Genomic DNA, 265,172 nt, shown 5'->3' with positions numbered 1-265,172 from the left:
CATAATGACTAATAGTGATGTCGCGAACACAACATTTTCGGTTCGCGAATGGCGGACGCGAACTTCCGCCATAGACTTCAATGGGCAGGCGAATTTTAAAACCCACAGGGACTCTTTCTGGCCACAATAGTGATGGAAAAGTTGTTTCAAGGGGACTAACACCTGGACTGTGGCATGCCGGAGGGGGATCCATGGCAAAACTCCCATTGAAAATTACACGGTTGATGCAGAGTCTGGTTTAACCCCTTAAGGACCAAACTTCTGGAATAAAAGGGAATCATGACGTGTCACACACGTCATGTGTCCTTAAGGGGTTAAGGGCATAAATCACCTAACATTCCTAAATCACAATGGATATGGATTGACACCTGACATATTGACACCTTGACATATGGATTGACACCTGTCCTCAGAGCCCCTGATACACACTGACACAAAGCAGAATAGGGACTGTTCCCCCTACATAGGGTCACTTGGCAGATATGGATTGACACCTGTCCTCAGAGACCCTGATACACACTGACACAGAGCAGAATAGGGACTGTTCCCCCTACATAGGGTCACTTGGCAGATATGGATTGACACCTATCCTAAGGATCCCTGATACACACTGACACAGAGCAGAATAGGGACTGTTCCCCCTAAATAGGGTCACTCGGCAGATATGGATTGACACCTATCCTAATGATCCCTGAAACACACTGACACAGTGCAGAATAGAGACTGTTCCCCCTACATAGGGTCACTTGGCAGATATGGATTGACACCTATCCTAATGATCCCTGATACACACTGACACAGAGCAGAATAGAGACTGTTCCCCCTACACTTGGCAGATATGGATTGACACCTATCCTAAGGATCCCTGAAACACACTGACACAGAGCACAATAGAGATTGTTCCCCCTACATAGGGTCACTTGGCAGGTATGTATTGACACCTGTGCTCAAAGCCCCTGATACACACTGACACAGAGCAGAATAGAGACTGTTCCCCGTTCTCAGAGACCATGATACACACTGACACAGAGCAGAATAGAGACTGTTCCCCCTACATAGGGTCACTTGGCAGATATGGATTGACACCTATCCTAAGGATCCCTGAAACACACTGACACAGAGCAGAATAGGGACTGTTCCCCCTACATAGGGTCACTTGGCAGATATGGATTGACACCTGTCCTCAGGGACCCTGATACACACTGGGGGGGACCTACTGTCCTCCCCCCGGCCCCCACCCCTGCGCGGTGGGTGGGGGGCATAAATCACAATGGGGGGGACCTACTGATAGGAGTGGTGTACTATTCTTATCAGTTTAATACCTGTTGCGTCTCCTATCAGTGACGTGTATATGTCAGCGATTTTAGGAACCGCACACCTGGGACCCGAGCAAGGTCACCTCGTTCAACAGGCTACAACATTTGTCCCTGGAAAACTATCCTGGACATTATGTAGAACTTATATGGATATGGCAGCGATTTCTGTAACAGGGAGATGGAAGAAGATGCTTGGTCGGTCCTCTTACTTCAAATTTGGGGCACTGCGCGGGCAATCTAATGTGCCACCAGATAGGAGTGGTGTGTTTAGTATTATTCTTATCAGTTTAATAACTTTCGCGTCTCCTATCAGTGGACGTGTATATGGCAGCGATTTTCGGAACCGCACATCTGGGACCCGAGCAAGGTCACCTCGTTCAACAGGCTACAACATTTGTCCCTGGAAAACTATCCTGGACATTATGTACAACTTATATGGATATGGCAGCGATTTCTGTAACAGGGAGATGGAAGAAGATGCTTGGTCGGTCCTCTTACTTCAAATTTGGGGCACTGCTCGGGCAATCTAATGTGCCACCAGATAGGAGTGGTGTGTTTAGTATTATTCTTATCAGTTTAATAACTTTCGCGTCTCCTATCAGTGGACGTGTATATGGCAGCGATTTTCGGAACCGCACACCTGGGACCCGAGCAAGGTCACCTCGTTCAACAGGCTACAACATTTGTCCCTGGAAAACTATCCTGGACATTATGTACAACTTATATGGATATGGCAGCGATTTCTGTAACAGGGAGATGGAAGAAGATGCTTGGTCGGTCCTCCTACTTCACATTTGGGTCACTGTGCGTGCAATCTAATGTGCCACCAGATAGGAGTGGTGTGTTTAGTATTATTCTTATCAGTTTAATACCTTTTGCGTCTCCTATCAGTGGACGTGTATATGGCAGCGATTTTAGGAACCGCACACCTGGGACCCGAGCAAGGTCACCTCGTTCAACAGGCTACAACATTTGTCCCTGGAAAACTATCCTGGACATTATGTACAACTTATATGGATATGGCAGCGATTTCTGTAACAGGGAGATGGAAGAAGATGCTTGGTCGGTCCTCTTACTTCAAATTTGGGGCACTGCGCGGGCAATCTAATGTGCCACCAGATAGGAGTGGTGTGTTTAGTATTATTCTTATCAGTTTAATACCTTTCGCGTCTCCTATCAGTGGACGTGTATATGGCAGCCATTTTAGGAACCGTACACCTGGGAGGCATGGCATAAGGATTTGAGTACAGTCTTCTCAGAAGAACAATGGAACCAAGCCTTCATAGCCCATAAAGGTAGATCCAGATGCGCATCCCACCTATAGCTAATGCGCAAGATACAATATAGGTGGTACTTGGTACCGACTAGACTAGCGACCATATATCCCAACACCTCGAGACTTTGCTGGAGATGTTTAATAGAGTAGGGCACAATGCTCCATATCTGGTGGGCCTGCTCGGCCATCAGAGGATACTGGAAGGCAGTTGAGGGGGTGATACAAGGGGCACTGGTCACGAGAACCAACCTGAGACCAGAAAATGCCCTACTCTTCATCTCGATTGACCCATTCCCAAAACCACATGCCGACCTAACATATCATATTTTGATTGCTGCCAACTTATTAATAGCCAGAGGGTGGAAACAACAACAGCCACCGGAGAGATCTAGCCTTCTCCAACAAATCTCCCTAAACCTAGCATATGAAACAAAAACCTGCCAGCGGCTACACCCCCCACACCACATAGTGGAAGCCAGGAACATATGGAAGGCGTATCTGAGGAAGGAGGAGGAGGGGGTCGTGTTAGAACAATAACATATCACATATATATATATATATATATATATATATACACACACGAAGGATGAATAGTACCACTCCTAAGACCTAACTGCTCTGACGCAGAGAGACTCCAAACACCATGGTACAACAGCCTACATTGAGGTATACCAAGCTGAGGCTAAACAATCTACAGGGCATAACGGAACAAACACTCACATTGTACATAGTTAAGTAGTTAGATAAGGGAATAGACCCGGTGACCGCACACAGCGTGCTAACTAAGAAGGAGACAAAGGGAGATGAGAGGCTTCCGACATCTATTTCCCCCGTTCTTCTTCCCCTACCGTAGCCTGTCCCCAGGTTTCCCCCTTCCCATACCCCGGACCAAACCCAGGTTTAGGAGAGAAAGACAACCCTGACATGGTACTAGACCGAAGGCACAAGGGCAGCGGAAAAACTCCCACGAGAATGAATAACCAGTTTGCTCTTGAATGTATTAGATGTGAATAAGATCGATGTACCTTAACCGCTTACCCTCCCTTTTTTCCTTTCTGTATCCCGAACAAGTTCTCTGATAAAATAAAAATTGTCAGATTCAAGTTCTTGTGCCCCACAGTTCAAATTAACATTCAAATGACAATTCATGACAGATCACACAAGTGAATAGCCCTGCCAACGTCGTCTCAGAATTTTTTTGTTATCTAAGAAGAAATACAAATGCAAGAGCAGAATAGAGACTGTTCCCCGTCCTCAGAGACCATGATACACACTGACACAGAGCAGAATAGGGACTGTTCCCCCTACATAGGGTCACTATGTGCCTTTTTTTTGGTTTGGTTTTTGAAGCCACAGTGCAGCACCAGAGGGTCTAAAAATTAGGCATGTACACATGCCTGAAAAATTTGGTATTGTTGCAGCCGCTGCTGTAGCAGCGGCCAGAAAAATTGATGTTTGTTTCACAGGCAGAAAGTGCCCTAAAACATGGCGACTTGAACCCTAGTTGGTGGCGGATAAGTCACGCAAGTCAACCGGCATTCAGAGCTAAAATACAGCAGCGTGTGGACCATTTTTAGCCCAAGGCAGCTCATCTCATCAGGCCTTTTTAAATCGAATGTATCGCCCAGTGTCAGTCCCTTCGGGATCCATCCCTCATTCATCTTAATAAAGGTGAGGTAATCTAGACTTTTTTGACCTAGGCGACTTCTCTTCTCAGTGACAATACCTCCTGCTGCACTGAAGGTCCTTTCTGACAGGACACTTGAAGCGGGGCAGGCCAGAAGTTCTATCGCAAATTGGGATAGCTCAGGCCACAGGTCAAGCCTGCATACCCAGTAGTCAAGGGGTTCATCGCTCCTCAGAGTGTCGATATCTGCAGTTAAGGCGAGGTAGTCTGCTACCTGTCGGTCGAGTCGATCTCTGAGGGTGGATCCCGAAGGGCTGTGGCGATGCGTAGGACTTAAAAAGGTCCGCATGTCCTCCATCAACAACACGTCTTTAAAGCGTCCTGTCCTTGCCGGCGTGGTCGTGGGAGGAGGAGGATTCCCGTTGTGCTGTTAGATTCCCGTTGTGCTGTGACATCACCCTTATACGCTGTGTAAAGCATACTTTTTAATTTATTTTGCAAATGCTGCATCCTTTCCGACTTGTTGTAATTCGGTAACATTTCTGCCACTTTCTGCTTATACCGGGGGTCTAGTATCGTGGACACCCAGTACAGGTCGTTCTCCTTCAGCCTTTTTATACGAGGGTCCCTCAACAGGCACGATAGCATGAAAGACCCCATTTGCACAAGGTTGGATGCCGAGCTACTCATTTCCCGTTCCTCCTCCTCACTGATGTCAATGAAGGTATGTTCTTCCCTCCAGCCACGTACAACACCACGGGTACCAGATAGGTGACAACGAGCACCCTGGGATGCCTGTTGTGGTTGGTCTTCCTCCTCCTCCTCAAAGCCACATTCCTCCTCTGACTCCTCTTCCTCACAATCCTCTTCCAGTGTTGCCGCAGGTCCAGCAAGCGATGCTGATAAGGCTGTTTCTGGTGGTGATGGTGACCACAACTCTTCCTCTTCCTCTTCACGCTCATCTACGGCCTGATCCAGCACTCTTCGCAGGGCACGCTCCAGGAAGAAAACAATTGGTATGATGTCACTGATGGTGCCTTCGGTGCGACTGACTAGGTTTGTCACCTCCTCAAAAGGACGCAGGCATTGCGCATGAGCGTCCAGTAACGTGGCAAAAAAATTCCCAGCTCCCCAGAGGCTGTCCTAGCACCCCGGTCATACAAATATTCATTAACGGCTTTTTCTTGTTGGAGCAGGCGGTCGAACATTAGGAGTGTTGAATTCCAACGTGTCGGGCTGTCGCAAATCAAGCGCCTCACTGGCATGTTGTTTCAACGCTGGTTATCGGCAAAGTGAGCCATGGCCATGTAGGAATGCCTGAAATGGCCACACACCTTCCTGGCCTGCTTCAGGACGTCCTGTAAGCCTGTGTACTTATGCACAAAGCGTTGTACGATCAGATTACACACATGTGCCATGCACGGCACATGTGTCAACTTGCCCAACTTCAATGCCGCTAACAAATTTGTTCCGTTGTCACAAACCACTTTGCCGATATCCAGTTGCTGCGGAGTCAGCCACTTTTCCACCTGTGCGTTCAGGGCGGACAGGAGTGCTGTGTGACTCTCTGCTTTCAAGCAAGTCAAACCCAAGACGGCGTGACACTGCCGTATCCAGGATGTGGAATAGTACCTGGGGAGCTGGTGGGGGTGCCGTTGATGTGGAGCAAGACGCAGCAGCAGAAGAGGACTCAGCCAAGGAGGTTATGGAAGAGGATTGAGTAGGAGGAGTAGAGGAGGTGGCAGCAGGACTGCCTGCAAGTCGTGGTGGTGTCACCAACTCCTCTGCAGAGCCATGCATTCCATGCTTGGCAGCCGTCAGCAGGTTTACCCAATGCGCAGTGACCATGCTTTGCAGACCAGGTAAAAGTGGTCAGATGGACCCTTGCCCCAACACTGTGTGCCAGACATGCCATTACTTCCTTTTGCACAATCGAGTACAGGTTGGGGATTGCCTTTTGTGAAAAGAAATTTCGTCCGGGTACCTTCCACTGCGGTGTCCCAATAGCTACAAATTTTTTGAACATCTCAGACTCCACCAGCTTGTATGGTAAAAGCTGGCAGGCTAATAGTTCGGACAAGCCAGCTGTCAGACGCTGGGCAAGGGGGTGACTTGGTGACATTGGCTTCTTACGCTCAAACATGTCCTTGACAGACACATGACTGTGGGCAGATGAGCGGGAACTGCTCAAGGCGGGAGACGGAGTGGCGGATGGTTGAGAGGGGGCAAGGAGGACAGCAGTGGTTGACGTGGCTGAAGATGCTGGACCAGGAGGTGGATGGCGGCTTAGAGTAGGCGTGCTGCTTGTACTCATGTGTTGATCCCATAGGCGTTTGTGATGTGAGATCATGTGCCTACGCAAAGCAGTTGTACCTAGGTGGGTGTTGGACCTCCCACGACTCAGTTTCCTTTAGCACAGGTTGCAAATGGCATCGCTGTTGTCAGAGGCAGACACACAAAAAAAATGCCACACTGCTGAGCTCTGCAATGACGGCATTCTGGTGGTGGACACAGCATGCGTTGATTGCCGTGCTGTCGGTCTGACCCCGGGTGCCGATGCATGCTGTCTGACTGTGCCACTAGCTCCTTGCGACGACCCCCCCCTGCTTCCAACTGGTCTCCTCCTCCTCCTCTCTGTCTCCCCATCTGAACTTTCGCCCTGTTCTTCTTCTCTTCTAGCGGGCACCCACGTGACATCCATGGACGCATCGTCATCATCAACCGCTTCGCTTGTATCTGACAACTCAGAAAAGGAAGCAGCAGCGGGTACAACATCATCATCATCACACCGTACCTCCATGTGTTTAATGCTGCCTGCCTGAGACATATCCCTGTTATCTACATCCTCTAGCAATAATGGTTGCGCATCACTCATTTCTTCAAACGGGTGTGTGAATAACTCATCTGACATACAAGTAAAGCGGCTGTGGTGCTAGTTTTAGTGGTGGCGGCAGGCGGGTGAGTGGTATCTTGAGAGGTGCCTGAAGCTAAGCTGGAGGAGGATGGTGCTTCAAGGTTCCGAGCGGAGGCTGTACAAGATTGGGTGTCCTGTGTTAGCCAGTCAACTATGTCCTCAGAACTTTTCAAGTTCAGGGTACGTGGCTTCTGAAAACTGGGCATTATTCTAGGGCAAAAGGGAATCACAGCACCACGACCACGACGGCCCCTGCGGGGTGGCCTGCCTCTGCCTGTCATTTTTTGGGGGATTAGTGGTACTATGCGTGCAAGCTACTGTGAGACCAGATATGATTGGCAATGTGCACTGGAACAGTTCTGCAGAGCACACGCTGAAGGAAGGACTGACAGAGCCGCTTGAAGACAAGTAACTGCTATTCAATCTATAACAGTGAAAAACAAATTTTGGTTTTAAAAGCACGCTATAGAGACACCAGATATGATTGGCAATGTGCACTGGAACAGTTCTGCAGAGCACACACTGTAGGCCTGAGACACCCGCTTGAAGACAAGTAACTGCTATTCAATCTATAACAGTGAAAAACAAATTTTGGTTTTAAAAGCACGCTATAGAGACACCAGATATGATTGGCAATGTGCACTGGAACAGTTCTGCAGAGCACACACTGTAGGCCTGAGACACCCGCTTGAAGACAAGTAACTGCTATTCAATCTATAACAGTGAAAAACAAATTTTGGTTTTAAAAAAGCACGCTATAGAGACACCAAATATGATTGGCAACTGTCAAAGCACGCTGGAACAGGTCTACAGAGCACACGCTGAAGTAGGCCTGACACCCAGACGCTTGCAGACAACTGATCTTCTATTACAGTGAAAAAAAAATATTTATTTTAAATCTAAAGCTTAACCAATTGTTAAAACAGATATGAGTGGTGGCACTGGGCAAATAGGCACAGTATCCAATGTGAACCTCACACAGAAGCTGGCAGGCAGGCAACTGCTCTTCTATTACAGTGGAAACTAAATTTTGGTTGTAAAAGCACGCTATAGAGACACAAGATATGAGTGGCAACTGTCAAAGCACGCTGGCACAGGTCTGCAGAGCACACGCTGAAGTAGGCCTGAAACACAGACGCTTGCAGACAACTAACTGCTCTTCTATTACAGTGAAAAAAAAATATTTATTTTAAATGTAAAGCTTAACCTATTGTTAAAACAGATATGAGTGGTGACACTGGCCAAATAGGAACAGTATCCAATGTGAACCTCACACAGAAGCTGGCAGGCAGGCAACTGCTCTTCTATTACAGTGAAAAAAAAATATTTATTTTAAATGTAAAGCTTAACCTATTGTTAAAACAGACATGAGTTGTGGCACTGGGCAAATAGGCACAGTATCCAATGTGAACCTCACACAGAAGCTGGCAGGCAGGCAACTGCTCTTCTATTACAGTGGAAACAAAATTTTGGTTGTAAAAGCACGCTATAGAGACACAAGATATGAGTGGCAACTGTCAAAGCACGCTGGCACAGGTCTGCAGAGCACACGCTGAAGTAGGCCTGAAACACAGACGCTTGCAGACAACTAACTGCTCTTCTATTACAGTGAAAAATAAATATTTATTTTAAATGTAAAGCTTAACCTATTGTTAAAACAGATATGAGTGGTGGCACTGGGCAAATAGGCACAGTATCCAATGTGAACCTCACCCTCACACAGAAGCTGGAAGGCATGCAACTGCTCTTCTATTACAGTGGAAAAAAAATATTTATTTTAAATGTAAAGCTTAACCTATTGTTAAAACAGATATGAGTGGTGGCACTGGCCAAATAGGAACAGTATCCAATGTGAACCTCACACAGAAGCTGGCAGGCAGGCAGGCAACTGCTCTTCTATTACAGTGAAAAAAAATATTTATTTTAAATGTAAAGCTTAACCTATTGTTAAAACAGATATGAGTGGTGGCACTGGCCAAATAGGCACAGTATCCAATGTGAACCTCACACAGAAGCTGGCAGGCAGGCAACTGCTCTTCTATTACAGTGGAAACAAAATTTTGGTTGTAAAAGCACGCTATAGAGACACAAGATATGAGTGGCAACTGTCAAAGCACGCTGGCACAGGTCTGCAGAGCACACGCTGAAGTAGGCCTGAAACACAGACGCTTGCAGACAACTAACTGCTCTTCTATTACAGTGAAAAAAAATATTTATTTTAAATGTAAAGCTTAACCTATTGTTAAAACAGATATGAGTGGTGGCACTGGGGAAATAGGCACAGTATCCAATGTGAACCTCACACAGAAGCTGGCAGGCAGGCAACTGCTCTTCTATTACAGTGGAAACAAAATTTTGGTTGTAAAAGCACGCTAAAGAGACACCAAATATGATTGCCAACTGTCAAAGCACGCTGGCACAGGTCTGCAGAGCACACGCTGAAGTAGGCCTGAAACACAGACGCTTGCAGACAACTAACTGCTCTTCTATTACAGTGAAAAAAAAATATTTATTTTAAATGTAAAGCTTAACCTATTGTTAAAACAGATATGAGTGGTGGCACTGGGCAAATAGGCACAGTATCCAATGTGAACCTCACACAGAAGCTGGCAGGCAGGCCACTGCTCTTCTATTACAGTGAAAAAAAAATATTTATTTTAAATGTAAAGCTTAACCTATTGTTAAAACAGATATGAGTGGTGGCACTGGGCAAATAGGCACAGTATCCAATGTGAACCTCACACACAAGCTGGCAGACAACTAACTGCTCTTCTATTACAGTGAAAAAAAAATATTTATTTTAAATGTAAAGCTTAACCTATTGTTAAAACAGATATGAGTGGTGGCACTGGGCAAATAGGCACAGTATCCAATGTGAACCTCACACAGAAGCTGGCAGGCAGGCAACTGCTCTTCTATTACAGTGGAAACAAAATTTTGGTTGTAAAAGCACGCTATAGAGACACAAGATATGAGTGGCAACTGTCAAAGCACGCTGGCACAGGTCTGCAGAGCACACGCTGAAGTAGGCCTGAAACACAGACGCTTGCAGACAACTAACTGCTCTTCTATTACAGTGAAAAAAAAATATTTATTTTAAATGTAAAGCTTAACCTATTGTTAAAACAGATATGAGTGGTGACACTGGCCAAATAGGAACAGTATCCAATGTGAACCTCACACAGAAGCTGGCAGGCAGGCAACTGCTCTTCTATTACAGTGAAAAAAAAATATTTATTTTAAATGTAAAGCTTAACCTATTGTTAAAACAGACATGAGTTGTGGCACTGGGCAAATAGGCACAGTATCCAATGTGAACCTCACACAGAAGCTGGCAGGCAGGCAACTGCTCTTCTATTACAGTGGAAACAAAATTTTGGTTGTAAAAGCACGCTATAGAGACACAAGATATGAGTGGCAACTGTCAAAGCACGCTGGCACAGGTCTGCAGAGCACACGCTGAAGTAGGCCTGAAACACAGACGCTTGCAGACAACTAACTGCTCTTCTATTACAGTGAAAAAAAATATTTATTTTAAATGTAAAGCTTAACCTATTGTTAAAACAGATATGAGTGGTGGCACTGGGCAAATAGGCACAGTATCCAATGTGAACCTCACACAGAAGCTGGCAGGCAGGCAACTGCTCTTCTATTACAGTGGAAACAAAATTTTGGTTGTAAAAGCACGCTAAAGAGACACCAAATATGATTGGCAACTGTCAAAGCACGCTGGCACAGGTCTGCAGAGCACACGCTGAAGTAGGACTGAAACACAGACGCTTGCAGACAACTAACTGCTCTTCTATTACAGTGAAAAAAAAATATTTATTTTAAATGTAAAGCTTAACCTATTGTTAAAACAGATATGAGTGGTGGCACTGGGCAAATAGGCACAGTATCCAATGTGAACCTCACACAGAAGCTGGCAGACAACTAACTGCTCTTCTATTACAGTGAAAAAAAAATATTTATTTTAAATGTAAAGCTTAACCTATTGTTAAAACAGATATGAGTGGTGGCACTGGGCAAATAGGCACAGTATCCAATGTGAACCTCACACAGAAGCTGGCAGGCAGGCAACTGCTCTTCTATTACAGTGGAAACAAAATTTTGGTTGTAAAGGCACGCTATAGAGACACAAGATATGAGTGGCAACTGTCAAAGCACGCTGGCACAGGTCTGCAGAGCACACGCTGAAGTAGGCCTGAAACACAGACGCTTGCAGACAACTAACTGCTCTTCTATTACAGTGAAAAAAAAATATTTATTTTAAATGTAAAGCTTAACCTATTGTTAAAACAGATATGAGTGGTGGCACTGGGCAAATAGGCACAGTATCCAATGTGAACCTCACACAGAAGCTGGCAGGCAGGCAACTGCTCTTCTATTACAGTGGAAACAAAATTTTGGTTGTAAAAGCACGATATAGAGACACAAGATATGAGTGGCAACTGTCAAAGCACGCTGGCACAGGTCTGCAGAGCACACGCTGATGTAGGCCTGAAACACAGACGCTTGCAGACAACTAACTGCTCTTCTATTACAGTGAAAAAAAAAAATCTTATTTTAAATGTAAAGCTTAACCTATTGTTAAAACAGATATGAGTGGTGGCACTGGGCAAATAGGCACAGTATCCAATGTGAACCTCACCCTCACACAGAAGCTGGAAGGCATGCAACTGCTCTTCTATTACAGTGGAAAAAAAATATTTATTTTAAATGTAAAGCTTAACCTATTGTTAAAACAGATATGAGTGGTGGCACTGGCCAAATAGGAACAGTATCCAATGTGAACCTCACACAGAAGCTGGCAGGCAGGCAGGCAACTGCTCTTCTATTACAGTGAAAAAAAAATATTTATTTTAAATGTAAAGCTTAACCTATTGTTAAAACAGACATGAGTTGTGGCACTGGGCAAATAGGCACAGTATCCAATGTGAACCTCACACAGAAGCTGGCAGGCAGGCAACTGCTCTTCTATTACAGTGGAAACAAAATTTTGGTTGTAAAAGCACGTTATAGAGACACAAGATATGAGTGGCAACTGTCAAAGCACGCTGGCACAGGTCTGCAGAGCACACGCTGAAGTAGGCCTGAAACACAGACGCTTGCAGACAACTAACTGCTCTTCTATTACAGTGAAAAAAAATATTTATTTTAAATGTAAAGCTTAACCTATTGTTAAAACAGATATGAGTGGTGGCACTGGGCAAATAGGCACAGTATCCAATGTGAACCTCACACAGAAGCTGGCAGGCAGGCAACTGCTCTTCTATTACAGTGGAAACAAAATTTTGGTTGTAAAAGCACGCTAAAGAGACACCAAATATGATTGGCAACTGTCAAAGCACGCTGGCACAGGTCTGCAGAGCACACGCTGAAGTAGGCCTGAAACACAGACGCTTGCAGACAACTAACTGCTCTTCTATTACAGTGAAAAAAAAATATTTATTTTAAATGTAAAGCTTAACCTATTGTTAAAACAGATATGAGTGGTGGCACTGGGCAAATAGGCACAGTATCCAATGTGAACCTCACACAGAAGCTGGCAGGCAGGCCACTGCTCTTCTATTACAGTGAAAAAAAATATTTATTTTAAATGTAAAGCTTAACCTATTGTTAAAACAGATATGAGTGGTGGCACTGGGCAAATAGGCACAGTATCCAATGTGAACCTCACACAGAAGCTGGCAGACAACTAACTGCTCTTCTATTACAGTGAAAAAAAAATATTTATTTTAAATGTAAAGCTTAACCTATTGTTAAAACAGATATGAGTGGTGGCACTGGGCAAATAGGCACAGTATCCAATGTGAACCTCACACAGAAGCTGGCAGGCAGGCAACTGCTCTTCTATTACAGTGAAAAAAACATATTTATTTTAAATGTAAAGCTTAACCTATTGTTAAAACAGATATGAGTGGTGGCACTGTGCAAATAGGCACAGTATCCAATGTGAACCTCACACAGAAGCTGGCAGGCAGGCAACTGCTCTTCTATTACAGTGGAAACAAAATTTTGGTTGTAAAAGCACGCTATAGAGACACAAGATATGAGTGACAACTGTCAAAGCACGCTGGCACAGATCTGCAGAGCACACGCTGAAGTAGGCCTGAAACACAGACGCTTGCAGACAACTAACTGCTCTTCTATTACAGTGAAAAAAAATTATTTATTTTAAATGTAAAGCTTAACCTATTGTTAAAACAGATATGAGTGGTGGCACTGGGCAAATAGGCACAGTATCCAATGTGAACCTCACACAGAAGCTGGCAGGCAGGCAACTGCTCTTCTATTACAGTGGAAACAAAATTTTGGTTGTAAAAGCATGCTAAAGAGACACCAAATATGATTGGCAACTGTCAAAGCACGCTGGCACAGGTCTGCAGAGCACACGCTGAAGTAGGCCTGAAAAACAGACGCTTGCAGACAACTAACTGCTCTTCTATTACAGTGAAAAAAAAATATTTATTTTAAATGTAAAGCTTAACCTATTGTTAAAACAGATATGAGTGGTGGCACTGGGCAAATAGGCACAGTATCCAATGTGAACCTCACACAGAAGCTGGCAGGCAGGCCACTGCTCTTCTATTACAGTGAAAAAAAATATTTATTTTAAATGTAAAGCTTAACCTATTGTTAAAACAGATATGAGTGGTGGCACTGGGCAAATAGGCACAGTATCCAATGTGAACCTCACACAGAAGCTGGCAGGCAGGCAACTGCTCTTCTATTACAGTGAAAAAAAAATATTTATTTTAAATGTAAAGCTTAACCTATTGTTAAAACAGATATGAGTGGTGGCACTGTGCAAATAGGCACAGTATCCAATGTGAACCTCACACAGAAGCTGGCAGGCAGGCACCTGCAATTACATTACACAGGAAAAAAAAAAAAAAAAGCAGCCTGATGTTATAGCCCTAAAAAGGGCTTTTTGGGGTGCTGTCCTTACAGCAGAGATCAGATGAGTCCTTCAGGATTGTAGTGGACACTGAATACCCTAGCCTAGCTATCAATTTCCCTATCTAATCAGCACCAGCTAAACTTTCCCTCCTCTCACTAAGCATGCATCTTCCGAATGAATCTAAAATGGATGCTGGGAGGGAGGTTGGAGGGTGTGGAAGGGAGGGAGTGCTGCTGATTGGCTGGAATGTGTCTGCTGACCGAGAGGCACAGGGTCAAAGTTTGTCCAATGATGACGAATAGGGGGCGGATCGAACTGCGCATGTGTCCGCCCGCCGCGGCGAACACGCTAATTTCGCCGGGAACTGTTCGCCAGCGGACAGTTCGGTACATCACTAGTCACAAACATGTGGTACATTTGCCACATAACAGGACGATGTTTATTGTTTGCCTCTTCCCCCATAGGGACCGCATTTAGATGGTTCCTTTTATTTATTACCTCTGCCTGTGATGTATCGAATTTGTGATACAGGCTCCCTTTATAAAGGCATTTTTGGCGAAATGTTGGGGGTGTTTTGGTGATTGACTCTGTCCCTGCTTCTCACTAGGTCTGGTATGCTTATTATTTTTTTTATATGTATTTGTATTTGTAGGGTTTAATTATATTGGTATCTCATTTTTTTCTATCTATGATACTGACATTTTCTTCTTTTCACACACTGCACATTTGGCGTTTATATATATCCAGAATTGTTCTGGCTGTAGCTTTATAACATGATATGACTTTATATCTTGGTTTTTCATGTAATGAGATATATTATTAGTGTGTACCCATTGAATAAAGATTTTCTTTTGTATATAAAGATTTATGGTAGTGCTCCTTACTCAATTTGTAGTTACATGTATTTGGGCTTTTGGGGATAGAGCCTCATGTAATAAGCACCCTACTTCCTACTATCATAGAGTTCAATTTGGGGCTAGCTTATATGTACCATTGGAGTGTGCCTACCTTGTTTCATTTGTTATTATGTGTGGGGAAGAAGCAGGCGTTCGTATAAGTTCAGCGGTGTTCGGGAGTTTTAGTGTCCGATTTGAGTTCCATGCGATCGACGCCCAAACATCGCTGCTTGCATTCTCGCGAACAAGATGGCCACCGACACAGTTCCCACGTGTTCGTGCATGGTGGCCTCCCAGCAGCACAATTAGAACCCACAATGATAAAAGTGTCAGGAGAGGTTAACAGGGGTTAACAAGTACAGAGGTGGTCTGCAGTTCGTGAGTTGTTTCGGTTCCCAGACAGAACAAATAAATCCCACAAACCAAGTCTTGTTATGAGCCGGTTCCATGACCCATAGTCTTGGAGCAGGAGGCTGGCCAGCAGGCTACTCCAGGAGCTCATGGCGAACGACCAGACCAAAGGGAATTCATCACAGTATTTTAGAAAAACTTTTTAGAAATGAACACCCCTTTTCAAGTGAGTTTGCCACGAGTTTCTGGAGGAGTCTGCTTTCCAGCCTCCTGCCCACAGACTATGGACCTTGTAAAATGTGATATAAAAGACTCCGTTCATGTATTTGGACTATATGGTTCAGGAACTGAACAGCCGCACGAATCGGAGACCACCCTGGAGCTTGTTAAGCCTAATTGCTACTTTGTAACAATTTCCACCTGAGTGTTCTAAGTGTTCATCTGGGTGGCCGCTATTGCTATGGCCGACCAAGAGGTGGCGGCCATCTTGTTCGCATGAATGCAGGCAACGGTGTTTGGTCTTCCATGATCGCCTGCGTTCGGTTCGACAACACTTAGAAAGACACTGTTCAGGGGAAATGTTCCCACGAACAAGGGGAATAAGCTCCGGGGTAAGACTATTGACTATGTTTGGTAGTACCGAACTAGACAGACCGCAAGCCCTGATTCTCTGGAACTGTTTTTAGCTTGGGACCATGCTTGTGGTCGGTCAGACAAATGACTTCCAGGAAATTCCTGAACCCCTGAACTGTTCTGGTTGATTTTTGGAGATGTTGGTCATTCAGATCAGGGCTATGGTTTTTTTTTATGTATTTTAGGGTACTTTTGGGGTGTTTGGGAAAAGTATGTTTTTTTCTGTGTTTGTAGATAATTGGATTAGATTAGTACAGTTCCTGATCCAATTATCTCCCAGGCACAGAGGAGGGATTATCTAATTTTGTATGGGAGTGTCCTGGACCTGAGAGCCAATGTAATTGTGTATTTGTTTCTACTGTGGTTTACTCTCACGGGGACACGCATATAAGGCCAGTTGTGACTGCCATTAAACGTATTTCAGCTTGTACTCCCAACGTATTTCAGCTTGTCCATAGGCGTGCGCAGCCTATTGTATACGGGTGTGCACCCTAAAGCACAAACACACATGCCGTGTATATATATATATTATATATATATATATATATATATATATATATAAACATTGAAAAGTAGGAGCACTCTGAGGTCTTATGTTTTTCAAATAGTGGTTTTTATTGCATTCTATGTGCTTTTGTCCCGATCGACGTTTCGACCCATGCAAGGGTCTTTTTCAAGATCAACAAGTTAGTGTATTGTCACGGTAATATACCCCAACACGCAGGAATAGTCCAGACAGTCAAGAGACAAGAAACCAGGATTCGTCTTACCGGACCTTAGAATGGCCGGACTAGACGAGTAAAAGAAAAGACAGAGTCCAGAACAAGCCGAGGTCAAGGGAACGGAGAGACAGCGTAAAGTAGAACAAGCCGAGGACTGGTACACAGAAGACAAACCAGCGGATAAACAAGCAAGGATAAAGAGAGAGCGGAGTCAGGAACAAAGCCAAGGTCAAGCACCAAAAAACCAACTGAACGATACAAGCACTAAAGGGAACTGGACAGAAACCACGATAGGGCAAGGTGCAAAGGAAACAGGTGAGTATAAATACCCTAATGTTCACTTTGATTGACCCCTGTCATATCCACGCCCCCAAAACGTGAGTGTATGGGGAACGTGGCATGACAGGGGCCAATGGGAGACTGATTCTAATTTTGTCTCCCACTGTCCCTTTAAGAGCGCGCCCGAGATGCGCGGCGCGCTCTTAGTGTCAGGCGGGACACGTGACAGCTTCTCGCGGTCACTGCCCGCCCGACTGATCTCGTCGTTGGATGAGCCGCGTGCGGCTCGTGCAGGAGCAGGACCGCGCGCGGCGAGAAGAGAGGACCCCGGCCGGCCCCTGGAGAGGGTAAGTACTGCTACATGTATACAGTGTAAATATATATAGACATAAAAGTTAATAACTTACCAATCGTGAGTGAAAAACGATCCCACACCCATCCGAACCCGGAAGTGCACTGGTGGGACATGTGACCAAACGTGATGACACCTGCTCGGCGTCAGGTTGCTGAGCAACCTTATATATATATATATATACACACATAGTGCTGTGTGTGTGTGTAGGCGCTGTGTGTGTGTAGGCACTGTGTCTGTGAGGGCGATGTGTCTGTGAGGGCGATGTGTATGTGAGGGCGATGTGTGTGTAAGGGTGCTGTGTGTGTAAGGAGCGCTGTGTGTGTAAGGGTGCTGTGTGTGTGTAAGGAGCGCTGTGTGTGTAAGGGGCGCTGTGTGTGTGTAAGGGCGCTACGTGTGTAAGGGCACTGTGTGTGTAAGGGCGCTGTGTGTGAGGGCGCTGTGTGTGTGTGTAAGGGCGCTGTATGTGTGTGTAAGGGCGCTGTATGTGTGTGTAAGGGTGCTGTGTGTGTGTGTAAGGGTGCTGTGTGTGTGTAAGGGTGATGTGTGTGTGTGAGGGTGCTGTTAGTGTGCATGTGTGAGGGTGCTGTTAGTGTGTATGTGTAAGAGTGCTGTTAGTGTGTGTGTAAGGGTGCTGTGTGTGTTCTGTATGTGTGAGGGTGCTGTGTGTGGGGGGGGTGCTGTTTGTGTGCTGTATGTGGGTGCTGTGTGTGTGTGCTGTATGTTTGGGGGATTGTGTGTATTGTGTGGGGGCCGTCTAGTAAATATCCCCTCTCCCTTCTTACCTTATGTAGGGAGGGGGGACCTTGCTGCTGCTGCCTTCCCTGGTGGTCCAGTGGAGGAGGGGCAGATTGCTTAATATCCCCCCTCCCTTCATACATTATGCCTGGAAGGGGGGATCATTTCTGCTGCTGCCTTCCCTGGTGGTCCAGTGGAAAGTGAACTCTAGCCTGCGGGAATGCTCAGATCTCGCGAGAGGAACGCAGCGGAGCTGCTGGCAAGAGCTCCCTGTGTCCTCTCCTGCCTTCCTCCCTGTCTATGGGTCGTGGTGAGGGAGGCTTAGAGCAGAGCCGGCGCTCGGATAGCGCCGGCTCTGCATGAGCAGACAGGGGAGATCCTGAGATCTCCACTGCCGGTCTCAATACATAGGCGTGCCGCGGGGATTAGGGTATGCCCAGGCACACACGGCACACCCCGTGCGCACGCCTATGGTGTTGTCTGGTTACTGGGAGGGGAAAGGGCTAATCTTTAATCACTGTTCCAGTGTGGAGGATTACACTGGGAAAGTCCTTGTAAGGACTAGAGCTCCAAAGACTGAGTTACATCCAGTGCCTGGGGGTTGCTAGAGCGAGTTTCCCATTCGTCTCCAGGAGAGAGCGGTTTCAGGGCCCCAGTCAAGCCACGGCGACTGTGGGCAGAAGTGCTGCGGTTTGTTCCCTTTTCCAGCTAGGAAGCGGTCCTTGGCGGAGGTACCCAGCCAGGGGTACAGGTAGCTCCGCTCCAACACTTTTATAAAGTTCCCCCTATATTTCCACAATATCCCATCTCAATAAGATAAGTGGTTATGGTGGCAACAATGTCTTCTTAAAAACTCACATTGCACCAACGTTCAAAATAGTTTGGGCAAATACTGAAACATCTTTATTTTCAAAACATATTATATCACATTGAACATTCGCAGATTTGTAGACTATGTAACAAGTGATTAACGAAAAATAAAGAAATATCAGTATTTCATTATTTATATTTAATCTTGAATTTGCCTACAGAAATGTTGAAGATAAATTCATCTTTGAATGTATAGAAACTATAATGAAATTATACAGGGGTCAAGTCCTGGGGAAAAAAGTGTGGGAACTCACCCAAGATTCCCGCCCCTCCCCCTTCAAAAAAATGTTTTTACACTCCTATGCATATAGTGCAGTGCAGAGTGTGTATAATGAATGTAGTGTGTTTGTAGTGAGTGCAGAGTGTGTATAGTGAATTCAGTGTGTGTAGTGAGTTTGTAGTGAGTGCAGAGTGTGTATAATGACTGTAGTGTGTTTGTTTTGAGTGCAGTGTGTGTATAATGAATGCAGTGTGTTTGTAGGGAGTGCAGAGTGTCTATAATGAATGTAGTGTGTTTGTAGTGAGTGCCAAGTGTGTATAGTGAATGTAGTGTGTTTGTAGTGAGTGCCAAGTGTGTATAGTGAATGTAGTGTGTTTGTAGTGAGTGCAGAGTGTGTATAATGAATGTGGTGTGTTTGTAGTGAGTGCAGAGTGTGTATAATGAATGTGGTGTGTTTGTAGTGAGTGCAGAGTGTGTATAATGAATGCAGTGTATTTGTATTGAGTGCAGAGTGTGTATAGTGAATTCAGTGTGTGTAGTGAGTGCAGTGTGTATAGTGAATGTAGTGTGTTTGTAGTGAGTGCAGAGTGTGTATAATGAATGTAGTGTGTTTGTAGCGAGTGCAGAGTGTGTATAGTGAATGTCAATGTAGTGTGTTTGTAATGAGTGCAGAGTGTGTATAATGAATGTAGTGTGTTTATAATTAGTGCAGATTGTGTATAATGAATACAGTGTGTGTGTGCTGGATGAAGTGTGTGTGCTGGATGATGTGTGTGTGTTGGATTGTGTGTGTGTGCTGGATGGTGTGTGTGTGCTGGATTATGTGTGTGTGTGTTGGATTATGTGTGTGTGTGTGTGTGCTGGAAGGTGTGTGGGTGTGTGTGTGCTGGATGGTATGTGTGTGTGTGTTGGATGATGTGTGTGCTGGATGATGTGTGTGTGTGTGTGTGTGCTGGATGAGGTGTGTGTGTGTGTGCTGGATGATGATGTGTGTGTGTGTGTGTGTGTGTGTGCTGGATGATGATGTGTGTGTGTGTGTGTGTGTGCTGGATGATGATGTGTGTGTGTGTGTGTGCTGGATGATGATGTGTGTGCTGGATGATGATGTGTGTGTGTGTGTGCTGGATGATGATGTGTGTGTGTGTGTGTGTGTGTGCTGGGTGATAGGCGAGAAGCATTTTTTTTTTTAAACTTTATGTGTCTACATTTTCTTTTTATTCCCCCCTCCCTGCTTCTTACCTTGTCAGGGAGGGGGGAGATCGCCTGGTGGTCCAGTGGGGGAGGCAGCCGCTGCACACAGGGGCCATCACACACTGTGTTCCCTCTCCAGCTCTAACTCTCGCGAGACTCGCCTGTGCGGAGCGTTGCCATGGTAACCCGTGGCAACGCTCTGACAGCCGCGGGTCTCGCGAGTGTTAGAGCTGGAGAGGGCACACAGTGTAGCAGGGCAGGTCCTGCAGGACTGGGAACGGGAACGGCGTTCCTGCTTTGGAAAAAGTGCAGTAACGCCGTTCCCATGCGTTCCTGCAGGACTCGAGCCCTGGACACACACACATACACTCACAGACACACACACATACACTCACAGACACACACACACACACACACTACCAGACACAGACACATATACTCACAGACACATACACACACACTCACAGACATACACACATACACTCACAGACACACACACATACACTCACAGACACACACACATACACTCACAGACACATACACACACACACACACACACACACACAAATAATTTGTATATTTTGTTTTAAATTTAAAAATGTCCACCCAGCCTCCCTACCTGGAGAGCTGTCGTGGACCTGTCCCTGGGGTCCAGTGGGGCTTCAGTGCGGCCGGCTCTTGTCTCTCTCTGTCAGACGCGGCGAGGGAGCTGTGTCCTCTCTGCTCCCTTTCGCCGCGCGGGCTGTCTGCTGATGCCGGGAGCCGGAAATTACGTCATATTTCGGCTCCCAGCATCAGCAAACGGCGCGGCGAGAGGGAGCAGAGAGGACACAGCTCCCTCGCCGCGTCTGACAGAGAGAGACAAGAGCCGGCCGGGGGGGGGGGTCCTTCAGGTGGCCATTAGGCCACCTCTTGGGCCCCCCCATGACAGGGGGAACACGGGGGGCATTTGGGGGCGGCATTTTGTGCCGCTCCCTGAGTGCCTGCAGGACCATAAACGGGAACGGCGTTCCTGCACTAAAAAAAGTGCAGGAACGCCGTTCCCACGCGTTCCTGCAGGACTCGAGCCCTGAAATTATAACAGAAAAGGTTATTAACGAGATGTTTTGTTTAATAATAAATACTGTAATTTGTAAAGAAATTGCGACTCATTTTACTGTTACTTACACTTCCTCACTAGTAATACCAAGGCCCAATTACTCTTCCCTTTCAGGTTGTGACATTTTGTTTTTTAATTTTTTTAATGCAAAGTTTATTCAGTAAACTATTTTACTGAATTCTGTACGTGTCGCTGCTGCTTGTCACATCCTGTCTGCCACAACTGCAATTGTCATACTTCCCTCATAGAGTTTTGGGGAACTTTTTCAGAGAGATTTTTTCACTCAGAATGAATATACATTGCAATACACAAATACAAAGAGTTATCTTTAGTATGGAAACATTTTTTTTTTTTTGCCTTGTGTTCTCAACACAGAGAAGGGAAACAGGGATGCATTCTGTGACATTTGCCTCTGCTCTTCCAGTTTATAAGCAAATCCACACGTCGGCCAATAAGAGGGGTGGAAGGGGTGTATGAGGAAGGACCCTCCCTATTTTGGGAGGTGTTGGGACTTAAATTTCCCTTATGTCAGTTGCAAACAACGTGTGCTAATCATAGATAAGTCGTGTAATAGCTGTAAGGATCTGCAACTAAAACAGAAACAGCTCACAGGATATTTAAATTCAAGTACTACCTAAAACCATTGTTAACCTGGCCTGTTGCAGACCCTGATCAGACTTCTGTGCATTCACCCTGGATTCATCGGTAGGAAGTTTCAGTGTATCTTCTTGTTAGAAGCGCTGCCGATACAGACCTGGCCCAGCAGAGCAGATCTAATAGATCATTCAATTTAGAATCATACTCCGCCTGTTTTGCTTGTAACTAGAAACCATGCACTTAAGTAAAATAACCGACTTCAGTTTGGATCTGACTTCCAGTGTTCATGGAGTTTACAGTGCTGGTGAGCTGGTGTCAGGGCAAGTAGTCCTGGAGCTGTGCAGGGATCTGAGGGTTACAGGGCTAGAGGTCTGTGCTAGAGGCTTGGCTACGGTGCACTGGCTCGAGAGCCGAAGCGTTGGCATGAATACAGTTTATAGTGATTTTACTGCTTATGAGCCATATCTGAGAAAGCGACAGTCCTTGATTAGAGGTAAGCGTGTCTATGCTTTACATAGCCAATACATGCACACACGATATATGTCTTACGATCTCTTATTTGTTACTGTTTTAATAGCTTATATGTTTAGAATTGTGTAACTTATTCATTTGCAGCTGAGTTTCAATTCAATGTTTTTATGCCAGTTGTGCGTGAGTGTTTTTTTGTCTTTCCTCTGTCAGGTGTTTGACAGATGCTCATACCTTCTAATTATGAGGGAGTTATTTTCTAAACAAGCTTGGCTACTGTTTAGAATGATTTTTTTTTTTTTTTTTTTTTTTTTTTTTTTTACATTTGTGTTTCGGTTCACCTCCAGTTTAACAGTTTAGTGAATACACTGTTATGAATAATATAATAGTAAGCAGAGTGATTTAATATTATAATAGAATAATTCAATAGAAAACCGGTTTATTCTCTACACCTTCTGTGCAATGTAAGTGGAGTTCACCGGTCACCAGGGAATTGTACATTTTAAAGGTTTACTCTTACTCATAGGCAGGCAACCTAAGGCACTCCTGATGCTTTGCCTACCTTATAGCTTTAAGAGCATTATGAGAGATGTAGTCCACAACATCTGGAGTGCTGAAGGTTGTGTGTGTGTGTGTGTAATATATTATATATTACTGGATTTCGATGTAGAGAATGAGGACAGCGTCAGTTACCGGACCAAAAGTCAATTGGAAGCCAGGAAGTGCTTTTTCTCTGTTTTACATTGCAGCACTAAGCGCAATAAGGTGCCATGCTGAGACCAAAAGGAAGGGTTCTGAACTGGAAATGTCCTTCCTCTACTGCAAATCTGAAAATACCTTTTTGATGTTTAGGAACATGGAAATAAGTGTCTTGTTAATATATAGACATCAAGCATTGTCTGGGGAAAACCCTGTAGAGATTCCATTTTGAACTTGTGTTCGTTTATAAGTCCATTGAGGCCTTTTTGGTGTGGAATCCATGTGTTCTTTCTGCATTTGGGACTTTTACAATGACCCCCTTGTTTTCTAAGGAATTAAATGGATTTCTGTACAGTGTCTTTTTTTTTTTTTTTTGTCCCCTGGCTATAGTGACACTTGTACACTCCAACGTGATGGGGTTCTGCAGAATTCTAGTAGGTATCATCTTTATATGATATCTAGAACACATTTGTCCTTTACCAATTCCTTCCATGTCCTTTGGAATAGAAGCAGGCGTGCCCCTACTCCACCAGGCTGGGAGAAAAGCCCGACCTGATGTTCTGGTGTTCTTGGAAGATGAAGAACCTCTAGATTTTCCTCCTCTGTTCCCTTCTACAAGAGATCTTGCATATTCTCTTCCTGGTCTGTAAGCTGTATTTTCCGAATGGAAGGGTAGTCTGAGGATATCTTGGCTCAAAAGGATCTCCTGGGCCTACAATCTTGTGTCAGAGACACCTTCCTGTACTCTGCTGCTCATTTGATGCATTTCATCCGAAAAGCATGTCCTCCTAAAAACGGAGGGAGCAGAGACTGTTCTTAGAGGCATCTGCGGACCATGAACTGAGCCAAAGAGCACTCCGGGCTGAAAGAGTGAGTGACATTTTTCTGGCTAGGGTCTTGACAGTGTCAACCAAGGCTTCCAGAATAAAATCCAACGTCAGCTGAATATCTTGTAAGCTGTCAATGATAAAGGGTCTGCTCTTGCTGTCTCTAATATTTTCCTCCAAACTTTCTAACCACATTTTTAGATCCCTGGAAATCGAGGTAAGGGCTACATAGACTTTAGAAAGGGTCACAACCATTAATATACAATATATACCAGCGACAGCCAGTTTAGTTCTTCAGCATGTCACAAAGGTGGGTCATGCAATTACATTGTAGCTCTAAGTGGCAGAACGAGTTATACAGAGTAGTACGTTTATTAAGGTGGGTTTGCGTTGCAGGTGCATATACTACATCCCCATAATCAATAATTGGCATCAACATTTTCTGTACAATCTTTTACTTTACTATGGGGCTAAGGTAGGATTTGTTTCTGTACAGGGCACCTAGTTTTAGCTAAAGTTTTGATGAAGTTTCTTTGTGAAGGTGAAAAGATAGATTGGGGTGTAACAGCATACCCAAATATTTGTAAGAAGGAACTGCAGTCAGTGTGTTGTTTGATTTTTTTTTTTTGATGCATACTTGGGAATCTTGTAATTTAGGTACTGCTCCAAAGATCATTGTTACAGTTTTGTCAGTGGAACAAATTGTTTTTTGTGATCCACTTTTCTACCTCTGAGGACTGGTCTTGGAGCACAGTCTCAAGTTGCGGTAGATCGGGTTTGCTTGCATAGTGTCATCTGTGTACATGTGTACATTTGAGGGTTTGCAGACCTTAGGCAGATCATTTATAAATAATGTGAATAGTTTTTTTTTTTGCAGTAGAATGTCATGGTCTAAGGTGTCAAAGGCCCTTTGCAAAATCAAGGAAAATGGCTCCAGTTAGCTCTCCTTGTTCCATTCCAGTTTGGATGTCATCAACTTTTAAGAGGGCGGTTGTAGTTGAGTGATTCATAGTCAAATATTTTGATTGTTGGTAATACTCGCATAGTTGCGTATGCACACATTTTTCCAAGATTTTTGACAATACAGGGAACAATAATATTGGGCGATAGTTAGAAACCAAAGTAGTGTCACCACTTTTATGGATATTTACTACTCTTGCAGTCTTCCAAGTTTGGGTATATATCCAGACACCAAGGATTTGTTAATTAGTGACAGGTTTAGCAATTGCTGGCTCACTGAGCTTCAACTGCATTTCTGGGATTTGATCAGGTCCAGACTGATTTTTAATTTTTAGATTATTAAGGTGTTTCTTAATGACACTAATAGTTACATGTCTAAAATTGAACTTCTCTATATTGGGTGTTTGCAAATTTAGTGGGGCTTGATCCATATTTGTAGTTTCCGGATGTGTGTAATTTATTAGCTTGGCAATCAGGGTGGTGGAGCATCCGAAAAAATCATCGTCAAGGGCATTTGCTACATCTAAGGGGAGTTGCAGGGTTTGGTTGTCCACTATGACAGTGAAGGGTTGGGAGTGGATTGGGGGAGTTTGTAACTTATTTTCATATTTTCTAAATGGTTCTAGGGCTTGAAATTTTATTGTTCAGTTTTTTTACTGAAATATTGGGCCTTGGCCAATTTTGTTTGTTTTGTATATATTTCACCATTGTCTATATGCACAGTGATTGTTCATAGAGCCAGTACACTTGACCTTTGACCACATTGAATCCTGAAACTGGAACATTTGAATGAAGTAATCCAATTCATATTTGCCCCTTTTACTCTCACATCACGCAGCGGGGCATGCAAATTCCAAACGTGTAGGAGTTCGGACTAAAAGAATTCAACTGCACAGTCAAGATCTGGGATTAGATTTAATCTGTGCCATGGGGGGTTCTTGATGTCATTTAGAAAGTATTCAAGATTAAAACATGTTTGAAGGACCTGGTGATTTTCACCTTGAGAGAGGATTTAGTAGCCTTTTTGTATTGCGCATGCAATACACAAAGTAGTGGTCACTGAAACTGTTAAGGAGAACACCTGCCTCCTGGATTCTATCAGGAGAAGTGGAGAGAATCCAATCCAGCAGGGTATGTTTATGCAAGTTAAGGAGGAGATTGATTGCGTTTGTCTTAAACAGCGAGCAAGAACTATTATTTTTAGGATTCAGCCAATCAATATTAAAATCTCCACAGACCAACAGTTCACTTTTTTGGTTTTGAGCTATGGTTTCACTAAGGAGATCGGCTATGTCAGAAAGGGAATGCACTGGGGAGCTAGGAGGATGATAGATTCCTGCAACAATGATTGATTTACTGCACGGGACCTCAATTGTGCCAGAAAGGAAATCCAAAGGTGGCAGGAGAACTAAAGTTTTGTAAGGGGGTGAACTTTATGGAATTGTCAACAAAAAATGTAGCTTATGCTAACGTAGTGTACCTATAATCTTAATTTTAGTAATGACAGGGGGCTTCATATTTTTTCATAACTCTCTTTACTGTAAAATCCAGCAGCAGGTCATAACAGAAACAACCAATCAGAAACAAGTATCCAACTGTATAAAAGGCCCTGCAAGCCTGAGCACTTCCTCTTTCTTTGTAGCAGACCAATAAATAAACAGTCTAGAACAAAAACAACATCCAGACCTCAAAAATAGATGACCGGAAACACAACGGAAATAGATCCAGCCATGTGAAGAAGTTGTTTACACTGAAAAGAAACAAAAAAAAGTGAAAGGCATCTGAAGTGACAAGATTTCCACAGTAAATTAATAACTATTATAATACAGTCAAATGACATAAATAATTACTTAACTTAAATCTATATAACTAGAACAATTCACCTAACTAAACTGTTATTTCTAATGTAACTATATATCTTAACCATAATTGACAACTAGTATTTGACAATAAGAATAGTGCGAGAAATAAAGACCCAGGGTGGGAAGCATAACAGGGTGGGAAAATATGTGTCTCCTGTCATTCCTAAAATTAAGATTATACGTTAGCATAATCTACAATTTTATCACTTGACAGGAGGCTTTAGTGAAAGAAGTGTGAGAAGTAAAGTAAAAATCACAGAAAGTATGCTCTGGTGTCCAATCTGCACATCTCATAATGTTCGAGAGAGACACGCCTGCAATGCAGCCGCACCACAGACAGAGTAGGCACCGAAACAAGGTTCTGCCCAGCCATGGACAACAACCAGCAAATCCACCTAGCCAAAGTCATGGTCGTAACCGGTTTGTGGGGTTTAACGTAGGAATTTAGAAGTTGTTCTGAAGGAGTAGCACATAGCGAAGAAGTAATCTCTACGTATTATAAAAGAGCATCCACGACGCATAGTTGCAGAGGCGCCCAGAAAAATGGATAGAAAACTGAATTAGAGTCCGATTTAGTACATCGCGAAATAGGAAAAGTGACGGCGTCCGTCGAGAAGGAAAAACAGTCTATGTCAAAAGCACAGACGTCTAAGACACGACAGAAAGAAATGAGACCCAACAAAAAGGTCAGTTTAGCTGATAGTTGTCGTAGGGATACATTCACATTGTCTGGCCATTCCCGCAGGAAATGTAGAACTAAATCCACACCCCAGAGACGAGATTGATTTATTGTACTGATTTTTTTTTCTACTGCCGAAATATTGTCCATGCGAAGTACGAGAGACCCTTGGCAAGACTGTGGATGGCGAATAATCCGGCTATCCATTCCAGGCAGTTTATGTGTAATCTTGTTTCCTCATCCAACCAGGGGCCCCCGTGGAGTGGTTTGAGCAGTGAGCACATAAGCCCTAGAAGCTGGCATCTGATTCTACCACGAAGTCTGGAGAGGGGCCAAATATCGCCTTGCCATTCCAGGCTTGCATGTGTAGTAATCACCATCGGAGTTCTGACTGCACCTCCTCTGACAGGGGTATCCAATGATCGTATGAGTGACCTGCTGGTAGGTAAATCGCCTTCAACCGTTGCATGGCCAGGTAGTGTGGGGGACTGGAAAGATTGCTTGAATCGATGAGGAGTGGAGGCCAACTATGCGGGCGAGGAGACGCAGCAGAATTAAATCTTTGCGTAGCATCTTGCGTAGTACCTTCTGAATTGAGGTAAACTTCGAAGTTGGTGAGCGTAGGTCACATTTCACAGAGGCTGTCTCAAAACCGAGGAATTAAACGGTTTGAGACGAAACGTGTGTCAACTTTTGTCTGTTCACCATGAATCCCAAGGACTCTAGAAAATGAGTGACAAAGTTCGTCTGAGAGTGCAGTCTGGACACTTTGTCGCAGAAGATCAGCAAATCGTCCAGGTAAATAAGGCAACAAATGCCCTTTGCTATAAAGTGTGCTATGACCGGCTTCAGTAGCTTCATGAAGCACAATGGAGCGAAGGCCGAACGGCAGACACGTGAACTGGCAAGCCCTTCACCTCCAAACGAACTGTAGAAATCGTTGACTCTCTGGTGCGATAGGCGTCTTTGAAGTCGAGTCCGGTGAATCAGTCATTGGCCAAAAGTGGGTGGATACCTTCCATGTAGAAGTGCCGGTAGACCACATAGCCATTGAGTTCATGAAGGTTGATGACTGGTCGATAATCTCCCATCTTTTTCTTGACCACGAAGATGTTGCTGAAAAATCCACCTCCGTCCGGAGTGGATTGGACAGCCCCTTTGTCGAAGAGGGAAAGTATTTATTCCTTTGTGTGTAGTGGAGGTGGGCGGGATGTCTGAGCAGGCCACGTATGAAATTCCATGGTCTGAAAAAAGAGGGACAACATGCCTGCAGTAACAGTGCTAATAGAAGCAGATCCCGGCCTCATCCTCTAGTGCCTCTCGCTCTGTTCGAGCCTCAATGAAATGAGGGTCTTGACGAGGAAGTTGGGAAGAATGAGGACTGCGGATAGGACCTGCAGCCTGTGGACCAGAAATGGGTGGTGGCTCGGCCACGTAAGTCCTGACAGTCATCTTCTTCTGAGGTGGATCTATCCGCTTGCCATTCATCCACCACTGCCAATGATGGTGATGGGTAGGAGTCCTCATCCAAGGAGTGGACGGGGGGGAGGGGTTCCCTCCCAGTCTTTCGATTCTTTTAGAGCGCTTGACCGGAGCTTTGCCTTTAACTCTGGTTGCAGGGGAAGTCATCCCTTTCCAGTGGCATTTAGGACCTGCCATTTGTCTGGAAGCATCCGGCCCTGTGAGTGCTTCTGTGTCTGGAGGTTGTGGTAGCACTTTCATTAGGGCTTTTTCCACTGTTTGCTGAATTGGGCTATATGGGTACCAGGAGAGGGGGCTCACCCCTGCAACGTCTGCTAGCCAGAGTCCAGCCCATAGGTAACTTGGGGCTCACCCCAAGTGGTGTGCCATGTAAACAGAGGACACCCATATTTGGCAACTTATTACTTTGGCACAGTGATTGTATGATACACTAATTCAGTAGAGTGTAATCAGATTGTATCTAACTAACTGGTATATCACACAGTATTAGTAAAGGTATATAAAGCACTTCACTATAAATTACAGTTCTTGTCCAGAAGCAAGTACCTGGTAAGTATGAGGAGCACTTGCAGGAGATTCCGAGGAGAAAAGTGTAGCAGGTAAGTGATCCCAGTCTCCAGATCACGATAATATCGATCTGGAACGAAAAACAAGATGGCCGTTGTGAAAAACAAGATGGCCGCGGACTGTGAGTATACTACAACAAATTATGTGCACAGTGTGGACAGGAGTGAATAAGAAGCTCTATACACCTAAAAGTGGTGCCCCCTATACCACTTTAAAATCAACAATATACATACATAAACAAGATGGAGCTTCTAAAATAGAAGTTCAAATATACAATAGTGCAATACAGTTTTGCAAATAAAATAAGGGATATACAGAAGAGTGGTATCACTCACAAGCCTGGAGTCATAACCTCATATGACTTGGATGGTGTGTGCTCTTGGACCATTACAGGATGTCCAGATCCTTTTTTCATACAGGACTGCTTATTTCCACCCTCAACCGGCTTACAGACAGGCTTCCTCAGTCCAGACTGAAGCACCAACTGAGGAAGCCTGTTATGCCAGGCAAAACGTGTTTAGGCGACTTTTAAAGACTATATAGCCTAACCTGAATTTTATTTGGTATGTTTTAATTGATTTTTTATTTGTGTTTTTTATTGGATAAATAAAGCATCCCTTTTTGGTGAATAACTCCGCTGACCTGGCATTTGTACGTCTGTAAGCCGGTTGAGGGTGGAAATAAGCAGTCCTGTATGAAAGAAGGATCTGGACACCCTGTAATGGTCCAAAAGCGCACACCATCCGAGTCATATGAGGTTATGACTCCAGGCTTGTGAGTGATACCACTCTTGTGTATATCCCTTATTTTATTTGCAAAACTGTATTACACTATTGTATATATATTTTATTTTGCAGAATACCAGTTGAACTGCTACCGTATATACTAGAGTATAAGTCGAGTTTTTTTAGCACATTTTTTGTGCTGAAAAACCCCAACTCGACTTATACTCGACTCAATGTCTGTATTAATACAGACAATGGGGCTGTGTGCATTTACTTACCTGTCCTGCAGCTCCTGTCAGTTCCCTTCTCCTCCACGCTGGTCTGGTCAGCACCTGTGTCAGCTCCCAGTGTAAGTCTCGTGAGAGCCGCGGGGTCATAGTGCGGCTCTCGCGGGACTTATACTGGGACTTGCAGAGGGAGCTGACCGGACCGGCGCGGAGGAGAAGGGAGCTGACAGGAGCTGCAGGAGAGGTAAGCGCTCTCTGCCAGCCCTCTCCACTGAACTGCCAATGCCACTGGACCACCAGGGAGTGAGAGCCCCCCTCCCTGCCATGTATCAAGCAGGGAGGGGGGACGAAAAAAAATAATAATAAAATAAAATTAATAATAAAATAAAAAATAATAATACAACAAAAAAAGTATTAAAATAATAATAAAAAAATAATAATAAAAATGCCCACCCCCCCCACCAAGGCTCTGCAACACACATACACACACACACTGTAAATAAATATTCAATTAATATAATTTTTTTTAGGATCTAATTTTATTTAGAAATTTACCAGTAGCTGCTGCATTTCCCACCCTAGTCTTATACTCGAGTCAATAAGTTTTCCCAGTTTTTTTGGGTAAAATTAGGGGCATCGGCTTATATTCGGGTCGGCTTATACTCGAGTATATACGGTATTTTAGAAGCTCCATCTTGTTTATGTATGTATATTGTGAGTATACTATGCTGCCTTCCCCATCACCCTCTGAATCCACACAGAGTGAAGGTGAAGAAACCGTGGAAGTGAGAGCGCGATTGCGGCACCCGGGCTGCAGCGCGCTCGAGATAAGAGGGAAAACTGGCAACACACAGCTCTGAGGAAAGGAGACAGGCCACAGATAGAGGAAAGGATATGGTATAAAATCAGTAGAGAGGGGATGAGGAGGAGAGAGGAAGGATAGTTAATTAATCCCATAAAGTATTAATTAAACTCAAATAAACAAAGCATAAAAGACAGAAGAGAATCACAAGGTAAAATACTCTGACCTGTGCAGACTGAAGCAGCAAAGAAAGTGTAAATGCTCAGGCTGGCAGGGCCTGTTATAGAGTTGAATACTTGTTGCTGATTGGTTGTTTGTTTTGATCTACTGGATTTTACAGTAAAGGGAGTTATGCAAAATATGAAGCCTCCTGTCAGGCTGTGGATGTTACCGTGTACAAAGTAGAGGACTGTTTTAGCTGGAAGGCTAGGAATGGAATCTGTTGGGGGACCAGGGTTAGACTTCACATCATTTGCAAGAGCAAGTAACGAGTAATAGGAGTTTGGACATAATCTTAGTGTGGTAGTATTGCAATTGTAAGGTTTTATACTTTTATGGGGTGGGGGTTGGAGGGCTTGATTTCAACACTCCCCACCAGCACTCAGCAGGTAAATTACAGAAACAAAGCCGGCCATGATGTATAAGAATTTGGTTCTTGGTTTGTGGTGAGTGGTGCTTAAGGGAGTAGTGGTAGGAACATGACGGGAATGTGAAGAGGGTACAAGGTGTGAAGAAAATGGACTTTCTCCGACCTTTTTCTTCTATTTTTATGTGTCATTACCTTTGTTTTTTGCCTAAATTGGATTATTAGTTCGGCAGTTGGAAACTACGTGGAAAAGAAAACGGCGGCCATCTTGTTCGCACGAGGAGAGTCAGCGGGACTTGGTTGTCGAGTGTCTGGAACTAAAATCGGACACTCGACCGCACGAAGTACCGCTGAGAACTACCGAACTCCAGCTTCTCCTATCTACCGAACAGCCAGAAGAGCGGCATTCAGTAGTTATGTTCGTACAGACCAGGGGAACAATCGCTACTATGAGCCAGGAGGATATATTCGGTATTTTGACCGCTTCTCACCCTTTTCCCAATTGACCGACCGCACACGCTGAATTCGTGGAACTGTTTTGGGCAGGAGCCTCGTGTGTGGTTGGTAAAACAGGACTTCCACACTTTTCAAGAACTCCTGAACCGATCTGAGTGAAATTTGGATATGTTTGCCTCCCAGATCGGGGCTATCAGGGGATATGTATTTTGTGGGGATACCTTGTGGGGAAAGGGGTGTTCTAACTTTTGGGGAAAATGTGTGCCCTTTGCCTGGAGATAATTGATTTACTCCTTAACTTATCTCAATATCTCCCAGGCAGAGGGAGGGCGTGTATTAGTAAAATACTGTACAGTGATTGGTGAATGTATTTCTTTGTTCTGGGACGTCCTCTTGCATGAGGATCCCCCATAAAAGCCAGCATGTTTCAATAAAGCTTTAGTTCTGTTACACCCTTCATGAAGTCTTGGCTCATGTTTGGGGAAGGAATATTCTATCTACTGGGAAGGATTGTCTGGGAAGCTGTATTCATCTCTACCCCCTGCTGGAGCTATAATCACTAATACTCAGCAGTGGGGAAAGGAATAGGAGACCGCAGCACCATCACCACTGCAGGTCTTAACACAAGGAACATTAACATGGTCAAATTTGGAACAGGAGGGGAGGAGATGGGGGAAAAAAAGTTACAAATAATGCATATATGGTGAGGAAGTAGTACTTGCACTACACATATGGCTAGGTACAGAACACAAACATAAATGCAGGAAGCACAACAGCGTATGGATGATCATGAAGATGTTGATTGAAGCACTGTCTACTATTTTCCTCCTTATGTCCGCCTTGGTGAACTCTCTTTGTAAACTACCATGATTCAGGGCACTTATTGGAAGTTGGCACTTGATGGATAATGGCACACAGATGGAATGTGGCCTGTGTTCTCTTTGGTCGTATTCCAAAAACCAAAAACAAGTGTTGTGCTCAAAATATACTTAATGTCCATTGACCAAAGAAAATCTGAAAAAATGTAAAACGCAATCTAGTGCAGATTATCCTTATTATAATACACAGTGATTATTATACACATATGAGGGTTGCACTTACATTTACCAGAGCCCTATCAACCCTGGCTCTGGGTGAGAAAGGCTCCAGTTGAGAGGGAAGACTTTAATTTCCAAAGATGGCACTCTTAGTATGGAATGGCTGCACTGATGACAAACCCAGGAAACCCCAATGGCATAGTATAACATCAAATTTTATTATGTGTAAAACTGCTTACACAAAGCATTGGTGGGTTATACCATATAGTAATCCCACAAACAAGCTCATTTGCGGCATAAAACGCCGACTTGCATGTATTACTTCCGGGTTTCGTCAAATGCCCGGCTCCGCCTCCTGATGACGTCGCTTGTGACACGTTTCACCCGCCTCTATTGCTTGGGGCTTCCTCAGACAATGTCCTAGTGCTTCCCTTTTAAAGATGGTAACTCTGCCCGTTCCAATATCTGATTGGCCAAAGTCCATAATGGATCGGGGGAAGTTCATAGCAGCTGCAGTCACTTTAAGCTCATAGAAAATTATGCTTATAGTCCCTTATAAGTTCGTTTTTAGTATGTGCAATATATTTAAAATACACACCGTATAATTATTATACATAGAATACCTAATAAAAACAATATGTATTGAAAAAAAAACGACTATCATGGAAAGAAAAACGGAAAGTGGGATTAACTCCTAAATATTAATTTACTAAGATCTCATTAAAAAAAAGATTTAAAAAAAGAACAGTTATCTATTAAAATTCAATATTCTAAAATATCATAAAAATCCCTATGTGTCAAAAACAAATTTAAAAGAAACATACATACCTATATATAACTGCACTCACTTGCAGTTCCTATATTAATCTAATGGTAAATATAGGTTATTATCTCCTAAACTAAAATTATAAAAAGGAAAATTATATTCTCATTAGAGAAGTATAATATTATTGTAGGTCCTTGTAGGGAACAATTAAAATGGATATATGTAGAGACCAAAGAAAAAGTTACCTGCGCTCTCTCCTAAATCCCTATGTATATTTAAACAAATGGAGGTCATTTAGTTACTCCAATAGCCAGTGGAGGGAACGCCCGCCTGCCGACGTCAAGGCAGACCCCCTTCAGGTGGGTCCTACTCTGACCTGTCACCTTGCTTCCTTGAGCTTCTGGCAAAGATATCTCTAACGAGATGGGTATTTTTTATATACACCCCTATATACTTATTAACCCTAATAGGGAACACATGGGATGGGGGGCCGCATAGTAACAAAGCGGTGTGATAGAAAAAGTGAATACAAATACAAAAAAACAACTTACAGACTCCAGGAGCTTCAATGGATCCCCTACTCCTCCAGCCCATACGGTCAGCAAGAGAGAGAGTGTGTGTACGACTGTCTGTCGGTGTGTGTGTGTGTCTGCCTTTGACTGTGTGTGTGTGATTGTCTACCTGTGACTGTGTATGCCAAAGGCTCTAGGTACACCCCTGAGTGTCCATTAAGAATTGCATTTTTCTCGTTGAAAATTAAAACTTAAAATTAGTTTTAAAATACTGTCTCCTAACATTTTTAGCTGGCTCCTAGATTTTAAACAAATTTGTCAAGCCCTGACATACAAACACATTTTATGTATTCGGTCCTCTATACCTATTTCAGTGAACAGTTTAACCCTTAAGAACGAATGAGTTTGACTCATTTGAATCCTTAATGCACTAAAAATGATCAATTTAGAATTACCGTGTATATACTCGAGTATAAGCCGACCCGAATATAAGCCGAGGCCCCTAATTTACCCCCCAAAACTGGGAAAACTTATTGACTCGAGTATAAGACTAGGGTGGGAAATGCAGCAGCTACTGGTAAATTTCTAAATAAAATTAGATCCTAAAAAAATTATATTAATTGCATTTTTATTTACAGTGTGTGTATATAATGAATGCAGTGTGTGTATATGAAAGTGCAGTGTGTATGGGTGCAGTGTGTGCGTATGAGTGCATGTATGAGTGCAGTGTGTGTGTGTGAATGCAGTGTGAGTGCAGTGTGTGTGTGAATGTAGTGTGTGTATGAGTGCAGTGTGTGTGAGTGCAGTGTGTAAATAAATGCAGTGTGTGTGAATGCAGTGTGTATATGAGTGCAGTGTGTGTGTGTGTGAGTGCAGTGTGTATATGAGTGCAGTGTGTGTGTGATGCAGAGTGTGATGCAGAGCCTTGGTGGGGGGTGGGCATTTTAATGTTTTTTTATTATTATTATTTTAATTTTTTTGTTATATTATTTTTTTTATTACTATTTTTATTATTGTATTATTATTTTAATTTTGTTGTTATATTATTAATTTATTTATTTTTATTACTATTATAAATTTTTTTGTCCCCCCTCCCTGCTTGCTAGCGTGCCAGGGAGGGGGGCTCCTTCCCTGGTGGTCCAGTGGGATTGGTAGTTCAGTGGGGGGGAGAGGGGGGCTGTGTGAGATGTTACTTACCTCTCCTGCAGCTCCTGTCAGCTCTCTCCTCCTCCGCGCCGTCCGGTCAGATCTTCTGTCAGCTCACAGTGTAAGTCTCGCGAGAGCCGCGGCTCTCGCGAGACTTACACTGGGAGCTGACCGAGGTGCTGAACGGACGGCGCAGAGGAGGAGAGAGCTGACAGGAGCTGCAGGAGAGGTAAGTAACATCTCACACAGCCCCTGTCTGTATTATGGCAATGCAAATTGCCATAATACAGACTATTGACTCGAGTATAAGCTCGAAAAAAGCTCGAAAAGCTGAAAAACTCTGCTTATACTCGAGTATATACGGTAATAATAACATGAAGTGAATGTTCACACATTAGGCCTTCACCATAGGAAAGCAATGACTCAATGCTTTCCTGTAGGGATTAAGAAGATGCTGGATGTCCTCATGCAAAGCATGAGGACGTCCAGTGTAGTTTCATTGAGTTAAACTTTGTGTAAATGCTGGACGTACCTCTAGTGGCTGTCTGAGAGACAGCCACTAAAGGCAGTCTTAACCCTGCAATATAAACATTGCAGTTTCTATGAAACTGAAGTTTTACATTGCAGAGCTAAGGGGCAGGCTCACTAATATTAGATATTATATGGTAATAAAGTGTGTTGCTTCTTTTGTCATTATTCAACACATGCCATTTTTTTGCATGACAAATTTATCAATCCTGTTGTCACTTTATCCATCAGAAAGGAATTGTTTCACTTATCTATTTTCTAAATTTGTCATATTTTCTGAAGCTGATTAAAAACAAAAATAATCAAATTTTCATAACACTAATAAATATATCCCACCAAAATGGCAGAGAGCTGAGCAGTGAGACTGCAGTGGCATGATCTATACACCACAACTGCTTAATTAAGCTAAAGTTGTTTTGGTGACTTTAAGTAGGGCAGCTCATTGAAGTGGTCTGGGTACACTATCTACTATCTACACTACCCTATCCGTTTAACCCTGCATTTGCAATTATTGCAGTTATTGAGAAACTGCAATAATGAAGTTGCAGGATTAACTCTGCCTCTAGTGGCTGTCTACTAGACAGCCACTATAGGCGCTTCCGGGTCCTTATGATATCAATGAGGGAATAATTGATTCAGTGCTTTCCTATGGGGTTGTTGTACTGCAATCGTGATGATTGCCGTGCTTATGCAAAAGGCCCCCGACATCCGGGGAGGATGTCTGACCGAGCACCAAGGGACATCGACCCTGGATTCAGTTTAGTGATTTTAGTTTAGTTTATCCCTCTCTGCAGATGTGCACTAGAGAAGGGGGCACATAACTGCAATAATTACAAATTATTATAGGGTACATTAGTGCTAGGAATAAGGAATACAATTGTGTATGCCTAGCCTATAGTGTCTCTTTAAGCATAAATTATGTGTTTTGAATATATTATAATTGCCACACTTCACATTTTTCACATTTATTTTGATTAATACTTTTAAATAGCATGTAAAGATAATGGCATGCTGAAGTATGTTAGCTTAGTGAGATTATTTAATGTTTTAATTACTATCCTGAACAGTAATCTTGCTGATTAGCGTCCATCTGTGATTTTCTGATAACTCCTACCTAACATACTATACCATCTTAGATAGGTAGTTCTGTAATTGAAAACACGTCGGTCAGGGTACACAGCTTTGCCTACTGAATGTTGATTCCTAAAAATCTCTTTAGCACACTTGGGGTCTTGGTTGTAAGAAAAGTACCACCAGGGCTGGATTGGCCCACTGGGATACCGGGAAATTTCCGGACAGACAGCCTTAATTATAAAGCTCCTGTAATTGAATTATTTTCCCCTTGGACTGTGCCAACCTGTGTCAGTCCTAGGGGATTAAGGAGGGAGGAGCTGGGGTTGGTGCGGCCGCAATTAGGCTACTGGCGGCAATTTAGGCCACATGCCCCGCCTCCTGAAAGGAAGCCCCAAATCCACACACAAACTCCGCCCGCACACATGTTGCTGACCTCACTGGAAGAGGTCACAAAATGGCAACTTCACCTACCAGTGCCAGGTAAGCTTCAACTATTACAGTGATTGTGTGCCTGCTACTGAGAGAGCTTGTGCGTGTACATGTGTACATGTGTGTACTAATTGGTGCATACCACTCATGAATTCTGTCAGATTGTTTTGGAACAGCTTGATAAAGCCCGGGGTTCTCAACTGCATATATAACCAGATCCCTCTAACGCGAGGTTTTAGAAGCATATCATCATATCTGTTCCATTGTAGGTGTGGCATTGTGCCAATTACTTGTTCGCAGGGAAAAGTAAAGGGTGGCCACAGAACATCTAGACCATGTTTATTACAAACTCCTCAGAATCACAAGATGCTAGTGAATGGGCTTGTGTGTGTGTGTGTGTGTGTGTATTTATGTATGTATGTGTGTCTGCTAGTGAATGAGCTTGTGTGTGTGTGCCTGCTAGTGAGTAAGCTTTTGTGTGTGCCTGCTAGTGAGTAAGCTTGTATGTGTGTGTGTGTGTGTGTGTGTGTGTGTGTGCGCGCGCGTTCCTGCTATTAAATAAGCTTGCACATATGTGTGCCTGCTAGTGAGTGAGCTTGTGTGTGTGTGTGTGTGTGTGCGTACCTGCTATTGAGTAAGCTTATGTGTGTGCCTGCTAGTTTGTGAGCTTGTGTGAATGCCTGCTAGCATGTGTGTGTCAGTGAGCTTTTCTTTAGTGAGCATGTTTGTGTAAGTGAGCTTTTCTGTAGGGAACATGCGTGTGTCAACAAGCTTTTCTGTATGGTGTATGTGTGTGTAAGTGAACTTGTCTGTAGTGAGAATTTGGGTGACAGTTAGCTTGTCTGCAGTGATCTTGTGTGAGTCAGTGAGCTTGTCTGTAGAAGCACGTGTGTATCAGTGAGCTTTTCTGTAGTGAGCTTGTGTGACAGTGAGCTTGTCTTGTAGTAACCTTGTACGTGTAAAAGTTTGTCTGTACTGTACATTTGTCTGTCAGTGAGCCTATGTGTGTGCATCTGTGAGCTTGTGTTTTTATGTCAATGAGCTTATGTATATCAGTGAGATAATTTGTCTATGAGGCTGTGTATCAATGAGTTTGTGTTGTCAGTGAGATTGTCTGTGTCTGCATGTGAGTATGCTTACTGTATAATTAAATGTTTTATTCTGAAAGGGCCAATATTTTATATATATATATATATATATATATATATATATATATATATATATATATATCCTATTGTGTTTATATATTATGCAATCATCTGGGGTAGCAAGACTTAGCCTTACATATTACATGTGACAATATATGGCACAATGACTTGTAGGGCTGGCATAGGTTTTTTTCTTTCAGGGCTGCTTTGTATCTCCATTCCAGCTCTGCGAACCACTTTTAGGAAAGCAATCTGCATCACTAACTTTCAGTGGTATCCATTCGATTTCTTCTTACAGTGAATTAGATGTAATTTAATCAGATTTTGGGTCATCCATAAGGCATCTTGGCAACTGTAACCGTGTTGTAAAAGAAAAGTATCACCTTCCAATGAATTTTTTCAGTTTTATCTCTTGACAACGCTGTTTGCATCAAAGTAGCTGCTAGGCACAGCTTACTTGTGTCAATATTTGAGCTGTGATATGGCATCATCTGTTAGCCAAGTCCTGCTGTGCTGACTTAATTGATTCAAATATTTGATTTGTACTTTTCTCTAGCAGTTAAAAATCCAGGGATTTAAGGCTTTTCCAAAATTCATAACATCGTATTTTGAACAGACCTCTTGCTAAAATAAAATTGCACATATTTTTTTTTTTTTTTTTTAATTCTTTATTTTTGTTGTGCGGGGGGTTACAGACATATCAACATACGCCACAACAGCGTGTCACAGTTTGTACATAGAATAAACACTGGCGTGAGGGTTCGCACATTTTTGTAAATTTGGTAAGTTCAACTAAACAATTATTTCAACAGAGTGAGAAGTAGCTAGGAAGGCTAGCATATTTAAGTATAATTATGAAAGTAGCATAAGTAAACGTTGCTTACATAAAACATCATAGGAGAACACGTTTAAGTTCGCTTTAGGTTTGGTTTTGATGTAGTGCACTCTGCATGCCCTGTGAACCAAATGTTAAGTGTGGCTGGTCGTTAGGTGTCGTTATATCAAATGCATGTAGTTTTTTGTTTGGGTTAAGCCTAATTAAATGAAGGCAAATACAGGCGTGTGGTTAAATGTTATACAAGTTATGGAAGTCAGAGCCACAACAATAAACATACAAAGATGAAACAAAAAGATGTGGCAGAGATAAAGCTATACTTGCTTTTTCTAACTTAACTGGATTTATTGAGTCTCTCATACTTGGACTGCTTTGTTAAACTAATATAATAAGGAAACCATTTCTGAATAAAAAGTTAACTTGGCAACATGTGGGCAGCCGTGGCTGCTGGTGTCAGGGAGGAATAAGCAGGATAACCTTGCAACATTAGCTATGCAGGTTGGACATTGTAATGCTATTGAGCGAGCTTAGTCTAAAAGTGGCAGTGTCGCTAGTATTACAGGCTAGGTCGTCTAATTACATAGTTTGCCAAGTTGAAGCGATCAAGTCCAATGAGACTCACTGAGTGCCGACTTAGTCGTCTAGAAAGCAATGTCCCGGTGTGGATAGCCATTAGAGGTTGCTAAATGGTATCCGCACGGACAGAACAGGCTGTGCCCCAAAGTGACTGAGCTAGTTGCGCTTGACATTTAAAATACATCATGTAAACAGTTGCTGGCATTTGAGGGTACTGCACATTTTGTTAGAGTACATCTTACATGAGGTTATGATTTGTCCTGAGCTTGTCGAACTGCTTACAACTAATAAAATTTAACATAAACTAGGTAGGTTATAACAAACGGTTAGTTGTTGGATGACAGTAAATAATAAGTAATGAGATAAGTAATAAGACAGATAAACAGTCCAGTTTGAGGTTGATACATATCAGTCTGTGGAGTAACAGCGAGCCACTAACTGAGGTGTGCACATCAGGCTGCGTGTAGTTGAAGTTTCACCCTATTCCCTGACTTGGCTTCTGTACACTTCGATTTGAAGAAGTCTCAGTGGCCCCAAACCCGTTGTTCCGTCTGCCCCAGGTTTTTATTGGGACCCGGTTCCTGCTAATCCAGTTGCGTGTTGCTCCTCCGCCGGTATCCCGGTGAGGTTCAGTGTTGGTGCGAACCCGAAGTTTCCCCCTCCGGAGGTGTGGGTCGTGCTCTCGCGGGCTCCCCTTTGCGGCTCTCCGCCCAGGATTGCGGTGAGGAGTTTTGGTCCCCACGTGGCTCCGGTAAGTGCCAGGGGGTCGGTCAGATCGTCTCTGTTGGTGCCAGGTGCGCGGCGTAGAGATTTTATGCCTAGTGAGGTGAGGCGTGGGTCGGCAAGTGTTAGGGGGTAAGCCTTGCAATGAGGTGTCGCTCTTCTCTGACTCTACTCTTTGTTTGTGCCTATCAGATAGTTTGGACCCAGGGTTAGCGGAGATTGTATCCGGGTGCCTCTTAGCTGCCTCTGGGCTGCTATCACCGGGTGCAGTGCGTGGCTCGGTTGCTCTTTTTGGAGCCGGTTTAGCAGGTGAGGTGGTGGGTTGCTGAGAGACCGTTTGGGCTGCTCGCATCTGTGGCACTTTGGCCCACAGCTGTGTCCAAAAGTGGTCGAAGGCTGCCGCTATGCGGTCTGCTTGGGGGGTCCCACTCACATGTCGCGTTTGAGGAGGCTGGGTGAGAGCAGGCCCAGGAGCGTGGTCAGTAGCCGCCATCTTGGTCACACGATGCGGGATGCTTGTGGTCACAGAAGTTTGTAGAAGCTTGTGGCCCAGCGTGGTGTGGACCGGGATGACCCCCACCGGTCCATAGGGGGGGGAACGTGGGCTCTGCATTGCTTCAGCTGGGTGTGGAAACGGCGGGAGAGCGGCAGTCTCTCCCGTGCCGCTCGTGTGAGTAGGCCGCATGTTGGTGCCGAGCGGTATTTCCACTTTTGAGGTATCTTTGTGTAGGTTTCAGTTTTCTCTGCCTATATCCAGCTTCCAAATGCCCGATTTGGGTGTCTGTGTTGGCAGATGTAGCTTATAATGTCGGTTGGCACAGGAGCTGTTGCAGCCTGCGTCCGCTCAGCTCAGCGGTCAGGCCCCGCCCCCAAATTGCACATATTTTAAACTGAAATGCTTGTTGTTTTAATTCCTATTTGATTACATGTTATGCTTTATAGAAACTACATTCTCTTAAACACAACAATTTTCTCTGGTACCATTTTTTGGGAGGGAAACCCTCTCATTTACCGCATCTGTCAAATCTTGCCAGAAGATACATCATCTTCACTGTGAGTGCACTACATGCAGTAGGAATCTTGTTGCATTGTTTGGAATTGGGGAAGCTGACTGAAGTCAAAGGCTTCTGATGGTGCTGGCAAAGTGACCGCATTTTTGCCGCCAGTCCAAGGCTGTGGTTATATAGAGTTATTTTGCTCTTTGAATGCTGAAGCATTAAGATTTCCCTTTACTGGAAGTAAGGGACCTAACCTCTGATAAACAGACCAATACTACAGTTGGCACAATGCAGTCAGGCAGGTAACCTTCTCCTGGCAATATAAATATAGTAACACAATGTAAGTGAATGGCGCTTTCACAGTACTGACACGATTTTGGGTTTTAAAGGTGTTCCCCAACACCCTAAGTAAATAGACAGTGTGCTTTGTACTTTACATCTAAGTATCTCTCTAAGTATACACACCCTCTCTCGTGCAGAAAATACTTAAATGTTATATCAAAGGAGATACTTATACACTTGTCCTAAATGTGATTTTTGTGTGTGTATGCAGGAGATGTTCCATATGTACAGTCTATAGTGACAAAGAAATAAAACCGCACATTGTACACTATGTACTGTTTTATTTATTTGTCACTATATAGACTGTACATATGGAACATCTCCTCATACACACACAAAAATCACATTTAGGGCTTGAGTGGATCTTCTCCCTTGTGGTCAGTGGTTTCTGCTGTGATGGGATCACTGTGCTCTTCCTGCACTGGTCCCTCGCATCATATCCCAGCTACTGGCTCACTGCAGGGTGCAAGTGAGCTGTGCAGAAAGAGCACAGTTAATAATGGTCTCCCTGCCACCCTCCCCGCTAGGTCGGCAACTGGGCTGCAGGTTGGACATGCCTGCTCTAAAGCTTCTTATGGCTTGCTGGATAATTTCTTCTGGTATTGCAACAATTTCTTCCTGAATGGCTGTCTTCAGTTCATCGATGGTCATGTGTCTGCACTTGACTTTTACTTTCAACTACCCCCAGAGGATGAAATCTCACGCTGTGAGATGAGAAATCATGTGCCTGGGAAACATCTGCTTCAGCACCTCCATTGATGTTCTTGTGATATGCGCTGTAGCACCATCTTTATGGAACCAGACTGGAGGATTTTCAAGCTCTACGAGTCTCTGACCCATGAAAATTGTCCACATCTGTATATAGCGGTTTGAGGGGACAGTGACCACATGAGCACCTTTTTCAAAGAAGTATATCACTGTCACCCCAAAGTTAGCCACCGCACAACAGTGGCAGATCCAGAGCCTGATCTCGGGAGGGGCACTTGTAGATTATTTAAAGAAATAATCCAGGCACAATAACCACTACAGCTCAGTGTAGTAGTTATGGTGCCAGTAGTGCCAGGACCCCATTCTAGAGTAAGTAGTCAAACCGTTTAAGAACAGTTTGACAACTTACCTGGGGTCTGCTGGGATATAGGGCATAGGAGCAGTGGTATGTGTGAGGGGTGTAGTGTGTGAGCAGTGAAGTGTGTGTGAGGGCGGCAGTGTATGTCAGGGTTGCAGTATGTGTGTTGGGGGGCAGTGTATGTGTGAGCGGTACAGTGTGTGTGCGTGAGGGCGGCAGTGTATGTGTTGTTATCCCTAATTCGCTTCCATTAAGGGTATACGTTGCTTGTGCATTCTTTACGCTGAAGTGCATAACTTTGCATTTTTCAACATTAAATTTCATCTGTCATTTGAGTGCCCAGTCCCCCAGTCTATCTAAATCCCTCTGCAGCAAAGTAATATCTTGCTCACATTGTATTATTTTACAGAGTTTTGTGTCATCTGCAAACGCTGATCTATAAAAGAAGCACATGGAGAGACAAAATGCATAAAAAAGCTAGGTACAAACCATATAAACACTCCCTCACGTGTTGAAAGTATCCAAATAGTCATAAACTATAGAATGCACACTATAATCACTGCGAGTAAAAAAAAATACAATTTATTAAGTACAAGAGCAGTACCACATAGGAATAATACAAAAACAATTAAACAAAATGACAGTAACAAGGGCAAATATAATAGTAAATAGTACAATACCAGCAGAACTCCACATAGCCCTAGGGCAATCCTCTCAAGATTGTCGATCTCCCTCAATGTTGCAATTTGCTTCTCGAGATCTCCAATCTGAGCTTCCAGAAAAGCCACTCGCACACAACCGTCACAGAGGTATGGACCCAGGACGGGTACATCCAGACATGCATACATGCAACAAGGTGTGCATTGAGTCAAACCACCAATCTTTTTTTTTTAAATTCTTTATTTTTGTCTGAATAGCCACGACAGCCATAGCAAGCTTATTCAACAATAGAGTATAACAGTAGCATGGCATTTTGAGTGACGGCACAATTTTTAAAAGGTATAAGAGAGCATTCACGAAATTTAACAACAGAAGATAATAATATATGAAGAAAAAAAAAAAAGAAAATAAAGAAAAGACGAGCAATTTCTGTCTTGGCCGTATGGTTAGTGTCGGCGTATAGGCGTGTGGCCTGGAGTAGGCCTGTAGTGGAAGGCAGGGTGTGCGCATATGTGTCCCATGCTTCAAAATTGGAGTGGGACCCTGCACTCTGAGGGAGTATTCCTATACACCTTAGTTGTGGAGCATCTGGAAATTCCATATGTAGGCCATGTGGGTGGTCTTAAGGCATTATGAATGGTGAGGACTGTGCATAGCCTAGATTGTCGTATGTGAGGGGGGTTAATAGAGGATGCTGACGTGCAACCTGATGAGATATTTGTACAGCTCCTAGTTTGTGACCTCGTTGTAAAGTAGTTAGGGTGGAGCTGGGGGGGGGGGGGGTTGGTATTAAAAGGAGCCAACTAGTCCGGGTTCTGCTTGGTTCGGCGGTGAATAGCCGCCGTGGAGCAAACCTGCTATGTATGTGCAGGGAGCTCTGGGTTAGATAGCGATAGGGGCCTTTGCCCTGTAAGCAAACAATTACTTTATGGTGGTGTATAGAAGAGGGAGAACATTAGAACAAACAAATTAAAACAAAACATGAGTAACTCAAAAGTCCCGGTTCAGGTTATCTTTACTCCAGGTGTTCCCCTGGATGCTGGGACAAATGGGATAATCTTGGCTGGATCCCAAGTAGTAGTGGTCGAAGAGGGCAGGAGTCCCATATCTGTCAAGACAGTGTCCATCTCTGCGACGTCCGTCGCTTTATATTCCTTGCCTTGGTGTTGGACGAGGAGTATGTGTGATGGTCCCCAATGATACTTCACTCCCTTAGCCTTCAATGCCGCTGTAAGTGGTCGGAGAGATTTACGCCATTGCAGGGTTGTGCGTGAGAGATCAGAATAAAACGTTAAGTCCATGTCTTCAAAGCGGTATGGATTCTTTCCTTTGATGGCGCCCATTAAAGCAGCTTTGTCCTGCCCATTTTAAAATTTGACCAGGAGGTCACTTGTCGCTGAGCTTGCAAGTTGTGATGGCTTGGGCAGGTGGAACATGCCATCCAGCTGCACCCCTTTTGCGTGTTTGGGGGACAGGAGGGCTGTGAAAAGCCGTCTTAGAAGATGGGGAAGTTCGGCCGGGGATATTGTGTCTGAAAGGCCTCTGATTTTAACATGCTTCCACCTCCTTTTGTCTTCCATAGTTGCCAGTTGGTGGGTGAGTGTAATCTGGGCTGAGGAGAGGTCTTTGACCTGATTCTTCAGCTCTGTTATTTGTGCTGTCTGTGCTTGAGTGGATTGCTCCACTGCTAAAAGGCGATCAGTGAACCCCTTAACATCCTCCCTTACTTGGGAGATCTCCGTGGAGAGCGACTGGCGTAGGTCGGTCAGGAGAGAGGTAAGAATCTCCGTGGTAACTGGAGAACCCATTGGCTGTTGCTTGGGTTTGGGAGGTCCCTTGTAGCCCAGTGTCTCAGGGCAATGAAGGGATGCGTCATCTGAGCTCTCTGTAAGAAAATCTTCATTGTTGGCCGCCATGTTGGGTGCTGCCGCGCCATGAGGCCTTCTCAGTAAGTCGCCGATATCGGCCGTGAACCGCGGGTGATCCGGACGTGGTTTTTTGGTTTTTCTCCCCATCTGAGGGGGAGTGTGAGCAGGCTGTCCGCTGTCTGGGTGGGTAACTTTTGCGTTCGATTTCGGGCCGTTTTGGGCTGAGGTCGTCACAGAGCAGTAAACGTGCGACCGTTCATGCCGAGAGCTGGCTCCGCCCCCCCCCCCCAACCACCAATTCTTGCTTACTCATTACCCCAGATACAGAACAGTAAAACAATTACCTTGTTAGTTTTAACTCCTGGTTTTCGAACTCCTACTAGAAAGAGTCTAACCAAGATCAGAGACAACATGGGTTTACTTCAGGGAGATCATGCCAAACTAATCTAATTGATTTTTTTGATTGGGTAACTAAAATAATAGATCAGGGTGGTGCAGTGGACATTGCTTACCTAGATTTCAGTAAGGCTTTTGACACTTCCACACAGAAGGCTCATCAATAAACTGCAATCTCTAAGTTTGGATTTCAGTATTGTTGAATGGGTTAGGCAGTGGCTAAATGACAGGCAACAGAGGGTTGTAGTCAACGGAGTATATTCGAAGCACGGTCTAGTTACCAGTGGGGTACCTCAGGGATCTGTACTTGGACCCATTCACTTTAATGTTTTTATTAGTGATATTGCAGAAGGTCTTGATGGTAAGGTATGTCTTTTTGCTGATGATACTAAAATTTGCAACAAGGTTGATGTTCCAGGAGGGATAAGTTAAATGGAAAATGATTTAGAAAAATGGTCAGAGCTGTGGCAACTGACATTTAATGTGGATAAGTGCAAGATAATGCACCTTGGACGTAAAAACCCAAGGGCAAAGTATAACCTCAACATCTGAGGAAAGGGATTTAGGAGTAATTATTTCAGATGACTTAAAGGTAGGAAGACAATGTAATACAGCAGCTGGAAATGCTAGCAGAATGCTTGGTTGTATAGGGATAGGTATTAGCAGTAGAAAGAGGGAAGTGTTCATGCCATTGTACAGAACATTGGTGAGACCTCACTTGGAGTATTGTACACAGTACTGGAGACCGTATCTTCAGAAGGATATTGATACTTTAGAGAGAGTTCAGAAAAGGGCTACTAAACTGGTTCATGGATTGCAGGATAAAACTTACAAGGAAAGGTTAATGGAACTTAACATGTATAGCTTAGAGGAAAGACGAGATGGGGGATATGATAGAAACATTTAAATACATAAAGGGAATCAACACAGAAAAGAAAGAGAACTACCACAACAAGAGGGTATAGTTTTAAATTAGAGGGGCAAAGGTTTAAAAATAATTTCAGGAAGTATTACTTTACTGAGAAGCTAGTGGATGCATGGACTAGCCTTCCAGCTGAAGTGGTAGAGGTTAACACAGTGAGGGAGTTTAAGCATGTGTGGGATAGGCATAAGGCTATCCTAGAGTTAAGATAAAGCCCAGGGACTAATTAAAAGTATTTTTACATATTGGGCAGACTAGATGGGTCGAATGGTTCTTATCTGCCTTTACATTCTATGTTTCTACTTAATAGAATCTGCTTTCAAGCAATGTGAGCAAGCTCAGTGAGTTAGGGGTTTGCTTATATGGGAATACAAATCCCACAGAGGAGGCAATTAACGCTGTTTATCTTCAGCTTATCATTCCCAGACCAATGGCCAAACAGAACGTACCAACCAGACTTTAGAACCGTACCTTCGCTGTATCACTACAAATCTTCAGGTAAATTGGCTATCTCTGTTTCCCACCGCAGAGTTCTCCTACAAAAACCACATGCATCACTCCATCAAGATGACACCTTTTTATGCTTACTATGCTCTCCATCCATGTGTCTTTCCTGAGCTGCCTTGTCCTAACACAGTGCCCGATGAAGCCTCGTGTCTGAACAAACTCAGACAATAAAGACATATATTGCAACAGACCCTGAAAGTAGCATAACAACGCTACAAAGGGTATGCTGACAAGAGAAACAATGTCTGGATGTCCACACAACATATGCGTTTGTCCTGCCCCTCACGAAAGTTGGGACCACCCTACATAGGGCCTTTCACTGTAACCGAGATCATATCTCCTGTTGCTGTCCATCTAGAACTCCCTTAGACCTACTGGTTACACCAGGTTTTCCATGTATCCCTCCTAAAACAATGGAAACCCAACTGTTTTTCTTCCCGTATTGTTGCTCCACCCACTCCAGTGCTTGAAAATGTGGGGTGATGGTGAAGCGCTATATATTGAATAAAATATAGGAAATGGAAATAATATTGGAGATGAGTGAATATACCTGAATAAAACTTCTTTCTTGCAACCTTAACCTTGATATAAGATTCCTTAAAAGTATAAACACAAAAAATATGTCCTAGTATAAAACTGTAATATGCACAGTAAAATATATACATAAGATCTTTCCCACTCACACTCTCTAGAGCCAAAAGATTTTAGCTCAGTTCTGGCGCCTGTAGGGTCCGTAAAGGCGACCCTCTCCCTTCTTGGGAACCTTTGTTCTTCCTTTTTCAATCTAAGATATAGAGCATATATAGTGCAGTACCTTTGGTAAAAATATCTTAAAATGTATAAAATATAAGAAGGGGTACTCACAAACCCAGAGCCTTCAGTATAGGCTCAATGGGACAGCATATGTGGTTAAGGACCACAATCCTTCTTTCTTGTAGCAGGAAGAAATTTGCCAAATAGTGTCTTGGTAAAAATATATTTATTAGACTATCACTTTAAAAGTATATAAAAATATAAAACAATTTCTATACAAATATCCACTATATAGGCAAAATCAAAAAAGTCCAATAGTTACAGTCTTTTCATATTTCAGGATATTTTTAATTTTGCGGGCTATCACCATGGCAACCGTGATGCCCTGCGCGTCAAGCCTCTCTCGTGTGTTTGCTTCCGTGTCCGTCACTTCCGGTATGACGTCTTTCCGGTTTTTCGTGCATTCCAGCTTGCGGTTCATTCACGGGTATTTCCGGATCGGCATGATTATGAAAGAAGAGAGGGAGAATACATCCCGTAAAAGTTCAAACGCATTCTCTTTTTTTCTCTATATGACCCACATGGATCTTTAGTTCATTTTTCCTAATTCGTTTTCTTTATGAAGAATGCGGATTCTAATATTTAACGTTATATAACTGTTGTCTCAAATCATGTGTATTCGATTAGTGTCTAAACACCACTGTATAATTGTGAATAAAGCAAAGGAATTCTAATTCTATGTGCTTTTTTATATAGTATAAATTATAAAGGCACAAGTTTTATAATGAATTTTAAGAGCATACAATTGAAAACCAAATGCGGAGTAGTTTTAGTGGTTTATTTCAATTGTATGCTCTTAAAATTCATTATAAAACTTGTGCCTTTATAATTTATACTATATAAAAAAGACACATAGAATTAGAATTCCTATGCTTTATTCACAATTATACAGTGGTGTTTAGACACTAATCGAATACACATGATTTGAGACAACAGTTATATAACGTTAAATATTAGAATCCGCATTCTTCATAAAGAAAACGAATTAGGAAAAATGAACTAAAGATCCATGTGGGTCATATAGAGAAAAAAAGAGAATGCGTTTGAACTTTTACGGGATGTATTCTCCCTCTCTTCTTTCATAATCATGCCGATCCGGAAATACCCGTGAATGAACCGCAAGCTGGAACGCACGAAAAACCGGAAAGACGTCATACCGGAAGTGACGAACACCGAAGCAAACACACAAGAGAGGCTTGACGCGCAGGGCATCACGGTTACCATGGTGATAGCCCGCGAAATTAAAAAGCCCATACAGCAACAATTAGGATAAGAAAAAGGGATATAAAAGCAGGAACTGGTCCAAGGATCTCCACAAAGACTTTTTTTTTTTTTTGATCCAGCTGAGGAAGCCTATTTGGCGAAACGCGTCCTGGAATATGAAAAGACTGTAACTATTGGACTTTTTTGATTTTGCCTATATAGTGGATATTTGTATAGAAATTGTTTTATATTTTTATATACTTTTAAAGTGATAGTCTAATAAATATATTTTTACCAAGACACTATTTGGCAAATTTCTTCCTGCTACAAGAAAGGATTGTGGTCCTTAACCACATATGCTGTCCCATTGAGCCTATACTGAAGGCTCTGGGTTTGTGAGTACCCCTTCTTATATTTTTTACATTTTAAGATATTTTTACCAAAGGTACTGCACTATATATGCTCTATATCTTAGATTGAAAAAGGAAGAACAAAGGTTCCCAAGAAGGGAGAGGGTCGCCTTTACGGACCCTACAGGCGCCAGAACTGAGCTAAAATCTTTTGGCTCTAGAGAGTGTGAGTGGGAAAGATCTTATGTATATATTTTACTGTGCATATTACAGTTTTATACTATGAGATATTTTTGTGTTTATACTTTTAAGGAATCTTATATCAAGGTTAAGGTTGTGTCAGGATCGGGACAGGGATCCAACACGCAGAGTACAAACAGGTGGTAGGTACGTATACCGGACCTTAGAATGGCCGGACTTAACGTAAGGAGTAAGTAGAGAATAGTCAGAGACAAGCCGACGTCAAGGGAACGAGAGGACAGGTAAGCGAGGGACAAGCCGAGTCAAAGGGTAACAGAGATAAACAGGGTAGTACAAACAATCCGGGTCAGAACCAAAGAGACAACTAGAATACAAGAGCGCTGAGTGACTAGACAGGCTAGAACCACGACAGGGCAATGAGCAGATGCCGAAAGCCTTACTTTATCCCTTGATTCTAGAGGGTAATCACGCCCCCGACGAGTCCTGATTAGTGCTCGGGACTTGACTGACAGGTCGACCCGGGTTGGCGTCATGACGTCGACTACTGAGCGTCGCGTCATATAAGGAAGTGGATCCCTCGCGGTCGGCTTGTAAATGGCTGAGGAACGGAGGAAACAACCCCTCTGGGAGGATAAACGTCTAAGTCTCTCACCTCCTCTGAGGCAGAGACTACAGGTACCCTGACAGGTTGCAAGAAAGAAGTTTTATTCAGGTATATTCACTCATCTCCAATATTATTTCCATTTCCTATATTTTATTCAATATATAGCGCTTCACCATCACCCCACATTTTCATCCGTTTGTTTAAAAGATAAGATTTTGGTGTTATAGCAGCTTAAAGTATATTATATTATATCCAATTGGTATATATGAATTTTGGTGTTTCACATTAGCGCTGGTACATCCCCCCCCTTTTCGATATTCTATTTTTTCGGTATTTGTTCTTATCTTCATACCTTTGTACCTAGCAGCTATGAGTAAGATGTCATTATTTGACAAAAGAAAAAATACATATGTAGAAATGGAAACAGAGTTTGCAAATTGGACCGACCAACCACTTTATAAGAGAAAAAGTGAACAGAATAATACTAGTGAACAATTAGAAAAACTACTACAAAGAGAATTAAAAATTAAGTGGGAGATAGCCACCTTTGAGAAATATTTAAAAGAATGAATCACCCCAAGAGGTCTAAGATATTTTAAAACCCCCACATTCGATAAAGAAGTAACACACTTTATGGATGAGTGGAATACAATGTTAGAAAATTTCACTATTACCACCATGCATTTAATTATTAAGAGAAGGAGAGAAAATCTTAAAGAATTAGACCTTGAAATTAATAAATGCCAGAACGAGATTTTAAATTCCCTAAATCAAGAGGAGTTTGATATCACAACACGAGACATCAAAGAAAATCTAGATAAAATAGAAAGAGAAGTCATAGAGATTAAAAAAAGCAAATATCTCAGAGATACTAGAGATTACAAGCCATAACCTGACCTCACAAGAAAGAAAAGCTCTAAAAGATTTAAAAACAGATTTAAACCTAGTGATTAAACCAGCGGACAAGGGAGGGGGAACAGTCCTTATGTCTAAAGAATTCTATGAGAAGGAAGCTGGCAGAATACTCGCAGATAACACTACCTATCAAAAGTTAAATTTTAATCCTGGAGACGAGATGATTTTAAAGTTTCAAGAGTTTTTAAAGAAAGGTTTAGAATTGAATATATTAAATGAAAAAGAATTTAATTTTTTAAATATCAAACACCCCAAAACTCCTGTGTTTTATTTTCTTCCCAAAGTCCACAAAGATGTTAGCAACCCCCCAGGCAGACCCATAGTGGCAGGGATAGACTCGATATCTAGCCGACTGTCCCATTATGTGGATCTACATCTCCAACCTCTAGTAAAAAATACCATTTCCTATATAAAGGACACTATTACGGTTTTAAATCTTTTAAATAAATGTATTTGGAATAATAATTATATTTTAGTTACAAGCGATGTAGCAGCACTTTATAGCAACATTCCCCATAAATATGGATATAATGCAGTAAAACATCACTTAAACAATTTTTCAGATTTAACTGAGACGAAAATGGAATTTATTTTAGAAGGGATTGAATTAATTTTAAAAAACAATTTTTTTTGGTACGGTGAGGAATTCTACTTACAGATTAATGGAACGGCCATGGGGACCAAGTTTGCCCCCAGCTATGCAAATCTGTTCATGGCCCACTGGGAAGATACGTTAATTTATGGCCCACATAGCTGGAGGGACAATTTGGTCACTTATGGCCGTTACATTGACGACATCTTCTTTTATTGGAAGGGAGAAGAAAAAGACCTTAGGGAATTTTTAAACTTTTTGAATTTAAACTCATGGGGGATTAAACTCACAAGTAATTGGAGTAAAACAGAAGTTATATTTTTAGATCTTTTAATATATATATAGAGGAAAATACCATCAAAACTAAGAATCATTTCAAAACCGTAGAAGCAAACAGCTATATAGAAAGAGAAAGTTGCCATTTTTCACCATGGCTGGAAAATGCCCCGAAGGGCCAGTTTTTAAGAATTCGGCGGAACTGCACTGATCTTAATGTTTTTAAAGTCCAATCAGATAAGATTAAACTTGACTTTTTAGAGAAGGGATACGAAGAACAGAAATTAGAAAAAGCCAGAGAAGAAGTGAAGGGAGTAGAAAGAAACAGCCTTTTAAAATACAAGGAGAAAAAAGAAAATGAAATAAAAGATATCCCCTTCATATGTAATTACAGTACCGATAACTTTAAAGTAAGAAAGATAATCTCCAAATTCTGGCCAATCTTATTACAGGACCCCATTGCAAAAACATTTCTTCCAGACAAGCCTAGGTTCATACATAGAGGGGTAAATAATCTACGCACCACCCTAACATCAAGTTTTATAAAAAAGAATAGAGAATTCTTTTTTAAATTCCGAAAAAGGATTCTTTGGCTGTGGCCAATGCCTGGCCTGTAAAAGAACTACGAATAAAAAGAGAGACATAAAATCCTTCATGAACAAAGATGGTACAGAATATTCTATTAAAGACCTTTTAACTTGCCACTCAAATAATCTGATTTAAGTCAGATATGCCCAGATATGTCACTTATATGCCCGTGTGGCTTATTTTATGTGGGCAAAACCACCAGAGCCTTACATATCAGAATAGAGGAACATGGCCGGAACATTACAAAAGGATTCGAAAATCACAGTGTCTCTTTACATTACAAATCTGTTCACAACTGTGAGTTTAAAAATACTAGATTCCTAGGTATAAAAAAAGTAGAGAAAGACTGGAGAGGAGGCAATTTTGATGCAAAAATGAGCAAACAAGAAATGGAGTGTTTTTTTTAAATTAAATACTCTCATTCCAAACGGGCTGAACGCAGATTTTGAGATGTGCCATTTTCTTAACCCCTTAAGGACACATGACATGTGTGACATGTCATGATTCCCTTTTATTCCAGAAGTTTGGTCCTTAAGGGGTTAAATAGACCCACACCTTTTTTGCCCCCTCCACTTCCGTTACTATAAATATGGACGTTTTTTATAGACTCTTTTATACAGACTGATTTTTATGTATACACATACAAACTGGTTCTTATAGACTTATTTCTAGAAATCTATTAAGTCCTATAGCACTTTATATGTTAGGTCAAACTTTTCAGATGACAGAATTCCTTTGTATTAATAACATCTCGCCTATGACTGATTCACATTCTATGTTTCACCCTTATTTATGCAGAGCATCTTAAGTGGTTTATTTTGATTTTGGGTAGTTTTAGCACTATATAATTTTAACTAAATCCTAAGCACCTTAAGTGGTTTGTTTTATGTATATGTATTTGTTCCCATTTTATTTGTATGTTTTTAGTGCCATATTATTTTAAGAAAACAAAATCTTAGCACCTGAAGTGGTTTATTTTCACCTACTATCAATTCCTCTTATGCCTATTATTTATTCATTTCTAGTATTATACAATTTTAAGAAAACCAAATGCGGAGTAGTTTTAGTGGTTTATTTCAATTGTATGCTCTTAAAATTCATTATACAACTTGTGCCTTTATAATTTATACTATATAAAAAAGACACATAGAATTAGAATTCCTATGCTTTATTCACAATTATACAGTGGTGTTTAGACACTAATCGAATACACATGATGTGAGACAACAGTTATATAACGTTAAATATTAGAATCCGCATTCTTCATAAAGAAAACGAATTAGGAAAAATGAACTAAAGATCCATGTGGGTCATATAGAGAAAAAAAGAGAATGCGTTTGAACTTTTACGGGATGTATTCTCCCTCTCTTCTTTCATAATCATGCCGATCCGGAAATACCCGTGAATGAACCGCAAGCTGGAATGCACGAAAAACCGGAAAGACGTCATACCGGAAGTGACGAACACAGAAGCAAACACACGAGAGAGGCTTGACGCGCAGGGCATCACGGTTACCATGGTGATAGCCCGCAAAATTAAAAATATCCTGAAATATGAAAAGACTGTAACTATTGGACTTTTTTGATTTTGCCTATATAGTGGATATTTGTATAGAAATTGTTTTATATTTTTATATACTTTTAAAGTGATAGTCTAATAAATATATTTTTACCAAGACACTATTTGGCAAATTTCTTCCTGCTACAAGAAAGAAGGATTGTGGTCCTTAACCACATATGCTGTCCCATTGAGCCTATACTGAAGGCTCTGGGTTTGTGAGTACCCCTTCTTATATTTTATACATTTTAAGATATTTTTACCAAAGGTACTGCACTATATATGCTCTATATCTTAGATTGAAAAAGGAAGAACAAAGGTTCCCAAGAAGGGAGAGGTCGCCTTTACGGACCCTACAGGCGCCAGAACTGAGCTAAAATCTTTTGGCTCTAGAGAGTGTGAGTGGGAAAGATCTTATGTATATATTTTAGTGTGCATATTACAGTTTTATACTATGAGATATTTTTTGTGTTTATACTTTTAAGGAATCTTATATCAAGGTTAAGGTTGCAAGAAAGAAGTTTTATTCAGGTATATTCACTCATCTCCAATATTATTTCCATTTCCTATATTTTATTCAATATATAGCGCTTCACCATCACCCCACATTTTCATCCGTTTGTTTAAAAGATAAGATTTTGGTGTTATAGCAGCTTAAAGTATATTATATTATATCCAATTGGTATATATGAATTTTGGTGTTTCACATTAGCGCTGATACATCCCCCCTTTTCCACTCCAGTGCTTGTAGATGGATCTGAAGAATTAGAAGTCCAGGAGATCCTCAACTCCAGACATCGTAGGGGAAACCTGCAGTATCTCATCCACTGGAATGGGTGTGGGAGCCAGCCAGGAATGTCCACACACCTGCCAAGATTAGAGCTTTCCACAGAAGACACCCTATTTCGTGCCCTGTGGTCGCATCTAGGGAGGGGGCTCTGTCATGGCACTGCTGTGTACTCACCCGCTCCTGGGCGCACTCTTCAGTGTGTGCGCCGGTTTCTTCCCTCTTTCTCACCGCCGAGGTCCGCGGTGAGCACGCCAGCGTTCTGCACAGGGAGCAGGAGGATAGCTGCAGATCTGGTAGGGGAGGGCAGGTCAGGGACTATGGTGTAAACCAAGATGGCGCTGAGTCCCTGACCTCATTTTATTGCTCCTGTTTGCCCCAACTACTGGTGGGAGGTGGCCGATCATGTGATCCTGGTTCCCTATTTAAACCAAGCACACCTTCCAGTCAGTGCTTGGTTATTTTCCTTTTGCCCTGTTTCTCAGCTTATGTTCCTATTTCCTGACTCTTGGTCCCCTGATTTTTCTGCCCAATGCAGCCGTTTCTTCTTGTGAGCATTGGTTAGTGGTGGCTGAATAGAAGGTTTATGCACAGTTGCAAGACTCTGGAAGACTCCGTGGGACTCCAGAGGCAGCAGCAGCTTCAAATATCGGTTTGCTGCTATGTAATGGTATTTTAGCACCTGCTCTCTTGATCCGATGCATGGATCTGGCAGAAATCTTCCTTAGTGTGCCTTTATCTGCACAAACCCGTCTGTACTCTGAATCAGCCACAAATCTCTTAATAGTGCGATGATCATGCTTAAGTTTTCGTGAAATATCTAATGTTTTCATACCTTGTCCAAGGCTGTAACGGAACCTTCCGTTAATGGACGTTCCTAGCTTGCGCCGAGGACCACAAGCACCGCACTGGACACCACAACCACCGCAGACTCCACAACCGCCGTAGCTTAACTGGAGCCTCGCCGTCTTCCGTCCACCCTGGATCAGCTTCTGTCCTCCAGGACCGTGTGGGGAAGACCTCTCCTCCCTTTAATTACGAGCGGTGCGCGTTCGCTCCTTCCCTCTACTGAGGGGGCCAATTCCATACACAATTCCAGATACAAACCCGCACAATCGGTATCCAATACCCCTAGTGGGTCCACCGTCTAAAACAGTAATCGTCTTACCTCCTCGTTCCTGGACCTGAGTTCACACTCATCGACGGGGACACCCCAGCACTTACTACGTAGAGGCCGATGATCTCCTGGACAACAGACCAGTGGCGCCGAGACGAAAGGAGGTCCACGCAAAAGTTCAGGGGTGCAGCCATAGGGAGCGTGAGCAAAGATAGACCGTCTCACGCCTCTGCTTCTCAGCTACCGTTGAACGATGAGCTTCCCGGCAAATGCACCAAATGATACCGGAGAAACTGACGGAAGCCGAGCACAGAGAGATGGACACAGGTTTCTTCAGGAAGGAAGAGATCTTTATTCGATTCACCGACCGGGACTCAGAGGGATTAATGTCACCAAAAAACAGCAAAGTCTGAGCCCCAAACATACAGTGTAGGTCCCTTATATAGGTATATAGCTCCTCCCATAATAAGCTCCACCCACACATACTCTTACCCAATCAACAGAACAAAGACTAACTTCCTGTTTGACCACATGGCTTGCCCAGCACAATGGAGGAGGGGAAATACTCTATATCCTGTATTTCTGCACATGCTCCATACACTACTGATTGTATCGTTGCCACGTGCAACCAACCGACCGATACATCAGTATATGCACGTACACATACCACGTGGCAATCTCGGCCTACTAAATTTATTTTTACCGAGATTCCACCACAATACAATTTTTTTAAGGTAAATTACATCGGTTTGAAAGTGAAACCAGTTTTCATGCAGGCTCTGTCAATCATAGCCAGACGAGGTGTGGCTAGGGCTGCATAAACATAAACAAAGTGAAATAACTCCTAAATGACAGTGAATTGAGCAGTGACATTGCAGGCGAATTATCTATACACTAAAACTGCTTTATTTAGCTAAAGTAAGTTAGGTGACTATAGTGTTCCTTTAATAAAGCAGCTTTTGTGTATAGCTCATGGTTCTCAGGTTTTACTGCTCAATTCTCTGTCATTTAGGGGTTAACCCCTTAAGACCGCAGGACGTTCTATGCCGTCCCCATTTTAGTAGGTCTAAAATCCGTAGGACGGCATAGAACGTCCTGCGATCTTATGTACTTACCCGGTCGCCGGCGATCCCACGCCGGCGATCGCGGTATGGGGGACTTACCTGGGAGCCCAGGGAGTCCCCCTCCATCCTCTTCGGCCGCCCAGAGCCATGTGATCGCGAGGTCCTTGCGAGTGCCAGCAGGGGGAGTGCCTGTAATGACAGGTACTCCGCCTGCTGTCTGAAAATAAAATAAAATCAGTTAAAACAGTGTAAAAATAAGATTATATATACTTAGATCATATATATATATATTTATTATATATATGATCTAAGTATATATATATATACACACATACACATAAATATACATACACTGTCTACGTGTATTTTAATATTAATATATACATAATTATATATATATATATATATTATCAAAATACATGTACAATGATATTGATTAAATATATATATAATTTTCATTATATATATTTATATATAATAAAAAATAAATATATAAATACGTTAAAAAATTAAATAAAAAATAATAAAAATATAAATCGATAAAAAATATATAAACATGCGTAATTTCGTTCTAACTGTATTTTAAAATTAATATATATATTGATATCAAAATACATGTAGAACAAAATAATATATATATCTATATACATAAGTACAAACTGCAGATGTCCCGCACTCAATGTACCGGTCTTGTGCTTGCCTCGGTGCTGCCTCAGCCTTCAATATATTCAAATAGAAAGAGTGCACTCAAAGGTCTTCTTAAGGATATAAACGATTTATTTTGCCAAAATTTCAAAAGACATACAAGTCGACGTTTCAGTCCTCGTGGGACTTTTTTCAAGACATAAGTATATACGTATATATCTCTATATATATATATATATACCTATTTATAAATAAAAAAAATTATATACATATATATACACACATATATATATATATATAATAATTCTACGCATATATTTATGTAATAATTTTACATAATTAGGTCATTTTATTAATTACAATTTGCAGGACCTGCCTGACCACCCAGGCCGAAAGTTCAGGGAATTACATTTTCTAGCACTATATTTAACCCTGTAACTTTCCAAGACACCATGAAACCTGTAAATGGGGGGTACTGTTTTACTCGGAAGACTTCGCTGAACACAAATATTAGTGTTTCAAAACAGTAAAATATATTACAACGACGATATCGTCAGTGACAGTGAAATTTTTTGCATTTTTCACACACAAATGGCACTTACACTGACGATATAATTGTTGTGATACGTTTTACTGTTTTGAAACACTAATATTTGTGTTCAGCGAAGTCTCCTGAGTATAACAGTACCCCTCATGTACAGGTTTTATGGTGTTTTCAAAAGTTACAGAGTCAAATATAAGGTTTGCGTTTCAGTTTTTTCACATTAAAATTCGCCAGGTTGCCTTTGAGACCGTATGGTAGCCCAGGAATGAAAATTATCCCCATGATGGCATACCATTTGCAATAGTAGACAACCCAGGGTATTGCAAATAGGGTATGTTCAGTTTTTTTAGTCACCACTTAGTCACAAACACTGGCCAAAATTTGCGTTCAAATTAGTTTTTTGCATTTTCAAATATTAACACTAACTTTGGCCAGTGTTTTCAGACCAAGTGGCTACTAAAAAAGACTGGACATACTCCAGTTGCAATACCTTAGGTTGCCTACTTTTGCAAATGGTATGCCATCATGGGGGTAATTCTTATTTCTGGGCTACCATATGGTCTCAAAGGCAACGTAACCAATCTGGCGAATTTCAATGTGAAAAAACTGAAATATGTAACATGCTATATTTGAGAAAAGGACTTAAATTTGCCCCAACCAATCCTTTTAAACCCTTTGAAGCTTTTATTGATGTTAATAAATTTGTTCGGAAGGCTACCCTAAAACGATTTTTTAGTGAAAAGATTGCAAATATACCTACCTCATCCCCTTCCCCTCCTCGAGATAATCATATTATCAACACACATTTTAAAGAAAAATCTAAATTTTATCCTGCTTTTATGAAATCAGCACCACTCACAGTATTTGAAAAAATGGTCACTAAAGATCTTGATAAAATACAAATAAATGTAATACACACAATTTGAAAAATGCAGAGAAAAAAGCACTTAAAGAATTACAAGACGACAATGATATTGTAATAAAGCCAGCAGACAAAGAAGGTGGCTTGGTTATTTTATCAAGCACTATGTATATAGAAGAAGCACACAGACAACTTAATGACACTGCTGTTTATGAAAAACTCACATCAGACCCTACTACTACTATTAAAAACACTCTATGTGATTTTTTTAAATAGAGGACAGGCTCAAAACATCGCAATCGCTATATACAATTATACCACACAACATAGGATGTCAAGCGATAAAAAACATCCTAACAAAAGAAAAAAGGATCTCTGAAATACAAATAGATTTTATATTAGAAGGTATAAATATTATTTTAAAAAATAACTATTTTTGGTTTCTCGATTCCTTTTATCTCCAAAAAAGAGGGGTACCAGGTTTGCCCCTAGCTATGCCAATTTATTCATGGCAGACTGGGAGTCCACAGCTATCTATGATGGAGACAAGCTAGGGGCAAACCTGGTCTCATATTTTAGATATATTGATGATCTTTTTTTTTATTTGGAATGGATCCGAAGATAGTCTTATTTCTTTTATCAATGGTCTTAACAAAAATGATAGAGGCATAATTTTATCTCATGAATTTAGTAAAGTACATATTAACTTTTTAGATTTAAATATATTTGTTAAAAATGGGCAGATCCATACGAAAACTTTTTCAAAAAAGTCTGTGTAAATACAGCAATTGATATACAGCTGCCATTATAATCCCTGGCTCGTTAGTGCTCCTAGAAGCCAATTCTTACGTTTACGTAGAAACTGTACTGAATTAGATGATTTTAATGAGCAAGCAAGCATTTTAAAAGACAAATTTATCGAAAAAAATTACTCAGAGACCGATTTATTAGAAAATATTAATGTGATCAAACACAAAAATAGGAATGAACTTTTAACATATAAAACAAAAAATAACAATGAATCTATATCCCTCCCTATAACTTTTAATTACAATAATAAAAGTAGTGCAATTAAAAAAATTATCAAAAAACACTGGCATATTTTAAAACAAGACGACAAACTTAACAAAATTATTCCTGATAAACCAAATATAGTTTTTAGAGGAGCTCCTAATTTTAGATCGATTTTAACTACAAATTTCACCAAAACTATTGCACACAAAAATCCTGTATCTTTCTTTCCCCAAACTAAAGGGTTCTACAAATGTAAAACATGCATCGTATGCAAAACTACAGATTCCACATTGACATCTAAGGTGACTCAATTTGCTTCAAATAGGACTAATACTGTGTATAATATCAAAGAGTTTATTACTTGTAATACCAAAAATGTAATTTATCTGCTCGAATGCCCATGTGGCTTCCAGTACGTTGGAATGACCACAAGGTGTCTAAAAATTAGGTTGAGCGAACATTGTAGAAACATTAAAAATGGATACTTAAATCACACAGTATCCAAACATTTTATCAACCATAACAAAGACCCTAAAATGTTAAAATGTATGGGTATAAAAAAATGTACTCTACCCTGGAGAGGGGGAGATATAAAAAATGTCCTAGGAAGAACTGAAATGGAATGGGTCTATAAACTACAGACCCTCTCACCTCATGGTCTAAATGCAGACTTTGACCTGCATAATTTTTTATAAAATGAATCAGTTTTAATATTTTTATATAATTAATCAGTTTTAATATTATTATTATTATTATTCCTATTCATTTTAAGATTTTTAATAACAGCTAGTCATTTATGTTGCAATTACTATTTGCTTTTTATATAACTATCTAAAATGCTTATGTGTTTATTTTATTCTCTAGTAAGGGAATATCCATTCCGACGGCTATTTTCGCCTTCAAGTATTTTGAGTATTATAGGCATCCGTATTTTCTCTATGTGGGAGCGGCTCACTGTCAATACCTAAAGCGAGCCGCCTCCTGGTCTCCGCCCCCTCCTGCGTGCGCACACCTGACCGGCACTACTACAAGCCCCATGGGGCTTAGCTTCCCAGCGATGCCGGCGGAGTGCAGCCCCACGGAGAGGGGCTTCTATTATTCTCGGACCGCGTACCGCGCCCACATACTACATTTCCCAGAAACTCTAAGTCCAGTCATGTGACATAATTCATTCATTTATATTATATGTAATAAGCCTCGTTTTAGATATTAATTTGTTTAAACCTGTTTGTAATAGTAATACTTATTTATATGTACTTTTGTTTTTAACTTATAAGTTTATAACAATGTTTTAATTCAAGTGTTTTTTGATTGGCTAATCAGTTTTTGGCGCCAATTTTAACATTTACATTCTCCTATATATATTGTACCCTGCCAGGTATATTGCTATACTACCATTTTGATAAAGCCTTTTTAGGTGAAACGCGTCAATGGTTTTACATTGTGTATTTTAATAATAAAAGTGATTTTGGTTACCTTTTTTATAGGACCAACTCCTACTTTATTATATTTTTACCTTATATACAATTTTTTATTCCTGGCATTTTTATATTTTTATTTTTTTTATCCTTTATCTTCAATTACTCGTATCCTGAGTTAAGAAATCCTAGGTGGGGATTATTCCACCGGCGCTGTATTAATAGAGCAGTATTTCCTGCTCTATACTTGTAAGTATATATTTTTTTATTTTATTTCTACATACTTTTCCTACTGAGAGCACTATCGTTGTTTCCCATACATTTCGGAGTACCAAGGTTGGATTGACGGACGATTCCTCCAGTTTATCCGGTAGCGGGGATCATACCGCTAAAACGCCCATAAGTCTAGAGCTGGTTCAAGCTCCTGCAAATGTGAGTGTATTATCCTATTTTTTACTCTTCATTTTATCCTTGGAGCCGCAATACTTCACTATTGGCAGTTTGTCGTGTTTCCTATTTTGTCTCCACATATACGGATTATCCTACTACCCGGACGGATCAACTCCTGAGGACTGTATAGATATCCCACCAAGTTATATCAGTGAGACTTTTTATTTGATTTTTTATTTTTTCCTTTTATACTGTATTTTTATCATTTCCAAGGACTCTTTATATATATTTTTCTACATTTGTATCTAGAGACTTATCATTGTAATGTGACCATTTGGTCTGGTTTATACTGTATTACAACTTTCCAGCGCAGCCCTTCCCCCCCTCTTTATATTTGACCCTGTAAATTCCCAAAACACCATAAAACCTGTACATAGGGGGTACTGTTTTACACATGAGACATCGCTGAATACAAAATACAAACTAAAAAATAAAAAAATTCTTATTTTCTCCCATTTTTTTAAATATTTTTTTCATATTAAATTATGTTCCATACCTAAATATTTGATGTTAAACGAAAGCCCTGTTTCCCCTGAATAAAATTATATATAATAAGTGTGGGTGCATTTAATATGAAAGAGGTGAATTATGGTTGGACAGACATATAGCGCAAATGCCAGGTTTTGTTTACGTTTTTTTTGGATCACAACTTGTACATTTGGCTGCGGTCTTAAGGGGTTAAATCACTTTGTTTCTGTTTATGTAGCCCTTGCCACACCTCTCCTGGCTATGATTTACACAGCCTGCATGAAAAAAAAACTGGTTTCACTTTCAATCAGATGTAATTTACCTTAAACAAGAAATAGTTGTTTAACATTTCTGCATTTTCTTGGTCTTCATTAACTAACACCCACACCCCAGTTTTTAGTGTACCTACACTTTAATTTTTTTTTAAATTTTTTTTTTTAATTTATGTACTTGAAAAATGCTTTGGTGTTGGTTTTGCTCTCTTTGGCTATCATGTTTTTATTTTGAAGTTTAGCAAATCTAATCGCTGTTTTGCACACATTATTGGCTTCCTTATATCTTTTATAGGATCTCTGATTTTTTTCGATTTAAATGTCCTTTTCTTATTTTTAATCTCTTGTTTTACTTCTTGACTAAGCCACATTGGCTTAAATGTTTTTCTTTTATACTTTTGACCTAATGGTACATACTGAGAAATGTACCTTTCTAATATTTGTTGGAAGATGTTCAATTTATCCTCAGTGTACTTTTTACTAGAGAGTTTGTCAGTCAATATATTGTAAAGCTGCCCTTAACGTATCTAAATTTACCTTTTAAAAAATTATATGTTTTAGTATCCCCCATTTTTTTTTTTTTTTTGAGTTTATTTCAAAGGACACTATATTGTGATCACTATTTCCCCTAGTCGAATGTTGGTCAAAAGATCAACGTTGTTTGTTAGAACCAGGTCTAGACAAGCGTACTTTCTAAATGGTGTTTGTACAAGTTGTGACATGAAGGTGTCATAACAAGTTCAAAAACCTAATTTATGTCTGGGTAATTAAAATCTCCAATAATTAACATGTTACCCAGATTTGCAGATTTCTCAATTTGCTCAAACAGCTGTTGTTCCTCATCAATATTAACATTAGATGTTTTATAACATATCCCAAATAATAGTTTATTTCCTTTCTTTTGCCCCAAGCAGATATTTACCCATAATGCTTTACACATCCTCCTCATCACATTCCACTTGCTTAAGATTTAGCATTAACTCATGGTTGACATACAGACATACTGTCACGTATTCATCCGCTTATAAAAATGTGGTTAATGACATTTACTGTCCACACAGCCGAGCAGCAATCAATCCACAGAAGGGTTTGTGATGAGCAGCAATTATGCAAATGGGAACCTGGTAACTGCCTTTGGGGTCAAAGGCCGGTTACGTCCGATCAGATTTAGAGGAGGGGGTATTTAGGCCCAGTTCTCATCCTGCTCAGTGCCCTGTCGTGGTTTCCCTTGTGGTTGTCCAAGAGCGCGTTATTGATTCTGGTAATTCTGGTTATTTGACTTTGGCATTGTTTTTGACTTCCCTGTTTTCTGGCATCCCTGACTCCTGGCTTTTCCTTATCGTTGTGTCTCTTTCTGTTTCCCTTGACCTCGGCTATTCCTGACTATTCTTTGGTATGTTATGAAGGAATATGAAATAGTTAACTTTTCTTGTTCATATGTATTTTATGCTTTTATAAGGTTTATAATCATTATTGCTGACTGAAACAGATAAACTCAATGTACGACATAATTCTGCTAACTTTGGCAAGACTTAAACAATAGGGTCTTCCTTCTATAGGATGTGCGACATTGCTAATTATGCTGACTGTTGCAGACTTATACAATTTAAGGTATTCCTTCTATAGGATGTGCGACATTGCTAAATCTCAGGATGTCTTGCCCATTCCGATTTCAGGATATTCTTCCCCAGACTTATTCAAAACCTTATCTTTCTATAAGGAAGCAATACATCTTACAGTCTGTACTGTATGGCATATCTCATGACTCATGTAACAAAATTGTATAAATGCTAGCTACACAGTAAAACAGATTGAGAACTTGTCAAGCACCTTTTTCGTGTCTGTCTGTTATTTGCTGAGCAAGTATCTCCCGTCAATTGATGTGGTGACCGAGGGACCGAGAACTGAGGGAAATCGAGTCCATTACAGCATTAACCCTTTCATGTTAGTCCGGCCATTTTAAGGTCCAGTATCAGTCCTCTGTGTTACACAATTCTACATGCTGAATCATTCTGTAATCCTGACATTACGACATGGCCATAGATCCTGTAGAATTGTGTAAGCACATAGCTGCTTGCGAAAGGAAACTAGAAGAGAATGATCACCGCTTGGATCAATTTGCCCAGGCTTTCAGTACGCTTCTTACTCGTACAGCGCATCTGCAACCTGCGGCTGCTCCTACTGTCTCACCTCCGCCTTGTGTACCTCCGCCTATAGTATACAAGGCACCAACTATCTCTCTATCTCCTCCTCTGCATTTTGATGGTAATTTCCAAGAATGCCGGGGATTCCTTAACCAAATAGAGTATCATTTTGAAGCCTCACCGGGATCTTTTCCCACAGACAGAGCTAAAATTGGTTACCTGCTGAATCAATTACAAGGTAAAGCTTTAGCTTGGGCCAATCCATTACGGGAGAGTAATAGGAGTGTGGCACACAATTACCAGGCGTTTATTACCGAATTTAAACTTATGTTTAAACCATTAGGCAGGGAGGAAGACGACTTTACTGCCCTGATGCATATCAGACAAGGGAACCGGTCTATCTCGGAATATGCCATAGAATTTCGTACCCTAGCTTCCGAGGTAGACTGGACTAATAGTGGGTTAATCTCTGCTTTTAAAAATGGACTATCTGAAACTATGTTAGATGAGATTGCCGCCAAAGACTTACACAAAAAGCTTAATGAATTTCTCACTTTTGTCATGCAAATTGATAATAGATTGAGAACCAGAGAAGCTACAAGACCAGACACATGAATATGCCTTTAGCACCCCACTTCTCCAAACCTATTGTCCCTGAATTTCGTGTACAGTCCGAACGCGAACCCATGCAGTTGAGGGTCACTAGACTGTCGGAAGCAGAAAGACAATATAGGAGAAAAGAAGGCCTATGTCTATACTGCGGTAGAAAAGGGCATATGAGAAACAATTGTCCCATACGTCCGGAAAACTACCGCACCTTAAGGGGACAGGTCTTAGGTGTAATGGAAACGTCCTCTGGAATGGATAAAAATAGGTTTCTCCTTGATATTTCTATTGCCTTTGAAAATAAGAACTTTTCATGCAAAGCCCTGATGGATTCAGGTGCTGCTGGAAACTTCATTGATGTTCAATTTGTAAGGTAATACTATACCTATCAAGGAGAGACTATCACCCCTAGCTGTTGAAGCTATTGATGGGAGACCACTCTCACAACCATTGATTACACACAAAACTTTACACATTAATTTGTCCATTGGTGCCTTACATAAGGAAGAGATTACATTTCAGGTTATTGCATCCCCTTCCTGTCCGATCATATTAGGCTTTCCATGGCTTAACAAGCATAACCCTCATATTGGCTGGGCTAATGGGGAAATATTAGAATGGGGTAAGGATTGCTATAAAAGGTGTATATTGAATGTTGACAAAAGAGTAGGCACTATTGGATTACCCACTTGTACACCTCAAAACCCGGAAATCCCTATACAGTACCAAGACATTAAAGAAGTATTCAGCAAAACTCAGTTGAATACTCTACCTCCTCACAGACCTTATGATTGTTCCATTAATTTACTACCCGGCGCTATGCCACCTAAGGGAGCAGTCTATGCTCTGTCACCTCAGGAGAGTAGAGCAATGGAGCAATATATTAAGGTTTCATTGAATAAAGGCCACATATGAAAATCATCCTCGCCTGCTGGGGCAGGATTCTTTTTTGTATCTCAAAAGGACGGTGAGTTGCGCCCATGTATCGATTACAGGGCATTGAACAAAATCACCATTAATAACACCTACCCCATTCCTCTTATTGCTGAATTATTTGATAGACTCCAAGGCGCTAAAGTATTCACTAAGCTTGATCTTAGAAGTGCTTACATTTTAGTGAGAATCAAGGAAAACCACGAGTGGAAGACTGCATTTAATACCAGAAGTGGACACTATGAATATCTAGTGATGCCATTCGGGTTGTGCAATGCTCCAGCGGTTTTCCAAGATTTCATAAATGATGTACTCAGGGATTACATTTACTCGTTTGTCTTGGTCTATCTGGATGATATCCTTATTTATTCTCCTGACATTCAGACTCCCCACGATCACGTTAGACAAGTTCTGCAGACCTTGTTAAAGAATCAACTTTATTGTAAATTAGAAAAATGCATCTTTGAGAAATCTGAAGTACAGTTTTTGGGATATAATATCTCTGCCCCGGAGTTTCAGATTGTTCCTAAAAAGCTGGAATCGGTTCTACAATGGCCTTTACCCACTGGGTTGAAAGCCATCCAAAGGTTCATTGGATTTGCCAATTATTACAGAAGGTTTATAAAGGGATTTCTTCAGTAATAGCCCCCATCACCAATATGACACGCAAGGGGGTTAGCAGTACGATATGGTCTAAGGAGGCTATAGAAGCCTTTGAAACTCTCAAATAGCGGTTTGCCTCCGCCGACATATTGATACATCCTGACATCAGTAAACCTTTCATACTAGAAGTTGATGCATCATAGACAGGGGTAGGGGCAGTTCTCTCCCAGAGGGAGAAAGTTGTCTCCTGCCGAGCGCAGTTATGATATTGGCAATAGGGAATTGTTGGCCATTTTTCTAGCTCTCAAGGAGTGGCGACATCTTTTAGAGGGTTCCAAGGACCCCCTTTTGATCATTACTGATCATAAAAACCTGGCTTACATAGGAGATGCTAAACGATTGTCTTCTAGACAAGCTAGGTGGTCTCTGTTCCTTTCTCGCTTTAATTTTCTTATTACTTATAGACCTGGTTCTAAAAATGTCAAGGCTGACGCCTTATCCAGACAGTTTGATACGGAGTCTATACAAGAGCAAGAAAAGGCCCATATCATTCCCCCCGGAATGTATCATTGCTTCCACTATCCTTTCATTGTCTTCTCCGCTGCCTGGTTCCATCATGGAGGCTCGGTCTCAGGCGCCCTGCGGTAAACCTCAGGACAAATTGTTCGTTCCATTGGGGGAAAGGGTTAATATCATGAAGGTGTTTCACGACGATGTGTCTGCTGGTCACCCAGGTATTAATAAATCCACTTCTGCTATCATGAGGTCATTCTGGTGGGATTCCCTCAGGAAGGATGTTAAGGAGTATGTGCAGGCTTGTTCTGTTTGTGCGGTTTCCAAAGTACCTTATTAACTCCCTTGTGGCTTGTTACAACCTCTTCCCGTTCCTGAGGTCCCATGGTCCCACTTGTCTATGGATTTCATTGTAGAACTTCCTAGTTCTAATGGTTATACCACTATTCTCATGGTTGTTGACCGTTTTTCTAAAATGGCTCACTTCATCCCTCTCAAGAAATTACCGTCATCTCAAGACCTGGTACTGATCTTTATACGTGAGATTGTCCGTCTGCATGGCATTCCTCACAATATTGTATCTGATAGAGGTTCTCAGTTTGTATCCCGGTTTTGGAGGGCTTTCAATAAGCAATTGGGTATTGAATTGTCTTTTTCATCCTCTTACCACCCCCAGACTAATGGTACAGCTGAGAGGGCTAACCAGTCTTTAGAGTTATACTTGCGTTGTTTCGTTAATAGCACTCAAGACAATTGGTCCGAATTATTACCATGGGCCGAGTTTGCTAGGAACAATGCTGACCATGACTCCTCTGGGCATAGTCCATTTTTTGTTAATAATGTCCGGCATCCTGATCGAGCATTGATCACATATTGATCTTTTACCACTTTCTTACATACTTAGTTTTCACTTGCCCTGTAGTATATGGGGCTTTAAAGGGACACTATAGTCACCAGAACAACTACAGCTTATTGTATTTGTTCTGGTGAGTAGAATAATTTCCTTCATGCTTTTTGCTGGAAACACGGTATTTTCAGAGAAAATGCAGTGTTTACATTACAGCCTAGTGATAGCTTTACTGGCCACTCCTCAGATGGCTGTTAGAGATCCTTCCTGGGTCATGGCTGCCTAAAATGCATCCAAACATTCAGTATCGCCTCTCTCTACATTGATTCAATTAATCTCTATGAGGAGATGCAGATTAGCGAGGGCTGTGTTTGAATCATGCTTGTTCTGCCCCTAATCTGCCTCCTTGTCAGTCTCAGCCAATCCTATGGAAAAGCACTGTGATTGGATCAGGCTACCACTTCTGATGATGTCAGCATACTGCTTGCTTTTCTGAGACAAACATGCAGAGTTACAGCTTCAGGCTTCAATACAGTACGATTTTGCTATATTGATGAGGAGCCCAGGGTGGCTAGGTGGTGGTTTTAACACTATTGGGTCAGGAATACATGTTTGTGTTCCTAACCCTATAGTCATCCTTTCATATTGTGGATTTGGACATAAGGGGAAGGTGCTACAACGCACGCAGGCGCATGGAGGATGGTCAGACGCTCACACACACAGGTGATCGGGGTTTGGGAAGTTTGTTTCTTCATATGTAGTGATTTAGTTATTTCCTTGTTATGTCTTGAAGAAAGTTCTATTAGATAAACTGAAATGTTGACTGTGGGATCTTTGGATTATTACAAGATTATTTCACCTTACAAGACCTTGAGCATGGGCTACTTATTTATATATATATATATATATATATATATATATATATATATATATATATATATATATTTATGAAAAGTCCTTGCACTCAGGCCATAAACATAAATACCTGCCGGGTGTTTAGCCTGGGGCTTAAATATCCAGAAAGTAATTAGAATGGCAGCACTCAGTCTTCAAATAAAACTTCCTCTGCCATTCTTATTACTTTCTTTATATATTGTTTGTTTTCTGTTGTTAAGAAGTAACAGGATACAACAAACATCAAACCTTCTTTCTCCGCAAAACACTTCCCTCACTCCACCCTGCTTTAACTGCAGTTATATAGCTGCTCACAACCCCTACAGGTGAGGCTAATGACCTCGTTAGGCAGTGAGCCAGAACTCCTTGGAAAACCTGGGCTGGACTCATGCACAGTCACTCTGACAGTGGGTGGAGAATCGGTCCACCCTGCTCTTCCGAATACTCCACCCCAGGGACCCAAATAACAGAGAAAAAAAAAACTACATTTAAACTTAACTTTCCCTGGGGCTTTCAGGATAGTGGCTGTGCAAAAGTCTGGGTGCCAGATATACACCCCTGACCACCATCCCCAACTCTCTGTCACAAATCCTCCCCCCCAGCTCAGACCTAGTGGGATGAGCGACCACAGAAAACAAATTTTCTCGTGACAAACTGTCGGCATTTCCATGTTTAGAACCCGGCCTATATTCAACTGTAAAATGAAATGGTTGTAAACTGAGGAACCACCTTGTCACCCTGGCATTATTATCTTTGTTTTGACTAATCCAGGTTAAGGGAGCATGGTCTGTGACCAACCTAAATTTTCTGCCCAGCAGATTTTATGGCAAGGCATTCTTTTTCCACTATAGAATAATTTCTCTCAGCGGGAGTCAGCTTCCTACTTAAATAAAACACTGGGTGTTCTTCACCCTGAATTTCCTGAGACAGAACCGCCCCTATTTGGACAATAAACTCTGAAATCTGGGGTTACTAGAACTGGTTGGGTGCACAAAGCCTCTTTCAAATTTACAAACGATTTTTCTGTCTCTAATGACCACTTCACCACTAGTGGGGCTTTTCCTTTTGTGAGATCCGTTAAAGGAGCTGCTAATGTTGCAAAATCAGGAATAAAACACCCGTAATACCCAATAAGTCCTAAGAAAGTCCTGACTTGCTTTTTAGTGAGGAGGCGTGGCCAATTTTGTATGGCCTTCACTTTTGCTGTTTGTGGGCTTAACTAGCCCTCTCCCAATCAAATAACCCAGATATTTTGCCTCTTCCAAACCTATAGTACACTTAGATGGGTTAGCAGTTAAACCAGGTAGGTGGATAGAGTCCAGTACTGCCTGCACTTTGGGAAGATGTGAAGCCCAGTCAGAACTGTGCATGACTATGTGTGACGAGATCAATCTCGCCACCCTGCTGCCTTTAGACTATGGCCCCATGTTGAAACACTTGATTTTCCCCTGCAAAGACACAAAAGCCAGGTCATCCGGTGCTTGCCCTGTTTGAGGGGTGATACCCCAGATAGCTATGCCATGGAGCCCATTCGTATAATGAAAGACTATGGGAAAGACTTTGGCTCCATGGCAATTAAACTGTATGTGTGTGATCTGAGCGCCATTCAGTAATAATGTGCGCTCAGATCTGAGCTATCTGGGGATATGTACCTGTTTTATGCAATGGCTGCACAGTTATATATATTTTTATGTATTTTGTCTTTTGCTGCCATGTGTTCAATGGAGTTTTGCCTCTGTGCTTGGAGATAATTGGATTACTTCCCAATTATCTCCAGGATAGAAGACTCTGTGGAACTGGTTTTGGGCAGAAAAGCCATGCTTCATTTGGTCACAAAGGATTACGATCTATCTTTTGAACCACTGGACCAATTTGTATGATTTTGACGTAGGACCCTCAGGGCCCCCGTCAAAATAAATCAAGGGCCCCCTTACAGGCCCCACCCATACTCCGCAGCAAGCGCCACCCATGTCCCGCCTCCATGCACCGCCTCCAGCCACACCCTACACAATCTTTAGACTCAAGGAACAAAAGTGCAATAATCCCTTCAAGGCCCCAGTAGAGACTACAATTGAGGGCTAATGGACCATGGAGGGGGGGAGCATTCTAGCAGAGGCTATCTCAGTGTCCTTTAGAGAGTGTGTTAGAAAGAATCCCCTCCAGGCCCTATTAGAGACTACAATGGAGTCTAATGGGGCCTGGAGGGGGGTCTCTCCAACACTCTGGTTCCTATTCACAATATAGCAACACAACAAAGCTCGCTGATACCTAGGCCAAATTGGCTCCTCTTACCTTAATTACTGTTGCTGGCTGGAAGTCTGTGGGCTTGCTGGAAGGCTATGGGCTTGCTGGCAGGCTGTGGGCTTGCTGGCAGGCTACTGCCGGCAGGCTGTGGGCTTGCTGGCTGCGGCTGGCAGGCTGTGGGCTTGCTGGATGCGGCTGGCAGGCTGTGGCTTGCTGGCTGTGGCTTGCTGGCTGGCAGGCTGTGGCTTGCTGGCTGCGGTTGGCAGGCTGTGGGCTTGCTGGCTGTAAGCCTAACTGGTGGCCTGTGGGTTGGCTGGCTGGCTACTGGCCAGCCTGTGGGCTGGCTGGCTGGCTGGCCGGCCTGTGGGCTGGCTGGCTTGCTGGCTACTGGGGCACTTGTAGATTATTTAAAGAAATAATCCATGCACAATAACCACTACTGCTCTGTGTAGTCGTTATGGTGCCAGGAGGGCCGGGCCCTCCTCCCAGAGTAAATAGTCAAACCGTTTAAGAACAGTTTGACAACTTACCTGGGGTCTGCTGGGATATGAGGCTGTAGTAGGGTATAGGAGCAGTGGTGCAATGTGTAAGGGGTGCAGTGTGTGTGAAAGGTTCAGTGTGTGTGAGGGGGTGTAGTGTGTGAATGTGTAGGGTGTGTGGGGCAATGTGTGTATGAGGGGGCTGTGTATGTGTGTGGCAATGTTAGTATGGGGGGGCTGTGTGTGTGTGTGTGAGGCAATGTGTGTAAATGTGTATGGTGTGTGTGGGGGCAGTGTGTGTGTATGGGGGGCAGTGTGTGAATGTGTATGGTGTGTGGGGGCAGTGTGTTTATGGGGCTAGCGGCAGCAAGCGCAAACACACTCACTGCATTACATACATACACACTACACAAACACTCCATTACATACATACATACATACACAAACACACACAAACTGCATTACATACATACACACTACACAAACACACACACAAACTGCATTACATATATACACACTACACAAACACACACTGCATTACATACACACACTACACAAACACACACTGCATTACATACACACACTACACAAACACACTGCATTACATACACACACTACACAAACACACACTGCATTCACTTTACCCACACTACACACACTGCATTCACTATACACACACTACACAAACACACACACTGCATTCACTATACACACACTACACAAACACACTCTGCATTCACTATACACACACTACACAAACACACTCTGCATTCACTATACACACACTACACAAACACACTCTGCATTCACTATACACACACTACACAAACACACTCTGCATTCACTATACACACACTACACAAACACACTCTGCATTCACTATACACACACTACACAAACACACACTCTGCATTCACTATACACACACTACACAAACACACACTCTGCATTCACTATACACACACTACACAAACACACACTCTGCATTCACTATACACACTTCACAAACACACACTCTGCATTCACTATACACACTACACAAACACACACTCTGCATTCACTATACACACTACACAAACACACACTCTGCATTCACTATACACACACTACACAAACACACACTCTGCATTCACTATACACACACTACACAAACACACACACTACACAAACACACACTCTGCATTCACTATACACACACTACACAAACACACACTCTGCATTCACTATACACACACTACACAAACACACACTCTGCATTCACTATACACACACTACACAAACACACACACTACACAAACACACACTCTGCATTCACTATACACACACTACACAAACACACACTCTGCATTCACTATACACACTACACAAACACACACTCTGCATTCACTATACACACTACACAAACACACACTCTGCATTCACTATACACACTACACAAACACACACTCTGCATTCACTATACACACTACACAAACACTCACTGCATTCACTATACACTCTGCATACACTATATATACACACTACACAAATACACACTGCATCCACTACACACAGCTCCCCTGTCTAAATACACTTCATCCACTACATGTGGCATGTGTATTTTGTGCATTTACCGTTAGAAAGAGTTTATTTTTTCAAAATGGTAAATGTACAGAATATTGGCAAGTTATCGGCTGTCAGCCTGAAAGTTCACAGCTTATCGGTATCTGTATCGGCTCTAAAAAATCAATATCGGTCGATCCCTATTCTGTATGGTTTAAGACTTATCTTCACCCCGGTTCTGTAACAATATCATGCTTGATAACGTTAGTCCTGCCCGGAACTACAGAAAATACATCCCGGTTTCTACCAATAAAGTCCCTTACTTCCTGTTTCTGGTGGGGGGACAGGGTATCTGGTATATTTACTTCAAGTTCACTAACAGTCTTATTAGTGACAATTGAAGTAGTTAAGACCTCTCTGTCCTTCCAGGGTTTTAGTAAATTTATATGATATGTTTGCTCGGGTTTCCTCCTATTGGGTTGTCTTACTTTATAATGAACTTCCCCAACTTGTTCAATAACCTCATATGGGCCATGCCAAGATGCTAGAAATTTATTTTCTACTGTAGGGACCAAAACAAGTACCCTGTCTCCTGGGTGAAAAACTCTGTCTGGCATTTTTATTATAACTGTTTTTCTGGGCTTCTTGGGCTTTCTGCATATGTTCTTTAACTATTGGCATGACAGCCGCCATCCTATCTTGCATTTGAGCTATGTGCTCAATTACACTACGCTACGGATTGGACGCCTGTTCCCAGGTTTCTTTTGCAATATCTAGCAGACCGTTGGGATGATGGGCATATAGAAGCTCAAAAGGAGAGAAGCCCGTAGAAGCTTGTAGCACCTCCCTTATGGAGAACATTAGATAGGGTAGTAAGCAATCCCAATTCTTACCATCCTTGTCAATTACTTTCCTTAACATACTTTTTTCAATTCGTACTTTATTGAAAGTTTTTGTTTGGGATTGGGATACAAAAGGTAAGAAGGGGAGGGGTTAGGGAGGGGGGGGGGTCTCACAACATTCGAGGCATGTCACATTTCAGTTCAGTTACTTAACATTATACAACAGGTATCAGTTCTTATTGCTAGAGATATTAGTGTACATATAGGATCAGGGGTCAAGTCCTGGGTAAAAAAGTGCAGGAACTCACCCAAAGTCCACTCCCCGCCCCCTCCTCCCCCCCCCCCCCCCCCCCCCTCACCCCCAAAAAAATAATACGCTTGTATGCAGGGGCTGAGTAAGGGCACGGGGCTGAGGAAAGGGACAGGAACTGAGGAAAGGGACAGGGGCTAAGGAAAGGGATAGGAGGATAGGAATTGAGGGGCTGAGGAGGGGGACAGGGGCTGAGGAGGGGGACAGGGGCTGACGAAGGGGGCAGGGGCTGAGGAGGGGGGCATGGGCTGAGGAGGGGGGGCAAGGACTGAAGAGGGGGGCAAGGACTGAAGAGGGGGGCAAGGACTGAAGAGGGGGGCAAGGACTGAAGAGGGGGGCAAGGACTGAAGAGGGGGTCAAGGACTGAAGAGGGGGTCAAGGACTGAAGAGGGGGTCAAGGACTGAAGAGGGGGTCAAGGACTGAGGAGGGGGTCAGGGACTGAGGAGGGAGACAGGGACTGAGGAGGGAGACAGGGACTGAGGAGGGGGGACAGGGACTGAGGAGGGGGGACAGGGACTGAGGAGGGGGGACAGGGACTGAGGAGGGGGGACAGGGCCTTAAATAGGGGGACAGGGACTGAGGAGGGGGGGCAGGGCCTTAAATAGGGGGACAGGGACTGAGGAGGGGGACAGGGACAGGCCTGAAGAAGGTGGATAGGGCCTTAAATAGGGGGACAGAGACTGAGGAGGGGGGGCAGGAACTGAGGAGGGGGGGCAGGGACTGAGGAGGGGGACAGGGCCTTAAATAGGGGGACAGGGCCTTAAATAGGGGGACAGGGACTGAGGAGGGGGGCAGGAACTGAGGAGGGGGACAGGGACTGAGGAGGGAGACAGGGACAGGCCTGAGGAAGGGGGACAGGGCCTTAAATAGGGGGACAGGGACTCAGGAAAGGGACAGGGACTCAGGAAAGGGACAGGGACTCAGGAAAGGGACAGGGACTCAGGAAAGGGACAGGGACTGAGGAGGGGGACAGGGACTGAGGAGGGAGACAGGGCCTTAAATAGGGGGACAGGGCCTTAAACAGGGGGACAGGGACTGAGGAGGGGGGACAGGGCCTTAAATAGGGGGACAGGGCCTTAAATAGGGGTCAGGGACTGAGGAGGGGGGACAGGGCCTTAAATAGGGGGACAGGGACTGAGGAGGGGACAGGGCCTTAAATAGGGGGACAGGGAATGAGGAGGGGGGCAGAAACTGAGGACGGGGGACAGGGCCTTAAATATGGGGAGAGGGACTGAGGAGGGGGGGCAGGGCCTTAAATAGGGGGACAGGGACTGAGGAGGGGGGCAGGAACTGAGGAGGGGGGACAGGGACAGGCCTGAGGAAGGGGGACAGGGACTTAAATAGGGGGACAGGGACTGAGGAGGGGGGCAGGAACTGAGGAGGGGGACAGGGACTGAGGAGGGGGACAGGGACAGGCCTGAGGAAGGGGGACAGGGCCTTAAATAGGGGGACAGGGACTCAGGAAAGGGACAGGCCTGAGGAGGGGGACAGGGACTGAGGAGGGGGACAGGGCCTTAAATAGGGGGACAGGGCCTTAAATAGGGGGACAGGGCCTTAAACAGGGGGACAGGGACTGAGGAGGGGGGACAGGGCCTTAAACAGGGGGACAGGGACTGAGGAGGGGGGACAGGGCCTTAAACAGGGGGACAGGGACTGAGGAGGGGGGACAGGGCCTTAAATAGGGGGACAGGGACTGAGGAGGGGGACAGGGCCTTAAATAGGGGGACAGGGAATGAGGAGGGGGGACAGGGCCTTAAATATGGGGAGAGGGACGGAGGAGGGGGGACAGGGCCTTAAATAGGGGGACAGGGACTGAGGAGGGGGGCAGGGACTGAGGAGGGGGGACAGGGCCTTAAATAGGGGGACAGGGACAGGGACTGAGGAGGGGGACAGGGACTGAGTAAGGGGATAGGGCTTGAGGAGGGGGACATGGACTGGGGAAAGGGACTAAGGAGGGGGGCAGGAACTAAGGAGGGGGGACAGGGCCTTAAATAGGGGGACAGGAACTTAAATAGGGGGACAGGGACTGAGGAAAGGGATAAAAAAAAAAAACTAAAGTGCCTTCCCCACTCCCTGAGGCTTACCTTGGGCCAGGAGGGGTGGGACAGGATCTGGAACCTGCAGCCTGCAGTCAGTGGAGTAAGCCGGCCTCTCCTGATGATGTCAGGAGGAGGGGGCGTGACTTCCTCTGCTCCCCAGCGGTCCTGTGAGAAGAGCAGAGAAAGTCACGCCCCCTCCTACTGACCTCATCAGGAGAGGCCGGACGACTCCACTGACTGCAGGGGGAGAGGTGAGTTTAAAAATCCGAGTCCCCAGTCAGAGGCAGGGGATTCGGATTTGTGCTCCCCCCTGCTCTGGCAGCCGCTTGTGCCAGCCCTGGGTCCTGCAGGACTAGTAATGGGAACGGGGTTCCTGCTGTGGAAAAAGTGCAGGAACGCCGTTCCCACGCGTTCCTGCAGGACTCGAGCCCTGTATAGGATTAGTTGTGATCCCATATGAGGATTACTTGCATTTGTGTACATACGATAGTCATTTACTGAGCAATTGCATTACATTTCCAGTGTTTGGCTCTTAATTAAGACATACTGTGCCTACATTAGTAGGTTATGTGTATCATACATTGATTGATTTCTTCATGCATGTGCGCCAGCCGCCTTTACCTCATTAAGACCTTTGTGTTTCAATTTACAGGGAGTGCAGAATTATTAGGCAAATTAGTATTTTGACCACATCATCCTCTTTATGCATGTTGTCTTACTCCAAGCTGTATAGGCTCGAAAGCCTACTACCAATTAAGCATATTAGGTGATGTGCATCTCTGTAATGAGAAGGGGTGTGGTCTAATGACATCAACACCCTATATCAGGTGTGCATAATTATTAGGCAACTTCCTTTCCTTTGGCAAAATGTGTCAAAAGAAGGACCTTACAGGCCTCAAAAATAGTGAGATATCTTGCAGAGGGATGCAGCACTCTTAAAATTGCATAGCTTCTGAAGCGTGATCATCGAACAATCAAGCGTTTCATTCAAAATAGTCAACAGGGTCGCAAGAAGCGTGTGGAAAAACCAAGGCGCAAAATAACTGCCCATGAACTGAGAAAAGTCAAGCGTGCAGCTGCCAAGATGCCACTTGCCACCAGTTTGGCCATATTTCAGAGCTGCAACATCACTGGAGTGCCCAAAAGCACAAGGTGTGCAATACTCAGAGACATGGCCAAGGTAAGAAAGGCTGAAAGACGACCACCACTGAACAAGACACACAAGCTGAAACGTCAAGACTAGGCCAAGAAATATCTCAAGACTGATTTTTCTAAGGTTTTATGGACTGATGAAATGAGAGTGAGTCTTGATGGGCCAGATGGATGGGCCCGTGGCTGGATTGGTAAAGGGCAGAGAGCTCCAGTCCGACTCAGACGCCAGCAAGGTGGAGGTGGAGTACTGGTTTGGGCTGGTATCATCAAAGATGAGCTTGTGGGGCCTTTTCGGGTTGAGGATGGAGTCAAGCTCAACTCCCAGTCCTACTGCCAGTTTCTGGAAGACACCTTCTTCAAGCAGTGGTACAGGAAGAAGTCTGCATCCTTCAAGAAAAACATGATTTTCATGCAGGACAATGCTCCATCACACGCGTCCAAGTACTCCACAGCGTGGCTGGCAAGAAAGGGTATGAAAGAAGAAAATCTAATGACATGGCCTCCTTGTTCACCTGATCTGAACCCCATTGAGAACCTGTGGTCCATCATCAAATGTGGGATTTACAAGGAGGGAAAACAGTACACCTCTCTGAACAGTGTCTGGGAGGCTGTGGTTGCTGCTGCACGCAATGTTGATGGTGAACAGATCAAAACACTGACAGAATCCATGGATGGCAGGCTTTTGAGTGTCCTTGCAAAGAAAGGTGGCTATATTGGTCACTGATTTGTTTTTGTTTTGTTTTTGAATGTCAAAAATTTATATTTGTGAATGTTGAGATGTTATATTGGTTTCACTGGTAAAAATAAATAATTGAAATGGGTATATATTTGTTTTTTGTTAAGTTGCCTAATAATTATGCACAGTAATAGTCACCTGCACACACAGATATCCCCCTAAAATAGCTAAAACTAAAAACAAACTAAAAACTACTTCCAAAAATATTCAGCTTTGATATTAATACGTTTTTTGGGTTCATTGAGAACATGGTTGTTGTTCAATAATAAAATTAATCCTCAAAAATACAACTTGCCTAATAATTCTGCACTCCCTGTATAGTCGGGCTTCAATCCGACAATGCATAGCAAACTCAAGCTTAACATTGGGATAAATAATGTGTGACTGTTTCACCTCACATTATGTTTATATACCAGTTTCCTTTGAAAGTAGTCATGGTTTGAGGTTGGACCATCTGCACCAATTGTGATGTGCGATAGTAATCTGTTTCTGTGTAGTGGCTGAGATCTTTTCATATTTGAGGTATTGTCTAATTTTAAGATCTAGCATTGTGGGAGTTGGGCAAGTGCTATTTTTGCAATGCGTCGCTATAAGGTTACGTGTCGCTAGTATTGACATCAACATCATGTGTTTGTCCAGGAGTGATATAGTGGTAGGGACCAGAAGAAAGAGACCCAACATAGGTGTCATTGATAATTTTGGTAATCCCAGGAGTGTCCAGAGATTTTGGGTCTCTGCCCATAGTGGTGCGATTATTCGGCATTCCCACCAGATGTGTGTCATAGTGCCCTTGTCTATCCCGCACCTCCAACATCTATCTGAGGTGAGAGGATAAATTCTGTGCAATTTGTCGGGAGTGAGATACCATCTATATACAAGCTTTTTATGGGCTTCTATATGTGAATAACATGTGGTGATGCCCTTGAGGGCCATGAGGGTGTCTAACCAGTGTTTGTCTGAGAAAGCCAGGGGGTGTTCTCTTTACCATTGTGCCCTGTAGGAGAAGGTTGATGCGGTAGCCTGGTTCCCTAGTACTGCATACCCCAATGATAAGGTTTTATTTTTGGTCGGAGTTGAGTGGCATCTTTCATAGAGCTTGGTCAAGTCCAGGTCAGAAGAGTGTGTCCCCTTTGTTGGTCACGTCACCTTTTCTATAATTATGCTTTTTAGCTGGAGATATGGAAATATAAAGGAGGGGGGTAGGTCATACAGAGTTTGTAGTTCTGGGAAGCGTATTATTGTCCCCTGATAGTGATGTACCGAACTGTTCGCCGGCGAATAGTTCCTGGCGAACATAGCGTGTTCGCCACGGCAGGCGAACACATGCGCGGTTCGATCCGCCCCCTATTCGTCATCATTGAGCAAACTTTGACCCTGTGCCTCACGGTCAGCAGACACATTCCAGCAAATTAGCAGCAGACCCTCCCTTCCAGACCCTCCCACCTCCTGTACAGCATCCATTTTAGATTCATTCTGAAGCTGCATTCTTAGATAGAGGAGGGAAAGTGTAGCTGCTGCTCATTTGATAGGGAAATTGATAGCTAGGCTAGGGTATTCAGTGTCCACTACAGTCCTGAAGGACTCATCTGATCTCTGCTGTAAGAACAGAACCCCAAAAAGGCCTTTTTAGGGCTAGAACATCAGTCTGCTTTATTTTATTTTTTATTTTTTTCTGTGTAATGTAATTGCAGTTGCCTGCCTGCCAGCTTCTGTGTCAGGCTCACAGTGGATACTGTGCCCACTTGCCCAGTGCCACCACTCATATCTGGTGTCACAATAGCTTAAGCTTGACATTTAAAAACAACATTTTTTTTTCACTGTAATAGATTGAATAGCAGTTAGTTGTCTGCAAGCAGGTGTCAGGCCTTCAGCGTGTACTCTGCCAACCTCTGCAAGTGCACTTTGCCACTCATATCTGGTGTGACAATAGCGTGCCTTTAAAAAGAAAAAAAAAGTTTTTCACTGTAAGCTAATAGCAGTCAGTGTCCTTCAAGCGAGTGTCAGGCCTTCAGCGTGTACTCTGCCAACCTCTGCCAGTCCACTTTGCCACTCATATCTGGTGTGACAAAAGCGTGCTTTTAAAAAGAAAAAAGTTTTTCCACTGTAATAGATTGAATAGCCGTTAGTTGTCTGCCAGCTTCTGTGTCAGGCTCACAGTGGATACTGTGCCCACTTGCCCAGTGCCATCACTCATATCTGGTGTCACAATAGCTTAAGCTTGCATTTAAAAACAAAAAAATGTTTTCACTGTAATAGATTGAATAGCAGTTAGTTGTCTGCAGTTAGTTGTCTGCAAGCGGAACTGTCCCTATTCTGCTCTGTGTCAGTGTGTATCAGGGATCCTTAGGATAGGTGTCAATCCATATCTGCCAAGTGACCCTATGTAGGGGGAACAGTCTCTATTCTGCTGTGTCAGTGTGTATCAGGGATCCTTAGGATAGGTGTCAATCCATATCTGCCAAGTGACCCTATGTAGGGGGAATAGTCCCTATTCTGCTCTGTGTCAGTGTGTATCAGGGTCTCTGAGGACAGGTGTCAATCCATATGTCAAGGTGTCAATATGTCATATGTCAGGTGTCAATCCATATCCATTGTGATTTATGCCCTTTATGGATTAAAACCAGACTCTGCATCAACTGTGTAATTTTCCATGGGAGTTTTGCCATGGATCCCCCTCTGGCATGCCACAGTCCAGGTGTTAGTCCCCTTGAAACACCTTTTTCATCACTTTTGTGGCCAGAAAGAGTCCCTGTGGGTTTTAAAATTTGCCTGCCCATTGAAGTCAATGGCGGTTCGCGAACGTTTGCGGAAGTTCCCGTTCGCCGTTCGCGAACCGAAAATTTCGTGTTCGCGACATCACTATCCCCTGACACCATATGTCTTTGATGCGTTTAGTTCTTTCCAAGTTCTTTCCATCTATTTAGGGATAGCCATGGGGAGTTCGAATGGAGCGCAGTTATTGGTGCCCAGTGTGAGAATGTTTTGCTCCTCTGCTGCGGGAGGTGGAGGTGATCCCAGATTTGGATAGAGTAGCGGGTTAGGGGTAGGAGTTCGTGGTCCCTGTCCCTCAAGTGTTTGGGTGTCCACATATAATCCACCACAGAATAGGGTGATGGCATGATCTATGATCTTTCTGCCTCTAGGGTCACTGCAAGAAAATCCATGGGAAAGTACAAGATAGAGTTGTACATTAACCCTTTCAGTGATGTAATATTAGTCAATAACATATACATTTTTGCAATCCATATGCTCTGTATGTTTTTTTTTTTTTCTGTCAATCTTTATTTTATTTGTGCATAATAAGAACACATAGGTTTGCACTGCCACGACAGCTGGTGCAGCCAAATTCGCAAACACATTATAACATTGGTATGGCATCGATAACATAGCAAATTTTTTTTGCTATGTGATTGCTTAAAGCGATACAACAGGATTAACAGGGCAGTGCTGAGGCAGTGTCAATGACAGTGTGATCGGCATACCCTGTACTGGTTGTTATTGCAGGCTAGGATAGAACGATTACTCAGTTGCTTATTATTTAATATAGGCTAGGACCAGGCTATGGCATATAAAAACTGAACAGAGGCGAAGTAATAGGGTTCTGTCAACGTTAATTGCATCAGGCTAGGTTTAGCGAGTAACTCGATTAATATGAGATGGAGCCTATACATCAACATTGCGCCTTGCCATATGTGGTGCTTCAGTAGTTAAGCAATTAGTTACAAGCACTTCCCCGGACCCAGATCAGCTAGCAATGCCTCCCACCTCCCGAGATAAAGACACAACAGTATTAGCTAGTTAAGTGCAGATCCCCATATTCCTGGCTAGTAGCTGGTAAAAACGACTGAGTCACTAAGCACCCCCTATATGTTGTCAGTCTCTTATATTTAGACAGTGTTTTATGCTTGCCGCTGGTATTCAAGGTTACAGTCATGTTCATGTTCCGGTAGGAGTAGTAGTGGGGACGCCGGATTATCCAGTGGGTTGTGGAGCATTGTTGTGCCCATTCGCTTGTAGCCTTGTGGATGTTGTCCGCCCCCGTTCCGCTTTGCGGCTTGGTGGAGAGACTGTTGCTTTGGGTCTCAGTGCCGGTAAGAGGGTAAAGTAGAGGTGTCGCATGTAGGTCATATGAGTCTCTGCATTATCAGTGCCCCCTGTGAGTTTACTGCAGTCCAGATGTAGGTTGGTCGTTAGTTGGCGGTGCGTTCTCACCAGGGGTGGCTGTGAGTGGTTAGCCTTTCTTTGCTTGGGTGCTTTGCTTGGTCGCTGTAGTAGTGGCTTGTTGCTTGCCATAGTAGACGGCGGACCAGCTTGTTCCCGGAGGTCGCATGGCTCCCTTCTGGCTCGGGGGGGAAGGCATGCCCTCCCTCTGGCCTCGGCGCTTCTGTTATCCGCCATTTTAGTTGAGGCGTTTGGGCCACAAGGCTGGGTGGTAATGTGCTTGGCCCCGGGTTGCGCTGTCTCGGTCTGGTTCCCACGGTGCGGACTGGGATCACCCCCACCGGTCCAGAGGGGGGGGAACGGGGCCAGATCCACCTGGTTGCCGTCCTCTGGTTGGGTCCGTTTGGCAGGATAGTGGGGCAGCGGCCATCCCCCCCACTCACCACCTGAGTAGGCCCCAATCAAGGGTCTCTCCTCCTGGGGACTGTAGCTCGGGGAACCAGCCTCACCCTGGATCCAGTGTCCCCTGTACCCTGAGGACATGCGCTGGCGGTCCTTGGTATGGTTAAAAATCGTCGTTTTATGGCTATTTAGGTAGTAATTTGTAGGAGCTGAGCTGCCATGCTGCCTTCCAGCTCGTCGGTCTGGCCCCGCCCGCGATGCTCTGTATGTTTATGTCCAGCCTGCTACTCCTTGGGTCACTGCAGGAAGTAGGGTGATGGCATAACCTTTCTACCCCTCGGGTCGCAGCAAGTAAATCCATATGCTCTGTATGTGCATGTCTAACCTGCTACCCCATGGGTCACTGCAGGAAATAGGGTGATGGCATAATCTTTCTACCCCTTGGGTCACAGCAAGTAAATCCATATGCTCTGTATGTGCATGTCCAGCCTGCTACCCCATAGGTCACTGCAAGAAATAGGATGATGGCATAATCTTTCTACCCCTGGGGTCACAGCAAGTTAGAACCCCCGGTCACTAAATGGGTTTCTCCAGGGGGTCACTTTTGCTGAGGGCCATGTACTGGAGACTTCCCAAGGGAAAGAGGCTGAACTCACAAGGGGCCAGAGGAAAAGACTATCCTCAGGTAAGCCATAAAAGCTATAGGGATAGGACAGGAACAAAAAGACTGAGGGTGGGAAGAGTAGGAGGGGTTACTTATTCCTTATGTTTTAATTAGGTTCCTGTCTAATTAGGAATAGGGGGGAGCTACCCATTGTTGTGCTGCAATGGATATGGCCAGGAAAGATATATATATTATATATCTATATACGTATAATTACAAAAATAAATAAATGCAATAATAAAATAAATTAATAAAATTATCTATACATATGTAATTTCATTGATATTAATATCATATATATATATTTGTAGTCAGGTCAATATAGCCGCATACAGAAATCTAGCATATAATAACCATAACATCAATGAGTTGGAACCAGACGGTTATTAGCAGATGCTGTAGATGCTGCCCCAATTCAGAAAGAGTGACCTGAGAAATGATTGGGGTTTAGGCCGAGCCTAGTCAACAGTAGTCGTACATAAAGCAATTTTGTTGTAGTCAGAATGTTTCCATGCAGTTCGAGCAAGGGTTGTAGAGGTTGTTTGTGGAGTGAAAGGAAATAAGCGTCAAAAACTTGTACTGGGCACCATTTATTATGAGTAGGATAGAAGGGGATTTGCATAGTATGACCTATGGTGCTGGTTTTTGATTGTTTTAAGAATAGTACGTAATGGTCGTTATGTTTTTGTAAGTCCATAGTTCTTAAGTAGTCGGGGGTTGTAATGGTCCTAGTCGTGAATTCGTTGGGACAGAGGAACCCATAAAAAGCTAAATATATAGCGTTTTTTTTTTAAGGTATTCGTTATGGGTTCAAAAGGATAAGAATGAATGGAATATGTTGTTGTCTATGGATAGTCTCTATGAGTTAACGTGTGCGTCCTATTTTTTAATGCCTTTAAGTACTGTCTTAATTTGATATGAGGTCAGGAAACCTGTAGCATTGGGTTGTCGGGTAAGCATGTGGTGATGAATGCCCATAAGGTACAGTTTTATAGTGTTGAAGGATAATTTAAGGTTGATGTGGAAAAAAGAAGTGAAACACAATATTGATTCTAACGTGAACATGTCGTGGATGTGGAATTCAGTGATAAATGTCTTGCATACGTGAAAAGCTCTGTCGTATGTGTTCCTAGTGTTTACTGAAAGTGCGAGGTGAGAAATGTGACGTGCGTGATCTAACAAAGCCTCTAATCCATTATCATGTCTCGGAAAAGTGAGGCAGGAGTCGCCAGTCTAGAAGCGGAGGGTAGTGTTGTGAAGAAATCCTGAAAACAAAACCGAGACAGGTGATCAGCACAAGTGTTTGTGCACCCCGGAATGTGAATACTTGTGATAAAGAATTGACAGGTGGTCGCTACCCATGTGAGTCGTCTTAGGAGTGTCATAATTACCAGGGATGCCGACCGGCCTTTATTGACAATATGGAATATAGCTATATTATCCGAGTAACACCTAACCGTGTGACCGGACCAATGTGGTCCCCAGGCAATGGTCGCCGTCACGATTGGGTACAGCTCAAATAAAGATGAGGTCTCTGTGAATTTGAGCAGTGATTTGACTTTGGTCGCCCATGGTCCCCAAAGACATTGATCTCCCCAGATGGCTGCAAAACCTATATTTGCTGCGGCATCTGTCCACAGTGTAGGTGAAGCGTCAGAGTGGGGTGGTATAAACATTGCTCGCCCATTCCAAGAAGTGAGAAAAAAAACCACATGAGGTTGTTTGGTCATCTAACGTGATAGGTGAAGTGTCTGAGGTGAATTGTGGAAATAGGGATAGTAGATGTGAAATGAAAGATCTACCTTGTGGAATGATCCTCATGGCAAAATTGAGCGACCCCAGCAGTGATTGAAGTTCTTTCCGGGTGCAACACCCTTGCAGTAGGTAGTGTTCGATACTTGCCAGGGTACGTTCAATTTTGTCCGGAGGAAGGCTAGCCTGCATGTGTACCGTGTCTAGTTGGATCCCCAAAAATTACATGAGGGTGTCTGGACCAAACGTTTTGTGCGGGGAGACTGGGATAGTGAGGGATTCAAACAAAGCCAACATGTGTCTCAAACTACTTGGGGGGGAGTGTGTTGTTCTCAATCGTGAGGAAATCATCCAGATAGTGAATAACCGAAGGACATTTACACACATTAAGTAATAACCAACACAAAGCTTCTGCAAATGTGTCAAAAATACGTGGGCTACTTTTGGAGCCAAAAGTGAGACGGTTGAAGAAATAATATAACCCTTGCCATTTAATGTCATGAAGATGCCAAAGGGAAGTGTGCATGGGAAGTAACTTGAAGGCATTCACTACATCCATTTTGCTTAACCATGCCCCAGTGCCTGCTTTAATGATGACACCTATGGCATGGTCGATAGTGGCGTAATGTAGTGAAAATTCTTCAGAAGGTATGAGTGAATTTAGGCTGGGGACCGTGGAGGAATGTGGTGCGGATAAATCAATGATCAGTCTAGATTTGAGTGAATTCTTCCCCGTGACAACCCCAATGGGGTTGGTTCTCCAAGATGTGAAGGGTGGTGAAAAGAATGGGCCCAACAAAAACCCTTGGTTCACCTCGGTCACAAGTTTATGTACCAACTGTGGGTCATCTAATGTGGATTGTAGGTTGTCACATTCCAGCGTGGCGGTATTTAAATGTATCAACCCGGTGTAAAATCCCTCAGTCAGTCCCGTGATAAGGTGGTTACTGAAATGGCGTGATGGGTGTAGTTGTAATAATGTGGTGAATAATGTGAGGTTCACACATGTGAGATATGGTTTAGGAAATGCTTTATTTGAGCACATTGTCTTGGAATGGGCCCTGAAACAGTGGGATAATACATGCATTAGCCTGCAAGAGCTGAAACCACAATTACCTGCATTAAAATTATTTCATACTTGGGATTTGCCTAGAAATACAATATCCCCATCCAGTTTGTCTTTTAATCCTCTAGGAGGTCTTTGGAAGTTAGAAGCCGCTTGGCTTTGTTCAATTTCTGCCGCGTTAGGGCAGAAATTGGTGCTATGCGTTGCTGATGCACACACTGCACAAGCTGGGGGCCTGAGGCCTGCAAAGTGCCTGCAGAATAGCTCAGTGTCCAATTTGCTCCAATTTATGCTTAAATTGAACTGAGCCAGAGCCGCAGTCACCTTTACACAGAAGGAACGGTGGTAATCGTAAAAAGCAGTACCACCGTATTTCTGCCCCAGATCAACAATCTTGTGCATGTATGCATCCAACTCTGCTCTTTTCTCCGGGTAAACTGAGCAGTAGACATCTCTATAAATCCCAAACCCCAGCACAAATTCAGGAATGGACAATTTTTGGTTCAGCCGGGGGTCTCTGGCCCTTAGTACTACTGAAATATCCCCGTATGCAAAGGTCCTGTTCTCTAGGACATCCTGGGAGGCAATGAGACCAGGTTAATGTCCTTGCCTTCCAGAATGTCCTTTTCAAGGTGAGATGGGACCATATGCGAGGGATTAATTGATTCTATAACCGCAATAGATTCAAAGGAATTACCAGGCATAGTATTAGTGAGAGGGTGACTGGTAACCGTAGTATTAGCAGTGGATTGATTAGCACCGCCAGCTTCCAGTGGAAGTGAAGTCATCATGGCATGGAAAGCTGGTAATTGGGTCCCACTAGGGCCTTCCCCTGCCTCGGAATTGTCGGTGGCAGTGTTTAGTAATCTAAACAACTCTGCCTTCCTAACAGTAGCTTGGAAAGGGATGCAGCGTCTTCTGAGCTCTGCTGTGAGACGTGGGATGGTCCATGATCTTAGGGACAAAGGGCTTTTCACATCTGTACCAGGAACAGGGGTACCAGGCCTAGCAGGTGTGCTGGGTAATGAAAGTTCCTCAGGGATATCAGGAGTTTGTGACATAACTGAAAAATACAAAAGTAGCTTAATCAATCACCCTGTAATGAATTGGGTACTGGTGGGCTAGCTAAATACCAAGCGGTGAAACAATTATGCTTTGTGAGAGTGACAGATGAGTCCCTGCTAGTTGCCAAGCGGCCTGAGAGGCACTATCTATGCGTGGGCCCGAGGGGAAGAATGAGGCCACCGAATGTTGTGGCGGGGTGTTGGCCTCTCGTTGTCAGTTAAAGCATAAGAATGAATGGTAATGACAGGTGAGGCCCTCTCTCTGCAACAGTGCGAGGCGGCTAGCTATGAATTGGCCCAAGGGACGTATACCTCAGATTGTGGGCCCGAAATCAAAAGAACCTACCTGACACTATGCAGAGGGTAGATTTAAACTGAAGATGATGACGGCTTTCTTGTGCTTGTAAAAGCTACCGTCCGAAGTTCAAGAACCTAAAAGAGTAAATTTACACACTTGACTAATTCAACATGTATCATTGGTCCCAAGAATGAATCATAAATTAAATTCCAACCAACCTAGAAAGTAAATACAATTTGGCACAGATGTCAGAATTCACAATTCTTAAAGGAACACTATAGTCACCTAAATGACTTTAGCTAAATAAAGCAGTTTTAGTGTATAGATCATTCCCCTGCTATTTCACTGCTCAATTCACTGTCATTTAGAAGTTAAATCACTTTGTTTCTGTTTATTCAACCCTAGCCACACCTCCCCTGGCTTTGATTGACAGAGCCTGCATGAAAAAAAAACTGGTTTCACTTTCAAACTGATGTAATTTACCTTAAATAATTGTATCTCAATCTCTAAATTGAACTTTAATTACATACAGGAGGGTCTTGCAGGGTCTAGCAAGCTATTAAGATAGCAGGGGATAAGAAAATCTTAATTAAACAGAACTTGCAATAAAGAAAGCCTAAATAGGGCTCTCTTTACAGGAAGTGTTTATGGAAGGCTGTGCAAGTCACATGCAGGGAGGTGTGACTAGGGTTCATAAACAAAGGGATTTAACTCCTAAATGGCAGAGGATTGAGCAGTGAGGCTGCAGGGGCATGTTCTGTACACCAAAACTGCTTCATTAAGCTAAAGTTGTTCAGGTGAATATAGTGTCCCTTTAAGTACGAACCCCTGATTTGGACCTGTGGAAAAAGGTCAGGAACATCAGTTCACAATATCCAGGCTTCATCATTTATATTTACTTCAGTAGAATGTTTAATAAGTGACTGTAATAACATTTGTAACCAGTAGGGGCAAAATCCCATGGAGTACTGGTTGAAATCCGTGAGTTTGTTGTAAACACTGAAAGAACTAGGTAGAGTGTTGAAACATACGAATGGATGCATCCTTAGTGTCGTTCGAAAACCGAACAATTGATCTATTGTATATAACCAAATGATAGCGTTCGTTTAACTAAGTAATGTAAACATGCGAGTAGATAAGGGAATTTAGCCGAACGGCGTAATTGTCCGAAATGCAAAGAACCGAAACGCTGGTTCAAAAGAATGGGGCTCTGCCGTGAAAAGCTAGAGAGTTTGCGGCGGTTGCTTTATGGCAGGCCTTACTTACGGTTACCCCGGCGTGAAGCTGAGTAACGAACGGGCTGTGCGGACACCAGCGATGGGTAGCAGAGCCAGGGAAGCACCGGACCAGGAGACCACGAGTAAGACAGGTAAGAAAATCCAAAATGGCGGTCTGAACCGGAAGTAAACGTTTCAGACTCGCCAGACCAGCAACGGTAAGGTGGGAGTGGATTGGCAGCCCTTTTAAAGGGAAATCAAGCCCCTCCCACAACCACATGCCTTCAAATGTATATATATATATTGGTTACAAAATACACTTAGAATTACATTATCTATCTATCTATCTATATATATATATATATATATGTATATATATATAATTACATACGTTTACACATAGAATTTAAATACGTATATATTAAAATTCTACGTATATATTTATGTAATCTTTTAACATAATTATGTGATTTTATTAATTAAAATTTGAGGGACGTGCATGACAACCAAGCTAGAAAGTCCAGAGACTTTAATTTACAGGCCCTAGATTTAACCCTGTAACTTTCTAAGACACCACAAACCGTAAAACATACTGTTTTACTCGGGAGACTTCGCTGAACACAAATATTAGTGTTTCAAAATGGAAAATTGTATTACAACGTTGATATTGTCAGTGCTTCACTTTCACTGACAATATCAACGTTGTAATACAATTTTCCATTCGTTTTTTGCATTTTTCACACACAAACTGCACTTTCACTGGTGATATTATTGCTATATGTTTTACTGTTTTGAAACACTAATATTTGTGTTCAGTGAAGTTCCCTGAGTATAACAGTGCCCCCATTGACTCTCTAACTTTCCAAAGCACCATAAAACCCATGTTTTATGGTGTTTTGGACAGTTAGAGAGTCAAATATAAGGCTTGCATTTTGGTTACATAGGCCGAAAAGAGACGTGTCCTTCAAGTTCAGCCTTCCTCACATCTGTTTTTAGCTGTTTATCCAAAAGAAGGCACAAAAACCCAGTTTGAAGCACTTCCAAATTTATAATATTAATATTAATAAATATATATTTATAATAGATATATACACATTATATATATGAATACGTATAATTACAATAATAAAATAATAAAATTAATAAATAAAATATTTAAACAAAATGTAATATAAATTATATATTCTTATGTAATTTCATTCTAACTGTATTTTGTTATTAATATATATATATATAGGTAACAAAATACACTTAGAATGGCATTCTATATATAGATATATATATATCTATATATAGAATGCAAATATATATATATATATATATATATATATATATAAATAAATACAAATCATTACATAAAAGATTACATTAGTATACATGTAGAATTTAAATACCTATAAATGCATTTACCGTATATACTCGAGTATAAGCCGACCCGAATATAAGCCGAGGCCCCTAATTTTACCCCCAAAAATTGGGAAAACGTATTGACTCGAGTATAAGACTAGGGTGGGAAATGAAGCAGCTACTGGTAAATTTCTAAATAAAATTAGATCCTAAAAAAATTATATTAACTGAATATTTATTTACAGCGTGTGTATATAATGAATGCAGTGTGTATATGAATGCAGTGTGTGTGTATGCAGTGTGTATGAGTGCAGTGTGTATATAATGAATGGAGTGCAGTGTGTGTATAATGAATGCAGTGCAGTGTGTGTATGAGTGCAGTGTGTGTATGAATGCAGTGTGTGTGTATGAGTGCAGTGTGTGTGTATGAGTGCAGTGTGTGTGTATGAGTGCAGTGTGTGTGTATGAGTGCAGTGTGTGTGTATGAGTGCAGTGTGTGTGTATGAGTGCAGTGTGTGTGTATATGAGTGCAGTGTGTGTGTGTATATGAGTGCAGTGTGTGTGTGTATGAATGCAGTGTGTGTATGAATGCAGTGTGTATATAATGAATGCAGTGCAGTGTGTGTATGAGTGCAGTGTGTATGCAGTGTGTGTATGAGTGTAGTGTGTGTGTATGAGTGTAGTGTGTGTATATGAGTGCAGTGTGTGTATAATGAATGCAGTGCAGTGTGTGTATGAGTGCAGTGTGTATGAATGCAGTGTGTATATAATGAATGCAGTGCAGTGTGTGTGAGTGCAGTGTGCGTGTGTGTGTGTGTGTGTGTGTGTGCAGAGCATTGGTGGGGGCTGGGCATTTTATTAATTATTATTTAATTATTATCTTAATATTTTTTTTTTGTTATTTTTTTTTAGGTAATTATTTTTTTATTTTATTAATTGCATGAATTTTTTTGTTATTATTATTGTAATATTTTTTTTTCTTATTATTTGTTTTATTCATATTTTTATTTTTTCGTCCCCCCTCCCTGCCTGTTAGCTGGCCAGGGAGGGGGGCTCTCACTCCCTGGTGGTCCAGTGGATGGGCTGTAGGAGGGGGCTGGCAGGAAGCTGTAACTTACCTTCACAGCAGCTCCTGTCAGCTCCCTTCTCTCTCCTCCGTCCGTGCAGCTCCCAGGTCAGCTTCCTCTGCAACTCTCGCGGCCGCGCGGAGCGTTGCCACGGTAACCCGTGGCAACGCTCTGACCCCGCGGCTCTCGCGAGAGTTGCAGAGGAAGCTGACCTGGGAGCTGCACGGACGGAGGAGAGAGAAGGGAGCTGACAGGAGCTGCGGTGAAGGTAAGTTACAGCTTCCTGCCAGCCCCCCTCTCCCCCCAGTCTGTATTATGGCAATGAAAATTGCCATAATACAGACCTTGACTCGAGTATAAGCCGAGTTGGGGTTTTTCAGCCCAAAAAATGGGCTGAAAAACTCGGCTTATACTCGAGTATATACGGTATATTAAAATTCTTCGTGTATATTTAAGTAATCTTTTAACATAATTAGGTGATTTGATTAATTAAAATTTGATTGACATGCCTGACAACACAGGGAGAAAGTGCAGAGAATTTAATTCCCAAGCACTATATTTGACCCTGTAACTCTACAAGACACCATAAAACCTGTACATGGGGGTACTGTTTTACTCGGGAGACTTCGCTGAACTCAAATATTAGTGTTTCAAACTGGTACAGTTTATTACAACGATGATATTTTAAGTAAAAGTGACGTTTTTTTGCATTTTTTTACAAACGAACGTCACTTTTATAGACTATATTATTGTTGTAATATGTTGTATTGTTATAAAACACTAATATTTGTGTTTAGTGAAGTCTCCCGAGAATAACAGTACCCCCTATGTACAGGTTTCATGGTGTTTCGGAAAGTTAGAGAGTCACATGTAAGGCTTGCATTTAATTTTTTTGACATTGAAATTTGCCAGATTGGTTATGTTGCCTTTGAGAGCGTATGGTAGCCCAGGAATGAGAATTACCCCCATGATGGCATACCATTTGCAAAAGTAGACAACCCAAGGTATTGCAAGTGGGGTATGTCCAGTCTTTCTTAGTCGCCACTTAGTCAAAAACACTGGCCAAATATTTGTTTTTTGCTTTTTTCACACAAAAACAAATATGAACGCTAACTTTGGCCAGTGTTTGTGACTAAGTGGCTGCTAAAAAAGACTAAACATACCCCACGTTCAATACCTTTGGTTGTCTACTTTTTCAAATGGTATGCCATTATGGGGGTAATTCTCATTCCTGGGCTACCACACCGTCTCAAATGTAACATTACTAATCTGGCAAATTTCAATTTGAAAATGGAACGTTCTATATTTGACCCTGTAACTTTCCAAAACACCATAAAACCTGTTAATGGGGGGTACTGTTGTATTCGTGAGACATCGCTGATTACAAATATGTGCATTTTTATTGCAGTAAAACCTAACAGTATTATGACATTCACAGTTAAAATGTCAGACAGAAATACACATTTTTTTAAAAAAAATCTTATTTTCTCAAATGTTTTTAAAATTTTATTCATAATAAATTATGTTCCATATATGAATAGTTAATGATAAATTAAAGCCCTGTTTATCCTGAACAAAATTATATATAATAAGTGTGGGTGCATATAATATGAAAGAGGGGAACTACGGGTGAACAGACATATAGCGCAAATTACAGTTTTTGTTTACGTTTTGTTTGTATCAGAACGTGCACTATTGACTGCGTCCTGAAGGGGCACGGTTAATGTGTCTTAAAGTGAATTTCAAGTTTCAGGCCTTAATAACCTAACTTAAAACAAGCTTATTGGAGAATGTTTCCTATTTGGCTAATGATGTTTTCAGTTAGTTTTAGGAACTGTGTAAAACAAACAACAAAAAATCACGCTTGCAGGTTACAATTGTGATACAAGGTGGAAATGTACATGTCAACTGGCATCTGGAAGGCTTTTCAATTGTTATTAATGAATATTTATTATATCCCCAGAGAAAGCGTTTGTGATTAAATAAAAATACTTATAGGGTAAAGATTAACAGAATAAATAAACAATGACATAGAACAATAAAATAAATGGTAATCTAAAATCACATTTATTCACATTTAGTGATTCAAAATGTCAAGGGCGCTTAAAATGCAATCTGTGCCAAATGGCCAGTTTATAGATGGTGTAATATCCGTGGGAAGGAAACTACATGTCCTGTAGCCACAGGCATTTTAGTAGCATGCAGAGTTGGAAATAGAAATAGTGGCAGGCAGTGACAGTTCAATCAAGTTCTTTTATTTATCTTGACAGACAAGTATATCATCAAGTCTTGTATAGAAGAGCTGTTAGAGATTATCTTGCTGCAAAGTGAAATGTATTTCCAAATGGCATTTTCCTGCTTTGGTTATATTAAGATAATTTGGCTTGTTGCTTCTAATGTGTTTGTAATACAGAAAGAGAAATAGTGCTTAAAAGAGCACTCCAAGTACCATAATAATCCGGGTTCCTGTAAGAGGTCTCCGTCACAGTGTCCCTGCACATCATTGTAACCAGAGCCGGACTTGGGGAAAAATTTGGCATAGGCATTTTTTAATCACAATGGCCCATTGAGAAGGGAGCAGGGCCAGAGAGGTGTGTTGTGTCATCAACAATGACAAGCATGTCCCCTTTCAAAGTAAGCATGTTGGTTTATTGCTCTTCCAGGACATCTCTTCTTCTGCTGAAGAAAGAAAAAAAGCCCTGTATTTGTTCTGTGCAGTGCAAGCAAATTTTTGTGTTTGCTTGTAACTTGTCGCTGGTGTATCCATAAGTGGGATACCAGAGGACAAAATGACAAGGGAGGTGTATTGTGCATGTGTCTGGAGCCTGTGGGATTGTGTGTCTGTTTAGAGTGAGCTGACTGTGGTTTGCATGAGGACATCCAGTGTGAAAAGCCCCATAGGAAAGCACTGAGTCAATGCTTTCTTATGGGGGAATGCCCCCAATCAGCTGATGTCGGAGAAGGAGATGCTCGACCCAGTGCCAAGGGACATTGGCTCTGGAATCAGATACGTTTTTAAAGGGATGAATTTAGGTGTGTGTATGTCTGTAATGTTGGCGTATGAATACAAGGGTGTGTTTGTAATATTGGTGATTACATGCAAATGTGTATTCACAAATACTCATGCACTGCCACAGACATATAGGGGCACATTGCCATTCACAGAAACACACAGAAACTGCAACACAGATGCCATCAAACAAGGGTACATACACAATTACATTGGCACATACTGACATACACATAGTTACCAATATTTTCAGGGACACATATAATTTTGTCATTTCTGAAAACACATAAAAAAGTTTTGCCCTGCAATATTTATAATGCAAATTCTGCATGATTCTTCATTGCCTAATTATTGAATCTTATACAACTTCTTATGAATTCTACATACTACAGTGGAAACCCTTTACATGTGCTACCCTCTCTGTATATTAAGGCTGGGCCTGTAGTTGTGTGAGTTGTCCCCCTTTAAGGGCCGCCAATCCTCTTTCCCTTACCGTTATGGGCTGGCAAGTTGCGTGTGGCTACTTCCGGTCACACACAAGTTGCCCTTTTGGAACTCTTACCTGTCTCCTCCTGGTCCTGCTCCTCAGCTTGCTGACTCTCTTTGGACACAGTTTCAGCTCACCCGGCTTTGTTCCTGCACTTCCAGCCTGCTTTCTCCTCCAGCTCGACGGAGACTGACCCGGAAGTGCATAGAGAGTGCCTCACCTGTCACTCCCATACTATCCTATGCTTTCACCGAGAGGCCGACACCCCACCACAACATTCAGTGTCCATAAAATCCCCTCGGCCAATGCATAGATAGAGCCTCTCATGCCGCTTGGCAACTAGCAGGGCCTCACCTGTCACCCTCATTAGTTGAATTTCTTTGCCACTTGGCAATAGCTAGCCTGCCAGTACATTATAGGAATCATACTTACTTTGTATTGTATGTCTCAAGTTCCCAAAGTTGCAGAGGAACTGTCTCTAGCCAGCACCCCTGCTAGGTCTGGTACTCCATATCGCAGAGTGAACACTCCCTTATATCGTGGACTATTCCACAAATCACTCCCAAACTCCACAAACCGAACATCCCGTACCCGGCTATGGCCAGGAAAGCAGAATTGTATAGACTCATGCATACTAACTGTAGCGGAGAGCCGATCTTGCACAGCTATTCTCCACTAGAGATTCCAGTGAGGCTCAGGAACAAGGTGATGTTAAGTCCACAGGCAAGGTTTCCAGCAGGTAAAGTAATACAGCAGTATCCCCATCGCAATCCCAATAACTGGACGACACACAGTTTCAGGAGTAGTCTGACAAGCTTTATTCCACAGTTCCTTATAAAGCCCTCTCCCATGCAAGGGAGGAGGTTCTATCACTTAAGACATTATCCAATCTCTAAGTAGTAACCTCCCACAGATCTCCTCCCCTCCTCTAGCATCATAATCCCCTTATTGTGTACACAGTTTTCCCCGAGTTTTGGATGTACCCTAAATACTTGGGGTACATCCACAAATCCAACATCCCCAGATAGCTCTATTCTGGGGGACCAACATACTTAAAAATTAGCCCATTCGGATGAATGGTTCGTGAGATATGGGGTTCCAAAGATTTGACCGACCGCATGGGTAAAGTATCCGAAAACAGTTCCATGCATTTTGGCCCTGCGGTCGGTCACAAACAAGGGAATGAAAACAGGCGAATTGCCTGTGTTATAGAGCCTGGAGAGGGTTTGAATGAATTCCCTTGTTTATGGGGCTCTTTCTACCGAACGGCGGGTCATTCGGTAGTTTCCATACGAATTTCTGGAAGTATGGAGGTCTCAGCGGTGTTTGCCTAGTCAAGTGTCCGATTTTAGTTCCAGACACTCGACGGCAAAACACCGCTGTTCGGTAGTTTAAGATGGCCGCCGCCACGTGTTTGTTTCCCGAATGGCGGCCACCCAGAGGACAAAGACCACACTGCACTGATTGCCAATTACCTGTTTGCAACATTGTTGCAAACGGTAATTGGAGGCACACTCATTCCTGGGTGGTCTGGTTGTTCGGTAGTTTCATTCCCTTGTTTTATTTGAATGATTCTACCGAACAACTAGAGGAATACAATTCTTTACATACATTTAACTGTCATTATACCCGGATACCATGCTTTCTATACATGTACATACACATTAAACCAGCCATATGACCAAATACACTTATTCTCATACATGTCGTGGGACAGCCCGGTACCAATCCGCTACACTGCTCCCCCTTGCCCACAAGCCGGCATACACAGTCTGATCCAACACGGATCGGCTTGGGGATGTCCGGGGGCTCACGGATCATTTCTCTAAGTCAGTTTGTCTTGACAACCCGTCAGCATTTCCATTCTGCTTACCCGGCCGGTACTGGATATTAAAGTCAAAAGGCTGTAGCGCCAAACTCCAGCGCAGCAGCCTGGCGTTGTCTCCAGCCACCCGGTTCAGCCAGACTAACGGGTTGTGATCCGTGAGCAAGGAAAAGGGCTGTCCATATAAATAGGGTTGTAGCTTCTTTAGGGCCCACACCACAGCCAGGCATTCCTTTTCGATGGCGGCGTAGCTTACTTCTCGAGGTAACAGTTTGCGACTGATGTAAGCCACTGGATGTTCCCCGCCATCGGCCCCGACTTGACTCAGTACTGCCCCCAATCCAAACATAGAAGCGTCTGTGTGAACAAGAAAACGTTTAGTTGGATTGGGAGCTGCCAAGACAGGGGCATTTATCAGTGCATTTTTCAATTGTTGGAATGCCTGCTCACACTCCGGGGTCCAGTTTACTTGGCGGGGAAGGTTCTTACGGGTCAGGTCAGTGAGGGGTTTGGCCAGGGCGCTATAATTGGGAACAAACTTCCGGTAATACCCTGCTGTCCCTAGAAACGCTAAAACCTGGGTCTTAGTCCTAGGGGTGGGCCACTGGGCTACAGCCTCTACTTTGGCGGGTTCGGGTTTTTGTTTACCGCACCCTACTCTATGTCCCAGGTATTGTACCTCAGCCATGCCGATACTACACTTGGCCGGCTTCAAGGTCAGACCTGCTTCCCTTATCCTATCTAGTACAGCTCCGATGTGAGCTAAGTGTTCCTGCCACGTATTGCTAAAAATAGCAATATCGTCCAGGTAGGCACATGTATAGTCCTGGAATCCATCTAGGAGTCGATCCACCATCCTTTGGAAGGTGGCTGGGGCGTTTTTCATCCCAAATGGCATGACCTTAAACTGGTACAAGCCAAATGGGGTGACAAAGGCCGACTTCGGGATGGCGTCTGGGGCCAGGGGGATTTGCCAATACCCTTTACACAAGTCAATAGTGGTGAGGTATTGGCCCCTGGCCATTCTGTCCAGTAACTCGTCTATCCGGGGCATCGGATAGGCGTCAGATACAGTCTTCTCGTTCAATCTCCTATAGTCCACGCAGAAGCGGGTCGTACCGTCTCGCTTTGGTACGAGGACTACAGGAGATGCCCAAGGACTGTCTGAGGGTTCAATCACCCCCAGTTGGAGCATTTCGTCGATCTCCTTACGCATGTTTGCCCGTACCGCTTCTGGAATGCGGTATGGCGTCTGGCGCATGGGTAGTTGCCCTGGGGTCTCGACCCGGTGAGTTGCCAGAGGCGTGTATCCAGGTACATTAGAGAACGTGTCGCGTTTCTCTTCCAATAGTTGCTGTACCTCGATCCGCTCCTGTGGGCTCAGCCGATCTCCCAGCGTAACCTCCCCTAAATCTCCGGACAGCTGCCCATCCCCCAGCAAATCGGGGAGGGGTAAGCTGTCAAACTCTTCCGTGTTAGGGGCACAGATGGCGGTTACCTCCTCAGTACGCTCGTGGTAGGGCTTCAGCATGTTCACATGGAGCATGCGTCGCCCCCCAGTCCCTGTGCAGGGGCCGATAATATAGGTGGTATCGCATCTTTGCTCCACCACCTTATATGGGCCCTGCCAGGCGGCCTGTAACTTATCATGTCGGACAGGTTTTAAAATTAGTACCTTCTGCCCGACCTGAAAGCTACGGTCCCTGGCTCCCCGATCATACCATGTACGCTGGCGGGTCTGGGCCTCCTGAAGGTTTTCCCGTACCGTCTTGGTCAACGCTTCTAGGCGGTCCCGAAAGGCCAACACATATGGTAGGATGGGAGTGCCATCTGTGCTCCGGTCTCCCTCCCAATGCTCTCTAATAAGATCCAATGGGCCTCGGACCCTCCTTCCAAACAATAATTCAAACGGGGAGAACCCTGTGGATTCCTGCGGCACCTCCCGGTATGCAAATAGGAGGTGCGGCAGGAATCGTTCCCAGTCCTTGTGGGTCTCTGCGAAGGTTCGGAGCATCTGCTTCAAGGTACCATTGAATCGTTCGCAGAGCCCGTTCGTCTGGGGGTGGTAAGGGGCGCTGATAATAGGCTTAATGCCACAGATCCTCCAGAGGTGTTGGGTGAATTCTGCGGTAAACTGGGTACCCTGATCCGAGATAATCTCCCTGGGTAATCCCATCCGGGAGAATATCCGCATGAGGGCATCCGCGACCGTCTCAGCGTGGATGTTGGTCAGAGCCACTGCCTCTGGATACCTGGTGGCATAATCTACGACCGTTAAAATATACCGTTTTCCTGACGGGCTAACTTTATTGAGGGGGCCTATCAGATCTACCGCTATTCGGCTAAAAGGTTCCTCTATTATGGGTAAGGGGTGAAGTTTAGCCTTCCTGCGATCCCCCCTTTTTCCCACTCTCTGGCAGGTATCGCAGGTCGTGCAATATCTGCGTACTTCCTGGCTAATCCCTGGCCAGAAGAAACTCTGGGTTAGTCTGTACCTGGTGCGACTAACCCCTAGATGTCCGGATAGCGGAATATCATGCGCTATCCGGAGTAATTCAGCCCGGTACCGCTGTGGTACCACTAATTGTCTCCTCGCTATCGGGTCTAACCCCGTAATCTGTTTGGTTGTTTCCCTGTATAAAAGTTGTTTATCCCAGATAAACTTCTCTCCCTCCGCCCCGGGGGAACCCGTGCCAACCTTGTCCCTATACACCTGAAGCGTGGGGTCTGTTGCGACTTCAGCTACAAATTCATTAGGTGGAGCCCAGGGGACACATTCTAGAGGGGGGGTAGGGTTGCTTACCTGGACCTCCGGCAGTGTGTTGTGGTCCTGGGTGCGGGCCTGTTGTCGGGTGACTACAGGGTTGACCTCTCCTGTGGTGGGTGACTGGGGCTCAAAAGCAGAAGTGAGCCTCCCCAGATCGTTCCCCAATAAAACCTCCGCCGGTAAATGTGGCATCAACCCCACCTCCACTTCCCCTGCCCCCGCTCCCCAATGTAAATGTACCCTTGCTGTAGGTAGCCGGTACACTGCTCCCCCAGCTACCCGGACGGCAACAGTTTTGTTCAGTTTTGCCTGATCTGAAATCAGGTGGCTCTGTACCAAAGTGATGGTGGCTCCCGAATCTCGTAATCCCCGGACTGCTGTACCATTCAGATATACCGTCTGTCGATGGTGCCGTAGATTATCCACATTGGCCTGGACCGGATCTGCCTCGTGCAGTACCTCCCATTGTTCCACAGTAGTAATGGGGACTGCGGAACCATATGGGGTGGTGACTAGGTCCTGGTAGTGGTGGGCTGCGGCCGCCCTGGGTGGAGGTGGGCCTGGACGAATCCAGGTGGAACGGTCCCGTAGCTGTGGGCATTCCCTTTTATAATGTCCCCACTTCTGGCAGTGATGACAGGGGCCAGCGGTGGGTTGTCGGAACCGGGGCTGTGCAGCGGGTGGTGGAGGTGGTGGTAGCGGTCTCGGTGGAGCTGGGGTGTAGTTGTTTCCCCCGAATGTTTTAAAGGTTGCTTTTGGAGCTGCAGGTTTTTGTGACCTGCGTGCATCCAGGTAGTCATCCGCTTTCCTAGCCGCCTCGGTAAGGGAAGTAGGGTTTCTGTCCCTTACCCATTCCTGGACCTCATTGGTTACTCCCTCATAGAACTGCTCCATCAGCAACATTTGTATTACATCCTCCATAGAACGTGCCTTGCTAGCTTGCACCCACCCGAGCGCTGCCCCCTGTAATCGGCATGCCCACTCTGCGTGCGAGTCCTTCTCTGTTTTCTTTAGATCCCGGAACCTCCGCCGGTATGCCTCGGGTGTTATAGCATACCTGGCGAGTATAATTTCTTTCACTTTACTGTAATTCCTTATTTCGTCATTAGGTACAGTCCGATATGCCTCTGCTGCCCTCCCGGTTAACCTTCCGGCCAAAATAGGTACCCAGTCCTCTGCGTTAATTTTATGCAGTGCACACAGTCTTTCAAAGTCTTGCAGGAAAGCGTCTATATCTTCCTCTGCCTCCACATATGTTTTAAAAGCCTGGTATGGTATTTTAGGCTTACCTTCCTGTGGCACATTAATTGCAGAGCTTTGTTCTGGTGCCTGTGTCCTTAGGATGAATTCTTGTACCTCGGCCATTGTCCTGGTAACAATTTCTGTTGGGGGGTTTTCCCCATAAAAGGATAGCCTGAACTGAACCTGCCTCTGGAATTCCGATCCTTGTGGTGTTCCTCCCGGCTCCCTCTGTGCCGGAACTGAATCGCCCTCTATTCTGTACTCTGCCATGAGTTCTGTAACAAGTACTGCTTTCTTCTTATTGCTGGCTTGTATACCCCTTGCCTCTAGGAGGTCCTTTAGCGTGGAGCGTTTTAGCGCAGAAAAATCAATCTCCATCCGTACTCCATTTACGCTTGTTCCTCTGTGAGTTTGGATCCCAGCGCTGCCAACCAATGTAGCGGAGAGCCGATCTTGCACAGCTATTCTCCACTAGAGATTCCAGTGAGGCTCAGGAACAAGGTGATGTTAAGTCCACAGGCAAGGTTTCCAGCAGGTAAAGTAATACAGCAGTATCCCCATCGCAATCCCAATAACTGGACGACACACAGTTTCAGGAGTAGTCTGACAAGCTTTATTCCACAGTTCCTTATAAAGCCCTCTCCCATGCAAGGGAGGAGGTTCTATCACTTAAGACATTATCCAATCTCTAAGTAGTAACCTCCCACAGATCTCCTCCCCTCCTCTAGCATCATAATCCCCTTATTGTGTACACAGTTTTCCCCGAGTTTTGGATGTACCCTAAATACTTGGGGTACATCCACAAATCCAACATCCCCAGATAGCTCTATTCTGGGGGACCAACATACTTAAAAATTAGCCCATTCGGATGAATGGTTCGTGAGATATGGGGTTCCAAAGATTTGACCGACCGCATGGGTAAAGTATCCGAAAACAGTTCCATGCATTTTGGCCCTGCGGTCGGTCACAAACAAGGGAATGAAAACAGGCGAATTGCCTGTGTTATAGAGCCTGGAGAGGGTTTGAATGAATTCCCTTGTTTATGGGGCTCTTTCTACCGAACGGCGGGTCATTCGGTAGTTTCCATACGAATTTCTGGAAGTATGGAGGTCTCAGCGGTGTTTGCCTAGTCAAGTGTCCGATTTTAGTTCCAGACACTCGACGGCAAAACACCGCTGTTCGGTAGTTTAAGATGGCCGCCGCCACGTGTTTGTTTCCCGAATGGCGGCCACCCAGAGGACAAAGACCACACTGCACTGATTGCCAATTACCTGTTTGCAACATTGTTGCAAACGGTAATTGGAGGCACACTCATTCCTGGGTGGTCTGGTTGTTCGGTAGTTTCATTCCCTTGTTTTATTTGAATGATTCTACCGAACAACTAGAGGAATACAATTCTTTACATACATTTAACTGTCATTATACCCGGATACCATGCTTTCTATACATGTACATACACATTAAACCAGCCATATGACCAAATACACTTATTCTCATACATGTCGTGGGACAGCCCGGTACCAATCCGCTACACTAACACTGAATACTCTGATTTGGGGGAAGGGTCCAGTGGGTCTCAGTTGTCTTACCTCCATTCCATGTCATCATTATTCTCCTCCATCTGCCAAATTAATCATAGATTGGAGTCTGGCGGCACTGCCATGTCACCTGCTGGGCCTCCCACCAATATTCCCTCAGGACCTCCTCCCCCACTCCTTGGTTTCTCTGAGTACTCCACCTGTTATCAACCTCTCTCATATGGTCCCGGCCACTATCAAAAAGGACATTAATCTTGTCTCACACCTCCTGGGATGTCGTTGATTATAGAATCTATGCTTACAGGGATATTCCATTGTACTAAAGGCAGTGGACCCAAGGTTGAACCAAAACAAAGTCCCGTATTTGTACTGGCTTTTAGGATGTACAGGGATGTCATTGGCACAGTGTATCCCGATAAAAAGGAGGAATTTCACTTGTGTTTGCACAAGCTAGTGGACCGGGGCACAGGTATGGTAGTACCACATTCTATGACTACCATCGGCCTTTTTCTGCAAAAGTGTCTGCAGCTCTGCCCCTGTTAAATATAAGAGCGTATTAAAGCCAACTGGACACAGAGCTTTTCGTTAGACACTTTGCGGGCTTCAGGACACCGGCTTGTGCAGTCTGCTCGTCTACTTCATTTTCGACCAACTTATGCCCCAATACGGACGGATATCTCCCAGCCCTTCTTTCCCATACCTTGCTGACAAACCAGAGAAGGTCATTAACCCCTTAAGGACCAAACTTCTGGAATAAAAGGGAATCATGACGTGTCACACACGTCATGTGTCCTTAAGGGGTTAAAGACAAAAGGGAAGATCATTGAAGAAAAACAACATAGTGTTTTGGGCAAAGTCCCAAATATACAACAACTTTAATGCTGGCACTTGTGGGTTTAGTTCATGCAGGAAGCTAAAGGTATGCTCTAATTGCTATAGGGCCATGCAAAAACCACGTACCCAAATAAAATGTTCGCCAAACCCTGCCTGAACTGTTAAATGTAGTGTCTGTGTCTGGAATGTTGTGTAATCACCCCTTGCCACATTTATTAGACTTCCTCATTAATGGTTTATCACAAGGGTTACACACAGACATTATCCACATGCACTTTAGAATGTAAGAATTTACAAACAGCGCTAATAGATTGGGCGCTTACTAGCAAGTATTGATCTGTACTCGCGTTTGGGTTCATGCAAGCGCAAGGAATTACAATCTCTGCTTGGCTCGCTCAGTTTTGCCATGAGGATCATCCCACAAGGTAGATCTGTCATCTCCTGACTCATCTGTCCATTCTCAAGCCTTCCCTTTGAAAATAGCCGTGTCACCCTAGACCCCCACGCTACCTCAGACTTGCTAATGTGGCGCAAAATCCTTACTATATGGCATGGGAATACCATGTTTATTCCACTAATCTCTGCAAATCCCATACCATCTGAACTGATGCTGCAGCTAATACTGACTTTGCAGCCATTTACGGTGATAAGTGGCTTTGGGGTAGTTGGCCAGCGGAGGCCAGTATTCTAACAGGGTTTTCCAAAACTTCAGCTCTCTTTGAATTATACCCAATTGGGACAACAGCAATTGCATTTGGTTCTTTATGGTCAGGCCAGATGGCAAGGTGTTTTTCTAATAATCAAGCGACCTGCCACATCATGAATTTGGGATGGTCAACTTCCTTGATCATTATGCATTTCTTAAGGAAACTAACTTGGGTTGCCGCTTCTAGACAATTTTTCTGACTTGTATGCATGTCCCTTGTATAAATAATGTGTCTGCTGATCACCTGTCTGAATTCCAGGCATTTCACAAAACCCTACCAACAGCCTCCCCTCTGGCTACTTCCATCCCTCCGCTCCAAGACCTGGCCATGCACTAAACCAGTCCCCATGGACCACCAACAGTTCAGGTTTTGTCGACAGAGCATTCCACATTTTCAATAGGTTCTTGGTAGGTTATAACATTAAGGATAATTTTGCAATGGAATCTTTAATGGGTTTCACCTCCTTTTGCCACCTCAATTTAAATTATCCTACAACACCATTAAACTCTACCTAACAGGCATTCAACATTACATCTTAAATGGCCAAACAAACCGGGTTCTTCTTTTTTTTTTTAGTGCATATGAATGTTACAAGCAGATACTCCCCCCAGACACTCTGTATTACTGCAGATACTCCCCCTAGACACTCTGTGTTACTGCAGATACTCCCTCCAGACACTCTGTGTTACTGCAGATACTCCCTCCAGACACTCTGTGTTACTGCAGATACTCCCTCCAGACACTCTGTGTTACTGCAGATACTCCCTCCAGACACCCTGTGTTACTGCAGATGCTCCCTCCAGACACTCTGTGTTACTGCAGATACTCCCCCCAGATACTGACACAGAGCAGAATAGGGACTGTTCCCCCTACATAGGGTCACTTGGCAGATATGGATTGACACCTATCCTAAGGATCCCTGATACACACTGACACAGAGCAGAATAGGGACTGTTCCCCCTACATAGGGTCACTTGGCAGATATGGATTGACACCTATCCTAAGGATCCCTGATACACACTGACACAGAGCAGAATAGGGACTGTTCCCCCTACATAGGGTCACTTTGCAGATATGGATTGACACCTATCCTAAGGATCCCTGATACACACTGACACAGAGCAGAATAGGGACTGTTCCCCCTACATAGGGTCACTTGGCAGATATGGATTGACACCTGTCCTCAGGGACCCTGATACACACGAGGGGGGGGACCTACTGTCCTCCCCCCGCCCCCACCCCTGCGTGGTGGGTGGGGGCCATAAAAATAATTAGGGGGTGGACCTACTGTCCTCCCCCCGGCCCCCACCCCTGCGCGGTGGGTGGGGGCCATAAATCACAATGGGGGGAGGACCTACTGTCCTCCCTCCAGACACCCTGCGCGGGTGGGTCATTTTACACAGCGTGGTTAAATTCCAAATTGCTTTCCCACGCTGTGTAAAATGACACAGAACACTCTGGTTGGTTAGATTCCAAGCCCACCAATCATGACACATAGTACTGTGATTGGTTTGCTTGGAATCTAACCAATCAGAGTGCTCTGTGTCATTTTACACAGCGTGGGAAAGTTCTTTGGAATTTTCCCACGCTGTGTAAAATGACAAAGAGCACTCTGATTGGCTTAAACCAGCCAATCAGAGTGTTCTTAGCCTAATTGCAGGGCATGGCAAGGCTTTATAAGCCTTCCCCCGCCCTGCAGAGCTCAGTCTGCGTGGAGCCCTCCATGGGTGAAGATTGATAATTTTTTTTGCGCTCGTTTTTTTGTTTGTTTTTTTTAATTGTGTCGGTTCTTATGGCTTTTTATTTGGCCTTTTTGGGGGGCTGAAAAAATAAGATTTTAGAAAAAAGAAGACGTCAAATGGTAAGTTGAATTTTTCTTTACAGGTTAGTTATTTTATTCCCCCTTCACTATTTTTTACGGTGAGGGGGGTAGGTAGGGGGTAACTTTTTTTGGGGTGGGGGTGTGGGTGACTAGGGGCTTGGGGACCCCTAGTCACCTTTGATGGGGGGGGATTTTTATTTAGGGCCCCCACCCACCACTCAGAGGTTGGTACCCCCTCATTATTTTTATGGCCCCCACCCAACGCGCAGGGGTGGGGGCCGGGGGGAGGACAGTAGGTCCTCCCCATTGTGATTTATGGCCCCCACCCACCGCGCAGGGGTGGGGGCCAGGGTAGAGGACAGTAGGTCCCCCCTCGTTATTTTTATGGCCCCCACCCACCGCGCAGGGGTGGGGGCCGGAGGAGGACAGTAGGTCCTCCCCCCATTGTGATTTATGGCCCCCACCCACCGCACAGGGGTGGGGACCGGGGGGGGGGCAGTAGGTCCCCCCCCTCATTTTTATGGTCCCCACCCACCACACAGGGGTGGGGGCGGGTGGAGGACAGTAGGTCCCCCCCCAGTGTGTATCAGGGTCCCTGAGGACAGGTGTCAATCCATATCTGCCAAGTGACCCTATGTAGGCGGAACAGTCCCTATTCTGCTCTGTGTCAGTGTGTATCAGGAAACCTTAGGATAGTTGTTAATCCATATCTGCCAAGTGACCCTATGTAGGGGGAACAGTCCCTATTCTGCTCTGTGTCAGTGTTTATCAGGGATCCTTAGGATAGGTGTCAATCCATATCTGCCAAGTGACCCTATGTAGGGGGAACAGTCCCTATTCTGCTCTGTGTCAGTGTGTATCAGGGATCCTTGGGATAGGTGTCAATCCATATCTGCCAAGTGACCCTATGTAGGGGGAACAGTCCCTATTCTGCTCTGTGTCAGTGTGTATCAGGGTCTCTGAGGACAGGTGTCAAGGTGTCAATATGTCATATGTCAGGTGTCAATCCATATCCATTGTGATTTAGGAATGTTAGGTGATTTATGCCCTTTATGGATTAAAACCAGACTCTGCATCAACTGTGTAATTTTCCATGGGAGTTTTGCCATGGATCCCCCTCTGGCATGCCACAGTCCAGGTGTTAGTCCCCTTGAAACAACTTTTCCATCACTATTGTTGCCAGAAAGAGTCCCTGTGGGTTTTAAAATTCGCCTGCCCATTGAAGTCTATGGCGGTTCGCCCGGTTCGCCGGTTCACGAACGTTTGCGGAAGTTCGCGTCCGCCGTTTGCAAACCAAAAATGTTGTGTTCGCGACATCACTAATTACCACCTTAGAGACTACCCATCCACAGTCAGTTGTTCCATTCACTCTCCGACTTGCTAGATGAGGCGCCATTCGATCAAATATGGTTATAAAAACAGCCATATATCTGGCCTTGTACGGATTCTTGCAGCCAAGAGAGTTCACAACCATCAATCTTACCGCAACTGACGACCTCAAAAGGTCCAGTACCCAAAATCCCAAGATCACTACATACTTGCACTTTCCCGCACTAAAACTAGCCAGATGGGATACAATGTTGACATTCCTTATTACATAGTAAATGGTGCTCTGTAAAGGTGTTGGACAAATATTTGATCGCCACGCACAAACAAGCAAACCAACCATTACTGGCATTACATAAATCAATACTCTCCACTACAAGATCTATGCTTTAAGTACGCACTTTGTTAATGAGACTGCTTGCTGCTTCAGTCCTTGATGGGTCCCCCTGACGGGCGGAACATCAGAACCTGGTTGCAATTGCTACTTTTGTGATCCTGATTGCTCCACCACTGGTTTAGGTTCACATTATGTGTATGCAATAGGATCTGTAGTGTATATATGTGGAGAGAGAGCGAGAGCGCTCTATTAAAGGAACACTATAGTCACCTAAATTACTTTAGCTAAATAAAGCAGTTTTAGTGTATAGATCATTCCCCTTGCAATTTCACTGCTCAATTTACTGTCATTAAGGAGTTAAATCACTTTGTTTCTGTTTATGCAGCCCTAGCCACACCTCCCCTGGCTATGATTGACCGAGTCTGCATGAAAAAAAAACTTTCAAACAGATGTAATTTACCTTAAATAATTGTATCTTAATCTCTAAATTGAACTTTAATCGCATACAGGAGGCTCTTGCAGGGTCCAGCAAGCTATTAACATAGCAGGGGATAAGAAAATCTTAATTAAACAGAACTTGCAATAAAGAAAGCCTAAATAGGGCTCTCTTTACAGGAAGTGTTTATGGAAGGCTGTGCAAGTCACATGCAGGGAGGTGTGACTAGGGTTCATAAACAAAGGAATTTAACTCCTAAATTTAAGGGATTTAAGCAAATATAAAAAAAAAAAATAATAATAATTTGGTCTCTCCCCCACCACCACTTGCATGCGGATCCCTGGTGGTCCTGTGTGTTGAGAATCTAGTCTGCTCCTCCACCTAATGCAGACCATGAGTAACTGTATTGAAAGCTTCAACACTTGGTGTCAGTGTTGCTGTGATAACCCAGTGGAGGTGGGGACCAGAGGTGCCAGACTAAGTCCACCTCCAGCATTACTGTGGGGCACACTGGACAAGTTGCTGGTGCCCCTCCTGGTCTGTGATGAGTGCCTGATGGGTCAGACCTCCCCAGGACCAATGCAAGAATTTCTGATTTACACAGTTAAAGGTGCATTTTGAAAGCCCCTCCCCTTCCTAATCCCAGATCTAGACTGCAATTGTAATATTATATTCCAAGCTCTTCGACACCTGTTGCATAAAGTGTGAATAAAAGGGACAAATCTGCCGTGGTTTACAGCTGACCTCATACAAATTTACCAGTTTAGAGATTCATTGTGGTAAAAGTTCAAGTGTACTGGCTTCATGAACAATCACTGTGTCTACAAACAATGACAAAATGCATGCATAAAACAAACAAAAATGGAAAAGGCCCAGTATTTAAGTGAAACATTTAACAATAACACATTTTCCAAAATAGACTTTTGAAAAATCATAAGTAACATACAAACCACCACAATCAACTCACAACCCTCCACTGTCAAAATGGACAGCCAAACCCTGCAACACCCCCTACATGTTGCAAATTACTTGGATAATGTATTTTATAATTAGTTGTTGGATGTGCCACCACCCTGATTGCTAAGCAAACGAATGACACGCTTTCTCAGACTAAAAAAAAACCCAAACAAAGTCTTCATTGAGTACTTTTCTACCAATCTACTTCCCTAATACTTCCCTTACCTTTTGTGTCACTTTACCCCACTCCCTCTACATATGTTGCTAGACCCCAATCTATTCTTTGGCCTTCAAAACTCTTTTTCAAAACTTTATCCAAAACTAGGTGCCCTATACAGAAATAAACCATGCCTAAGCCCTACAGTAAGGAAACAGGTAATTGAATATGGGGATGTTGTGTATGCACCTGCGACGCAAACTCACCTTCGGAAAACGAAATATGTTGTATAACTTGTTCTGCCACTTTGTGCTACAATGTAATTATATGATCAACCATTGTGACATTATAAAAGAGCTAATTTGGCTATCACTGGAATCCTGACGCACCCTTCATATTTCCAGCCTTGTGTTTTAGAGCTTTTCTCGGAAGCTCCCACCCTACCTAAACAGAGTACTCTCCCTGGCTGTTCCCACCTCCGATACAGTATCAGCACTTTATTTAGCATACCAGAATACAAAAATAAAGTAGCTTCATTCTCATTTTCCCTAAAGAGCACCACAGTTATTGAATAACCTCACAGTCAAATGGTTTAAGACATACCTCAATTTAGAATGCACCTGCAATCATGTTTGACTATATTTCTTACCTGTTGTGTGTTAAATTTATATATGTGTGTATATAGACATCAAAACGAGAGAAAACTCAATGTATCCTTCCTGGTAAAATATGTTATAAATAAAAAAAATGTGCAGTGTGTATGAATGTATCATAAAGTTCTCCACAATAAAATTCCCAGTAACGTAAACATTGCCGGGAGCTTGACAAGACAGGTTGAAATTTCTGGATATTTTTCAGATTCATATATCTGTCTCCAAACGTCCAGAGACACTGGGTCTTCTTGGTGAGCATAGTTTGATTTCAGTTCAGTCAGTTCCTTGCCATTTTGCCATGCTTAAAGTGCCTATTCCTAGAAATTCAGACACATCCTGAGGCTTGCATTTCTAAATAGAGGTAAATAAAGTGAGTTAAACTGAGTTAAACTGGAGCACACCTTTGGTATTGGTCTGGAGAAAAAGGTCGGTATCCACTTGGATCCAGGCAGGCTGGAGTACACTGTTGGTTTTGGCCTAGAGCACACTGTGGACATCTGGCTAGATTCAGGCAGGCTGGGGCACACTGTGGGTATTGGCATGGAAATTGGATGGGCTGTAAAACCCAACCACCCTGACTGGACTGCTCCTCTGCATAGCTTTCCTCAGCATGATGTCCTGGTATGCTTTTGTCCTCCCTCTGACCCTTGCAAAAGACCTCACGTGCAGGGTAGAGGAGGGATCACGCACACTTTCTGTGACCCTCTGTGCTGAAAAGTTCCCCGAAGCTGCTTCAAGATACATGTTCGGTCAACAGTTGGAGGTGCGGTTACCGCTACAGATCTCAAGCGGGCCACATGTTGATGCACTATAGTGTACCTTTGAATAACAAGCACAGAAGCTCAGAGGTGCATTCAAGTAGATTATTTTGTTTCAGGTGATGGTCAATTTCTATTGAAAATGTAATATAGAACCTTCTTATCATAATTTCAGTGGGTTTAAAATAATAAAATGGTTAGAACAAAAAGTTATTTTTATGTGATATGTAGATTTACATGTGTGAAACAGGTTATTTAAATTGTGTAATTTTCCCTTTCAACGCTAGAAATCAGTCTTTTCCAGGAAATGACAGCGTTGCTTTTGGCTCTAAGTAGAAAATATTGATGAATGATAAGAATATGATGCTGAAATTTCCTCACTTATGTTTTTGTGCCAATATAAACATCAAAACCTTTTGTTTTTATCTAAAAAGAAAGCTGTTCTTTGTCCACTGGGTGGGTGAAGGGTTGATTTAATTTAGATTACAAAACATTTTAGGTTTAGATAGATGATGCATCCTCAGATAACATTTAAAGTATAGTGGGGGGAAAGGAACTTTTCACCCAACATTGGAAAGGATAGGCAATATTAGTGCCATACTGGAAATCTATTTTCTAATTAAGATGCGAATATGACAAAAAAGTGTGGCTAAGTGGGTTGAGATATGCAAGCCCCAGGGGCTTCAGGCTAAAAATATATTTGATAGCCTTCCTACAGTTTTTTTTTTTCGTTTCTTTTTTTCACTTTGTATTTTATTAGAGTTTTAAGGCTCAAAATACATCTGGATCGCAGTACATGAAAGAAAATAACACAACATAGTAACAGGTGTTTCAGGTATCAGCAGGCGTCTATGTGGAAACTGGGGCATGCATTAGATTAACAATCTTCACTAAATGCTTACACGATAAGTTGGGGTCTGATGAACTTTAGACATTGCATACTGTCTCGCTACCCTGAATGCATATATACATAGAGAACATTTCTAGTACAATAACTGTCGCCATTATGTGTAGATCCAACCATATTATTATTATTATTATTATTACTGGCATTTATAAAGCGCCAACAAATTCCGCACCGCTGTACAATTGGGAAAAAGACAAACACAATAATAACAGACCGATGCAACAGGTAGAGAACCCTGCCTGTAAGCTTACAATCTAAAGGTTAAACTGGGGAGATGAGACAAGAGGTAGCAGAGGGATTTGTATGTGATAGCAGAGAGTTAATAGTATAACTGCAGCAGCTGATAGCATGTGAAGGGAATGAGGAGGTGATTGGCTATGGTTCCAAACAGCTGGAAGAGCATGCTATATATTTAGAAGAAACCAGGGTGGGTGGGTAGAGCCGATAAAAATTAAAATCAGTTGTAGTTCAGTCTGTCATCATTAAGTGTCTATACACTAGTCGCTATCACAGCATCTTTCTGTCACCTGTAATCACAATCCCCCTAACAGTATTCATAGGATATTGTCTGACACTACGTGAGGCATACCACAAATATATTTTATACTATTTTGCCTGGCTTTCATGTGTGCACAAACTGCATTTATCAATGGCATGGAGTGTTCCGAATACAGGTAATAAACCATGGTATCTGGTGGTCAAGAGGCACGTAGCCACCACTAAACATATTAACAACAAATTAAAACAAAACAAAGCATAACGTGACCTCCGTAGTATACATTTGGTGTGTGCATATGGGGTGATGTGTCTAAGGTGTGGTATGTGTGGGCCCTTTCAGGGTAATGTTCGAGGAATGGAGGTGGGGAAAAGCGGGTGCCAGAGCAGTTTAGCTATTGGTAGGGTAGAGGCAGGGCCAGCCTCGGCCAGTCTGATGACGTTAGAAAAAAAGATGGATTAAATCACCTTTCCCATACAATTGAAGGGGGGGGGGGGGGATGAAGGGATGGTGATCTAAACAGACACTTTGACTGACAGACACATACGCATTTTCTCACACAATCATAAATTATTATTTTTAATTTAAGTCCACTCAGCCTTGCTACCTTTGGGAGAGCTCTAGTGATTCCTATCCCTGGGATTCAGTGTGGGGCTGTGCTGTTATCTTCAAGCTGTTACTGCTCTTCTCCCTCGCCTGTTTAGTGATTCCAGGGTTAGCAGGACGCACAAGGGAGCAGAGCAAGAAGAGCATGAGGATTACAACTCCCTCGTCACTGCCTCCAAGCTTCCTCAGCCTGCTGCCTCGGCTGAATGAGCTGACAAACACCCAGGTGCAAGAACAACCTTTCTGGTCACCATGGCGAACTTGTGCCTAGTATTTGTTTAGCCCTGTACTACACAGATAAACACACAAACATTCTGACTACCTTTCCCTGGTAGTCCAGTGTATGTGCTCTGCACCTTGGCATGTGCAGGCAGTGTAGGTTTCTCTCTCAAACTCCTGTGTTCAGTATTGCCATGGTAACCTGAGCCAACGCTCTAAACAGCTAACGCTCACGGGACCATGCCGTTAGTCTGCTCCCAGGGGAGATGAACTCTGCCCAGTGGCGTAGCAAGGGAGGGGTGTGGTGTGGTGGTCCGCCCCAGACGGCACCTTTTGGGGGTCGGCAAGGTCCCTGCTGACTCCCATACTCCCTCCCACCATCTGAGTGAGACCTGGCAGTGATCCTGCTCTGCTTGCCAGGTCTCCTCTGTGCAGTGAGTAAGGGAAAGAGGCCTCCTGTCCTGCGAGTGAGGAGGAAGAGCAGCCTGACAGAAACAAAAGGTAGGTTCTTCCGTGCACAGCATCCTCACAGATCCCCTCTTCCTCTGCCTCCCCTGCACAGATCTCCTCTTCCTCTGCCTCCCCTGCACATATCCCCTCTCCCTCTGCCTCACCACCTGCCTCCCTGACAGTCCGCTATGCCCACATACATCCCCTCTCCCCGCATACATCCCCTCCGGTCAGCAACAGCTCTAGCTATGCCACTGTCTGTGCCCCCCACCTAAGTCATTTGTTTTTTGCTTTTGGCATTTTGCCATTCATGACTGTTAATCCTGAGTCCCCTGTTGTGGCACAGAACAGTGGAGTTTGGACTAACTGTAATAAACGTCTTTGTGAAATCAAGTGTACATGTTTTTGAGAGAGTAATATTCTTTTCAGGCCCTAGAGGTCAGTATGGTTCACTTTAAATAACATGTTTTGTAAAGTGTTTGGAACCTCTTGTGATCCTTCAAGGAATTAATTTAATAATCTGTGTTCCTGCTGCCATTCTAACGCGTAAACTTATTTTTTTTAAAGTCTTTTGGGTTTTTTTACAGTAAGGAAAAATGTGAAGGACTGATTGGAAATATGAATGACTCATCGGATTCTGTTTTCAGTGCCCTGTGTTGCCAAGTTAAAGTGTTTACAGGCAGGGCTGAATTCCCACTCACCCACTAGCTATCGATGAGTGAAAATTTAAAAGGAAACTATAGTTAAAAAACCCTTCTTTCACTTACCTTATTGGAGGGCCAATGTAGCTTGGCGCTGGTTCAAGCTCCGTCTCCACTTCTCCGCTGACGTCAACCGGCAGGGGAACCTAATGCTAATGGAGATTGCCACGCTTGCATTAGGACTTCCTAAATAAGAAAACATTTAGAATGGTTGACTCTGGATGTCCTCATGCATAGCGTGAGGATGTTTAATGTCTGTTAGGCAAACAAAAGTCACCTAACCCAGGGCAGGGTTAACATTGGGGCTGATGGAGCTGCAGCTCCAGGCCCATGCCCATGGAATAAGCACAATGTTTTTTGTTTTTTTTTACACACTACTCTTCACATACTCATGCTTAAGTATGGAAACTTCAGAGGGGCGTAGGGGAACAAAACTTGTGTGGACTGGCTGATAATGAAATTAATTAAGGTAATGCTGACTTTGGTCTATCTAACTCTGTGGCATGTCCCCTTTCTTCTACACTCACAAAATACACTTTTTCTCTGTCCCAAACTATATACCAGGAATTCCTGCCTGCTAGTAAGAAGGTAAGGAGACAAGTGGACATGTGAGTGCTAGGGGATAATCCTTTGAAAGCGTGGAGCGAGCACATCATTAGACACATTTATGCCATGCTCAGGGTGCGGTCTGGATAGTATGCCCCTAGTTGGCCAGTTTGCATGATTGGCAGGCATTCACGCCAGGCAGGCCTTCCAATTCTTTGCTTGCTCCTTTCGGCAGTTCTGGTTACGTGATTTGCATCAGTGGCAAACCCTTTTACCCCGCCAATTGACGTCCTTCTTCACTGCTGTTAGGGGGTATGTATTTACTTGAAAGATCAAAGCTTACTATAGAGAGAGATTAGCATAGGGTATGTGTTTTCTCATTACCGCATCCTGTGAGTTTCCCTCCAGCACCATCTCTATCAAATTCATGACGCTTGGGAGCTATGACTGTTATAGTGTTTTTGGTCGATTCTGTAATTAGGCCTATCAACACTAGGCCCACTGGACTCTTAATCTGGCCCTGACCTAGACAGCCACTAGAGGTGTAGTTAACCCCGCTATGTAATTATTGCAGTTTATCAAAAACTGCAATAATTATAATTACAATTGCAGGATTAATGGACACTGGACCCAGGTCACTTCAATGAGCTCAAGTGGTCTGGGTGCATATAGTGGCCCTTTAACCCTGACTAGTAGAAATTAACTCTGGTGAGCATAACATTAGCCCTCCAGACTTGCAGTGGCAAGTACCGTTTAAACGCTACCTGTATTGGCTACCTGAGCCAATTTAAGGTAAGTAAAACTTTTGATCACGCGTTCACTTTAAAGGATCACTATAGTGTCAGGAAAACAAAGTTGTTTTCCTGACACTAGAGTGCCCTGAGGGTGCCCCCACCTTCCACGTTCCCCTCCTTTGGTGCGTTAAAACCCCTTCAGCAGCTTACCTTTATCCAGCGCCGGGCTCCCTCGACGCTGGTTACCTCTCTTCCCCAGCCGACGTCAGCTCCCTCTGCCTTCGTCAGCGGCGCCGAATGTGCATGCACGGCAGTGCCGCGTGCGCATTCAAAGTGTCCATAGGAAAGCATTTCTCAATGCTTTCCTATGGACGCTCTGCGTGATGGAGGCATTATATGCCTCCAGCGTCGCAGCTGCGCCTCTAGTGGCTGTCCGGAAGACAGCCACTAGAGGCTGACTTAACCCCAAATGTAAACATAGCAGTTTCTCTGAAACTGCTATGTTTGCATCTGAAGGGCTAAAACCTGAGGGACATTGCACCCAGACCACTTCATTGAGCTGAAGTGTAGTGTCCCTTTAAGGCATAACTAGTGGTGCTGGACTTGAAATTTTAAGTCCTGTTTACAGGTACTCTAGTATGTTACAGTACAGTATATCCGTAAGAAAAACTATTCCCATTTGAAAACACGGCAACTGTTAATTGATTAACCCTTTCCTGATTTTAGGACGTGCTTTAGCCAAAAGGAGGACTTTAATGCCATTATAGTGGTATAGCACAACGTAACAATTAGGCCCTCCCTGCAGCACAAATACTCACACTTCTCGCCAGAGGTTTGCTTGACAACAAAGGCAATCCGAGTCATGTGATCGTGATGACACTGCGACAACATACTTGGATTGGGGTGATTGACTCATTGGCTGCCGGGTAACTGCCTGGGTTTGCAGGCAGATCCCAAACATATAATTAATAAAAATCCCTTAATTGTAAATGTAATAATAAAATATACAGTTATAAAGAATATATATACATTATATGTGTGTTTTTACATAATTGTGTGATTTTATTAATTATATATTGAGGGACGTGCCTGACAACCCAGGCAGAACGTCGAGAGAATTGGCTATACAAATTTGACCTTGTAACTTTTCATAATCACATAAAACCTGTACATGGAGGTACTGTTGTACTTGTGAGATATAGCTGAACACAAATATAACGATTTACAGCAGTAAAAGGTATACTGACATATAGTACGTGAACAAATATGAGCACCAAATATAATTAAGGTATGTGACAAAGTGGCTACTACAAACAGCTTGGATATACCCCATTTTGAATACCATGGGTTGTCTACTTTTACAAATGGTATTCCATGATGAGGGTAAATTTCATTCTTAGGCTGCCATACGTTCTCAAAGGCAACATAGTCTCAGCAAACCAATCTGACAAATTTCGATGTGTATGACCGGAAAAGGAGAAAGCACTATAGTTGAACCTGTATATGGTAGGTACTGTTATATTAGTGAGACATCGCTGAGCACAAATACGTGTATTTTATTGCAGTAATAGCAAACCGTATTCCCATATTCACTGTTAAAATGCCATGCAGAAGTTGTAAAAGAAAAATATTTCTTAATTTCTCTTAATTTTTTATGTATTTTAAATTATGTTTTATATATAACTATTTGATGTGAAATGAAAGCCCTATTTCTCCTGAACAAAATTATATATAATAAGTGTGGGTGTACGTAATATGAAAGAGGTATGGTCCAAATTCATATATTCCCAATAATTCATGGCTTGGTGAATGATGCGGAGTGTTCGAAAGCATGCAGTTTGATAATATTTTGCATATGTATTGCTAGATTGAATATTTTCCTTTCTTTTGCAATCAGATGTTTGTCATAAGAATTCAATATTCTTATGCAGTACAACATGTTCTTTCTAAAGATATTCTATCAGCAAATCAGTATATAAAGTGACATGCTCATGTTGCTCAAGATCATTCATCAACAGATCATGGTTATTTATAAAGAACAGTTTCTGGGCAAGGTGCTAAAGTGGAGCAGTGAGTAGGAATATTCCATTGTATACATCTTTACTTACATGCAGTGCCATATTGCTCCAGTTTGAGCTATATTACATGGATATGATATGGATGTGATATAAGGATCAAGGAGCAATGTTTATCATCACAATCATCATGTGTGTTCATATTGTTTTACACAGAATAGCATGTTCTTTACTAAATAAACCCTATACGGGGGCCCTTGCACATGCCAAGCTTGTTTACAAATTTCAAACAGTTTGACAGTATGGTGACATAATCCATCCTACATAATACTTCAGAATAATCAGTATAGAAGTTCTGAGCATGCCTGGACAAGATTAGCAACTTGTTTTGGTATTGCATAAATTACAAACACTGCACCACGAAATGCCTAATTACTTGTCAACATTAACCGCAGCATGTTATGTATCTTCAAGTAAACACAGATACTTGTGGCTATTGTGTAGATAAGCATATTTACATTTAGAAACCCAGAATCAAGAGCAGACTGGGCAGAGGGCAAATGCCCCCGGGCCTATTCTGGATTCATAAAAAACAGGCACAAAAACACAGTCTTGTAACACACTGTCACCCAAACAAGCACACATTTAGCCCTTTTAAATAGTTACTGCCCTACACTTATCCTGTAGGGATAAGTTATGCATCCTCCCCCGTCACACTCATCCCCACCCTACCATGCTCACACACCCTCAACTTTCCACACTGGCTCTGTCACATTCACCCCCTCTCAATGTTCCATTCAGCCTACCTAACTCTGTCATACTCATCCCCTAGCTTGGCCACACTTACCCTGCCATAGTCGCCCACCTACTCACTCTGTCACCATGAACACAACTCACAAGACCACAAACTGCCCCTCATACGCACAACACATGCCAAGCAGCTCCCCCATACATATGCTTCCAGACACAGACAAATACAAGCTTAAATATAAACACAATCACACACAAGTATACTCACTGTCAGACACACACTCTTTGGCACATACACTGGTAGACAATACCATAAACAAAGCAAGACATACAATGCGACTGTATGTCTGTATGAGTCAGTGTGTGTGTCTCTGTGCATCAGGTTGTGTATGCGTGTGATTTTTTTTTAAAGTTGTATCTGTCCTATCAAATTTACGTTTTTCTGTTGATGTTTCTTTTTTACATTGCAGGGTTAAGACTGCCTCTAATGGCTGTTATCCAGGGACACTATTGTGCTAAGAATGCAGTTTTGTATTCCTAGCTCTATAGTGTTTCTTTAAAAATATGTTTGCTGATATCCCAGGGGTGTCCTAGTACACCCTGGGGGTGATCAGCATTCTGTGAGAATGAAGTAAACATTTGGTGCTGCTGCCACCCACATTTGTCAACTGCTGCCATTTGGTGCTGTTACTATTGGCAGAAGCCAATGAATACATAGAAATTGTGGTGGGACCGCTGCCGTGAATTGCCTGTCTGATCTTATGTGTCCTTCCCCATCTTTTTGTGTCTTCTGCCTGCTCCCCGTTTGGGGGTGTTTCCACGAAGGGAATTAATTTGCCTCCTGAACGGGGACCACCCTGATACTCCATTTAGAATGTTGACTTAGAACCTGCACACCTCGCAACCTAGTGTCAAACCGCAAACCACATGGGAAACAATGAGCACTCCTTCAGCTGGCTGCCATTCATACAAACGAACGCCAGCCAGGGGGAGCGTTTGTACATTGCTTCCCGAATCGTTAATTTCCCGAAAGAAGGCCTCCCCAGTGCCCCATTGGAATGTTTGCGCCAATCAATTAGAAGGTTTGCACTTGCAACATAATTGTGAAACTGCAAGGGAATTAATTAATGAGTGCTACCCTGGGTGTCCGCCATTTTGTATAGGTGAACGGAACCCAGGGGGAGCATTCGTATCCCAAAAGGAGATGCTTCCCTTGCCTGGTTTCTACACAGGGACCCCGCGAACGGAGGCTGTTCGTGCCGGTTACTGTTCTGGGGGTTGCTAAAATTGGTGGGGACACTCGTTGGGGACAATGGCGGTTTGGCGGGCTTTCTGTGCCTGGGAGCCCAGGAGGCGGGGGTCTTTTGCAACAGGGGCCGTGTGAGGGTCCCTGAGGTTGGTGTCGACACTTTTGGGGCACTGGCGAGTTTGACGGGCTTTGCGGTGCCTTTGCGGGGGTTTTGCGGCGCTCTTTTCCAGCAGGCAGTCTCTCTGTGCCTGGGAGACAAAGGGATGTTCCCTGTGTTTGGGTGGCGGACTTTTGACTCTGGGAGGGGGTATGCTGTGTGTTACACCCCTTGCATGGGTATATGCTTAAAAGCCATGTGTGGACAATAAAGTGGTTGTTGTACCTCCAGAACTGTGTCGTCCAGTTACTGGGGGGAATGGGTCTCTTTATGCCCTAAATTGTTCATGTTCAGCTAAAGGAAGAGGAATAGCGGAGGTAACTGGTCGGTTTACCAGGTGATCCGCTACAGAAATATGTACAGAATTTATATTAGCCAGCCTGGAATTCTTGTTCCGGTTTGGCTAGTAACACCCTAAGGACACTGCCGGAGGTGGAGTAGCAAAGGGCTTAATCAAACACTCACACACTCACTGACAGACATACTCACTGAAAGACACAAACAAACTCACTGAGAGACACACCCACCCACATGCACACTCACTGGCAGACATACACTCACTCACTGACAGACATACACTCACTCACTGACAGACGCACACACCCACACAGACACTCACTGACAGACATACACTCACTCACTGACAGACACACACACTGAAGTCAAACACTCACACACTCACTGACACACACACACACACTGACAGTCAAACACACACACTCACTGACAGACACAAGCAAACACAAACAGGCAGACACAAACACTCACTGACACACAGACTCAGACATTCAGCATCCCTACCTCCCTGGGGTCCAGGGTGGGGCAGCTCCTCACTCCTCCAACACGCTGTTTAGTACGCCGGGGCCAGAATGACGTCATATTCTGGCTCCCGGCATCACAGACGGCGCGCGAGGGAGGAGTGGGGAGCTGCAAGAAGATCCTCCCTTGCCTCCTCTCCTCTGGCATTATCGGCAGAGCAGGCACCCGCCATCTGTGTAAGCAGGTGCCTGCACTGCCATACTGAAGGACACCTTTGGAGGTGGCCTGTGACAGGGCTCCTCTCGGCGCCCCCATTTTTGGTTGCCTGGATGATCGGCCCGGCGCTGGGCAGGGTGCGGCTCAAGAGCCGCTTGCCCAGCGCTGCGGCCCAGGACAGAGGGGACCCACCGGTCTAGTTCGCCTAACCGTTGCACCGGCCCTGATCACTGAAGTGGTCGAGGTTACACTGTCACTGAGAAGGTGTTCTTGAAGCCGTTAGCATATGCTAAGGTGATATCAATGAAGCTGCATTCAGGGGAATAGGCTAAGGTCCATTAGACAGAGTCTCGCAGTGCAGGCTCCAGTACAGCTTTCACCTAGAATTATAGTGATGAGGTGGAGTATGCCAATCACAAAGAGCTGCACACAAGTTGTATCAGTCCAATCAAATTCACAAATTCTGTTGGTATTTTTTTGTTTGTTAGTTTTTAAATAAACTGCTGGCAGTGAAGAGGTTAACCCCTTAAGGACACATGACGTGTGTGACACGTCATGATTCCCTTTTATTCCAGAAGTTTGGTCCTTAAGGGGTTAAACAATTCATTTTTGCCAGATGTTAATGGAAAGCAATGTCTACATTTTAATTGATCCAATGTGTGTCCCAGTGGAGGGTATAATTACCCTATTTTAGAGGGTGATGGGGTTTTTAAACCTTGCCTACACTACACATTTGTTTCAGGGAAATCCACAAGTTATTCATCGGAGAATAAATATTTTCTTTTAGTCTTTTTTAGTCAATACGTTGACTTTTCGCCTCATCATATATTTTTATTGTTATATTATGTATACTATTACTTGGGGTCGTGATGGCCATGAGCTGAGGCCAACAGGGGAGTTCAAGCGCTGAGAAGAGGATCCACGGCCGCCTGGATGCAGATGGGGAGGAGGGAGAACTTGGTCTCCCTCCTTCCACTGTAGTAGAGCGGTAACACTCTGCTGCAATCACCGGCACCTGCCGGAAGGGTTCTCTGCACTCACTGGAGATGAAGACAAGCTGATTCTCACCCTACCACCAGTTAAGCCTCAGAAAGGAGGGAATACATTTTTAGTTTAGTGGGTGTTTTTTTTTATTTGTTTATTTTTTACCATTTACTTTCCATATATTTAACTTTCCCCCCCACTACTGCCCGTATACCTCATCACAGCCCCTAACTCTTCACTAGTGCACCATCCCCACATCACTACCGTTATCTCCCAAATTACTGCCCTTATTTCCCTTAACACAGCCCCTATCCCCCAATAACAGCCATTACTCCCCCAGCACACCTCCTCAGTTTCTATTCCAACTACTGCACCTACCCACCAACACAGCACCTATCTCCCCACATACACTACAGCCATTATCCCCATCACAGCCCTATTCATTTACAGCCCTTATTCTCCCATCACAGCCCTTCCCCCAACACACTTTATATCCTATCCCCAAACACACACTATATCCTGTCACGATTCCGGGTCCCTCTGCCGTCGTGGCTGCACACAAACTAAGCAGCCACGCCGACAGAGATGTTTCAGACTTACCTTGGCCCCGGCGGGCAGCTGCCCGGTCTCCCTCCGTTCCGGTCCCCAGCGGGTGCGACGTTCCTAGGAAACTTACCTTCGCCCACATCAAAGTGCGACGTTACCTTCACCAACATAAGTGCGATGTCACATCAAAGACGCGCACACACATTTTGGGGTCAAGGGTCAGAGAAAGCCAATTACAGCCTAAGGAAGGTTATTTAAACCCAAATTACCTTTTTTCAGTGCCCTGTCATGGTTTCCACTAGCTGCTTATCCGAAAGTGTTTTACCTGATTGCGTTTTTCTGATATTTTGACTTTGGCTTAGTTTTAACTTCCCTGATTTCTGGTATCCTTGACTTTGGGTTTTCCTCATCGTTGTCTCTTTCTGTGTCAATGACCTCTGCAAGTATTTTGACTATTCTCAGGTATGTTAAGTCCGGCCTTTCTCAGGTCCGGTTAGACGTTATCCTTAGTGCTGGATCAACTATAATCCTGACATTACGACATGGCCATAGATCCTGCAGATTTGTGTCAGCACATAGTAGCTTGCGAGAGAAAGCTAGAGGACAATGATCACTGTATGGATCAATTTGCCCAGGCTTTCAATACGCTCTTATTATGTATGGCTCACTTGCAGCCTGAAGTTCCTGCGACAAGTACACCCTCGCCTACTGTACCTACACCTTTAGTGTATAATGCACCTACTATCTCCCTATCTCCACCCCCGCATTTTGTATTTAATACTCAATCTGATTCCTTAATCAGATTGAGTACCATTTTTTGAATCGTCACCTGGGTCCTTCCCTACGGATAGAGCTAAAATTAGGTACTTTTTTTTTTCAATTTGTATTTTTTATTGAGTTATCATGAACAAAGCATAACTTTTCCATTTTATGTATGGTTAACATAAGTAAAGCAGGCATAAACTATAACAGTGTTTATATAATAATGAGCCTTTGTGTACTCTTAACTACTACTATCAAAGGGCATATAGTGAGGGGTATTGCTGTGGTGCTCTGACATTGGCTGTTAGTCCCTGATAGACCACTTTAAGAACTGGACATCTGTCGAGTTTCAACTTGGCCCTGGTGCGTACTAATCTCTGGGCTCTAGGGCTGGGTGGGTCACTGCTTGGAAATGGGGGTGTGAGATGCAGTCCATGGATCAACGCCGGGGGGTATTCTAGTGATGACGCAGGAGCCGGAATATGACGTCATATTCCGGCTCCCGCGGCATCAGCAGACAGCCCGCGAGGGAGCAGAGCAGAGAGGTTAGAGCTCCCTCGCCGCGCCTGATCGCAGCACTGCCGCACGCCGCCCAGCAGCCCCACTGGACCCCAGGGAATGATCCACACCAGCTCTCCAGGTAGGGAGGCTGGGTGGATATTAATTATTTATTAAAATAATTTGTGAATGTATGTGATGTGTCTGTGTGTGAGAGTGTCTGTCTGTGTGTGAGAGTGTCTGTCTGTGTGTGAGAGTGTCTGTCTGTGTGTGAGAGTGTCTGTCTGTGTGTGAGAGTGTCTGTCTGTGTGTGAGAGTGTCTGTGTTAGTGTGTGTCTGTGTGTGTGTGTGTCTGTGTCTGTGTTAGAGTGTGTGTGTGTGTGTGTCTGTGAGTGTCTGTATGAGTGTCTGTGTGAGTGAGTGTCTGTGTGTATGTGTCTGTGAGTGAGTATGTGTCTCTGTGTGAGTGTCTGTGTGCCTGTGAGTGAGTGGGTGTGTGTCTGTGTGAGTGTCTGTGTGTGAGTGTCTGTGTGCCTGTGAGTGAGTGGGTGTGTGTCTGTGTGAGTGTCTGTGTGTGTGAGTGTGTGTGTGTGTGAGTGTCTGTGTGTGTGTCTGTGAGTGTGTGAGTGAGTGTCTATGAGTGTGTATGTGTCTGTGAGTATGTGTGTGCGTGAGTGAGTGACTGTGTGTCTGTGAGTGACTGTGTGTCTGTGAGTGACTCTGTGTGATTGTGTCTGTGAGTGACTATGAGTGTGTGCGTGAGTGTATGTGTGTCTGTGAGTGACTGTGAGTGTGTGCGTGAGTGAGTGTATGTGTGTCTGTGAGTGATTGTATGAGTGTTGCATGTGAGTGTGTCAGTGTATGTGTGTGTCTGTCAGTGTGTGTTTGTGAGTGTCTGTCAAATCAGTGAGAGTATCTTTGTCATTGAGTCTGTGTGTGACTATCAGTGTGTCTGTCAATGAGTGTCAATCAGTGTGTGTGTGTCAGATCAGTGAGTCTCTGTGTTTGTCATTGAGTGTGTGTGACTGACAGAAGAACACTAAGGGACAGGGAAGGGAGGGGACCAATAATGGACGGGGAGAGGGGCTGGTTAAGAGGCACATAGGTGAAGATGTTATTTTTGAATGGAGGGGGCGGAAAAATACATCTTCGCCTATATACCTAAAAATCCTTGCACCGGCCCTGATTACCAGGAATTCCTTGCGGAATTTAAATTAACGTTTGAACCATTGGGAAGAGAGAACAACGCTGCCACTGCCCTAATGCGTATCAAACAAGGGAACCATTCTGTTTCAGATTATGCCATAGAATTCCGCACTCTGGCTTCTGAGGTAGACTGACTAATAACCGATTAATCCCTGCATTTGCAGAGGGATTATCTGAAGCTATCCTTGATGAAATTGCAGCCAAAGAACTACCAGGGAGGTTGAATGAATATAGCACTTATGTGATGAATATCGATAACCGACTTAGGAACAGGGGAACAGATAACTAGAAACAGAACCAGACGTAGTGCAGTCTGAACCTGACCTATGCAGTTAGAGGTAATCAGACTGTCAGAAGCAGAGAAACAGTTCAGGAGAAAAGAAGGCCTTCGCTTATACTGTGACAAGAAAGCCCTGAAAACTTGCGCACCTAAGAACCATCAGGGGACCGTCCTTAGGTATGATGTATATGTCCCCTGGTACTACCCAAAGTTGATTTCTCCTTAGTGTTGCTGCTCAATGCAATAAGATGAGATTTACGTGTAATGCCCTGATTGACTCAGCTGCTGCAGAAAACTTTATTGACGTGCAATTTGCCAGTAAATACCTTATACCCACTGTAACGGACACCTTCCGTTAATGGACGCTTCCTAGCTTGCGCCGAGGACCACAAGCACCGCACTGGACACCACAACCACCGCAGACGCCACAACCGCCGTAGCTTAACTGGAGCCATGCCGTCTTCCGTCCACCCTGGAATCAGCTTCTGTCCGCCAGGACCATGTGGGGAAGACCTCTCCTCCATGAGAGCGTATCAGGAGCAAGAGCTAAGTGATTAAAGCCCAAGGGAGTATGCAGAGCATAGCATTCCCCAGTGTGATATAGCAGTTCCCTCCAATAACGAGACAAGGCTACGTATTGAGGGTCAAGAAGATCTGATGTTTAATGGCAGGTACTCTGCTTTCATGCAGTGCTCCCCTGCAAGGGAGACGCCCACAGGCAGAATTAGGCATTAACCAATACGATATCGGTTACATTCCACAGATTCCCTCCCCTCTGCTTGGGAGATAATTGAGTTTCTTACTGTATCTACTCAATTATCTCCAAGCTGAAAAATCATACTTTTTATGCATTTTAATAACTTTCTCATTTTAAATCGTACATGAATAAAACTTATTTTTTTATGAACAACACAACTTGTGGAACAACATATTCAAAATTCGTGAAAATCCGTTCAGTGGTTCCAGAAATATTAAAAAGTCTCTTTGGACCGACCGCACGCCTGTTTGTATGCCCAAAACAGTTCCACAGATTCAGGCTGTGCGGTCGGTCTATTTCTGCCCTGAAAATAACAAAGTCCCATCCGAAGGTGGCGTTCGAATCGTCGAACTCACTTCGACTTCTGTCGAAGTGAAACCGGGGTTGTGTTTCCGTGGGGTTCAATTGTCTACTGGAGGTCTATTTTACACCCAAATTGACAAAGTCCCGTTCGAACGTGTGTTCGAATCTTCGAACGGGACTTATTCTCCAGCCGCAGTGTCGAAGGGCAGGGGAAGGTACAGGTCAGCGGTGTTCGTTCAAATGTGTGGCCGATTTCCGTTCCAGGCATTTGACGGCACACACCGCTGACCGTGTTCGACTGGATTAAAATGGCCGCCGCCACGTGTTCGACTGTCTAATGGCGGCCACTTTGACTGCTTCGGCACTTCGACAACTTCGGCACTTCGACTGCATCCGAAGTGCCGGTTTAAAAGTACAAACCCTTTCTTTGTACAACACAGTTAAAGGGCCAGAAACAGTATACAAAAATCCATTATGCCCAAATGTAGTTCTTAAAGGGCAATACATTCCAGGGCCATAGTCGCTGGGCAGGAGGCTAGCGATCAGTCCTCTCCAATGCCCAGTGGCAAATGGCAGTTTGTCACACCCACCAAGAATAGATCTTCACCCCTGGCCGTCGAGCCCATTGATGTGAGACCACTCTCTCAGCCACTTATTACCCACGAAACACAGTGTTACACAATGAAATCATCACATTTCAGATAATTGCGTCCCCTTCTTGTTCCATTATACTTGGATTTCCATGGCTTGCTAAGCATAATCCTCGTATTGATTGGGCTAAAAGGGAAATACTAGAATGGGGTAAAGAATGTAGAGAGAAATGTATGCTACCTATTACCAAGAGAGTGGGTATCGTTAATCTACCAACTCCTACGCCTCAGTCTACCGAAATTCCTGCGCATTATAGGGAGGTTAAAGAAGTGTTTGATAAAAGTCACCTAAAGGGGTAGTATATACCTTAACACCACAGGAGAGTAGAATAATGGAGGAATACATTAAAGAGTCTCTACAAAAAGTCACATACGTAAGTCTTCTTCACCTGCAGGTGCCGTGTTCTTTTTTGTATCCAAGAAAGATGGAGAGTTACGACCATGTATTGAATAGAGGGCATTGAACAAGATAATTATAAAAAATGCTTAACCCATTCCCCTTATTTCAGAATTGTTTGACAAACTCCAGCGTGCCAAGGTGTTTACCAAACTCGACCTTAGGCGTGCGTATAATTTGGTAAGCATTAAGGAGAAACATGAATGGAAAACTGCATGTAACGCAAGAAATAGTCACTATGAGTATCTTGTCATGTAATGCTCCAGCCGTATTTCAGGATCTCATTAATGATGTTCTCAGAGACTACATTTATACTTTTGTATTGGTATATCTGGATGATATACTCATTTATTCCCCCCGATCTCCAGACTCATCATGGGCATGTTAAACAAGTTTTACAAATTTTGCTCAAAAACGGGCTATATTGTAAACTTGACAAATGCCTATTTGACCAGACGGAAGTACAGTTCTTGGGCTATAATATTTCAGCCTCTGATTTTCAGATGGACCCCCATAAACTAGAAGCTGTTCTACACTGTCCATTACCCAATGGGTTAAAAGCCATTCAAAGGTTTATTGGGTTTGTAAATTATTATAGGAGATTCATCAAAGGTTTCTCTACTGTAATAGCACCCATCACCAATATGACACGAAAAGGAGTTACATAGTGTAACGGATCACCTGGCACCCCAACTGAGTACCTCCGTTGATGGATCCTCCTAGTGCTTCCCGAGGGCTACAAGCACTCCACCAGACACCATAAGCACCGCAGACCCCACGAACTGCCGCAGCTTGGTTGGGGTCTCGCCATCTCCTGCCCACCCTGGACCTACAACCAGGCTCCAGGGGGTAAACCTCTCCTCCAAGATAGTGAAGCAGGAACAAACTCTTACAAGAGCTTAGTAATGATTACAGCAAGGGAATATGCAGAGCATAGCAATCCCTTGTAGCAGATTCCCCCAATAAGACACGACACTTCAAATTGAGGGTGAAGAAGAACTGACTGTGCTGGCACACCCAGCCTGGTTTTTATTACGGACTTGCACATACAGGACCGCCCACAGGGAGGTATAAAATAACCAATAAAATAAAAGTTACAACCCACAGTAAAGTCCTTCCCTCTGCCTGTGATACAATTATCTTACACAATGGGAAATTTAATTATCACAGGCAGAGAAATACAGTTTTTACTAATATACTATAACTGTAAATCTATGCATCACATTCACATACATATTCACAATCAATCCATTCAGGGGAACAACATATTAAAAAATGGCACGAATCAGACCAGGGGTTCAAAAGTTAGCAAAAGTATTAATAAAGCCCACTGCCAGCATGGCTTTTCGGCCCAAACCAGTTTCACAAGAGTCCTCTATCCTGGAGACAATGGAGAGGTAATCCAATTATATCCAGGGATAAAAGCAGACTCCATTGAGCACATGTTAGCAAAAGACACAAAAAGACACAAAAATACTTAACTCCTATCCCCCCCCCCCCCCCATCTGAGCGCTCAATATATCCCAACAGCGCTCAGATGCCACAAACACAGTCAAATCGCCATGGAGTTTAAGTTTAGCATGGGCTAATGAGAGGGCCATAGTCTGAAAGGGACATACACAGTCCAATAGAATTACATATGCTGCTTAAAGGGCCAGTGGCAGTACAATAAAATACAGTATGCCCAAATGTTGCACTTGAAGGGCCAAATCTCCCAGGGACAATAATCACAGGGCAGGAGGCGGGCAAGCAGCCCCCTCCAAAAGCTCATGGCAAACTCTGTTAAAGAGGTGAGTTTGCTACACATAGTTTCATAGCTGAAAAGAGACTTGCGTCCATCAAGTTCAGCCTTCCTCACATATGTTTTTGCTGTTGACCCAAAAGAAGGCAAAAAATCTAGTCTGAAGAGCTTCCACTTTTGCTACAAACAATCAGAAAGGATATCCCTGTATGTTGTATTTTTGCAAGTATTTATCCAATTACAGTATAAACATCTGTATGGACTCTGATAAAACTACCCAGGCAGAGAATTCCATATCCTTATTGCTCTTAATGTAAAAAAAAAAACTTTTCTTTGCCTTAGCTTTCTTCCAGCCTAAATGTGTGACGCCGTGTCCAATGTATAGCCCTGTTTATGAATAGATTTCCAGCTAATGGTTTGTACTGGCCCCGAATATATTTGTAAAATGTTATCATATCCCCTCTGAGGTGCCTGTAACGTAACTCCCCGTACTCCCACCGAGTACCTTCCTTTGATGGACGCTTCCTAGCCTGCGCCGAGGACCACAAGCACCGCACTGGACACCACAACCACTGCAGACTCCACAACCGCTGTAGCTTAACAGGAGTCGCGCCGTCTTCGTCCACCCTGGATCAACTTCTGTCCTCCAGGACCGTGTGGTGAAGACCTCTCCTCCAGGAGAGCGTAACAGGAACAAGCTCTTAACCTCCCTGGCGGTATGATTATGTCAGGAATTTTGTACCAAAAGCGGTACCATTTTTTTGCATGGAAATTTGGTGTTATGTATTGTAGGCCAGTAATTACTTTCTTAAACCTGACCAAAAGTACTCTCAGATGTGATAAAGTTCGAAACATAAAATCATGAATTATAATCTAATAAATAATATACCGGTTCCCATTTTCTGTTCCTGGAAAACTTGCTATGCAGAGTAGCTGATTGCTGCTCGTTGTAGCGATTTGTCTCCGTGACAATCTTTTCAATGACGTCATCTGTGAGAAATAATTTTAGGTATGCCAAAGGATCATTGTGCTCAACGTCTACCTTCATCCCAGGTGATCCAGTAAACGGAAATCTTGGCGGCGGTACCTCATCCATACCGCAATCAATAAGGCACCAAGTGCGCACATCACTGAGCTCAGGTGCAGAATCGTCGCTGTCGCCACTTCTCTGGTCACTGTCCGAGTCGGATGACGAATCTTGCCACAAATCGCTATCGCAGTCGCTCAATTCTGCGAGGGACTCTGTGTCGCTGCCGCTGTCACTCATCTGATCCAAACCCGCTTTGGAGATGCTAAAGTGACGCTTTGATGCCATGGTAAAAAATTTATTTTATGGGCAGAAATTACAGCAAAAAGGGCAGGCAGGGCAGTGTAGGATGATCAAATTTCAAATCTGAGGTGATACTGTGTCAAATCTGAGGTGATACAATGTAATCTGACAGGATTTCACTGTATCACCTAACTTTATGTGTGTGTGTCACTTTTATGCTTGAAACATTTGAATTACCTGCTCAGTTCCGCCCCCATGAGCTTCTGCGGCTCACAGAGACGGAACCAGGAAGTCAGATGGAGGCATCCGCCGGGGCTCTCACCGGCAATCACAGCGCGGGGACATCGCTGGATCGCAAGGAGAAGGTAAGGAGACTCCGCTGCCAGCTCTGTTATCTACCCAGAGCGTGACTTGGGGTTACCGCTTCTGGCAGCGAAAATTAACCCCGAGTCATGCTCGGGAATACCGCTAGCCTGGTTAAAAGAGCTAAGTGATTAAAGCTCACAGGAGTATGCAGAGCATAGCAATCGCCAGTGTGAGTATAGCTGTCCCCGCCAATCACGAGACAAGACTACGTGTTGAGGGTGAAGAAGAACTGACTGTACTGGTACATACAGCCTCTTTAATCCACATTCTACAAACATAGTACTGCCCAGATGAAGTCACGTCATCTGCCCACACTAGATAGCACTGAGATTCCCGCACATGCCCAGTGAAACACCTGGACATGCGAACGGGAATTACATCTATTCATTCATGCATCAGACAGACGAATGAATGAATAGAAAAATCAGACGAACAAACAAACACTGTGTATCAGTGTTCGTTTGTTCGTTCAGTTTATTACAAGGAGGGAGCTACCGGCGTGCAGCTCCCTCCTTGTAATATGTAAAGACAGAAGCGGCAGGGAGCAGTGCTCCCCACCACTTCATAAGCCCCCCAGGTCCCCCCCTCACTCTATGGGGGTCAATATGACCCCCATAATAGTATAAAGGGGATTAAAATCTCCCGAATGCCCCTACTCGCTATACCGCGAGTAGGGGCATGCCTGCGGCTGCTCACTGTAAAATAAAATCCCTACTATCCGGCCCCCACCCCTGCGCGGCGGGTGGGGGCCATAAATTACAATGGGGGGATGGGAACCTACTGTCCCCCCCCCAGTAGGTTCCCATCCCCCTACTGTCCTCCCCCTCAGGCCCCCACATCTGTGCGGCAGGTGGGGGCCATAATGATAATGAGGGGGACGATGACCTACCCCCCAGGCCCCCACCCCTGTGTGGCGGGTGGGGGCCATAATGATAATGGGGGGGACCTACTGTCCTACCCCCCCTGGCTCCCACCCCTGGGCGGCAGGTGGGGGCCATAATGATAATGAGGGTGGGGGACAGACACCTACTGTCCTCCCCCCCCCGGCCCCCACCCGTGGGCTTCGGGTGGGGGCCCTAAATCAAATACCCCCTCCCTCCATCAAGCCCTTAGTCACCCACCCAAATAAAAAAGCCCCTACCTACCCCAGGGTGGGGGCCGGGGGGGAGGACAGTAGTTCCCCCCCCTATTGTAACTTAGGGCCCCCACCCGCTGCGCGGGGGTAAGGACAGTAGGTCCCCCCCATTATTCTTTTATAGGGCCCCCACCCGCAGCTCAGGGGTGGGGGCCGGGGGGGGACAGTAGGTCCCCCCCCTTATTTTAACTTAGGGCCCCCACCCGCAGCTCAGGGGTGGGGGCCGGGTGGGAGGACAGTAGGTCCCCCCCTTATTGTAACTTAGGATAGCTTCAATATCCATGTTATGGTGAATCCGAACACATGTAAAATACCTTACAATACATTAGATTCCAAAAGGTACCAAAAAGTACAGTAAAATTAACACTTCCAATACTGGAAATTTATGACACAAAACAATACAAAATAAAAAGGTGGAAAAGTGACACTGGTACAACTGGAGTAATAGAGTCCATACTTAACTCCAAGAGGCAGTCCCTAGATGCAGAGCTGCAGCTTTAAGCAGACCCCAAAATCAGTTCAGTTTTTACCTGAAATACGCAATGTTCAATATGGCTTGTAGTTATTCTGGTGACCGCCATGCCTTGGAGCCTTTCTATAGTTAGCACTTCCCTGATTGTAGTCATCGTTTGTGCACTTCCCTGATTGTAGCCCGGTCCTTTTCCATAATAGCCATATCCAGAGTAGTCGTAATTTCCGTATCCACCATAGCCTTGCTGACCATAGCCGTACCACCCTTGGTTCCCATAGCCCTGGTTCCAATAGTTGTTGTAACCTTGATTCCAGTTTTGACTTTGATCTTTTCCACCTCCTCTACCTCTTCCACCACTGAATCCTCCTCGGCCACCATACTGTTGCTGGTAAACTTCTTTTGGCTGTGCTATTTTTATTTCACACTTGCTACCACTGACGTTATGGAATTTTTTTTCCAAGATTGTTTTCACAGGATCCTCTTCTTTAAATGTGATGAAAACAAAGCCTCTCCTCTTGTTTGTTTTTGGATCCATTGGAAGTTCAACAGCTTCAATCTCACCAAAGGTTCCAAAATATTCCCTTATTTTATCTTCGCCTGCCTCTGGGTTGAGCCCACCAACAAATATTTTTTTAACAGGGTCCTTCTTCATGGCCATTGCCTTCTTGGGATCAATACGTCTCCCATCAAGCCTGTGTTCCTTTTGTTCCAATACCTTGTCAACACTTGCCAGGTCTTTAAATAGTATAAATCCAAACCCCCTAGATCGTCCAGTATTAGGGTCCATCTTGATTGTACAGTCTGATACTTCACTTAGAAAAGTAGTCTTTTAAGTCTTTTTTTGCTTGAATCACAACTCAAGCCACCAACAAACATTTTCCCTGCCTCTTCCTCGCCTTTGCTGGCAATGATCTGATCACCTTCAGCGCCGTTCTGGTCTTCAGCCGCGGCGGCCTCGTTTACCTCTGCAGCTTCAGCCTCGCCAGTTTCATGGCCATTCTCGGTGGTCTCCATGTACTGCTGCTCGGTATCAGACATTTCGAGAGTGGTTTGGATCGCTCACTGGCTCCTACGAACGTCCTACTTTTATTCGTTCGTTACCCCGGGAGGATATGTCACCTCCTACTATCCCCCTTTAGTCCTGTCAATGGGTGGGAGATGCAGGACGTTACTTTGTCGGGGGTTTGCTAATGTCTACAGTCTTTTAGTTTGTGGATTTGTACGTCATCCCCGGGTTAGTCTCTCGTAAGGGGGTCCTACTGTGCGTGGGGTGTCACCTATTCCATCTCCTTGTCAGGGACAGGGAGAGAGAGTGGGGGGGGAGGGAGAGGAAACATCGGGAAGGGGTAGGGGAGTTGAGCGAGCACTCTGCCTGTGCCGCCCCGGGGCCAACCCCGGGGGCCCCCGGCCCCATCCGCCTCCTCCAGCCACCTTGTCCAGTGGTACCAGGTCTGATGGTATCGTTGGGCCTTGGCCGCCTCCATGAGGATAAGCTCCTCAATCTTCCGTATGTCTTCCACCCTTCGGATCCAATCTCTAATGGAGGGGATTGTCTTCTTTTTCCAGTGGTTGGATATGAAGCTGCGTGCTGCGTTAATCAGGTGTGGTAACAGTTTTTTTTATATTGCGTGGGTGGCATTGACGTGACATGTAGGCGATATGCTTCAGGGGTGAATTCGATGTTAGCGTCTGTTATCTTGGTGATAGCTCTGTGGACCTGTTCCCAGAAGGGCTTAATGTTGTGGCATTTCCACCATATGTGGAATTGCGTGCAGAGCTCCCTCCCACATCTCCAGCATTCTGGGTCGCACTGGCAGCCTGCGGCGGAGAGCTTTGCGGGGGTCCTGTACCAATGAGTTATCAATTTGTATCCTGATTCCTGGTATTTTGTGCTGATCGAAGATTTATGGATGTTCACAAATAGGTTTAGCCATTGGTCTTCCGTCCTGGAGAATCCCAGGTTTCTCTCCCAATATCTAGTGTAGTATGGTAGTTGGTTACCGTTTCTGGCTGGGAGAATCATTTGATATAGTATTGAAATGCAGTGTGCCGGTAGGGCATCTTGGTCGCACAATGTTTCGTAAGCCGTCAGTTGCCTGTTTGCCAATTCTAGGTTTGGAATGGATTTGACGTATCTCACCAGTTGGTGGTATCTGAACTGGGTCAAGAAATTTGAGGGGTCCACAAGGGGCGTCGGTCTCCCTTCTGTGCTTATGTGTTTTAGTCTGCACTACCTCGGCAGGCCCAGGGTGGTCAAGAACTGCGGCGAGGCTGGCCGCTGAAATAGCGGGATTCCTGCGATAGGGTGCAAGGGGGACACCGTTGACACCAGATTCCCCCTCTGGGCCAGCGTCCTCCAGATTGACATTGTTGCTTTGATGGTCGGGTGGTCCCTTGGCACCATCCCCTCCGCCCCCTTCGGCACCCACGGCAACATCGCCAGAGGGGTCTCGGAGAAGCTGTCCTCTATCGCCACCCAGCGCTTTCCCGGGGGTCATGGGTCCACTCCACGATCCTCTGTAGATGTACCGCGTAACGGTATTTAGTCAGATCCGGCAGACCCAGTTTCCCCCTCAGCTTCGGTTGGGTTAGGATCCCGTGGTTCAGGTGTGCTTTCTTTCCGTTCCACACATATTGGGAAAATGATCGGCGTGCCAGGGCCAGGAACTCCCTGGGTATGTCTATTGTTTGAAGGAGGTACAGAAGTCTGGGTAGGGCATTCATTTTCAGGATATTTATTCTTCCTAACCATGTGATGTGTGGGAGTGACCATTGAATTTGAAGAGTGGAGCAAAGTTGAGCCGAAACAACTCGGTCAGCTTTGCCGGTATCCACACTACTAGGTATCCTAGAGCCTCTTTGCACCAGTGAAAGGGGAATGTGGTATGGCTCATCTGTACTGTGTGTGGGTTGCATCCTATGTTGAGGATTTCTGATTTCCTGTAGTTTATTTTCAGGTTAGAGAGGAGGTAATATGTTTCGAATTCTTTCATAATCTCTTGTAGAGATGTCTGTGGATTTGTGACTGTGCAGAGAAGATCATCGGCATATGCAGAGATTTTGCTTTCTCCCCAAGCCCCTCTTATTCCCCGTACTCTGGTGTTTTCTCGTATTGCATTGAGAAACGGTTCCAGGCTAATAACAAAGAGCAGAGGCGACAGGGGGCACCCCTGCCGGGTCCCATTTCATATGTCGAATGGTTGGGACAGGATTCCATTCACTTGAACTCGTGCCGCCGGTTTGCGGTAGAGAGCCTGGATCCATGACCTCATGTGCGGGCCGAAGCCCACCTGCCTAAGTGTCCTCATGAGGAAGGACCAATCTCCCCTGTTGAACGCCTTTTCCGCGTCCGTTGATATCAGCAGTGACGGGGATGCTTGTTTCTGGGCCGCGTGTATCAAATTGATCACCTTCACTGTGTTGTCACGGGCCTCACGGCCCCGCACGAATCCCACCTGGTCCGGGTGTATCAGCCCCGGCAAGAAGGGCTGGATGCGGAGAGCCAGGATCTTCGTGAAGAGTTTCAGGTCGACGTTCAACAGGGAGATCGGTCTGTAGCTGGAGCATTTCGTCGTGTCCTTCCCCTCCTTTGGCAACACCACCACATGTGCCATGAGCATGTTTGGTTCCAGCTCACCCCCCGTTCTGATCGAGTTGAGGGCCGCCACCAGGTGTGGCGCCAGAACTTTCGCATATTTCTGATAGTATTGAGCGGTGTATCCATGAAGCGGTTCCTCTGTAGTGATGGGTTCCTCGAGAGCTTCTATCGCCTCTGCGCTCAGTTTGGAGTTGGTGTGGCGGGTCACGTATTCCAGGCGTCTTTCCTGTAAGGTCGAGGCTTCTCCCTCTGTCCGTCCTCCGCCGGGTGGTAACTGATATAGTGCTGCATAATACACCCGAAAGGCTTCTGCGATTGTCTTGGGGGTCCGATAGCACTCACTCCCGAGGTTGATGGCTTGTACAAAGCTTTTCTGTCTTTTGGCGCGCAAGTCTCTAGCGAGCATTTTGCCACATTTGTTGCCATATTCGTTGCCATATTTTCTTGCAAGCTTAAATTGAAATTGAATTTTAGCCGGGAGACTTGATTGTAGTTTCGTTCAAACTGCCGTCAATCGTTTATATGTGTCTTCGTCTAACGTAGCTTTATGTTCCGATTCCATTTCCGCTACTTGGGCTATTAGGTCTGAGATCTCCTGTGTGTGGAGCTTTTTTTGCTGTGCACTGTGTTTGATCAGGAGTCCCCGGATCGCGCATTTATGGGATTCCCATACTGTGGATGGGTTGGAGCCAGGGGTGGCGTTCGTTTGAAAGAATTGTTCCAGATTCTCAAGGATATCTGTGTGGATTGTTGGGTTTTCAAGTAGCGCTTCATTCAATCTCCAAATCCATTGCTTTTGGGTGGGTCTCGGGTGTTTGATGGATATGATCACCGGTGCATGGTCCGTCCACGTCATTGGGGCTATTCGTGCTAAGAGGAGATTGTCTAGTGTTCGGTGTTGCAGGGAAAAGTAGTCCTGTCGGGAATAGGATTTGTGTGCTGTCGAATAGTAGGTGTAGTCTCTAGTATTGTGGTTTAGGGTGCGCCAGCAGTCCATGAGTAAGTGCTCATGGAGCAGGGCTTTGGTGCCTCGAATAATGTGGTCTGGGAGTGTTGTTGTTCCGGTAGATGTGTCTATCTTCGGGTCCATTGGGACGTTTAGATCGCCCCCATCACTATTGTGCCCTCTCCAAACCTTTCTAGGGCTTCTAGTTTGGTTTTTAGGAAGGTTTTATGACCTTTGTTCGGTAGGTATATGTTTGCGAAGGTAAATTTCGCTTGGTGTATCGCACCCCTCAGAAAGAGATATCTTGTCCGTCCGATTGCTCTGCCTCCTTCCGGAAGGGAACGTCCGTTGAAAATAGGATCGCCACTCCTTTGGTTTTGGATGTGGGGTTATTTGCAAAGAATACCATTTAGTAGTATTTATTAGAGAATCTTAGGGCTTGGGTGGAAAGGAAGTGGGTTTCCTGAAAGAATGTGACAGATACTTTCAGCGCCCTCAGTTCCCGTAGTGCACCGGCTCTTTTTTGTGGTGAGTTAAGTCTCCTTGCGTTTATTGTGTAGAGCACCATCCCCTTACCAGGTTTCCCCCCTCCAATGGGGCGAGGGACGCGACGCAGCAGCATCAGGCGAACGTGCAGGGGCCCCGGCCGAGCCACCGAGTGGCAGCGAGTGAGGGAGGGAAAAGAGAAGGGGGAGGGGGGGGGAGACAAGTGGGCCCTGTTTTTTTAGGGTGAGGGGTGGCAGACCAGTTTGCCGTCTCTTTGCGACCTGAGTAGGGGCAATGTGCTTCTGAGCCCGTGGCTGGGTTGGGGTTTGTCCCCTCACTCCCCAAGGCTTCAGTTCCGCGGGAGTGCACCCATGGGGCGATGTCTGGTTTGTTTTAAGGTCCAAAGTGGTTGGCCATCCCCGATGCCCTTGGGTTCGGTAGTGGTAGGTCAGAGGTATTATAATCATAGAAGTGATAGAGGAGGAAAATGTTTTCCAGTGTGTCGGATCTCTGGCTACTTGGACATTCCATGGGTTTGGTAATGTGGGTAAGTCCGTCTGGGCCAGTCTGTCTAATACGGGGTTGCTCTCGTCAGCTATATCCCTAGTAGTCTCCCTTTGTGCACTCTCTTGTCATGAGTCTCCATGTGTGGGCAGTGTAGGTCTTAAGGCCCCTCCTCTTTGTCCTTTGGTTTTGTGGTGCGATTTTGAGGGCCTGTAGTGTCTTTGTGCTGTCCTACCTGGCAGCCTGTGTTGGTGTATCTGGTGAGGTATCTGAAGCCTGCTGCTTGCCTCTCTGGGCATTGGTGTGTGCTGTCCTGGGTCTCCAGGAGTGTTGGTGGCAGCATATATCTCCGATGTCAGCTGTGAATGCATGTATTTCCGTTCTTTCTGTGTCTGCGAGGGGGGGGGAGAAAAAAAATAAAAAAAGGAAAGAAACCACGCCTTGGGAGGCCTATGTGTCAAGGATCGGTTTGTTTCCAATTTCCATTATTGTAGTGGTATAGGGCAACTGTGCCCCCCGCTCTGTGTGTAGCGGCCCGCATTTGGTCCTGGTTGCCCTTGGGTTACGATGCGCGATGGCTACCCAGCAACCCCCTCCCGGCCCCCCAGCAGCAAAGCATAACATAACATTACCTTTCCTCCCACCAGCCCCCCTGCAGCACCAGTCCCCCCTCCCCCCTCATCATGGCACCCCCAGTCCGTGTCCCAGACCATCCCGCCCTGTGGGTGTTGAGTTCAGTCCTGTGTCTCACTTCTCAGGGAGGGAGAGGAAAGAGCCCCAGAGGTGCATGCATCGAAGGCGAGAGGAGAGTCACAGAGCTGGGTAGAGAAGGGGAGAGGCAGAGATAGAGAGCGAGGGACAAAAAGGGTGTATAGTGCATACGTAAGCGTGTAGCATTGGGTGTCTCGGTGGAGGTATTTTCTGCTGCGTGTGTCTATGTCTAGTGTATAGTCCCAATGTCCATGCCATGTCAGAGTTCGTTAGCAGGCTGCAGTCCCTTTACCAGTAGGCTGCCCGGTGCCCTGTCGACTATTCTTCCGGGCCGGCCTGTGGGAGTGAGGAGAGGTCCGCTCCACTTTCCTTTCTGTTTGAAGTCTGCGGCTCACCGGTTGTCCCGTGCGTCTTTCATTCAGCGAGCAGGTTAACCAATCCTGGACCTGTATGTTCGGAAGCCCTAGAGCTTCCAGGAAGGTTGGAACGTCCTCCGGTATGCGGATGGTGGCCTCCATGTTCCCCCTGCGGGCTGAGAGAGCAAACGGGAACATCCATCTGTAGCGGATCCGTTCCTGTTGCAGCGCCATCGTGACTGGGCGCAGTGCTCTTCGTGTTTGCAGTGTGAGGTGTGACAGGTCGTTGAACTGTACCACTAGTTGGCCCTCAAATCGCCAGGACCTCTCCGCCCTTGCTCTCAGCATGATTTCCGATTTCAGTTGGAAATCCTGGGTCCTGCAGATTACATCTCGTGGCGGGGCGTCAGGCGGTGGACGCGGGCGCAGAGCTCTGTGCGCTCTATCCATCGCCACTTGTTGAATAGGCGGGTAAGTAGTGTTCTGAGATTTTCCTGGTCTGAGGTTTCTTTTAGGCCCCGCACCCGAATGTTATTCCTGCTGCTTCTGTTGTCAAGGTCTTCCATGTGCATTCTCATGTCTGTGATCTGTGCTGCTTGGTGTCGGATGATAGCTGGGTCTGGGCCATTCGCCTGGGGTCCTTTTTCCTCCAGTGCACTGACACGAGTTTCTAGCGATGTCAGGGATGTGCGTATCAAGGATATTTTGGTGTGCAGTGTACCCTTCACTTCATCGACCAGTTGTTGAAAATCTTCTTTTTTGGGTAGGGATGCAAACAATGCGTACCAGTCTGGAGTCGGAGGTGTCAGGGTTTCGTGTGCCAACATGGATTCTGCCTCCAATGCAGTTGAGCCGGGAGAGGCCAGCGCCATGTTTGTGGCCTCGAGGCTTGCGGCCAAGATCGCCGGCGTTTGGAAGTATCCCCTAATGGATGTTGAGGGGGGGTCCCCCTTGTGTTCTAGGGGTCGAGGGGGTCATTTGGGTGCGTTTAGTGCGACCCATGGAAGTCATTTGCTGTAGATTTTAGCTTTTATAGGGCATCTAGGGACGGGGCCTTAGAGTTAGGCAGCCATCTCTGTCCAGCACCAGACCAACGTTATCATTATGTACAGGCCTGGTCCTAAGAATGTTAAGGCAGACGCCCTATCTAGGCAATTTGACCTAGAGGTGGAACAAGTACAAGAAACCTCTTCCATCAAACCACCTGGATGTATCATTGCCTCTTTGGTTCTTTCCTTGTCTTCTCCTCTTCTTTGTGCTATAATGGCAGCTCAGACTCGTGCACCTTGCCATAAACCTCAAAATAGATTGTTTATTCCGTTACTGGAATCAGTGGAGGTACTAAGAGTGTTTCATGATAATGTGACTGCTGGTCTTCCAAGTATTAATAAAACTGTGTCCACTGTCGCTGGGTCATTTTGGTGGCCATCTCTTAGAAAGGACATCAGTGAGTATGTGGAGGCATTTACTATTTGTGCAGTTTCTAAGGTTCCCCATAAACTACCTTGTGGGCTATTACAACCGCTTCCTATACCCAGTATTCCATGGTCTCATTTGCCTATGGACTTTACTGTGGAACTACCTATTTCTAATGGCTAGAACACCATCCTACTGGTTGTTAACTGCTTTTCTAAAATGGCACACTTTGTTACGCTCAAAAAGATACTGTGGCGGAACCAACCTTGCCACTGGCCACTGGAGGAGCCTGATGCCCACCTCTTGCCGCTGAACTATGGCCCTGCATTAAAACCTTTTTTTTTCCCTATGTGAGCAGTGTTACCCCAGATAGCTAAGCCATGGAGCCCATTCGTATACCGAAAGACTATGGGAAAGACTTTGGCTCCATGGCGATTGAACTGTATGTATGTGATCTGAGCGCCATTCGGTAATAATGTGCGCTCAGATCTAAGCTATCTGGGGATATGTTGAATGTATATGTTTTATGTAGTAATTGTAACACTGTACAATTTTATGTCTTTCTACTAACATGTGGCTAATAGAGTTTTGCCTCTGTCCTTGGAGATAATTGGATTACTTCCCAATTATCTCCAGGACAGAGAGGAGGGATTACAATGTATTGTGGGATCTGTTTAAATGTGTAAGCTTGTTATTGTATAACAACAAATGATACCGCACTCAATGATATTGAATATAAATAATTGCTCTATTAAATAATTCATTAATTTTACAAATATAGTAATATTTAATTAGATGTATGCAAAAAAAAGAATAAGAAAATATTATAAAAATAAACTTTGTGGAAATGATATATCTTGTGACAACCAATGTTACTCCATGTATATATAGATAAACCCCTACAAAATCCGACTTACTTATTAACAATAGTGCTAAACTGCATTAATGTATTTGAGAGCCCAGAATACTATCTGAAAGATTTCTTGAAAAAATGCAAAAATATAAAAATGAAAAAAATTGGAAAATATAAATAAAGAAATAATGTATATACAGTCCCAGTGTGTACACACTATGATGTTTGGGTGGATCTCACCAAAGTTTCCGTAGAGGCAGGTCATTTTACAGGCAAAGTTATGGTATGCACAATTAGATGGTGAACTGTTCACAGTACACAGTATCTTTGAAGTTTTTGTAATCCTGTTATTTCTCCCTGGATGTATATGAGATTTCCCCGTTGTCAGTGAGGTACCGGGCGTCTCTTCAAATATCGGTGTAGGGTACTGGGTTGCGCGCTCGGACCTTGATAGCCCCTTCGATGGCCCTGAGTGTCTGTACATAGAATTATTGTTGTAAGCTTGTTATTGGTCCTTTTACCCTTTGTGTCCCAGTTTCCCATCTGGTCCCCTAGGGGAGTGTCCACCAGGTGGGAGACCTGCATAAAAGCCGGGCGGGTAGCCCCAGTAAATCAGTTCTGCTTGATCCTCAAACGAAGTGTCGTCTCGTTCTTGGGGGGAATTGGATTGTATGCTGTTACAGTGCAACTGCCAGGAGTGTAAGCTGTTCGTATGTTTTTTCCTGTTCGGCTGTTTAACAACATTCGTGTGTTTCTTGTTCGTGAGTTGGAGGATTCGTATGGTTCCAGTTCGGGAGTTGGAGAATTCGAGTGTTTGCAGTTCGGGAGATTGGTGATTGCAGTAGCTGCCTGTGCATCTGAAAGGGGAATATCACCTAAATGTTTTTTAACCTCTTGTGTGCAAAACGGTCCATTACAATTGGTGGCAAGTGGCGGGATCATTCCCACAGCCCAGAAGGACAGCTACAAGGTAACACCATTCCCAGGATTTACAAATTGAGGGTAACACTATTATTCGTACAGCGCCCCTATCTACAAAGGAACTCAGAAAATGGAGGTGAAGTTTCAAGAAAAATTGTACTGTTACGGATCCCTGGGGTCTGGAGCAGTCTCAAAGGAGGACATGTTGAGTTACAGAGAGATTGCCAGAGCCGGGCTGTGGGACGAAGCCCTAGAAAAAGTACAGTATTGGCGAGGGGATCGGCGCCGCAGCAGAAGGAAGATAATTCTGTCTCGAATGGCAGAGCGGTTGCCCCTCCTGAGAAAACAAACCGAAGAAGCGTGGGTGACTAGACTCGAGATTCTAGTATATGCAGAACTGACGCTCGACGACGCATACCAGGCGATACAGTGGTACGCAGCTCAGTGTGTCCCCGAGATGGCAGAGTATGAGTTCCCAGAGGGTGGAGATTACGCTGGCCCTGGCCTATTTTGGGATAATATTGATGATGAGGACTTTGGAAAAGCTACCGACTCTCCTTTTTGGGACCTGTGGTACGACCAAGAAGACATGCTGGGTCTCCCTAGCGCTGTTGACCTCGAGGCAGACCTACGGTATCTGGTCGCCAAGGAATGTGACCTGGAGTGGGATTACCTGCGACTCATCAATGAGGTCCGGGAAGAGACAACCGGTCCTCTGCCCCAACAGCAACCAGCGGTACCCGAGGTAGCGGACCTCCTAGACTGGTCCTGCAAGGATCCCCAGCGGCAGTATGTATCCCAGGGAGCTGAAGGTGCCGTCCTTCCTCCCCAGTGGCAGTGTGTGTCCTTAGGAGAGGAGACAGTTAGTCCCTCTCCCCAGCGGTCAAGTGAGTCCCAGGGAGCCGAAGGTGCCGTCCTTCCTCCCCAGTGGCAGTATGTTTCCCAGAGAGCGGAAGGTGTCGTCCTTCCTCCCCAGCGGCAGTGTGTGTTCTTAGGAGAGGAGATAGTTGGTCCCTCTCCCCAGCAGTCAAGTGAGTCCCGGGAAGCTGAAGGTGCCGTCCTTCCTCCCCAGCGGCAGTGTGAGTCCCAGGGAGCCGAAGGTGCCGTCCTTGCTCCCCAGCATCAGTATGTATCCCAGGGAGCTGAAGGTGTCGTCCTTCCTCCCCAGCAGCTATGTGTGTTCTTAGGAGAGGAGACAGTTGGTCCCTCTCCCCAGCAGTCAAGTGAGTCCCGGGAAGCTGAAGGTGCCGTCCTTCCTCCCCAGCGGCAGTGTGAGTCCCAGGGAGCTGAAGGTGCTGTCCTTCCTCCCCAGCAGCAGTGTGTCCAGCAGGGAGCAAAGACAGTCGGTCTCGCTCCCCAGCAGCAGGACAATATATTGAAAGGGGAGTGTCAGGATCGGGACAGGGATCCAACACGCAGAGTACAAACAGTAGCCAGATACGTATACCGGACCTTAGAATGGCCGGACTAACGTAAGTAGTACAGTGGAGAATAGTCAAAGACAAGCCGAGGTCGAGAGTAACAGAAGACAGGTAAGCGATAGACAAGCCGAATCAAGGGTAACAGAGATAAGCAGAATAGAGCAAACAAGCCGGGTCAAAACCAAAAGGGATAACTAGAAAACACGAGCACTGAGTGACTAGAACAAGCTAGAACCACGACAGGGCAATGAGCTAATGAAAGAAGCACTGTTAAATGCCCTGTTCAGATAAGTAGACACACCTCCGTCGAGTCCTGATTGGTCCTGAACCAATTGAGTGACAGGTCGTTCCGAGTTGACGTCCTGACGTCGACCTCCGGGCGTCATGCTATAAAAGGGAGTCACTCCCTCGCGGCCGGCTTTGTATGACCGGATGGACCGCGAGGAAGAGGGAAATCAGGCCGTCCGGATGGATGAACGACTAAGTCTCTACCTCTCTTGGAGGTAGAGACCTCAGGTACCCTGACAGGGAAACAGTCGGTCCCCCTCTCCACCAGCAGCTGAAATTGTGTAAGGCAGAGGAGCTTGTTACCCCCTCTCCCCAGCGGCAGCGTAGCCCACCAAGGGGAGACATTACCCCAGATAGCTAAGCCATGGAGCCTTTTCGTATACCGAAAGACTATGGGAAAGACTTTGGCTCCATGGCGATTGAACTGTATGTATGTGATCGGAGCACCATTCGGTAATAATGTGCGCTCAGATCTAAGCTATCTGGGTATTATTATTATTATTATTATTATTATTATTGCCATTTATATAGCGCCAACAGATTCCCTAGCACTTTACAATATTATGAGAGGGGATTAAACTATAAATAGGACAATTACAAATAAACTTACAGGAACAATAGGTTGAAGAGGACCCTGCTCTATCGGCTTAAATTCTATAGGAGGTGGGGTGTAAAACACATTAGGACAGGAATTTGCAATCAAATAAGGTGGGCTGCCCTTTAGGAGAGGGCAATAGGTTAAATGTATATGTTTTATGTCATACTTGTAACACTGTATAATTTTATGTATTTTTACTAACATGTGGCTAATAGAGTTTTGCCTCTGTCCTTGGAGATAATTGGATTACTTCCCAATTATCTCCAGGACAGAGAGGAGGGATTACAATGCATTGTGTGATCTGTTTAAATGTGTAAGCTTGTTATTGGTACTTTTACCCTTTGTGTCCCAGTTTCCCATCTGGTCCCCTAGGGGAGTGTCCACCAGGTTGGAGACCTGCATAAAAGCCGGGCAGGTAGCCCCAGTAAATCAGTTCTGCTTGATCCTCAAACAAAGTGTTGTCTCATTCTTGGGGGGAATTGGATTGTATGCTGTTACAGTGCGACTGCCAGGAGTGTAAGCTGTTTGTATGTTTTTTCCTGTTCGGCTGTTTAACAGCATTCGTGTGTTTCTTGTTCGTGAGTTGGAGGACTCGTATGGTTCCAGTTCGGGAGTTGGAGAATTAGAGTATTTGCAGTTCAGGAGATTGGTGATTGCAGTAGCTGCCTGTGCATCTGAAAGGGGAATATCACCTAAACGGTTTTGAACCTCTTGTGTGCAAAACGGTCCGTTACAGATACCTTCTTCCCAAGAGCTGGCTCATATATTTAAACGTGAAATAGTCAGATTGCATGGTATTCCACTTAATATTGTGTCAGATAGGGGTTCCCAATTTGTGTCACGATTTTGGAGAGCATTTAACAAACAGTTGGGTATAGAATTATCATTTTCATCATTATACCATCCCCCAACCACTGGCGCGGCTGAGAGAGCCAACCGATCATTGGAACAATATTTGAGATGTTTTATTAATGGCACTCAGGAAATTGGTCTGATTTGCTACCATGGGCCGAATTCAACAGAAATAATGCAACCCATGACTCATCTGGACATAGTCCATTTTTTGTTAACAACGGTCATCCTACTGTCCTCCCTGTGGTGTTCTCTGACACTGCTATTCCCGCTCTGGATGACCACCTCACATGTATACGTGAGACTTGGACTAAGGTCCACACAGCTTTAGAAACAGCTACTGCTCGTTTCAAAATGCATGCTGATCTGAAGTGTGGTGCCAACCCTGGTTACCAGGTGGGTGACAAGGTATGGCTCTCCACACGGAATATTAAACTCATGGTTCCTAGCATGAAGTTTGCACCCAGGTTTATTGGGCCCTTTAGAATAATTTGCAGGATTAATCCTGTGTCTTATTCTCCGGCTCTCCCCGCCTTTCTGCGTATACCTAACACGTTTCATGTATCCCTACTGAAACCCCTTATCTGTAACAGGTATACCACCCCTTCTGACCCTCCCCCTCTTTTAGTTGTTTCTGGACAACAGGAGTACAAAGTCTTCTCTAAACTCGACTTCAGATTTTCTCGAGGGTCTCTGCAGTATTTGGTTGATTGGAAGGGTTGTGGGCCTGCCGATCGTTCTTGTGTTTCTGCTTCAGACATACATGCGGGCCGCAAAATCCGTTCCTTCCATGCCAAATTTCCCCTCAAGCCTGGTTCTGCCCACCCGGTCTTCAAGTGTGGGGTACTGTCATGGCTCCTGGTCCCTCTGCCGGCGTGGCTGCACACAAACTAAGCAGCCACGCCGACAGAGATGTTTCAGACTTACCTTGGCCCCGGCGGGCAGCTGCCTGTTCTCCCTCCGTTCTGGTTCCCAGCAGGTCCTAGGAACGCCGGCCACTGCGGTTCAGGCTTTTATAATAAACTTACCTTCGCCCACATCAAAGATGGCGCCAACATGCATGCGACGTCATAGACGTGCATGCACGTTCTGGGGTCAGAGAATAGTAGTAAGTAGTTTTATGCCAGGCAAAAATTGAACTGGCGATGGTTAACTTACAAGCCCTCTCTCCCTGTAAAACTAGCTAGATAGGCATAGAAGGAATAAATAACAAAATAAGGTTACATATTATTAAGTCAAACGTGCTAAAAAATAAACAGTGCAGTGCTCAGTGCTCATAACTCACAGAGAAAAACGCCTGACGCACGTTTCGGTGCAATACTGAGTGCACCTTCGTCAGGAGAAAGCAATACTTTCAATTGTATTTATATACATTTTTGGTAATCTGACTACAGCTATATCCAGGTAATAAAGTGACTCTCATTTTGTGTTTCTGATGAGTCTCTGTATAATTTTTCTTTTTCTTGCATGGATCAACTATAATCCTGACACCAAAACCCTCATATAGTACAGCCTCTGCCTTCGACTGCTCTGCCTTTAAATGCCCAGGCAGGATATTTGTTCCTTGGAATGTACAACTATAATTGCCTCTTTATTTTTACTCCGGCAGTGTTACTGGGGTGTCATTAGTTAGCCTGAAACAAGAATTCAAGGCTGGCTAATATAAATTCTGTACATATTTCTATGTACTTTGTATTCATTGTATTCAGCCAAGGAATAGTAGGCAGTATCGAAATCTGCAGCCCTTAGTTTTTTGTAAAACGGTATTGAAAATGTAATTTAAAAAAAAAATGTTTTAATTTAATTTTCTTGTTTTATTTATTTATGTTAATGGTAGGCTGAGTTGCCGAACCATGGATGTTCTTGCCCTGGGCCAAACCACTGCCAGTCAGCCCCTGCCTTGAAAAGATGTTCAATACACGTTATCCTCCTGTGGGTGGCATCAGCATTAAATGTTTACTTTATTCACACATAATGCTGATCACCCCTAGGGTGTACTAGGACTCTAGGACTATTATTTTCAAAGGAACACTATGTTAGGAATACAGAACTGTATTTCTAGCACAATAATGTCCATGGAAAACAGCCACTAGAGGCAGTCTTAACGCTGCAATGTATGCATTGCAGGTTCTCTAAATTGCAGAGTTAAGGGGACAGGGATGCTGCACCCAGACCACTTCATTGACATGAAGTGTCTTGGTGCCTATAGTGTCCCTTTAACAGGAACTTGAAGTAATATGCTCATCCCTTTCATGTTAACACTGGGCATGAATGCCTTTTTACTTTCTCATTTCTAAGTTAACACACATAAGTATTTATTATTATTATTATTGCAATTTATATAGCGCCAACAGATTCCGTAGCGCGTATTCTTAGATGTGGGTAATCCCCATGGAAACCATATGATTACTTTCGCTCTTTTCTTCAATGTAGTCAGTTAACCACAGATCTGATCTTGAATTGATCAGTATCTTCCAACTACCCATAAAACTTTTTGTGTTTATTTCAAAAAGTGGAGTTTTAACAAAGTATATTTGCTTTAAACCATTGTACTGTTCTACAGGTAAAGGGGTTATTAATACTCAATTGTTTCTCAGCGCTTACCATATATGCATTATTTACTATACACTATGGAAGACTGCGTTACATTGTAGCGAAGTAGTGCTGAGGAAGACTTGCTCAGGGCACCTGGCCGCTGGCTGGGAGGCGCGCGTGCGCGCTCAAGTTGTTTTGCACAAGAAAAGTTGGCCCTTTCTATCCCAGGAATCGGGCGTTTGACGGTCAGCTACACCCATCTTGCCATCGCACCACACCCACGTATTCCCTGATTGGCTGTATTGTTATGTTGTTCTCTGAGACGTCGCCCATCAAATGTAGGGTATATAAGCTGCGGTGTTCGATCACTTTTATAATGTATCAAACTTCCAGCGTCTTCGGAGTTGTGTCTCTTGCCTCCTGCTGTTGGCTCGTGCAGACAGGTTCTGTTGCTTGTTACATTTTTGCACGGATATACTTTCTTGGTGTCTCTCGGCAGTGGACTTTTAGCACTTTCTTGTTCTGGTCCTGGTGTTCTGGCTGTATTTTGCAACTCTGCTAGTCTAGCAACACAAAGAATAGAAACATGATCTTTGACAAGGTGAAGAAGTTCCTTGTCAACTTAGACTCTCCCGATGTAGATACCCCACCGGTGTTCAGCAGTGGGGACACTGTCACTGGAAAGGTGTATTTGGAGCTGCTGGCAGATGCTAAGGTGGGATCGGTGAAGCTACATGCAGGGGGCTATGCTAAGGTCCATTGGACAGAGTCTCGGAGTGCAGGCTCCAGTACAGCTTACACCCAGAATTACAGTGATGAAGTGGAATACATCAATCACAAAGAGACCCTACTGCACACAGGTGAGGACGAACCTTCTGTAAAGAATGTGGGGATGCAGAATATACCACTGAAAGCTGAACGGGTCACCGCCACTGTTTACGTTGCTTATATGTACACAGATACGCCCCCTCCCCATTCGTCATTGTGTGCATTACGTTTTCATTTTATAAACCTGACTTTTTACTTTTATGTTGGGGCTTAACGTATAATTGGGTGGCTGATTGAACATGGATTTTATGGGCAATTTACTGCTTTTCAGAATAACATCTTCATGACCTACTCAAATAGATGTGATTATGTTTGTCCTAATCATTTATGGACGAGATTAAAATAAACTATTAATATAAAATGGTATATGGTGTGCTAGGTACTTAAGGGCATCTTTATAGAACTTTGCAGGAACTGATATAAACAAGATAACATGTGACTGAAATACAATGTTGTGACTTGTGGAAAAGGCTTACAGCCTTGGACAAAGTCTGTATAGGGACATCTGTCCCTATTTAAACTTGGGTATTGACTGGGTCTGTGACCTGACCTGCTCCCAGGTACTCACTCCTATTTTTGGGTCTGTCTCAGATGTTTGTGTGCACTCAAGGTAATATACTGCAGTTTTTGATGTATCTGTGTGTGTATTTCGAGTCTGCTTCAGCCTTTAGTTAATCAAAATGTTTTGGATTATTATAATTATTTATTTTTATAAAAAAAAAATTTTTATAAGAGTAATTTGGCACCTTAGCAATGTATATTAATCAATTAGTGAAAATGCTGGTTGGGGGATTGGTATTGAAATGTTGAGCTTTTCAACCATTAATGGTTCGAACATGGTTATCCCTTTTTTTTTTTTTTTTTTTATAGAGGTTTGTCCATTCTGAGTTAATGTGAGAAGTGAGAATTTGTAACTTTGTGCACTGCATACCTGTAGATTGAAGTAACAAATGTCCTGTTAACTTATGATGTATTTTAGCAAGCTTGTTTCATAAACTAGTCACACTGAAGAGTAAAATTTCCTTTGTGTGACTCAAAACTTGTGGGCCTAAGTAATGTTAGAGATGTTGTGGTTTATTCACTACACACTGAATTGTAGTGAGTTGCAAAGCAGTTTGCAAACAAAAAAATCTTATCTAGCTAGGTCACTGCTTGGCAATTTTAGGATAAATGTTGCAGTTCAGTTTAAATGTTAGTGGAAAAACAAAGCTTATCCTTTTTTAAGGTTGTTGTATGTCTTGAAATCATTTCTGGCTACATATCTGTTAAACTTGTGGCTTTCCTGTATCATAAGACATACTGAAACATTTAAACTTCACTCGTGATTAGCCACAAGTTTAAAGGGACTTGTCTAAAATAATACAGGAAGTTGTACTTAATTTAAGTAAGATGTTTTCAGCTGGGGAAATGTTGTAACAGTGGTGTACTGCATGCTTTATAACTCTCATTTTACGTTTTATTTATTTTTTGTGTTTCTCCCCCCTCTTCCCCCATTTAGATTATGGCACGCCTATAATCTTACCAGCAGGAAGGCATGCATTTCCTTTCACCTTCCAATTGCCTGCGTGAGTATAATTGTAAATACATCACTTCTTGTTTTGAGTTGACTAAACGATCTGCTGACTAACAGCTAAAATTAAAAGTTAAACCTAAATGCCTAATCACTACAGACACAGTGGGGTGGCGGTGAGCAGATTATCTCTTTTTGTATGTTTGACCCATAGTAGAATCTCCTGGTCATATGGTTAGTTAAAAGTAGATAACACAAAAATGGAGTAGCAAAGGATGGATGCTAAATGAGTATCATGCTTTACAGTACTCTAGTGACGTCTTTCGAAGGCAAGCATGGTAATGTCCGCTATTGGGTCAAAGCCAAGCTACATCGTCCATGGTCCACAGTAAAGAAAACTAAAAAGGAATTTACTGTTATTGAACCTATCGACATTAACACTCCAGATTTGCTGGTAAGTCTTGGGCACAATCTGTTGGCAAAGTTTCTCCTATTGAGAGAATGGTGTCTTTTGAACGTGTTTTTTTGAAGGCTGGTTCCTAATTAAAATTTTCCTTTGAAATTGTGACTGTTTTTTGTTGTTTTTTATTTATTGTTTGGGTCTCTTAATGAGTAGTTAACACCTTTATTTTGTGTCTAGTCTCCACAGGCAGGCTCCAAAGAAAAGGTTGCACATGCCTGGTACTGCAATCTAGGACCAGTATCCATCACTGCAAAAATTGACAGAAAGGGCTACACTCCAGGTGAGCAAAGGACTTTCACAGCATCTATTTAGTGTGTTGTGTTATAATGACTTGATTACTAAAGGGCAGTGACATAATGAGTTTTTATTTATATTAAAAGAAATATATAATAAAACATTTTTTTTTTTTTTTTTTGTCTCCAGGTGAAGTCATACCAATTTTTGCTGAGATTGATAACTGTACCACTCGAAGTGTTGTACCCAAAGCAGCTATCATTCAGTCTCAGACGTTTATTGCACGTGGCACCATGAAGCAGAAAAAATGTATAGTGGCCACATTAACTGGAGACTCTGTGTCTGCAGGAAAACGGGAGACCTGGCATGGTCGTGCTCTGAAAATTCCTCCACTTGGACCCTCAATTATTCAGTGTCGCATTATTCGTGTGGAATATTCTTTGAAGGTACAGTGCTCACATTTTGTATGGAGAGTTCTATTATGCATTTTTGGCACCAATATTTGACGGTTGTGATGTAATTTGATCTAGGTTTGTGTGGAAATTCCAGGCTCCTCAAAACTACTTCTGGAGTTGCCATTGGTAATCGGAACCATTCCCCTTCATCCATTTGGTAGCAGAACTTCAAGTGTAGGCAGCGAGTACAGTGTTAATCTGGATTGGCTGCGTATGACTATTCCAGAACAACCTGAGCGTAAGTATGTAAAGCTTTGCTGTGCATGCTGTTTGATGGCTTTGCAAATCTATGCTGATGCTTGCACTGCACACTGCCTCCTATTTGTTTTGTAGGACAGTTCCTACAAAACGGCTTTCTGAGTTACATTTGTCAGTGTAATTTACCAGCAGTTTTTTTTTTTTTTTTCTTCAACATGCTATATCTTTAATTGGTGTTTTAATTATAATTGTCCCATATTAAGGTATGGTAATGCAAGCACACAATTAACCAAGCGTTACAAGCTGATTGCGATTGAATGTCTGCATAACACCAATGTGGCTAATGTCAGGTGATTCGTAAAGTTACACTACAACAGCTTGATTTAGTCGTAATGGTGCTTTCAGTGGTCCTTCTAAGATGCAGATTAATCTAAATATTGAATCAAGTCAGGATTTACTACTTTTCCATCAGTCATACATCTAAATTGTTATGCCAATATTGGCCACTGGACCACATGTTAAGGATTCTAAAAAAAAGTATTTTAATTGTATATGAAAATCTTAATGTCTTTTAAGGGTCTGCATCTGTTATTATTCCGCCATTTTTCTTTTTGTCTAGCTCCACCTGAATATTCCTCCTTGGTTTCTGAAGAGGAAGTTGTGAATAGTTTAACTCCTCCACGTCGTGCTAGTATGGGCTGTATCTTGGAAGGACCATTCTATGCCTACATCCAGGAGTTCAGGAATCGTCCACCTCCTCTTTATTCAGAGGTAATACTGGATTTTATTTGGAGAATAGTTGAGTGTTTTTGTGTTTGTGTATGTATATATATAAGGAACAACCCACACATTGTTCCTTTAACTCCAAGAATGGACGACTGTAAGCTTGCTAATGGTGAGATCCTCAATTGTAGATGCCTCACAGCTAAAACAATTTCTGGAGTATGTTCCGTCACTTGTCCTTAAACCTCCTTTTAAAAATGTGATTAAATCAGAATCTTTCCTGGATCAGTCTGAGTTTGTCTTGTGCTCTGGAACACTACTTGTTGGCTAACAGTGGGAACATTCTGGCAAGCCTTTAACCGTTAATACAGTCTTAGTAATATGTTAACAGATCTATCTCTGTTCTAATGTGTCTACATCAAGCTCTCTTTTTAAAACTGCGCTAGAGGTCTAAGTTTGTGCTGAAGCACCCCCATCTCGTGTGCGCCTATGATACCACTCCTTCCTTACGCTAATGTGTGTTCTAGCATTGCATTAATCAACAACAATCCCCTTTTCAAATTAACTGGATACCTGAGCACAGCTGTCTAGTGGGAGATCTGGAAGTGTTTATTTGCCTCAACATAAATCTTCGGGTCTGAAGAGACTACAAATTTATCTATCAAATTGCATATCATTTAGAAACTTCAAATAAAATACGGGGATTTTTTTTTATATATAATTTTGTATGCTTTAGTTACGGTCATAACTTTATTATTGCTTGATAACAATCCATATTACTATTATGTTCAGGTGGATCCTAACCCTGCTGCTGCAGACATCCGACCTCGTTGCATGACCTGCTGAAGGAGAACAGTCAGAGAAACTGATATCGATCTACATATTCACCTAAAGCAGTTGGATCTTGCATGGACTGAAACTGAAATGCTGTTCCACAACAAAGAACTGGGTTGCATAGTTCTGTTTGAACCAAGAGCTGAACCAGAATGGGGGAAGGACTGTCGTCGTTTTTTTTTTTTTTTTGTTTTCTTTTTTTCCTCCTCTAAGTGAAATGGAGCAAGTTCATCTGTGGCTGACTCAGCGCGGAGAAAAGATGATCTTGCTCAGTCCCCAGATGAGAATGGGTTGCTGGGGAACACTGAAAGTGGATGACTAATAACCACAATTTAGCCTTTTTGTGGTCAGTAGAGCACATTGCTTTGGTGACCTAATTTGTCATACTTACGATCTATTTAGTTTTTATGTTTATTGATCACTATTGCCTAAATGTGAGGCCATGTTTTCCGATTGAAAGAAATTGAACCTTTGATAGCAGGTTGTAAGCATGAGTGATTTAGAAATGAAGAATACTTTTAAACACAGCAAAACAATGTTTCTATGTAATGGTTTAACCATTAAACATTTGCTGCAGCAGACCAAATTGTGTTTGCATTTGTACTGCATTGTTTAGTAAATCTGTGACTTACTGCCTCAGGTGGTGCTTAACAAAAAAAGCGATAATTATAATAAAAGGTTTAAATCTTACTTCCCAAATTAAAGTACATCGTGGTGTCTGTTTTCTTAATCTTGTCTATGGCTGGACAGTTGCAGTAAGGATATAAACCACTTCTGCTTTGTATCCCTTATGGTAGGATGAGATTTTCTTTCAATCTTTTGTTAAGCAAAGTGTGATTGTATGTAGAAAATCTATATTGCAGAAATGAGAATTCAATTTGGAAATTGCAAAATAAGCCCCCCTCATGCCTTCATTTGCCATGTTTGTCTTTAACCCCTTAAGGACCAAACTTCTGGGATAAAAGGGAATCATGACAAGTCATGTGTCCTTGAGGGGTTAAATTCCTACAAAGCAACTTTATTAAATATTTTTCAGTATTCGTGGGAGAGGAAGTAAAAAAAAAATAAAACAATTAATGTATTTTTTTCCAATATGTTGGTGTTAATGTGCCATTAAAACGAGCTTGATGGCCTCATATCTTTCAAGGAAACAAATACTTACTTTGGAAGTTATTGCCTTCAGATTTTTTTTGTTATAAGTTTTGTGTTTCTCTAGATAGAACAGCACAACTGTGAATGCTTGTTAAGGTTGGCCTCTTCACATGTACATTGGTTGCATTCTGTATTATTGGAATAATATGCATTATTTGAGATATAAAAAATATTCTGATTTGTAACATTTTAATTTTGGAAAGCTACACCCACAGCACACTTTGTTAGAGATTTGCTTTGCACAAATGAGACACATGTAATGAAACCTATCCATCTAGCATTTTTAACACTTATTAATGCATTGTACAGTATTTAATTTTTTTTATTTTGCAAATAAAGACAAATCTAATTTGTTTTGTATTTAATTACATTCGTTTTGTGCTGGGAGATTAGGAATTGTTGAATGGCTTGCATTGGACAAAATGTACTTTATATTTTGCAGCTTTAGTGATATGAACTACTTGTATCTACAGTACCCTAATCATTTGGTTTGGGAATCCACACTTCACTGCATTGACAAAAAATGCAATCCAAAGTATACAGTGATGTTATTTATTACCACTTACATAGCACTAATCTATTCCACCTTGCTATACAATTCAAGAGGCCAATATTTACAGGTGAATTTATTTTCCCTTTCTAAAAAACACAGTCCACAATACAAGTAGACCACCTACAGCAGAGCTGTACAGCTCTAACTCTAGCATGACTTTAGCTGGAATTGCTAAACTTTCTCACAAGTTTGTATGGGTAGACTGATAGAGAGCAAGATATAAAAATTACCTCGAAGGAAAGCACTCAGTGGAGTTTATTTCAAAATTCTGTTAATTCACAGCATCAACGGTTCAGTCCCAATCTGGACTTTCATCAACTTTGAAATAAACTGATTTGCAATAAGTTCTCTAAGTGCTGTCCTTCAATGTAATTTATTGTTATAAGGAAATATAAATAGGTTTGTTTTGTTTTAAAAAAAAAAAAATCACACTGGTGTTCAATGCGCTAAGACATTACATTCATGTATGAAATAACAAATCAACATTTCAACTCCCTGCTGGTCTTCAAGAAAGGGGTTGAAACGTCAATTTATTTAATACACGGATGTCATTTTTTTTTAGCACATTAAACACCAGTGTGTTTGGTTTTTTTTTTAAAATTTTTTTTTTTATACCTTTTTTACTTTATTTTTATATTTGAAACATGGGTAGCACCTAGGCATTATTGACTTAAATATTGGAAAGGAGAGAGATATCTAGTGCCTGAGGACCGCAAGTGTCTTTGTAAAGACAGGAGCAATCCCTATAAGCAGAGCTGTTGATACCTGCTTGGGAGAGGAACTGAAGAGGCAGAGGGGATGATACCTGCCTGGTCTGTCAGGCATAGGAAATAGGATTAACTTTGCGCATGACGCGGAAAGGGCTGATATAGCTGGGAGCCAACTTAATGGAAGGAACTCTGAGATGGATATTACAAGTAGACATAGGACATGCCTATCAGCCTGTACCTTTGGACGAGCAGCAAGATAAACAAGATGGAGATAACTACTGTGTAGCATGCTCCTCATCTTGCCCAAGTTACCTATGAATCCCATACTCAACTTTGGGTATGGCGTGCCTTCATTGCATATCAGCCACAACAAATTCAAGAAATGTATTGCTTACATTATACTTTACCTTCTTTATAATTTATTATCTGCTGTATGTATTCTCTCCCCTTATGTATTGTGTGACAGCTGAACCCAATGTTTATCACATTACCTGTCAATACACTACCACGATGACATGTTCAGCAAAGTACTAAATTATATGTTACTATTTAATAGAATACAAAAAATGGTTTAGCGCTAATCAACAGAAAAAGGCAGCAACCCTAAAATTTCCAGAAATGGTAGGGAAGTATGCCAACTAACAACTTTAACACCTTTCCATATTAGTTTATGAGGGGAGCAAATAGAGCTAAAAAGGGTCTTAACTTAGAAGAATGGACAGAACTGTTAGAATATGCTATGGGTCTTTTGGCTAGCAGACTATTGTGATTTAATAACAGTGTGTCTGATTAGGCAGGAAGATTTGCTGCAACTGATTTCTATCTACTCAACATAGAGAAAGAAATAGCAAAAATTACTATGAGGCCAACAGATGGTCCTAGAGAGGTAGCCCAATGGTTATTGTTCTGGTCTACATTGTGCAAGCCACAGCACCCTATGATGTTGGGTTCACCAGAACTCATAACTAAAATAATGGAAGCCCTTTCCTGGGAGTGTCAAGAATTTGTTAGACTTTTTGATCCAACACCAACAGACTTAGAAATGGTACTAACTAGAGATGACAATTGGTGGATCAAGCATCCTTCCACAGAACAGGCCTTCTCTGTTTCAGCCATAAGAACATTCAAGGTCGAGTCTGGTAGAGCTATAGATGGTAAATGGAGAAACCAGAGGTATGATGTACCCCAGAACAAGAGGGATAATGAGAACTGGAGACCAAAACAGGACTTTGACAAAAGATGGAGCGATTCACAGAGGGACCATAGGAATAGGGACAGTGCTAAGGGAAGTAATATAATGTGAGATAATTGGAGAAATAGATGGGAGGAGCCTAAGGTAATCAATCATAATTGGAATAATAATAACTGGGAGAGGCTACAAAGGAGAGATAATAACTGGGAAAATAACAGTTGGCAAGAAAAACGAAGAAGCAGGAATAGTTATTAGGAGAATAATTGGAGAAGGAACCATAGATGGGATGAGCATCAGACCAATAGACAGAATTGGAATTATTGGAGGAATAAGAAAGGGAATAGAGAATACTGGATTCTTATCAGACAGACTGAGAGATTGGAGGCAGACGTGAAAGCACTTAGGGAACAGATGAGAGAGGGGGGAAAGACTTATTAATTGAGGGTCCCCAGCAATGAATAACTCCCATAATTTTTTGTTGTCCTCTATGTAACAAAATCCCTCTCTGATTGCAGTAGTTATGGTGGTTTTTCCCTCCCCTACAGTGACTATGGTGTGGTTCTCTTCTCTGATATTTTATTGCAACAAAGGACACGTCCCTGGACCTCGTTTTCCCCTTGTCATTGCTTGGATTTTATTAAAAGGCACTGGTTCTGCCCCTTTAAATTATATTGAATCAGTTCTACACCTTTGTAGTGGCACTTCGGATACAGGCGAAGTGCCGTAGTAGTCGAAGTGGCCGCCATTCGACATATGAACATGTGGCGGCAGCCATTTTAATTCAGTCAAACGCATTCATCGGTGTTTGGTCGTCGAGTTCATGGAACTCAAATCAGACACGCGACGGCACGAACACCGCTGAACTTTTACCTTCTCCAGAACTTCGACGCTTCAACGGTTATCGAAGTGCGTTCGACAATTCGAGCGCCACTTTAACTTTGACTATTTGTACAAATGGCCCCTGTGGCGAAAGGGACCTTCGCCACTGGTTTTTGGAGGGGACTGATTGCCAGCCTCATACCTTGGGACTATGACCTCTGGGGGAATTGGGAAATTTAAAAACACCATTTGGGGCTAATGGACTGTGTATGACCCTTGTTAAACTTAAACCCCATGGCGATTTTATTCTGTTCGTGGGATTTGAGCGCTGTTCAGATATATTGAGCGCTCAGATCCAAGCTATCTGGGGATAGGTGGGGGTTCTGTTCAGTATGATAGGAATTATGTAATTTATGTGTTTTTACTGTTGTTGTAAATGAAGATATTTTCTGTATGCTGGAGTTAATTGGCATACCACACCCAAGCCATGCTTGCAGTTGGTCAAAAAGGGATTTCCAACTAACTTTTGAACCACTGGACCAATTTGTATGATTTTGACATATGTTTGTATTTGGAGTATGCTGATTCTGAAAATGTAATGTGATGTATACTTTTAAAGTTATGAATATTGTGTCAAATTGTGTATTTTCCTGCCTGTGATAATTATGTTAGCCCATTGTGTTCAGTAATTATATCACAGGCAGAGGGGAGGATTTTGTGTGTAATTGGGAGTGTCTGAGTGTATTGTATGTATTGATTGGTTGTTCTGCAAAACCCTGTGGGCAGTACTATGTGTGTAAAATGTGCATAAAAGCAGAGTGTTGGATTAAAGCTTCAGTTTTACTTCACCCTCAATCTGAGTCCTGTCTCTTGTTGGGGGAATATGCTACAAGGGATTGCTATGCTTGTCATACTCCCTTGCTAAATCACTACTAAGCTCTTGTAAGAGCTTGTTCCTACCTTGCTCTCTGGAGGAGTCTACGGTGGTTATGGTGTCGGCTGGAGTGCTTGGAGCCCTCAGGAAGCACTAGGAGCATCCTTCAACGGAGGTACCCAGTCAAGGTGCCAGCTGATCCGTTACAGCCCCCGTTCGTGCATTCGAACGGAATTTAGTAATGGGAATAGACCGGCCGCACAGCCCAATTCTCTGGAACTGTTTTGGGCATAAAAATGTGCGTGCGGTTGGTCAAATGTGACTTCCACAAAAATTTTGAACCCCTGCTCTGATATGGGTGATTGTTGGATATGTTGTTCACCCAGATCAGAGCTATCCAGGGATGTATAATGTGGGGATATGTTTGAGTTTTGTCGTGTTTCTGAACTTTGGGTAAAAATGGATATTTTCTGCCTGTGGATAATTAAGTTATTCCATTAGCCAGCTTAATTATATCACAGGCAGAGGGGAAGGCTTGCTGACTGTATGTGGGAGTGTTACTGGATCAATTATTGTTCCTATTGGTTTGTGTCCCTTTTTCCTGTGTTCCATCAGGTCCAGGGGGTGTGCCTCTGGCCTGAAAATGTGTATAAAAGAAATGCCTTTGTGCTCAATAAACCAGACCTTCTTACCCTAAACTCGCAGCCTCGTCTTGTAGGGAACTGCTATATCACTGCTAGCTCTTGTAAGAGCTCTCTTCAACTATACAGCTATACCAGCTCCTCAGGATATCGGGTTGGAACTCTGCAGCGCTCTCCATCTATGGGAAGAAGGATGTCCAGACGGTAGATAACCTCACTCTATAGGGGTAAGCGTCACACTCTACATCTGTATGTATTTTTGTTTTTCTTGTTTTTCTTGTGTTTCTATATTTTATCTGACTCACCATTATCTTGTAACACCCCAGTTTAAAGAGGACCTTAGTATGTATTATTATATTTTTTTCATATTAAGGATAAGCCTTTAAATTCATTCATTACAGTCAGGTGGGCCAAATTACAAATAATTTTTGTTTTTATTAGTTTCGCATACCTGCACTGCCAGCTATGTTTTATTTTTGATGCTGGATTAATAATTATAAATTCATAGATTAGGTGAATTGTTGCCAGTGTGAAGCTTATATTTGATCACACTGGAGAGATGTGATAGTGTAACTTTCTGTTGGATTACAACAGTAAAAACGTTTTTTTTTTTCATTTGGTTACCAACAAACATAGCCTCAAGTTGATTTTTGACTTTTATTTTTTAATAGCAACAGGCCATTGTCAGTTTTCTATAGATTGCATGCTGCCAAACTGTGTAATGATAGCATTCAATCTATTTTTTTACTCTCTCTCTATCTTTGATGCTTTGTCTTTGTTTTTGTTTGGTTGTTTTTTTTGTGTGTATCTTTTGTCATTAATAGCCTTAACCCCTTCAGGACGGGTGACGGACGAGGTTCGTCATGACGGGGAGACCCTTAACGCCGGGTGACAGACCTCGTCCATCACGCGTTAAAATTAACCCCAAATCGCTGCGATCACAGTGATCTGTATTAGAGGCAGAGCGGGAGCACATGATCACGCTGCCCCTGCAGCAGTGCTCACTCTGACCGGCTTTCAGAACGAGCACATGTGCTGCAGGGACTTACCATCTGCCTCCTGTAAAAAATATTAAATTAAAATCCCACCCCCCTTTACCTCTTTTAAATAAAAATGAACCCCTTCCCTACCAATTGATCACTGACTACAGCGATCAATTGGCAGGGTATACATTTTACTGTCAGCTGATATTTTTTTTTAACCCCTGGTTAAAGGGTCAACTTTTATTTTTTGTAACCCTCAGGGGTTAATTTTATTTTATTAATTAATATAAAAATATTAAAATGGGATATTTAGCTACCTGGGGTGGGTGGACGTTAATGGGAAATTGGGGAATTTGGTGTTAGGCTAGCTACGGGTAAACGTTAAAAAAAGTTTAAAAATAAAGTTAAAAAAGTTACAAAAATGTTTTAATAAAAATTTTTTAAAAAAGTTAAAAAAAAATCCCACCCTCCTTTACCCAGTCCTAATAAAAAGTAACCCCTTCCCTGCCAGTTGATCACTACCTAGAGCAGGGATAGGCAACCTTCGGCTCTCCAGATGTTGTGGACTACATCCCCCATAATGCTCTTACACACATAATGCTGGCAAAGCATCATGGGAGGTGTAGTCCACAACATCTGGAGAGCCGAAGGTTGCCTATCCCTGACCTAGAGTGATCAAAATACAGATCACAGTATTATACTTTAAAAATCACAGTAATAGTTGAAAATGATATATTTTGCTAGCCGGGGTGTTATTAGAAATTGGGGAATTTACCGTTAGTGCTGCTTACTGCTAGTTAGGGGTTAACTGTAAAAAAAAAAAGCTTATACAAATGTTAAATCTGTAAAAAAAAGTTTTAAGAAAGTTTAGCAAAGTTTTAAAAAAAAATAATAAGCAAAATAATAGTTTAAAAACTAGTTTTAAAAAGTAAAAAAGTTTAAAAAAGTAAAGAAATACATTTAAAAATGCCCATTACCACTACACCTGGAACAAACTAGAGAAAAAATGATCCCATGCTAAGGTTCAAAATATGCCTTTTGAATTATCCCAGGGTGTATTCTTTAATAAATAGTAGGTGTTTGTGGGGAAGTTTCAATAACCAACCATCTAAACTACACCAAAATGGAACATGGACACAGCGTAAAACTTCAAAGTTAGAAAAAAACTCAATGGCTGCGTCTCAAATGTGCCCCTTCAATATCCACATATACCTGGCAAAGGTACATACGGGGTAGGTATGTGCATGGGAAAAAAATCGGTTCTGTTCGGCATTCAGAAATTCGGGACTTCGGCAATTCAACACATCGGCAACTTCAACACTTCGGCAACTTCGGAACTTCGGCACCTCAGAACTTCGCCACTTCGGAATTTCTGTAACTTTGGAACTTCGACACTTTAGCAACTTCACCACTTCCACACTTCGGCCCTTCAATTTCTGAACTTCTCTTGCAGCCGCTTGGTAGATAACTCCCTAATTCCCACTGTATTAGGGAGTTATCTACCAAAAAGCTGAAAGACCTAAATTGGTCTTTCAGCCAAATTTACTAATACTAAGTAAAGATTACTTAGTATTAGTAAATTATGCCCCTACTCGCTATACCGCGAGTAGGGGCATGTCTAGTAAACAGTGAGCAGCCTGTGGCTGCTCACTGTTATAAAAAATAAGCCCACCCCTGAGCGGCGGGTGGGGGCCCTAAAGTAAAATAATGGGGGGGACCTATTGTCCTCCCCCCAGGCCCCCACCCCTGAGCGGTGGGTGGGGGCCCTAAATTAGAATAAGGGGGGGACCTAATATCCTCCCCCCTGGCTCCCACCCCTGAGCGGTGGGTGGGGGCCCTAAATACTAATTAGGGGGGGACCTAATGTCCTCCCCCCTGGCCCCCACCCCTGAGCGGTGGGTGGGGGCCCTAAATTAGAATAGGGGGGGGACCTAATGTCCTCCCTCCTGGCCCCCACCCCTGAGCGGTGGGTGGGGGCCCTAATACTAATTAGGGGGACCTAATGTCCACCCCCCCCGGCCTCCACCCCTGAGCGGTGGGTGGGGGCCCTAAATTAGAATGAGGGGTGAGGACCTAATGTTCTCTCCCCTGGCCCCCACCCCTGAGCGGTGGGTGGGGCCCTAAATACTAATTAGGGGGGACCTAATGTCCTCCCCCCTGGCCCCCACCCCTGAGCAGTGGGTGGGGGCCCTAAATAGTAATTGGGGGGGGGACCTAATGTCCACCCCCCTGGCCTCCACCCCTGAGCGGTGGGTGGGGGCCCTAAATTAGAATGAGGGGGGAGGACCTAATGTCCTCTCCCCTGGCCCCCACCCCTGAGCGGTGGGTGGGGGCCCTAAATACTAATTAGGGGGGGACCTAATGTCTAATGTAGAAGAGCAGGGAGGTGGATCAGGACTCCCTGCAGCACATGTGCTCGCTCTGGCAATAAAGAAAATAGTCTAGTACCCCCTGGGTGAGGATATCACAACAAGGGTGGTCAGTACGAGTGGCACTCTATCACTCTGGGCATGAGCCTTGGAAACATTAATAGAAAAAGCAAAGTGAGGAAATCCTTATGCAGGAAATTCCTCTAGGGTACTGATGTATGAGTGGCTGAAGTAAATAAATGCAATAGTTAAAACATAACGAGGAAAATATCATGTATGTTAAGGCACAGAATTTCATTAAAGTGGATAAACTAATAGGCTTTATTATCATTGCCAAAAATGTATTAGACACAAATTATCCCAACTATATAAATAAGAAGTGCATGCTGATATGGCAGAGGCAGATAGAAAAACTCTCAATTCCAAAAGAGTGGATACAAAAAGGTCTAAAGAGATGAATCTCTAAATAGATACATTGTGGTAAATAATATGCCTTAACTTTCACAGACATGGACCTTGTTAATTGTATAGGGAATGGGGAGAGATCGACTAAGCAATTGCTTGGAAAAAGAGTTTATGGGGGTGGTCCTGGTAGATCATAATGTCAAGATATTAGTACATCATAGAGTGAAAAAAGCATCAATCAAGCATAGCTTATAAGTAATATGCTCAAACATGGTTGGTAGCATTGAACACCTTCTACAAATGAGCCCAGAGTCTCTGATAATGTTTAACTCTAGAGTATACTGGATCACTACTATAGTGCTATCTAGTATCAGCTAATAGTGATGTACCGAACTGTCCGCCGGCGAACAGTTCCCGGCGAACTTAGCGTGTTCGCGTTCGCCGCGGCGGGCGGACACATGCGCAGTTTGATCCGCCCCCTATTCGTCATCATTGGGCAAACTTTGACCCTGTGCCTCTCGGTCAGCAGACACATTCCAGCCAATCAGCAGCACTCCCTCCCTTCCACACCCTCCAACCTCCCTCCCAGCATCCATTTTCGATTCATTCTGAAGCTGCATGCTTAGTGAGAGGAGGGAAAGTTTAGCTGCTGCTGATTAGATAGGGAAATTGATAGCTAGGCTAGGGTATTCAGTGTCCACTACAATCCTGAAGGACTCATCTGATCTCTGCTGTAAGGACAGCACCCCAAAAAGCCCTTTTTAGGGCTATAACATCAGGCTGCTTTTTTTTTTTTTCCTGTGTAATGTAATTGCAGGTGCCTGCCTGCCAGCTTCTGTGTGAGGTTCACATTGGATACTGTGCCTACTTGCCCAGTGCCACCACTCATATCTGTTTTAACAATAGGTTAAGCTTTACATTTAAAATAAATATATTTTTTCACTGTAATAGAAGAGCAGTTGCCTGCCTGCCAGCTTCTGTGTCAGGTTGGATGCCTTGCCCATTTGCACAGTCAGTGCCACCACTCATATCTGTTTTAACAATAGGTTAAGCTTTACATTTAAAATAAATATTTTTTTTTTCACTGTAATAGAAGAGCAGTTGCCTGCCTGCCAGCTTCTGTGTCAGGTTGGATGCCTTGCCCATTTGCACAGTCAGTGCCACCACTCATATCTGTTTTAACAATAGGTTAAGCTTTACATTTAAAAGAAATAATTTTTTCACTGTAATAGAAGAGCAGTTGCCTGCCTGCCAGCTTCTGTGTCAGGTTGGATGCCTTGCCAATTTGCACAGTCAGTGCCACCACTCATATCTGTTTTAACAATAGGTTAAGCTTTACATTTAAAAGAAATAATTTTTTTTCACTGTAATAGAAGAGCAGTTGCCTGCCTGCCAGCTTCTGTGTCAGGTTGGATGCCTTGCCCATTTGCACAGTCAGTGCCACCACTCATATCTGTTTTAACAATAGGTTAAGCTTTACATTTAAAAGAAATAATTTTTTTTCACTGTAATAGAAGAGCAGTTAGTTGTCTGCAAGCGTCTGCGTGTCAGGCCTACTTCAGCGTGTGCTCTGCAGACCTGTGTCAGCGTGCTTTGACAGTTGCCAATCATATCTGGTGTCTCTTTAGCGTGCTTTTACAAAGAAAAAAAGGTTTCTAGTGTAAGCTAATAGCAGCCAGTCAGTGTCCTTCAAGTGGCTCTGTCAGTCCTTCCTTCAGCGTGTGCTCTGCAGAACTCTTCCAGTGCACATTGCCAATCATATCTGGTGTCTCTATAGCGTGCTTTTAAAACCAAAATTTATTTTTCACTGTTATAGATTGAATAGCAGTTACTTGTCTTCAAGCGGGTGTGTCAGGCCTACAGTGTGTGCTCTGCAGAACTGTTCAAGTGCACATTGCCAATCATATCTGGTCTCACAGTAGCTTGCACGCATAGTACCACTAATCCCCCAAAAAATGACAGGCAGAGGCAGGCCACCCCGCAGGGGCCGTCGTGGTCGTGGTGCTGTGATTCCCTTTTGCCCTAGAATAATGCCCAGTTTTCAGAAGCCACGTACCCTGAACTTGAAAAGTTCTGAGGACATAGTTGACTGGCTAACACAGGACACCCAATCTTGTACAGCCTCCGCTCGGAACCTTGACGCACCATCCTCCTCCAGCTTAGCTTCAGGCACCTCTCAAGATACCACTCACCCGCCTGCCGCCACCACCAAAACTAGCACCACAGCCGCTTTACTTGGTATGTCAGAGGAGTTATTCACACACCCGTTTGAAGAAATGAGTGATGCGCAACCATTATTGCTAGAGGATGTAGATAACAGGGATATGTCTCAGGCAGGCAGCATTAAACACATGGAGGTACGGTGTGATGATGATGATGTTGTACCCGCTGCTGCTTCCTTTTCTGAGTTGTCAGATACAAGCGAAGCGGTTGATGATGACGATGCGTCCATGGATGTCACGTGGGTGCCCGCTCGGCAAGAAGAAGAACAGGGCGAAAGTTCAGATGGGGAGACAGAGAGGAGGAGGAGACGAGTTGGAAGCAGGGGGGGGTCGTCGCAAGGAGCTAGTGGCACAGTCAGACAGCATGCATTGGCACCCGGGGTCAGCCTGACAGCACGCCAATCAACGCATGCCGTGTCCACCACCAGAATGCCGTCATTGCAGAGCTCAGCAGTGTGGCATTTTTTTTGTGTGTCTGCCTCGGACAACAGCGATGCCATTTGCAACCTGTGCCAAAGGAAACTGAGTCGTGGGAGGTCCAACACCCACCTAGGTACAACTGCTTTGCGTAGGCACATGATCTCACATCACAAACGCCTATGGGATCAACACATGAGTACAAGCAGCACGCCTACTCTAAGTCGCCATCCTCCTCCTGGTCTAGCATCTTCAGCCACGTCAACCACTGCTGTCCTTCTTGCCCCCTCTCAACCATCCGCCACTCCGTCTCCCGCCTTGAGCAGTTCCCGCTCATCTGCCCACAGTCATGTGTCTGTCAAGGACATGTTTGAGCGTAAGAAGCCAATGTCACCAAGTCACCCCCTTGCCCAGCGTCTGACAGCTGGCTTGTCCGAACTATTAGCCCGCCAGCTTTTACCATACAATCTGGTTGAGTCTGAGGCGTTCAAAAAATTTGTAGCTATTGGGACACCGCAGTGGAAGGTACCCGGCCGGAATTTATTTTCACAAAAGGCAATCCCCAACTTGTACTCGATTGTGCAAAAGGAAGTCATGGCATGTCTGGCACACAGTGTTGGGGCAAGGGTCCATCTAACCACTGATACCTGGTCTGCAAAGCATGGTCAGGGCAGGTATATCACCTACACTGCACATTGGGTAAACCTGCTGACGGCTGACAAGCAAGGAATGCGTGGCATTGCAGAGGAGTTGGTGACACCGCCACGAATTGCAGTCAGTCCTGCTGCCACCTCCTCTACTCCTCCTACTCCATCCTCTTCCATAACCTCCTCGGCTGAGTCCTCTTGTGCTGCTGCGTCTTGCTCCACATCAACGGCACCCCCCCAGCTCCCCAGGTACTATTCCACATCCCGGATACGGCAGTGTCACGCCGTCTTGAGTTTGACTTGCTTGAAAGCAGAGAGTCACACCGGACAAGCACTCCTGTCCGCCCTGAACGCACAGGTGGAAAAGTGGCTGACTCCGCAGCAACTGGATATCAGCAAAGTGGTGTGTGACAACGGAAAAAATTTGATAGCGGCATTGAAGTTGGGCAAGTTGACACATGTGCCGTGCATGGCACATGTGTGTAATCTGATCGTACAACGCTTTGTGCATAAGTACACAGGCTTACAGGACGTCCTGAAGCAGGCCAGGAAGGTGTGTGGCCATTTCAGGCGTTCCTACACGGCCATGGCTCACTTTGCCAATATCCAGCGGCGAAACAACATGCCAGTGAGGCGCTTGATTTGCGACAGCCCTACACGTTGGAATTCAACACTCCTAATGTTCGACCGCCTGCTCCAACAAGAAAAAGCTGCTAATGAATATTTGTATGACCGGGGTGCTAGGACAGCCTCTGGGGACCTGGGAATTTTTTTGCCACGTTACTGGACGCTCATGCGCAATGCCTGTAGGCTCATGCGTCCTTTTGAGGAGGTGACAAACCTAGTCAGTCGCAACGAAGGCACCATCAGCGACATCATACCATTTGTTTTCTTCCTGGAGCGTGCCCTGCGAAGAGTGCTGGATCAGGCTGTAGATGAGCGTGAAGAGGAAGAGGAAGAGTTGTGGTCACCATCACCACCAGAAACAGCCTTATCAGCATCGCTTGCTGGACCTGCGGCAACGCTGGAAGAGGATTGTGAGGAAGAGGAGTCAGAGGAGGATTGTAGCTTTGAGGAGGAGGAGGAGGAGCAAGACCAAACACAACAGGCATCCCAGGGTGCTCGTTGTCACCTATCTGGTACCCATGGTGTTGTACGTGGCTGGGGGGAAGAACATACCTTCAATGACATCAGTGAGGAGGAGGAATGGGAAATGAGTAGCTCGGCATCCAACCTTGTGCAAATGGGGTCTTTCATGCTGTCCTGCCTGTTGAGGGACCCTCGTATAAAAAAGGCTGAAGGAGAACGACCTGTACTGGGTGTCCACGCTACTAGACCCCCGGTATAGGCAGAAAGTGGCGGAAATGTTACCGAATTACAACAAGTCGGAAAGGATGCAGCATTTGCAAAATTAATTAAAAAGTATGCTTTACACAGCGTATAAGGGTGATGTCACAGCACAACGGGAATCTAACAGGTGGAGAGGTGGAAGTCATCCTCCTCCTCCTCCTCCCACGACCACGCCGGCAAGGACAGGACGCTTTAAAGACGTGTTGTTGATGGAGGACATGCGGACCTTTTTAAGTCCTATGCATCGCCACAGCCCTTCGGGATCCACCCTCAGAGAGCGACTCGACCGACAGGTAGCAGACTACCTCGCCTTAACTGCAGATATCGACACTCTGAGGAGCGATGAACCCCTTGACTACTGGGTGTGCAGGCTTGACCTGTGGCCTGAGCTATCCCAATTTGCGATAGAACTTCTGGCCTGCCCCGCTTCAAGTGTCCTGTCAGAAAGGACCTTCAGTGCAGCAGGAGGTATTGTCACTGAGAAGAGAAGTCGCCTAGGTCAAAAAAGTCTAGATTACCTCACCTTTATTAAGATGAATGAGGGATGGATCCCGAAGGGACTGACACTGGGTGATACATTCGATTAAAAAAGGCCTGATGAGATGAGCTGCCTTGGGCTAAAAATGGTCCACACGCTGCTGTATTTTAGCTCTGAATGACGTTTGACTTGCGTGACTTATCCGCCACCAACTAGGGTTCAAGCCGCCATGTTTTAGGGCACTTTCTGCCTGTGAAACAAACATCAATTTTTCTGGCCTCTGCTACAGCAGCGGCTGCAACAATACCAAATTTTTCAGGCATGTGTACATGCCTAATTTTTATGCCCACTGGTGCAGCACTGTGGCTTCAAAAACCAAACCAAAAAAAAATCCTCCAAGATGGCACCAATATACCAGTGGTCTAAGCATCTTCCCACCTTGGCCTAAAAAGGGGAGGTGATTCAACAATTAAAAATCTCTGCCATTTACACGTCCACTGATAGGAGACGCGGAAGGTATTAAACTGATATGAACAATACTAAACTCACCACTCCTATCTGGTGGCACATTAGCTTGCCCGCGCAGTGCCCCAAATTTCAAGTAAGAGGACCGACCAAGCATCTTCTTCCATCTCCCTGTTACATAAATCAATGCCATATCCATAGAAATTGTAGAGAATATCCAGGATAGTTTTACAGGGCCAAATCATGTCGCCTGTTGAAAGAGGTGACCTTGCTCGGGTCCCAGGTGTGCGGTTCCTAAAATGGCTGCCATATACACGTCCACTGATAGGAGACGCGGAAGGTATTAAACTGATATGAACAATACTCCACTCCTATCAGTAGGTCCGTCCCATTGTGATTTATGCCCCCCACCCACCGCGCAGGGATGGGGGCCGGGGGGGGAGGAAAGTAGGCCCCCCCATTGTGATTTATGGCCCCCACCCACCGCGCAGGGGTGGGGGCCGAGAGGGGAGGACAGTAGGTCCCCCCATTGTGATTTATGGCCCCCACCCACCGTGCAGGGGTTGGGGAGGACAGTAGCTCCCCCCAGTGTGTATCATGGGCTTTGAGGACAGGTGTAAATCCATACCTGTTAAGTGACCCTATGTAGGGGTAACAGTCCCTATTCTGCTCTGAGTCAGTGTGTATCATGGTCTCTGTGGACGGGGAACAGTCTCTATTCTGCTCTGTGTCAGTGTGTATCATGGTCTCTGTGGACGGGGAACAGTCTCTATTCTGCTCTGTGTCAGTGTGTATCATGGACTCTGTGGACGGGGAACAGTCTCTATTCTGCTCTGTGTCAGTGTGTATCATGGTCTCTGTGGACGGGGAACAGTCTCTATTCTGCTCTGTGTCAGTGTGTATCATGGTCTCTGTGGACGGGGAACAGTCTCTATTCTGCTCTGTGTCAGTGTGTATCATGGTCTCTGTGGACGGGGAACAGTCTCTATTCTGCTCTGTGTCAGTGTGTATCATGGTCTCTGTGGACGGGGAACAGTCTCTATTCTGCTCTGTGTCAGTGTGTATCATGGTCTCTGTGGACAGGGAACAGTCTCTATTCTGCTCTGTGTCAGTGTGTATCAGGGGTTTTGAGGACAGGTGTCAATCCATATCTGCCAAGTGACCCTATGTAGGGGGAACAGTCCCTATTCTGCTCTGTGTCAGTGTGTATCAGGGGTTTTGAGGACAGGTGTCAATCCATATCTGCCAAGTGACCCTATGTAGGGGGAACAGTCCCTATTCTGCTCTGTGTCAGTGTGTATCAGGGGTTTTGAGGACAGGTGTCAATCCATATCTGCCAAGTGACCCTATGTAGGGGGAACATTCCATATTCTGCTCTGTGTCAGTGTGTATCAGGGGTTTGAGGACAGGTGTCAATCCATATCTGCCAAGTGACCCTATGTAGGGGGAACAGTCCCTATTCTGCTCTGTGTCAGTGTGTATCAGGGATCATTAGGATAGGTGTCAATCCATATCTGCCAAGTGACCCTATGTAGGGGGAACAGTCCCTATTCTGCTCTGTGTCAGTGTGTATCAGGGATTTTACTATCTTTATTCAGATTCAAAAATTACAATTCCAGGAAAAATTTTACAAACATTTACAAGAACATGTTATGCACATCATAGAAACAACGTAAACCTCTTTAAAGCCACAAACTTAAGACAAAAATACGTACACACAATGTGTAAGGGTTTGAAAGAATATTCTGAATCCTTACACGTTTACTTTATCGTTTGTTTGATTTTTGTGAACCATATATAAATTACAAGCAGCGTGAAAACTATAAAAACTCAAGTGGCCATGCTGATCAAATGAAATAGTATGCTTTACACAGCGTATAAGGGTGATGTCACAGCACAACGGGAATGTAACAGGGGAAGAGGTGAAAGTCATCCTCCCCCTCCCACGACCCCGCCATATCTGCCAAGTGACCCTATGTAGGGGTAACAGTCTCTATTCTGCTCTGTGTCAGTGTGTATCAGGGCAGGGCTTTGAGGACAGGTGTCAATGTTAGGTGATTTCTGCCCTTTATGGATTAAAAGCAGACTCTGCATCAACTGTGCAATTTTCCATGGGAGTTTTGCCATGGATCCCCCTCCGGCATGCCACAGTCCAGGTGTTAGTCCCCTTGAAACAACTTTTCCATCACTTTTGTGGCCAGAAAGAGTCCCTGTTGGTTTTAAAATTCGCCTGCCCATTGAAGTCAATGGCGGTTCGCCGGTTCGCGAACATTTGCGGAAGTTCGCGTTCGCCGTTCGCGACCTGAAAATTTCGGGTTCGCGACAACACTATCAGCTAAGAAGGCTAGATATTCCCTAAGACTTCTTCATGGATGTGAATTAGCCTAAATTCCCCCTAGCTATACGTTCCAAGAGTAATATCTAAATACTACTTGCAGCTAACTCGGCTAGAGATTCTCTGAGCCCCTCAACAGATTAATGGAAAGACTAATTCTCCCTATAGCTGTGAATGGAAAAGGCTCCAGGCTCCTGCCGCTGTATTATCAAGTCCAAACACTCCCATCTAGCTCTTCCTCGTTGGATTAAATAAAAATCAAAGTGAAACAAAACGTGATCAATCAGTGCATAGTGCTATGTGAAAAAAAATCCCTGTCACAGCAGCAGGGACATTGCGATCAGGTGCTCCCGGTCAGCCTCGAATACCGAGGCACACTGGAGCAGTGTTAATCTCGCAATTGCTGCAATCTGGGGTTAACGTTAGTAAATGATGGAAAATTCCCATCATGCATCGAGACCCTCTGCGAGAATAGTGTCTATTTTCTATCAAGCCTTTGTCTTATCTGCACTCATGTCGCTTTAACCCATGTATCACAACAACCTGTGGTTCTCCCAAAAGCTTATCATTAAAAAGTTCTGTTAGTCCAATAAAAAAAGGTATTACAAGATACACATTTGTCATTTTTCTTAACATATATATGCATGGCCCTGATTTGAATGCATGGTGAGGGCCATGCACGCATCCACGCTCTTCAATAGAAGACCATTGCATCAATGTTTTCTTTGTATTTCTCTATGTCTTTACATTTCAAACTTGTCTTGGTGTCCCAGTTTGTCTTTCAACCTTGTCTTTGTTATGCCACTAAGTACCATGCCCAATGCTTATTTGTGGGGTTTCCCATGGTATTGTGTGGTCCCTCTGTGTTTTTTTTTCGTGTATCTGTATGTATTTCATGTATTTTGCCTGTTCCTCATTCAGGAGAGCTCATACGAATAGAACCCGTTTGTCTCCCGAACAGGGACCACACTGATTTCCCATTTAGAATGCTCATAGGAACTTTCCGAAACTGCAAGGGAAATCATTAACAAATGCTCCCCTGGGTGGCCGCTGGTTGTATAGCCTCTGCCCACCCCTAGTACAGATGCAGGGCCCTGGCAGCCGTGCAGGGCCCTAGGAACGGGTAAACATGGAGGTGAGGGCCTTCGGGCAGAGGGCAGGTAGCCTCTGACCACCCCAGGAGCTGATACACGTGGAGGCGAGGGCCTCCGGGCAGGTAGCCTCTGCCCACCCGTGGTGCCTACGAAGGGCCCTTCCAGCCATGCAGGGCCCCCGCAGCAAGTAAGAGCAGAGGCGTGGACCTCCAAGCAGGGTGCTGCCGGCACCAACCCCCAGCAGCTGAGTGTGATCCAGGGGGAGAGCGAAGCCAGCTCCCCAAGGGACAGCTCCAACCTCAGCGATGCCCGAAAAGCAGTGCCTTTTTGCCTCAGGCATAAACATTTAGTTTGTGATATAGGAATAAAGACTTTTAGGATATTTCACATAAACATTTTGATTATCAAGCAACATAGCATGATAGCAGCAGTGTTCTAACACCTAAACAGAAAATAAGAGGGCGGAGCCAACGGCTGAGCTGCATGGACGTGTTCTGCTAGCTCTCCCAAAAAGCCACCAGCTAATCCATCCACATCGAGCTGAAAATAAATGATGGGTCACCCCAAAAGATCCCAAACCCCTCAACATCAAACGTGGAAACCCCCGGCGAGCAAACACGGCGCACTTACCAAATTCTACCGTGATCACGCGGAACCCCAACACGAGGCCGCGGGCCTGTCCATGGCGCCTGAATCCTCTCAGGATGGCTCGGCACCCTCAAGCCCGGAAGGCTCCATGAGGTCTGTAGATGCAAATATCCATTTTGATATCTATCCTAGCTGTCCATATAAGAGTTAATTTGAACAAAGAATGAATTTGGCATTTCATCTTTATTTCTCGGAAAAAGGATTTGTATAAAATCCTTTTTGCTGGAAAAATACTGATTTCGAAATGTTCTTGTTAATTGTCCAAGATATCGGTATTTTGTAAATATCTGGTTTTAATCAAATATGTATTGCGTTATATGACGAAAGATTATAACTAGAAACAGCTGTTTATAACTTGTGAAAAACAAATTATGTCACTAATGCTCATGGCCCCCACCGACATGAGAATGGGGTATAAATGCATATGACTGTATAATAAACTTTGAATTGGTTATAGAACACATCTCTTGTCTTCTTGACTGATTCCCGGGATCCTGTCTATCACAGAGGGTGTGGCTCTAGCAAAATATCCATCTAACTAATAGAGTTTCGTGTATAGCTGAATTAACCCCAACAACTTGGTACCAGAAGTGGGGTCAATTAAAGGAGGAAATCAGGTAGGAGGATTCGGTGTCTTTTTGACCTTTATTCTTTTACCTGTCTTTTCCCAACCTTTACACATTGCACATTAGATTATGATTTTATTTAAAGGGGAATTTCACTTTTGAGATTTTTTTCACTCCTTGGGTAGGAGATGAGGTTGTACATAACTGTGGGAGACGTCCCAGGACCCCTCTTTCTTTGAAAGAAAAGAGGTTGCCTTTGTTAAGGTTGTAAAAAAAGGTATTCAGTCTGACAGGTATTGGCAGACTGCGGTATAATTCAGTCCGTTAGACAGACTGCGGTATAATTCAGTCTGTTAGACAGACTGCGGTGTATAATTCAGTCTGTTAGACAGACTGCGGTGTATAATTCAGTCTCTTAGCAGACTGCGGTAAAGTTATGTACAGGTAAAACTTTTGCAAACTGTAATGTTTTAGCAAAGGAAAGTAAAAAAATAAATAAAACAAAATTAAAAAGGGAATTGTTTTAAACTCCGTACTCTGATGGTTATTTTGGCTGCAACCTCTGTTTTGCTTGCTTGCGATATATCTGTTGGCTTTTGTGCTTTTTGCAAGGGATTGGAATTTCTGATTTTAAGCGATACAGCTCGTGGAGAAGTAGCAGTTTTGTTGGAACATTTGATTCCGTACAGCTGTTCTTTAACCACTGAATAATCAGCTATTCCAAATCCAATTCTCATTGAGTTTGAAATGGGTACTTCCCAGTCTAAAAAATACCCTCGCCCTAATCCAGGGGAGACTTGCAAACAGTATGTTGGTGAGCTGGGGGATTATTTAGAGGACCCTTGGGTGGATAATATGTCAGGGTGGACACCATGACAGGGTAGTGAAACTCCCTTCCCTAAAGACGGGGCTAATGATTATTTTCTGAGTATGGTTAAGGGATTATGTTTGGGAGATAAGAAATATTTTCCTTGATATGAGGGAGATCCAGGATGGGATAAGGAATACATGATACAGGGGGGTGAGAATTGGCTTAAGATTGCACCTCACTGATACCCTGTTTCCCAAGAGGAGAGACTGTTGTTGATACCTGTAAATCACTGCCCCCACCTGATTACCTAAAGATAATGATGATTGGGTGCTATCCTTGCTGTGGTAGTTAGTACCCACTGCTCCATAGAGTTCCCTTTTACCCCCTCCCCAGGAAGAAAGGATTGGGCAGCTCCTCTAAAGCCCTGAGGGTGTCTAAACCAGGTATAAGAAGTAAGGGAATACAATAATTGAGGGAATGTCAAAGGTACATGAGAAGGTGATGATAAATAAAAGAAAAAATAGAGGTTAATTAAGGGGGGCTACAAATTCATGTTGTAAATGTAGATGATTATAAATTATTATGAAATGTATATTTTCAGCACATGCTTCATTTCGTGCTGTAAACTAACTTGCTTGCTACAGGTACCTGACATGTTGTAAATGCTTTAAATTGTATGTATTCTGTAGCATTGTGCAAATCTGTAAATTGTTGTCTGGGGATGCAGAGATTTTATTGATTGTGACCCAAATGGTGGACCCCCTGTGCAGAAGTGGGTTTGAAATGTTGGTCACGGAATGTAGGATCAGAAACCATGGACAAAGGTTTTTACCTGTGTTTTTACGACTTTTGGGAACTCAAATTGACCGGTCAAAATTTTGCCATGCCTTTAACATGGAGTAGTATAAATATTTTGAGTATTTGAGAGTTCTGACAAATGCAGGTGATACCATGTCTGTGTAATCTGGTCCAAATGTTCTATAAGCGTATAGGAGAGAAATTCTATTGATAAGGTACATATGTTGCAACTGGTTAATGCAAGTGTTATACAAATGTTTAAGTTAAACGCGTTATATGGCCATACGGGATCCCTTCTTTAATAAGAAAACCATTGGTACCAGAACTCTTAAATAATAAAATCAAATAAAAATAAAAAATATATACAATAATATGTTCTGAATACAGCTGTTAAAAGTTTATTCTGTGTAAATGTGTAACGAGTATATACCCCTACACGCAGGATCCAGTCCTAACAGATGACAGTACAGAGGAGAGATACGTCTACCGGACCTTAGAGTGGCCGGACTCGACGTAATAGGATATGACAGAGTCAGGAACGATCCGAGGTCAAGGGCACAAAGAGACAGCGTAAACGAAAACTAGCCGGGGACTGGTACACAGGAATCAGCAAGCCGGCAAACAGTACAGAATAGGATAAAGCGAAAACGAAGTCAGAATACAAAGCCAAGGTCAAATACGGAGAAACACAACTGAACACAACAAGCACTAAAGGGAACTGTAGCAGAAACCACGATAGGGCAAGGAACTAAGGGAAAAGGGTAAGTATAAGTAGCCTTCAAACTAATGTGATTGGCTCCTGTCACTTCCACTCCCCCAACAGGTAAGTGTATGGGGTGATTGGCATGACAGGAGCCAATGGGAGCCTTTTTGCAATTTAGGCTCCCACTGTCTCTTTAAGAGCGCGCCCGAGATTCGCGGCGCGCTCTTAGCTGCAGGCGGGACACGTGACCGCTTCTCGCGGTCACTGCCCGCCTTCCTGTCAGAACAGTCGGACGAGCCGCGCGCGGCTCGTGCAGCCGCAGGACCGCGCGCGGCTTGAAGAGAGGACCGCGTCCGGCCCCCGGATAAGGTAAGTACCGCTACAGTACCCCCCCCTGAGGACACGCCCTCCGGGCGGGCAGGACCAGGCCTGGCAGGAAAACGCGAATGGAAAGAACGTACAAGGCGGGGAGCATGAACAGCATCCGCAGAAATCCAACTGCGCTCCTCAGGCCCATAACCCTTCCAATGTACCAAGTACTGAAGCCGACCCCTAAGAAAACGAGAGTCAATAACAGCAGATACTTCGAACTCCTCATGACCCTCCACAGAGACAGGAGGGGGAGGGGGAGTATGCCGGGTATAGCGGTTGTGTACGTAAGGCTTCAACAAAGAGGTGTGAAATACATTGGGTATACGCAGATTCTTAGGCAGACCCAAGGCATAAGAAACGGGATTAACCTTATGTATAATGCGATAAGGACCAATGAAGCGGGGAGCCAATTTCATAGAAGGCACCCGGAGGCGAATATTCCGTGTGGAAAGCAAAACCCTGTCCCCCACAACATAGGAAGGAGCCGCTCTGCGATGCTTGTCAGCCTGAGCCTTCTGGCGGGCAGCAGAGTCCACCAAAGAACGCTGAACCTGCTCCCAAGTATTACGCAAACCAGCCAAATGCTCATCCAGAACTGGCATGTCCTGAGAGGAGAATGCAGCCGGAAGAACAACGGGATGCTGGCCATAGACAACGTAAAAAGGGCTTTTGCCGGAAGAATCATGAGTGGCATTATTCCGAGCAAATTCAGCCCAAGGAAGCAGGTCAGACCAATTGTCCTGATGGTGAGACACAAAACAACGGAGGTACTGCTCTAGAGACTGGTTGGCACGTTCAGCAGCTCCATTAGACTGGGGATGGTAAGCGGAAGAAAATGAGAGGGAAATACCCATCTCCGAACAAAAGGCTTTCCAGAACCTGGAAATAAATTGGCTACCCCTATCGGATACAATAGATAAGGGAATACCATGTAATCGAAACACTTCTCTAGCGAAGATAAGAGCCAATTCCTTGGAAGTGGGCAACTTGCGAAGAGACACAAAGTGAGCCATTTTGGAAAACCGATCTACTATCATTAGGATGACTGTGTTACCATTCGAAGGGGGTAATTCAACAATAAAATCCATTGATAGATTAGACCAAGGTCTCTCGGGAACGGGCAACGGATGCAACAGCCCACAAGGAACTCTACGAGAGGTTTTCATACATGCACAAGTAGTACAAGCACTTATATAGTCAGTAACATCCTTACGTAAGGTATCCCACCAGAAATACCGAGAAACGGCTGACACTGTTTTGGAAATACCAGGATGTCCAGCAGTCTTAGTATCGTGATAAAGTGACAGAATATCCCGTCTCTCGGGAATGTCAACGAACAATTTATCATTAGGCCTCTCGCTGGGTGCCATGCCTTGTTTCGCTTGTATGGCCTGCAAGAGGGACGAGGAAATAGACAATATAGTAGTTGCTATTATCCTGTCTGGGGGAATGACAGGAGTGACATCAATCTCCTGTTTGTCAATAGTCTCGAATTGTCTGGACAGAGCGTCCGCTTTAGTGTTCCGGTCACCTGGCCTATAGGTGATTATATAATTAAAATGAGACAAGAACAGTGACCACCTAGCCTGCCTTGAAGACAATCTTTTAGCTTCGCTAAGGTAGGATAGGTTCTTATGATCTGTAAATATGAGAATAGGATCCTTAGTTCCTTCTAGCAAATGTCTCCATTCTTTGAGTGCTAAAATGATAGCAAGGAGTTCGCGATTACCCACATCATAATTCCTCTCTGCCTTGGACATTTGTTTAGAAAAGAAGCCACAAGGATGCAATGGCTTGTCAGGAGACTCTCTTTGGGATAAGACAGCACCTACCCCTATATCGGAAGCATCAACCTCAAGTATATATGGCAATGAGGGGACAGGATGCTGTAAAATAGGGGCAGAGGCGAACGTAGTCTTAAGAAAGTCAAAAGCCTGAAGTGCCTCAGTAGACCAGACACGTGTATTGCCATCCTTTTTAGTCATACGAGTTATAGGCGCTACTATAGACGAAAAACCTTTGATAAAACGTCTATAATAATTAGAGAACCCCAGAAAACGCTGGATGGCTTTCAAACCTTGCGGCAGAGGCCATTCTATGACTGCAGCGAGCTTCTGGGGATCCATCCGAAAACCCTCGGCGGAAATCAAATACCCTAAAAACTGGACCTCGGACTGGTCGAATAGACATTTTTCTAATTTGCAATAAAGACCATTAGCAAGAAGGGTCTTCAGAACTGTTGTAACATGTCTGTGATGAGCGTGAATGTCTGTAGAATATATTAAAATGTCATCCAAGTACACAATAACAAATGAGTGAATAAAATCCCTTAAGACATCATTAATAAATTCTTGGAACACTGCTGGGGCATTGCAAAGCCCAAATGGCATGACGGTATACTCATAATGACCTGACCGAGTGTTAAAGGCTGTCTTCCATTCGTGGTCCTTTTTAATACGTATCAAATTGTATGCTCCTCTAAGATCTAATTTGGTGAATACCGTAGCATGTTTGAGCCTGTCAAACAATTCTGTTATTAGAGGTATAGGGTAAGCATTTTTGATGGTGATCTTGTTAAGACCTCTATAATCAATGCAAGGTCTTAAATCACCTTCTTTCTTTGATACAAAGAAGAACCCCGCTCCAGCCGGAGAAGAGGATCTTCTAATAAATCCCTTGTCTAATGACTCTTTAATGTACTCCTCCATGACACGGTTTTCTTGAACCGATAGGGGGTACACCCTGCCCTTAGGAGGTATAGTACCAGGCAACAAATCAATAGCACAATCGTAGGGTCTGTGAGGCGGTAATTTGTCAGCCTCTCTTTTATCAAAGACAGTCTTTAAAGTTAAATACTGAGAGGGTATAGTCGTAGATAAAGGAGGAACAGTAGGAACGTTAATAGAATTCACAGGCGTGACTTCAATAGTACATGACTCATGGCAGGCTTCACTCCATGATTTTATCTGCCCTGTCTCCCAGTCAAAAATGGGATTGTGGGCACGTAACCATGGATACCCTAACACCAACTGTGAAGAGGGAGAGGTGATGACCTGGAACCGAATGGTTTCATAGTGTAGAACCCCTGTGTACATGTGTAGCGGTGCAGTCTCGTGAGTAACAACAGGAGATATCAATGGTCTACCATCTATGGCCTCAACGGCCAAGGGTATCTCCTTCTCTCTGATGGGAATATTGTTTCTCTTTACAAAACCAGAGTCTATAAAGTTCTCGGCTGCCCCAGAATCAACCAGGGCGTATATGTTTTCAACTATACAACTCTCTCCCATATGTAAAGAAACAGGGAGAAGCAGTCGGTTAGGAGGCAAAGTAGGAGACTTAGAAATCACACCCAAGGCCAGTCCCCTATAAGGTCTTAGGTGCGAGAGTTTTCCGGGAGCAGAGGACACTCCTTTACCATATGGTCTCTCTTACCACAATATAGGCAGAGTCCCTCCCTTCTCCTATGTAATTTCTCAGTATCTGAGAGTTTGGCAACCCCTAATTGCATAGGTTCCTCTTCAGGTACTTTAACACTCTCCGGTATATTAACTCTGGGTTGAATAGGTGTAACAAAACGTCTATTCCTGTTCTTAGTATAGAGCCTGTCACGAATCCTATTATCTATATCGATGAGGTAGTCAATAAGGTCCTCTAAGGCAATAGGAAGCTCCTTAGCTGCTACCTCATCCAATATAGAGTCTGATAACCCTTCCATGAAGGCCGTAGTTAACCCATTATTGGTCCAATCGACCTGTGAGGCAAGGGTACGAAACTGTATAGCGTAATCAGCCACAGACCTAGAACCCTGTTTAACCCTCATTAATGCTCTAGCGGCATTCTTAGACCTTTTCATAGTATCAAAAGTTCTGCGAAAAGCTGTTAGGAAACTGTGAAAGTTATGCACCATAGGTCCATTAGCCTCCCAAATAGGGTTTGCCCATTCAAGTGCTTTGTCGGTAAGCTGGTGCATAAAGAACCCAACTTTAGACCTCTCTGTGGGAAATGAACGTGGATACATTTCAAAATGAAACTCTATTTGGTTAATGAACCCTCTGCATGTTTTAGAATCCCCTCCATACCTAGGAGGAGGCGTTAAATGTGCTGTAGCGTTAGGCATAGTCGATACTTCAGGAAGCAGGGGTGCAGGAGGGTTAGGTGCGGTTGCTGGAATGGTTCTAGCTAAGAGCGTCTGGAGAGCCTGAGCTATTTGATCCATACGGTGATCCTGCTCTATAAATCTAGCCTCATGGGTCGCCATCTGTTGAGCTAAATCTGCGGGGTCCATGGCCCTATCGTAATGTAACGAGTATATACCCCTACACGCAGGATCCAGTCCTAACAGATGACAGTACAGAGGAGAGATACGTCTACCGGACCTTAGAGTGGCCGGACTCGACGTAATAGGATAAGACAGAGTCAGGAACGATCCGAGGTCAAGGGCACAAAGAGACAGCGTAAACGAAAACTAGCCGGGGACTGGTACACAGGAATCAGCAAGCCGGCAAACAGTACAGAATAGGATAAAGCGAAAACGAAGTCAGAATACAAAGCCAAGGTCAAATACGGAGAAACACAACTGAACACAACAAGCACTAAAGGGAACTGTAGCAGAAACCACGATAGGGCAAGGAACTAAGGGAAAAGGGTAAGTATAAGTAGCCTTCAAACTAATGTGATTGGCTCCTGTCACTTCCACTCCCCCAACAGGTAAGTGTATGGGGTGATTGGCATGACAGGAGCCAATGGGAGCCTTTTTGCAATTTAGGCTCCCACTGTCTCTTTAAGAGCGCGCCCGAGATTCGCGGCGCGCTCTTAGCTGCAGGCGGGACACGTGACCGCTTCTCGCGGTCACTGCCCGCCTTCCTGTCAGAACAGTCGGACGAGCCGCGCGCGGCTCGTGCAGCCGCAGGACCGCGCGCGGCTTGAAGAGAGGACCGCGTCCGGCCCCCGGATAAGGTAAGTACCGCTACAGTATGGTGATTGTGATAAATGTGTTACTCATTTTAAAGTATGCAGTTTGATTGTCATGTATGTTAATGTGTTATTCTAAATTATATTTGAATACATTTGTCTCAGTATTGAATAAGCTGGAAGTGGCAGCGTAATAATCTATTAAATAACTGATTTATTATTGAATACTAGTCCAAGAGCAATATGAGTTGTAATCCTTAAAGCAAAAGAAAAAAAAAAAACACGCTAAGTTTTAGCTGTTTTCCAAAATTCTGTTGTAATAATGGACTTCTTGCCAAAATTCGACTTTCTAGTCCAGCTGCCAGGTTTTCTGATCTTAAAGCAGTACTGCTTGCATGATTGCAGAATGCACAAACAAGGGAAACCTACATTATGTCTGTGTTTCTTTTGGGTGTGACATTTAATAATTTATTTTGGATTGAGTTAATTGCCTGTCCATTAATGGTTTTTTGTGTTGGGATGTCTGCTGGATATCTGCTACATTCGTTGGGTTCTGTGTTATAAGAGGACATGTGTGATATTACAATGAGTATGAAGACTATTTAAAGAATATTTGCATGTCATTAACGCAAGCTTTTAGTGTCTTTTTACAACAGATTAAATGCTGATCAGCTCACGAAAAAGGGGCCCCTGGAAAAAAAATCTGCTTTTCAAAATCGTGGATCTCTCATTCTCCATATTATTAGGGGAGTATTTAGCGTTATCTTTAACATAAACAATTGTTATGTTATATGGTTATTTAACAAGAAAAAAAAATAATGGATATATAGGATAAGTTTTTTCCCAGATTAAGATTCATCTAATATGCCTCATTGATTATAGCAAAATGATGAAATGGTATTTTTAATAGAGATCAGACAATTTATTTTGAGGCAATTCTAAACTACTGTATTATATTTGTATTGGTATATTGAAAGCATTTTGCAGTCCCAGAAGAGAATAAATAATATAATAATTCTAAAAGGAACCATACTATGGGAAGAGGTCACCCTATTAACTCTCTAAGGGGTTAAACTCATTTTTGATAAGCATATAACGTTTAGTTTTTGTGGTTAGACTTTTGATACTCAATTTGAACTCCATTGAAGTATTACAACCATATCCTTATAGGTGTAGGAAACGGCTGCAATATGATTTTAATATTTGCAATATATTTGTGTTTTCAATGTAATACAACAATAGAAAAGTAACTAACTGCATTACACCTATGACCCAGACTGTCAGTATTGCAAACCCTGTAGGAAGACTCTGCTTTCACTGTTTATGTACTAATTCTTCAAAAGCTTATTAATATTATATCTGTGTGGTACACTAAGAAGTGTACACAAAGAGGGGGTGTTAGTAATCTCGACCTGCAAATGGAATATGCTTCATGAGAAAGATACAGCAGGTTGTTTTGATATAAAGAAAGAGGGAAAAGTATGTTGTATCGGTCACAAAGGATTGTGATTGTAAGCAGGCGAGACAAGGACATTTGTGAGGTGATAGGAGATTGAATCAGAAAAGTTTTAGAGACAGAGGTAGAGAATTTGATCAAAGGGTCTAACTTTTGTAGAGGTGGCAACTTCAGCACTGTTTTAATTGTTTTAATTGTGGAGAGCAGGGGTTCATCCCAAGGTGCTCGTGGTGAACCCGGTTCTCCCGGTCAAGCTGGCCCCACTGGTGGTATTGCTGGTGCCCCTGGCTTCCCTGGTGCCTGTGGTGCTCCTGGACCCACCCTGGCAGGTTCCTCAATACCAACCACAGCTCAATACCAACTCAATACCAACCACAGCTTCCAACCTATACCCACACCCAATAACCTCAGCTTAGTACACAGATGGTTCATGTTCTTAATGTTTTATATATAGATACAACAGTATTAATGCTGGCTCTTAGGGAAAGTACAAGCTGAAGTTGAGATGTAGACATTGTTTGCATAGGCAGCACAATGTGAAATAACTAATGTTTAAGTGGGATAACTGTATGGAGGTTCCACCATGTATTAAACATGATCACACACATACAGAACTGGTGGTTCTTTGGACATCGGGATCTATAAAAGGTTTTGGTTTAAAAAAAAATGTTACCTGGGTCCACAACATTTTTGACAGAATTCAGCATTCCAATTCTATTAAAGTAATTAATTGGGATTATCAAATTAAGGTTTAAGTTTAAGAACAGTATTTTATTAGGAATTATTCCAATATGTATATGTTAGTGTTTTAGTACTCAACAAGCATTTATATAGAATGAGTGCTTCTCTCATCCATGCAAAGGCATTCTAAAGGGAAATTATGTATTACAATTGTATAAAGGACAATGCAATGAAATATAAGCAACACTGAGAGAAGTACATGTTACACAAGTTAAGGATTTAACATTAGTCTCTAATTTGAGTTTAGCCTAGATAATTAATTTATTGAGGTCGTACTGATCCTTGTGTTTGTATGATTATAGAGACCATACTGGAGTATTTGTGCCGCCTGATATTTGGGACTACACACCAATCTCTCTGGCTGACCTACCTGCCTACCTACCTACCTTTTTTGCAATTAAATCTGTTTGGTCAAAATCCATGCTGGCCGAAGAAACTAAGATGCTTACTTATGAGTACATAGACTGACTTGGAAAGTCCTGAAGGTGCAGTGCTGTCTAATGCCGCTATGTCTGTATTAACCCTTTCAACAATTGGGGTGTTGCACAGAGCATTGTGGTGAACATCCAGCAAACAGAAGAATTAAGAACTATGTGGAAGCTGACATTGTCTTGTTGTCAGCCATATTGCTACCCTTAGCTATGTTATGGTGTCTAAGATTATGGAACAAAGTTTATGGTGTCTAACATTCTTTATTCTGCTTGAAAGACTTATTCTATTTTTTAGGACTATGCTGGACTATGCTGGACTATTGGACTATTTTGTTATTTTTATTTTTGTAGAGTTAGCCGGAGAGAGAGGAAGTGTTAACTTACTCAGGCATGGATGTACTATGTGTGTCATTGATGTATGTTGAGTGTACCAAGGATGGATTCCCATTTATTAAGTATGGATATGACTGGACCATCGAAATAGGGATGTAATTAGGAGACATAGGATGCAAGGTCATGATTGGGATTATTGTTAGAATTACAAACTGATTATAAGTTCTCATGATTTAATATGTAAATGGGCCTTTTAAAACTAATCAAGAAATGTTTCCCAATCCCGATACCCAGCTATTTACTTACAAATGCAGGGTTTTATAAGTCACTAATGCTGTCAACGTGAGGGGATGGCCCTCACTCAGAGTTTCCCCAGATGTGCTTTTTTCCTCAAATATGAGTTTTTGCCACTGGGTTTTTTTGACCTGGCCCCAGATCACCGGGTGGAATTGTAATCCAAGACCCAAGTCCAAAGAGGGGATGGATCTTATTCCAGTTTTGACTATACGAGCTTACATTTTGAATTGTAATAATAATAATATTCCCGTTGTTGGGAATAACACTTTGCCTTCACAAATACACTTTGCCTATATTGACCCAAGACTCAAGATACAGATAACATGATGTACACTTAAAAGATGTGTTCAACAGATAATTGAAAAAGCTGAAATCAACAGCTCGAACTCCTCTTTAAGGGAAAACCTATGGCACAGAGCAAATGGGGGAAATCGAGGTGAAGAAATAATAAAAGTCCCGCAGACATGATTAGCACGTCTGAATATACCTCCTCTTGTTTCTCTGCCGCAGGCCTCTCATGGATATTTACCGTAAGATAGATCATGATATGATCTAAGAGGGGAACTGTAGATGCAAATATCCATTTTGATATCTATCCTAGCTGTCCATATAAGAGTTAATTTGAACAAAGAATGAATTTGGCATTTCATCTTTATTTCTCGGAAAAAGGATTTGTATAAAATCCTTTTTGCTGGAAAAATACTGATTTCGAAATGTTCTTGTTAATTGTCCAAGATATCGGTATTTTGTAAATATCTGGTTTTAATCAAATATGTATTGCGTTATATGACGAAAGATTATAACTAGAAACAGCTGTTTATAACTTGTGAAAAACAAATTATGTCACTAATGCTCATGGCCCCCACCGACATGAGAATGGGGTATAAATGCATATGACTGTATAATAAACTTTGAATTGGTTATAGAACACATCTCTTGTCTTCTTGACTGATTCCCGGGATCCTGTCTATCACAGAGGGTGTGGCTCTAGCAAAATATCCATCTAACTAAGAGAGTTTCGTGTATAGCTGAATTAACCCCAACAAGGTCCACAAACCCAGAGGACATGGAGCTCAAGGAGCTTATACGAAACTTACCCACTAAAGACGACATAGCAAACTTGCTAGGCAAAATGGAAGCCTCCTTCAAGACGCGCCTAGACACCATTGGGACAGATGTCCGCAAGATGGGAGATAGAGTCACCTCACTGGAAGATGATCGCGACCTGCTCAGTGCACAAGTGCAGCAACTTCAAGCTGCTATGAGCACACACACGTCCACCATCTCAACATTCTACCGCTCACTAGATGGTGTGGATAACCGGGGACACCGCAACAATCTCAGGATTAAAGGCTTACCTGAACAGGATCAAGAAGATATCGGAACATCCCTGAACGAATTATTTAATCTACTCCTCAATAGAACGCGAGACACCCAAATCCTGCTGGATAGAGCCCATAGAGCCCTAAAACCAAGAGGCGCACCCTCCGCTGCACCAAGGGACGTGATATGCAGGCTCCACTACTACTCCGAGAAAGAAGACATCCTGAGGGCGCTGCGACAGACCTCACAACCGCTGCTGTACCATGACTCCCCGGTGCAGATCTATCCGGACCTGTCTTGGGCAACCCTACAGGCGAGAAGGATTTTGAAACCCATCACGGAACAACTCAGGGTGAGAAATATAAAATACAGATGGGGCTTTCCCTTCGCCCTAATAGCCTCACACATGGGATCCACGCACCAAATAACATCAATCCACGATGTTCCAGTGTTCACAAGAGCTATGGACTTGCCCAACACGGAGGTGATGGACTGGTATGGCACATACCCAGGCTCAACCACGACGCAACTCCCCCAGCAAAGCAGAAGCCAAACTCCAGCTAAAAGAAGGAACAACGAACCAGGTGGATCATGGCGTAATGTGGGCCCATCCACCCTGAGATCGTCCCGCCACTAAATTGCCCCCACTGCGACCACCTGGGAAATGCCTGCCAAAATCATATACACTCACATCCCCCTATGCACGTCAGACCCCCGACACAGTGAAGAATCGGCCTGGACCGGCCCTCGGCCTAATATGAATGCAGAACGGGACAAAGTGACAGTGAGTTAACCGTCCCATAAGAGACTCTGCCCCCCCCCAGTCTATCTACCAAGCCAGATACCAACCCTGTTTGCGCTGCCACATGGCGGGTATGGCCCCCCTCCAAAACGGACTCAGATGGACCTTCTGCTCCCACTCTAACTTATCTCTGGGTCTACTGCCCAGATCTAGGCCCAGGGGGAATCCGCACCTAGGCAGGGTTAGGGGCCTGCCTTCTCTCGCCCTCTTCCCCTCCTAAAAAGGGCCGGCTTGGCATCCGAGGGGAACGGGGCCAGGGGACAGTGGGCCGATCTACCCCATCTGCATCCTGGGGAGCAGATGGGGTAGATCGGACGAGCTTGACGACACATGCTGGGCCATTGACCAAGACTTTATTATATCTGTATGCTTTTATGTTGAAATTTGTGCTTTGTGGGGGGCCCGTCGCGGTGTCCCCATGGTCACCGCGGGCACACCGGGACGTTGAATTCACCAGGGGTTAACGTACACCATATAGATATGGGGATTAGCAACAACAGAAACCGCAGTATCTTTATCGCAATTATACACTGACAGGCTTCCTTTCCCAGGTACTCCAAATCACCCCCCCTTCCACCTCCCCCCCAACCATCCCATCATTAATTGTCTCACAACTTCCCATGGATTGCTGGTGCACTTGGAAGTCACCCAGCTTACACTCCATAAGTGCAGGGCCTTACACCCTGCTTCCGGAAATCACTCAGTCCTGTTATAAATCCGGACTCCCACCCTCCTTTCAGCGGTGCCCTTAAGATGCCCTAGTGGCAATTAACCCACTATCTGGGATAGACAAAAAAAAATAAAAAATAAGTGGTTTTAGTCACACCACATGGCCATAATGAGTTAAACCTCAAAGTAGCTCAGTTCAGATGTATCCGAAGAACCACAAACTTAGACATTTTTTTGTTAAGACAGTAGGCTTTGCAGGAGGAGGTGAGTAGCCACAGTCAGCAGATTATGTGTCCTTTTGCTGTGGGCACATAAGTGGAGCACCAAATTGTTCTGGTTAGAGTCTTGGTCTAGTGCATCTCATTTAGGTGATTTAAAGGGACAATATAATCAGCAGAACCGCTATAGTCTAATGTAGTGGTTCTGGTGTCTATAGCCTTGTGCTTGCAGGCATTTTAATGTAAACAATGCCTTTTTAGAGAAAAGGCAGTGTTTACACTGTTCTCTAGGAACATCTCTAGTGACAGTTATTCAGACAGCCACTAGAGGTGCTTCCTGGGTCAGTGCTGCACAGTGTACAGCACTGGTGTTCAGCGTCTCCACGCTCTGCATGGAGGTGCTGGAAGTTCCCAATAGAGATGCATTGATTCAATTCATCTCTATGAGAAGATTCTGATTGGCACAGTACAGTGTTTTGACATACATGCTCAATGGCCTCCCAATGCTTTCCTGTGGAAAAATATTGGTGTAACGGATCACCTGGCACCCCGACTGGGCACCTCCGTCAACAGATGATTCCTAGCTGACGCCGAGGACTATAAGCACCGCCCCGGACACCACAAGCACTGCAGACTCCACAACCGCCGTAGTTTATAGCTGGAATCTCGCGCCTTCTTTCCACCCTGGAACCACCTCTGACATCCAGGACAGTGTGGGGAAGACCTCTCTTCAGGAGAGCGTATCAGGAACAGCTCTTGGTTAGAGCCCAGGGGAGTATACAGAGTATAGCATTCCCCAGTGTGATTATAGCAGTTTCCCCAATAAGAGACAGAACTCAGTATTGAGGGTGAAGTAAGACAGGAAGTTTAATGGCATAGGTTGGATTTATATACAACTTTTCAGGCCAGAGGAATGCTAACTGGACCTGAAGGAGAACTGGGACACAAGGGACACAAACCAATAAAAACAGGGTAACAACGTCTGACACTCCCACATGTAGTAAACAATCCCTCCCCTCTGCCTTTGATATAATTAAGGTAGTTAATGCATTAACTTAATTATCCACAGGCAGAAAAACACACATTTTTCCATAAGTACCTCACAATATGACATATTCCCATATTACATCCCCTGATAGCCCTGATCTGGGTGACCAACATATCCAAAAATCACCCATATCAGATCAGGGATTCAGAAATTTTATGGAAGTCATTTTTGCCCAGGTGAACCCAGGATTTCATGCCCAAAACAGTTCCATAGATTCGCGACTAAGTGCCGCTGGAGGACCAGCCGGGAACTGCGAGGTTTTCATGCCGGAAATAGTTTCAGGGCATTCTCAGCTAAGTCCCCCTGAACTCTATTCGTGGTTTTGGTCCATGCGAAGGCCTCTTCGACTGTTCGGGAGTTCGAAAAACCATTGTCTAAAGTCCCAATTGCTACAAATAGGGTCTCTCAGCCAAAATAAATTAAAGAGGCCAAAGTCACAGGGTAAAAGGCTGGCAAGTAGTCCTCTCCAAAACCCAGTGGTGAAGTGGCTTTCGCCACAATTGGATTGGCTGAGATCATCATGTGTGATAAACGGAGGGGCCAGTCGCAGTGAAACCTGTGCGGCATGGAAGAAAAAGTGAGTTTTAATACCTTATTTCTCCATAGGTAGGGGGCAGACACCTAAAACATCTATTTTAACATTATAGTGTCAGGAATATTTATATCCCTCAAACTGCACATAGCATTAGAGGGCCCCACGTAGGCCCTGGCACTTGAACACAGTATGTGCTTTCATGCCCTGATGATGACCCTGCTTGCAAGATCTTCCATAGAACCACAGTTTCTATTCTTCCACATGGGCAATAGGTAAAAAATACTGTAGCTCCAGAAAACATGGCCTGCCAGAACCTGGAGAGACGAAAATGATGAAGATGGTAGTGCTGAGGAGTAAATTTCAGCTTACTATGTCTTCCTTTCTCGTATCCACATGGATATATCATGTCCAATGCCAGTGGACACTATCACCTTTGCAAACAATGCAGATAATCCCATTTGTGACAGTGGAATAGTGGAATGTTTAAACATTACTTGCATCAAATCAATCGATATACCCGTGGCACAGGAACTGGTCATAAAGAAAAAGCAATATACATATACATAAAATTTCAATTTAGTGCATAGGACCTCATTTGTTAATTCCTAAACATGGCCAGTCCGCAGAGTATGCAAATCAATTTAAATAACAGCACTATTTCAAAAACAAAATAAAGAAAAATAAAACATCAAGCCATCCAGAGGGAACTACAAAAATAAAATCTAATCATTTCTGTACAGCAGGCAAGTATTTATACAACAAAAGCACAATGTTATATTGGGATAACATTTATATTGTTGGTATATTTTTTTGACCGGTGTATCGTCGCCATATGGGCATTCGGAACTTTGGACAAACCCCCACATACCTAACCCCAATAAAACACAGACACTAGGGTATATGGGTAAATTGCAAATAAAAGTAAGGGCTGCGCTTTGTAAAACTAAGTGACTAGTCCAGATAAAATAAGTGGGTGAAACGAGAAAGTCTTATCTAGAGACGTCTATCGAGGTCGTGTTGTATGGCATTATTCAATCCAGAACAATTTGTCCTTGTTATGTTCTTCCTTATGGAAGATATATAGAGAACAAAATAGTGTAGTATGTTTTGATAGTAGAGGTGATGATATAAAAAATCTTGAATGCAAACTCACATTTAAAAGAGCTAAAACCCGCTCTGGTGTGAAAGGCGTGCAGCGGTATAGATCCCCGCTTGTGGGATATGGGGTGGATTTCCTTCGTCTGTGGTTAGTTTCCTCCGTCCGTGATATAATAAACACTCGGGTAGAAAGAAACAGCCAATAGTGTTCACCGTGTAAAACACTTCAAAATGAAATAATAAAATAAAATGGGTACTCACAAGATAGGAGCAGATCTACTGCTCCTTGATGATAGCGTTGGTGGTATGATCCCCACTTAGGATTACTTGGATTGATAAAATGATGCCATGTAAAAAGTAGTTTAATGTGTATTTAAAAGATAAATAATACAATTAAAAGTAACCAAATATACTTTAATAATTATAAAATACACAATATAATAACCATAAACACGTTTCGCCAATACGGCGTTATCAATATGGGGAAAAAAGGCACGGACGGAGGAAACTAACCACAGACGAAGGAAATCCACCCCATATCCCACAAGTGGGGATCTATACCGCTGCACGCCTTTCACACCAGAGCGGGTTTTAGCTCTTTTAAATGTGAGTTTGCATTCAAGAATTTTTATATCATCACCTCTACTATCAAAACATACTACACTATTTTGTTCTCTATATATCTTTTGTCTCTTGCATATGAGCTGACCCATAAGGAAGAACATAACAAGGACAAATTGTTCTGGATTGAATACTGCCATACAACACGACCTCGATAGACGTCTAGATAAGACTTTCTCGTTTCACCCACTTATTTTATCTGGACTAGTCACTTAGTTTTACAAGGCGCAGCCCTTACTTTTATTTGCTTTTTTCTGTGTTGTGTCTAAGGGTTCTTGAGGGATTCCCTTATAGGGTTGCTGCCGTATTGTGTTATCTAGCGCTTACTCGTTGTCTTGCTTTTATATGGGTAAATTGTCCACAGCTTTATTAAATATATAAATAATAATAACTTAACATATAAACTTTTTGGGTCATTGCCCTATGCCCCGCCCTTATTTCCGTATCCTTCCGTTAGCTATAACAGGCAATGGCCCACTTAATAAATAACATATATATATAACATTGAACCAACATAACATCACTTAAAGTGCCAACCATTATTATCATTTAACCATGGTAGGGGTATACCCGGATACCCCTACCCCACCAGGTTCTGAGCCACCTCCAGGACTCGAAAACCTACTAACATACCAATAACTATTAACATAACCTTCCTACTGGGGAGTCTGATTCCTCTCCTAGAGCTCCCTATCCCACCGCCAAAAACCAGGGAGGGAGGGTGGGACAAACTCAGCCAGGCAGGCAAGTTTAAAGTGATTTTTCCTAAGATGTCTGCCTACTTATATAACCCAGCTCCTTAACCTCTCCATTAACCACTCCCACTCAGCTTCCTCCTATGCCCGCCTCCTAACCCCTGTCAAGGCCCTTTTCCACTAAGCTGTGCTTTTGTTCCATGGGGCTACAATATTTTCCTGTAAGGAAATGGGATTATTAACAGTCCTAGCAAAGATATTGTTATGTCTGTCTGCATATTTTTTTATTTATTTTTTAACCGTTATTTTTTATTTCAGGTGTGCTGAAAATGTTGAAGAAATTTTTTAATATACAAGATTTTTTTTTAAAAAAAGGAGATGGCATATTATAACACAAATTCTATGTTAACGGGGTGACTGTGTCCTGCATGAGCTCCAGGCAATTTCTCACAAACCGACAGTTTTTGGGTCAATTTTCAGATCCATTAGCATCCTACATCGTTAAAAATCTGCATGGAAACAGCATGTAGCCCAGGCGATTAACGGGGCACAGCACTTAGTGGCAGGGCCAGATTAAGAGCCCAGTGGGCCTGGTGCTGACAATTATGATGGGTCTAAGAACAAAATCTTATTTAACTAAAACAGTCCTACCTCCTAAGTGTATCTGATGTAGATGGTGCTGGAGGGAAACTCATAGGATGCAGGTATGAGAAAACACATAACCCTATGCTAATCTCACACTTTCATCTTCAAGTAAACCCATACCCCCTAACAGCAGTGTCCAGTAAAGCAGGAACTCTATGGATGGGGTAAAAGGGTGGGCCACTGACACAAATCTGCCGAAAGGGGCGAACATACACAAACAGGGGGCATGTCTGTGTCCCCATGTCTCCCAGTCCCTTAGTGTCTGTGTTCCCATGTCTCCCAGTGTCCCCATGTCACTAGGACACTAGGGGACATTGAGAGACATTTGGACACTGGGAGACATGGGGACACTGAGATACTAGGGAACACTGAGAGACCTGGGGACACTGGGAGACATGGAGAAATGTGGACACTGGTTGACTTTGGGACACGAGGGGACATGGGGCACTGAGGCACTGTGATACATAGGAACACTGTGATATATAGGGGACACTGGAGACTTGATAAAGACCTGGGTACAGGTCAAAACGTTGCGGTGTCCAATAAACCTGCTTAAATCTATCAGTGAGTGCCTGAGATTTTTTTCTTCTATACTTGGGGACACTGAGACACTTGGGGGCACTATGAAACATGGGGACACTGAGAGACTATGGTATTATGAGAGACTTGGAGACACAGACACTATGGACACTGAGAGACACAAGGGACACTGGGAGACATGGCGCACTGAGACACTCTGATACATAGGGGACACTGATATATAGGTGACACTGGAGACTTGATAAAGACCTGGGTATAGGTTGAAACGTTGCGTTGTCCAATAAAACTGCTTAAATCTATCACAGTGAGTGCCTGATATTTTTTTCTTTTATACTAGGGCACACTGAGACACTAGGAGACTAGGGGACTTTGGGAGACTAGAAAACACTGAGACACTAGGGACACTGGCCCACTACAGACATTGAGAGACACCAGGGACACTGGGAGACATGGGGATACGGAAATACTAGGGACACTGGCTGGGAGACCCCATGTCTCTCAGTGTCCCCTAGTGTCTCAGTGTCCCAATGTACCCAGTGTCCCCTAGTGTTTGTATCCCCATGTCTACCAGTGTCACAATGTCACTAGGACACTTAGAGACATGGGGACACTAAGACACTGGGAGAGACATGGGGACACTGAGAGACATAGGGCCACTGAGAGAATAGGGGACTCTGGGAGACTGGGGGACTCTGGAAAACTAGGGACACAAACACTAGGGACACCGAGAGACACAAGGGACACTTGGAGACATGGGGATACTGGAAGACATGGGGACACTGGGAGACATGGGGCCACTGTGTCCCTAATGTCTCAGGGTCCCCATGTTCCCCAGTGTCCCTATGTCTCCCAGTGTCCCAATGTCTCAGCGTCATCAAGTCTCTCACCGTCCCCATGTCTCGCAGGCTCTGAGCTGCTCTCTGGACTCTCTATGCAGAGCTGCTCCTCGCGGATCAGTGAGTAGAGAGAGGCAGGGAGGGAGATGCTGTAACTTCGCATCCCTGCCTCTTTCAACACAAACAGCGGCCCCTACTGGCCGGCGATGGTATTGCACAATAATCTCTGTTTATACTGAGACAGACATTTGTGTTGCCGGTATTACTGCAATATCAGCACCGGCTAGGCAGCCTCAAATACTTGAGAAATACTTCTGAGAAATACCTGGAAACCATAAGAAATACATGAGAAATACCTGGCAACACTAAGAGTAGTGTGTGTAAAAAAAAAAATACATTTTTTTTTTAAATCAATGGGCCTATTCCATGGGCCTGGGCCTGGAGCTGCAGCTCCATCAGCCCCTATGTTAATCCGGCCCTGCTTAGTGGGGTAACCTTACAAGGGGTTAGCTTTCTGCAGAGGTGTTGGTAGGATTGCTCCAACACAGGCTAGACCAGCGGTTTCAGGCTAGGGTACAGTAGATGAACAATATAGTATTATATAGGCTGTGGTTGTACATGCGTTTTCAAGATCTTATAGAACATGGCTTGTTAAGAGTAATTAAGCAGGGAGAAAACAACATGAATTCTCCTATGCGGGACTGTTACATGTTATATAATAAAGTAAGTCGCTTTATCCAAGTAGCTATGTAAAGCCAGTTATTAGGCATGGAACATGTAGGCTATGCCCAGCGCTGAACACACGTAGTTTAACATGCGTGAAGGTCACAGGAAAGGCTTGGTATTAAGATTAGCGGTACATACTAGATATAACATTATATACACAGGCTTGACTTTGGGTAAAACATTTGTCAGGAAAAGCATACAAACAGATATGAAAATCGGCTCAGCATACTGACATTAAGATTAAATAAAGGTACATATCTGAATATCAAAAGCAAGTGTAGTCGCCCTGGGGCTTGTTGTTGAAGCATAATACATGTGAAGCACGCATTTTACCATCCACTCCATCCCCTCATTGACACCTCTCCCAGACCGCGCCGAGCAGGCCTGAGTCAGGCAGTCACTTTTTCCGATCTTGTTGATGCAGTCGCTGAAAGCCGTCTTGATGTCCGGAATCGAGAGGCAGCCCAAATCCCTGGTACACGTGAGTGTCGCTGATGAGGGAGAGCCGGCTTAAGGGTTGTGCCATCAAGGTTGTTGCTCAGGTTGCGCCGTCCGTCCGTGTCTACACCTCGGCGGTATCGCCCGAGGGACACACATCCGGGGTTGCTCCCTGTATCATTCTCTAGTAAGACAGCATGATTGTTTAAAAATGTGTCCGCGCATTATTGACAGGCGGTTATGCTCTGGGGCAGGTTGCCATGATGGGCGGTCAATGTTAGGTGGTCTCTCCTGTGTGCAGCTTGTTCGTGCTCGCTGGTCGCGCACATGGTTGACGTGTGGCGGCCATCTTGGGGACCCCCGCTCTGCAAGCCCTCTTTGGTGGGGCGGTTGGTTAGGCCCCGCTAGGATATCTGTAGCGGCCCACGGAGACCGGGATAACCCCCCCGGTCCAGAGGGGGGGGGGGAAGGCGAGACGCCGGCCAGAGACCCGGGAGAGCGGCCGTCTCTGCCCGGCTCAAGCCGGGCCTCGTCGGGTTACTTTGGTCGCCAGGCAGGGTCGTGAGAGGTATCCCCGTGTGCCCCATCAGTTGGGGGTCCCAGTGGGCACCAGTATGGACGTGTGGTTGCCTTTGGCTCCTAGTTGGCTCCGATTCTTCAGGCCCTGAAGCGGGAGCTCAGACAGAGCACGTCTGATCCCGCCGGCGGTCAGGCCCCGCCCCCTGTCTGCATATTTTAAAACTCTCTGGCACAGAACTATATGAGAATGCAAAGTGTGACATCATTAGCTGAGGCTGGAATAGTACTTGGTAATGTGGCATTTAATCATGCGGTTATGTCTATAGGAATCTTCAGGTTCAGTAAACAAAGAGATGTTTGTAGAAAGAGCTTGAAAGTCAAAAGCTATTATTTTATATTCTTTATTTAGTGACAGATAATATATTTACATGGGCTGTTAGATGGAAACTTTGTAATATTTATTGCTAGGTGGTGAAGCTTTGTGGGCTGAACGCCAGGATATAGGGCCCTTTATCTTGAAATCTCTAAAGTTGGTGGATGGGGCCGGGAGATATTAGTGTTTTATTTATTCACTGCTTTAAGAAGCAGCCATCTATTATAAAAAAAAATGATTAGTAGTATTGTGCTGTGCCAGTCCACTTAGAAGTAGTAGGTAATTACAAGGAAGCGGTGTTGCAGAACAGAACTTTGCAGCACACTAATGTCTATTAGTTAGGTAGTGTGGTGGGATCACTTTGAATACCTGTCTGTGCAGCAGTTGATTGTTTCTGGCTATGCTTTCAATCAGAGGTGGCTCTCTAATTAGGTGGTTTAGGCGGCCGCCTAAGGCCTCGCGCTGGCTGGGACCTCGCGGGCGTCTAAACCGCCTGACAGCAGACTGTGTCAGGTCCTCTGTGACCTGACAAGGAGGGGGCCCGGTGCGAGGCAGTATGCCGCCGGGTGCGAGGCCCCTCCTGTCTGCCCGGCCGGGCATCAGAGACACCGGTCTGCAGTTCCGCAGAGCTGCAGACCATGTATCTCCCCGAGAACTGGCCCAACAGAGCGTTGCTGCGGGTTACCATGGCTATACTCTGACGGGTCTTGAGAGATACATGGTCTGCAGCTCTGCGGAGCTGCAGACCGCATGTAATGGCCACCGGACCACCAGGCAGCCCACACTGGACAACCAGGGAATAAAGGTATTGAGTACCCACCCCTCCCCATCAACCCCCTCTCTCTCACCATCACCCCCCTCTTAATATTACCCCCCTCCCTCTCACCAACAGCCCCCACTCCCTCTCACCCCCTCTCAATATCACCCCCACCTTCTCACATCACCCCCCTTCTTCCCATCAGTCCCCCTCCCACTCACCATCACCCACCTCCCTCTCACCATCAGCCCCTCTCCCTCTCACCATCACCCCTCTGTCACCATCCCCCCCTGTCACCATCACCCCCTCCCTCTCACCATCACCCCCTCCCCCTCACCATCACCCCCTTCCCCTCTGACATCACCCCCTCCCCCTCTCTCCATCACCCCCCCTCTCAACATCACCCCACTCCCTAAATCAATGTCAGCCTCTTCATGCATCCACACTCACAGTAACCACTCCTAATCCTGTTAATCTCTCCCCCTCCAAACTCACCTGCCTTCACTCTGCCACACTCACCCTGTCACATTAACCCCCCATAATCCTGTCACACTCGTCCCTCCTACAATGCCACAATTGCCCTGAAACACTTACCTCCACTTGCCCTGTCACACTTCCTCATCAAACCATGTCATACTCCCTCTATCGCTCTCACAACCCCCCCCCCCCAAACCCTGTCAATTTACCCCCTTTGCCCTGTCACACTCTCCCTGCCACTGGTACCCCTTTACTCACCTTGTCACAGTCACCAGCTGAAGACATCATACACATACAGTCAGGAAACATAGCTTTGCCATAAACACAATGCAGAAAAGCCACAGGCAGACCCCCCCATACACACAACATACTTCAAGCAGCTACCCCATACACATACGGTCCCAGATAAAAATGTAAACATGCTCACAGAGACATACATTCACACACACAAGGATACTCTCTGTCAGACACATTCTCAGGCACAAACACATGTATACTGTGCATCAATGTGTATAAGTGACAGTGTGCATGTATTGTAACTCATTTTTTTCACTTTGGTGTTAGTGGGGCCTCATGTTTGAGTATTGCCTAAGGTCTCATAAAGTCTAGAGCCGCCTCTACTTTCAATGAGATAATAGCATGCAGTTCATTATATAAAAAGGCAGAGCTGGGTCACAGCATATCTCTTTGGTAGTTTAAGGGTCACCAGGCTTTCCATTGGGCTCAAATCCCAGGTGTTTTTAAAACCCAGAAACGCCCTTGATTCTATCTGTATGTGAGTAGGTGTGTTCTTTTTATTTAATATATGTTTAGTCACATTGTACAGCCATATCATTCTTAGACAGTTGGTTAATGTATTAAAGTATAATGATTTTTGCAAATTGGATATATAATCTAATTGCACTGTAGTGGTTATGGTGGCCCAGGGCTAAGCACAGGAAAGCTAAACGCTAATGATATTTAGTAGTGGAGTTGTTAGTATTGGATGCAAGAAAATCAAGTGGAGTAGTGAAGGTGGTAGTATTCCAAGTAATAAATCAAACTGGCTACTTGACATAGGCAGTTACCAGGGAACTCTGGGCACCATGACCACTACAGCATGTTGTAGTGGTTATGGTACTTGTGGTGTTACTTTAATATTGTATCATCTGTGTAGGATCTAAGTTGTTACTGCGCACTGAATACCACTGAATATTATCCAATTTGTGACTAGTGACATATGGATAAGAATCTAAAACTGTTGGCACAAAACCTCCTCAATCCAGGACTGGAGAGGTTAAAGCAGCTTAGTCATCAGAAAATTATTTATGAGCATTTCATAAAGAAAAACTATTTATGAAATTCTCATAAAGACCATGTTGGAATTTCATTAAAATGACAACACAGTCAAATGATATTATAAGACAAAGTAAGGACTACTTTGTCTTACGACAAAATCCTAACTTAATCAAACTTGATAAAATGCGGAGCCCCACTAACAAGCTTTGTCAATTCCCCCAGCTGTTGCTAGCAACACCTGTGAGAATCAGGTATTGTCTTGCTCATCGCAATACAATACCTTTACAGGTTTTTCGTGTTTTTGCAGGATCTTCAGTAGACATCAGTATTGTACTCTTGAGCATGTACCATGTACAAAAAATTAACAATACTCCATAAAAATATGGGTGTAATGATATATGCAATATGAGAGCGTATGGTAGCTCCGGAATGAGAATTACCCCCATGATGGCAAACCATTTGCAAAAGAAGACAACCAAGGTATTCAATATGGGGTATGTCCAGTCTTTTTAGTAGCCACCTAGTCGCAAACACTGGCCAAAGTTAGAGTTCATATTTGTTTGTGTGTGAAAAAAGTAAAAAAAATAATTTGAATGCTTATTTTGGCCAGTGTTTGTGACTAAGTGACTACATATCCCATTTGCAATACCTTGGGATGTCATTTTTTGCAAATGGTATGCAGGGCCAGCGCTACCATAGGGCGGCACAAGCGGCCGCCTTAGGGCGCACAGACCAGAGGGGCGCAAAAATGTCCGAGTGACCGGCGGGAGAACGGAGAACTACGCTCTCGCCGGTCAGTTTCTGCAGCAATCTGCCCAGCTGGCTGGGAAACATGCAGCCACTGAGGGAAGGGGGTGGAACAGCGAGGAGCGACCGCGGCAAATCTCTTCCTGAGCTACAGGCCGCTGGGATACGTGACATCTAATGCACACAGTCTCTTACACACTTGCACTGGTTATACACACTCACTGGCTCTAACAGACACACACACACAGCCTCTTACACTCACTGGCTGTAACACACACAGCTTATAGACACACACACACACACACACACATATGTGTCTGTGTGTGTGTAAGAGTTAGTGTGTGTGTGTCTATAAGCTGTGTGTGTGTAAGAGACTGTGTGTTACAGCCAGTGAGTGTAAGAGACTGTTTAGCTTTACTGTATTTTCTGCATCTATTTTATGCATCTACCTTCTTAGTGCTGTAGGGATTTATTTATTTAGCTATACTGTATTTTCTACACCTACCTGCGTAGTGCTATAGGGATTTATTTATTTAGCTTTACTGTATTTTCTGCATCTACCTTGTTAGTTTAATTAATCAATCACTAGAGCACTAACAAGGTAGATGCAGAAAAACAGAGTAAATAAATCAATCAAGCAATCACTACAGCACTAAGCAGGTAGGAGAAGAAAATACAGATAGTTTAATTAATCAATCACTAGAGCACTATCTGTATTTTCTTCTCCTACCTGCTTAGTGCTGTAGTGATTGCTTGATTGATTTATTTACTCTGTTTTTCTGCATCTACCTTCTTTTGGCTGCAGGGATTTATTAGTTTAGAATGTGTTTACCTTCCTACTGCGATTATGATTCATTTATTTAGATTGTATTTTTCTATCCCTACTTTTTTGCTGTAGGGATGTATTTTCTCTTATGACTTTTCTGCATTTTCCTGTTTTGGGCCCCCATGTCTGGGGATTGTTTTTTTCTTGGGTTTCGGGGGGGGGAGGGTTCCTTTTTTCCCTCCCTCCCTCTACCTTTTCCAGGTGGCTTTGCCCCCTATACTTTTCGTCCGTTTTGCGGCCGCCGGAAAGCGTCCTTCCGACCGCTTTCTGCTGCCGACCGCCGGGACCCCGGAGTAAGACTCTGGCGGTCCCACGTGTTGGATCCCGCCTGCCGGCTCCATCCGCCGAGCGAGATTCTCTGCTTCCACACCCCACCTCACCCTTCCGCTCGTATAACTGCTCCCACGGCGTGGGTGGGGGGCGGGGGGGTTACCAGACTTACCGCATTAGTTCCATCGATGGCAGGCACATGTGCTGTAGCTTTGACTGGTACTCAGCTATGACTTGGGCGTGTTGCACCCTCAGGCTGTCCTGGCTTTGTGCCCCATGTGGCTGGAAGGTTAGGCAACTGGGGACTATAGTGGATGATATAGATCACAGGCATGCTATATAGAGCTGTGCACAACCCCTCAAGGGTTACAGGCACAACTGGCAGTGTTACCACTTATACTAATCCCCCCCCCTTTTTGTTTGTTCAGATGATTGCTTGCAGCACTCTGTTTTATCATTTTGACCAATGAAGCACCTCTTGGGAGGTAACTCAGTTGGTGAGTTCCATTGACTACAGGTGTACTCAATATGCAAGTTCACTATTTATGGAGTGTCAGGCACTATTTAACTGAAGTGCGTTATCTACAGTTGCACAGTAGAAGGCTATGTACAGTTACACAGAAGAATGCTATGTACAGTTACATATAAGAATGCTATGTACAGTTACATAGAAGAATGTTATGTACAAATACACAGAAGAATGTACGCACAGTTACACGGAAGAGTGTTATGTACAGTTACACGGAAGAGTGTTATGTACAGTTACACAGAAGAGTGTTATGTACAGTTACACAGAAGAGCGTTAGGTACGGTTACACAGAAGAACGTATTGTATGTTTACACAGAAGGATGTTATGTACGGCTGCACAGAAGAGTGTTATGTACAGTTAAACGGAAGAGTGTTATGTACAGTTACACGGAAGAAGGTTACGTACAGTTACACAGAAGAGTGTTAATTACAGTTACACAGAAATGTGTTCTGTGCTAATAATCTGAAGAAGAGTGTGACGAAGTGCCCTTCGCCACTTTGTCCTGGAGAGGCCTGCTTGCCTGCCTCCTCCCCTGCGACTATGGCCCCTGGGAGATTGTACCCTCTTAAACCAGGATTTGGTTTCTTTATAAGACTTTTACTGGGTGTGTAATGTAGTTGTTTATTGTGTGTACTGTGAAATGTATTGCCTGCTCTCCTGTTCTGCTGAGGTTTGCTACCAACTAGGTGGATTTGCTATGGAGCTTGTCTAGTGCTCTTTGTTGGTAGCAACAGCAATATGCACTACCTGAATAGCAAGACTGGTTAATTTGCATATTCGGGTAGATTTGCATATCGCTAATTCTGCATGCAGGAGAGACATTTTGTGTTAATTAGGGTCTTCTCCACCCATTTATAAATATGTAATTATGTTGTAATAAGTCACTGTATGTTGCCTGCTATGATTTGACTGTTTGTAATTTTATAGAGTTGTCACAGCAACGTTAATGTAATGACCATATGGGCTAGTCCCAAGTAAAATAAAGTTTTAGACAGTTCTTGTTGATCCCTCAAAACGTAGCCTTGTCTCATTATTGGAGGGAGCTGTTAAAATCACACTGGGGATTGCTATGCTCTGCATACTCCCCTGAGCTTGAATCACTTAGCTCTTTTAAGAGCTTGTTCCTGATACGCTCTCCTTTGAGGAGAGGTCTTCCCCACACAGTCCTGGATGCTGGAGGTTCATACAGAGTGGAAGGAAGAGGTCTTTCCCACACGGTCCTGGAGGACAGAAGCTGATCCAGGGTGGAAGGCGAGACGGCGAGACGGCGAGACTCCAGTCAAGCAACGGCGTTTGCGGAGTCTGCGGTGGTTGTGGTCCTCGGCGCAAGCTAGGAAGCGTCCATCAACGGAGGGTACTCAGTCGGAGTACGGGGAGCTCCGTTACAGTGGTGGCAGCGGTGGGATGGCTTCCCTAGTGCGAGGAGCAGCATCCTGGGAACACCAAGCAAACCTGGAATATTGGTATAGTCATGTACGGTTTGACGCTATACTGAAGAGGCGGTTGGCTCTCTTCAGGTCCAACCTAACAGAGGAACGTGTACAGAAAGTGAGGAGAGAACTGGCGGAGGGTCTGCAGGAGGAAACAGAATATCGGGCAGAGATAGCGAAGTATTCCGTCCCTGTGCCCCAGCAACAGCGTGAGTTACAGGGGGCCGAAGGTGTCGTCCTCCCCCCCCGGCGGCAGTGTGAGTTACAGGGGGCTGAAGGTGTCATCCTTCCCCCCCAGCGGCAGTGTGAGTTACAGGGGGCCGAAGGTGTCGTCCTTCCCCCCCAGCGGCAGTGTGAGTTACAGGGGGCCAAAGGTGTCATCCTTCCCCCCCAGCAGCAGTGTGAGTTACAGGGGGCCGAAGGTGCCGTCCTTCCCCACCAGCAGCAGCAGTGTGAGTTCCAGGGGGCCGAAGGTGTCGTCCTTCCCCCCAGCAGCAGTGTGTCCTACAGGGAGCAGAGACAGTTGATCTCTCTCTCTCTCCAGCAGCAGGACAATGTTATGGGAGTGGAGACAGGCGGTGTTTCAGGGAGAGGAGCACAGCACCCTATCTCCTCAGCGGCAGCTTACCCTACCAAGGGGAGACAGCAATCTCCCAGACGGCGCAGATGGGATCGTTGTCTCTGTGCCTGACCTACAGGGATGCTGGACAGCCTGTCCAGATCCCCAACTACCCTCACAGGGACAACAACAGGAGGAGGGGGTAAGTACAATTTCCCCTCCCCAGCTAACTTCTAACTTGGCCCCAGGATTAACAGAGGAAATGTTAACCCCCACTGACCCCCACGTTCCCCTGGCTACTGAGCCGGAATATGTCCCAAGTACCCCAGCAGAAGAGCTGGCAGCTGGGCAGAGTGCAGTCGGCCTCTGCCCTCCCTTTGTCCCTTGTACAGAGCCGGATGTCCTGCAGGTTATACCAGCAAAAGAGCTGGCATCAGGGCAGAGTGCCGCTGGCCTCTGCCCTTCCGACCCCCTTGTTATAGGACTGGCCTGCAACTCCCTCACCCCAGCAGAAGCGCTGGCATCAGGGCAGAGTGCCGCTGGCCTCTGCCCCTCAAGTCCCCACAGCGTGTTGCCCCGTCACCCCAGAGGGATACCCAGCTGCAGTAGCGGGTTGTTGTGGGTGGGTTACCCTGGCACTTGTTTTTTGTGGGTGGGCGGATCGACTAACTTAGGCACTGACCGACAGAAGGTCAGGTGCCTGGTTAGTCTTCCCCCCAAAGGGGAGATGTGTGACGAAGTGCCCTTCGCCACTTTGTCCTGGAGAGGCCTGCTTGCCTGCCTCCTCCCCTGCGACTATGGCCCCTGGGAGATTACCCTCTTAAACCAGGATTTGGTTTCTTTATAAGACTTTTGCTGGGTGTGTAATGTAATTGTTTATAGTGTGTACTGTGAAATGTATTGCCTGCTCTCCTGTACTGCTGAGGTTTGCTACCAACTAGGTGGATTTGGCTATTGAGCTTGTCTAGTGCCCTCTGTTGGTAGCACCAGCAATATGCACTACCTGAATAGCAAGATTGGTTAAATTGCATATTTGGGTAGATTTGCATATCGCTAATTCTGCATGCAGGAGAGACATTTTGTGTTAATTAGGGTCTTCTCCACCCATTTATAAATATGTAATTATGTTGTAATAAGTCACTGTATGTTGCCTGCTATGATTTGACTGTTTGTAATTTTATAGAGTTGTCACAGCAATGTTAATGTAAGGACCATATGGGCTAGTCCCAAGTAAAATAAAGTTTTAGACAGTTCTTGTTGATCTCTCAAAACGTAGCCTTGTCTCGTTATTGGAGGGAGCTGTTATAATCACAATCACACTGGGGATTGCTATGGTCTGCATACTGCCCTGAGCTTGAATCACTTAGCTCTTTTAAGAGCTTGTTCCTGATACGCTCTCCTTGGAGGAGAGGTCTTCCCCACACAGTCCTGGATGCTGGAGGTTCATACAGAGTGGAAGGAAGAGGTCTTTCCCACACGGTCCTGGAGGACAGAAGCTAATCCAGGGTGGAAGGAAGACGGCGAGACTCCAGTCAAGCTACGGCGGTTGCGGAGTCTGCGGTGGTTGTGGTGTCCGGTGCGGTGCTTGTGGTCCTCGTCGCAAGCTAGGAAGCTGCCCCTATCTCCCTGCCGGTGACTCTTGTCCTCTATACTCCTTGAGATCGCTGCACAGGAGAACCCTTATCCGGGTTAACAGCGCAGACAATGACTACTATGGCAGTGACCGCCTACGTGGAATTAGGCTTCAGCCAGGGTCCTCCCTTAAGCTTATCAGGAGCGTAACACTAGAGGGCCCACCTTTAAAATGGCAGGCGACTTGAATGAGTCAGACTCTCCTAGAGGAGAGCAGGCAAGGGCACATAAGCGCTACTGGAAGGGTGAAGGCCCTGAATCAGTGACTTGAATGAGTCAGATTCTCCTTGAGGAGAGCAGGCAAGTGCACATGAGTGCTACTGGAAGGGTGAATGCCCTGAACAGGCTCCCGGAAAGATAAGACTCCAAGGAGCGGCTAACTCCTCTGCAATCAGCCAGACGGTCCTGCCTATATGGCGCGGGGGAGGCGATGACCACCGGACCCAGCAGTGACCGCCTTCTTAAAAAGGCAGATGACTTGGAGGAGTCAGACTCTCCGAGTGGAGAGCAGGCAAGGCCGCATAAGCACTACGGGTAGGGTGAAGGCCCGGAAACCAGACGCCTTGAAAGATTAGACTCCGGAGAAGTGTCTAGCCCTGATATGATCGACCTTGATGGCCAGACGACACTGCCTATATGGCACAGGGGTGAAGGTCCCCGTAACCCTCCACCATGGCTGCCCTAGCTGAATGGCGGGTGGACCGGTTCCCCTTGGAGGGAGAGGATGATGGGGGTGTGGATTATGATGACGGCCACTAGTGGCACCATCAGATGTAGAACAAAGTCCACTACAGGGGCCCCGATGTCCTTGGAAGAAGAGGTTGTCTCGTGGATCGCCTTAAACGAACACCTGTTCGACCCTCGATCCATTGCTCACCTGGTTTCTTTGGAATAGTCTCTCCCCGATCACCTAGCACCATTGGTGCGTTTATGGGCCTGTAGACCGCTGGCTTGAGAAGCCCGCAGGATAATTCGAGCGGTATTCCCAGCCGAGCTCCCGAACAAAGTAGCCGCAAACCCTGACTTAGACCCCAATGGGGCACTGCGGTTTTGCTGGTTAAGCACCTGTCTAGTATTCAGGAGATGCCTATACTATGAAGTCTGCACTGGAGAGCCGATTGTTCTCCGCTACATGAGTGAGTTGTGCTAGCAGAACATACGAGGAAGTATAAGAGGTGTCCTATTTTACATGGAAATACTTGACGGAGGCTTATCTCAGCTCCAACCTGTCAGGTTATTTATATCGGCAGACATTTTGTGCTATGATAGAAATTAAAATGTATATTGCCTAAATCATTCTGAACAGAGCAGACTCCATTTTGTTATCTTCAAGCTAACAAAAGACACAAGATGTCTATCCCTTCTGTAAAACTAACCACTTTGCCAGAAGCTAAGGAATGCTTAGTATATACAAACCAAATTGATAAGAAATGAGAACGGGGGATGGACAGACTGTCTAAATGCTAATGAAATATAATCAATTCTAAACCAAGACATTTGTGACAGAGAAGATTAAATAATTTAATTTTACTTTCGATATTGTATAACGTTCCATTGTAAGTTTAGGGGTCATATTTAGTTATAACTGTCATATTAGAAATTATAGCAGAATTTGACAGACACATAGTCTGAAGAAAGCCCCCCCAAAACTCTTTGAACTGACAGAAAACTTAAGTTATAGACAACCATAAAGATAAGGTAAATGACGTCAAAATAGCCACCAGGAAAAGTTAACTCTTTCCTGGATAGGTATGTTTAGTGGGACGAGACTGCCCTCTATACACCAAATACTTAAATTACTATCTGGAAGGTAACCACACCTCCAGTTTTCTATTGGTCTATCACCTAGTGAATTTTCCCTTTAAAAAAGTTAAGACAAAGAGAAGAGAGGGCTATGCGAGGTATGCAAAGAAGCAAGGAGGTGAGCAGTCGGGGGCAATGCAGAGAAATCCATGACAGATATCCACTCCAGGGCACTCAGAATTTCTTACACACCATCATAAATCCATTCAGTTCCTGAGACTACCTACTAATTTGATGAAAATATCTACTCAACTGGTAATTATACTGGTTTCATTTAATTAATCTAAATTAATTCAAATTTTCTAATAGCATGATATATGACTGGATAAATCACGATCAGATTTCGATATTTAGAAATCTTAGTTAAATAAGAAGTACATAGTTATAACCATTCCATTCTGCAGATGGAATTAGAATAATGATGTATTTATGTGATTTATCACGTTAGCATATTGTGATATTTATCCAGGTGTATTGATTTGCCCTAAAATAAGGTAAAATATCTGTTTAGGCAAGTTAAGATTAGTGATGTACCGAACTGTTCGCCGGCGAATAGTTCCCAGCGAACATAGCGCGTTCGCTACGGCGGGCGAACACATGCGCGGTTCGATCTGCCCCCTATTCGTCATCATCGAGTAAACTTTTACCCTGTGCCTCACGGTCAGCAGACACATTCCAGCAAATTAGCAGCAGACCCTCCCTTCCAGACCCTCCCACCTCCTGTACAGCATCCATTTTAGATTCATTCTGAAGCTGCCTTCTTAGATAGAGGAGGGAAAGTGTAGCTGCTGCTCATTTGATAGGGAAATTGATAGCTAGGCTAGGGTATTCAGTGTCCACTACAGACCTGAAGGACTCATCTGATCTCTGCTGTAAGGACAGCACCCCAAAAAGCCCTTTTTTGGGCTAGAACATCAGTCTGTTTTTTTTTTCTGTGTAATGTAATTGCAGTTGCCTGCCTGCCAGCTTCTGTGTCAGGCTCACAGTGGATACTGTGCCCACTTGCCCAGTGCCACCACTCATATCTGGTGTCACAATAGCTTAAGCTTGCATTTAAAAACAAAAAAAACAAAAACATTTTTTTCACTGTAATAGATTGAATAGCAGTTAGTTGTCTGCAAGCGTATGGGTGTCAGGCCTTCAGCGTGTACTCTGCCAACCTCTGCAAGTGCACTTTGCCACTCATATCTGGTGTCACAATAGCGTGCCTTTAAAAAGAAAAAACGTTTTTCACTGTAAGCTAATAGCAGTCAGTGTCCGTAACCCCTTAGTGACCAGGCCATTTTTCAATTTTATTACCGTTAAGGACCAGGGCTCTTTTTACATTTCTGCAGTGGTTGTGTTTAGATGTAATTTGCATCTTACACATTTACTGTACCCATACATATTATATACCATTTTTCTCGCTATTAAATGTTCATTCTAAAGATACCATTATTTTCATCATATCATATAATTTACTAGAATAAAAAAAGTAAAATATGATAAAAAAAAAAAAAAAACACAGCTGGCCATCATGCACCCATGTCCCAGTTGGAACATGTCTGAAGCCGGCCAATGTAATTCACCTCCGTCAAACTGTATGTTTTTGAAAAGTACACACCCTAGGGCATTTCACATGGTGGCATTTCAACACTTTACATGCACTAATTCTACCACCAGTCTCTGTCAAACGTGTTTGTGGTGTTATTTTTCACTCACACATTCTACTTTGGGCATAGATTCTTAGCTCCTGTTAGGTGTTACTGCCAAAGGACACCCTAATATGTACTCGGCATCATCTCCCGAGTACAGCGATAACACTCATGCATACATTTGTCGGGTTCACTGGGGGTTGCAAAGCAAAATGTCTGATATGCGTTTTTCAAATTTTACATATCTTGTTTGCCTATCTTCCTTTTGGGGGCCTTATCACGTATCACAATGTATTTTCTTGCCATGAGCGTGCATATATTTGAAAAGTTTACACCCCACAGTAGTTGAAGAACCTGTGTGGAGGTAACTGTTCAATCCTCAATTTTACACACTTTCTGACATTGGCTTCTTACGCTCAAACATGTCCTTGACAGACACCTGACTGTGGGAAGATGAGCGGGAACTGCTCAAGGCGAGAGACGGAGTGGCTAATGGTTGAGAGGGGGCAAGGAGGACAGATTCTGCATTTCATGCCCAGAATCTTTTAAATTCTGGCACATCGATGGGGGCCCATTGCTGCTTTGCCAAAAAAGAGTCCGGATTTGTAGCTCGGAATTGATGGGCATATATAGTTTGGGCGACAATGTTCCCCAATACATCATCGCCCAGAAACACCTTCATAAACTGCTGAGGGCTAAATCCTGTGACATCCAAATTAATGCCAGGATTTGCAGTAAAGGATGGGATGTCTGGCCTCTGGCGATGAGGCACTACCCACTCCTCAGCAGTTCTGCCAGCTGGAGCAGCACGTCTCCTTCTGGCAGGGGGACTAGCAGGCACAGATACAACATCACCAGATACATCACTAGCAGTAGACACTGTATCTAGTGATGATGTATCTGAGCACCTGGCAGGGTCAAAATCAGGGTCAGAGACATAGATAGCGTCAGACTCTAGCGCAAGGGTGGCATATGACTGCTCAGCGCGGGTTGACTTCCGTGACCCATGTGCCATGATCACAATCACTTTACTTAGTGACCTGTCACAAAAAAAAAAAAATAACCCCTGAAAAAATTAACAGACAGCAAAATAAATGATGCTGTGCAAGAGTCTGTGATCTGTATAGTGATCACTGGCAGGACAGGGGTTAATCGTTCTGAAAAGAGCTTTTGGGTCTCAAAAAAGAAAAAAAGATCACAAAAAATGAACCCCTAAAAAAAAAAAAGGCACAAACAGCAGAAAAGTGCTGCTGTGCAAGAGCCAGTGATTAAAGTGATCACTGGCAAGACAGGGGTTAATGGCTCTGACAAGAGCCTTTGGGTCTCAAGATTTTACAAATCCCTACATATAAATAACTAAATCTCTCTAGCTAAACCACAGATCTCTCTCCCTCTCTCACTAAAATACAAGTGAAGAGAGGGAGGCAGATCCACACTAATCAGAGAAATGGGAAACACACTTGGGATGAAATTGCTAATGGGGCAAGCTGTGATTGGATGACCCCAGCCTGCCCCTTATGATGCGGCATGCAAGGGACGCCCCCAGAAGCCCCATGATTCACTGCCTTTAGAAAAAGGGGGGGGGGGGGGGGAGTTAATATTGATCATTTTATTTATTTTATATTTATTTTTTTATATATATTATTATATATGCACTGAGTGCCAGGACCCCTCAAGGCACTCATCACATGCAGAGCATCACTGCTATACTATCAGAGCTTCCAGAGCTCAAAATAGGTGCAGACGTACCAGGTACGTCCAAGGTCATTATGGACTGTTTTCTGCCAGACGTACCTGATACGTCCGCAGTCGGGAAGGGGTTAAAGCGGGTGTCAGGCCTTCAGCGTGTACTCTGCCAACCTCTGCAAGTGCACTTTGCCACTCATATCTGGTGTCACTATAGCGTGCCTTTAAAAAGAAAAAAAGTTTTTCACTGTAAGCTAATAGCAGTCAGTGTCCTTCAAGCGGGTGTGTCAGGCCTTCAGCGTGTACTATGCCAACCTCTGCCAGTGTACTTTGCCACTCATATCTGGTGTCACAATAGCGTGCCTTTAAAAAGAAAAAAAGTTTTTCACTGTAAGCTTATAGCAGTCAGTGTCCTTCAAGCAGCAGTCAGGCCTTCAGCGTGTACTCTGCCAACCTCTGCAAGTGCACATTGCCAATCATATCTTGTGTCACTATAGCGTGCATTTAAAACCCAAAAACGTTTTCCACTGTTATAGATTGAATAGCAGTTAGTTGTCTTCAAGCGGGTGTCAGGCCTACAGCGTGTACTCTGCCAACCTCTGCCAGTGCACATTGCCACTCATATCTGGTCTCACAGTAGCTTGCATGCATAGTACCATTAATAAAAAAAAAAATGACAGGCATAGGCAGGCCACCCCGCAGGGGCCATCGTGGTCGTATTGCTGTGATTCCCTTTTGCCCTAGAATAATGCCCAGTTTTCAGAGGCCACGTACCCTGAACTTGAAAAGTTCAGGACATAGTTGACTGGCTAACACAGGACATCGAATCTTTAACAGCTTCCGCTCGGAACCTTGACGCACCATCCTCCTCCAGCTTAGCTTCGGGCACCTCTCAAGATACCAATCACCCGCCTGCCGCCACCACCAACACTAGCACCACAGCCGCTTCACTTGGTATGTCAGAGGAGTTATTTACACATCCGTTTGAAGAAATGAGTGATGCACATCCATTATTGCCAGAGGATGTAGATAACAGGGATATGTCTCAGGCAGGCAGCATTACACACATGGACGTACGGTGTGATGATGATGATGTTGCACCCGCTGCAGCTTCCTTTGCTGAGTTGTCAGATACAAGTGAAGCGGTTGATGATGACGATGCGTCCATGGATGTCACGTGGGTGCCCGCTCGGCAAGAAGAAGAACAGGGCGAAAGTTCAGATGGGGAGACAGAGAGGAGGAGGAGGAGACGAGTTGGAAGCAGGGGGAGGTTGTCGCAAGGAGCTAGTGGCACAGTCAGACAGCATGCATCGGCACCCGGGGTCAGCCCGACAGCACGCCAATCAACGCATGCTGTCCACCACCAGAATGCCGTCATTGCAGCGCTCAGCAGAGTGGCATTTTTTTTGTGTGTCTGCCTCTGACAACAGCGATGCCATTTGCAACCTGTGCCAAAAGAAACTGAGTCGTGGGAAGTCCAACACCCACCTAGGTGCAACTGCTTTGCGTAGGCACATGATCGCACATCACAAACGCCTATGAGATCAACACATGAGTACAAGCAGCACACAAACTCAAAGCCGCCATCCTCCTCCTGGTCCAGCATCTTCAGCCATGTCAACCACTGCTGTCCTCCTTGCCCCCTCTCAACCATTAGCCACTCCGTCTCTCGCCTTGAGCAGTTCCCGCTCATCTTCCCACAGTCAGGTGTCTGTCAAGGACATGTTTGAGCGTAAGAAGCCAATGTCAGAAAGTCACCCCCTTGCCCAGCGTCTGACAGCTGGCTTGTCTGAACTATTAGCCCGCCAGCTTTTTCCATACAAGCTGGTGGAGTCTGAGGCGTTCAAAAAATTTGTGGCTATTGGGATACCGCAGTGGAAGGTACCCGGCCGAAATTTCTTTGCACAAAAGGCAATCCCCAACCTGTACTCGATTATGCAAAAGGAAGTAATGGCATGTCTGGCACACAGTGTTGGGGCAAGGGTCCATCTGACCACTGATACCTGGTCTGCAAAGCATGGTCAGGGCAGGTATATCACCTACACTGCGCATTGGGTAAACCTGCTGACGGCTGCCAAGCATGGAATGCGTGGCTCTGCAGAGGAGTTGGTGACACCGCCACGACTTGCAGGCAGGCCTGCTGCTACCTCCTCTACTCCTCCTACTCCATCCTCTTCCATAACCTCCTCGGCTGAGTCCTCTTCTGCTGCTGCATCTTGCTCCACATCAACGGCACCCCCCCAGCTCCCAGGTACTATTCCACATCCCGGATACGGCAGTGTCACGCCGTCTTGGGTTTGACTTGCTTGAAAGCAGAGAGTCACAACGGACAAGCACTCCTGTCCGCCCTGAACACACAGGTGGAAAAGTGGCTGACTCCGCAGCAACTGGATATCGGCAAAGTGGTTTGTGACAACGGAACAAATTTGTTGGCGGCATTGAAGTTGGGCAAGTTGACACATGTGCCGTGCATGGCACATGTGTGTAATCTGATCGTACAACGCTTTTGTTACAGGACGTCCTGAAGCAGGCCAGGAAGGTGTGTGGCCATTTCAGGCGTTCCTACACGGCCATGGCGCACTTTGCAGATATCCAGTGGCGAAACAACATGCCAGTGAGGCGCTTGATTTGCGACAGCCCTACACGTTGGAATTCAACACTCCTAATGTTCGACCGCCTGCTCCAACAAGAAAAAGCCGTTAATGAATATTTGTATGACCGGGGTGCTAGGACAGCCTCTGGGGAGCTGGGAATTTTTTTGCCACGTTACTGGACGCTCATGCGCAATGCCTGTAGGCTCATGCGTCCTTTTGAGGAGGTGACAAACCTAGTCAGTCGCACTGAAGGCACCATCAGCGACATCATACCATTTGTTTTCTTCCTGGAGCGTGCCCTGCGAAGAGTGCTGGATCAGGCCGTAGATGAGCGTGAAGAGGAAGAGTTGTGGTCACCATCACCACCAGAAACAGCCTTATCAGCATCGCTTGCTGGACCGGCGGCAACGCTGGAAGAGGATTGTGAGGAAGAGGAGTCAGAGGAGGAATGTGGCTTTGAGGAGGAGGAGGAAGACCAACCACAACAGGCATCCCAGGGTGCTAGTTGTCACCTATCTGGTACCCGTGGTGTTGTACGTGGCTGGGGGGAAGAACATACCTTCATTGAGATCACTGAGGAGGAGGAACGGGAAATGAGTAGCTCGGCATCCAACCTTGTGCAAATGGGGTCTTTCATGCTGTCGTGCCTGTTGAGAGACCCTCGTATAAAAAGGCTGAAGGAGAATGACCTGTACTGGGTGTCCACGCTACTAGACCCCCGGTATAAGCAGAAAGTGGCGGAAATGTTACCAAATTACAACAATTTGGAAAGGATGCAGCATTTGCAAAATAAATTAAAAAGTATGCTTTACACAGCGTATAAGGGTGATGTCACAGCACAACGGGAAGAGGTGGAAGTCATCCTCCTCCTCCCACGACCATGCCGGCAAGGACAGGACGCTTTAACCCCTTAAGGACCAAACTTCTGGAATAAAAGGGAATCATGACATGTCACACAATTCATGTGTCCTTAAGGTTTTAAAGAAGTGTTGTTGATGGAGGACATGCGGAGCTTTTTAAGTCCTACGCATCGCCACAGCCCTTCGGGATCCACCCTCAGAGAACGACTCGACCGACAGGTAGCAGACTACCTTGCCTTAACTGCAGATATCGACACTGAGGAGCGATGAACCCCTTGACTACTGGGTGTGCAGGCTTGACCTGTGGCCTGAGCTATCCCAATTTGCGATAGAACTTCTGGCCTGCCCCGCTTCAAGTGTCCTGTCAGAAAGGACCTTCAGTGCAGCAGGAGGTATTGTCACTGAGAAGAGAAGTCGCCTAGGTCAAAAAAGTCTAGATTACCTCACCTTTATTAAGATGCATGAGGGATGGATCCCGAAGGGCCTGACAGTGGGCGATACATTCGACTAAAAAGGCCTGATGAGATGAGCTGCCATGGGCTAAAAATGGTGACCCTATGTAGGAGGAACAGTCCCTATTCTGCTCTGTGTCAGTGTGTATCAGGGTCCCTGAGGACAGGTGTCAATCCATATCTGCCAAGTGACCCTATGTAGGGGGAACAGTCCATATTCTGCTCTGTGTCAGTGTGTATCAGGGATCATTAGGATAGGTGTCAATCCATATCTGCCAAGTGACCCTATGTAGGGGGAACAGTCCCTATTCTGCTCTGTGTCAGTGTGTGTCAGGGTCTCTGAGGACAGGTGTCAATCCATATCTTCCAAGTGACCCTATGTAAGAGGAACAGTTCCTATTCTGCTCTGTGTCAGTGTGTATCAGGGTCCCTGAGGACAGGTGTCAATCCATATCTGCCAAGTGACCCTATGTAGGGGGAACAGTCCCTATTCTGCTCTTTGTCAGTGTGTATCAGGGTCTCTGAGGACAGGTGTCAATCCATATGTCAAGGTGTCAATATGTCAGGTGTCAATCCATATCCATTGTGATTTAGGAATGTTAGGTGATTTATGCCCTTTATGGATTAAAACCAGACTCTGCATCAACTGTGTAATTTTCCATGGGAGTTTTGCCATGGATCCCCCTCCGGCATGCCACAGTCCAGGTGTTAGTCCCCTTGAAACAACTTTTCCATCACTATTGTGGCCAGAAAGAGTCCCTGTGGGTTTTAAAATTCACCTGCCCATTTAAGTCAATGGCAGTTCGCCCGGTTCGCCGGTTCGCGAACGTTTGCGGAAGTTCGCATCCGCCGTTCGCGAACCGAAAATTTTGTGTTCGCGACACCACTAGTTAAGATTCTGCTTATAGAACATGGTAGATTACTCTTATTGGATGGTTCCAGGAAATGACTAATGAGCTGGTTTAAATGTTATTTTATTTAAAATTACATGAGAATAGGTCTTAATTACCTAGGAGGTCTAACCAGCATTGAAAGGGTTATTCTAACTGTCAGCTAAAGTTTAACGGCCTTAAGCTGCAAGCTCTGTGTCTGTGTGTAAGTTTCACTTTCTTTCTGTGAACCTAGTCATAAATCTTCTCTTGACAGCTAATGTTGTAGATTCTATACTGTGTTAGCCAGTGGAATGTATTGCCATTTGTATTGCATACTCTTGTTATACTGAAAATTCATTGATTATTATCACGCATGTTACATATTATTATTACTTAATTTGTCACAATAAATTGTATCTATTTTTATAACAAATTGTGATTTTATTTATATGGAATACATTTCACTTACACGATAACGATCTTTGGGATCTGAGAATTGAAATAGTGGGCAACTGTTTACTATTATCATCCCATAAATATCCCCACAAATTGGAGGCACGGTGCTGAGATTGTTTAAGTTGAAATTATATTCCATATACAATAATATTGATGTAATTCATACAATATTAACCTCTTAACACCGCAGCCAAATGTACACGTTGTGAACAAAACAAAACGTAAACAAAACCTGGCATTTGCGCTATATGTCTGTCCAACCGTAATTCACCTCTTTCATATTAAATGCACCCCCCCTTATTATATATCATTTTATTAAGGGGAAACAGGGCTTTCATTTAATATCAAATATTTAGCTATGAAAGATAATTTAATATGAAAAAAATGGGAGAAAATAAGATTTTTTTGATTTTTTTAGTTCTACATGACATTTTAACTGTCAATGTCATAATACTGTTTGCTTTTACTGCAATAAAATACACATATTTGTATTCAGCAAAGTCTTACGTGTAAAACAGTACCCCCTATGTACAGGTGTTATGGTGTTTTGGGAAGTTACAGGGTCAAATATAGCGTGTTACATTTGAAATTGAAATTCGCCAGATTGGTTACGTTGCCTTTGAGACTGTATAGTAGCCCAGGAAATAAATTGACACCCATAATGGCATACCATTTGCAATAGTAGACGACCCAAGGTATTGCAAATAAGGGATGTCCAGTCTTTTTTAGTAGCCATTTGGTCACAAACACTGGCCAAAGTTAGCGTTAGTATTTGTTTGTGTGTGAAAAATGCAAAAAACGCCAATTTTGCCCAGTGTTTGTGAATAAGTGGCTACTAAAAAAGACTGGACATACCCCATTTGCAATACCTTTGGTTGTCTACTATTGCAAATTGTATGCCATCATAGGGGTAATTTTCATTCTTGGGCTACCATAGGGTCATAAAGGCAACGTAAGCGAATTTTAATGTGAAAAAAATGAAACACAAGCCTTATATTTGACGCTGTAATTTTTGAAAACACCATAAAACCTGTACATGAGGGGTACTGTTGTACTCGGGAGACTTCGCTGAACACAAACATTTGTGTTTCAAAACAGTAAAAAGTATTGCAGCAATAATATCGTCCGTGTAACTGCTGTTTGTGCGTGAAAAATGCAAAAAACGTCACTTTTACTGGCGATATCATGGTTGTAATACATTTTACTGTTTTGAAACACTAATATTTGTGTTCAGCGAAGTCTCCCGAGTAAAACAGTACCCCCCATGTACAGGTTTTATGGTGTCTTGGAAAGTTATAGGGTTAAATATAGTGCTAGCAAATTAAATTCCCTATACTTTCGGCATGGGTGGTCAGGCAGGTCCCGCTAATTGTAATTAATTAGGATACCTAATTATGTAAAATTATTACATAAATATATGTGTAGAATTAATATATGTATATATATATATATATATATATATATATATATATATATATGTGTATATATACGTATATATATATTTTTTTGAAAATATTTTTATTTATATATAGGTATATATATATAGTGATATATACGTATATATTTATGTATATAGATATATATATATTATTTTGTTCTACGTGTATTTTGATATAAATATATATATATATATATATATATATATTAATATCACAATACAGTTAGAACGAAATAAAACACAATATATTTTTTAATATTTTATTTTTAATTATTTTTTTTATTTAATTTTTTACGTATTTACATATTTATTTTTTTATATTATTTATAAATATATATATAACAATAATTATATATTTAATCAGTATCAGTCTACGTGTAATTTGATATTAATATATATATACAATTATATATATATTAATATTAAAATACACCTAGACGGTGTATGTGTATGTGTGTATATGTGTATATATATATACTTAGATCATATATATATATATATATATATATATATATATATATATATATATATATATATATATATATATATATATATATATGATCTAAGTATATATTTTTTTTTTTTACACTTTTAACTTTATTTGATTTTATTTTCAGCCAGCAGGGGGACCAACTGTCATTACAGTTAGTCCCCCTGCTGGCAATACAGAAGCCAGCTATACCGGCCATGTGATTGTGAGGTCCTCACAAGGACCTCACTCTCACATAACCGGGAGGGACCGGAGGAGGAAGATCTGCCGCGGGGGGGCTCCCTGGGAGTCCCCCCAACCGCGATCGCCGGCGTGGGACCGCCGGCGACCGGGTAAGTTACTAAAAAACGGAAGGCGTACTATTACGCCCTGCGGCATTTAGAGCCGCTTTTAAAAGGACGTAATAGTACGCCCTCCGGTCATAAGGGGTTAATCTTGATATAGAAAAGAGTTTTGTATTGAGATTAAATTAGTGTATAAAAATATGGCCAGCGGCAGCGATGCATCTGTAACAGATAATACTGAAATAATTGCAGACCTAAGAAAAAATGCTTTAGTCCATATTCATAAACATGAAAAATGATTCAAGCTATGAGGTTTGGTTGAAAAGCATAGAATGGGAAGCTAAACACACCATTCTAAGTGATGAACACATAATAACATATCTTAAAGAAATTGCTGGACAAAAGAACATAGAAAGGAAAATGGCATTTATAATACACTCTTGGCCTTTCTTTATGACAGCACTTCTTAAGGCGTTTTATGAAAACAAGATATTGAATACCAAATTGGACACGTACAGTGAACAATTGGGCATTCAAGATGGGAAATACCAAGATTTACTTGCTGAGCATAAAACCCGTCAGGCTGATCATGAAAAAGAAATAAAAGCTTTGACAGATAAATGTGCACAGGGAATAAATCAGCTTAAAATGCAATTGGATGAGTGTGAAGAGGAGAGTCAGAAATCAGACAGTGAAGTTAGTAGCCATCATTCTGTGCCAAAAAGTTGCACAAAAAGGCAAGAAAAGACTATCTGTAAATCCCCTCCTTGTTATGATTTTCCCACACCAGACCAGGTTTTCATAAAACAGTCTCTAAGAAAAGACGTGAGTAATTCAAAAATATCGCCTGTGAAACAGAATTCTCCATCTCCTGGCATTGCCAAACAATCTTGGCAATCTTGGGTAGAACAGTTTGAAAAGACTGTCTTGGCCAAACTTGAGAGGGAGATTCCAGTTCAAAGTGATAGGAATGAAAACAGACATGGTTCTGTACACTGGCAGAATTCTGATGCTGATCAGAATTGTGACAGTGAACGAGAAGCTCAGAGTGATGGGAGTGAAAGTGATTGCACTGTCCACTCTGAAGGCCATATGCCATCTGCACTGTTGTACGGGTCTAATTCCTCTTCAGCAGACAGATCGCAGAGACATTTACCCAGACACAGGGAAAGAAACAGAGATCGTAAATAAACGATGCCTGTTTATGAAACGCCAAAGGTTATTAAATTCCTTAGAGAGACTGTCCCACAATTTTCTAGAGGTTCAGGAAACATATCTGAACATCTGGAAAATTATGATAGAGCCATGAATTCATTGGGCATGTATGATTACATTCATAAGAAATGGTTCATTACTTGGACCTTTGATTCAATGTGCCATGTTTATCTAGAAAGTCTTTAAGCTATACAGTTAATGTCCTGGTCCAAGATGAAATATGAAATAATCATGGAATATGGTAAGTATAAAACCATTGCTTCTGCAAAGAAGGCGCTTTATAACTTAAAGTGCCGTCCAGATCAAAGCCCCAGAGAATTTTTAATAATTCTTAAAAATGCATACTCCGTGGCCCAAAGAAAACCCAGGTATGAAAGTACAGACTTCAAAGATCTGTATTTTCATGCCATGCCAGTAAACATACAAATGAATCTCGCAAGAGATTACGATTGTAAGTTACCGTTCGAATGGCTAGTCAGTCAGTGCATGAAATTGTATACTATACACCATGCACATGACGAAAATCAACCAAAGGTTAAGAAACCTGGTGATAAAATGGTGTCAGAGACAAAAATACAGTTAGGTTTAGATACCCAACAGAAAAAGAGGACCTATTCCGAGGTTTTGAAAACACCAAGACCTCAGAAACAGGAAAACGCCAGAAGCAATTCTGCAAATTCCTCTGATAACTCTGAAAAATCCAATGCCAATAAGAATAAACGCCCCAGGGTTAATAAGAACCAAGGCACTTCCCAATGGAGAAGGAATCCTCAGGGAAATGGGAGATATGGAAACAGAAACAACCAATCTGCTTCCAATAACTCCCAACAGTCTCAGCCATCCCAGCCAAATTCTAATGGGCTAAGACAAAACAGCAATGAGGGAAATAATTTGCGTCGTCAGGTTGGTCAATTGACAGACCAGATGGGCAAATTAATGGAGGAAATGACAAAGATTAACCAAGTCTTTGCCAATAATCCTTTTTTAGGGACAGCTCCAATTGCAGAGCCACCTGTGCAACTGCAGCAGCAAAACAAGTGCAGCAGCAAATATAGCTACAATGACTAAACAGGCTAGGTTGTCAATTGATGTAATACCTAACCCTGTTTGCTTTCCAGGTACTAACAGTCAAATAAACAATAGTTGTGTTAGGATACCTATTGCCTACCCCGTCACTTCACTTCCGGGTGAAGGAGGCGCAACGTGTTCCTCTGTTTTTTCATTTCAGCCAAAGGCTAAAGTAGCCCCAGCAGCCACTAGTTTCCAGGATCCAGACCTGAAAGGGTTAACTGATGAGATGCCAACCATTAGTTCCCGCTTGACAGTTCAAGATAATCCTAAAAAGGATGGGCCTGTGGGTAAGACTGAGCATTCCTCAGTACAGGTAGGAACTTCTGCTGTGACCGGTAATGTATGGAAAATGAGTAATATGTTGACACATTCTAAATTCTTATGTGAATTAGAAGAACATGAAGGAAGGTACTACATGTCTGTAGAAATACAGGATTCACTACCCCAGCCTTTCAAAGGGTTAATAGATACTGGTTCACAAGCCACTCTTATCCAATACCTACTTCCAGCAGGTAATGGACTTAGCAGCGGATAAGCCGAAGCTAAGAGATTTCCCCAGTGCTCTGTTGAGTGTTGGAGGAAATGCACTTCATGTTATTGGCAATACCTGGTTAAAGTTTAAAATAGGTAACAAAACCTTTAGACACCCGGTGATAGTGGTAGATCTCCCCTATAACCAACTGATTCTGGGTATAGACATACTCAGAAGACTTAACACAATTATTGACTGTGTGAATGGAATTGTATGGTCACAAGCTAAGGTTCCTATAACCTATGAGAAATCACATGTACAATCTGATCGTAACTGCCATGTGATAGATGAAAGACCTGACTCGATAGAGGTACATTTTAGGAATAGTCAGTCACCTGATGTGACTATCCTGCAGGTGAATGATGCAATCGCACCTGTAGATGAGCATTCGGTAAGAATTGCTCCAGAGAGGATCCAGAATGTCTCTCTGGAAGGTGATGTTTTAACCATTTCTCTCCACAGGGACCATGTTGAATCTGTAGATCTGGCAGGTCATGCTCAATTCCTTGCCAGAATTGAAAGGGTTAATAACAACTTATTCTTTCCTATTCAGATAAATGACTTAGGATAGGAATGCAAAGCTGGACTTAAAGAGTGAGAACAGCTATATTAGCAGAAGTCTGTTAAAGCAGATCGCTAACCCTAAAATGATCAGGTACGCTTCCCCACATGACTGGTGGATCCAGAACCTGGATGGCGAATCAGAGAGTCACAATGTGATAGCAAAATGTTTACTATCTATTTCCATCGGAAATAAGACAGTTAAACATTTATTCCTAGTGATAGACGAACCTTGATATCAGGTTTACATTGGCAATGATGTCATACATCGCTTTGCCATACACCTTGATCTGATTAATTCCAACTTGTGGACAAGGTTAAAAGGTAATCCTTGTGGATACCTACACGAGGAAACCGCCCTCAAATCAGGACAAATACTACCATATGCGGTAAGTATCCAAGTACCTGATGACATAACCATTCCACAAGGGACAAGTAACTTTCTTTTACCACTCCAGGTCTAGGAAGGTCAGAGATTAGAAAACTCTGATGCCCTAATCTGTTTATCCAACAAGATACAACAATTATGGATGGTGGTAACACATACACCGATGGTAAGTATTGGTAAGACTCCCACCTATATAATGGTCAACAATGTTACACCCAATAGTGTTACTTTACCAAAAGGAACATTATTAGGTCTAGCATTGGATGCTGAGTACTATACATTTGGTTTCCAAAACCAAATTATAGGCCTCATCCCTGAAGAATACTTAACTGAGGACGAAATTGTCGATCAAATATTCCATTCCTCCCCAGAAGGATTATTCACTATCCTATCTGTATATCCCTTCAACGTCGAAGAAGGCTCGTGTAAAATCGAAGCAGCATCAATCACCTTCGATCATCCGCTCAATGAGCAGGAATCACGAGAGTATCTCGACCAAAGAGAAAAGGTAAGTCAACACCGAACTGACCTAACTTCTAGGCTTGAAGAAGCTTATGAGATAGGCCAGCCTGAAATCTTTCCAGGATTTCAGGAAAGGCTAGAAGAGCAAATATCTTTAGCTGACGGTTGCTCCAATGATGCTGAGCGACAACAGCTAAAGGAAATCCTTTTGGAATTCCAAGATATTTTTGCCAAAGATTCCTACGACTGTGGGTTAACTAACCTCCACGTAGCCAGAATACAAACTGATGCAAATTTACCACCTGTATTTATCAAACAATATAGACTCCCATTAGTATCATATGATGGTCTACAAGACATCATTCAAAATTTAAAGGAAAGGGGCATTATATGTCCGGTGCACAGTTCGTATAATAATCCGATCTTGGGGATTCTGAAACCTAATGGACAATGGCGTTTATGCGCTGACTTACGACAGCTAAATAAACACGTCTATATGTCTGGTTGGCCAGTGCCATACATAGACCAATGTTTGGTACAAATGCAGGGATCCAAAATATTCACTGCCATTGGGGCAGGGATATTGGACTGTACCAGTCCATGATGAAGACCAATACCAATTGGCCTTCACATTTGGAAACCAGCAGTATACCTGGACCCGTATGCCCTTCAGTTACATAAACTCTGGTCATGAATTCGCTGTGTTCATGCATAAAGCTATGCCTGACGCACTCGAGAGAGGAACGTTATATGTCGACGATGTCTTGCTGAAAAGCACTTCCTTTGATAAGCATATCATAGAGATTAGACATGTTCTCACTCAGTTAAGAGAGGCAGGGATTAAACTCTCTTTACAAAAGGCGCAATGGTGTCGCACCCATGTCAATTTCCTCGGACATGAGGTAACCTCTGAAGGATTAAATCCCCAGATGAAGAAGGTTGAAGCTGTAATTTAGGCTAAAACACCTTCAAACATCAGGGAATTAAGATCGTTCCTTGGTATGACTAACTACTCCCGTAAGTTTATAGATAACTATGCAGAAATAACGAAACCACTCTTACACCTGCTTAAAAAGGAAACTAACTGGAACTGGGGGGAGCCTCAGGACCTAGCGGTAAGTGAACTGAGGAGGAAGCTCACTCAGGCACCCTGTTTAGCATACCCACAGGGGGGTAAACCCTTCTATCTGGAGACAGGATATACCGATTTAAGCATCAGTGCTGTTCTGTATCAGAAGCAGGACAGTTTAAACAAAGTTATTGCATATGCTAGCAAGACTTTGTCACCTGTTGAAGTTAAATTCAACACGTGTGAGAAGGCGTTATTGTCGACTGTCTGGGCACTACAAAATTTTCGTAGCTATATCCAAGGTGAGAAAATAATTGTAGAAACAGCTCACCAACCTCTACAACAGCTCACCAACTGCAGAGTGAAAGAATTAGAGACGGTAATCTCTCTAACAGTGAGATTACTGCATGGACTCTATCCTTACAGGGATGGCCGTTAGAAGTCTGTTATAAACATAATAAGAGAAGCCCAGTTGCCCAAGGTTTAGCAGAATTACATGACTGTACTGCTCCATCTCTGGATGATAATGACACCGGAGATGACTTCCTAGAAGAGCAATTGCTATCCCCTTATAAAGATTATGACGAGGAATACTGTCGACCACTACCATGGGTATACATTGATGGTTGTTCATATCACCACGTCGCTGGTGCTGAACGGAAGTTAGTTGCAGGTATCGGAATCGCCTGGATAGGTGATTATCCCAATGTATCTATAGGATACAGTATTGGTCCCAAGAGCAGTAAGATAGCCGAACTCTGTGCAGTATATAAGACCCTCCAAATGGCAATAGAATATGGTATCAAAGAATTTGTTATCATAACTGATTCCAACTATGTTCGCAACAGTTTCGTTGAATATCTGCCTAGCTGGAAACTTAACCAAATGCTGAAAAGCAATAACAAACCTGTTAAACATGGGAAATTGTTTTGTAAAATCGATGAGTTGGTTAAGGAACATGGTTTAACCATATATTGGAAGAAAACCATAGGCCATTCTAAAATAGAAGGTCTTGACAAGGATGGTAATGACTTAGCCGATTCCCTGGCAAAACAAGCAGCCATCAATGGTGAAACCCTAAACATTGAGGATCTTATGGGTTCACTTCATGTTGAAGCCATAACTAGATGACAGGCTAGGGATAATGCTGACTTAAATGTCGTGCAATGGAGTCAAGAAGCTCCTAGTGAGGACCTGATTACCAGTCAGAAGAATGATCCCGTCATAGGTATATTCTATAAACACATAGAAGACCCTACTGCCAATCCCATCACAGATGAGGATTGCAAAGATAATGAAGATTTACGAATCTTGATGAGATAAAGTCCAATTTAGTATCATGGATGGGTTGCTGGTCAGAACTTCTAAACATGGTATTCAACAATGGGTACTCCCAACTGTATACCGAGGGTTAATGCTCCAACACGCACATGATGCACCTACATCTGGGCATTGTGGTGATAAGATCACATATGAGATATTGCGTGATTATGCATATTGGCCACACATGTTACGAGATGTTAAGACATACTGTCAGGGATGCTTGATTTGCCCGCAATATCAACCCCATGGTCCAAGCCATCGTGCACCACTTCAGAAGAGGGGGGTGTCATTACCCTGGTCTGATATTCAAATTGACTTTATAGGTCCTGTAACAAGATCTTCAAGAGGTAACAAATACATGTTAACCGTTACATGTATGTACACAAAGTGGATAGAGTGTTTGCCTTGTAAAGAGAACACAAGTACCGTGTGCGCCACTTGTTGATTAACCATGTCTTTTCCAGGTTCGGTCTGCCTCAAAGGATTGAGTCAGACAGAGGTAGTCATTTTACCAGTGAAGTAATGGCTAAGATGTGGAATGTGGAAAATTCTAGGTGTTAAACGAAAGCTACATATTGCATACCACGCTGCGTCTATCGGGGCGGTAGAGCGATATAACCAGTCTATCGTTAATATTCTGAAGAAGTACGTTAAGGAGTCTGGTAGAGACTGGGACAATAAATTGCCCCTAGTTTTAATGGCGATTAGAGCTACACCTAGCACTGCTACCAAATTGTTACCTTTTGAATTGATGACAGGAAGAAAGATGGTTTTACCACAGCATTTACTATATCGTACTTCGGATCATAACTTAATCAATGCTGCCACTACTCATCAGTATATCGAAGATTTGCGCAAGCATTTACAGCATGCATTTGCTTTTGCCCAAAAGAATCTAGAAAAAGCAGTGACAGGGGTTAAGACCTATTACGATTTAAAAACCAAGAAAAAGGAATATGAGATCACAGATCAAGTCTATCTGTATAATTTTGCGCGAAATCAGGTCAAGGAAAATACATTTTTACCTTCTTGGAAAGGGCCATATGTCATCATTGACAAAATTTCCCCAGTAGCGTACAAGATAAAAATTCCTAAGAATGGTTATTTTATTGAAAAGTGGGTTCACATTAACCAGTGCGTGCTTGTCATCCTAAATCTCAATTAAGGATTATAGGTGTGGATTCAGAAGCAGAAGGGTGAACGACTAACCTGGATGAATGCTTGATTCACGTGGTATTGTATGATGTGAAATGTTGTGATGTGCCATGATCTCATGTACGTTCATGTCATTAACCATTTCCTTGCCATCCAATAACTACATTTTCTAAGCAGGTTACTAGCTTGTTTAACTGCTATAGGCATATTGCTGAGGAGTCAGTAATAAATGTAGTGAGGGATGAAGTTATAAAAATAGAATTAGAGAGAATACATATATTGATGAATCGTAATAATGTGTTGTCCTAGGCCAAGTGATGTCACACTGTTATACGTTTGTATGCTTAACAAACCTTGAATCATTAGTAGATAAGTCTGAAACGAGTTCCTGATCCGTGACTGTCGAAAGATGTCCAAGAAGGATGTGGCGTGTTTCTGGATCGTACTGCTCCTGTGCCAGAGATGGGACCATCCTCCGGCATCCTGATTCAAGAGACACCAGGGTTCATCTTGACAGAGAAGAGGATCCTGACCCGACGTGTGTTTGTCAGCTTGGACCCCAAGATTTCCATCGAGAAGACATACAACATTTCATCGATGCAGCTTCCTGAGTTACAGACCTGGTACCAGATGCACCTCCAAAGAGCACAGGACCGTGTGCGAAACATCTTGGAGCAAGCCCGGAAACCATTTGTATCCAGTTCTATTTCGATGAGCAACCGACGCAAAAGGTTCCTCACCGCTATAATTGTTGCATTAGTTTGTGTCACTGTCGGTGCAGTTGTCGCAACTGGAATGTCTGCAGCCAACTCTATTACTGTCCAAAAGCTGGACATGGAAATCTATGCGCTAAAGCAACACATTAACGATATTCATAAGGTGATAAAACAGCAGAGAACACTTCTCTAAGACGTGTTAACTATTGTGCAAGACACAGTTGTTACAACAAATTTGCATTCGGAGTTAATTGCCAAATCCACTGAGTTGCACCAAAGTCATGACTTATTTAAGCGTGAACTTCTATTTCTGCATGACCCAACATTGTTCCACACACTTGCTTTTCTTGACGAAGTGCAAACTGGAATGATCGAATTGGCAGGGGGACGCATACCTCTGTATTTTGTATCCAAGGATATTGTTCATGCGATGCTTGCCAATGTGGATGGAGAAACAATTGAGCCTATGCAATTAAATCTGGCCTTTGAGATGGGGAGCGCTATTGGCCATACCATATGTAACTCCCAAAAACATTTTTCAAATGAAAACAATTTACAACGTCGGTACATGGAAGGAAAATATCCATGTAAAAGTCCAAACCCCATATGTTTTGGCTTTTCAACCGTGGATACCAGATTGGTATTCAATACCCATTTTGAATGACTGAAAAATTCAAAGACAATAATTAGTGTTGTCGCGAACCCGAAATTTTCGGTTCGTGAACGGCGAACGCGAAGTTCCGCAAATGTTCGCGAACTGGTAAACCGCGCGAACCGCCATTGACTTCAATGGGCAGGTGAATTTTAAAACCAACAGGGACTCTTTCTGGCCACAAAAGTGATGGAAAAGTTGTTTCAAGGGGACTAACACCTGGACTGTGGCATGCCGGAGGGGGATCCATGGCAAAACTCCCATGGAAAATTGCACAGTTGATGCAGAGTCTGCTTTTAATCCATAAAGGGCAGAAATCACCTAACATTGACACCTGTCCTCAAAGCCCTGCCCTGATACACACTGACACAGAGCAGAATAGAGACTGTTCCCCGTCCTCAGAGACCCTGATACACACTGACACAGAGCAGAATAGAGACTGTTCCCCCTACATAGGGTCACTTGGCAGATATGGCGGGGTCGTGGGAGGATGACTTTCACCTCTTCCCCTGTTACATTCCCGTTGTGCTGTGACATCACCCTTATACACTGTGTAAAGCATACTATTTAATTTGATCAGCATGGCCACTTGAGTTTTTATAGTTTTCACGCTGCTTGTAGTTTATATATGGTTCACAAAAATCAAACAAACGATAAAGTAAACATGTAAGGATTCAGAATATTCTTTCAAACCCTTACACATTGTGTGTACGTATTTCTTGTCTTAAGTTTGTGGCTTTAAAGAGGTTTACGTTGTTTCTATGATGTGCATAACATGTTCTTGTAAATGTTTGTTACATTTTTCCTGGAATTGTAATTTTTGAATCTGAATAAAGATAGTCAAATCCCTGATACACACTGACACAGAGCAGAATAGGGACTGTTCCCCCTACATAGGGTCACTTGGCAGATATGGATTGACACCTATCCTAATGATCCCTGATACACACTGACACAGAGCAGAATAGGGACTGTTCCCCCTACATAGGGTCACTTGGCAGATATGGATTGACACCTATCCTAATGATCCCTGATACACACTGACACAGAGCAGAATAGAGACTGTTCCCCCTACATAGGGTCACTTGGCAGATATGGATTGACACCTGTCCTCAAAACCCCTGATACACACTGACAGAGCAGAATAGGGACTGTTCCTCCTACATAGGGTCACTTGGCAGATATGGATTGACACCTGTCCTCAAAACCCCTGATACACACTGACACAGAGCAGAAAAGGGACTGTTCCCCCTACATAGGGTCACTTGGCAGATATGGATTGACACCTGTCCTCAAAACCCCTGATACACACTGACACAGAGCAGAATAGAGACTGTTCCCTGTCCACAGAGACCATGATACACACTGACACAGAGCAGAATAGAGACTGTCCCCCCCTACATAGGGTCACTTGGCAGGTATGGATTGACACCTGTCCTCAAAGCCCCTGATACACACTGACACAGAGCAGAATAGAGACTGTTCCCTGTCCACAGAGACCATGATACACACTGACACAGAGCAGAATAGAGACTGTTCACCGTCCACAGAGACCATGATACACACTGACACAGAGCAGAATAGAGACTGTCCCCCCTACATAGGGTCACTTGGCAGGTATGGATTGACACCTGATCTCAAAGCCCCTGATACACACTGACACAGAGCAGAATAGAGACTGTTCCCTGTCCACAGAGACCATGATACACACTGACACAGAGCAGAATAGAGACTGTTCACCGTCCACAGAGACCATGATACACACTGACACAGAGCAGAATAGAGACTGTTCCCTGTCCACAGAGACCATGATACACACTGACACAGAGCAGAATAGAGACTGTTCCCCGTCCACAGAGACCATGATACACACTGACACAGAGCAGAATAGGGACTGTTACCCCTACATAGGGTCACTTGGCAGGTATGGATTGACACCTGTCCTCAAAGCCCATGATACACACTGGGGGGAGCTACTGTCCTCCCCAACCCCTGCGCGGTGGGTGGGGGCCATAAATCACAATGGGGGGGACCTACTGTCCTCCCCCCTCGGCCCCCACCCCTGCGCGGTGGGTGGGGGGCATAAATCACAATGGGACGGACCTACTGATAGGAGTGGAGTATTGTTTATATAAGTTTAATACCTTCCGTGTCTCCCATCAGTGGACGTGTATATGGCAGCCATTTTAGGAACCGCACACCTGGGACCCGAGCAAGGTCACCTCGTTCAAGCTGCTCTGGTTCCTTGATGAGCCAGCTGCCCGTGAGTTAACATGTCCCGTGGAGAAGCACTCTGTCCTGTAAAGCCTCACCACAAAAAAATTAAATAAATAACAGCACTCGGAGTGGTGAGTTTAGTAAATGTTCATATCAGTTTAATACCTTCCGCGTCTCCTATCAGTGGACGTGTAAATGGCAGAGATTTTTAATTGTTGAATCATCTCCCCTTTTTAGGCCAAGGTGGGAAGATGCTTAGACCACTGGTATATTGGTGCCATCTTGGAGGATTTTTTTTTGGTTTGGTTTTTGAAGCCACAGTGCTGCACCAGTGGGCCTAAAAATTAGGCATGTAAACATGCCTGAAAAATGTGGTATTGTTGCAGCCGCTGCTGTAGCAGCGGCCAGAAAAATTGATGTTTGTTTCACAGGCAGAAAGTGCCCTAAAACATGGCGGCTTGAACCCTAGTTGGTGGCGGATAAGTCACGCAAGTCAAACGTCATTCAGAGCTAAAATACAGCAGCGTGTGGACCATTTTTAGCCCAAGGCAGCTCATCTCATCAGGCCTTTTTTAATCGAATGTATCGCCCAGTGTCAGTCCCTTCGGGATCCATCCCTCATTCATCTTAATAAAGGTGAGGTAATCTAGACTTTTTTGACCTAGGCGACTTCTCTTCTCAGTGACAATACCTCCTGCTGCACTGAAGGTCCTTTCTGACAGGACACTTGAAGCGGGGCAGGCCAGAAGTTCTATCGCAAATTGGGATAGCTCAGGCCACAGGTCAAGCCTGCACACCCAGTAGTCAAGGGGTTCATCGCTCCTCAGAGTGTCGATATCTGCAGTTAAGGCGAGGTAGACTGCTACCTGTCGGTCGAGTCGCTCTCTGACGGTGGATCCCGAAGGGCTGTGGCGATGCATAGGACTTAAAAAGGTCCGCATGTCCTCCATCAACAACACGTCTTTAAAGCGTCCTGTCCTTGCCGGCGTGGTCGTGGGAGGAGGATGACTTCCACCTCTCCCCCTCTTAGATTCCCGTTGTGATGTGACATCACCCTTATACGCTGTGTAAAGCATACTTTTTAATTTATTTTCCAAATGCTGCATCCTTTCCGACTTGTTGTAATTCGGTAACATTTCCGCCACTTTCTGCTTATACCGGGGGTCTAGTAGCGTGGACACCCAGTACAGGTCGTTCTCCTTCAGCCTTTTTATACGAGGGCAGGACAGCATGAAAGAGGGCAGGACAGCATGAAAGACCCCATTTGCACAAGGTTGGATGCCGAGCTACTCATTTCCCGTTCCTCCTCCTCACTGATGTCATTGAAGGTATGTTCTTCCCCCCAGCCACGTACAACACCACGGGTACCAGATAGGTGACAACGAGCACCCTGGGATGCCTGTTGTGTTTGGTCTTGCTCCTCCTCCTCATCCTCAAAGCTACAATCCTCCTCTGACTCCTCTTCCTCACAATCCTCTTCCAGCGTTGCCGCAGGTCCAGCAAGCGATGCTGATAAGGCTATTTCTGGTGGTGATGGTGACCACAACTCTTCCTCTTCCTCTTCACGCTCATCTACAGCCTGATCCAGCACTCTTCGCAGGGCACGCTCCAGGAAGAAAACAAATGGTATGATGTCGCTGATGGTGCCTTCGTTGCGACTGACTAGATTTGTCACCTCCTCAAAAGGACGCATGAGCCTACAGGCATTGCGCATGAGCGTCCAGTAACGTGGCAAAAAAATTCCCAGCTCCCCAGAGGCTGTCCTAGCACCCCGGTCATACAAATATTCATTAACAGCTTTTTCTTGTTGGAGCAGGCGGTCGAACATTAGGAGTGTTGAATTCCAACGTGTAGGGCTGTCGCAAATCAAGCGCCTCACTGGCATGTTGTTTTGCCGCTGGATATCGGCAAAGTGAGCCATGGCCGTGTAGGAACGCCTGAAAAGGCCACACACCTTCCTGGCCTGCTTCAGGACGTCCTGTAAGCCTGTGTACTTATGCACAAAGCGTTGTACGATCAGATTACACACACATGTGCCATGCACGGCACATGTGTCAACTTGCCCAACTTCAATGCCGCTATAAAAATTTTTCCGTTGTCACACACCACTTTGCCGATATCCAGTTGCTGCGGAGTCAGCCACTTTTCCACCTGTGCGTTCAGGGCGGACAGGAGTGCTTGTCCGGTGTGACTCTCTGCTTTCAAGCAAGTCAAACCCAAGACGGCGTGACACTGCCGTATCCGGGATGTGGAATAGTACCTGGGGAGCTGGGGGGGTGCCGTTGATGTGGAGCAAGACGCAGCAGCACAAGAGGACTCAGCCGAGGAGGTTATGGAAGAGGATGGAGTAGGAGGAGTAGAGGAGGTGGCAGCAGGACTGACTGCAATTCGTGGCGGTGTCACCAACTCCTCTGCAATGCCACGCATTCCTTGCATGTCAGCCGTCAGCAGGTTTACCCAATGCGCAGTGTAGGTGATATACCTGCCCTGACCATGCTTTTCAGACCAGGTATCAGTGGTCAGATGGACCCTTGCCCCAACACTGTGTGCCAGACATGCCATGACTTCCTTTAGCACAATCGAGTACAAGTTGGGGATTGCCTTTTGTGAAAAGAAATTCCGGCCGGGTACCTTCCACTGCGGTGTCCCAATAGCTACAAATTTTTTGAACGCCTCAGACTCAACCAGATTGTATGGTAAAAGCTGGCGGGCTAATAGTTCGGACAAGCCAGCTGTCAGACGCTGGGCAAGGGGGTGACTTGGTGACATTGGCTTCTTACGCTCAAACATGTCCTTGACAGACACATGACTGTGGGCAGATGAACGGGAACTGCTCAAGGCGGGAGACGGAGTGGCGGATGGTTGAGAGGGGGCAAGAAGGACAGCAGTGGTTGACGTGGCTGAAGATGCTAGACCAGGAGGAGGATGGCGACTTAGAGTAGGCGTGCTGCTTGTACTCATGTGTTGATCCCATAGGCGTTTGTGATGTGAGATCATGTGCCTACGCAAAGCAGTTGTACCTAGGTGGGTGTTGGACCTCCCACGACTCAGTTTCCTTTGGCACAGGTTGCAAATGGCATCGCTGTTGTCCGAGGCAGACACACAAAAAAAATGCCACACTGCTGAGCTCTGCAATGACGGCATTCTGGTGGTGGACACAGCATGCGTTGATTGGCGTGCTGTCGGGCTGACCCCGGGTGCCAATGCATGCTGTCTGACTGTGCCACTAGCTCCTTGCGACGACCCCCCCCTGCTTCCAACTCGTCTCCTCCTCCTCTCTGTCTCCCCATCTGAACTTTCGCCCTGTTCTTCTTCTTGCCGAGCGGGCACCCACATGACATCCATGGACGCATCGTCATCATCAACCGCTTTGCTTGTATCTGACAACTCAGAAAAGGAAGCAGCAGCGGGTACAACATCATCATCATCATGTTTTTACAACACTTGAACAGTTCTGCAGAGCACACACTGTAGGCCTGACACACCCGCTTGAAGACAAGTAACTGCTATTCAATCTATAACAGTGAAAAAAAAAAATTGGTTTTAAAAGCACGCTATAGAGACACCAGATATGAGTGGCAACTGTAAAAGTACGCTGGCAGGGTTGTGCAGGGCACACGCTGAAGGAAGGCCTGACAGAGCCGCTTGAAGGACACTGACTGGCTGCTATTAGCTTACACTAGAAACCTTTTTTCTTTGTAAAAGCACGCTATAGAGACACCAGATATGATTGGCAATGTGCACTGGAACAGTTCTGGAGAGCACACGCTGAAGGAAGGACTGACAGAGCTGCTTGAAGGACACTGACTGGCTGCTATTAGCTTACACTAGAAACCTTTTTTCTTTGTAAAAGCACGCTATAGAGACACCAGATATGATTGGCAATGTGCACTGAAACAGTTCTGGAGAGCACACGCTGAAGGAAGGACTGACAGAGCTGCTTGAAGGACACTGACTGGCTGCTATTAGCTTACACTAGAAACCTTTTTTCTTTGTAAAAGCACGCTATAGAGACACCAGATATGATTGGCAACTGTCAAAGCACGCTGGCACAGGTCTGCAGAGCACACGCTGAAGTAGGCCTGACACCCAGACGCTTGCAGACAACTAACTGCTCTTCTATTACAGTGAAAAAAAATTATTTCTTTTAAATCTAAAGCTTAACCTATTGTAAAAACAGATATTAGTGGTGGCACTGACTGTGCAAATGGGCAAGGCATCCAACCTGACACAGAAGCTGGCAGGCAGGCAACTGCTCTTCTATTACAGTGAAAAAAAATTATTTCTTTTAAATGTAAAGCTTAACCTATTGTTAAAACAGATATGAGTGGTGGCACTGACTGTGCAAATGGGCAAGGCATCCAACCTGACACAGAAGCTGGCAGGCAGGCAACTGCTCTTCTATTACAGTGAAATGTTTTTATTTATTTTAAATGTAAAGCTTAACCTATTGTTAAAACAGATATGAGTGGTGGCACTGACTGTGCAAATGGGCAAGGCATCCAACCTGACACAGAAGCTGGCAGGCAGGCAACTGCTCTTCTATTACAGTGAAAAAAAAATATTTCTTTTAAATGTTAAGCTTAACCTAATGTTAAAACAGATATGAGTGGTGGCACTGACTGTGCAAATGGGCAAGGCATCCAACCTGACACAGAACCTGGCAGGCAGGCAACTGCTCTTTTATTACAGTGAAAAAAAAATATTTCTTTTAAATGTAAAGCTTAACCTATTGTAAAAAACAGATATGAGTGGTGGCACTGGGCAAGTAGGCACAGTATCCAATGTGAACCTCACACAGAAGCTGGCAGGCAGGCACCTGCAATTACATTACACAGGAAAAAAAAAAAAAAAAAAGCAGCCTGATGTTATAGCCCTAAAAATGGCTTTTTGGGGTGCTGTCCTTACAGCAGAGATCAGATGTAGTGGACACTGTAGTGGACTGTAGTGGATTGTAGTGGACACTGAATACCCTAGCCTAGCTATCAATTTCCCTATCTAATCAGCAGCAGCTAAACTTTCCCTACTCTCACTAAGCATGCATCTTCCGAATGAATCGAAAATGGATGCTGGGAGGGAGGTTGGAGGGTGTGGAAGGGAGGGAGTGCTGCTGATTGGCTGGAATGTGTCTGCTGACCGAGAGGCACAGGGTCAAAGTTTGCCCAATGATGACGAATAGGGGGCGGATCGAACTGCGCATGTGTCCGCCCGCCGCGGCGAACGCGAACACGCTAAGTTCGCCGGGAACTGTTCGCCGGCGGACAGTTCGGTACATCACTAACAATAATTTCCAATGTGATGGAAAACCTTTTGTGTACGATTCTACCAATGCTTTGTGTGGGATCGAGTACCTTAAACATGGCTCTGAAACATGTCAAGTAACTATGTCAAAAACCGACAGTAATGCGTTAGTACATGCTATCTTAGTAAAAGATAAATGGTTGGTAAGCACGTGTCTTAAAAACATGAGTGTTTTTCGCAGGGACCAGGTGACTAATAAAGTAATTGCCTTACCAGCACCTGTCTCACTGATCAAGGTACCCCACGACTCTCGTATCACCATCGGTGATGTTACGCTATACCCAGTGTACACTGACGTGATTGAAAGTGCTATCGAGATGGTGGATCCCTTCCAGAATCTAGATATCCCTGTAAATCCTAATCTAAAGTTCTTGCTGCACCATAAATCCAACCACACTATCCAAATGTCAATCAGAAAAGATAACATTTCTGTTGACACATTTAAATACTCTGAGCTAGATACTGACCTTATTGCTCATGTTGACTGGTTCATCAATGTTAAGATTGTTATTGGGTGTGCTATGATAATAATGATATTATGGTTGATTGTACTAAGTGTAAAGTTCAAAATTCTTACAGGTACAAAAATATACAAAAATGTTTATTCCACGCACGGGCCTACGTTATAAATGATGTGAATGCACAATATGTCTGGTAACTTCCGTAGTGCTTATTCATAAGCTAAATTTAATTTTTTGCTATGAAATGCACTAAAGAGGGGTTATGTCAGGGTATTTATATCGGCAGACATTTTGTGCTATGATAGAAATTAAAATGTATATTGCCTAAATCATTCTGAACAGAGCAGACTCCATTTTGTTATCTTCAAGCTAACAAAAGACACAAGATGTCTATCCCTTCTGTAAAACTAACCACTTTGCCAGAAGCTAAGGAATGCTTAGTATATACAAACCAAATTGATAAGAAATGAGAACGGGGGATGGACAGACTGTCTAAATGCTAATGAAATATAATCAATTCTAAACCAAGACATTTGTGACAGAGAAGATTAAATAATTTAATTTTACTTTCGATATTGTATAACGTTCCATTGTAAGTTTAGGGGTCATATTTAGTTATAACTGTCATATTAGAAATTATAGCAGAATTTGACAGACACATAGTCTGAAGAAAGCCCCCCCAAAACTCTTTGAACTGACAGAAAACTTAAGTTATAGACAACCATAAAGATAAGGTAAATGACGTCAAAATAGCCACCAGGAAAAGTTAACTCTTTCCTGGATAGGTATGTTTAGTGGGACGAGACTGCCCTCTATACACCAAATACTTAAATGACTATCTGGAAGGTAACCACACCTCCAGTTTTCTATTGGTCTATCACCTAGTGAATTTTCCCTTTAAAAAAGTTAAGACAAAGAGAAGAGAGGGCTATGCGAGGTATGCAAAGGAAGCAAAGAAGCAAGGAGGTGAGCAGTCGGGGGCAATGCAGAGAAATCCATGACAGATATCCACTCCAGGGCACTCAGAATTTCTTACACACCATCACACATCCATTCAGTTCTTGAGACTACCTACTAATCTGATCAAAATATCTACTCAACTGGTAATTATACTGGTTTCATTTAATTAATCTAAATTAATTAACATTTTCTAATAGTATGATATATGACTGGATAAATCACGATCAGATTTCGATATTTAGAAATCTTAGTTAAATAAGAAGTACATAGTTATAACCATTCCATTCTGCAGATGGAATTAGAATAATGATGTATTTATGTGATTTATCACATGTTAGCATATCGTGATATTTATCCAGGTGTATTGATTTGCCCTAAAATAAGATAAAATATCTGTTTAGGCAAGTTAAGATTCTACTTATAGAACATGGTAGATTACTCTTATTGGATGGTTCCAGGAAATGACTAATGAGCTGGTTTAAATGTTATTTTATTTAAAATTACATGAGAATAGGTCTTAATTACCTAGGAGGTCTAACCAGCATTGAAAGGGTTATTCTAACTGTCAGCTAAAGTTTTACGGCCTTAAGCTGCAAGCTCTGTGTCTGTGTGTAAGTTTCACTTTCTTTCTGTGAACTACCGTCATAAATCTTCTCTTGACAGCTAATGTTGTAGATTCTATACTGTGTTAGCCAGTGGAATGTATTGCCATTTGTATTGCATACTCATGTTATACTGAAAATTCATTGATTATTATCATGCATGTTACATATTATTATTACTTAATTTGTCACAATAAATTGTATCTATTTTTATAACAAACTGTGATTTTATTTATATGGAATACATTTCACTTACACAATAACGATCTTTGGGATCTGAGAATTGAAATAGTGGGCAATTCTCAACTGTTTACTATTATCATCCCATAAATATCCCCACAAACCCGTACCTTTTATAGGGGATTGGACCCTTGACCCGGAATTTCACACTTGCCTCCATTTTCGGATGACATCCCAGACGGGGCCCCGAGTCTGGGGTGGCAGACGACCCTATCCTAACTGCAATTTGGACCGCTGGAGGTGCTTGGGATAAAGGGATCGGAGTCCCGGCACGAGTCTACGATTGAACGTATATTCATTAGTTGCTTTGAATTAGACATGGCCCTCAAGAAACTTCTAGGGACCGCGGGGCCCAGTTTTGGTAAGGTGGCCTCTATTTTCTCCCTGCGAGGTACCTCCCTGGTTAGAGTCCCTGGATTTCGTTTTTTTTTAACCAGGGAAATATCGACCTCCTCTGCATCTCAAGGAATGGAGTCCTGGAGGGCGGATTGGACGCAAGGGGGTGCCTCCCACGCTCTCCCCTGTCCGAGTTTCTCATACGTATGGAATAGTTTTCTCTGGGAGGACCTGGCGTCAAGACTTTAGTCCACGGAGGAGGACCCATCAGGCCCCGACCAGTTCGGCTGGATGACGGACCCGTTTGCTCAGCGATGGACGCTTCCTTCAAGGAGTGTTCGACACAAGCGGACGAGTCTCCTCCGTTTGTTTGGTCTCAGGATCTTTCTACACGTGCCTCAGTCTGCAGTTCCTGGATTCCCTGGACCCTTGCTCATTTGATCTCGGGGATTGTGAGACTTTGGTCTGCATGGCGACCCTGACGTAGTTGATCTAATTTTGCTACCGCTTTTACAGGGTTCGGGTATTGTTTGGTCACTTTATTACCGGGGACTGCCATATCAATTAGATTAGGTAGCGCGTACAACTGTTGTCAGCGGGCCTCGCTCTGCTTAGAATTCCCTTTACGGTTCCTGAGGATGGGTATTCATCTTCCCAGGGGGTACACGCATTTTTGTCATGCTCCTATGGTGGTTTCTGTCCGGTTTTGTCCATTCACTGATTCTGGATTTATTTCAGTTATTATACCTTGTTTTTTCTTTCAGATGGGTTCGGTGGTTCGGACCTTAGTTGTCCATCAGTCTTAGTCGGACCCGAGGGTCATATTAATACTTTGGTAGTGCTCCCACCTTAAAGCGTTGTTCGACGTCACCGTTTGTTTAAATGGTTCTTCCCTTTTTCTCGCCCTTCATGTACCGCTTGGTTGTGGTTGGCATTGGCGGGGCATATTGTTTTTTTTGGTTCACTTCAGTCCGTAACACTGCGACTTCAGGTACCAACATGGCGGGCGTTTTTTTCCAAGACATTGTACGCTTTCCTGCTGGTTAGGAGGAGCTATCTTCGCAGAGTTTAGGTTGGTATGGCGGATCGTGTTTCTTTGGTCTTTGCTGTCCGAGCGTTAAAACAGCCAATATGAAGCCTCCTGTCATGATATAAAATTGTAGATTATACTGGCTTTAGTGTAACTATAATCTTAATTTTATTAATGACAGGAGGCGAATATTTCCCTCCCAGTTTCTCCCTCTGTTGTTTCTTGGTTTGACTGACTTGTTGTTTATTCACCTGGTCTCCTGGGCTAGGTTGGTTATCTGGGGGACTTGGGGTTTATCTGGGATATGGTACCGTCAGTATTTTATGATGGGGATTCAGGTTTTTTCACTTTCTGGGATATTATACTGTCAGTATTTACGGTGGGGATTCATGTTTTCTCAGTACATTTCATTCGCTAATCAGTGTTTTCGACTCTGTTTCTCTCGTTTCAGTTTAATGGTTTGGCTACAGTTCTTAGATCCGACTACTCTACAGGATAAAGGTCAAGGCTTCACCCATTGGTTCCATGGTTTCTAGTTCGCATGGCATTCATCGTTATGTTATGTTTGTTTCTCCTGTTAATGTATTCGTGGTGTATTGTTCATGTACTTAATTTGTCGCAGCGTGAAGGAGGAAATAGTTAGTTGGGAGAAGCCTTTTATAGATTCATGATTTTTTTGTCTCTGGTGTTTTTATCTCTATGTTAATGTGCTACTGTGGAGTTCTAGTAAAGAGAAACTTAAGCAAATATTCGCCTCCTGTCATTAATAAAATTAAGATTATAGTTACACCAAAGCTAGTATAATCTACAATTATAAGTGTATTTTTATATTAATATATGTACATATTAATATAGAAATACACTTAGTATGACATTATATATGATATGTAGACATATATTATATAAATAATATATGTCTACATATCATATATATCTGTCTTTCTGATGTTTTAAGCACTGCACTACAATCCCACTGTTTTACCGTTTTTTTTTTAATCTAAAATGGTATGGTTTACAATAAAAAGCTTGCAGGGACAGGCTATAAAAAAAAAAAACCAGAACCACTACATTAAGCTTTAGTGGTTTTGGTGACTATAGTTTCCTTTTAAGGTGCCCCATAGTAAACGATCAAGTTTCTGCCACAAATTCTTTAAACTAACCTAAAACTCAGTACCAGAGTAAGGAGTATAATTATGATATGGAAATAGCTGGTAGTTATGGAATGGGTTATGTAACCTAATGTAACGGACATAGAATATATAATCTCTTAAATCGCAGTGGACTGCTAAGATTGTGATGTAGTAGGTGTGACACATAGTGGAGATGTGATAAAGAGTCATCATAGATAAACTAGTGCCTGAAATGACAGTTACTGTGCAGTACTATGATAAGGTTTTTGGTATAACTGTTGTATAAAGCTGTAAAACTCAGGGGTGTCAACGAAGGTGTTGACACAGAAAATAAATGAGTGTTTAGCTAGGTATAGTGCCAATATGTGTCACACCTACTACATCACAATCTTAGCAGTCCACTGCGATTTAAGAGATTATATATTCTATGTCCCTTACATTAGGTTACATAACCCATTCCATACCTACCAGCTATTTCCATATCATAATTATACTCCTGACTCTGGTACTGAGTTCATTTTTGGAGATATGTACTAATATTAACGTCCTGGATTCAATCGCAATAATGAATGACACATTCCTCAACAAAAGCATACCTTATTATTATGTCAGCCTATTTTTACATATCCATCAATCAGCATGAAATCCATGCTGATTGATGGATATGTCAAAATAGGCTGGTAGTTATAGATCATGCCTGTGCAGTCTCAGTGCTCAATTATCTGCCATTTCGGAGTTAAATCACTGCATGATCAGCTATCCCGATGACAATATCCCCATCACTCATAATACTGCTATTTCTTCAATGCATTTACAGTGCTAACCTCTCTTTTCTGAGTCATCTTGGCCACCGTACCTCCACACACCCCCTGAGACAAAAACGTGACCAATCAGGCTCAGGGGCAGGCTACTTAAACATAGCCACTCCAGGGAGTTAGTTCCCCCTGATGAGCCTCTAATCCAGGCGAAACGCGTGTCAGGCTTGACACTCACCCAATTTTTGTCTTTGGTTTCCCGTTCCCCACGGTACCTTCTCTGCAGCTTAGATTTTACCGCTCGCTATATCCAGCAATTAACCAGGTACCCTGGGAACTCAGATGGCTGACAGCTATTCTGACTAAACTAGGAAACTATACACTGACCAGGGTATTTTTTACAGCTAATTAGAACTTGCAGCACCCGACCATTAGGAACTGCATAGCTCTCTACACTGCTAGTAGGATTTTCTACTTCTATACTGCCTCGCTGTCAAAGGTGCCCATGAAGGCACTATTCCAGCTATTCTATTTTTTACTATCTCTATATTTAGTTATAGATCTCTAAACCACTATCTACTCTAATATGTGTGCAAGACATAGCAAATTAGTGCACCTCCTAGTGCACAATCAAGCTACTAGTTGCTTTCAAGCATATCACTTATATCACTGCCAGGCAACCTTATAGTTCCAAGATATAGTCTCTGCTTATACAGAAGAATCCTACTCCTATCAGGCAGCCGAGCCAGTTCATACCTCCAGTTCAAACGCCGATCAAGGTTTTTGATAGTCTGCCTGATTCTTTCTAATTAGATTTGTTTTATTTATATTTAGACCTCCCAATGCAGTATCACCACTGGAGATTGCCGACAATAGCTCCACTCCATGTGATGATTTTGAGGATTGTCCTGAGTCTATGTGATAATTAGACACTGAGTTTTAACTAACTTGATACTTTTCAGTGTATCAAACATACTGTTGCTACACTGCTAGATATTGCTATTTACTACTGTTATACAGTTATCTTTATAGGGGTTCCTGATAATCTCCAACTCAGTCTAGATATTGCTATTTACTACTGTTATACAGTTATCTTTATAGGGGTTCCTGATAATCTCCAACTCAGTCTCTCCTTCCACGTCTGTGTCATCCCCCACTCCCCTAATCCTTTATATGTGTGTTCCCTACGTAGACTGCTGCAATTGACTCCTTTGAGTCAGGTAGTTACAGAAAGGGTTTGTCTGTTGACTGTTCATTTTTTGGTATCTTTAATAAAGTATCTTCTAGATTTTTAGAAGCACTCCTAGCAATCAACCCTTCCTTCCTTTTTTCATTCGACAATAATATTGGGGACAGATGCTCCTTCTTTTTTCTTTTATCACTCAGTTTTGGTATGTAGATCATGCCTGTGCAGTCTCAGTGCTCAATTATCTGCCATTTCGGAGTTATATCACTTTGTTTATTAATCCTAATCTCACCTCCCTGCATGTGACTTGCACAGCCTTCCTAAACACTTTCTGTACAGAGTTATCTAATGTTTATCCTTCCTTTATTGCAAGTTCTGTGTGCTTCTTCTGAATTCAGTCTTCCGTGGACCTTCACCTTCACAGTATGGCCACTTCTTCAGGAAGCAATAGGGCATCCATCAGCTTCTTGATAGCCGTGCTGTGTTTAACTGTCGTGCCAGTTGCTGTGAGAAATCTTCTTGTCTTCCAGATTGATCCGAAATCATGTGCCACACCCAGGGCATATCTTGAGTTAGTGCAAATATTAGCACGCTTTCCTTCAGACATTTTGCATGCCACTGTGGGGGCTGTTAATTCAGCTTCTTGAGCAGACAATGAGGGAAGTGAGGATGCTTGAAGTACCTGATCTTATGTAGTGACAGCAAATCCAATATGGTACCTTCTCTTTTTGCCGCAAACCTAGAACCATCCACGAACAGGGTGGAGTCAGGATCTGGCAAAGCAACTTCATGCACCTGTTGGGAGATGTGTCGTCTCCATTTTCATCTGTTCAAAGCAATCATGAGGAACATCTGGGTCTTGTTCTGTAGGAGGTGTATACTCACTTATTTCTGTGTGGTATTGTGGATAGCCAACTGTTTTGCAATTCACAGTTCTCTTGGTGACTCCTTCCATTGAGAGTTGTTCTTGACTTGCAGTACTCCATGTTTTTGCAAGCAAATGAGCCAAGCCTCATGGGTGAGGTGACGGATGCCATGGGAAAGACAATGTCCCAAGAAGGGCCGGCACCATTGTGGCATTCTTTTGGAGGCCTTCCATCCTTATCCAGCAAGGTAGTAGAGTGAGACAGGAGCATGTGGGGGTTAAGCACAATGAGAGTTTCCAGGACAGTAGCTATATTAACAGTCTTGTATTTTTGTGGTTCACCCTTCGCAGAATTCTTCTGTACAGGGAACAATGGGGTATTGCAGATGTATCGGAATTCCCCGTACTACGGCCGAGTACCTTCCGTTGATGGACGCTTCCTAGCTCTCGCTGAGGACCACAAGCACCACACCGGACACCACAACCACCGCAGACTCCACAACCGCCGTAGCTTAACTGGAGTCTCGCCGTCTTCTGTCCTCCAGGAGAGCGTATCAGGAACAAGCTCTTAAAAGAGCTAAGTGATTAAAACTCAAGGGAGTATGCAGAGCATAGCAATCCCCAGTGTGAGTATAGTTGTCCCCTCCAATCACGAGACAAGACTACATGTTGAGGGTCAAGAAGAACTGACTCCAATGAGCATTTATTCCTGCTTATATACAAATTTCCCAGCAAGGTTACCACCCACGTGGACCTTGTGGGGCACTGAAACTGTACACTTTGCAACCAATCAAATATAGGCACATGGATAATCACACCCACTTATTACAGTAAGAATCCTCCCCTCTGCTTGGGAGATAATTAAGTTAATTAACTCAATTATCTCCAAGCTAAAACATATTTTTATACAATGTTTATAACTTTGTGATTTTACATGCGATACGAATAAAACTTATATTTTTACAACCAGCATAACTTGGGGTAAAACATATCCAAAATTCACTTGAATCGGTTAAGTGGTTAAAAAGTTAGCTGGAAGTCCTTTGTGACCGACCACAAGCACATTTTCCTGCCCAAAACAGTTCCATAGATTTGTGCTGTGCGGTCGGTCTATTTTACACTGAAAAAAGAACTCCCATTCAAAGGTGCGTTCAAATCGCCGAACGGGACTCATTTCCAGCCGTAGAGTCGAAGTGCAGGAGAAGATAGGGGTCAACGGTGTTCGTCTAAATGTGTAGCCGATTTCAGTTCCATGAATTCAGGGGCACACACTGCTGACCGCATTCGACTGAATAAAGATGGCCGCCGCCACGTGTTTGTTTGTGCGAACGGCGGCCACCCAGCGGTCGGCAATTTACCTACAGCAACCTCCCAGCCTGGGCGGTAAATTGCCTGCACACTTCCACTTCTGGGTGTTCCGCCTGTACAGCACTATGTTCAGTAAGCTCCATTTACTGAACCAAGTGGGGAAACAGCCATGCACAAGTCATTTTCATAGTCTGGGGACTCTGGGGACACCGTCTTAAAGGGACATTGTTCTGATTTTCACCATGCCCCAAAAATGTGCTTAAAGGGCCAGCACCAGTTCCATAAAAGTCCATAAGCCCTAATACAGTTCTTAAAGGGCCATACACAGTCCAATACAAGTCCATAGGCCCAAATAGCATTTTTAAAGGGCCATACACCCCAGGACCATAGTCACAGGGGAGGAGGCTGGCAAGCAGGCCTCTCCAGGACCAAGTGGCGAAGGGCACTTTGTCGCAGCAGGGAGAGTTACAGGGGACCAGGGTACCATTTGACACCAGAGCTTTAACCTGTTGGGAAATAGCAAGAGCTTGGGCAGGCATGGAAAGACATCTGCACCTAGCAAATTGATTAGACAGGTAGAGGAAACCACAAAGCAGGGCTTAGTTAGCAGGCCACTCAAAGGAGTGCCATCTACACCTATGCAGGAGACAACAATATTGGATAGAAATGAGGAGTCAGGCAGGATTCTCCACCACTATGAAGGTTGCAGATAGCCCTTGGGAATGGGCCTTGTGATATGCTAAAAACCCAAGTCAGAGAAAATATGGGACATCCTGGAGTGATACTACTCCAAAGATTCTAACATATCGTGGATTATATAATTAATACAGGTAGCCTGATTGGCTAATTTGCCTTGGGCTAAATAAGGCACGCCATGCGGGGAATGGGTCTGTAGGTTTTGGGCAATTCTTCAGTAGAAGGGCATGGGTAGTTTCTCTGGGTCTGGGAGAGAGCCCACCAGAGTTGCGGCCTGGAGAGAGAGAGTTTTAGAGCAAGGCATCAAGGGATACAGGGTGAATAGGTATGGCAGGATCATTACCACAAGGTATATGTACCTTTAATCATCACAAACCAAATAAGATTTTCTTGGTATTTGAAAACAGATAAATAAAGGAAGGGTAAATCCATAATACTCTTATACCTTCCATTGACTGACCTCAGCTCTGGCAGTCTGAACATGTTTATCATTATAAAAAAAGGTTTTGTGGTAAGTTAAGTAAAGTTTCTGCCTGTCTTTCAGTTAAACTTTAACCATTGGGGTCTGAACTCTGACCTGAGAGTTTAAGGCTTCTCTGACCTTTATACAAGAGCTGATATCACAAAAGAAAGCCTCTGTCAAACCCCAACTGTTCTCACCTCTGAGCATTGATTAAATGCTAAATTTCTGCATAGCCGCTCCATAAGTGATTAAATGCTAAATTACTGCATAGCTCCCCCATATGCCCAGCTTTCCACTGAAAGCAAGAATGGGATTACTGCACAGTATAAGTACTACTTAAAAACCCTTTATTTACTTACCTGATCCTAGGGCAGATGTCCCTCTGCGCTGGTTCTAAGCTCCACCCCCTCCTCCGTCCTGCGACAAACGGGTCTAATGCACATGCCACTAGTGCATTAGACCTCCCCATAGGAAAGCATTATTCCATGTTTTCCTATGGGAAAAAATCTGACGCTTGAGGTCCTCATGCAGTCAGAGTTAGATAACGGACCAAAAGTTTATTACGATTCTGGAAGCCCTCTAGTGACTGTCAGATAGACAGCCACTGAAGGCAGACTTAGAGCTGCAATGTAAACATTGCAGTTCTCTGGAACTACAATGTTTATCATTGCAGCACTAGATGCAAAAGGGACACAGCACCCAGACCACAATAAGCTAAAGTGGGTAGGGTGCTTACAGTGTCCCTTTAAACAAGGAAGACTTATTTACTTTAGGATGTTTAGCATTGCATTAGCACATACTAGGTTATTTACCAAACTGTATTGCAAATTGCAAAATTCAGTAAAAAATAGACTTTGACACAGTAGACCACGACATTCTACTGCACAAACTCAAAAACTCAGGTATTGGTGATCGTTCGTTAACCTGGTTTCGATCGTATGTATCGGATCGCTTGCAATATGTGTCCATTTCTGACAGCGACTCCCTCCTTCTCCCAGTCACGTGTGGTGTTCCCCAAGGTTCCATTCTTGGCCCCCTACTATTTACATTATTTATAAATGATCTGCCTAATATCTGCAAATCCTCAAATGTACACATTGTCACGTATTCATCTGCTTATAAAAATGTGGTTAATGACATTTACTGTCCACACAGGAAAAGTTGTGCCGAGCAGCAACCTAATCCACAGAAGGGTTAATGCTGAGCAGCAATTATGCAAATGAAACCTGGTAACTGAATTTGAGGTCAAAGGCCGGTTACAGCCTATCTAGAGGAGGGGTATTTAGGCCCAGTTCTCATCCTGCTCAGTGCCCTGTCGTGGTTTCCCTTGAGGTTGTCTGAGAGCGCGTTCCTGTTTATAGCTTTCTACCTGTTTTTTTACTTTGACTTTGGCTTTGTTTATGGACTTCTCTATATTCTGGTATCCTGACTCCTGGCTTTCCTCATCGCTGTGTCCCTTTCTGTGTTTCCTGACCTCGGCTAGTATTTTTGACTATTCTTTGTACGTTAAATCCGGCCACTCTAAGGACCGGTAATACGTTAATTATTTGTCATCCGTGCTATACAGTTCTACGTGCTGGATCAAACAGTAATCCTGACATTACGACATGGCCATAGATCCTGTAGAACTGTGTCAGCACATAGCTGCTTGCGAGAGGAAATTAGAGGAGAATGATCAGCGCATGGATCAATTCGCTCAGGCTTTCAGTACGCTGCTCGCTAGAACGGCGCATCTGCAGCCTGCAGCGTCTCCTCCTATAGCACCTCTACCCTGTGTACCTCCACCCACTGTTAATAGGATTCCTAGCATCTCCTTATCACCATCCCTACAGTTTGATGGCAATACCCAGGAATGCAGGGGTTTTCTTAATCAGGTGGAGTACCATTTTGAGGCCTCACCAGGGTCGTTACCCACGGATAGAGCAAAAATTGGTTATCTAGTGAATCAATTAAAGGGCAAGGCCCTTGCCTGGGCTAATCCGTTGTGGGAGAGTAATCGGAGCATTGCTCATAATTACCAGGAGTTCCTTGCCGAATTTAAGCTCACGTTTGAGCCATTGGGTAGAGAGGATGACGCATCCACTGCCCTAATGCACAAGGTAACCGGTCTATCTCGGATTATGCTATTGAATTCCGTACCTTAGCTTCCGAGCTAGACTGGACTAACAGTGGGTTAATCTCAGCATTCAAAAAGTGTCTCTCAGAGACTATACTAGATGAGATAGCTGCTAAAGAATTAACTAAGAGTCTTAACGAATTTATTACGTTTGTCATGCATATTGATAATAGGTTAAGATTTAGAGAAGTCACCAGAAGCAAGACCAGACGTACGGCTATGTCCCTAGCACCTCAATTCTCTAAACCTGTTTTGTCTAACCTCCTTGTACAGTCCGAACCTGAACCTATGCAGTTGGGGGTCACTAGACTGTCGGAGGCCGAAAAACAGTAAAGGAGAAGGGAGGGGTTATGCCTATATTGCGGTAGAAAGGGACATATGATAACCAATTGCCCAGTGCATCCAGAAAACTTCCGTACCTAAGAACCTTAAGGGGACAGATCTTAGGTGTGATGGAGTTGTCCTCTAACAAAAACAAGGGGGTATCTTGAGGTATCTATTTCCCTTGACAACAAGAAGTTTTCTTGCAGTGCCCTAATGGACTCAGGTGCTGCTGGAAATTTTATTGATGTCCAGTTTATTAGGGGTAATGAGATACCATTCAGGGAGAGACCTACGCCGCTAGCTGTAGAGGCTATTGATGGTAGACCACTCACACAACCACTTATAACCCACAAAACTGTCCCTATTACGATCGCTATTGGGGCCTCCCATAGGGAGGAGATGACGTTTCAGGTTATTACTTCTCCATCATGTCCTATCATATTAGGGTTTCCGTGGCTAAGTAAGCACAATCCCTATATTGACTGGGCTAATGGGGAGATATTAGAATGGGGTAAAGAGTGTATGGGGAGATGTATAAAACCAGTACTAAAGAGATTGGATACTATTGACCTTCCCACTACCACTCCCCAAACTCCTGGAGTTCCCATACAATACCGAGAACTTCAGGAGGTGTTTAACAAGGCTCAATCTGATGTATTGCCTCCCCACAGAGCATATGACTGTGCCATTAACCTGTAAAGCAAGATATGCCTAGATAAAATGGAAGCAGAGAACACTCATAGGGTAACACCGTTTAGTGTATATATCCCTACTGCGAATATTATGCACTCACAAAATCATGGAGTATTTCAAGCCCATCAGATGTCTTTAGATCCTGGAGTATAATTCCTCAGGAGTACATGCAGAAAAGAAAACTGGACATAGTGTGAAATCTTAATTAAATAAAAAATCACATTTAATGGAAAAACTTACAGACAATCAGAAGTAAAAATGCTCATCAAAGATGGTGAATTGAAGAAACAGGTTACAGGATTTATGAAGCAGCTCTACGCGTTTCGTCTAGATACTAGACTTCATCAGGAACAACAGCAATCAAATGTATAAAAAGCAATAATAAAATACAATACATTAATAAAAGTCCAGTTTCTTTAAATCTTCTTATATAGGTCCTTAGTCCCATTCCGCGCCAAAAGTTCGCCAATCCGTGGGTTCTATAGCAGCTGTTATGCATTTTCTCAAGATTCAAATCCGTCTGTATTTCCGCATTGCCGCAGTGGAACGCACGTGCGTTCCACCCATCCGGAAGAGATCTTCTTTCGGACGCATATCCAAATACGTCATCTTTCCGTGACCGGAACGCATATGCGTTCCACCTCGGTCGTTGCCGAGAAGTGTGGATATCGATGGGAAAACAAGAGATTATGTATCAAAACACAAGAAACACAGTACTCCAGTTAGCATCTATCAGGAGCATAAAAGAATGTCCCCGTCCTCAATTTAGACTTTAGAAATCCATAAATTTTATTTCTTTGATTGACATTTTTATTTTTATTTTTATTATTTATTTTTATCTTTATCTTTATCTTTATTTTATTTTATTTTATTATAATTTTACTATTATTATTTTTATTTATTTTTATTTTTATTTTTATTTTATTTTTTTATTTTATTTTATTTTATTTTCACCCCTTTTTTATTTCATTCATTATAGATAATTTTTTCATATATAGATTTTTTATATAGATTTATGGTTTGTGCACTCCAGTATCCCTTTCTCTGAATATCTCCACCAACTATGTATGTATCGTTTAAGTCACTTTTATTATAATTTTATCAAGTATATCTATGGATTTCTAAAGTCTAAATTGAGGAAGGGGACATTCTTTTATGCTCCTGATAGATGCTAACTGGAGTACTGTGTTTCTTGTGTTTTGATACATAATCTCTTGTTTTCCCATCGGTATCCACACTTCTCGGCAACGGCCGAGGTGGAACGCATATGCGTTCCGGTCACGGAAAGATGACGTATTTGGATATGCGTCCGAAAGAAGATCTCTTCCGGATGGGTGGAACGCTCGTGCGTTCCACTGCGGCAATGCGGAAATACACAGACGGATTTGAATCTTGAGAAAATGCATAACAGCTGCTATAGAACCCACGGATTGGCGAACTTTTGGCACGGAATGGGACTAAGGACCTATATAAGAAGATTTAAAGAAACTGGACTTTTATTAATGTATTGTATTTTATTATTGCTTTTTATACATCTGATTGCTGTTGCTCCTGATGAAGTCTAGTATCTAGACGAAACGCGTAGAGCTGCTTCATAAATCCTGTAACCTGTTTCTTCAATTCACCATCTTTGATGAGCATTTTTACTTCTGATTGTCTGTAAGTTTTTCCATTAAATGGGATTTTTTATTTAATTAAGATTTCACACTATGTCCAGTTTTCTTTTCTGCATGTACTCCTGAGGAATTATACTCCAGGATCTAAAGACATCTGATGGGCTTGAAATACTCCTTGATTTTGTGAGTGCATAATATTCGCAGTAGGGATATATACACTAAACGGTGTTACCCTATGAGTGTTCTCTGCTTCCATTTTATCTAGGCGTATCTTGCTTTACATATTGATTTGTGAGGATCCGAGGAATCCTTTGTTACAGCCTAGACTCAGAGGGAAGTAATCTATCCCCCTTTTTTTAATTCACTGCTGCACCTGGGTGGTCTCCTTTTTGTCTATATACATATTGTTTTTTCTTTTCCTTAGAATTTGACCCCATTAAAATGTTTTCAGAACTTAAACAGAGAAGGGCTGATAAATTTCAATCTCTCTTCAATGAAAATGATAATATTTCCCACGACAGAAATATAGAAATTGATGAATTTTTTAAAACATTAGAAAGATTGTCAATTAAAGAAACTAAGAAATGGTGGGAAATATCTTTTTTAGAAAGTTATATAAAAGAAGGATTAATAACCCGAGGTTTGAGATTATCCAAGAACCCAGCAAATGGGCTTGAAAATTCCCACCATGCGGATAGGTGGGATACAGCCCTTGAGAAATGTGCTACTATTTTAATGGAGATAATTGTAGAATTCGAAAAAGAGAATTTAAAAAATGTGACACATGAATTAGAAATTCTTGAGAGAAATAACAAACTTGATCAAAAAAAGTATGGATTACATACAAAAAGAAAAGATTGTATTTGACAGAGTCCAAAATATGGATGAAAAAATTGCAATAACAAAAAAACATAAATTTTACTTACCGAAAATTTCTTTTTCCTGAAGATTAGAGGCAGTGCTTATACCACAGGGATATCCAATCTGGAGGGAAAAAACAGGCAGGCAAATCTCCAAACATTTTAATCCCTCCCCTAATTACCTCCTTTCCCATAAGTAGCAGCTCCTCCTGATCATCCCCAGACAATACATAAGCCAAATAGCTGCAAAATTACTTAGTTTATTAGAAAAAAGGGGCGGGAATTGTAGCACTGCCTCTAATCTTCAGGAAAAAGAAATTTTCGGTAAGTAAAATTTATGTTTTTCCTTTCAGATTAGAGGCAGTGCTTATACCACAGGGATATAATAAAGCAGATCCAGAGGGCGGGTTCATTTCACTACTGCTTGAAGCACCTTGCGCCCAAAAGCTGCATCCTCCGAGGCCAGTATGTCCAACTTGTAGTGTTTTGAGAAAGTATGGAGCGAGGACCACGTAGCCGCTGAACAAATCTGAGAAGGAGAAGCAGCTGCTCGCAGAGCCCAGGACGTCGAAACAGATCTAGTAGAATGGGCCTTTAACGGGCCTGCATGATCCATGCCATTCTTGGAATACGCCAACTGAATACAATCCTTCAGCCATCTAGCCAGAGAACTTTTCGAAACCTTCATGCCTTTTCTTGGGCCCTTGAATAATACAAAAAGACTGTAATCCTTCCTGAAGGATTCTGTTGCTTTTAGATATTGCAAAAGACATCTCTTTACATCTAGGCAGTGAAATTTGCTTTCCAAGGCATTAGATGGATTCTGACAAAAAGTTGGTAAGACCACTTCCTGGTTAACATTTGAAACAGAAAAAACTTTCGGGCTGAACGAAGGATCGAGCTTCAGAACCACCTTGTCCTGATGAAAAACTAAAAAAGGAAAATTTGCCCGAAGAGCTTGGATCTCACATACTCTTTTAGCAGATGTAATAGCCACCAAAAAAACAGTTTTCAATGAAATGAGCTTTAGGGAAGCTTCCTCCAATGGTTCAAAGGGCGGCTCACAAAGCGCGGAAAGGACTAAGTTTAGATCCCAGGGAGGACAGGTTTCCCTAACATAGGGCACCAAACGAGTCAGAGCTCTGAAGAACCTAGAAATCAGAACATTTGAGGCCAGGCATCTGAGGGAGAAGAAACTGATAGCAGAAACTTGTAATTTCAACGATGCAGGTTTAAGGCCTTTTGCAAATCCCATCTGAAGGAAGCTTAGGATCTTCTGAATGGACGCGGAAACCGGGTTGATTTTAAACCTACAACACCACTGACAAAATATCTTCCAAATTCTAGTGTAGATCTTAGACGTCGATTCCTTGTTAGTTGCCAACAGGATCTTAATCACTTCAGGATCCAGACCTTTGCTCTCTAAAATCTGGAATTCAGAAACCAAGCCGTCAACTGGAATTTCCGAAGGGTCGGAAGAGGCACCATGGCGTCCTCTAGAATTTCTCCTGAAAGCGGCAACTTCCAAAAGGTGGCCCCCGGAAAGTTCAGGAGAACCGAGAACCAACTTCTCCTCGGCCACCATGGAAGGATTAGGATAATTCTTACATTTTCCAGCCTTACTTTTTGAAGTATTCTGGGAATAAGCACTACTGGCGGAAAGATATAAGCCAGGTTGAACTTCCATGGAACTGACAGGGCATCTATGAAATCCGGCCTGTCCGCTGGATTTAGGGACGCAAACCGTCTTGTCTTCCTGTTCATTCTGGATGCCATCAGGTCTATCTCTGGAACACCGAAGCGGTCTGTGATGAAATTGAAAGTTCTGCATGACAGGGACCAATCTGCTTGTTTCAAATGATGCCTGCTCAGGGCATCCGCCACTACATTGAATTTTCCTAAAATGTGAACTGCAGAGATGGACATAAGGTGCACTTCTGCCCACAGCATGATCATTGAACACAGGCTTTCTAATCTTGTTGATCTCGTACCTCCCTGTTTGTTCAAATATGCCACTGTCGTACGATTGTCTGAACGAATTTGAATATGTCGCTTTTTGATGAGAAACTGAAACGCCAAGAGTGCCATCCATACGGCCTTTAATTCCCTGAAGTTCGAGGAACTTCTCATATCCTTCACTTGCCAGGACCCCAGCTTCTTTATGTCTCCCAGATGGGCCCCCCAGCCCAGCGCAGAGGCGTCTGTTGTTATGATAGTGAAGGACTTCATCCGGAATGACAGACCCTCGTGGAGGAAACGAGAAGATGTCCACCACTGCAGACTTTTTAAAGTTAGATTGTTGAACCTCATCAGCCCATCTAGGCCGAGTTCCTGTCGATTCCAGACTAGCAGAATGTTTCTTTGTAGAGGTCTCATTCTGGCTTTTGCCCAACCGACGGCCGGAATTGAGGCTGTAAACAGACCCAGCAAGCACATGGCTTCTCTGATTGAAAACACTCTTTTTACTCTGAGATTCCGGATTAACCGCTTGATCTTTAGTTTCTTTTCTTCTGGCAGAAATAACTTCATTGCTATAGAATCCAAAATTAGACCCAAGAATTGGATTCTTTGAACTGGCACTAGTTCCGATTTGTTGAAATTTATTAGCCAGCCATGCTTTTCCAGCGATTTGATGGCTGTCCCCAGATCTAACTGTAGTTGAACCTGGGACTCTGCAATCAACAGCCAGTCGTCCAAATATGGAATGACAGCGATGCCCAAACCTCTTAGAAAGGCTGAAACGACTACTAGAAGCTTTGTGAAAACTCTGGGCGCTGATGATAGGCCGAAAGGCAGTGCTCTGAATTGGTAATGTTTGGTTACCTCTTGGCAGCACACCGCAAACCGTAGAAAACTTTTGCTGGATTCCGCTATGGGTACATGAAGATAGGCATCTTTCAAATCCAGGGACGCAAACCAACTCTTTGGGTGAATAAGCAGAGCCGCCGATTTTACTGATTCCATGAGGAATTTCTTTTTGATAATCCGCTTGTTTACGGCTTTTAGATCTAGAATAGGTCTGAACGAACCATCTGGTTATGGCACCAAGAAAAGTCTTGAATAGGTGCCTTGATGTCTTTCCTTCATAGGAACTTCTTCCACCACTCTTTTTAGTAACAGAGTTGACACTTCTCGCATCAGAGAGAGTTCCATATCTAGAGACTGAACCCTGGAACATAGAAACATGTTTATAGGGGCTTGTGATAATTCTAGAGCGTATCCGTGCTCTATCACTGTAAGGACCCAGCGATCTGATGTTGTCTCTTTCCAGTGCTCTAGGAAGTGACTCAACCTTCCACCCACCGGCCTGGCGTCATAATTTTTTATTTCTCTTGGCAGTAAACCTTTCCTTCTTCCTATAATCAAAGGCTCTTTGCTGTTGACCCCTGAAATAGTTTCTACGAAAGGAACTTCTGAATGAAGGACGTGTCTCTGCGTGACGGCTTCTAGACTGCTTCCTATATGATACTGGTAAAGCTTTCCTTCCTTCCTTTATCTGTTTCAACAGCTCATCCAGCTTAGAACCGAAAAGTCTTCCTGGTTCAAAAGGTAGTTCACACAGAGAATTTTTAGATGCCGCATCTGCAGACCAATTTCTAAGCCAAAGCGCTCTCCTGGCGACTGTTGAGATACCAATATTCTTGGCCGACAATTTCAGGCTTTCTGTAGAAGCATCCACTAAAAAATCAGACGCCATCTTGATATTTTTTAATAGCTTTAACGGGTCTTCCTTAGCTTCTCCCGTATATACCTTTTCTAGTTCTTCCAACCAAAGTTTTTGGGCCTTGGCAACGGATGACCCCGTAATCAAGGCTTTAGCTTGGGCTGCAGAAGAGATGAACAACTTCTTTAAAGAGGAGTCCATGCGTTTATCCATGACATCCTTGAGCCCGCTTGAATCTCCAATTGGTAAAGTAGTCTTTTTACCTATTTGAGCAATAGGGACGTCCACTACAGGGACCGTATCCAGCTTGCAGTCTTGCTCTGATTCTATGGAAAAAAAGAGTTTTAAAATGCTTAGACATAAACGGCTTGTGACTAGGGAACTTCCATTCTTTCAAAATCAATTCCTTAGTCTGTGGGTGAAAAGGAAACACTTTGGACTTTTTCCCCGTTACCCCAAAATCAAAGATGCACTGCACTTCTTTAATCAATTTCCCAATGGCTTCATCTGGGAAAGCAAATTCCTCATCTGAGGAATCACTGCCTGAATTATCTTCATACTCAGAACCACTAGTTCCCGAACTAGTATCAGATGTTTCCCAAGATCTCAGTCTTTTCTTAGCATGCTTTACCATCTGAGAATCCTGGGCAACAGAAGCCTGGACTGACTGTAATGCAGCTGACTGCATATCCACAAATGTTTGCTGCATACTTTGCTGCAACCAGCTGAGAAAAGTGGACATTTCTGTTCTCTTTGCTTCCTCTGAAGCTTCTTTTGAACACACTGAGCAAAGTTTCTTTTTATAACCATCAGGCATAGGTTGGCCACACACAGAACATATTAAATGCTTGGTTTTAGATGCACATTTCCCCTTCTCAGCAACTTTATCCATACTTTCCGGATTAGACATACTGGAAAACAAGAAAACAAGAAAGGGGAAAATAATCAAAATTTTCTCCTTACGGATTCAGGCTAAGAACCATTTAAAATGAAAACTTAACAGTCTTACCTTAAATGGCCTGAGAGTGTGTTGGAGGGCAGGTGAGAAACACACTTCACAACTGATCTGAGAGCTCCTGGCAAACAGAGGTTGCTGCTGGTACATGCTCATATAAGTCCTGTAACCAAACGGAAACGTCCAGTTCGAATTTGGCGCCTGAATCCAGGTTCGCATTGCGCATGTGCATAGCGCTCTGCGACTCCCTGGTGGAACGCAACGCAACCTGTGTGTGCGTTCCACCGCAGGACCTCCCAGCCGACGCACGCCTGCGTCCTTCGTCATACCGGCACCTGGCACGGCAAAAGACGGCAACATAAATTTTGAGTGACCACGCCGGCCGGCGTGTTGAACGCTACTTACCGGACATCAAGGAAGCAGAGCCTCCAGAGCCTCAGCCCTTCTCACCTACTTCCTGGAGAACCTTCCTGTCTAACCTCCCCTGCCGAAGGCAGGCAAAGAACTGGGGATGATCAGGAGGAGCTGCTACTTATGGGAAAGGAGGTAATTAGGGGAGGGATTAAAATGTTTGGAGATTTGCCTGCCTGTTTTTTCCCTCCAGATTGGATATCCCTGTGGTATAAGCACTGCCTCTAATCTGAAAGGAAAACAACAAATATAGAAGAGATAAACGAGATAAAGCTGATCATTTTTTCTCCATTAAAAATAGGAATAAAGATAGAACCAGAGAGTTCAAAGATAGGCACAGCATTCACTCTACTTTTGTGGAATCTAAGCAGAGGAAATCCAATTACAGTAACAGCTATAATTCATTCCAATATAAAAGGAATGAACATTCAAGATCCCCCTCACCAAAAGTGAGAGAGAAAAAAAGTGTAACTTATAACGAGCCAATTAAACAACACGCTCCATACAAACAGGTCCCCATTCATGCTAGGAGGGAAAGATCTTTATCCCCACAAATACACACTAGAAGGGATTTTTTAGAGAGGGAGCGAGACCAAAGGGGAAGGAAAAAAGAAATAAGTCACTACTTCCCACTCAAAATATCGAAAATAGATTCGACCAACCGCTTTGCCCCTCTTGGAGAGAAAAACACTGACCAAAAAGAGACGGTTGAGTCTAGAAAGAGAGAACCCCCATTAAGCTCAAGAATAATAGAAGAACAAATGGGGATCTTTAACATCTCCAATGCATCCCTTACAAAAGATGAATGTCGGATTCTAAAAAAAGGCATGAAGTATGCCCCCAATGTTCCCCCGAACTCATTCCAGATCTACATCGATATGCTAAAGTTTACTAGAAAACTGAGTCTCAAGAGATTCTTTATGAAGAAATCTTTAAACGAACCCCCCAAACTAGAACTCAATCCTGTTTACAATCAGGAATGTAAAAAGCAGTTTAGATCTCGTTCGACCTTCTGTCCCTATGAAAAGGGAGGACAGATAGATACATTTCATAAGATGGTATTAGCAGACCTTGATCAACTTACAAACAAGAAAGAATATTGCAATAACATGTCAAAGTTAGAAATGCAGACCCTCAATTCATTAAAGAGAGATGACATTGTTATAAAAAATGCAGATAAGGGGGGGGGGGGATTGTTGTTATGACCACAGAGTTCTACAAAAAAGAGTCCTATAGACTACTGGGAGATCTTAATACATATAAACGACTGCCACGAAATCCAAATAACATCTTTAAAGAGGAATTAAAGACCTTATTAGAACAAGCTGTACACCGAGAAGTTATTAACCAGGAGACATATCGCTTTCTCTATTCCGAGAATCCGAGGACTCCTACGTTTTACTTTCTACCGAAAGTGCATAAGTGTAAAATTAATCCACCTGGTAGACCCATAATAAGTGGGATTGACTCGTTAACTTCTAATTTGTCCCAATTTATTGACTATTATTTACAACCTTATGCTCAATCATCCCAATCGTATCTCAAAGACACGAAACATCTCCTACAGGAATTAGAGTCCCTTGAGTGGCAGGAAGGATACATGTGGGCCTCCCTAGATGTGGGCTCCCTGTACACTGTCATCGACCATCAGCTAGGCCTCATGGCAATTAAGAACAACTTTGACAGTGATACCAACCTTGACCAGGGATTTGCCCAGTTCTTACTTGAGGCAATCCATTTCATACTTAGCCACAATTTCTTCATGTTTAATGATGAATTCTTCCTGCAGATCAAGGGTACAGCCATGGGTACCAGGTTCGCCCCCAGTTATGCGAACATCTTTATGGATTTTTGGGAACGCCAGTTTGTCTGGACCAATAATCCTTATGGGGCGGACCTGGTCCTGTGGCGTCGTTATATAGACGACATCCTTGTAATATGGAAGGGATCTGAAGAACATCTGTTAAACTTCTTTGGGTATCTAAACAGCAATAACTTCTCCCTTGTCTTCTCTCCCGAGTTTAGCTCCACCAACATCAACTTCCTGGATTTGACTATATCAGCCCAAGGAGGCCAAATTTCCACTAAGACATATTTCAAACCGACAGATACAAATAGTTACATCGAGTCCACAAGTGGACATCACCCTAGATGGCTGTCAGGAGTACCCAAAAGTCAATATACCCGACTCAGAAGAAACTGTTCTAGCCAAGATGTTTATTTGGAACAGGCAGCCACTCTGACTAACAAATTCATTGAAAAAGGTTACAAGAAGGAAATACTAGATATAGAGGTAGAAAGAGTCAGAAATACCAATAGAGGCAATCTCCTGTTATATAGGGTGAAACCAGTTAACAATTCCAATAAGAATTTTGAGTTTTCATTCCATACTCAATATAACTCCAAGGCATTTGCCATTAATAAAATCTTCAAAAAACATTGGAACATTTTAAAATTCGATGAGTTTATAGGCTCTAAATTACCAGAATATCCTCAAATTATTTACCGGAAAGGCAAAAACCTGTCCTCATATCTAACACCTAGTCATTTCCAGAATAAAATCAATAAGAAAACAGAGAGTGGTAGAGGATTCTACACTTGCGGCTCATGTAAAGCGTGTAGGGGATTACCATCCCACACACGCTCTTTCACAAGCTTTACTACCAAAGAGATTTTTTTCATCCAGGGACGGGTCACCTGTTCTTCCTCGCATGTGGTGTACCTCCTCTCATGTGGATGTGGTGCACAATATGTGGGGAGAACGGGGCGACCAGCCAAAACTCAGTTTTTAGAACATAAAAACAATATTAGGAAAAATGTGCAAAATCATTCTGTACCAGTACATTGTAATAGATGCCTGCAATTCCACTTACACAATTTTTCTTGGGTGGTCATAGAACAAGTGTCTCTTGGTGTAAGAGGGGGAGACATTGTCACGAGACTGAGACAGAGAGAGGGATACTGGATTCACAAACTTAAAAACACTCCAACCCTACGGGTTGAATGTGGATTTTGATTTAATTTGTTTTTTTTAACATCATTTATTATTACTATTATTATTTTTTATTTTTATTTTTATCTTTTATTTTTTTTATTTTATTTTATTTTATTTTAATTTAATTTTATTTTATTATAATTTTACTATTATTATTTTTATTTTTATTTATTTTTATTTTATTTCCACCCCTTTTTGATTTCATTCATTATAGATAATTTTTTCATATATAGATTTTTTATATAGATTTATGGTTTGTGCACTCCAGTATCCCTTTCTCTGAATATCTCCACCAACTATGTATGTATCGTTTAAGTCACTTTTATTATAATTTTATCAAGTATATCTATGGATTTCTAAAGTCTAAATTGAGGAAGGGGACATTCTGTTATGCTCCTGATAGATGCTAACTGGAGTACTGTGTTTCTTGTGTTTTGATACATAATCTCTTGTTTTCCCATCGGTATCCACACTTCTCGGCAACGGCTGAGGTGGAACGCATATGCGTTCCGGTAACGGAAAGAAGAGGTATTTGGATATGCGTCCGAAAGAAGATCTCTTCCGGATGGGTGGAACGCTCGTGCGTTCCACTGCGGCAATGCGGAAATACACAGACGGATTTGAATCTTGAGAAAATGCATAACAGCTGCTATAGAACCCACGGATTGGCGAACTTTTGGCGCGGAATGGGACTAAGGACCTATATAAGAAGATTTAAAGAAACTGGACTTTTATTAATGTATTGTATTTTATTATTGCTTTTTATACATTTGATTGCTGTTGTTCCTGATGAAGTCTAGTATCTAGACGAAACGCGTAGAGCTGCTTCATAAATCCTGTAACCTGTTTCTTCAATTCACCATCTTTGATGAGCATTTTTACTTCTGATTGTCTGTAAGTTTTTCCATTAAATGTGATTTTTTATTTAATTAAGTTTTCTTTTCTGCATGTACTCCTGAGGAATTATACTCCAGGATCTAAAGACATCTGATGGGCTTGAAATACTCCTTGATTTTGTGAGTGCATAATATTCGCAGTAGGGATATATACACTAAACGGTGTTACCCTATGAGTGTTCTCTGCTTCCATTTTATCTAGGCGTATCTTGCTTTACATATTGATTTGTGAGGATCCGAGGAATCCTTTGTTACAGCCTAGACTCAGAGGGAAGTAATCTATCCCCCTTTTTTTTAATTCACTGCTGCACCTGGGTGGTCTCCTTTTTGTCTATATACATATTGTGCCATTAACCTGTTTCCAGGCGCTATGCCACCTAAGGGGGCAGTTTATGCCTTATCTCCCCAGGAGAGTAAAATAATGGAGGAATACATCAAAGAATCCTTGAGCAAAGGGCACATAAGAAAGTCATCCTCACCAGCTGGTGCAGGATTCTTTTTTGTTGAGAAAAAGGGTGGTGAGTTACGCCCTTGCATAGACTACAGGGCACTTAATAAAATCACTGTAAAAAATGCATACCCTATCCCACTCATTTCCGGATTGTTCGATAGACTTCAGGGAACTAAAGTATTTACTAAGCTTGACCTTAGGAGCGCTTACAATTTGGTTAGAATTAAAGAGAATCATGAGTGGAAGACGGCATTTAATACCCGTAGTGGACACTATGAATATCTGGTAATGCCATTTGGGTTATGCAATGCCCCTGCCGTATTCCAAGACTTTATAAATGATGTACTCAGGGAATTCATTTACTCATTTGTCTTGGTTTATTTGGACGCTATTTTGGTGTATTCCCCTGATCTTCAAACTCACCATTCCCATGTGAAACAGGTTCTGCAGACGTAGTTGAAAAATAAACTTTATTGTAAATTAGAAAAGTGCATATTTGACCAGCCTGAAGTCCACTTTTTGGGTTACAACATCTCTGCATCGGGATTTCAAATGGATCCTAAAAAACTAGAGGCTGTACTACACTGGCCATTACCCTCTGGTTTAAAAGTCATTCAAAGGTTTATTGGTTTTTCCAACTATTACAGAAGATTCATCAAGGGATTTTCTTCTGTAATAGCCCCCATCACTAATATGACTCGCAAAGGGGTTAGTAGCACGGTATGGTCCAAAGAGGCTGTGAATGCTTTTGAGACTCTTAAACAAAGATTTGCCTCTGCGGACATACTAAAACATCCCGACACCAGTAAACCTTTTATATTGGAGGTTGATGCATCCGAGACAGGGGTAGGGGCTGTTCTCTCTCAGAGAGAAAGCCAGGGAACACCATTGCATCCTTGTGGCTACTTCTCCAGAAAGATGTCTCCTGCTGAGCGCAACTACGATATTTGCAATAGAAAACTGTTGGCCATTATTCTTGCTCTCAAGGAGTGGTAACATATTTTGGAGGGTTCCAAGGACCCCCTGTTGATCATAACCGACCACAAAAATCTGGCATATATAGGGGATGCCAAACGTTTGTCTTCCAGACAGGCTAGATGGTCACTGTTCCTTTCACGTTTTAACTTCCTCATTACTTACAGACCTGGTTCTAAAAATACCAAGGCTGATGCCTTGTCCAGGCAATTTGATAATGAGTCAGCTCCGGAACAGGTGACATCTCCTATTATTCCACCAGAGTGTATTATTGCTACTACTGTCCTCTCACTGTCTTCTCCACTGCTTGGCATCATACTGGAGGCCCAGCCTCAGGCGCCCAGTGGTAAACCGTGTGATAAACTGTTCGTTCCCCTATGTGAAAGGGTTAATATCATGAAAGTGTTCCATGACAATATAACTGCTGGACACCCGGGCATCAATAAGTCCACTGCCGCGATCACTAGATCATTTTGGTGGGATTCACTCAGGAAAGATGTAAAGGAGTATGTGCAGGCATGTTCTGTGTGTGCAGTTTCTAAGGTGACTCATGCATTTCCTTGTGGCCCGTTGCAGCCTCTTCCTGTTCCTGAGATTCCATGGTCCCACTTATCCATGGACTTTATTGTTGAGCTTCCTAGCTCTGCTGGGTTCACTACTATTCTCATGGTTGTAGACCGATTTTCTAAGATAGAAGAAACAAAAAAAAGGGGGCGGAAGCAAACACTCATAGTGGGGATAACCCACAAATTAACTACCAAAGTAGTAATAGACAGACTAAGGAATTTAGAGTGCCCTAGGACAAATGAAAAAAAAAAAATAGCTTTAATAGAGTATATAAATAAAAAAGGAAATATCTAAGTGTAAGAAAATGCACAAAGAATTTCAACTAAGTAAAAAAACAGCTGAACATCAAGTAGTAGAACCAATCATACTAAAAGAGGGCTGTTTAATAGAGTAGCGCTAAGTAACTATTTTACAGTCTAATTGGTGCACCAAGACTGAAAAGATAGAGATATATGAAGCGCTATAGATATAACTTAATGAACAGGTCGTCTCCGATAGATACACTAAGTTGCTGCTGATAAATACAATGTAGGGTTGATACCCCAGTAAATAGAAAATTTAACACTGTATTAACTTAGGTAATTCCAAGGGTGTAGGATCAAAAGGTAAATTTTCACATTGTGTTACCATTAGTTGATAGATATAGTCCGGTAGAGATATAAGGGTACATAAACATATACCGCAATCTAAGTCTGTATTAATGTACAGAAAAAAACCAAAAGATAAATTGTACAGCAACTATTATAGGTAGCAATGATATAACTTATAGCTGATAGGGCGTTATGTATACACTATACAGTCCACAAATTCACGAAGGAATGTGGCTGAGAAATCGCTATCAGCTCGTACGGTATATATATGATGATGTACACAGAGAACAAGAGATTTCCGCACTGCTGAATGGCTGTTAGCTGATACAGACTAATAAGTATATAGTATTATGCCGGCCATGAGATCGAATTCAGCTGAGGTAACCCGGGTTCAGTTTTTTATATAGAGCAATAGAGGTAAAGTAGAAAATATATCACTGCCTAAGTAAAAAATAATAGAACACAATTAAACTCTAGGTATAGTTGAGCATATAGGGAATTAGTACAGAGGACCTGTTCATAAGTTTTTAGTGTTCCTCTGGTGAGTCAAAGATTGCAACAGACATTGTTGCAATTTAGACGATACTTTAGATACAACATAGTATTAAAAGTACACTGCAGAGCTTAAAGTGGCTAACAAATATAACACTAACCTACTGGTAGAAATAGAGGTGGGGAACTAGCCCCATGTGTCAGCCCCGTGTACACAGCAAAGCAGTGAAGGGATTCGGAGGAAAGTGTGGTTATAATTCGTGAAGAAGCCACACTAAAAACTGGTGCAAAGAATCCTTGGTAGCCCCTGACACGCGCGTTTCACCCACAACTCATCAGAGGGGAACCGATGTGTGGTAAGTAACCGACCATTTAAAGGACAGGAGAAATTCTGATAGGAGAGTTCAAACAGACGTTGATTGGGAACGGCCAATCACGGGAGGGCAGGAAAATGTCGTAATCCTATCTTCTTTGATAGTTAACCCTTCGAGGACTTACATGCAGAGATTAGAGCCTCGGAAATAGGTCCTAGGCAACAAAGCGGACCCAAATGAGCATTACTTAGTGGAGATCGTAGATATTACACTGTCGATCGTCTAAGGTCCATGATTATGTTTACTGTTAAAATTAAGAGCCTATGATTAATCTTGTAATGCCGGCATATGCTTACTATTGTAGTTTATTAAGAGGCTGTAATTAATATTTTGGTGCCGGCATGCAGATTTTGCTTACTATTAAAGTTCAAGAGCCTATAATGGTATTGTAGTGTCGGCATATAGATTTTACTTGCTATAATTGATCCAAAGCCTGTGATTAATGTTATAGTGCCGGCATATAGATCAGGCTGTGGAGCTGTAAAGGAAAGATAGTGGAGTAATCCATCTTGCCGAAAATCTCTTTTGTGAAGGATGATCCAAGAGATATGGCAACAGTTCCAAACCCAATTAGTCTAATATACGTAAGGTCTAAGCTATACAATTATTGCGGATATGCCGTTCATTCCATCAAGGACCAAGATTAGTACTGGTCTGTAGTCATATGGCTAGATTAGTAAAATGTCGAGATTTTAGGGGCGGAGCCTAACAGCCGAGACAAGCAGACGCACTGACCCGGAGCTCCGAGGCCCAAACGAGTGAAAACCGACAAAATCCCTACTTACCTGCACACGAAACACGGCAAAAAACCACGATCCACACCCCAACAACATGGGCCGCAAAACCGGCAAAAAAATTCTGGCGAAAACCAACCCGGGACTCACCATAGGAGACATGTGGCGGCAGGCCTGAGGCGCAAGTGAGGCCAATATGGCGGCGCTCCACGGAGGCTGTTCGGACTTCTCCGATGACCTCTCTGGAGAGGATTACATACCGACCCACACGGCAGGACGGCCCTCACCACCGACCAGCGCTTCACAGGACTCCACACCGGTGACAGTCATGATACTTAAACAAATGCTGGCAGATCATCACAACGACCTCCACAAGGAGATTGCGGCAATGAGGGGGGACCTAAAAGGGTCTCACTACACTGGAAAACCAAACCGAAGCAAACTCAGACGACATAATGGAGCTCAAGCGCACAGTGCAAGAGCTGCGCTTGCAGCAACGCACCCACGACTACCGCATGGCCGAAAACGAGGATGCCAGGCGGCGAAACAACCTTAAAATCAGAGGGCTCCCAGAGGGCACCACAGACGCAGGATTGCCACAGACAATCACACGCCTGCTAACCATGATACTGCCACCAGCGCAAGCAGAGCATATACACCCAGAACACATCTTCAGGATCCCCAAGTCGCCAAAGGCGCCCGCTGGGTCCACCAGAGATACCATAATAACTCTCAGGAAAAGCTCAGACAAAATGGCGATAATGGACGCCCTACGGGGCAAGACGCCCCCACAACTGGACGGCAGGACTCTTAATTTTTATGCAGACCTCTCCAACGGCACCCTGGCTTGGAGAAGGTCCCTCCAACCACTTACCGCCCTACTCCGTCAAAAAGGCCTTAATTACCGCTGGCGACCAGCGCACACCCTCACGGTCCAACAGGGACCTAACTTGCACCAGATACGGGACTTGCAGGATGCGGCACCTCTACTGCTATCCTTAGGCCTCAACATGGACTCCATCCAACCAAAAGGTCAGCAGACCCAGGTTTCACCGCAACACAGCTATGACCCAACTAAGACTGTCCCATTCGTCCCGCAGGGCCTCACTCCGGACCCATACGCCACCATCACCACTTAAACGCTGAAGGGAGCGCACTGCGACTTTTGGCTCCGACGACAAGCACACATGTGGTTACCGAAGCATACTGGAATTATAGACTGAGGACTCCAGGCCAGATCGCTGTAAGCTTATGCTAGCGGCGCTGTAACGATCAGACCTGCAGGGCTGGCAGACACCCTGGCTTACCCGATATGGCTAAACCTGCACTACACCCCGCACCTATACCAGTATAATCCAACTCACACAGGCACACCATCCTCCAACACGCTACACCACCATCCACAACTATTTAACCTCAGAGGGCCAATCATTCCCTCTTCCAGCTACATAGTACACAGTATACCGTACACACCTATGCGCATCCCTACTAAGAGGGAGCTCACAACACACCCCAACTGCATGCCACCCCACTGCTGAACACAGTGAACACAGAGACTGCCTCAAACCACACTTACCCTCAAGGTAATAAGACAAATAGGTAGCCTACCAGAGGTTGAAGGCCCCAAGATTAATGGGCATGTCTTCTGTAAAACACAGACATGCCTCCGCAACTGAGTGTCAGGATCGGGACAGGGATCCAACACGCAGCGTACAAACAGTAGCCAGATACGTATACCGGACCTTAGAATGGCCGGACTAACGTAAGTAGTACTGAGAGAATAGTCAAAGACAAGCCGAGGTCGAGGGTAACAGAGGACAGGAGAGCGAGAGACAAGCCGAATCAAGGATACAGAGGTAAGCAGAGTAGAATAAACAAGCCGGGTCAAAACCAAAGGGGATAAGCAGAATACAAGCACTGAGTGACTAGAACAAGCTAGAACCACGACAGGGCAATGAGCTGACGAAAGAAGCTCCGTTAAATACCCTGTTCAGAAAAGTAACCACGCCTCTGAGGAGTCCTGATTGGACCTGCAGCACTTGACTGACAGGTCGTTCCGGTAGTGTCCTGACGTACTTCCGGACGTGATGCTGTAAAAGGCAGTCACTCCCTCGCGGCCGGCTTTGCATGACCGGATAGACCGCGAGGAAGGGAGCCATCAGACCGTCCGGATGGAGGAACTGCTAAGTCTCTACCTCTTTCGGAGGTAGAGACCACAGGTACCCTGACAGTACCCCCCCTCTCAGATACGCCCACCGGGCGGAAGACACCAGGGCGAGAAGGGAAGCGAGAGTGGAATGCCCTGCGGAGACGGGGAGCATGCACCTCCTCCTGAGGTACCCAACTTCTCTCCTCAGGACCATAACCCTTCCAATCGACCAGATACTGCAGTCTCCCTCGGGAGACTCGAGAATCAACGATGGAATTGACCTCATACTCCTCCTGACCCTCCACTTGCACAGAGCGAGGAGGGGCGATCGTGGAGGAGAACCTGTTACATATTAGTGGTTTTAGCAAGGAAACATGAAATTAATTCGGAATGCGTAAGGCATTAGGCAACGCTAAACGATACGCAACTGGGTTAATTTAAGACAGTACCCTGTACGGTCCAATATATCGAGGAGCAAATTTCATGGACGGCACCTTTAACCGAATGTTTCTAGTACTTAACCATACTCTATCGCCTGGAGCAAACACCGGTGCTGCCCTTCTACGTTTGTCAGCGTGTTTCTTAACCAGCATGGAATTGTGCAGAAGGATTTGTCGAGTCTGATCCCACAACTTCCTTAAATTGGCAACATGAGTATCCATCGACGGTACCCCTTGAGAAGAAGACTCCGAAGGAAGGATGGAAGGATGAAAGCCATAATTCAAGAAAAAAGGGCTAGACTGCGTAGAATCACAAATGAGATTGTTATGTGCAAACTCCGCCCAAGGAATCAAACCGACCCAATCGTCCTGGTGTTCAGAAACGAAACAACGTAAATATTGTTCAACTTTTTGGTTAGTGCGTTCAGCAGCTCCATTGGACTGAGGATGATAGGCAGAGGAGAAATTCAATTTGATGCCTAGTTGGGAGCAGAAAGATTTCCAAAAACGGGAAACAAATTGGGAGCCTCTGTCAGAGACAATTTGGGAAGGTATCCCATGCAAACGGAAAATCTCCCTAGCGAATATCTCCGCTAATTCAGGCGAAGATGGGAGTTTAGGTAAGGGAATGAAGTGAGCCATCTTAGTAAATCTGTCCACCACAGTGAGGATAACAGTCTGCTTTTTTTTTTATAAATTCTTTATTTTGAAAGATTTTTGTTTTATGGGGTGGGGGTACAGAAAAGAAAACGGGAGGTTAAGGTTTGTAGTACAAATTTCACAGAGCAGACTTGTGCGTTTAACAGTAGGCAAATATTTCAAGCATGTATATAATTTATCTGTTGGTGGTTTCCACCTGCTTTGGTTGCAAATAAACATTTTCTACATTTAGTCGATGTCTGTTGTTTTTGTTTAGGGATTGGGGTGGGGAACAGAAATGAGAAGGGTGGGGGGTAGGGT

The 265,172-nt window shown here is 43.7% G+C and overlaps 1 protein-coding gene and 1 pseudogene across 2 annotated transcripts; one reads left to right on the top strand and one right to left on the bottom strand.

Annotated features, from left to right (window-relative positions):
- Positions 1-21,916: 21,916 nt before the first annotated feature.
- Positions 21,917-154,222, top strand: ARRDC2 (arrestin domain containing 2). Of its 2 annotated transcripts, none has more exons than XM_063455488.1 (8): positions 21,917-22,478; positions 150,361-150,427; positions 150,679-150,826; positions 151,013-151,115; positions 151,259-151,515; positions 151,600-151,762; positions 152,342-152,493; positions 153,238-154,222. In XM_063455488.1, the coding sequence occupies exons 1-8, from the start codon at positions 22,220-22,222 to the stop codon at positions 153,289-153,291; spliced, it is 1,203 nt and encodes a 400-aa protein (XP_063311558.1). In that variant the 5' UTR covers positions 21,917-22,219; the 3' UTR covers positions 153,292-154,222. The 2 variants fall into 2 exon arrangements, with proteins under 2 accessions (XP_063311558.1, XP_063311557.1); XM_063455487.1 differs by lacking the exon at positions 21,917-22,478 and adding an exon at positions 148,082-148,894.
- Positions 132,514-133,622, bottom strand: LOC134612880 (heterogeneous nuclear ribonucleoprotein A/B-like; annotated as a pseudogene).
- Positions 154,223-265,172: the final 110,950 nt, after the last annotated feature.

The sequence above is a fragment of the Pelobates fuscus genome, chromosome 5, assembly GCF_036172605.1.
Source record: "Pelobates fuscus isolate aPelFus1 chromosome 5, aPelFus1.pri, whole genome shotgun sequence".
Lineage (NCBI taxonomy): Eukaryota > Metazoa > Chordata > Amphibia > Anura > Pelobatidae > Pelobates > Pelobates fuscus.
Note: the sequence above shows the minus strand (reverse complement) of the source record. Positions and strands in the feature narration are given on the sequence as shown.

What these genes read in the sequence shown, in the direction of transcription:
- ARRDC2 (XM_063455487.1), top strand. Translation starts at nt 148,621, where the DNA reads ATGATCTTTGACAAGGTGAAGAAGTTCCTTGTCAACTTAGACTCTCCC. An exon ending in TTAACACTCCAGATTTGCTG is followed by an intron (nt 150,827 to 151,012) that starts GTAAGTCTTGGG and finishes TTTTGTGTCTAG; the next exon opens with TCTCCACAGGCAGGCTCCAA. An exon ending in GTGTGGAATATTCTTTGAAG is followed by an intron (nt 151,516 to 151,599) that starts GTACAGTGCTCA and finishes AATTTGATCTAG; the next exon opens with GTTTGTGTGGAAATTCCAGG.